The 251,241-nt window shown below is 44.6% G+C and overlaps 3 protein-coding genes and 2 pseudogenes across 11 annotated transcripts; all 5 read left to right on the top strand.

The window, feature by feature from the left end:
- Positions 1 to 7,796: 7,796 nt before the first annotated feature.
- Positions 7,797 to 132,741, top strand: NMNAT3 (nicotinamide nucleotide adenylyltransferase 3). Of its 9 annotated transcripts, XM_032334638.1 has the most exons (7): positions 59,892 to 59,970; positions 87,416 to 87,515; positions 103,745 to 103,873; positions 120,558 to 120,741; positions 125,469 to 125,548; positions 126,148 to 126,236; positions 131,575 to 132,741. In XM_032334638.1, the coding sequence occupies exons 2-7, from the start codon at positions 87,475 to 87,477 to the stop codon at positions 131,988 to 131,990; spliced, it is 939 nt and encodes a 312-aa protein (XP_032190529.1). In that variant the 5' UTR covers positions 59,892 to 59,970; positions 87,416 to 87,474; the 3' UTR covers positions 131,991 to 132,741. The 9 variants fall into 9 exon arrangements, with proteins under 9 accessions (XP_032190588.1, XP_032190558.1, XP_032190540.1 ...); XM_032334667.1 differs by lacking the exons at positions 87,416 to 87,515; positions 103,745 to 103,873; positions 126,148 to 126,236 and adding an exon at positions 7,798 to 8,063 and having other exon boundaries at positions 59,825 to 59,970; XM_032334649.1 differs by lacking the exons at positions 87,416 to 87,515; positions 103,745 to 103,873; positions 126,148 to 126,236 and adding an exon at positions 7,799 to 8,063 and having other exon boundaries at positions 59,821 to 59,970.
- LOC116585259 lies at positions 71,973 to 74,520 on the top strand (annotated as a pseudogene).
- A 16,534-nt stretch (positions 132,742 to 149,275) lies between the features above and the next one.
- Positions 149,276 to 173,481, top strand: RBP1 (retinol binding protein 1). Its single transcript, XM_032334623.1, has 4 exons — positions 149,276 to 149,584; positions 150,093 to 150,271; positions 171,281 to 171,382; positions 173,234 to 173,481. Exons 1-4 carry the CDS (start codon positions 149,512 to 149,514, stop codon positions 173,285 to 173,287), a joined length of 408 nt encoding a protein of 135 aa, XP_032190514.1. The 5' UTR covers positions 149,276 to 149,511; the 3' UTR covers positions 173,288 to 173,481.
- Positions 173,482 to 204,765: 31,284 nt separating this feature from the next.
- On the top strand, positions 204,766 to 205,556 carry LOC116590407 (annotated as a pseudogene).
- A 6,415-nt stretch (positions 205,557 to 211,971) lies between these two features.
- RBP2 (retinol binding protein 2) lies at positions 211,972 to 235,149 on the top strand. The gene is made up of 4 exons (XM_032361322.1): positions 211,972 to 212,125; positions 225,045 to 225,223; positions 233,208 to 233,309; positions 234,867 to 235,149. The coding sequence occupies exons 1-4, from the start codon at positions 212,053 to 212,055 to the stop codon at positions 234,915 to 234,917; spliced, it is 405 nt and encodes a 134-aa protein (XP_032217213.1). The 5' UTR covers positions 211,972 to 212,052; the 3' UTR covers positions 234,918 to 235,149.
- Positions 235,150 to 251,241: the final 16,092 nt, after the last annotated feature.

Below are 251,241 nucleotides of genomic sequence, written 5' to 3'. Positions count from 1 at the left end.
CTAGGTTAGTGAGCAGGGCCAGGACATAGAACAGGGCAGACTGGCCCTAGACAAGCTACCCTGACTGTGAGCATTGCAGTTGACTATGAAGGGGCCATTGGAGATCAAGGCCTTGCCAGGCAGCAACGTATGGCGAGCAACATGGTTTGACTACAAAGACATGGATCAGGAAGACGCTGCATGGGGGAGGAGGGATATCTGATTTGAGCCTTGAAGAGTGAGCTTTCTGAGGACCAGATACAAACCAGGCAATGGTCTGCTCTGCACACTGTGTTTAAAGATCTGAGCAGAGGCTGAAGTATCACTCAGGCCTCTTAGGATACCAGCAACCCAAACAAACTCTGGCTAACATAAAAGAAAAGATTGGTGGATGGGCCACAGAGGAGCCGAAGAACCAGGCAGGAGGTAGACAGGAACTTGGCAGCTCTGGGACCCGGGGTAGCAGGAGCTCTTCGACAATTCCACAAGAGCACCTCCATGAAAACGGAAGAAGGCCTCCACTTTTAGTACGAGTTTCTCTGCTCATGATTCAGTTTCTAGGGAAAGGGAGATACAGTGTCCTCCCATTAACTAGGGTGTGCTCTGATGCCTTGATTGGTAGGACCTGCAAGACAGTATGCACACTCCCAAGAGGTAAGAAGAAAACCAGGAGAAAGTAAGGTCACAGAGCCCAGGGAGGGGAAGTGGTGACAAAGGCAGTAGCCAGTGTTATCAAAGGCAGCACACGGGGCCAGTCAAACGAGGATGAAGATTTACCCACAAGAGTTAGCGATCAGCAGAGCAGTTTCAGTGTTGAGGCAGGGACAAGAACCAGATGCTCTGGACTGAGGATTTAATGGGAAGAGTGGAGGTGTGGACAGATTTTCTCCTCTGAGAAGTTTGGATAAGAAGAGAAGGCAAGAGATTGGCTCTTAGAGAGGCCGTTGGTGATGGGAAAGACTTGAGTCTCCTATTAAGCTAAGAGGAAGGAACAGAGGAGAGGCACAGGAAAAGATGTCGAAGATAAAGGTAGTCCTGTCAGAGCCCAGGGAGGGAGGATGGAGTGAGGGCCTGGGCAGCAGGGCTGGCCTTAGACAATGTCTTTACCATTGTCATCTGTTCCTTACTGCCCAGAATGTATTATACATCACACGTTCTTACTCTTCACTTGCTTAAGAATATTATTTAACCTCGCTTCAGCCATAAGCTCCTTGAAGGCTGGAATCCTGTCCTTGAAGGCAGAAAAGGAATGGTGCTGCACAGGGAACCGAGAGATGAGAGTTCTAAGACCAATTTGTTTTATCAGACTATGCAAGTGTGCGTGTTACTGATACCCAGGTATAGTGGCCTGGTTTTTAATTTTCTTTCTTTCCTTTTTTTTTTTTTTTTCTTTTTGAGATTTTACTTATTCATTTGAGAGAGAGAATGTGCGTGTGTACTGGGTAGCACAAATGGGGAGAGGGGCGGAGGGAGAGGGAGAAGCAGACTCTCTGTAGAGCAGGGAGCCCCTCGTGACTGGGGTTCAATACTAGGACCCTGAGATCATGACCTAAGACAAAGACAGCCGCTTAATTGACTGAGCCACCCAGGCTCCCCAGTTTTTCTTACAACGTAAAAAGTCTGTAGGTAGGCCATTCAGAGCAGGTACAGCAACTCTGTGGTGTATTTAATATATGAGACTCCTTCTATGTATCCACCCAGCCATCCTTAGCAAGTAACTTTGGAATTCAGGCTTGTCACCTCATAGACTCAAGATGGATGCTTGGTCTCCAGGCATATATCCACATTCGGAGACTGAAGAAGGAAAAAAGAAAGGGAGGAGGAGCTCCTATGTTTGGAAGGCAAAATCTTCCTTCCTGTTAATCCCAAGCAGACTTCTGTTTGCTTCTCGTGACCATCTCTAGCCACATAGGAGCTTACTGCTCTAAACTGTTTCACTGGGGTTTCACTGTATCCTGGCTCCTGGCATCCCTGAATTCCTCCTAAAAGCACCTTCAGGGTTCTTCCTGGGGATTTGCCTTTCTCCACTATGAGAGTCTTAGTGAGAGAGTAAAGTCAGGCGCCTCCTCTCAATATCCAGAGTTCAAGGGGTTCGCAGACACCTTCCCCAGGACAGCTAGAGGACCACACCCTCACTGTGGCCCATCAGGTGTTCTCTCCCAGGACTTTGAGCCACCCATCAAGTGGCCAGAATTTAATCCCCATCCCTGCAGGGGCATTCTGACTAGCCCAGTGATTTCTGCTCAGAGATAATTCCTACAGTTTTCACTTTCAAGCTTCTCAGAGCTGCTTTCTTCCTGTCCCTTTCTAAGCCTGGGTCTTCAACCTTCCTGTATGTTCTGAAGGGCCAACCTTCCCAATAAGCTTAGAACAACAACAAAAAGTCCTAACTGACACTCTAGCCCCATCTCTGACCAGCTGTGTGGGACCGCGAGAAAATCTCCTCACCCCTTTGGGTACTCTCTCCTCATGGAGAAATGATGGGTTGTTCCTAAAGTGTTTTCCATCGTGAACAACCTACTATATGACTTTGACCTCCTTCAGAGGTCTTCTTTGTACCAAGTGGGCCCAGACAGACATCAAAGGCTGAATCAGAGCATTAGCTACAGTGGTAGAATATAAAAGCTCCGTTAGGAAAGATAATTTACAGTGTTGGGGTGCTGGTGCTGGAACATTCTTTAGGTAATTAAGCCTAGGCAGACACTAACCAAAACCCACTCCACTGCCGGTGGCACCAGAGTACTAGGTTTATTTGCTGAATTGGTACCATTTAGTGTTCTCTCACCATAATTTCAAGGGTTCACTTATTATTCTATGACTTCAACTTGATTCTAAGACTGCTTACCTGCACCACTTACAAAAATCTGTTTTTAGGGAGTCTTTGTTTTCCACCTCAAAATCTCTTTGCAGCAGACAAGCATCTGCCTTAAGAAACTTTGGAACACAGGGGAGAGGCCTCTGGACATTCATAGTCTGCACCTTCCAGGAAAAATTAGTTTGTTAGAACGGCAAAGTGGCCCCAGTTTGGCCTTATGTTCTAGCAAAAGCTCATTGCTTAGCCGCATTTAATAATCCATGAAACATTTCTATTAGCTTTAGTGTGTGGGTTGTGCAGCTGCAGAATGGGTAAAAAGAAGTGGGACACAGGAATAAAAAAATATGCAGAAAATGAAAATAAGTGAGATCTTAAATATTTGATCAAGGCCTCTATCTTCAGGTAAGCAGTTACCATCTTGGGCCCTCAAATGCCAACAGAAGCCACAGAACACCGTTCTGAATTATTAAAACTGGGGGACGTTTTTCCTTCTTTATCCTTCTTACTAATTTTAAATGAGTATGTAGCCTTTCAAGCTAGACTTTTCTTAAATATTTAACACAGACAAGGGGTCAAAGACAAAATAGCAAAGGTCCTCACTCCAATACTCACCTGTAATTATGACTCTGATTGAATAATGCATCTCAACCACTTCATTTTATTTTATTTTTCTCACTCTGCTCCAGCAATTCTCTGAGAGGAATCCTATCTGGAGTTGTGGAAAGTGCACATTCTAGAATATTTTTGAACTATATATTTACTGATTTTGTTTATATTTTTTGTTCACTCAATTCAATTGATTGATTCATTCAACAAATATTTATTAAGTACCTATTGGGCATCAGGCACTGTTTGTTCCAAGTGTGGGAATATATCAGAGAACAAAATATATGAAGAGTCAGCTCGTTTACGACTTTATACTTATTTATTACACAAATAATAACTAAAAATCTATTCCCATGACAAACAATAAGCACTATGTATGGGACAGTATGAGAGTGTCTGCTTTTCAGTTAGTGGTCTATTAGAAAGTTGATGAATTGGGCAAGTTCCCTAACCAGTCAGGGGAGTGTAGCATTTTAATCAATGAGAACAGGAGTGCAGTAACTCTGTGATGCAAACAGACCCAGTGTGTCCAAGGGACAACAGCAAACCAAGGAGACCGGAGGCGAGGAATGCCCAGTGGTCATTGTTGGAAGACAATGTCAGGAAGAGTTTGTCAGGGCAGATCTCACGAGACTCTTGGAGGCCTTTGAGAAGAACCTGGAATTTGACCCTGATTATGGTGGAAGCCTCAGAGGACTTTTGAGCCAGGGGCAAATTGGGCACTGTTTCATGTTTTAAAAGGATCACTTTAGTTCAATAGCAATTATGGCTGATGAAGCCAGGTTTGACAAAGTGACAGCTTTCTTGTGGAAGCCTGCTTGAGAGGCTGGATAAGAAAGACTTGGCATTGGCAAATTATCTGCTCACTGCTTGTGAGAAAACACCCATCTTCTGAAGTACTTACAGTGAAAAGTTTGTCCTTGTTGGCCATTTTGAAAGTCCACCAGTCTCTCTCTCTCTTTTTTTTTTTACATGTTACTTTTATTCAGCCAAAACGTTCCCTTTCTCATGAGAGCTCAGAAGTCAAAATTATGGGCTCATCCAGATGCAGAGGCTGACCCAGCTGAAGTCCCATCACAATCTGTGTGAGAGCGGGTTTTCCAGAATGTCCTCAGAACACACTTCTGGACCTGAGAAACTGACTCTCAGCACATTGATTACTGCCCCAAATGCTCCTACTAAAACTTTGTCGTAACACTGTTGTTAGGTGATAGGAGGAAAATGAAGGCTGTGTTACAGCTTGATCACACTGGACGACCACATTTTTTTAATGCCTAGAAATAATTTGAAAAATGTTCAAAAATGAGATAATCTGTCCGTTCCAGTTTTTTTCCCCCTTTAGAGACCTCCCACCTATAGCCTTTACTTGGGTAGAATAATTCTGAGGCCTGTTCTTTACAACTTCTAGAGTTTTCTCACAGGATTAAGCTCCAATCTAGTAGCTGGATTAACAATGCATCCTCTATTGGACTGCCTTTTCTTCCCTCCACTCTTCATCCTTCATTTTTCCCCTGGTTCCTGTATCTCCCAAATAAACCGCTCATCCTTGAATCTTCGTCTCAGGATCTGCTTGCAATGGATCCAAACTGAGATACCCTCTGTGAAATCCTCCTCCTTCCTGAGCCATCATGATCATAGGATTCGGGAGAAATGAAACTTACCAAAAGATGTATTCCCAGTAAACCAATAATTCAGTAGTCTTTCATGCCCTCAAGGAAAGGACTTGACTCTCATCTAGGTATGTATTCCCCTTCTAAAATATTAGGAGCTAATTATCTCTCCAGACCCTCTGAAGAGTTCAGCTCCTCCCCTACTTAGGTTAGAGTAAGCATGGCTATTGTGTGAGGTTCTTACCTCCTACCACGAGGGGACTCTGTTTTGTGCCCAGAAGACAGACTTAGTCTGGAGGAGACTTAGTCTTCTCTGCCCGAGGAAAAGAGTCCCTTGTATGGGGAAGTCACTGTCCAGTGTCCCTCTTGCTCTTTGTGTCCAGGGTCAAGACTGACTCAGCATGACTTAGCCCTAGAATTTTTTTTTTTTTTAATAATCTCTATACCCAACTAGAGCTTAAATTCAAGACCCCAAGATCAAGAGTCACACACTCCACCAACTGAGCCAGCCAGGCACCTTGATTTAGTCTTTAATTATAATCCAATCTATGCTACCATCATGCTACACAGATTCTTAGAAGGCCCTAACCTTTCCCATGAGCCTCCCTCTACTCTGCTAGGAGACAAACTGAGTTACAAATAAGAGAACATCCAAAGGTAATTATACTTGAATTAAAAAAAAAAAAATCTTATATTGGGAATGAATGGCCTTTCTAAGTGTGACACAAAATCCAGAAGCAATAAAAAAGAGAAGAGCATCTAATTTTCATATTCAATAAGTTTAATTTTAATATGTAAAATTTGTGATTTAGGGAAACAAAGTTTTTAAAAATGAAAAAATCCTGCATATGTGGCTATTAAGCCACTTAATCCTCCCCTAAAACTAAATATGGTAGAGATTGTTACCTCCAATTTCAAAGAAGGAAATAGGCTCAAATCGGTAAAGTGGCTTTGCCCAAGGTCACCTTGTAGAGCCACATTTCACACCCTGAGTTGGAGTTACTCCCAAGTCCTCTACCCTCAGCAGCTGGGCAGGGGAAAGAGGAGAGTGAACAGAAAAGAAGAAAGGCAGAGCAGAGGAAGGGGAACGGCTGAGCTCTGAAGAGAGAAGGTGTGTCAGGCAGGGTGGGGACACCATTTCTTACATCTGAATGAAGGGGGAGACCAAGCCTTTTCACCTGAGCACTTACTGGGGGCTAGCTGTGTGCACTGATACAAGAGGGATCATCAGTACTAGCCCTCCTAAAGTGGGGACAGCGAGCAGCTCCAGCTGATCTTGTGGGAGCACTGTAAGGATCTGATGACAGGACAGAGGCCCAGAGCCAGTTTTATAAAACACTCTTCCTACTAAGGTTAAGAACTTGTCACTGATGCTCGGAGAATCTGTGCAGCAATCAGAAAACCTTGATGTAATCCTTGATGCCTCCCCCCCCCCAACTCTAGTTCACACCACTAAGAAATCCTATTGGCAGAAACAGATGAATCTTGACCTTTACCCCATGACCCCTGAGAGGGTTGGGAGTTATGGAGGATTCTGCATGGGCAGAGGAAGACCAGTCACACTGGAGAAGCAAATTCAAGAAGTAAATTATCTAAGAAGGTCTCAGTGATGGGGGTTTTGGAGTATAGGTGAGGTTTGGAGGGCTGAGGTCTGGAGACAATGACCAAGAAAGAATTTTTGAAATGTCTTTGGTGCAAAAAATGTGGTTTTATTAAAGCGTGGGGACAGGAACTGTGGGCCGAAAGAGCTGCTGTATAGGGGTCTTGAGGCGTGGAGTTAAGACTGGGGAGTTGGGGGAAGTAAGGAAAAGGGAGGTTTCAAAGGATTTTCATTTGTTAAAAAATACCTCAGGATACTGGACACCTGGCTATTATCAAGATAAGGTGTTTTTTCCCCTCTGGCAAGGCATTAACCTTAAGATAGCTGGGAGCTTCCCAAAAGAATGTCACAGAGGTCCCACTTGGAAGCAGAGGTTCGGGGGTGGTTGCAGGGTGTCCCCTTCTGATTGTAGGGTGTCTCCTTCTGCTTTGTCCTCAGCTTACTTTCTGTTCCCGCATCATCAAGGATAGAGACCTGAATTCCATAGGTCTCAGGATTTTGCTCATCCCAAATAAATGTTCATTTGCAAGCTTTAATTCCGTAGGCCTTTCTAACATAGCCTTCCTTTCTCCCTGCCCCCACAATTGTATTAGCTGCAGGCCCCAGAAAACCTTCCTCTACTGAAGCCTCGAGGCCTCAGAGTTCACCAGGGCAGGACTTAAGAACAGAGGTGTAAATTTGTCAAGAGAAGGGAAGCAGGGGCACAGAAAGAGAGTAAATCCTCATCTAACATGGCAGAAAGTCAATAGATAAATCAAGAAATCGCTATGTAAGCTTATTTTTTTTAGCGACAAGGGGGTGACAACCAGAAGAACTAAACGGAGGAACTGATACAAAGGGGAGCAAGGGAGAAGGGCTTGTTGCTCTCATTGTAAGAACATTTAGATGACTTTATTTTGTAAACAGTGTTCATGTATTACTTTGATATATCTTTTAATTCTATCTTTTAAAGTAGAGAAATAAAAACAAGAAATAAAACGGAATACAAAACAGGAAAATTACAAGCCAAGAGGCACACAACACAAAAAAAACAGTGGGCGAGAGCAGAGGTGGGGTTCTAGGGTGGGAAGGCAGGCGGGGCTTCGAAAAGGCGGAGCACAGGGCCCGGTCGACCTTAGGGGCCGTCCCCAGCGAGGGGGCGGGACGCAGAGCGGAGTTTTCCTCTGGCTCCGCCCACAGCGGGGCTCCCGGGGAGCGCGGGGTCAAGTTCACCGTAGGGCCCGCCCCGCTTAGCGCGTGGGGGCGGAGCGGCCTTGCCCCCGGGCGGCCTTGTCCCGGGACCGCCCGGCCGCAGAGGGCCTTCCTCGGCCGGAGCAGGCGCCGTCCTGCGCGGTCGTACGGAGCAGGGCTACGCGCGGGCCTGGAGCCCGGGTTCGGTGCGGCGGATTCCCCAGTCCCTCGCAGTCCCCAGAGGCTCACAGAAAGAGAGCCTCTGCGGAGCCCGGACGCGCAGGTAAGCGCCTCCAGCCCGTCCTCAGCCTCGCGGGCGCCGGCCCAGACCTGGGGGCGACAGGTGGCAGCGGGGTGCGGAGCCCGGCAGCTGGCCTGGGTAGGATGGACGCCGGAACGCCTCCCCTGCAGGCTCTTGCGCCTCCTGCTCTCCCCGTAGCGGGGTCAGCCTAAGCCCCAGTACGCCTTCGGCTCCGACCCGAGGCCGGCACACAGGAGTTCGGAACCCACTTGGCCCACTCTGGCAGCGTGCAGATACAAAGACGTGTCCCCACATACGCATCGCGTGCCACCAAGTGCCTACCACTCGGCCAAATGCTGGGCATACGGAGGTGGGCGAGCTCACGTGGTGCTCGCCACGCTGGAGCTCACAGTCTAGGGGGAAAGACCCACAGCGGGGAGATCATCTATAGACATAGTGTAAACGGTGGAACTGCGGAAAGAGCGTGCGGGCGCGGGGCGAGCGTTTAACCGGCGGCCGCCATCTCTGAAGGATACGGGAGCGCCAACTTCAGCCTGAGCCCCACCGTTCCAGAGTGGAGGACAACAGAGCAAACACATTTTGTTAGGAGAGAAGGTGGCTTGTTTGAGGAAAGGAAGGACTGTGGTGCCTGGCTGCAGAGAGCTCGGGGGAAGCCAGTTCCCGAACTTTCCGCTCCCTAAAATAGGAACGCGCCTTCCCATTGAAGATTGAGGTGTTGAATTTACAGGACTCAGCGGTGTTCCAGGGTCAGCCAGTGAAGTACAGGTGAAAACAGGTTTCTGGTTGGAGGAGGACGTTGATCTGGGCTCTAAAGAGAGTGCCTGCCTCTGCGCAAACTCACTTCCCACCTGGAGTCCTCTTACCTTGTGAGTAGGATGTCTCCAACCGCCCGGTCTCTAAAATGGGGTACTGGAAACACTTAAGTAGCACTTCTGACTGGCCCTGAGAGATCAGAGAGAAATCTGACTCAGGAGTTTCGGCCTGTGGGCTTCTGACTCTGGTGTTACTGGGAGTGCCCTCCTACTCCGCCTCACCCTCCTGAGGTGCTCATTTCCCACAAAGCCTCACCTGTTACAGCCAGTTTCCTAAGGCTCCAAAACGTTAAGGCTCCCTCTCCATCAGTTACTTGCTCACTTTCATTGGTGGCATCATCCCCAACAGCTGGGGAAAACGCTCCCCAGAGGCAGTACCCTCTGGTCCCTAGCTGAGGACCTCCAGATCTTGAAATCCCAGGGATTTAGGAGGCGGTTTGGCACTTCAGGGATCACCTGTCAGCCTCTTCGTGTATTTTATTGGCTTGAAATTTCCTAATTCCTTCTTTGGCTTTGTTTACACGGTTGCTGTAAGCTTTAGGATTTGCTGCATGACAACTGGCTGGGAGGCCCAGAGAGTGGGCGAACACAGTTGAGAGAGGAGACTGGCACTGTTTGTGGGTAGTGGTAATAAAAACAGGACAGATGTTAACAGAAGGGTGTGGAGAAAGAGGGAGAGAGGGCTGTCTTTGTGCAGCCACTCTGTTCTCCCTTGCAGACCGTGGCGGTGCCTGCCATGGAGAAGGGCAGGGGGTGGGTGGGGGAGACTGTAGGCCAGGCTGTTGCAGACCTGGGTCCAGATTTTTATTCCTTACTTCCCAGCTCTGTGATGGACCCTGGGCAGGTCACTTATCCTCTGTGCACGCTTCCCAGTGCCTGGCATATAGTTGGCCCTGAAGAAGTAGTCTCTCCCTCTTCTCCTAAAGAACGAAAATAGGAGTAATAATAGTGCCTAGGTCAGAGGATTATTACAGGATTTAATGAGTTAGTGCACCTAAAATACATCAATGCCTAACATGTAGGAAGTTGCTACTGCTGATGCTGTTGTTCTTATTCTTTATTTTGGGTAAAAGTTGGTGAAACCAGGCAGGGGGAGGTGGGTGTGAGGGGGTGGCTTTGAGGGTCTGTGCTGGGTGATTAGCTGAGGAGCTGGGTTATCTGTGGCACTGGTTTTACTGGAAAGCTTCTGCAGGCACCAGAGAGAGGAATGTTCTGCATGATAAAAGGCCCCCGGAAGCCGCAGGAGTTGGAGGTCTTGAAGACTGGCCTTAGAAGCAAAAGCTAAGGGGTAAGGGAGGGGGTGAGGACTAGGGTGAAAAAGATCGAAAGTTGTCTTGTTCACCTCTAACCCACAGCTCCGTGTGGGGTCTCCTGTGAGGGGCTGCCCCTGCCAGGTGCTGCCTCCAACCTTCAGAGGGGTATGGCGATTTCCTGAGGCTGGTGTGGGTGCTGGGGAATGCAGTCTGGTTAATCCTGCATCCAGCAAAGTATGGGGGCCAGAAGAATGGTGCCTGGATGAATGGATGCTTACAAACCCACAAGCAGACTTTTCTGTGTTAAAGTGTGCTGATTAAAAGAAAGGAGTATGAATATGGGCAGAAAAGCAGGTGTTTTCAAGTACTTGCTCCTGGCCAAGTGTTTTCATGTATGTTGCAGCGTTGTGGTGATCCCTGCAGGTTTGGAGTCTGACAGAATTACTTGTGTGACCTCACATGCATCATAGAAACTCTCAAACGCCCAGTTTTTGCATTTGGAATCTGGAAATCATTGGTAGCTGGAGTGCAGGGATACAGGAGTACCTGGCTCTGGGGGCGGGGGGAATCCCAAACAGACAGGTTCGGCCCTCACTGCTGGCAAAATCCAAAGGCAGAGGGACCAGTGGTGGTGAAACAGGAAAGGAATTTATTTCAGTGAGGTTAGGACCAGGGAGCCAGCAGACTGACATCTTAAAGGTTGTGGACGAAGTGCCAAAACGACTTCCGGGCTTATGTAAGGAAAAGGTGGGACAAAGGTCAGTGAGTATAGGAAGGTGGGCTGTGAAGGTCAGGTTGATTGGGGCCTTAGGGTCAGCCCTGGGGGCCTTGCTGGCTCAGGGCAGCTGTTCTGGTTTGAGGGGGTAGTTTTCAGTTCCCACCAGGGATGCTTTCCTGCAGGGTCTCTTGCCTAGTTAAGAGATGTGCTGGGGAGAAGAAGTTAATTAGGAAGCTTGAGGTGGAAAGGGAAGAGATGAAGCCCTCTCTCAGTAGTGTGAACTCCCAGGGCTGTGAGGAGTATTACTTACGGTGGGAATGCTCCTCGTAGGAGGTGCTGTTCTGGTGCTCAGACTCCCGGTGGGGTGAGTGCTCAGCAGTATAATAGTTGCTGTTATTATTACCGTATTTATCAGCCCTCCAAATGATCTCCGCTGTGATGTGGAAACAGAAGGCTGAAGACACAGAGGGGTGGCGTTGCTTTTGAACTCAGCCCCTTCTGGAAGCAAAGACTCTCTGGAGACAGGAACCAGACAACTCTTGTGAAATTAAGTCAACTTTATGTGCATTTCATTCATTACTTAAAGCACTTGAATATGTGAAATCTTAAAAGGAAAAAACCCTGCAAAATGATAATTTATGTGCCTTTCAAGTTCAGGTATTTTATCATCGAGATAAATCTTCCGTGCCTCTATGTAAAACCACTTTGGGCTGTCGAAGCTCTTAAATAAAGTGGCTGGTCCTGACCAGTGTCTGTCTTTGCTCGTTTATCACGGTTCCCTGGTGAAGACAGACGGATCCCATCTTGCAGGGCAGGCCACAGGATGGTGGCTGCTACCCCACTGGTTCAGCCTCGCACTTGGGCATAGTGGTGTTTAACCAGCCACGGGGGGCTGACGGCCCCCTCATTGTTGTCTCCCTCACCTACACACAGACCCACAGCCCCAATCTGGGAAGCAGGAATAGAAGGGCATTCGTTCTATTACTAGTATGAGTCTGGGCAAATCTAAGCTTCTCCGTGATGGGTTTTTGGGTGAAAGTGGCATCTTCTGGAAGTGAGGGCTGTCTCTTCTATCTCCCTAGGAGTGCCATCTCTGGGGCTGGCCTCCTTTCCCTCGTAGGTCTGATCTGCATCTCCATGCCTCTCTGCCATCTCTGCCCCTGACCAGAACTGCCCCTAAAGCCGGAGTTCCTGGAGCAGCTGCAGAGGCACAGCCCTATTGCAGGGAAGCTTTTCTGAATTGGTTTTGCCTTCCCACAGTCCCAGTGGCCACTGCTTCCAGGCACGCCCTTCTCCAGCTGACCCCGACTTGCCCTTCGCTGGGCTGTGAGAACTTCCACAGCTTTTGGACTGAGCGTTCCTGGTCCCCAGCACCGGGCCTGGCTCCTGGTCCTCCCTGCCTCCCTGCCTATCTCCCTTTCCTTTCTTTCTCTTTTAAATTCTTCAGGCAGGGTCCTGGGGATTAGAAGGCTGAGTCAAAGCAACACCGTCTCAGCCCTCAGGGGGCCCACGGGCATCATGAGACAGGTTATTAAGAAAGGCGGAGTTAAGCACCTCAGCACACATGCTGTCATGGTATGAACTGTCAGGTTTTAACTGTCAGGAAGGAGAGCCTGGCATGCCATGAGAATGTGAAAAGGTGGGACGGTTGCAGAAACCTATTCAGTATCCGTGTAGAGTGTGTCCATAAATGTTGGTTGAGGCTCATACTCATTTATTTATATACCTTTGAAGACCGGTGGATGGCATTTTTCTATAAATTCTGGTAAACTGTGGTTTATACTGCCAAGGTCATCTTGTAAGAATGCGTACTTTAAAACGTTGTTGTGCTTTAGCCTCGGAATGGGAAGAGGAATGCTAATGTTCAGTTTACTTAACCCTTCGAAGTTTGCAGAGCCCTCTTTGGAAGTTGTCTCATTGGATGCTCCCATCCTCAGCCGGGTAGTGGCAGCCAATAGATGTCTGGTCACTGAGGGTAAATCTAGGGGGTGGGCTCTGGTGCTTGCTTCCTTCTGAGTGACTGGCTCCGTCTGAAAGCCTGTTTTCTCTTTCTCTGATAGCCCTGTGCACACGGGCTGAGTGAGGTTCCAGCATAGATTTTCTCACATTGGAGCTAGGGACCTGCCATCTGGGTGGAAAGGAGTGCAAGCTGGCTGCTCTCGTCCAGGAGGGCGGGGCTACCTGGCTGCTGGCACCTATGGCAGGGCTAGCCCACAGGGCCCGGACTCCTACAGAGCCTACTGTCCCAGCACAATCCTCCAGAGGGACCCCATGCCTGCCTTCAAGCACATGCAGTTCCAATGAGAGCCAGAAGAAAATAACACAGAAAGACGGGTTTTAAATAAGACATGAGCCAAACAGCTCCAGGAACCATTCTGTCTTCAGGACTGAATATTGCCAGAGAGTTATTTTATTTGGCCAGAGCAGATGACAAAATATGTCTTCGTCCCCCCCCCCCCCCCGCCCCCGCCAGTCTCAAATGTGGACCCTATTACAAGAGATGAGCTACCATCTTCCCCGAAGCAAAGGAAGGAGAGTAGCATTGCTGGGCAGAAATTGAGAAGGCCAATTTCGGTGGGTTGGATGTGACTGCTGGGTTCTCAGGACACAGCTCTCATGTGATTGTCACCATGTGGCCCTGAGCCAATGGAGGAAAGGAGGGGCTCTGGAAATCTCCCTCCCATAAGGCTGACGCACGATAATGGTACTCACTTCCCTTGGAAGTACACGTTAAGTGGTAGGTACTTAGGAAAAAAGGTTCTGGGGAGTAAATGCGTCCATCAGTCACCCGACCTCCTAAGATGGTTTTAAATTAGAACCAATCTTCCTGCTCCCCCCCACCCCGCCCATCTTTCCCTCCTCCCTGGCTTCCTCCTATGTGAGGGAACTGTCAAGGCAGTTCCAACTCCCCCCAGTGACTTGCAGGAGCAGAGTGAACATTGTTGGAGGCACACACAAAGGGTTTAGTGCCTTGATTCTGGTCCTTCCCCCGGTCAGTGTTTGACAGAGGAGGGAGTGTGGAGCAGCGCTGACCAGTGCAGTTCAACCTAATTCCATCCTTGCGGCAGCCATCAGCAACTCTGCTGTCAGCCAGTGTGCTCGCTGGAAAGCCTTTTGCAATTGAGGAGTGAAAAGAATGATGAAAACAAGTGAGGGGACTAACGCAGGTTTGGGCCCAGTAAGTGGCCTGTGGAAGAGCATGAAAGGCGGTGTCAGGAAGGGAGTAACAGCAGGCCAGGTAAGGAGCAGGCTTTCAAAGACTAGAAGTCTCTCTGAGCAGGTGGTCATTAGGGCAGAATGCCTGTTACATGAATTAGTGTGGAGGAGTCTAACTTGAAATTATTAGCCACTTTCATTTTGAAAGATCAGAAATAGGTGTTTATTGCACAGACCCTATGGTTAGTATCAAAGACTGCCTTGCTTTTTATTTCTCCCATCTGGTCCTCTTCTATGTAATTTTTATAATGCTGTTGATCAGTCTTGTCTGTGTGTGCATGTGTGTGTGTGTGTGTGTGTGAAGACGGAGGCCAGTGTTGTACCCACTTTATATTTTTATGAGTCATCAGAGGACTGCGGACGATTCAAGTGGGAAGGCTGTCGTTTTCAGGGGTCCCTGGAATGCTACCAGTCCGTTGGCTTCTGGGATTCTGTCTTTAAAAAATAATTTGAAAAGTGAAAAAAGCCACTGTATAAAGATCCATCATTATTTATAATGGTGAAAACTTACAAGTGACCTGAATATGTAACATAGACTATAGTCAAGCTCCAGAAAATTAGGTTGATGGAATATTATGCAGTACTTAAAACTATGGAGATTAGTAGCTTGGGAAGTCATTACATGCTCAGCAAACAGAATGTTACTCTGTTAAGTACGGATTCAGGAAAATAGTCAGCAAGAGATGACTCAAAGGGAACAAGAATTCCTCCAGAACGGGGAAACTAGGGATAACTTTTTTTTCACATTTCTAACTTTCTATATTGTATTTTGACTCTCCGTTTAAAAAAAAAAATCCTAAAACAAGCCAAGTTAAATAATGACCTTTACGTTGTTGGCAGGTTTAAGGGCACTACATTTATGGCCTTCTCCTGATTAAATTTGTCAATCAATAATTTCTAACGCTGGGGTTGGCTCCCTGCCTCCGTGTCTCTGGGCAAAGGACATGCTCTGCGTCCACAAGCTGAGTGGCCAGCAGATGTGCTCATTCTGGCTCAGAGAATCAGACACCAGGGGGCGGCATGGGTGGGGGTAGGGGGTCATTCAGGTGGAAAAGTCTACAGCTCCTCCCTGCCTTGCAGCTTCTGCCCTTCCGCTCTACCTCTAGCCTCCCTCATCCTTCTGCCTCACTGGGAGTGTGGGGACAGGGGATTTGGGTTTACAGTCTTTGAGACCCTTGTTGGTAAAGCTTCAGCATCCTCTGCCCTCAACACACACACACACACACACACACACACAAACACACACTTCCTAAGTCAGTAGTTGTCTGGGGCAGCCCTGCTGTCCTGTTCAGGCCTCTGTCCTCCAGTACCTCTGGGACTGGGTTTTGTATTCTTAATACCAGCTGTCCCTGGGTTGGCCCTAAACCCATGTGTCCTCTCTACCTGACACTGGCAAGGAGCTAGTGCATGACCAGTGATGTGTCCTAAGGCAGCAGTTCTCATACACTGGGACATCATAACAGGGGTTTTTATTTGAGACAAGAGTTTGAGTCTGGTGATTTACCTGGGAGGAGATTCCATGAAGCACTAGCAGAAAATAGGGAAACAAGCCAGACAAGCACATCGTTTGAGCGGGGCAGCAGTGTGGACCACTAGAGCTTAAACTCTGGCAGCCAGTGTAGAGCACCCATCCCAGAGTTAGCCTCTCATGGGGAGTAGGGGCTGAATATACAGCCACCATTGCTGTCCATCACTGGTTGAGCATTGCTTTTTACGTGGAGTTAATTCTCTGGGCTTTCTGGTAGCTTCCATTTCCCCGGTGAAGCATCAGGGCTAAGGGAGACCGCCGAGCACGTGGAAGTCAAGCTGGCTTGCCTTGAAATTGTGAGGCCTAGGGGTGCTTGGGTGGCTCAGTTGGTTAAGTATCTGCCTTCAGCTCAGGTCATGACCCCAAGACCCTGTGCTCGAGCTCGGCACTCAGCCAGGGAGTCTCCTTGTCCTTCTGCCCCACCTTGCGGCTCATGGGCACGTGCTCTCTCTCTCAAATAAATGAGTAAAATCTTAAAAGAGCAAATTAACAACAACAACAAAAACAGTGAGGCCTGAATGCTCCCAGCACAGCACTGACAGCGTCCGCTGTGACATTCTTCCCCAAGCACCATGAACGTTATCAATGTGCTAAACTGAAAATAACCAAATTCACAATTATGTGCTGAATCAGAGACCCTTTTATATTAAATTGAAGACTGCGTTAAATAGTAACCAACCCCAGAAGTTTCTGAAAAACTGACATCTTTAAGAAAAATACTGCCACATTTTCCCTGAACTGGGATAGAGTATTAATATGTGACCTAAGCAGCAGGACAGTGTTCACAGCTGTGTTCACAGCTGTGCAGTTTGAGACTCATCACTCTGGAAGAGGGCCTGAGTGTGTAGTGAGATTGATCTTTATCATAGCAATGTTTCCACCTCTGATGTACCTTGACTTTTTTCTGTTATTTCTCAAGTACATTAAGATGATGTTAAAAGAAAAACTCATTGGGAGATAACATTTAAACTCATTTGTCAACCCACGATTATATCTCCAGTGCCATGTTTTAATATTAATACAGTATTCACCGTACTGACACTAATACCAAAGGATGGGAGAACATTTCTATAGTTATGGCTTTAGGCTCTCTGATAAATGTTTTCTAGTCATCGCCTTTATGTAGAAACACTCCATCTCCAATTAAAGATTTACTAAGCTCTTCATCAAAATACCTATTCACTGTTGAGGCGCACCAAATGGGTGTGTTGACATTTCAACTTAATTCACTCTATAGTTTTGTGGGTCTCAGTCCATTTTTTATGCTTGTTTTTTGTTTTCTATGCATGAAGGAGGAATAGGGGCAGAAATCTGGGGGAGGGTAATGCAGATTCTAGAAACATTTTCTGTGTACTTATTATTACCAAGTCTATCGGTATGTTTGTCACCATAAATGAGGGCCTTACTCCAGGACATGATGTAAAATTGCTCATGTAATGAGCCCAGTAGAGTTGAGTGGCTAAACCCTTTGAGTTATGGGCTTTTTAGAATTTGTGTAGAAAAGATTCAAGATCCCAGTGTTTTAGAGAAATGTGGCCATTTGCCTTCCAGCCGCGGTTCCGCATGCATTATTCTGCAAAGAATGAGATGGTGAGTTGCTGGTGTGAATGCCCCGTCCCCGTGTCCTGTGTGGCAGACATTACTCTGGTCTGACCTCCTGCTTCCCCTCGGCGAGGCGCCCCTGCAGCCATGGCCCTTGTCAGGACTGGCTCACTGGGCAGAGCCGGCCTGCTCTCCTTGCCTTGCACATCTTTTTACTCATCCTCGCCATTGCTGTGAACTGTTAGCAAAGGAATCTTTCCTAGCCTCTCTACCAAAAAAAAAAAAAAAAAGATGAATGCAAGAGGAGGCAGTTGGTTGGCTCACCTTGTGCCTTTATATTCATGTCTCTGCATGTAGATGGTGGTTGTTCCATCTGTCAGTGTTTGTGTCCTGTCCTTTTTTTCTTCCACCACGTGCATTTGATGTTTTTCCTTTCTTCCCTTTTTCCTTTAGTGTTTCTCAGAAGATAAAGCAGAGAGCTCCAGATTATTTGCTGTTTGGTGTCCTGTGCATTGAAATGTTAACTTCTTCCTCTCCCACTTTAGGAGGGCTACTTTGCTGTAGGTTACCAGTGACCTCCATATTGCCAAGTCTCCTGGGCCTTGCATGTTTCTTCTGTACAACCTGGGATGGCTCTGACCATGCTCTGCTCTTGAACCCTTCTTTCTTGGATTTTCCTCCTTCCTGCCTGATTGCTGCTGCCTTGATTTCTCTCCCTGCTGCCTTTCCTCTGCTGGCATTTGATGGGGTGGGGGCGGGGGGAGGCCCCAAGAGTTCTTCCCTTGGCCTCCTCTTGCTTGTACACTCCTCCTGGATGATTTCATCCATGACCCTGGTTTTTAACTCTCACTTTTACATAGATGCCCCCTGCATCCCCATCTCCATACACCCCCTCTCTGCCAGACCTTTGTATCTGGTAGCCTGCTGAATGGGACCTCTTGTGGTTCCCATAGGCACGCAGGGTCAACATCTTTTACTTGTTCTAGAGGATTCCTGTTCTCATGCGGCCAGCCAACTATGTGCCCCTCTCAGGTTGTTTCTGCTACCTCCCTGGGGGTCAGAGATAAACTGTTGAAAGTTTGTCAGGAAAATACCATCTTGGAAAATGAAGTGTAAGGCAAGGGCACAAACTAAGAGCTACTCCTCAAATCTTCAGGGCTTAAAAGAAAGCAGTCATTTACTGAGCATCTTTCAGAGTTCCAGGGGTTGACTGGACTCAGCTCGGGAAGTCTCACCCCGCGTCCCTCGTTCAGTGACAGTTAAATGGTAGCCAGGGGCTGGAGCCATCTTAAGACCTCGTGGCCAGGACACACTGTCACGCATCCTGGGTTCTAAGAGTAGGTGTCCACAGGGGCCAACCTCAGAAATCTCCTGTTTACCATCCTGCCCAGCTTCCGGGGATGGAACATAGGCCCACCTCTGGATGGAAACTGTGTCACATTGTGTCTATGCTGAAAGCAAATTCAGTCATAGTCCTCACATATGCCTAACTAGTCCTTTGAGAACTACCTGGAAAGTCCCAGCTTTCTGTTTTGTTTTAAAAACAATTTGGAGGGGGAGATAAACCATGAGAGACTGTGGACTCTGAGAAACAAACTGAGGGTTTTGGAGGGAGGGAGGTGGGGGGTGGGGTGAGCCTGGTGGTGGGTATTAAGGAGGGCACATATTACAAGGAGCACTGGGTGTGGTACATAAACAGTGAATTTTGGAACGCTGAAAAATAAAATTCAAAAAAAATTTTCTTTTGAGGAGGTGACATATTTACATGATTGGGAAGTTAAGAAAAAGTAAGTATAAATGTATACTGTGAAAATGTTCTTTCTCATCATGCCTCCTCATAGACAACCACTGTTCGGTTTCTTTACATTCTTCCAGAGTTTACAGGTATTTGTATATTTCTGTTCTGTGCTTTGCTTTTTTTTTTTTTTTTTCCTTTTGCTTAACAATATATCTGGGAGAGATTTCCTTATCAGTACTGGAGGGTCCTCTTATTCTCTCTCCTTCCCTCCCCCCCCATCTCTCTCCCTCTACCCCCTTCCTCTCTCTCTTCTCCCCGTTCCTGTCTCTCTCTCTCTCCACCTCCTCTCTCTTTCCTCCTCCTCTCCCTTTACCCACCCCCCGTCTCTCCCCCTCCACCCCCCTTCCTCTCTCTTTCTCCCCTCTCCCCCCTCCTCTCTCTCCCTTCTTTTCTCTCCCCTCCCTCTCCCCCCCCCCTTTCTTCTCTCTCACCCCCTCTCCCCTCTCCTCTGTCTCAGCCCCTCTCTTCATTACTTCATTACTTCATTAGTTCTCTCTGGGTGGGCAGCAGGCTGTTGCCAACCCTACTGCAGTGAATACGTTTAGATGTTGTCTTTCATGGGAGAGAAGACACTGGAAGCCCTCCTCAAGAGCTGTAGCCAAGTACAGGCCCCCTCTTCCCATATACCTCACCTCTCATCCCATCATGGCATTTCCCCTGCCTCCTCTCACTGGACCATGGCGACCCAGAGGTCATGGACTGTGGCATTGGAGCACAGGGAGCTCCGTGTCCACAGCGTAGGAAGGAGGCCTGTACTGAGGAGGGAGGAGAAAAGAGGAGCAGGCAGAGCTGACTGAGGATAGGTTTCTGGGTGCCCCGGGTTCCCCTTCCTCTGATTTCATTTGTGGCCACATCTCCTAATTTGAGTTGCCACTTCAGCCTGTCGCCAAAACTGGAATCGGGTCCTACCCTGTCCTGCCTGGTCTTGTGTGCCCAGTTTTTGTGCAAGTGCCCCTGGTTGGCCCAGAACTGCTCTCTGACAGCTTGTCTTATCCAAAAGTAGCAACATCAGAGGTCTTTAGGGGAAGGTGTGGGTGGTAGCTGTACAGTACTAAGACAGCGTCGATGGGTTGCTGTCCCCCAAAAATCAAGCAAAATAAAATTCTTCCTTTATTGAGGAAATATTCTAAAGTCACATACTTTTTCTGTGTTTGTTAGGAAATGTATTCCTTGAGGAATACACATTGTTTTTTTTTTTTTTTTTTTTTAATTAAGAGGGCCAGCCTTGAGCTTCCACAAGAAAGATTGACAGTTGTGCTTGTTGCTTTCAAGAAAGCTCTCTGGGATGGTGTATGCTCAGGATTATTTCTGTTGTAAGGCATAGAAACTTCATTCAAACCAGGTTGAGCAACACTGGGAATATGGTATAATAGAAAAGTTTCAGGGTATTAGGCACAGCTGGATCCAGATGCTCTGTTGATGGCACTAAGAATCTCACCCTCTCTTTCTCTCTCTCTTTTTTAAAGATTTCTTTATTTATTTGAGAGAGAGAGAGACTATGAGCAGGGGGTGGGAACTCTGTCTCTTCTCTCTTCTGTCTTCTGTCCTCCTCTGTCTCAGGGAGACAGAGTGGTGTGTGTGTGTGTGTGTGTGTTTTTTAATTTTAATTTTATTTACTTATTTGACAGACAGAGATCACAAGTAGGCAGAGAGGCAGGTAGAGAGAGAGGAGGAAACAGGCTTCCCACTTAGCAGAGAGCCGGATGCGGGGCTCGATCCCAGGACCCTGGGACCATGACCCTAGCCGAAGGCAGAGGCTCAACCCACTGAGCCACCCAGGTGCCCCAGGAGACAGAGTTTTAAGCAGACTCCTCGCTGAGCGTAGAGCCTGACATAGAGCTCAAGCCCTGAGATTACAACCTGAACCAAAACTAAGAGTCACGTGCTTAACTGATTGATTCTTCTGGGCGCCCCATACTCTCTCTCTCTTTCAACTCTTCTACTACTGTGTTGGCTTCATTCTCTAAGGTAGGGATGATGGCAACTCCAGGTTTTTGTGGAGGTTATAGCTCCTGATTTCAGAAGAAGTCACTCTTTTCTCCGGTGTCCATATTGCAGATGGGCTCTGATTTGTCCATTTGTCTTCTGTACTAGTCACTTTGCCAGGAAGTTACTTTTCTGAACATCCCGATTGATTGTCCAGAATCATAAGGAGGAGGGGTAGAGCAGCTTTCATAACAGAGGGATACAGGACTAGTGTGTGGAGCTGCCTACTGCAGATGATGATTCAGAATTCTAATTTCAGCTTGTAAAGAATACCTGAATTGGAGGTGATGTCCAGGAGTCAAGAAAAGATTTATTGTGCCAATCTCTCTACTTCTGTGTATGTTTGAAAATTTCTGTAATAAAAATTGCATTTGGGTTGATCTCCTGACTCTTGATTTTGCCTCAGGTCATGATCTCAGTGTGCTGGGATCGAGCCCTGAGTTGGGCTCCAAGCTCAGCAGGAAGTCTGCTTGAGATTCTCTCTTTCCCTCTGCCCCTTCCCCTGCTCTTGAATGTGCACGTGTGTGCATGTGCTGACACATGCTTGCATACACACACACACACACACACACAGACTCTCTCTCTCTCTCTCTCTCAAATAAATAAATAAATCTTCAAAACCAAACAAAAGAAAACAAAAAGAAAAAGGAGCTTTTTTTTCTGCCTTGGTTTGGGAAACTTTAACAAACAGTCCTGTATGTAAACATCCCCTGTATGTTTGCTATTTGATTTCCTGAGTGTTTCTTTTCATTGTACAAAGAAACCTTAGTCTTTATTCCCCTCTAAGCTGGGAATTGGGAGGAAAACACAAGTTGACTGACGGTTTGCATGGGGTGATAGTAGGGTGGGTTGGTGCTAGTCAGTAAGGTGCCCCTAAGTCCATGTCTCCATGGTTCCTAGGACCACAGCCTTGGAAGATTCCATTCAGGGGAGAGAAGGATGTCCATGCCATGACCAAGTTGGCATCTCTTCCTCTCATGGTCAGTACTTGAGTTTTGGTCATTGTGGACAGACCATGTGAGGGTTTTAAGGGGTCCTTAACTTTATGATCCATGTACATTATAAGGGGAATATCCTCTGGTGGTCATGGATGGCTGCTAGAAGAAATCTTAGCATGTAGATAGACTTTTCAGTTTATAGCTAAGGAAACTGGCCAGAGGGGTTAAATGACTTGCCCAAGGTCACACAGCGAAGTAGAAAGAGCAGAGCTAGATTGGAGTCCCCATAATCTCACTCCTGAGTCTAGTATCCCTTACTATCTGTGTGACCTTGAGTAAGCCCCATTACCTCTCTGAGCTTCAGTCTCTTCACCTGTGATGATGGATAGAATAATGGCCTTCCAGAAAACTCTGGAACCTGTGAATATGTTAGGTTACAAGGCATGGTAGAATTTGGGTTGCAGATGAAATTAAGGTTGCTAATCAACTGACCTTACAGTTATTTTGGATTATCCACATAGGGTTGATGTAGTCGCAAACATTCTTATAAGTGAAAGCAGAAGGCAGGATCCCTGGGTAGCTCAGTCAGTTGCGCATCTGCCTTCAGCTCAGGTTATGAACCCAGGGTCCTAGGAACTGCACTGGGCTCCCTGCTTAGCGGGGAGTCTGCTTCTCCCTCTAACCTCCCCGCCCCCTGCTCATGATCTCTCTCTCTCTCTCTCTCACCCTCACATAAATAAAATTTTTTTTAAAAAGTGGAAGACAGGAGAGTGAGTTAGACTGATGCAGTGTGAGAAGGACTGGGCCAGCCATGCCTGGCTTGGAGGAGGGAAGGGGGAATGACTTGAGGAACATTTGACAGCCTCTGACAGCTGGAAAAGGTAAGAAGTAAATTCTCCCCTGGAGCTCCAGAAAGTAGTGTGGCCCTGCTGACACGTTGATTTTAATTAACAAGACCCCTTTTGGACTTTTGACCTCTGGAACTGGAAAATAATACAGTGTGTGTTGTGTTAAGCCACTAAGTTTGGAGTAGTTTGTTATACCAGCAACAGAAAGACAAATAGTCATGCCTGCCTCCAAAAATGGCAGCATGGCGTCAGGAAGATAATGTTTGAAAATTTCCCAACGAAGCTCCCGGAACATAGCAGATGCTTGATAAACAGTCATATCGAGAGGCACTTGGGTGGCTCAGTAGTTAAGCGTCTGCCTTTGGCTCAGGTCATGATCCCAGGGTCCTGGGATCAAGTACTGCATGGGGCTTCCTGAGGAGGGAGCCTGCTTCTCCCTCTCCCCCTGCTTGCATTCTCTCTCTCGCTGTGTCTTTCTCTGTCAAATGACTAAATAAAGTCTTAAAAAGAAAAACAAACAAACAAAAACCAGTCATGTTGATGGTGCTGGTGGGCTGGTGGGTCTGGACAGTGGTGGTCATCAATACAGAGAGAAAAGAGGAGTAGCTGATGGCAGGTGTCTTTGAAGAACCAAGGTTGGTGCCTCTGAGGGAAAGTTCAGGGCCATTAGGAGGTCAGTATGAGACCCCAGATGGCTCAGGTAGGTGACCAGAGGCCCTCTGACAGAGACCCTTCGGCTCTGATGGTCCACAGGCTTCCACCCCCAGTTCATCTGCATGTCATCTAGCAGCACAGTCCTATGTTGAGGGAGCAGGAGCTGAGGAAAGGGAGCTCAGGAAAGGGCTGAGCCTACGACCTCTTCCGCTAGGTGGCGCCCTGCCTCAGAGAACTGGCCAGATGTGGGTCTCTCTTGGCCAGACACTCCAGCACCCTAATGCCTTTTTGGCTGCCCCATGGTCTTAAAGATAATTACTGCCACAACATCGGAGGTGAACTTGGGTGAGCTTGTTACAGCCCAGGCCGTGTGCTAGGAGCTCTCTGACAGCCTAACAGCCGTCTCATTCCGTCTTCATGGCAGCTCTCTGTGAGGCAGGTCTTACTTCTCATAGTATGCTTAGGCCACTTGCTCAAGGTCAAAGAGCTTGTCAGTGACAGAGCTGGGACTACAGGCTAGGTTCTGTGGATTCCAGATCCAGCCTCCTGGGCAGAATTGGTCACTGAGTGGGAAAAGAGAGATGGCCCACCCGCAGGCTGACTGGACAGAGCATGGGAGTGCTGTGTTTGGATGAGGAGACCCAAGGGAACAAGGTCCCCAGGGTCTCTGGAAGGAGGCCCCACTCAAGGGAATGCCTTCCACGCCCTCCTGCAGCTCCTGGAGTGGTGGAGGCCCTGGGTGGAACAGGGGTGGCGTGCATTTGCTTCCTGGGCTCTGGGGGGGCTTCACCTCCGCTGTGTCCCTCAGGATCACCACGTCCGCGTCCATCTTTTCTTTTCCTCAGAAGGCATACATTGACATTCGGACTGGTATTAGATGATATTGACAATTTTTGTTAATTATTAGTTTTGTCAGGAGTGATCATGGTATGATGGATAAATAAGAAACTCTCCTATTTTTAGAAAATTTCTTTTAGTTTTGAAGTATTTTAGAGGTGAAATGTCATGGTTTCTATAATGTACTTTAATATGCTTCCAGGGAAAAAAGATGAAGTAAACATGGAAATGTGTTAAGGACCATTTGGGGACCTCTGTGTGGCAGTTCATTATGCTGTTTCCTCCACTTCTCAGTATGTGGTAATTTTGTATAAAAAGTTAGGCTTTTTAATAAAAATCATTCACAGAGCCCTTAGGATGTACTCAGTCTTCAGCTAAATGAGACACAGCTCTACACTCTGGAGACCCACAGATGGATGACCACTGTGGTAGGGACAAGCTGGGGGGCAGAGGTGGAGGGATGTGATGGGGCCTGCTGGGGACAGTCATCAGAGGAGGAGCCGGCTTGGAGAGGAAGTCCTGTGTGGGACCTGGTTCTGGCCTCCCAGTTGCGCAGTTGCTTTTGTGGAGCTGTTTATAGTCAGTCCCCAGTCAAGGAACTAAGACAGCAAGCCAAGTCTTTAATGCACCATCACTGAAGGACTCCCTGTGGTGTGCGACTGGCCTTCCACAGGCAGGATGATTTTTTCTTCAAAGTGGCATTATTCCTTCACTGTGTTATCATACAGAAAGGGACTGTGGTGTTTCGTCAAACATCTCCTCCTGGTACATACTGCTTAATAGGAATTCCATTGTCACTGCCGATTCCCTAGCACATTTTCTTGGGCAAATTCTGTAATCTTCTGGGTTTTACACGAAAGTTCATTTTTCAGACTTAGCGTTAGAAGAGATAATCAGGCTCCCGGATCTCCTGTTAGCCTCCTCTTTCTTTTTATTTTTTCCTTATCGAAATAGCCAGCCGGTAAAGAGGAACAGCCCCTGGAGTGTCTGTTTTCACCTTATCTTCGCTGTATTTCCAAGGATTTTGCCAAATCTGTAGAACTATATCAGGCATCTTTTAATACAGACCTCACTTCTAACCCCTGGGCCAATCTTGGCCAAGTTCTGGTCTGGCTCTCTAACAACAATGTTACTCTTCAACAAAAACTCGATTTCTTTTCTGTAAGCCTTTGGACATACGAACACTTAACAGGTGACCTCTGAGTGGTAATTTCATAAATTCTTGGTGAAATGAATTGTATCAGATCAATACATCTGTGGACTCATCGCATTTTTTGAGCTTCGAGGGACTTTGAGATGAATTCAGTACAGCTCTGTTAGTGGAGGAAACATTCATTTTAACTGCATAGTCAATTCTCAATTAACAAGGGTAATGGAGTGGAAGGAGGTCAGTGATAATCAAAAATCATGGTGAAAATAAAATTATAGTCAACACTGGATTTTCTGGGGGCTGATTAACTGGCTTATGGATTAATTGAGGTTAAGATACAGTGGACCCTAGGATGTCATCACCTTGGTAATTGGTCAACAGCTACTCACCACCTGGCCTCCCCTCCACTCCCACCCCATGCACCGAGTCTGTCCTGCGGAGGAGAAGGGCTTCCTGGGGGCTACATCAGGCAGAGCTGGCAAAACTTGGCTGGATTTAGTACCATGATGGCATAGACGTTGCTCTCGGGACACAGGTGAGGGCTGCTTTTAGGGCTTATCCCCCCTGCCCGTTGAGCTGTGGTTCAAAACTTGAGCTGTATCATACCCACCAGGAGGGCTTGTGAGGCCCCAGACTGCTGGGCCCCAGTCCCAGTTTCTGACTCAGTAGGTCTGGGTGCCCTGGTGATGTTGCTGTTGCCAGCCCAGAGAACACAGTTGGAGACCTACTGCTTTCCAAACCATTCTTTTCCATACCAGCTGCACGTGCATGTTGTCTGCGGACCTTTTTAAACTTACCAATGCCTGGATACAGCTTGGCCAATTAGATGGGAGATGTAGGAGGTGGGACCCCGGTTTGAGTGTTTTTAAAACTCCCAGGAGATGTGTACCCAGGATTGACTACACTGTTCTTGAGACTGTTCCCCTACTTCAGGCATCTGCATATGTGGGCCATAGTTTGTTCCATATTGTAACTCCCTGTATATGTAATATTGCTTTAAATGAAGCTTTGTCATGATAGTACATTCATTTAAAAAGCAAACTTTAGGGGTGCCTGGGTGTCAGTCAGTTGAGCCCCCAGCTCTTGGTTTCCACTCGGGTCATGATCTCAAGGTCCTGGGATCAGGCTCCACATGCTGCTGGGACTCTGCTTGAGGATTCTCTCTCTCTCCCTCTGCCACTCGCCCTGCTTGTGCACTCTCCCCCTCCCTCTCCCTCTCTCTAAAATAAATAAATCTTTATTTTAAAAAAAATAAAAAGCAAACTCTATATCCCCTTCACATAGGAAAACTAGTTTCACAGGCCAGATGGGGGACACACTGGTAAATATGTTATCAGGTTCTTGCCTGCACCCCTCTTACATCCCGTCACACTCTGGGAGTCTCTGTTCTAGAACTGTACTTTTTACAGTTTTACGTTTTTCACAAAGGTGATGGAATATGTTATTTCTGTCCTTCATCCTCTCTCATCGGTCAGGCGTGGGCTATCCCTGAGCACACCTGATCTTCTGGCCGTGGCAGAAAAAGGTCAGAATACAAGTGTGAGGGACTTCACGACACAGGAACCTCTATGAGATGATCACTTTACCTTTAAGAAAAGAATCAATCAGTAGGAAAATACATAAACTCTGGTATAGTCCAAGAATGGATTACTACTCAGCAAGAAGAAGGAACAAAACTTCTGTGGGACACGGCAACCGGGGTGAATCTCGGACATGAGGCTGAGCCAAAGCCCAATGAGACTAGACACTAGACACTGTATGATTCCATTTATATTTAGAGTCCGAAAACAAGCAGAACTAATCTGTGGTGGAAAAATTCAGAATTGGGGTTGGTTGGGGGAAGAGGGACGGGGAGATTGAGTGGGAAGGGACAGGCGAGGAGGGCTTTCTAGGGTGACAGGATGTTGTGTGTCTTCATAAGGCTCAAAGTTAAATGGGTACATGCATTTGTCAAAACTTGTTGAATGTTTACCCTCCAGATGTGTGCATTGGATTATATGCTCAGAAAACAAAAAGAACACCAAGCAAATAATGAACTCCAGCTAACGATATGCATGCCGAAGTGTTTAGGGAGAAGGGAGCTACTGTCTGCTTTTGATGCCTGTATCTTACTTGAAAGGCACCAAAAAAAAAAAAAAAAATACGGTGGATTGATGAATGGGTAGAGGGGTAGATACGTGATCGAGCAGGCGTAATAAAACATTCATGGTGAAATCTAGGTGGGGGGTATCCAGGTGTTCATTTAAAATTCTCTCAACTTTGCAGTACGTTGGAAAATCTTTCATATTAAGGACTGGGGGGAAACGGACATAGACCTTCAGAAGAACAAATAGGCATGCCACCCACATGCCTGAGCTCTCCAGCCATTGCCACTCGGGTCTTGCCAAGGAGGCTCCTGCGGAAGACAGACAGGCTGCAGGATGAGAGGGGTGAGCCAAGAGGAAAGGACAGGGTCCTTAAGAGATGCCAATGAGCTGGGAAGGGATTGTAGCTCACTTGTGCCAGGCCAGGTGTAAGAGGAGAAGGAAGAGGGCACTTCCTTCACCTGTGCTGTGGCCTGGAGGGTCCCTAGGAGCATTGCCTTAGCATTGCCTATCCCTGGGAGGGGCCATGCAGCGGCTATGTGCCATGTGATCTGCAAACCGCCTGGCCTAGTCCTTCCCACAGAAAGGTTGGTACTAGTGAGGGAGGAAGAGAGGGGACTTCCCTGGCTTCCCCAGTCACCAGCATTGATGAACTTGCTGCCCCAGGGTCTCGCTGGATATCCTGAGCTCAGATGTGGCTGGGGGGAAGGTGGGGTGCTGATCCCCCATCATGGGGATCAGGCAGGTGCAGTGGCAAGGGCAACCTTCTGGGGCCTGGGAGTGGGCTCTCCAGGGTGCTCCACTAACCAGGGATCTGCGGGGTCCCCCTACCCTCAGCACACCTGCACCATACACCACAGTGCACCCAGGACACGGCTCCACAACATTGTCCCCAGATTACACCCTCACGGTAGAGGCCCACAGCAGACTCTAGTGGCCCATCCCACCACATACCCCCACAGCATAACCCCCCCAAAATATCCCCCCACAACATAATTTACCCATCATGCAGTACAGCCTCTCCCCGACATCCACAGCACCTCTCCCCAAGACTCACCAAAGACCCCTCCTCCCCATGGCGGACCCCCACTACAGAAGCCCCCACAACACCCTCTATAGCACATGCTCCTGTGTGGCACCTCTGCCCCCACAGCCACCGCACACTCCCCACTGTGCACGCGCATGCCCTGTGATTGCCCCCTCACCCCTGCCCTCACCTTGGAGGGGAAGCCCCTTGCCTTTGGCTTGGAGGGAAGAGCACCTGCACTTTAATCTGCTCTTACCTCTCCCGGCTCAAGCAGGGATCTTGAGAGACACAGAAAGAAGGAGAGCAATTTACTCTGGAGGGAAGAATTCATGATTGATGTCTAAAGGATGGTTAATATGCTGATTACATCTATTGTTTCCTGCAAAAGTGAACAAGCCCATCTTGAATACCAAAGAGCCTGGGGCTGGCATGGAAGGGCAGTCGGAGCCCCCCGCCCCCCCCCAGGTTTCTGCTACTTCAGAGACAGTGGGGAGTAAATGACCTGGTCTTTGTGATCAGACAGGACCTGATCCTTGTTCTGTGTGTCCCAGCGCTGCATCTCAGACCAAGCCCTGAGCTTCAGAGCCCCAAGCTTCAGTGTCCGGGTCAGAAACAAACAAAATGATATCACTTCTCCACACAGTGTTTGCAAAGATTAAAGATAACTCTGAAAGACAGTGTAGTAACAGGCACAGTAAATGTGCTGCCAAAATAGGACTTAGTAGACGCAAAGTGCCTAGTGCATTAAAAAAGGGCCTGCTATGGTAACTTCTAGCTCTTTTCACTGTTACTGTTGTTATTGATTTGCTGCGATAGTGATTTATTATTTTCATTCATGAGGGTTTAAAATGTGAACAGAGAGCAATATTTAGAACTTCCACAGCTACAATGCTAAGAGTTTTTGCTTTGACCAAAAATAGCATTCTGAACATATCTGCTTAGTTTTTTCCCCCTCAATGCCTGACACCCCACTAGAGTGAGTGCCTTCAGAGCAGGCACTGTCCATACCCTCGTCCCCATGACTGAGCACACAGTTGCTCATGGAAGATGTTAGGAATTTGGATGATGGGCACGGTTTCTTGATGAGCAAGTCATCCCGATATTAAAACTGTTTAGCTCGTCCAAGCTGTGCTTTTAAAACAAAGTCACCTCACCAGCAGCACGTTCAAAGCTACAAAGCCACAGTTGCGTTCTCATTTGCATGCTACTCTGTCAGTTAATGTCACATGCCAATTAAATGGGACATTAAGCTGCCAGTAGGCATGCAACTCCATGCTAGCATCCTCTTCATTTCAGCTAGTGACCTGAATTCATTGCCTCCCATCCATTGCCAAGGCTTATCCTCACTTCCCCAACCCCAGCCCCAGCCAGGACAGAAAGACAGCCAGACATGGCTCTGTGCCATGTCTGATTTAGGAGAAGGGCCAGGGGTGCCAGTGAGTGTGGCTGCATCCTGGTGAATTCCAACCATAGTATGACCATAGTTACTGGAATGCGTCTGACTAGGGACAACCCCATCCTTTAAAAAATTCCACCTGGAAGCAGGAAGAGCAAGTGTTAGTACCTAAGAGTACAGGGGACGTGTCTGTCACCTAAAGCATCCCGTCTTCATGAAGTCATTGCCCAGAGCCCTCACAGCTGCGGTTCGGCCCTGGACGGCTTCTCCCCTGGTTTGCCGCAGGCTGGGCCCTGTTTTAGGTAAACCGTTCGTGGTGAGCAAATGTACTTCTCCAGAAGGCCTAGTCTGACACAGCCCACAGGCTTGCATTTCATTTGTCAAACTCTTGCTATTACATTGCCATTGGCAAAAGCTGCAGCAGTGCTTAATTCTTCCCTCCCTCTGTGGCTCAGGCACTTCCGTCATTTCAAAGTGCTTCTTTTCCTTCTTCATCGAGAGAAGTAAAAATAATTATAATAGAAAATGGGTAATTTGCAGCTACAATGCCAGGCTGATAATCAAAAACTTGTAAATGGAAACACGAGCATATGTTTATCACTTCTTGAAATTAGGATGCAGTTGAAAGTAGCTGCGGCCTCAGCGAGGGCATTCTGGAAGGGAAAGAGGTTTAGTTGTTCGTGGGAGACCTGCCTGCTAATGAGGCTTTCAAGTTCTGTTGTCTCAAGAGCCGTGAATAAAGGAAGCGAACTCCGGGGCGCTGCTCAGCTGTTTGGAGACCCTCAGGGGATTGCTTGGGCATTGATCCCACCCCTGTGTAAAATCCTGTACAGGCTCCCCAGTCACCACCATCAGGATCAAGTTTGTTTGTTTGCTTTTTAAAAGATTTTATTTATTTATTTATTTGACAGACAGAGATCACAAGTAGGCAGAGAGGCAGGCAGAGAGAAAGAGGGAAGCACGCTCCCTGCTGAGCAGAGAGCCCAATGCGGGACTCCATCCTAGGACCCTGAGATCACGACCTGAGCCGAAGGCAGAGGCTTAGCCCACTGAGCCGCCCAGGCACCCCAGGATCAAGTTTGATCTCATCAGCAGAGAATACAAGGCCCTTGGTAACCTGGTGGTGGAGAACCTTGTCCTACCCACCTCCCCAACCCCCACCTTGGCTACTCTGTTGAACTTCTTGTAGCCCGCACACTCCCCGTGGCCTCCCCAGCTTCAGGCTTTGAACATACTTGTACCTCTTCCCAACTCATTTACATGCCTAACTCCTGTTCATCCTTCAAAACCCAAAGCCCCTGTTGCTTCCTGCCCCACACCCCCGGCACCCTTTCGTGCTCCTTTTGCATCCTTCCTGGCTGGGCTGGAGGTGCTCCTCTGTGCACACAGGCTCCCTCTGTGTTTATGCCAGTTCTTAACCACATGGGTTTGGGAACATTGGTCAGCCCGTCTGCCCCCTTACCAAAGATATAGGTGAACCCTCTAGGCAGAGGGTTTCTTCTCCGGCTTTCTTCCTGGTTCCTGGCATACTGTCTGACACATAGTAGGTATGGACTGAGGTTTACGGAATGAAGGGATTATTATTAATGGTAGTGGAGTTTGGATCAGTTTTCAAGTTTGTCTTTAAAAAGCACAGTTATCACATAGTTATGGATAAAATAAATCCCATAATACATTCCACAGCCCGCTGGGATGTCTGGACCCTTTCTGCCCATGCTCTTTTGGGCATGAGCTAAGGGGCAGATCATGAGGTGGGCCTGCCCAGATTTCACATCAAAAGCAAAAGTAGCCTGTGAGAACACCATGGTTTCACTTCTGTCTTACATTCTGCATGCCTCTGGAACACAGGACAGCTGTGTGTTCACTGCTTTGCATCTTATTTCTGTGATGAAATTGGAAGGATTGAAGGCCACACAAATGCTTTTAGCATGAAAACGAGGTCAGTCTCTAATGAAATGTCTGTGAGCTGAGGAAGCAAGTTTATGTCCATTTATCCCCTCACTCTGTAAGCCAGAGTCCAGCTCTCGGCCCAGTGAGTGGGCACGTCTGCCAGCCACTGGGTTTCTCATCACCACGCTTATTCTGAGTCACTTCCAGACTCCTGGGTCAGTAGGAGTGCGAGTTTATGTTGAAATTAGCCCTGGTTTGAAATTGACTTAATTTTTATCTGCAGGTTAACTTGCTGAAGGCTTGCTTTTAAGTGAATCAGGTACCTCTTGTGCTCCAAGCTCTGGGGAAGGATGGGAGGTGTGTTTCCTGCCCTAAGGGTCTCACCTGTAAACCACTCAGGCACAGTGGGGATGTTCCAGAGCCATTGCTGGCTTTGGGCTGTGCCATCTTGGGCCTCTATAGTGTGCTCTGCCAGCTCCTGGGAGCCAGGGACAAAAGAGGAGAGGAACCCAAGCTGGGAGGTGGGGGGGAGAGAGAGGATAGGGAGAGAGATGACAATTCCACCTGCCGCTGACCAGATCTCTTGGCTTGTCTCCTCCCTGACCTGAGAACCATGTGGTTGGGCTAAAAAGTACCCATGGTCCCCTGCATCTGGGTCTGACTTAGGACACATTGCTTGACTATGTGATGGGTGCTGAGTGAGTCCAGGTAGGGAAGGGAGGTATCCGGCTGCCCGGATTTGCTAGAGGAGTCTCTGGAACTGAGGAAGGGCTGCTCTGTGAGCGGGCTCCCTTTTCCATTTGGTCAGCGTTTCCCAAGGCCAGGTTATGCTCCGGTCTTGTGCCAGACAGGAGTTGTAAATGCAGCGAGCCAAGCTGGGCTCTCTGGGCCCAGAGTTGGTAATCCAGTGGGGGCACCAGGCAGGTGAGCAGGTGAGCACAGGGAAGCACAGTTGCCCCAGTGCTGCAAGCCCGGGCTGGGCATGCTCCATAACCCAGTCAGCAGTGTTTCTTCCCAAATGTGCCCCTGCCCATTGTGCTTCGTATGTACACGTGACTTTATTAAACATTAAGTACTACATAAACTGATGGATTGTGAGTGTACAAGGCAAGAGTGGGGTGTTTTGAGGAATGGATGTTTCGAAGAGACTTGGAAAGGTGAGAGTGGCTCCCTCCCATTTCCCCATTCCCCCAGCCCAGTTCCACGGGCGTTGAGGAAAGAACTGGGCTGTTTCATTGGTGGAGGCAGATGCAGGAGTCAGAATCAGAAACTCAAGACTGAGTCCATCCTTGAGTCCTTCTTGTGCCTCTTCAGCTGCCCTTCCCCACCTGCCCAGTGGGGTTTGTGAAAGTTCCAATCCCTGCTCCAAAAAAAAAGGCCTAGGCCCTGCGTCAGATCACTTGCGTGTGTAGCTTTAATTTAAACTTAGAGCTCGCTTAGACATTTTTTGATTGACTCTCTGCTTTGAGCATAGGTTTCTGCTCTGCCAGCCAGCCAGGGTTGGGGAAGAGGGCTTCTGTGGCAGCTGGGTGCCAAGTGACTGCTGGCCTGGGGCTGGGGACTGACTGCCAGGAGCTGAGGCTTATGGGGCCACCCCTCTGCCTTGTCGGTCCTTGGGCTCCAGCCCTGCGACAGAGGGGAGCAGGGGAGGGACGAGTTCCAGAATGCATTCAGGACAGGCTGGACAAGGAGTGAGGAGCAGGACCCCCTGTGAGGAGGTGGCCCCATGGATTGGGAGGAAGGCCAGGGTCCTGGGTTATAGAGGGATAGAGAAGGGAGGTCAGAGAAAGAGTGAGGAAGTGGCATGTATAGGATGCAATGATGCATGAATTGAAGGGCTCTCTTTCCTTTTTCTTTTTTTTTTTTTAAGATTTTATTTATTAGAGAGAGAGAGCATGAGCAATGGGGAGGGGGGAGCCTACTTCAGGACTCCATCCCAGGACCCCGAGATCATGACCTGAGCTGCAGGCAGATACTTAACTGACTGAGCCCCCATGCACCTGTCGGCTCCCTTTCCTTAAAGGAGGCCAGAATCACTACCACATGACTGACTGGATGGTGGTGTTGTTCATTTATGGAAAATTGGAGAAGGTGATATGGATAAACTTAGGGGATAGGAACGTTCCAGGTGGAGAGAAGAGCTTCACAGGAGAGAAGGAAGCGAGTGGCTCCTGGCCAGATGCCTGCATCATACATTCAGCAAACATTTATTAAGCACCTTCTATGTGGTGGGTTGAAGGCCAGGAACGCTAAGAAAAATTGTGCACGTGGGTCTCAGGCAGAGAGGAGGAAGAGCCCATCCAGGAGGTGCTTCCACCTGACGCTGCCTTAGACGGGGTTGATAACAGGGGGTGAGAAGCCCCTGTTGTGGAGAGATGGGCCATCAGGGCAGGCTGAGTTTCCGGAGGTGGTGCATGGGGCCCCGAGGTGCCAGGCCCCACACACAGGCCTGAAACTCAACCTAGGAAGTGGTGGCAAGGAAGAAAATGGAGGGAGAGGTCAGAATGAAAAGAGGACTCTCTCAGGGTGCAGACACAGAAGGAGAAAGGGTTTGGGGGTCTCGGATGCAGCTTTTCTTTATCACACGCAGGATTCTGATTTAGGAAAACGAGAACCAGAGAGCCCCTAATAAATGATCTGTTTGATTGCTCAGAAAATAACGGCTTCAACTCCAGTGAGCATTTTATAGTTTCTGAGAATTTTATAGTTTTCTATTATTTTTGAATTAAACAAGTTTTTTTTTATTATTATGAGGTTTTTAACAATGCCACTTACCTTTTACATTATTCCACAACTCAGTGGAAGGTGTGAGGATTTTTGCAATGACAATTTTTTAAAAAACCATCCCTAAGTCTCATTTAATTTACACAATCACATCTTAGGAACCTCTTAAACCATGCGTAAGTATTTTTATAAAATGGAATAGACATAGAAAATGATAGAGAAACACTAATAAGGTGGTGACATTTATGAAGCAGTGATTCCTTCCATTGGCATATGGGGCATTTCTTTCCCCTGTAAACATGCATTCCTTTAACATCTCCATGGTTTCATTAAAATAAGGGAAACAGTTTATCACGAATCTCATTCTGTACTTGGAATTCTTTTTAATCCTCTCTCGAGTGACTGTGCATCTCACTGGTTAAGCTCATCAAGAGCTCAGGTTTCTCTTTCATTGCTTTGCCTGCAGACTTCTGTGTGCGCTTGGACAGGAAGGGCTGCTCTTTGGTTCCATAGAGATTCCCCGCCTCTCTCGGGGGTGGGAGCGGCTGGCCATTTATCAGATCTCCATCCCTCTCCTAGGAAAAGAGACAGCTAGGCATCTGTTTGCTTTTATTTTCAAAATTCAAGTGAATTTCATTTGGTTTTGAGAATTTTGCAGTTCCACTTAAACACTGTGCTCTTAGGGACCTGAGAATCCGAGCTGGCCCGTCCCCTCAAGCACGTGCTCCCAGTCCCTTGCAGAAATGAGAAGGGCTGTTGTCACCTTGCGGACACCCAAGAGAGGCAGCTCGAGAGCCTATATGGTGTGAGGGCAGATTCCAGTTGGCCCCTCCTTGCTGGGTAATCTTGAACGAATTAGTTCACTTTTCCAGCCCCAGTCTCATAACGACAATGAATTGAAATATGTGTCAAGCAGCTAGCCGCCGTGTCCCCATCAGTGGTTAGTAATGATACTGTCCTGCTCATGTGCTTCCTAGGCTCCTGCATCTAGAGCCATTTAGCCTCCTATCTGGGCCCCCTCGCATTCTGTGGGTACCCATACCCCACTGGGTTATAACTGTTGGCTCATGTGGCTCTTGCAGCAGCCATGGACTGCTTCTGGGCTGAGATGCTGCTGAATGTCCAGTGGCCCACATCTGGGCCAGGCCCTGGCCAGCTGGGTTAGAGCCCACAGGGCACGGTTCCTCCCAGCATTGCCTCTAGCCTGGGGTTTTGGGCCCCTAGCTGAGGACCTCAACCTTTCTACCTCTGACCTGGAGCTGGGTGGAAAGTGAGGGCTGGACACAGATCCAGGACTGGGCTCCAGATACACTACAGTTCTGTGAGGAGTGGAGGATATGGGCCTCCAGACCATCAGCCAGTGGATGGGGGATTCTCTGAATGGCAGGGGAGGGTCAGGGCTGGGGGCATGCAGAGAAACACTTGCTTTGGGACAGTAGAGGAGAAATGCCTGTGACAGGGACTCTGAGGCATGGGTTGTGAGAAGCTTTAACAGACGTTAGTGGAATGGTGTGGCCGAGCCAGGGGTAGGGTGAAATTAAGGAAGGCTGTTTTCACCCTGGCCCAGAGCCTGAGACTTTGAGGCCAGGATTCTGGTTTCACTGTCCTCAGACCTGCCAGCTCCCCACACAGACAGCCTTCCCCAGGCCATGGACTTGGGCCCCCTTACTTCCAACAGCTGCCAGGGAGGCTTACCCCTTGATTCTCTGGCACCCAGAATGCTATCATCGCCCATCCAAAAGCAGTCCCAAGCCATTGGCCGTAGGTCAGCAGGGTCACCTTCAGATGAATCACCTACATTATTAGCTTTCCCTCTCTGAATATCGTAGCTGTCAGGCAGGCTTCCTCGAACTCTTAGAATAACCTCTGGCTTTTAGATCATTTGGCAGGAATATATGCAGAATCCTTGGTGGGGTTCACAATCTATTTTGTTTTTATTTTTTCCCCCTTCACGTTACTCAGAAGGGTACTTTCTTGATCTGAGGCTTGCTGTAAAAACTGCTTTGCAGAAAAAAAAAAGGGAGGGGGACTTTTAACAAAACTTTTAGAGGTGCCAGTGCTGCAGTGGGAGCTGTTACATGGTTTCTAACTCAGAGGCTTTCATGTCACAAATGTTCTGTGCTCTGCAGGCCTCTCTATATGTCGAAGTTAATCACACAACCAGACCCGAGTGAGTCTCCGACGTTCTTTGAAATTCTTACAAAGATCTTAGGGAGGGTTTCGTGACATCTCCAAGCTCTTCTTATTTTCCTTTCATAGTAAAAATGTTCAAGTAGGACTAAATTGGAAGGTGATTTTACTTTTATTTTTAATATTTTTAAAAAGATTTTATTTATTTTAGAAAGAGAGAGCAGGGAGGAGGAGCAGAGGGAGAGGGAGAGTCTGAAGCCCTGAGATCACGACCTGAGCCCAAACCAAGAGACACTTAACTGACTGAGCCACCCAGGTGCGCCTGGAAAGTGATTTTAAATAAATCACTTTTGAGATATTGGGGTGAGGAGTGGTCTATGTTTTTTTATGTAAAAAACTGTATAGTGGTTTTCAGTGGATACTTCTTGAATCCTGGTGTTGAGCGGAAATCAGATGTTCCTTTTTGTAAGTTGAAGTTAAGAAATCTTCCCTCAAGGCTTTTAGAAATAAGATACTTCTCCCCTGAAATGATGTCTCTGACTTCTGCCTCAAGGAAAGGAAACGGGAGTAAGAGAATCACTCCAGGTCCCTTCCAGCCTTATTTCTTGGAATTTATTATCTTCTGTATCCCCTGCATTTGTCCTACAGTGCTGGTCTCATTAGGCCTACTGATGCGGCTTATATGTCAAGAGGCATTTCTGGGATAAAACTTAAAAATCTGCATAACCGAAGAGCTTGGTTTATAAGGCGGTATCCCAGTGTGAAAGAAGTCTCAGCCCAAGCTCCAGTTCTAGCTCTGTTAGCTTCCTGTGTGACCTTGAATAAGCAGCTTCACCTCTCAGGTCTTCTGCGTCCTCAATTATAAAATGGGGGGGTTGACCAGGTGTGAACATTCTGCAGATGGAATCACAAAACCAGCAACATTCAATATTTTGATTAAGCCTCGGCCGTCTAGATAGAGCATTCCCTCTGCTTAAGGAAAAAAATCCAGCTTCTAGTCGTTGCTTTTGTGACAATTTCTCTAAAATGAGGAGATGAAAGTCTTTCTTGAAATTTGTAATAAGGAGTCATAAAATGTCATGACTTTTAAAGATTTGCGGCAAATCTTGGAGAAACCTACCTTGAAAAATAAACACTTCATATTATGTGGTGGAGAAGGAGGACTGGTTCCTTTCATTCCACCAAAAGCAGTAATTTCACTAAGAACCGTCACTTAGCAAGTGTTTGTAGAGACTTGTCACTTTCAAGGCCCTGTGCTCCTGTACCATGTGTTGAGATAGAAGTCTCCCACAGCCCTGCTTTTATTCGAAAGAGAATAGTGCTTGTCATTTCTTGTCAGGGAACCTTCGTCTTTGCTTTGGGGTTCTGAGACACACTCCCATTCATTTCTTCAGTACCCCTTCAGTTTGAACAGTGTGAGCTCTGTGCACATTGCCCTTAGTTGTAGTAATGCCTTTTTGGTGCACAGTTGATCAGCTCAATTGTACATTAATCCAAAACAGCGTTTCCAGGAGACAGGTAACCGGGAGACTCTCTAGATCAAAGAGCTCAGCCTTCATATATGATGGAACGTGGCCAGGGTGTACTTTGAAGGGGGGGAGGCTAAGAGGACCCTGTTTTCAAGGCATAGGTCCTCCCGTCGTGCTGGGCGGCTCACCCATACAAAGAGAGCTCTGCTCAGTAATAAGCAGAGGGACCGTCTGCTCATCTGGTAAGAAAAACCACCCTTCCAGGAGGCAGGAAACCCTTTAGAAACATCTTCATGCAGAATTTCTCAAAGAAAGTGTTCAAAAGATAGATTTCCCTTGGCTTTGGTGTAAACCACTGAGTTGGTGAACAGTGGCTTGGCCCAGTCCCTGTGGAAGAGACAAAAGACACACTTTCCTGGGACTTTCTACTCGCTGTGCCTTCCTTTCTTTCTTTCTTTCTTTTTTTAAAATTTTATTTATTTTTTTTAAGATTATTTATTTATTTTTTTGGCAGACAGAGATCACAAATAGGCAGAGAGGCAGGCAGAGAGAGAGGAGGAAGCAGGCTCCCTGCTGAGCAGAGAGCCTGATTTGGGGCTCCATCCCAGGACCCCGGGATCATGACCCGAGCTGAAGGCAGAGGCTTTAACCCACTGACCCACCCAGGCACCCCTCTTTCTTTCTTTCAATAAGAACATGGCAGTCCCAGTAGAGAGCCTGGTATAAAAGCCACAGTTTTTGCCTCCAGCCCTGCAGTACTCGCCAGCTTCCAGGCAGCCCCCAGAAGCCCCAGCCAATCTCTGGAGACCACCTGCAGCACAGTGCTCCTGGAGCACATGGTTCCTGAGGGCCTCCGCTGTTTATCTGACACCAGACTTGACAAGGCTCTCAGAATGCATCTTTACTGCATGTCCAAATCTTCACTTTCTTAGAACTACAAAGGGAGTGAGTACACACCTAGGGGAAAAGCTTATTCATGTAAAGGAGTCCCAGTCTGGCCATTCCTCTTGTCCCTGCAGCCAGCCTTCCCTTTCTCAGAGACGCTAACTTCCTGTTTGTAGGGCCCCCATCCAGTGGATAGACACACATATAGAGGCGTTCTTATTCTATAGTATTTCTGTATATTATGACCGCAGAGATAGCTTTGTGTAACCAAGATGAGAGCACTATCATCCCATCTGCAACATGCCCTTTCTTCTCACGCAACATTTACTCATTCATAACCTCTGATGTCAGTATGAGTGGAATTATGTGACTCTTTAATAGCTGTGTGGTATCATTGGAGACTTAACCATTCCCCTGTTGGTAGACATTCGGGTCTCTAATTTTTCACTGTTACAGACCAACCCTCAGAGGACAGCCTTGTAACATATGCTTGCAGGCATCTGGCCGTGTTTATTAATAATTACGCTGCATTTGTTTAAAGATGTGCTCCCCTGACACGTACAGATAGCAACACAGCCCTGTGCGAGCTGTAAGGTTAATTTATTGGAAGTCTCCTAAATCCTTGGTTCCCCCCTTCACACTCACCTAGTCATGTCTTTGCTTTAAGAACGAGATGTGTTTTCTTCCGGTACTTAGCACCCTGCTTCAGGAAGGGACGTTGCCCCTCTGAGCTGTCCCCAGGGACCCAGGAGCACGGCCACCGGTGTTCTTCACCCATACTCTGTGGACCTGACTGTCCCACATGCTGGAGACAGGGAGTTAAGTTCTGCTAAATACCATTAAAAGAACCATAGACTGTTTGGGACGGTTTTTAGCAAAATTGAAACTCTCCCCTGTGGCCCCTCTGGGGTGTGTTAATTTTCTAGGGCTACTCTCAGATCTCCCTTTCCCCTCCCTCAGAAGGATCCAGGGTATTCCATTTGGGACCCTCTAGCAGATCCAGAATGATCTCCCCATTGCGAGATCCCTAACATCACATCTGCCAGGGGCCTTTGCCAAATAAGGTCACATCTGCAGGAACCAGGGATTAGGAGTTGGTATCTCTGGGGGATGTTATTCAGCCTGTCGCAGTGAGATTTCCAGTCTGTTTTCCAACATACTTTAACTGCTGGAGCACGCTTGATGTTTCCTCTGGACTCTTTAGGAGGGTATATTTTCATGCATAAGAAAAACAGAGGTAGATGTTCTTTTATTCTGTGCATTGAAAAATGGGCTAGAAGGTCAAGGTCAGATGAAACCTCTGACTGATGAGCTCCTTTAACTGGAGAATACATGACATGAACTGCATGTACAGCTGCTATGAATTAAATTACAAACGTGCCTGTCTTCCTGCTTTAACTTGGAAATATTTTGCTGCCTAATAGTTTGTATGCCCTAGCTAGAAGAAGTTGAGAAGCCGTCTGTTCTACCTTCCCCCTGACCCTGCAGATCAAATCATATCCAGACCATGAAATTCATCTTTTAAATCTGCCCCGAAGAGGTGCATATGTGTGTGTTCTACTATTGTTAAAGGCAGTGGAGGGTGTTAGGCAATATGAAAGGCATAGGGCCTGGAGAAACACATTCCTCTCAGGTGGTTGGTGGCATTAAAATACGCAGATGAGGTTCGTGAGCACACATTTAACTGACTGTGTGGCTGCTCTTTCAAACTCTCCAGTCTTCCCTGGGAAAGGCATATTACAGTTTTGGACTTGGCCCTGCCCTTGCATGTGAATGCTAATGTCTCATACTTCCATTTCCCAATTTCACAGCAGACCTGCATGCTCATAAATTAAACTGCATTGCTCAGCATTATCGTATGCATTCTAGGATTTTGTCCAAAATGGCCCAAACTACTGCGTATTTCAGCAGAACTCCCTTTGGCCACCGCCTGTTAATATATTATGGAGACACTGGGACAGAGATTTGAGAGTGCAGACCAGGCAGGTAGAGCATACACGTCCCTGCACAGAGGTCTGCTTGCAAGCAGATGGGAGTGGCCCCAGGTTCAGACAAAGCGTGGGGCATCCATGGACCTTCCCAACAGAAATGGTGATGTGTCTGCCAGTCTAGTCCAGCTGCTCATAAAAAGTCCTGGGTGGCTCAGTCGGTTGATCGACTGCCTTCAGCTGTGGTCATGATCTCAGGTTTCTGGGGTCAAGCCCCACATCAGGCTTCCTGCTCAGCAGCGAGTCTGCTTCTCCCTCTCCCTCTGCCCTTCCCCACCCCTGCTCATTCTCTCTCCTGTTCTCAAATAATAAAATCTTTTTTTTAAAAAATCTTGGTTAGAATTTTAAAAATAACAAATCAATTGAAAGAAGTGAAATAAAGAGAGCCCTGCATATGACTAATTTTTGTTACTAAGTCAGTGAAGGGAGCTTAAAACATATTAAGATGCCCACCACTGACCCAGGTTGCCAAAGGTAAAGGAAAGATAGTGATGCTGTTTCCCAAAAGAACAGACTAAACCCTGTTAACCTTTGTAATAAAAATAACAAGTGGCTTTTTACAAATTCAACTAGTTCAGAAGGGCTTTTAATAAAAAGTTACAGCTCTACCCCTGCCTCCTTGCATACCTCCCAAAGGCAGCCCCCCCTTTTTAAAAATTATTTTTTGGGTTAAATGCACAACTCTAAACTGTATCCGGGAAAGATAGCCATTGAGTCCCATTATGAAAGATTGACTTAACTCATTTATACTCTGCACCCTTCCTCTCATTTTTGATGGTTCTGTTACTTTTTTATTCTTTTGTTGGTTACCTTTTTACTTTTACTCTAAAAAATATTCTTTCAGGGTCCCTGGATGGCTCAGTCAGTTAAGTATCCCACTCTTGGTTTTGGCTCAGGTCATGACCTTAGGGTCCTGAGATTCAGCCCAAGTCTCTGTACTCAGCAGGGATTCTCCTTAGTCTCTCTCCCTCCCCCACTCTGCCCATCTCCCTTTTTGGGTGTGCATGCTCTCAAGTAAATAAAATCTTTGGGAAAAAAAATGTGTGTGTGTGTGTGTGTGTGTGTGTGCGCGCGCGCTTTCTATCTCTTGAGTCACACAGATGCTAAATTGCTTATCCAATATCCATTCCTTCTTTCTTTACAAACAAATCCAGCTTTGTTGAGAACATCAGTGCACCAGCTAAAAAACTATGCTTTTCAGTTTAGGATTTCATCAGTTTTATCCTTTGGATAGGGATGGTTATGTCACTGGGTTCTGGCCAGTAAGATATAAGCAGAAGTTGCTGGATCATGCCTTAGGAGAGTTTTTTATGAAGGGGCTGACTTAGCAGGTAGGCATCTTTTGCTCTTCTCTCTTCTTTCTTGGACACAGGTCTGATGGCTGGAGCTGCAGCAGCCATCAGGTGATCATGAGACAATCTTGAGGATAGATGGAAGGCTTGTTCAAAAAATGATAGAGAAATCTAAAAGGATTCTGGGATGTTGATGACATCAGAGCTGCTGTACTATCCCTGACCTGCCTACCTTCCCAGCTTTTCAAGGAGAGAAGTTTATGCCCTGGCTTGATTAAAATGCTATTTCCCCCTTATCTGATGCTCAGAACCAATTCTCTGTTTCTTCTTGGTAAAGTAATCAGTACCTAGACTCCCCATGTGACAAGAGGAAAACATTGGTGCCTATTCCTCTTCATCCCCTCTTTCGTTCCCCACCACTTCTCATTGGTAGCTAGCTGTATTCTTACATTGCCAGGGTTTAACATTACCTTTCTATTCTATAGTCACAGTTAAGCCTTCTGTGCCTTTTCATGAATTTGACTTTAAAAGTTGAAGATCATTAAGTAGGATTTAAATCAATATGGCCACATAAATGCTCACTCCAGGGTTAAGTAGCCCTGGACGAATCACAGGGCTCCTAATATGAGGGTCAAATGTATTTTCTCATATTTCATAAAGAGCTTAAAATTATGTCATTTTAATTTACATTATTTTTGGACCATGTTATGTCACTTTTTGTTTTACTTCGATTTTTTTTTCTTTTTTTTTTAAACTATAGTTTAGAGAAATGCTTTCACCATAACCCCATTTGACCCAGCCTCTCCAGCCTCTTCTCTCTTTCTTTTTTCTTAGAACCCCACACTTTGCTGTCCTGCTCAGTCCTCTCCAGCCTGTACAGCTCATCCTAGCTTCACCATCCTCCTAGGTTGGATCCCTATCTTGTACTTTGTTGGGTTTCCTTTCTTGTTTTGCTGGAACATACCCTCAAAGAACTACTTTAAAGAATACCTGGGAGGTAAACTTTGAGTCTATTCATCTATAAAAATGTATTGTTCTAACTCCATACTTAATTATCTAGCCAAATAGAGAATTCCAGATTGAAAGTCCTCTTGTCGTAGAAGGATGCAGGCATTGGTAATTGTCTGTTGCATCTAATGTTGCAAAGGAGGGGTTAAATGCCAGTCATACTCTCAGCTTTTTGTCTATGCACTTTGTTTTGTTTATTCCCTAGAAATCTTCAGTGTCTTTTTTTTTTTTTAATTCTTAGAGTTCTGATATTTCAAATCAAGTGTAGTCTCAGTTCAGTTAATTTTGGTTACAAGTCACAGGACACAAACTCAAACTAGCTTAATGTCAAAAAGGGAATTTATTGGTTCATATAATTGAAATGCCCTAGGAACTATAGACTTAAGGAACAGTTCAATCAGGGCTCTTGCTCTTTACTCTGTGATTCTTCTGGTTTAGGCAACGAGGTAGGTCTCAAAACAATCCTGAAAGAACAGAAAACAAGAAATCAAGGCAGACTGATGAACAATGAAATGCAACCAGAGCCTGGACGAGGCTTATCAAAGGCGACCTTTTATTTTAAACTTGTAGCTATGGTAAAGTACATACAACAAAGAATTTACCATCTTAACAACTTTTAAGTATATAGTTCAGTAATGTTAAGTATATTCAGACTGTTGTGCAACTGTCTCCAAAACTCTTTCATGGCTGCAGCACTGAAACTCTACCCACTACATAACACTCTATTCCCTCTTCCCTCCAGCCCCTGGCAACCACCATTTTACTGTCTCTATGAATTTGTCTGTTCTAGGTGATAGTTGTCTTTTTGTGGCTGACTTATTTCATGGAACATAATGTCCTAATGTGTGTCAGATATTTTTCCTTTTGAAGACTGAATTATATTCCATTGTATATGTAATTATATATGTATATACACATATAATATAAAATGTTATATAATATATATAGACATTATGTTTATCCATTCATCTGTCTGTGGACACATGGTTTGCTTACACCTTTTGGCTTCTGTGAATAATACTGCTATGAACATGGATGTACAAGCATCTGTTCATGTGGCTGCTTTCAGTTCTCTTGGGTGTATACCCAAAAGTGGTATTGCTGGATCATAGGGTAGTTCTATTTTTAATCTTTAGAGGAAACTCCATACTATTTTCCACACTGGCTGTACCAGTTTGCATTCCCGCCAGCAGTGCACAAAAGTTTCAATTTCTCCACATCCTTGCCAACACTTCTTTTCTTTTTTTTTTTCCCCCTCTTTCTTTTTTGGATAATAGTCATCATAATTTATCTGAGGTGGTGTCCCATGGTAGTTTTGATTTTCGTATCTCTAGTGATTAGTGATGTTGAGCATCTTTTCATGTGTTGATTGGTCGTTTATCTTCTTTTTTTTTTTTTAAGATTTTATTTATTTATTTGACGGACAGAGATCACAAGCAGGCAGAGCAGCAGACAGAGAGAGAGAGGAGGAAGCAGGCTCCCCGCTGAGCACAGAGCCCAATGCGGTACTCGATCCCAGGACCCTGAGATCATGACCCGAGCCGAAGGCAGCGGCTTAACCCACTGAGCCCCCCAGGCGCCCCCGTTTGTGTATCTTCTTTGGAGAAATGTCTATCCAAGTCCTTTGTGTGTTTTTAATTGGGTGTATTTTATCATTATGAGGAGGAGACCTTCTATGGTTGGCCTAATGTATGCTGAGGGCTGAGGGAACAATGTTTAATAGGTAGAAATGGGTAGAGAGAGCATTCTAGGCAGAGAGACCAGCAGGAACAAAACGAGATGGCATTGTGGGTGTGTTCAGGTTTCCTCGGGTCACCAGGCTGTGTTGGACGACAGGCACCTTAGGCAAGCAGCCAACACTGAAGCTGGAAAAGCGCAGGTGTCCCTACCTGTGGAGAGAAGGGTGGGAGCTCCACCAAAGGCAGTACGCCCCAAGGAGCCATTGGCAGTATAAAAGTCCCACGGGATACAGAGCTGTCCTCAGAAAGGTCCCTGTAGTCGGTCTCTGTGAGGACAATGAGTGCAGTTGAGAGGGGTCTGCAAAGAGGCCCAGGAGGCAGCTTCCTTGAGGTTCTGAGGTTCTGAGGTCACAGTATCTACCAAAAATCACATTTGTTCATGTCCTGGAAGATTCCCAGTACAGCTCCACGTTGGTGTTCAGCATACCGTCCCTCCCGAGGCCTCAGAAAGCAGGATGTCTTCTGACCCAGATGCGGTCTCGGGTCAGCTACTGCCCAGGGAGAGAGCTGCCTTGACTGCAGGGCCATGTGATATGGAAGTAGCCGTCTTTATGCACTGGGCTCTCACGGTATGCCCACACTGTGAGGTGGAGGCAAGAACCGAAGTCGCCTGAGATGTCTCCGTTTGAACATGGGAGGACACAGGCAGCTGAAAAAATAGCCTGCAGGAGTAGTGGCAATGAAGGTATCTTAGCAGCTCACGTAATAAAGTCTAGGGAGAAGCTGTATTAGATTACTGCAGGGGCTTAATGAGACCAAGTCTCTGGGTTGCCCGTCACTGCTGCATTTCCCTAGGCCTTCCCTTTGCAGTCACAGGAGGGCAGTGGCAGCTGGGAGCGTGACCACCCTGTACCGCAGCGTCCCTGGGAAGGCTCGGATGAAAGACAGACTGTCCTTGCATTTTCAGAATCTTTCCCGTGGGCCTTTGGGCGCTTTCTCCTGCATCTCATTGGTCAGGACTGGGTCACGTGCTCCTGCCTGACCAATCACGGGTGAAGGAAGTGGCCTGCCATGGTGGCTGTGGTGCTGTGGTTTCTGTCTGGATTTGTGCCCCTTGACCCTGAAGCCGAACAAAATCAGGTTTTGTTGTAGTGTTGAAGATTTATTTTGGAGAGGGTGCGCGTGAGTGGGAATGGCAGAAGGAAAGGGAAGGAGAGAACCAGACTCTCCGCTGAGTGCGGAGCCCCGCAATTGAGAGTCCAAGGCTTGGGGTTACTGAACCACCCAGGTGCCCCCCAAATCAGGTTTCTTAGCAAGGACAAAAGGGGGTTGCGGTGCTGCAGGAAGGGCCAGCAGATTCTCTGCCACATCACACTCCCCGTGGAACATCTGCTCATGGAAGACAGTGACCTTAAATCATTTCATTTTGGCTATATTTTGTTTTTCACTTAAATTATTATTTTATTTAGTGAGGCCTGCACATGTAAGAGAATTCACATGAGCTAGAGGCCTGGGGGATGAAGCCTCACTGTCTTAATTTTAGAGTTGATACCTACAGACATCTGCATCTGGCTTCACCTCCACCTCTGGGCACATAGTGCTCTTTAGTTCTTCTGACCTCCTTGGAGAGGAGATCTAGAAGCTCTGCCCATTGACCTTGAGGCCCAGGAAACTGCTTGTTCCCCAGGCCAGGACCCTCCTTGCCTGCACTTTTGGGCAACCTCTGCACCAGCCCCATGTTGTGGTATGTGCACTCATGGATCACTATGGATCACAAGAGTCTAGAAAAAGAAACATCAGCCAAAGTGTGTACCAGATAAATACGTTACTTTTTCAGAAATCATAGAAGCAGATTAACCTCTTTGCTGGTTTTTAAATTTATACATAGTAAAGTAAATCAACAAGTCCTTTTTGGGAGGGAGCCTGCTGCAGGTCCACTGGAGTGTTGTGTGTGACCTGGTGGGCTGCTTCAACTGCTCCCGCCCAGGCCTGAGTTGGCCTGAAATCCCTGGTTCTGTACAGTGCAGGGGTGGATGTGCTCAGACAAATAGTGGCTTCATTTGACCTATTCTTGCAGGAACAGGTAGAGTCTATTGCGGATATTGGTGTCTTTACATAAAGAATCCCATTCCCTAACTCTGTGATGGAAGTTTCCCCCTCCTCTGAATGCAGTGTAGGAGGTAAAGTCCTAATGTGTCTCTTCAGGTCATCTTCATGGCCTCCATGGATGAGCTTGGGTTATCCTCATTTTCTGGGAGACTGAAGGGCTTGTGAAGGCTGCAGAGCTTATAAATTCCAACCCTTTTCCGTTCCAGAGGTCCCTCAGTTGCAGGCACAGGCAGCCTCAGTTCAAGGCCAAAAGAAGTATGCCCTTCACGGTCTGAGCACACATACTCTTGTGTGCAGGAGAAATGCTTGGGCTTCAGTGGGGGGACGTGGGCAGAGAATGATCTGCCAGTCCTGCTAGTGGATTCTGAAGCAGCAACCAAGAGAAGAAACAAAAGAAGGTTTGTTTGTTTCGGAATCACAGGGACTGCAGGTGTTTCTATGAACTGCCCACTCTTTGGTACTGATTTCCAGCCAGCCCCAAAGCACTTATGCATAACATTAAATATACATGGGATGAAGTTGGTTAAAAATTTTAATTAATCACATGCCCAAACCCAGGTCTGTTCTGATTTCATAGATCACTGCCCAGATTTGCAGTTACCCGCTCAGGACTATAGCAGTCTGCTTATAGCCCAATAAAGAAGGGAAGATGAGCTGCTTGGCTTATAATTTCTGGAGGAAGTTCTGTTATGTGAAATGGGAAAGGATTACTCTGGACCTGGTTGTGTTGTGCCCGGTGAAATTCCCAAGTGAACACCTATCTTTGAGCAGCAAGACTCCTGCCTTTGTCCTCTGCTGTGGCTCACTGGGCCTCCACTGGTCTCTTCTGCCTTCATGGAGAGCCTGGCCAGCTTCCTTCCTTTCTAGGCATTTTGGGATCTTCCTGTCGGCTCCTACTGCCCTGACGAACTTGATAGTGGCAAGCTTATTTTAAGTGGCAGCTTATTTTCTTTTTTAGTGAATGAACAAGCAAGCTAAACAAAGTTGTCTTGTTAGAATTTTTGTATTTGATTTCAGGGCTGGTCTTAAAATTGCACCGAAGGGGACTTAAGACAGGTTGGAAAGCGGTTAGATGGAGCAGCCCCGGGGAGGGGCTTGGGAGGAGGCTGACGAAACAGGCATGGCCAGACCGTAAGGCCCACAGATGCCACACTGAGGAGTGTCATTACCCACAATGTGATTGGGTGATGGGGGAAGCAGGAAACCATATGTGCATGCCAAAAGATCCCTTGAGCAGCTAGCAGAGATGGGCCTAGGGGGTGACACTGGAGACAGGTAAGGGTTTACTCAGGTCCAACTGAGAAATAATGAGCCCCAATCCAAGGCAGGGACTGCGGAGTTTGAGAGACGGATTCCAAAGATACTGCAGAGGTGGAACTGACAGGCTGCCGAGGCAAGGGAGAGAGAAGAGCCCAGATGGCTGCCAGTTTTGTTCTCTGAGCACTAGAAGGGCTATGGTGTGATCCCCTGCCACAGTTATGGATAACTCTGTGTTTTTCTGCCATACAGGGAATCTCCCTGGTCTGTAGAGGGTGTGGGACTGCTTTTCCCAACACTCACTGTGGTTCATTGCCTGCTGCTGGGCTGGAGCAGGGCCCTAGACATATGCCCTGTATTGGGTAGGGGCAGAGGCAGGGAATGGAAAGGAATCAGGTGATGGCTCTAAGGTGCCAGCGAGGATCCTGGGTGCAGCCCAGCCAAGGCAGCAGACACAATATGGGGTAAGAGCAAAATTCAAGTCCAGAAGGGAGCTGATGCCCCAGATAGGGGGACAGAAATTTGCATCAGGTAAAACGAACAGGAAAAGCCAGCAAGTGTTGGATATTGGAGGCAAGAATGGAGGTGCTTTGGCCTAGACCATGCCAGGGAGTGACCAGTGCTCTCTGGCTCTCATTTGGATCTGCTTTTCACTTCTACCTTGTCCCCAGGGAATAAAGTGAATATTCCTTATTTGCATTCCACTCTGCATTAGACCCCATGGGATCCCTGCCCTCAGGGATTTATAATCTGTTAGGCAAGAAAAGAGCAGAGACTCAACAATACAGACAGAGTATCACCTTTAAGAGGTCAGAGGATCGAACAGTGACTTCTAGGGGCTGCTGGGGAAGCTGTGTGGGAGAGCTGGCATGAAAGAGACCACCTAGCTCTAGGAAGTGGCATAAACAGAAGCCCAAGGAGTGGGAACACTCATAGGACCCAGCAGAGAACAGCAGGTGGTCTGAGCTTGGGAAGGACAGGGAGCACATGTAGGGAATAGGTCGGAAAACAATTAGAGGTGGAGTGGTACTAAAATCTCCAAAGGTCTCATGCCACATGAAGGACATGGCTGAGCAGCCAAATGCCAATGGAGAGCAAATTGCTGAAGATTCATCACTGGCTTGGCATGAAGCCCCAGGTTTTAAACAGTGTCTGGTGTATGGCAGACCCTCAGTATTTTGTCAAAAGTAGTTTGTCAAAGTAGTTTCAGTGACTTAACCCAAACTTAAGGACTATTAATCCGTTTAGCATATTGAGAAAAGATTGGATTGGGGAGGTAGGGGGTGGGGGGAAGGATTCCAGAGTTTCTCTCACCACATGTGGAAGCTATCAGTGGGGGTGGCTAAGGGTCTGTCCAGCCCACATCAACAGCTCCTCTCTAGGAACCACACTGTACATTGGCGTGAGTCCCACTGACCATGTCTGTACCATGGGACTCCGACCAGGCTGAGACCGTGGCCCTGCCCTGTCCCTTGTCCACCCTGAGACCTCATGTTCAGCTCATCCTTTACTCTGTGTGAGGGCCTGGTAGCCTTCCCGTGATTCCATGCCCCTTTACTGCTTTGCCTTTGGTGGCCATGGAGGGGAACTAGAATGACCAGAGCTTGTTTCTCTCATCTGCGATTTTTAAAAATCCTAACTTATTCAAGAAGATAATGAAATCCAATAGTAGGGTGGGTCTCAGTAGTGATGGGAAGTGAAGACCTCACGGAATATTGGCCATACTTGGAGGTTCATTGTATTGGAGGACATGATGAAGGATGAAGAGATGTCCTAGCTAACTGGCATGTTTTGATTGAAAGTGACTAGAAAAAGCTGGAACTTTTTGCAGACAAGGGGTTTGGGCAGCCCGAAGAAGGAGTGGGAAATGATTTCTGTTTTGAAGGCAAGGAAAGGAGCTGGTGTTTCTTGAGAACCTCCTGTGGGCCAGGCACTGTTTTGAGTACTCTGCATGGGTCAATTCTGATGAACCTTTAGAACAATCTGAGGAGGTGTCATTATCTCCATTTTCCAGATAGGTCATTGAGGCTCGAGTAGTTGGTTGATGGTAGTAGGCACAAGGCTATTCCCAAATATTTCTGTGTCCTGAAGGTGGAGAGCTAGAGTCAATTATATTTTCTAACTTGGTGAAGTTGGGCAGGGTTGTTGGAAGTGACACGTGCCAGTGTGAGCCAACCATACGGTACAGTTGCTGGCAGCAGTCCTTCTGGAGCCCATTTTGTTTCCCTCTGCTACAGACACCATATTCCAGGTAGTGACTGCTCATCGGCTGGAGTCCTGGATTGAGGGGAAAAGATGGTACAGAACAGAGCCTCAACCAGCATGGAATGCGCGTGTAATAGGAACATAAAAGAGACCTTTATTATTTAAAGCTCCTGAGATTTGGGAATTGTTAGTGTATCTCATCTGGACTCTCCTGACTGATAAACTCAAGGTCACTCAGTTCCGAAGTCTTGCTACTCGGCTTTGAATCCGTGTGTATGTGGCTGGTGATCAAGCCAGTGCCAGGTGGTCATCCCTGGATCTGTAGGGGCCCACAAGCAAGGTCAGGGCTCGAGCTGTAGATTTGCTATCATCCGTACAGCATGGTAGGGAGTAGAGAGAAAGGCAGAGGGATCTGGTCTGTGGGCTTTAGTGTGAAGCTTCCTACCCTTGTGTTCTCTCATTCCTGAGGGTTTGTGGCCGGCGGCACGCGTCCTGCTGCTAAGTAGGCCATCTCTACTGCCTGCCGGGGCTGGTGGTTTGGAGACTTTGGCTTGAGTTTGTTGACAGCTGCACACTCATAACACTGCTAAAAACTTCATAAACTCCGAAGCCTGGAAATAGCCCAAGTGATTTGAGGTTTTGCTCACTTGTAAATGTTTGAGTATTGTGTCCACAAATTGCAATTTGAGTAACTCAATTTTGAGGCACAGCTGTTATTTGGAAAAGACCCATCTAGGAACGCAGCCTCCTTGCAAAATGATTGTGCTTCATTTTTGTCAAGTATCAGAAAACCATTAAACTGCCAAGCCATATGGCAAATGCCCACTCAAAGCAGAGTGCAACAGCACACCATAATGAATCTGTTTTGGGGGGAAGGAGATAGGACAGAGTCTGGTTTTTGTGATCTCCAGAAAAGCAGATTCACTGCTACACATTTCAGCCTTCTAGAGTCCTGAGTAAGGATTTTTCCCTCCCATGAAAAATTCATATAAAAAATTAAGTTATGATAGATTTTTTTCCTTAGGTATATTTTCCCTTTCAAACAATATCCATTTGAGTTTCTGCATATAAAACAGGTTTAACTGGGGCAGTAGACACTTCTCAAAGTTTACACACTTTGTCATTCCTTTATACACTAGTTCAGTAAACATTCATTAAAGATCAGTATATCAGTTAGAACTGGGTTTCACCACATATAATGGAAAAATAGAAAATAATGGTGACTTACAAGATTATTTCTCCCCCAGGAAAAAAGAAGGCTGAAGGTAGGCAGTCTGGGGCTGGTATGGCCACTCCAGAGTCATTAAGGTCCTGGCTTTCTCTTGGCTTATTCTCTGTCAGACTGGGAGTTGGTCCAGTATTGCTGCCATATTCCAGCCATCAGACTGTAGTCAGCAGGAGTGCAGAGGAGAAGGGCAGGACTTTCCCATTTCATGAAGGTTCTGGAAGTATCACGCAGCACTTCTGTTCATAGATCTTTGGCCAGACCTTCGGCACGTGGACAGCTTTCCCCTGCCACCGAGACTGGGGAATATAGTTACCTGCCAGCAAAAGACAGAGACTCTGTTACTAAAGAGAAAGGCAGAGTGGGTAGTGGGAGGTTCCCAGCAAACTCTGTCCCACCTGGGAGCCTAGTGGTTTGTTCTTTCTGCCGGACTATAATCTTCTGGAGCACAGGGGCCAGGTTTTATTTAGCCATATACCTCTGAGGCACTAGCACAGTTGCTGGTAGGTTGTGATTTTAATTATCTGCTACTTGGCACTGCTCACAGGAGATGCCAAGCACTTCTCATAGTCTCCCCCGTCTCTTCTACCTTCTTTGTTCCAAGGTGGCAAGTCAGCTGTGATCTGGAGCATATTCAGCATCAGATGTTATTTCTACCAGCATGACATTACACTACCTGTTTCTCACAATCAAGTCTTAGCTTCAGGGACAAGTGACGCTCAGTGCTGAGTTGTTAGGGTTGAAGCTGGGTGGAAGACTAGAGCAGTGGTGTGTGGGGACGGCCTTCCTCGGGAGCTCCCTTCTGTGGGCACATCTCCTGGGCCAGACAGTCAGGAAGAGATGCCTAACAGGCAGGTGGATGCTAAGGCAGCCCTAAGGCTGTCAGGTTTTGATCGTGGGTGACTGCAAAAACAGAGAAAAAGCATGTGGAGTGGGGATGGTGAGCTCTGCTTTAAACATAATTGAAAGGAGGGGCGCCTGGGTGACTCAGTGGTTAAGCCTCTGTCTTCAGCTCAGGTTATGATCTCAGGGTCCTGGGATCGAGTCCCGCATCAGGCTCTCTGCTCAGCAGGGAGCCTGCTTCTTCCTCTTTCTCTACCTGCCTCTCTGCCTACTTATGCTCTCTCTCTGTCAAATAAATAAATTCTTAAAAAATAAGTAAATAAAAACATAATGAAAGGAAATTGGAGCTAATATTTCTGGAGAACCCCCTATGGGCCAAGCATTGTGGTAGGTGGATCAGCTCTGGTAAGCCCCATGACAGTCCTACGTGGTATGTGATTATCTTCATCTTCCCTGGGGTTCACTGAGTCTCAGACAAGTTGATGAGGTTTTTTCTTTTTTTTTTTTTTTAAAGATTTTATTTATTTGACAGTCAGATCACAAGTCGGCAGAGAGAGAGGAGGAAGCAGGCTCCCCGCACTGAGAAGAGAACCCGATGTGGGGTTCGATCCCAGGACTTGGGATCATGACCTGAGCTGAAGGCAGAGGCACCACCCAGGTGCCCCAGTTGATGAGGTTCTTGACCAGAATGCAGGCACAGACCCTTTCCTTCCAGGCAGGTTTCAAGAATCAGCCTGATGTGTGTAAAGTTGGAACACAACGCATCGTCTTTCATTCGGCAAGCCCGTAGCTGTGACTCCCTTCCACTTTCCTGCACCAGTCGAAATGCATCCCAGCTCCTGAGCGTGGGCCTGTAAGAGACCTCATTCCATTCCCCGTGCCTTCTTCACATCTTTTTTGAAAGTTTTGCCAACCGAAGAGCCAGGCTGCTTGCTTTCCTGGGAGTCTTGTAATTAGGACGAGTGCTTAATTGGCATGTTTGTGTCCGTGGAGAGGTGGCTGACGGAGGAGCCTCACACTGACAATGAAGGCTCGCTCAGCTTTTGTTCCTAGCAGCACTGTGTGCCCATAGCAACAGCAGGTGAATCCGGCAAAGTTGAAAAGAAAAAGTGCCCAGAGTTCGCGTGAAGGTTGATTGCCCTGGAGAAGTTGACATACTTGTGCAGATGGAAATGATTTCCCTGGGTCCTGAAAAATGTGCTCGTCAACCCCAGAAATACAAACCGCATCTCTTGTTTTCTTTAAGATGAGGAGTCCGGTCAAGAGGTCTGTGTAATGAAAGATGTTTGTAGAATCCATTTCCATTCTGCCTGAAGCCATCCGCTTTATGTCTATAATAAACAGGGATGTTTTCAGCCCCTTTCTGAAGGGCCAGGTCCTGTTAGAGGCGCTCACCGCAGGGAAAGGTAAATTGACTGCCTCCCGAGCGATGAGCATTAGCACATTACATCTGCGGTGACGGCACTTAACCTTCCTGGCTCGCCTTTCCTTCCTGTGTCTCTGCGACGGCCTGTGACAAATGGGCCGAAGGGTGCACACTTAGTTAGAATTTGGTGCATGCGGGCCATTGGCTGGCATCACATTACCTGGTGATTGAAGTGAAATGTAGGCAGCAGGAAAGGCTGTCCTCAGGTGAGCTGGGAAAGTGCCTGCCCTTCCCCAGGCAGCGGGATCTGGGCAGGAGCTGCCTTGGGCTTTGGATGCACTCTCCTGGGAGCACTTGAGAGCTGTTCCTGAAACAGAAGTAGGAGTAAGTCCCATCCCCATTCAAAATCCTTCTGAGGTTCCTCATTCCCTATGGAATGAAATCAAGTCTCTGGAGACCCCCTAAGGGCTGTGGGATCTTTATACCCTCTGCAGCCTGGATCCTGAGTCACCCACACACGGCCACATCAGTGAGCTTTTAGTCCATCACCCCACCCTGGGTGATTTCTGGGCCTCTGCCGCTCTGGTCCAACACACCCGTCAGGACGCTCGTCACTGGTTCAGTTCCTTCACCTTCCCTGCCCCTGCTTGAGGTCACTGTAGAGAGCCTGCGCCCACATCGGGGAGTGTATTTGTTTCCTATGGCTACTGTAACAGATTGCCCTGAATGACCAGTTGAAAACAACAGTTTTATTTTCTTACCATTCTACAAGTCAGAAGTCTGAAACCAAGGTGTCCACAGGGTTGCATTCTTTCTGAAGGTTCTAGGGGAGGATCTGTTTCCTTTTGCCAGTTCCAGCTCCTAGAGGCCACTTGCACTGCTTGGTTCCTCACCCCGTCATCTGTCAAAGTCGGCAGCATAGCCTCTTACCTCCTGATGGTCACTTGGACCCTTGCATCTTTCGGTGTCTGAGCCTCCTTTCCTCCTCCTCACTAGGACCTTCATGATAAAACTGGGCCCTTCTGCATAATCCAGTCTAACCTCCCTATATGCGGTCCTGAATTTAACCACATCTGCAGAGCCTGTGCCTGTCAGGGCAGCGACTGCTAGCCTCCAGCTCTCCAGAGCAGAGGGATGCCCTTGGTGTCAGTGGGCGGGAAGTTGGCATATCCAGGCCGATGGGATCCTAACATGGACCATGGTGCACCAGGGCAGGAATGTCTTATTGGATTTCAGTCTGAAGTGGAGTTGGGTCTTGGGGTCTGAAGTGCCTCTTGGAAGCCAGAAAGGTCAGTTTATATCTGTGGCAGGCCCAGTCCAGGACTGTTTGGGACAGAACCAAAGAAGTGAGGTAGCCGCTTGCAAAGGACGATGCTCATTTGGAGACCATCCCTCATTCTCTCATTCGTTCTCCACATTTCCTGAGCACCTGTGTGCTAGGCACAGTGCAGGAGGTGAGGGGACCCATGTGAATGAGAAGCCACCCCGTAGGCGTTCACCTTCTGCTTGGGGGAGAGCATGATGGGGACGAAGCAATGGCAGCTCTGTGGTGGCTGGAAGTAGAAAGTGATAAAGCGGGTCCTGGGTATGTATAGCCTGGTGAGGGGCTGGGGGGTTGGGTAAACACTCCAAGGAGAACAGCTTGAAGGCAGAGATGAGGAGGAGGGTGTTTGAGGTAGCCGGAACAGCGTCTGCAGAAGTGGGGAGAAGGGACGCAGTGTGCTGCCTTCGAAGAGTGGGGTGACATGCTGTTGGGGTGGCTGTGAAGCCAGATGTGGTCTATATCTGGAGAGGAGTCTGTGGCCCCAGGTGGAAGCTGTTCGCCTTGTCTCTTCGTTTTAATGAGAAATTCCAAGAAGATCACACATGCCTCCTTCTCAGCTTAAGTTCTTCAGCAGCAATTACTGCTCACTCTGCTTATGGATGAGGGCGCCTGGGTGACTCAGTTGGTTAGGCGTCTGCCTTCAGCTCAGGTCTGTGATCTCAGGGTCCTGGGAGGGAGCCCCGCATCGGGCTCCCTGCTCAGCGGGGGAGCCTGCCTCTCCTTCCACCCCTCCCCCCACTTGTGCTTGCTCTCTCTCAAAAATAATTTTTTTAAAAAAATGCTTCTTGATGAGAACCATCGATCGCCAACGTCGTCCCGCCCTTGCTTCATCTCACTAGATACTACTTGGTGGCAGGGCAGGTGACTCACTTTATGGCCTACATGTGCCCTCATGTCTGAGGAGACCTGCACGCAAATCAGAACCTGGTTTATTCTCCTAGTGGCCCCTGGAGTGAGTCCTTTCTAAGGCTGTCATTGTGTTTCATTGGGTTTGGGCGTGGGAGCAGGTTTAGTTGACGCAGGTTAGAGTACACAAGTGAGGCAGGAGCACCAACCTTGTTCCTGAGCCTGGGAACCCACACTCAGTGCCTCTTCCCACCCCAGCCGTGGCCCCAACAGGCTCAGTCACTCTGGAGCATTGTGGCTCGGTGCACTGCTGGCAAGGAAAGAAAAGACAGACACATTAAATATCATTGATACTTCTCCCCAACATCACACTCCATTGCTGTTGATGCCGCCATTTAAACAAATGATCTAATTTATAGTTTCTGGGAACTTTTGAAAAAAAAAAATCAAAACCCCAGGTTACCTGAGATGCTGCCGTTATGTGTTTTAGCAGCTCTAAAAAATTATATTTTGTCAAAACGAAATAGAATTTTGAAAGGCTTCATAATAGTTTGTATATCAGCCAGTCTCTCCAGATACAGTCATCACAAGGCTGTTTTTGTGAATAGCTAAGCACACTCTGCAAATAATATCTCATTAAACCACCCACCTTCCCCAGGAAGAAGCTAGCAGCAGTAGCTTGCAAACTGCTTTCTTCTGCCGCAGTTGGGGGTGTTACTGCTGCCTTCAAGGAAGATTGAAGAAACTGTAGCCAGCTTAGGTTGGAAGTTCTTTTTACCTACATGCTGTACCTCAGAATACATCCAGAATAACGTCTCTACATTAGGAAGTGCATTAGGCCTTCCCCCTGCCAGGACCCAGTTTCCCTCCACAGCTAGCCACCACCCTTTGCAATCTTCACTGAGCCCTCCTTGGGGCCAGGTGCTGTGCTTGAAGGTGGGAGCCAGAGATGAAGGAAACACCATTCCTGTTCTTAGTGGGCTTATTGTCTGGTGGGTGGGAAAGGCACAAGAGCAGGTTTTTACAAAAGAATGGGGTCTATGGTTTATGGAAGGTAAGTCCTAAATTCCCCGACCCCAGCTAGCTGTCAGAAGAGCCAGCTCAGCAGCCAGCTCCATAGCCATTGTATCCCCAAGTCTATGGCAGATGCCGTGCATTAGCTAATCCTATTTCCAATTCCCTTTTCTTTGCTGATTCCCACTGGAGAGGCTGTATTTTTGATTAAGAGCTATAACCTGAGTAGCTCTTTGCTCTTTCTTGCCTTGATCACATTCAAGATGGCTGTAGCCACAGCAGCGATCTTGTGACCATGAGGGAAAAACTGAGAGAACTGCAGGTCCTCGTTGAGCCAGTGACCTAATGGCGGCTGCCTACTTAGACTTCTTGTCATGCAAGAAACAAATAACCTCTGTGTGTTTAAGCCCTTAAAGTTTTAGGCTTCTGGGACTTGTAGCCAAATGCATCCCTAACTGATACAGGCACCTAGTAGGCAGTCAGAAATAGTGATTGAAGTCACAAATGATCACCTGAGTTGAATCTTAACAGATTGGGGTATGCTGGGGGGTATTCCAGTTGGAAGAAACTGAAATAACATGTACAAAAGCTTGAAGCAGGAAGCCATGAGGAGCTCACAAAGAAACCACTGACAAGTATTCCCCTGTTGTTGAAGTTTGAGGCAGGCAGTGGTTGGACATAAGTCCCTGCCTTTGCAGCATTTGACTAGAAGTCCCAGCATCCTAACTTCAGTGACTTCAACAGATAGAGGGTGTCTTTACTTGCATGACAAAAAGTCTGAAAGTAGGCAGCTGCATTGGATCTGGAGAAGCAGACAACGAAGGCCAGATTACAATAGCTTCCTTAGGTACAAAGAGAGTTCCAAGTTCCAGTGACCGAGAACTCTCCATGTTACCCCTGCCATTGCAGAATTATAGTCAGAACCACCACACATTTTTCCTGTAGGTCACTGTATTAGTTACCCTTGCTGCTTTACAAATTAACCCAAAATTTAGCAGGTTAAAATAATACACATTTATTATCTCATAGTTTCTATGAGTTGGGACTATTTCTATACATTACTTAAGTGGGTCTTCTGGTTTAGAGTCTCTCACAAGGCTGCAGTCAAGATGTTCACAGGCCTTCGGTCTCATCTAAAGACTTGATTGGGGAATGGCCCACTTCCATGTTCACTAATGTGCTATGGGCAGGATTTCATTCCTCACAGGCTGTTGGCACCAGAGGTCCCCTTTCAGTTCTTTGCCCCAAGGGTCTCCCCATGAGGCATCTCACAGCAGGACAGCCGGCTTCATCAAAGTGAGCAAACAAGAAAGCAAAAGGGAAGCCAGAGACTTTTTGTAACCTCTGTGGAGCGAAATCCCACTCTTGCTGTCTTCTGTTTAGTAGATGCAAGTTAGTAGGCCCAGCCCACACTCAAGGGGAGGGACTGCAGGTGAGTACTAGTGGGTGAGGCTCACTGGGAGCCACCTCCTCTCTCCTCTTCGTCATGGACAGCAGCTGAAGCACCCATTTCATTATTGGCATGATCATTGCCACAGCCACAGTAATTTATTAAATGCTTACTTTTAATAAAAAGTAAGACTTCTCATACATAGCTCATTTATCCTCACAGCAACCCTGTAAGAGGATATCATATTATCCCCATTTTGCATATGAGGAAACTGCAGCTGAGAGAGGAACTGTGATTTGTCCCCCATCACATAGCCTAATTCCAGTAGAGCTCACCGCTCCAGGAGGGAGCATCTCAGAGGCAGGAGAGCCATGTATGCCAGCATGTCCTAGAGCCCAGGCTGTTTATTCCTTTCCTTTAACCTAACCCTGGCCCTGAAATCCCCAGGTGGTGGAGACTGGAAGGTGGACGGTACCCTCAAAATGCTTCTGCCCTAGATAAAGGACAATAGGTAAAATCAGAAAAGATCTGTAGCTTAGATACTCATCCTGTAACAATCTTAATTTCTGGATTTTAGTCATTGCTCTGTAGTTATATAAGAAAATGCCTTTGTTCTTAGAAAACACATACTGAAGTACTTAAGGATAAAGAAGTATTACATCTACAACTTACCCTTAGACACCTGAAAAAAAAATTATAGGTAAAAATGTGTGTGTGTGTGTGTGTGTGTGTGTGTGTGTGTGTGTGTTGTGTAGAGAGAGAGAATGAGTGATAAACCAAATGTAGTAAGATGTTAACATTTGGAGAATCTGGGTAAAGGATATATAGGAATTCTTGGCTCAAATTTTGCAACTCTACTTGCAAAACTGAAAGTATTTTTAAATAAGTTTTTTTTTTTTTTTTTTTTTTTTTTAAGTACCAGTCTACTCTGGGACATAGTGAGTTTCACTTGGACTGTCAGAGATGACATATGGGGGTCTTACATACCTCCTTTTGATTTCAAGGTAACCTATCAGAGCCCAGGGATGTTATAGAGCTTATAAGAAGAACATGGTCTCTGCATCAGGCTGTCTGCATTCCAGTTGTGTAGCTTCTAAGGTTCCTGAGCTGGATAGGTGACCTTTCAGGATTGTGGAAAGGATTTGGGGAGGTAAGGGGGTGACAACACTAAGTGACATAGTGTTGATCACAGGTCCTGGCCCACGGTAAAGCCTCCGTAAATGTTGTTACTGTTATTACTCAGTCACCTTATAAATGAGAAGTAATAGCCTCTATATGCTTTAGGGACGCTGATCTGGACAATTGTCTGATGCCAGCTCTCTAACATCAGTTTTTGTCCCCATGAAGGCAGGGTGGCCACTGCTGCGGGTGCAGATGTGCCTGAGAAGATGAAGAGCCGAATCCCAGTGGTGCTCCTGGCCTGTGGCTCCTTCAATCCCATCACCAACATGCACCTGCGCTTGTTTGAAGTGGCCAGAGACCACCTACATCAGACAGGTCAGTCAGAGGGGCCAGGCCCAATGGACAAACTGATGGCTTGGGCCTCATAGGGTTCTGCTGTTTGTTGTCATCACCACCATTATTAAAACTGATCAGTATAGGAATTCACAGCATAACTGGTGGCATACATTCCCCCATCATATTCGGAGAGCTAACCTCTTAGCCCCGTGATATGTGGACAAGTCCTATCCCTGGCCATAAAGTTGACAACTTGTCAGGCTCCAGTATCCCCTGCCACTTGTTGCCCACAAAGGCTAAAAAGACAATGGGCACTTTCTAGAAACTGTGTCTCTGGGCATTCTTCCTGATACTCCCAGGAAGCATTTATCTGCTTCCTGCGCAGCCGGATAAGGAGGTAGTGTGTGCCTTGCTACTCTTGTGTGTGTGCATGAGAACTCTTGCTGTTCTTCAGTGGGAAAGCAAACATGCTATAATGGGAATTTTGACATTTTCTTTGAATAGATCTTAGACAATTACAAATTAACAATCTTGCATATAGGCCATTTCCAATACAGATGGCATGGCTTTGCCAGAAATATTTCATCAGCTGGGAATATTTAATCTAGAAACGTTCCATCTCTGACTTTCCATTTCATTATTAAGAGAGTAAAATGGCATTTGGAATCTGCATAATTATTTCTAAAAAGAATGTGAATCATTTATATGTTGATGTCAGATATATATGGAAGTATTTATATATTTATGTATACCTTAAGTATTCATATATGTATTTTGTATTTTTGTATTCAAAAATATTTGCCTTTAAGGGCATTGTTTTTAAACCAGAATCAATTCCTATTTATTTTTAATGTAGAAAAAAAGTATTCCGGTAACATGCAAATAATTTCTTCAAAGAAATTATGTACAACTATTAGTTTATTTTAAAGGGAATGTCTTTGTATCAAAAGATGAAAGTGGGGGTGCCTGGGTGGCTCAGTCAGTTAAGCATCTGACTCTTGATTTAAGCTGAGGTCATGTTTTCATAGGTTGTGGGATCAAGCCCCACCTAGTGGGGAGTCTCCTTGGGGAGATTCTCTTTCCCTGTTTCTCCCTTCACTTGTGCACACACTCTCTCAAATAAATCTTTAGAAAAGTGAAAGTGGGTATCTATCCTTAGTAAATACATAGCTCTTACAAAGGAATAAAATCCAAACAATCCAGTGAACATTAGTAGTAGTATACCAAAGGAGAAATATAAGTGACCAATAAACTTGGGAAAAGATGCTCAGTGTCACTGATAATCAGTGAAAATACAAATAAAAACATGGTCAATACCACAAAATTATAAGCACCATGATGGCAGCTACTATGGCTGCTTGAACATCACAGAAATTCCACCAGCCATCACCAGGTTGTAGTCAGTGCTCAGTAAAAATCTGTTATAGCAGCAAATAGCTTTAGCCTGTGCTATTGGCAAAATTAAAGGACTGACAAAATCTAGTGGTGGCAGGATAGAGAGGGAAATAGACATTGTCATCTATTGGTAATGATAGGATAAATGAAACATTTTTGGAGGGCAAATTGGTGTTCTGTGGCAAAAAATTTAGTCTGTACACATACCCATAATGAGGAGAAAAATCAATTGAAACTGAAACAGAACTCACACAGATGTTAGAATTAGCAGACGGCATTAAAACAGTTACTATAATTATGCGCCATATGCTCAGAAGTAGAGACCTGGAAAATATAAAAAGAGCTCAAATACTAAGAGATGAAAACTACAAGAGGTGGGATAAAAAATACAACGGAAAGGATTAACAGATTAGATATTGCGGAAGAAAAGGTTAGTGAACTTAAAGATAGCACGGTAGAATTGATCTAAAATGAAACACAGCGGGAAAAATGGAATTCTGAAAAGAAAGAATATAAATGAGATGTTGGGTAACTTAAAAGAATCATGATATACTTGTAATCCTAGAAGGAAAAAACAGAGGAAGAACAGGAAAAAATATTTGAAGAAATACTGACTGAAAAATTTCCAAATTTGATGAAAACAGATTCTATCAAGTAGCTCAAATGCCAGATGTAAGAAATGTGAAGAAAACAACACCAAGGTATATGATACTAAAATTTCTCACAAACCAACAATAAATCTTAGAAGCAGCCACAGAACAAAAATAAATAGGACAGCAGATTTCCCATTATTGAATTCAGCAAAAGGGAATTTAGTGGAACAACATCTTTAAAGTACTGAAAGAAAAAAATTGTCAACCTAGGATTCTATATCCAACAAAAAATATATCTTGAAGAAACAAAGGCAAAAAAAAATGTTTTTTCAACTATATAAAAGCTGAAAGATTTTACCATCAGACTTTGACTACTGAAATGCTAAAATCCTTCAGGCAGAGAGAAATGATACCAAATGGAAATATGGATCTACACAATAGGAATACAAGGCACTGGTAACCACATGGGCAATTATGTAAGTTTTTCTCTTATTACTTAAACTTCTTTAAAAGATGACTGACTGTTCAAGCAAAAATAATAGGAATATATTGTGGGGTTTATAACATATGTAGAAGTAAAATATATGACAAGTATATAACACATAAAACACATGACAATGTCATAAACATGGGGAGGGGAAAAATGGAAGACTATTGTAAGATTCTTATACGTGAAGTAGTATAGTATCACCTAAAGGTAGATTGTGCCATAGATAGATAGACAGGTAGATAGATATAAAATAAACCCTAATACAGCCACTTAAAAAAAAGGTATAGCTAAGAAGCCTACAAAGGAGACAAAATAGAATCAGAATATACTCAGTTAATTTAGAAGAAGAAAGGAAAGAAGGAAAGAGGACTGAAGAATAGATGGGGCAAATAGAAAGCAAATAACAAAATGACAGACTTAAATCTAACCATATCAGTAATCACAAAATAAAAGTACAGATGACCCTTGAACAACACAGATTTGAACTGTACAGGTCCATTTATACACAGATTTTTTTTATGACTACAGTACAATTCTGTAAATGTATTTTCTCTTTCTTACAATTTTCTTCATAACATCTTCTTTTCTCTAGCTTGCTTTATTATAAGAACATGGTATATAATACATACAACATATGTATTAAGGAACTTTCTGTATCAGTAAAAACATGATATATAATACATACAACATATGTGTTATAATACATGCAATACATATGTGTTAATGAACTTTTTGTTATCAGTAAGGTTTCTGGTCAGCAGTAGGCTATTAGTTAAGTTGGGGGGAAGTCAAACATTACATGTGGATTTTCAGTTGCATGGGGGGGTTGGTGCCCAGAAGTGTCAGTTGTAGTCTAACAACTCCTACTAACGTGCAGACACCATCAGATTGGATAAAATAAGCAACACCCAACTACAACTATATGATGCCTACAAGAAATACGTTAAAATATAAAGACACAAATACGTTCAAAGTAAAAGAATGGAAAACTACTCCATGCTGACACAAGTTAAAAGAAAGCTGAAATGGCTATAGTAATATCAGAGAAAATAGATTTCAGATGAAAAAGGGATAAAGAGTCCAATTCTTTAAGAAATAATAATCCTGAATCTTTTTTTTACTTAATAACATGGAACTGCAAGAAAAATAGATAAATCTACAATTACAGTCAGATATTTCAATTCTTACTGATAGAATAAGTACACAGAAAATAATTAAGAATGTAGAAGTCTTGAATGACACTATCAACCAATTTGACCTAGTTGACATTTAAAGAACCCTCAACCAAACATCAGCAGAATACATGTTCCTTTCAAGGACATAGAGAATATTTACCGAGATAGACCGCCGTATTTTGGACCATAAAAGAAATCTCAATAAAGGTAAAAGGATTAAAATCCTACAAAGTGCATCCTAAACCACAGTAGAATTAAATGACAAATTACTAACAGAAAGACCTCTGGAAGATCCCCAAATATGAAAATGAAGTAACACATGTCTAAAAACCCATGGGTTATAAAAGAAAGCCAAATGAAAACCAAAGAATATTTTGAGCTAAATGGAAATGAAAACAATATATCAAAAATTTTGGGATGTCACTAAAGCAGTACTTAGGGGAATTTTACAGCACTAAATACCATATTGGGTAAGGAGGGAAAGAAGGGAAGAGAAAGCAAAAGGGAAGGAAAAAGAGAAGGAAAAAGGAAAGGGAAAAGATGGATGGATAAATAGCTCTCACATCAGTGAGTTTAGCTCCTGTCTTAAGAAATTAGGGATAGGGAGGGAGGAGTCAAGATGGCGGAGAAGTAGCAGGCTGAGACTACTTCAGCTAGCAAGAGATCAGCTAGATAGCTTACCTAAAGATTGCAAACACCTGCAAATCCATCGGCAGATCGAAGAGAAGAAGAACAGCAATTCTGGAAACAGAAAATCAATCACTTTCTGAAAGGTAGGACTGGCGAAGTGAATCCAAAGCGACGGGAAGATAGACCCCGGGGGAAGGGCCGGCTCCCGGCAAGCGGCGGAGCAACGGAGCACAAAATTGGGACTTTTAAAAGTCTGTTCCGCTGAGGGACATCACTCCAGAGGCTAAACCGGGGCGAAGCCCACGCGGGGTCAGCGTGGCATCAGGTCCCGCAGGGTCACAGAAGGATCAGGGGTGCCTGAGTGTCACAGAGCTTGCGGGTATTGGAACTGGAAAGCCGGCTACAGAGACAGAGCCAACAGTAAGCTCCTAGCTCGGGGGTTACCTTGAACCAACCACAGGCTCAGTGGGCTCATAGCGCGGCCGGAGGTCAGGCAGACGGGAGTAACTGGGCGCTGTTATCTGAGGGCACACTGAGGAGTGGGGCCCCGGGCTCTCGGCTCCTCCGGGCCGGAGACCAGAGGCCGCCATTTGTATTCCCGTCCTCCAGAACTCTACGGAAAGCGCTCAGGGAACAAAAGCTCCGGAAAGCAAACCCCAGCGGATTACTCAGCCTGGCCCCTGGTAAGGGTGGTACAATTCCGCCTGGGGCAAAGACACTTGAGAATCACTACACCAGGCCCCTCCCCCAGAAGATCAACAAGAAATCCAGCCAGGACCAAGTTCACCTACCAAGGAGTGCGGTTTCAATACCAAGGAGAGCAGCAGAATTCCAAAGTAGGAGAAAGCAAAGCACGGAACTCATGGCTTTCTCCCTGTGATTTTTTTTAGTCTTGCAGTTAATTTTTTTCTTTTTCATTTTTTTTCTCTTCTTCTGCTAAAATTTTTTTTTAACTTTTACCCTTTTCTTTCTTAACGTTTTTTTAACTAGTTTATCTAATATATATATTTTTTCCTTTTTATATTTTTCTTTATTCATTTTCTTTTTTTTTAAATTCTTTTCTTTTCTTTTTTTTTTTCTTTCTTTCTTTTTGAACCTCTTTTTATCCCCTTTCTCCCCCCTCACGATATGGGATCTCTTCTGATTTGGTTAAAGCATATTTTCCTGGGGTTGTTGCCACCCTGTTAGTATTTTATTTGCTCCTTCATATACTCTTATCTGGACAAAATGACAAGGCAGAAAAATTCACCACAAAAAAAGAGAACAAGAGGCAATACCGAAGGCTAGGGATCTAATTAATACAGACATTGATAATATGTCAGATCTAGAGTTGAGAATGACAATTCTCAAGGTTCTAGCCGGGCTCGAAAAAGGCATGGAAGATATTAGAGAAACCCTCTTGGGAGATATAAAAGCCCTTTCTGGAGAAATAAAAGAACTAAAATCTAACCGAGTTGAAATCAAAAAAGCTATTAATGAGTTGCAATAAAAAATGGAGGCCCTCACTGCTAGGATAAATGAGGCAGAAGAAAGAATTAGTGATATAGAAGACCAAATGACAGAGAATAAAGAGGCTGAGCAAAAGAGAGACAAGCAGCTATTGGACCACGAGGGGAGAATTCGAGAGATAAGTGACACCATAGGACAAAACAACATTAGAATAATTGGGATTCCAGAAGAAGAAGAAAGAGAGAGGGGAGCAGAAGGTATATTGGAGAGAATTAACGGGGAGAATTTCCCCAATATGGCAAAGGGAACGAGCATCAAAATTCAGGAGGTTCAGAGAGTGCCCCTCAAAATCAATAAGAATAGGCCCACACCCCGTCACCTAATAGTAAAATTTTCAAGTCTGAGTGACAAAGAGAAAATCCTGAAAGAAGCCCAAGAAAAGAAGTCTGTAACATACAATGGTAAAAATATTAGATTGGCAACTGACTTATCCACAGAGACCTGGCAGACCAGAAAGAGCTGGCATGATATTTTCAAAGCACTAAACGAGAAAAACATGCAGCCAAGAATACTATATCCAGCTAGGCTATCATTGAAAATAGAAGGAGAGATTAAAAGCTTCCAGGACAAACAAAAACTGAAAGAATTTGCAAACACCAAACCAGCTCTACAGGGAATATTGAAAGGGGTCCTCTAAGCAAAGAGAGAGCCTACAAGTGGTAGATCAGTAAGGAACAGAGACAATATACAGTAACAGTCACCTTATAGGCAATACAATGGCACTAAATTCATATCTCTCAATAGTTACCCTGAATGTTAATGGGCTAAATGCCCCAGTCAAAAGACACAGGGTATCAGAATGGATAAAAAAACAAAACCCATCTATATGTTGCCTCCAAGAAACTCATTTTAAGCCCGAAGACACCTCCAGATTTAAAGTGAGGGGGTGGAAAAGAATTTACCATGCTAATGGACATCAGGAGAAAGCAGGAGTGACAGTCCTTCTATCAGATCAATTAGATTTTAAGCCAAAGACTATAATAAGAGATGAGGAAGGACATTATATCATACTCAAAGTGTCTGTCCAACAAGAAGATCTAACAATTTTAAATATCTATGCCCCCAACGTGGGAGCAGCCAACTATATAAACCAATTAATAACAAATTCAAAGAAACACATGAACAATAATACAATAATAGTAGGGGACTTTAACACTCCCCTCACTGAAATGGACAGATCATCCAAGAAAAAGATCAGCAAGGAAATAAAGGCCTTAAACGACACACTGGACCAGATGGACATCACAGATATATTCAGAACATTTTATCCCAAAGCAACAGAATACACATTCTTCTCTAGTGCACATGGAACATTCTCCAGAATAGATCACATCCTCAGTCCTAAATCAGGACTCAACCGGTATCAAAAGATTGGGATCGTTCCCTGCATATTTTCAGACCACAATGCTCTGAAGCTAGAACTCAACTACAAGAGGAAGTTTGGAAAGAACCCAAATACATGGAGACTAAACAGCATCCTTCTAAAGAATGAATGGGTCAACCGGGAAATTAAAGAACAATTGAAAAAAATCATGGAAACAAATGATAATGAAAATACAACGGTTCAAAATCTGTGGGACACAACAAAGGCAGTCCTGAGAGGAAATATATATAGCGGTACAAGCCTTTCTCAAGAAACAAGAAAGGTCTCAGGTGCACAACCTAACCCTACACCTAAAGGAGCTGAAGAAAGAACAAGAAAGAAACCCTAAGCCCAGCAGGAGAAGAGAAATCATAAAGATCAGAGCAGAAATCAATGAAATAGAAACCAAAAAAAAAAAAAAAAAAAAAAAAACAATAGAGCAAATTAACGAAACTAGGAGCTGGTTCTTTGAAAGAATTAATAAAATTGATAAGCCCCTGGCCAGACTTATCAAAAAGAAAAGAGAAAGGACCCAAATAAATAAAATCATGAATGAAAGAGGAGAGATCACAACTAACACCAAAGAAATACAAACTATTATAAGAACATACTATGAGCAACTCTACGCCAACAAATTTGACAATCTGGAAGAAATGGATGCATTCCTAGAAACATATAAACTACCACAACTGAACCAGGAAGAAATAGAAAGCCTGAACAGACCCATAACCAGTAAGGAGATTGAAACAGTCATTAAAAATCTCCAAACAAACAAAAGCCTAGGGCCAGACGGCTTCCTGGGGGAATTCTACCAAACATTTAAAGAAGAACTAATTCCTATTCTCCTGAAACTGTTCCAAAAAACAGAAATGGAAGGAAAACTTCCAAACTCATTTTATGAGGCCAGCATCACCTTGATCCCAAAACCAGACAAGGATCCCATCAAAAAAGAGAGCTATAGACCAATATCCTTGATGAACACAGATGCGAAAATTCTCACCAAAATACTAGCCAAGAGGATTCAACAGTACATTAAAAGGATTATTCACCACGACCAAGTGGGATTTATTCCAGGGCTGCAAGGTTGGTTCAACATCCGCATATCAATCAGTGTGATACAACACATCAATAAAAGAAAGAACAAGAACCATATGATACTCTCAATAGATGCTAAAAAAGCATTTGACAAAGTACAGCATCCCTTCCTGATCAAAACTCTTCAAAGTGTAGGGATAGAGGGCACATACCTCAATATCATCAAAGCCATCTATGAAAAACTCACCGCAAATATCATTCTCAATGGAAAAAAACTGAAAGCTTTTCCACTAAGGTCAGGAACACGGCAGGGATGTCCATTATCACCACTGCTATTCAACATAGTACTAGAAGTCCTAGCCTCAGCAATCAGACAACAAAAGGAAATTAAAGGCATCCAAATCGGCAAAGAAGAAGTCAAATTATCATTCTTCACAGATGATATGATACTATATGTGGAAAACCCAAAAGACTCCACTCCAAAACTGCTAGAACTTGTACAGGAATTCAGTAAAGTGTCAGGATATAAAATCAATGCACAGAAATCAGTTGCATTTCTCTTCACCAACAACAAGACAGAAGAAAGAGAAATTAAGGAGTCAATCCCATTTACAATTGCACCCCAAACCATAAGATACCTAGGAATAAACCTAACCAAAGAGGCACAGAATCTATACTCAGAAAACTATAAAGTACTCACGAAAGAAATTGAGGAAAACACCAAGAAATGGAAAAATGTTCCATGCTCCTGGATTGGAAGAATAAATATTGTGAAAATGTCTATGCTACCTAAAGCAATCTATACATTTAATGCAATTCCCATCAAAGTACCATCCATCTTTTTCAAAAAAATGGAACAAATCATTTTTAAAATTTATATGGAACCAGAAAAGACCTCAAATAGCCAAAGGGATATTGAAAAAGAAAGCCAGAGTTGGTGGCATCACAATTCCGGACTTCAGGTTCTATTGCAAAGCTGTCATCATCAAGACAGCATGGTACTGGCACAAAAACAGACACATAGATCAATGGAACAGAATAGAGAGCCCAGAAATAGACTCTCAACTCTATGGTCAACTAATCTTCGACAAAGCAGGAAAGAATGTCCAGTGGAAAAAAGACAGCCTCTTCAATAAATGGTGTTGGGAAAATTGGACAGCCACATGCAGAAAAATGAAATTGGACCATTTCCTTACACCACACATGAAAATAGACTCAAAATGGATGAAGGACCTCAATGTGAGAAAGGAATCCATCAAAATCCTTGAGCAGAACAGAGGCAGCAACCTCTTTGACCTCAACCGCAGCAACATCTTCCTAGGAACATTGCCAAAGGCAAGGGAAGCAAGGGCAAAAATGAACTATTGGGATTTCATCAAGATCAAAAGCTTCTTCACAGCAAAGGAAACAGTTAACAAAATCAAAAGACAACTGACAGAATGGGAGAAGATATTTGCAAATGACATATCAGATAAAGGACTAGTGTCCAAAATCTATAAAGAACTTAGCAAACTCAACACCCAAAGAACAAATAATCCAATCAAGAAATGGGCAGAGGACATGAACAGACATTTCTGCAAAGAAGACATCCAGATGGCCAACAGACACATGAAAAAGTGTTCCATATCACTCGGCATCAGGGAAATACAAATCAAAACCACAATGAGATATCACTTCACACCAGTCAGAATGGCTAAAATCAACAAATCAGGAAATGACAGATGCTGGCGAGGATGTGGAGAAAGGGGAACCCTCCTACACTGTTGGTGGGAATGCAAGCTGGTGCAGCCACTCTGGAAAACAGCATGGAGGTTCCTCAAAATGTTGAAAATAGAACTGCCCTATGACCCAGCAATTGCACTACTGGGTATTTACCCTAAAGATACAAACGTAGTGATCCAAAGGGGCACGTGCACCCGAATGTTTATAGCAGCAATGTCCACAATAGCCAAACTATGGAAAGAACCTAGATGTCCATCAACAGATGAATGGATCAAGAAGATGTGGTATATATACACAATGGAATACTATGCAGCCATCAAAAGAAATGAAATCTTGCCATTTGCAACAACATGGATGGAACTAGAGCGTATCATGCTTAGCGAAATAAGTCAAGCAGAGAAAGACAACTATCATATGATCTCCCTGATATGAGGAAGTGGTGATGCAACATGGGGGCTTAAGTGGGTAGGAGAAGAATCAATGAAACAAGATGGGATTGGGAGGGAGACAAACCATAAGTGACTCTTAATCTCACAAAACAAACTGAGGGTTGCTGGGGGGAGGGGGGTTGGGAGAAGGGGGGTGGGGTTATGGACATTGGGGAGGGTATGTGCTTTGGTGAGTGCTGTGAAGTGTGTAAACCTGGCAATTCACAGACCTGTACCCCTGGGGATAAAAATATATGTTTATAAAAAATAAAAAATTAAAAAAAAAAAGAAATTAGGGATAGGGGGCAAACACAAAGCAAGCATGAAAAAAAGGAAACAAGATGAGAGCAGACATCAGTCTGCTGAAACTTAACATATTAGAAAACAAACATATTAGGAAATTTAATAAACTAATACATGTTTCTTTAAGAATATTAATAAAATTGAAATAATAATAAAATTGAACCTCTAGACAGATTATCAAGGGAAGGAGAAAAAAGCAAAGATGCAATCTACCATCATCAAGAATGAGAGAGGTGATATAACTATAGATTCTACTGAGAGGAAAAAGATAAGGGAATATTATAAGTAACTTTATGCCTATAAATTTGACAACCTAATTAGAATAGACAAATCCCTTGAAAGACACACTATCAAAGCTCATTCAAAATTAGATTTTCTTTTAAAGAAGAAGAAGGAGAATCAGCCACCCATCACAACCCAGTGCAGCAGCTCTTTCTGCCCGCAGGTCCTGTCCCCATGCTTTAATAAACCACCACCATTTTGCACCAAAGACAGCTCATTAATTCCTTCTTGGTCATTGGCTCCAGACCCCACCCCCACTGAACCTCACTTATATTCTAAAACTTCATTATTTGGCACCTGAACATGGGGCTTTGAGTCTTTACATCTGGACTCTGAGCTTTGGTGCAAAATTGGAGTAAGAAGAGCACCCCCTGGACCTAACACCTTCCACTCTAGATTTCCCCACCGGTGTCTCAGGTTGGATCCATTGTTTGCTTATTACTTCTTGGTTTACCTTATGAATTTGCCAGAGCACAACTTGAAGCAACCTCCCTAAGAAAAGAGTGTAAAGGAGGGTGCACCTTGCTTAGATCGTGGTTGATATATTCAACTATACATCCCTTCAACCTTCTCTCACCAATATGACTAGGAGGAGGAACACCCAACAGAGGAAAAATCCAGAGACTGTGCCATCTGCCACAGAACTATTGGATATGAACATAAACAGTATGCTGTAAAGGGAATTTAGGGTAACAGTTATCCATGCAATGTCTAGGTTGGAGAAGGCCATTAGTGGCAACATAGAAACTCTAAGGGCAGAAGTGAGGGCTGATCTGGCAGTACTAAGAAGAAGAAAAAGTAACCTGAATAGCTCAATTAAAGAAATTTCATTTGTAGTTTAAAAACCATCCCACAGAGGATTCTAGGAGGATGGCAGACTAGGAAACACCAACAATTTGTCTCCCCACTTAAATAGCAATTGCACTAGCAGAATGTATCTGATGTAACTATTTTGGAACTCTGGAGTCTATTGAAGGCTTAAACTTTTAGGGGAGGACTTGGACAGGTAAGTTGTAGGTAACTTCAATGCTCAGCACAGTAACAGTTACCCATCCTCCAACCTCCACATAGCAGGCAGCTGTGCACATATTCCTGAAGCAGCCTGCACACACCCTTTGGGAGCCAAATATCAGGAATCTGCTCTGATCTCTTGTTGCACTTCTCCCAGCCCCCAGTAATTGTTGCAAACCTCTCCCCCTCTGGTTGAAGAGATTTCCAGGGGATTTAAGGGGCCAGTGCCTTCTTCCTTTCCCCTTATTTCCCCCCCTTTGGCAGCCAGACACTGACAACTGCATGTTCAGAAAAAAAAAAAAACAAAACAAAAAAAAACATACATACCCAGGGAAAGACTGAGAGATGACACTCAGAATAAGTTTACACCTCAGGCTGATCCTCATCACAGAGCAGCTTAAAACAATTAAAAAACAATACAATAAGAAGTAACAACAACAACAAATCAAAACCCTGGAGAAGGAGGAGAATCTGATTTCCATAGTTGCCACAATTAGATTCAAATGTCCAGTTTTCTACAAAACAGTCACAAGACATACAAAGAAACAAAGTATGACCTCCTCAAAGGAAAAAGATAAATCAACAGAAATTGTCTGTCAGAGATCTGAGGGTGGATACACTAGACAAAGACTTTAAAGCAGTGGCATTAAAGATGCTCAGAGAACTGAAAGAATGTAGAGAGAGTCAAGAAACCATGTGTGAACAAAATGGAAATACTGACAAAAAGATAGAAAACCTAAAAGGGACCAAAAAGATAAACTGGAACTAAATATGACAATAACTGAAATTTAAAAATTCACTAGAAAGATTCAAAGGCAGATTTGAGCAGTCAGAACAAAGAATTAGCCAACTTAAAGATAGGATAATGGAAATTGTCAAGTCTGAGGAAAGGATAGAAACAAGATTGAAGAAAACTGAACAGAGCATAAGAAACCCATGGGACACCATCCAGTACATCAACATAGGCATTGTGGGAATCAAGAAGGAGAAGAGGAATAAAGGAGTTGAAGAAATTCAAGAAGAAATAATGAAGAAATTAAAGAAATAATGGCTGAAAACTTTAAAAATTTGATGAAAGATGTAAATATAAACCTCCAAGAAGCTCAGTGAATGCCAAGAAAGAAGAAATCAAAGAGATGCATACTGAGAGACAATCTTGAGAGCAATGAGTGAATCATCACGTACAAGGGATCCTCAATAAGGTTTTCAGGAGATTTCTCATCAGAAATTGTGGAGGCTAGAAGGCAGTGGACTGATATAGTCAGAGTAGTAAAAGAAAAAGTCCATCAACCAAGAATTCTGTATCTGGCAAAACTGCCTGTCAAAAATCAGAGGGGAGGGCTAGGTATTGTGGGACAGATCAGATGGGTCATAATGATAACTGAGATAGACACTGACAACCTCTATAAGGAACAGGTTCAGCTCCTAGCAGAGATGTGTATCCTTGCTGATGAATATTACAATACAGTTGGGCCGAAACCAAAAAGAATTGTCACCTGAATGAAAGGATTATTGCACTGAGCTTTTAGGATTTTATTATACAACACTGAAAATGAGTTCATGCTACAACAGAGATCAGATGCTCACATGCTAAAATTACCTTTCCAGGTTGTTTTACCACTACTTGTTGTAGTCCTCCATTAAGTAATATAGGAAAGCTAGAAGAAAATGATGCCAACTGGAGTAAGAAGAGCAGCACAAAGATATTTAAAGGCTGAATTAGGAATTCCCATGAAAGTGGTTCCTCCAGAAGAATTAATTATCTAACACAAATTCACAGCAAGGCTCAATCAGGTTGTATCTGGGGGGGACATGAAATTGATTCATTTTGTTTGTGAGGAGGAATGTATTTTTGATTCCAGAGCACCGTGAGATTAAGAGCTAATAGTTATGTGTCAAAGGAAGAGATAAAAGGACTTCTGGTAAAGGCAACCAGTGGTGAAATTAGGATAACTCCATGATTTCAAATTATTGTGGAGCTTTTCCACTTTAAATGGTGGGAGATCTCAAGTTATTTGAATCAGTTTTGTTGACCGTGAGAAATTACATAGAATGTGAATGTGGAGATGAGTGGTTAATAAAATACTGAATAATTTCTCTGCTTAACTTAACATAATTTTTAAAAATTTGGTTCCCTAGGAACTCTTACTTGAAACATTGATACTTTACAACTAGTATTTGTGTGGAAAACACAACCAACTTCTTAATTTTGTATCACACACCCCATATGTGTGCATTACTATTTGTAAAAGACATTTATGAGAGGTTGTTGTAAAAAAAGAGAGAGAGAGAGAGAGAGATTAACTTAATTTAACCTAGGCACATGGTCCTAACAAACTCGAACAAATAAGTGAAGCTTTTCATTTTTGATACATTGTGATAAACTTTGTCAGCACACTGTAGAGCAGTTTGCTCTTTCCCAAATGATTTATAAATCATTAAATTTTTGTTATAGTCCAGAAAAAAAGTGAGGGAGAAATTAAGACATACCCAGATAAACAAAAGCTGTGAGGGAGTTTGTTACCACTAGACCTACCTTGCAAGAAATGATCAGGGAGTTTTGTAAGGTAAAATAAAAGGACCACATCTTCCTTATCCATTCGTCCGTTGAAGGGCATCTTGGTTCTTTCCACAGTTTGGTGACCGTGGCCATTGCTGCTATAAACATTGGGGTACAGATGGCCCTTCTTTTCACTACATCTGTATTTTTTGGGTAAATACCCAGTAGTGCAATGGCAGGGTCATAGGGGAGTTCTGTTTTTATAAGGAAGGTGTGGTCCATATACACTATGGAGTATTATGCCTCCATCAGAAAGGACGAATACCCAACTTTTGTAGCAACATGGACGGGACTGGAAGAGATTATGCTGAGTAAAATAAGTCAAGCAGAGAGAGTCAATTATCATATGGATTCACTTATTTGTGGAGCATAACAAATAGCATGGAGGACATGGGGAGTTAGAGAGGAGAAGGGAGTTGGGGGAAATTGGAAGGGGAGGTGAACCATGAGAGACTATGGACTCTGAAAAACAATCTGAGGGTTTTGAAGGGGCGGGGGGTGGGAGGTCAGGGTACCAGGTGGTGGGTATTATAGAGGGCACAGATTGCATGGAGCATTGGGTGTGGTGCAAAAATAATGAATACTGTTATGCTGAAAATAAAAAATAAATTTAAAAAAAAGGAAACTAGACAGTAACGTGAATCTGTATGGAGAAAGGAAGATCTCAGTAGAGCTAAATACATGGGAAATCATAAAATTTAGTATTATTGTAACAGTGGTTTGTAGTTGTACTTTTTGGTTCCTACACATCTTAAGAGATTGTAAGTTTGAAAAAAAATTGTCTAATATAAGCTAGTATTATTGTAACTGGTTTGTAATTCCAAGTCTCATTTTCTACATAATTTAAGAGACTAATGGATTTAAAAGAATTATAAGAAGGAGTGCTTGGGTGGCTCAGTCACTTAAGCATCTGTTTTTGGCTTATGTCATGATCCAAGGGTCCTGGGATCGGGCCTTCAGTTGGGTTCCCTGCTGGGCAGGGAGTGTCTTTCTCCCTCCGCCCCTCCTCTTGCTCATAAAATTAAAAAAAAAAAAAAAGAATTATAAGTTTATGTTTTTGACCGCACAATTTATGAAGATGTTATTTTATGGCATCAACAAATGGGTGGGGACAGAGGTTTAAAGGAACAGAGATTTTGTATGCCATTGAAGGTACACTGGTGTAAGTTCAAATTAAAATGTCTTAACTTTGGGTGTTAAATGTAATCTCCATGGTAACCACAAAGAAAATAGCTATAGAATATACACAAAAGGAAATGAGAAGGAATTTCAACTTCCTTCAATTTCCTTCCTTTCAATTTCCTTCAAATGAGAAGGAATTTCTACTACAGAAAGAGCAGCTAAACACAAAAGAAGACAATAAAGAAAGAAATAAGGGAAGGGGGAGCTATAAGGCGTTTAGAAAACAAGTAACACTACCATAGAAATTCCTCCTTGTCAGGAATTACCTTAACTGTAAATGGGTTAAACTCTCCAGTCAAACAGGGATTGGCAGTTGGGAAAAAAAACCACACGATCCAACTATATGTTATGTACAAGAGACACTTTAGATCCATAGGGAGAAACAGATTGAAAATGAAAGATTGGGAAAAGATACTCCATGCAAATAATAACCAAAAGATAGCAGAGGTGGTATACCAATATCAGACAAAACAGACTTTAAAACAAAAAGAGTTACAAGAGAAAAAGAAGGACTCTATATAATAATAAAGACAACAGTCCAATAGCAAAATGTAACAATTGAAAATATTTATGTACCCAAATATATAAAGCAGCTATTAACAAACTTGAAGGAAGAAACTGATAGTAACACAATAATAGTAGGGGACTTGAACACCCCACTTACATCAATGCATAGATCATTCAAACAGAAAATCAACGATGAGACAGCATCTGTGAATGACACATTGGACCAGATGGATCTAACAGTTATATTTGAAAATAACATCCTAAAACAGTGGACTGAATACACATTGTTTTCAAGTGCACGTGGAATGTTCTCTAGAGTAGATCACATATTAGGCCACAAAACAAGTCTCAACAAATTCACAAAGAAAGCATATCATGCATCTTTTCTGAATAGAACTCTGTGAAACCAGAAATCAACCGTAAGGAAGAATCTGGAGAGACCACAAATACATAGGGGTTGAATAACCTGCTACTAAACAATCAATGGGTCAACCAAGAAATCAAAGAGGAAATCAATAAATACATGAAGACAAATGAAAATGAAAACACAAGGGCACCTGGGTGGCTCGGTCAGTTAAGCATGTGCCTTTGGCTTGGGTCATGATCCCAGGGTCCTGGGATTGATCCCCACATCAGTACCCCTGATTGGCAGAGAGCCTGCTTCTCTCTCTGCCTGCCGCTCTCCCTGCTTGTGCGCACACGCACTGTCTCTGTCTCTCTCAAATAAATAAATAAAATCTTAAAAAAAGAAAAGAAAAGAAAAAATGAAAGCACAGTGGTCCAAAATCTTGGAATGCAGCAAAAGCTGTCTGAAAGAGAAGATTAGAGCAATACAGGCCTACCTCAAGAAGTAAGAAATGTATCAAACAAGAAGCAAGAAAAATATCAAACAACCTAACCTTATACCTACAGCATCTAGAAAAAGAAAAATAAAAGCACCCAAAATCAGTAGAAGAAAGGAAATAATATAGATTAGAATAAAGTAAAACAAAAACTTAAAAACAATACAATAGAACAGATTGAGGAAACCAAGATAAACCTCTAACCAGACTCAAAAAAAACGGGGGTGGGGGACTCCAACAAAATTAGAAATGAAAGAGGAGAAATAACAATACCACAGATAACAAAGGTGCTTGTCTCTTGTAAGAGAATATTATGAAAAATTACATGCCAACAAATTGGACAACCTGGAAGAAATGAATAAATTTCTAGATACATAACCTCCCAAAACTGAATCAGGAAGAAATAGAAAATTTGCACAGACCAATTACTAGCAAAGAAATTGAATCAGTAATCAAAAAACTCCAACAAAGTCCAGGACCAGATGGCTTCACAGGTGAATTCCACCAAACATTTAAAGAAGAGTTAATAGCTATTCTTCTCAAACTGTTCCAAAAAATGGAAGAGGAAGGAAAGCTTCCGGATTCGTTCTATGAGGTTGGCATTACCCTTATCCCAAAACCAGATAAAGATACTACCAGAAAAGGAAATTACAGGTCAATATTTCTGATAAGCATAAATGGAAAAATCCTCCACAGGATATTGGCAAGCCAAATTCAACAATGCATTAAAAATCATTCACTGTGCTTAAGTGTGATTTATTCCTGGGATGCAAAACTAGTTCAGCATTCACAAATTACCAGTGTGATACATCACATCAACAAGAGAAAGGATAAAAACCATATTTCATTGGATGCAGAAAAAAAATCACAATATCTATTCATGATAAAAGCCCTCAACAAAGGAGATTTAGAGGTAACATACCTCAGCATAATAAAGGCCATATGTGAAAACCCCACAGTTAACATCATACTCAGTGGTGAAAAACTGAGAGCTTTTCCTCTAGGATCAAGAATAAGTGTACACTGTCACCACTTTTATTCAGCATAGTACTGTAAGTCCTAGCCACAGCAATAAGGCAACAAAAAGAAATAAAATGCATCCATATTGGTAAGGAAGAAGTAGAACTTTCACTATTGACAGATGAGATGATACTATATATACAAAACCCTAAAGACTCCTCCAAAAAACTACTAGAACTGATCAATGAATTCAGTAAGTTTGAAGGATATAAGATCAATATATAGAAATCTGTTGCATTTCTATATGCCAATAATGAAGCAGTAGAAAGAGATATTAAGAAAACAATCCTATTTACAGTTGCACCAAATATAATAAAATATCTAGGAATAAACTTAACCAAGGAGGTGAAAGATCTGTACTCTGAAAACTATAAAACATTGATAAAAGAAATTGAAGATGACACAAAAGACACTCCATGCTCAGGGTTGGGAAAACAAATATTGTTAAAATGTCCGTATTACTCAAAGAAATCTGCACATTTAATGCAATCCCTATCAAAATACCAACAGCATTTTTCACAGAACTAGAACAAACAATCCTAAAATTTGTATGAAACTACAAAAGATCCTGAACAGCCAAGGCAATTTTGAAAAAGAGCAACACTGGAGGTATTCAAACCCCAGATTTCAAGACATACTACAAAGCTATAGTGATCCAAATAGTATGGTACTGACACAAAAATAGACACAAAGGTCAATGGAACAGTATAGATATGTGCCAAGAAATAGACTCACAATTATATGGTCAGTTAATCTTTGATGGAGGAGGCAAAAATATGCAATGGGAAAAAGTCTTTCCAACAAATGTTGGGAAAACTGGACAGCTACATGCAAAAGAATGAAACGAGACCACTTTCTTACACCATACACAAAAATAAATTCAAATTGGATTAAAGACCTAAATGTGAGACCTGAAACCATAAAAATCCTAGACAAGAGCACAGGCAGTAATTTCTCTGACATTGGCGATAGCAACATTTTTCTACATATATCTCTTATAGCTGGGTACTAGAAGTTATAGCCAGCCCAATTAGGCCAAATTGAAAAGAGAAAGTAAAATTATCTGTTTGCAAATGATATGATCTCCTATGTAGAAAACCCTAAAAATTACACACAGACATGCACAAAACTATTAATGAATTCAGCAACATAGGATGCAAACTCAACACACAAAATTTAGTCACATCTCTACAGTAACAATGAACAATCTGGAAAGTAAATTAGAAAAGCAGTTCCATTTATAATAGAATCAAAAAGATTAAGATACTTTTGAATTACCTTAACTAAGGAGGTGAAAGACTTGTACCAAATGAAAACTACAAAACAATTGTTGAAAGAAATTTGAATAAATGGAAACACATCCCATGCTTGTGGATTGAGAAAAAGTTATTGTTAAAAATAACTTGGGTTAGGGGCACCTGGGTGGCTCAGTGGGTTAAAGCCTCTGCCTTCGGCTCAGGTCACGATCTCAGGGTCCTAGAATTGAGCCCCAAATCAGGCTCTCTGCTCAGCGGGGAGCCTGCTTCCCTTCCTCTCTCTCTGCCTGCCTCTCTGCCCACTTGCGATCTCTGTCTGTCCAATAAATAAAATCTTAAAAAAAAAAAAAAACTTGGGTTAAAGTTTTTAACTTACTGTTAAAAAGTCAATGCTACGCAAAGAAATCTACAAATTTAGTGCAATTCCTACCACAATCCTACTGGCATGTTTTGAAGAAATAGAAAAAACCATCCTAAAAGTCTTAGGAAATCTCAAGAGACCCAAATAACCAAAATAGCCTGTAAGAACAAAACTGGAAGGCTGATTTCAGACTTAACTACACCGCTACAATAATCAGAACAGTGTGGTCCCAGTATAAAGACAGACATGTTTAAAATAAGGCGTCCAGAAACAAACCCTCACAAATAGGATCAGATGACTTTTTACAATAGTGCCAAGATCATGCAATGGTGAAAGGCCAATCATTTCAACAAATGGTACTGGAAAAACTAGACATCCACATGCAAAAGAATGAAGCTGGACCCTTGCCTAACAGCAGATACAAAAATAACTCAAAATGGATCAAAGACCTAAATACAAGAGAAAGAATAAAACTCTTAGAAGAAAACATAAGATAAAAGCTTCACAGCAAGGATTTGGTAGTGATTTCTTGGATATGACAACAAAGGCACAGATAATCAAAGAAAAAATAGACCAGTTGGGCTTTGTAAAAATTTTAAAATTGTGCGCATCAAAAGACACTATTGACAAGAGTGAAAAGTCAACCCATCAAATGGGAGAAAGTATTTGCAAATTATGTACCTAATAAGAAGCCAAACCAAAAAAAACACAAACAAAAAAACAAAGAAACAACCCCCCCCCAAAAAAAACCCCAACAACAACAAATGTGAAGAGATGGAACCCTGTTGCACTGTTGATGGCAATGCAAAGTGGTACATCCATTGTGGAAAACAGTATGGCACTTCCTCACGGAGTTAAACTAGAATTTCCATATGATCCAACAATTCCATTTTTGGCTATATGCCCAAAATAATTGAAAGTAGGGTCTCAAAGAGACGTTTGTACAACTGTTGTTCATAACAGGATGATTCAGAATAGCTGAACTGTGGAAGCAACCCAAGTGCCTCTTGATGGATGACTAGATAAGCAAAATGTGGTATAGACATACAGTGGACTATTATCTGGCCCTCAAAAGAAAGGGAATTCTGTAATTTGCTATAACATGGATGAATCCTGAGGACATTACATGCTAAGTGAAATAAGCCAGTCAGAAAAAGACAATTACTGTGTCATTACATTTATATGAGATAATTAAGAGTAGTCAGATTCATAGAGATAGAAAGTAGAAGGTGGTTGTTAGGGGCTGGAGGACAGGACAAGGAGGAAGTACTATTTAATGGATACAGAGTTTCAGTTTTATAAGATGAAAAGAGCTACAGAGTTGGATGGTGCTGATGGCTGCACAACATAATGAATGTATTTAATACCACTGAACTGTTAAAAATAGTTGAGATGGCAAATTTTATTACATATATTTTACCACATTTTTTAAAAAACTGCCCCCCACCGTACCTACATAAGTTAATAAATTAATTGGTGAATTGTACCAAACATTTATGGACAAAATAATAACATTTGTATACAGTGTCTTCCAGAAAATCAGAGGAGAGACTGTTTCACAGCTCCCATCTGTGAGGCTAGCACTACCCCAATATCAAAACCAAGCAAACACATTATATGAAAAGGAAGCTATGTGCTAGTATTCCTCATGAACATAGATCAAAACCCTAAGCAAAATATTTCCAAAAAATCTAACAATACATATACAGGATAATATATCAGTACCAACCCCATCTCTTGGTTGTCCCAGAGATGTGCACTTAGTTTAACACCCAAAAATCAGTTAATATAATTCATCACATTAACTAAAAAGGAAAAAAAACTATAATTATCTCAGTAAAGAGAATTGTCAAAAGTCAACATCCATCCCTGACATTAAAAGAAAAAAAGAAAATACAAAGCAGCATATTAGGAATGGAAATTCTATTTAACATTGTGCTGGAGGTTGTAGCCAAAGCAGTAAGGCAGGAAAAATAAAAAGGAGAAATTAAAAGCAATGCAGAAGAGAAAGGATAGCCTTTTCAAAAAATGGTGCTGAAATAATTGGATATCCATAATAAGCAAAAAAAGGAGGGGGGCACTTCAGTCCATAGCTCACACCTCAAAAACTAACTTAAAATGTATCAAACTTTAATATAAGGCCTAAAATTATAAAATTTCTAGAAGAAAACATAGGAGAAAGTCTTGTGCTCTTAGGTTAAGAATTCTCAGATAAAACACCACAAAAAGCATAATCCAAAATAGAAAAGAAAATGGACAAATTAAACTTCATTGAAACTAAAAGCTTCTGTTCTTAAAAAAAACACTACAGGAATGAAAAGATAAGCCATGGACTGGGAGAAAAGATTTGCAAAGCCTGTACCTGATAAAAGGATTGTGTCCACAATATATAAAGACCTCTTAATTCAGTAATTTTAAAAACACAATTTTTAAAAAAGAGGGAAAAATATTCAAACAGACTCTTCACCAAAGAAGATATAGGGATGGCAAATCAGCACATGGAGAGATGCTCAGGTAAATAAAAGAAGTGTAGATTAAGACCACAGTGAGCATGGCACTCACATTAGAATGACTGAACTTGAAAAGACCAACCTAGAACTATGGTCAAAGACATGGAGCAATTGAAAGTCTCAGATACTACTGGTAGGAACATGACTTTGCAACAGCTTGTGAAAAACAGCTTGACAATTTCTTACAAGTTAAATGTTTACCTTTCATATGATTCAGCTATTCCATTCCTAGATATTTACCCAAAAGAAATTAAAGCATACACTCATGCACAAAAGTTCAGAGCAGCTTTAATTATGATAGCCCCAAACTACAGACAATCCAGGCTTCTGTCAATATGTGAATAAAGAGATGGTGGTTTGGGGGGAGAAGATGGCGGGGGAGTAAGAGGAGGCGCCTTTTCAGCCGGTACCCCAAAGTGAGCTGATTACCTACCAAAGAACTCCGATCACCCATGAAATCAGCCTGAGATCAGAATTATACATGTCTGGATCTCTACAGGGGCAGAAGACGCCAGTGGGCAGGTAAAGCAGAGTGGGAACGGCGAACTGATATAGGAAGATAAACAAAAGGGGGAAGGAGCCACCAGAGGCGACTGGTTGGAGAGTAATACCCCAATACGAGCGAGAGTGCCCTGCGTCTGGGGACCAGCATTAACTTGGAGACTGGTTGAAAGCACTCCAAAAGAGCAAAGGATCACGGGGGGGGGGGGGGGGGGGGGGGGGCGGATTGTGGGAATCGGGGCGGCTAGGGACAGGGGCTTAAGTCCCCGGTCCCAGGACAGCCTCCCCGGCGCTGAGGCAGAGAGTGTGCAGCGGAGAAACCAGCTCTTGGTCCCTAAGCCGCCAGCGCTCCCGAGAATGCGTGGGCTCTAGCTCCTGTGAGGGGATGGGAGCCACGCCAGTCGGCAGAACGCGCGCGAGCCCTACCACAAAGCTTGAGTTACACGCGCACGTCCCTCATGCTCCCCTGAGTTACAAAGGCCCGGCCGGCACTCTTTGACCCGCGCCATTGTTTCAAAGCCTAAGTCCCGCGCCCTAAACTCTCCCCTGACAGAGGTGCACCAAAGCCCAGCCTGGTGCTTACAGACCAGCACCCCGTTCTCAGTGCCTGAAACGTGCGCGCGACCCATAGCCGCCTCTGAAAGAGGTGCGCGCAAGCCGGGCACCCCCAGCCCGGGCCAGCGGCAAAATCTCAGTGTGCGATTGCTGCTTGGAACGTCTCTGGCGGTCGGGAGCTCCCAGACAGCTGCCACTACCTTGGCTTTGGGTATAAGCAAAAGATCCTGCGCCCCCAGGGTCTGCAACTTGGAACCTGCTCTGCCAGCGGCCAAGGGAGAACTTATTTAGGCTCTGCACCCAGACTGAGGCTTCTCTCTGAGAGGGAGATCAGGGTGCGGTTTGTTTTCCTCTAAAACTACAAAAACCATCAAAGGCGGTCAAGGTGAGAGGAAAAAAAAAAAGTGAACAAGCATAAATACTGCCAGAGAACAAAAGCCTGAAAAAAACCAGTTTCCTCAGAGCCCACCCCCTTGAGGGGAGCGGGAGCGGGAGGACTTAACTCAGGAAACATTGACTGACAACCCACGTGGCAGGCCCCTCCCCCAGAAAACAAACCAAGAAAGAAAGAAAAAAAAAAGAAAAAAAAAAAAGGACTACAAGAGAACAACCACTACTTCATAGGAAAACTTGTATTGTTCACTCATTCCCACTATTCCGGTTCATTTTTTTTTTTTTTTTTACACATAGGTAATTTTTTTAACCTATTTACCATCACAGTGAGCTGTACAGTACATCAAATTCCATAATACCTTTCTAACCTGAACTTTTTGATACATACACCTATGTTTTTCTTTTGCATTTTTATTTTTTGAATTCCTTTTTTTAAATTTTAGTTTAGTTTAGTCTAGTTTATTCCTTTTTATTTTTATCCTCTAATATTCATATAGAGTTAAACTTCAAAGTAATCCCCTTTCCCCAATCAATACTACCCCTATAGGTAAACCAATTTTTAATCCCCTTTATCTTAGGAAAGTTGAGTCCTTTAACAAAGATATCAAGATACATCCAGGAAGAATCAAAACAACCTTCCTCGCACACACTGAGAATTTATAAGAACTCTCCCATCTTCTTCCACCAGTGTTTCTATGTTTTTTGTGTTTGTCCTGATAGCATATAAATTTTACACTTGTGGTTCTTTTTGACGAGGTTCTTTCTTTATTTGCTTATATATTTTTTTTTCTCTTGTCATATACTTGTAAAGAGATGGTGGTTTATCCACACAGTGGAATAGTACTCAACAACAAAAAAGAATGAACCCAAACCACAGATGAATCTCACAATAATTATGCTGAGTGAAAGAAGCCAGACCTAAAAAGAGTACATACATTATGTATTCTGTTTATAAAATTCTGGAAATTACAAGCTAATCTATGGTAACAGCAAACAGATTAGTATTTGGGGTTAGGGGATTGCCATGGGGTGGGAAGGAAGGATTACAAAATGACACAAGGAAACATTGGGTGACTGATGCTATGTTTGTTATCTTGATTGTGGTGTTGGTTTCATGGCTGCATACATGTCAAACCTTACTAAATTATACCATTGAAATGTGTTTGGTTTATTGTATGTTAATTATACCTCAATTACCAAACAAAGAAAAAATTCCACAAGGTTACTTCAGTTATATATAAAACGTGATAAATTTTGTAGGACATAACCTATTTCTTTAACAAATAAATAGAAAGAAAGAAGAATTGAAAACTATAATTCAAGAGATTTAAGACACACATAAAACAATAGCATGGATGGACCCTATTTGAATCCTGATTCAAATCAACTATAAAATGATATTCATGTGAGAGTTGGGAAAATCTGAAGACCAACTGACTGAATAGTAGATGTATTGAAGAAATTACTAGTTCAACAGTAATGGCTGTTGTGTTAAAATAAAAAGCGTCCTTATCTCTTAGAAAGAAAGTATATACTCTTGGTCTAGCAATTCCACTTCACAAAATTTATCCTAAAGAAAGTATGTGGGGGGAACAAAGAACATTTCTATTTGGGAGAAGAAGAAATTTATTTCCCTATAAATCTTAATACACTATGTGGAATAATGTTCTTTTCAGGATATATACCCTGGACTTGATATAAACATCTGCTTGACTCTTAGCCACTAAGTGCTTTGTCCTGCCAACCCTGACTCATCAGAAATGCCCAGGCCTCATGACATTGTCTTTGCTGTGAGCTTTATCAGGATAGAGTATGTGGTATGCATTGTAGAGTGTGCACTTCACAGATGGCTAACCACACCTGAACTTTTTGGGGGACATATGCATCCCATAATGTAGTTGCAGACGCTCATTTTGCTGCATGGGAAGGCTCTGGGATGGCCCTGCAAGGTGTCAGATTGTTCCTGATCTCCAAAGATCATGGTAACCACAGAATGAATGGATAATCAATCATGATATATCATATATTTATAGTACGTATGATTCCCATCATTTGGGGTATTAGTAGTTGGAAGGCCCTTGGTCATGAATGACTCATGCACTTTCTTGCCTTTATTCTCAATCATTCTTCTATGCAAAGTACTTGGTCATTTTTGGAAGTCCAGAACAGATTCCCCTGCTTGTGTCTTGGAATGTTAGATATTGGGTTGACACCTTTCAACATCCTACAGGTATTTATTTACTGCATCTTCCCCTGGCCAAGCACTGTTGCTGGGAATACAGTTGATTAAATTGTATCCCCTGCCCAACAGGAAGGCACGAGTACCATAGGTCACCTGAGGAATTCTACCTCTGTGGGATTTGACTATCTGCCTCCCTTGGACAGTGAGAGATGCATGGTTGCAGGTGACTGTAGTACTGGGTACAAAGGAGGGACATTTCCCACCTAACAGGTAGGGGAAGCTTCTTGAGGAGGTGACACCCAAGGCTTGAGGAATGTGAGAGATTTAGCCAGGCACGGTTTAGGGGGCACGATGGATAGAGAAAGCAGCATGGGTAAACAGAGGTGGAAGAGCATGATGTTCCAGCATATGGGAGAGAGATGAGGCTGAAAGAGTCGGGAGGACCAGGTTATGGAGAAGCGAACTTTACTGCCACCATGAGAACTATGTGGTGTGGATTTCCTTTCTCCATTTGGTCAGGCATCATTTCCTCCCCATACCCCAGTCACCAGCAGCAGCCTCAAAGGCCCACAGATCTTTGCACCAAGTCACAACCCAACCCCCCTTCATCTCTCCAGGAACAAATATTTAAGCAGTACCTTTTCTGCCAACCAGGATCAGCTCACAATTAAAGCTGGATGAAAATCTGGCCCCACTGCTGATTTTGTTTTTTCAGGAAGAAAAGTGAGTCTTCCTTCTGTTAGTGTATTTTCCCTAAGACATCTCACAATTGTAATTTGATCCTGCATGCTTATAAATTGAATTAAACCAGCTAAAGCATTTGTTGAGTACCTTTACAGAGAAATGAACAGTGTCTCCCTAATTTGCTGCAGGAGGTCTTTCCCCTTTCACAAGCATCCCTTCTCCAGGCTGCAACTGTCCTTCCTTTTGTTCCTTCTAACTGTTTCTCCCAAAACAACAAGACCCTACAAGCTGACAGAGGCCAGTATATCAAAATTTTAATGATCTCTGGTTCTGTGATAACACCCCCACACACACAGTGAAAAAATTATACATGAGATGAAACTTAGCTCTGCAGGTTTTCATTGTGAATACGACAGTCATAGGAGCTCAAAGGAGAAAATGTTGAAGCAGCTATTTTTTTTTTCAACACTCCTTCACTTGAAAGAATGGGAATAAGATAAGGGCTGGTGTGAATGCGCGAGGCCATTGGTGGATGTCCGTATTTTATAGTGTGGTCCTCTGATGATAGGCCTTTCTTACTTTGCACTGAATGCTGTTTGGAGCTCTCACAGAGAAAGTTCTCAAAGCCTTGATGGATGAGTTTGTGTAGTGGATGTGGGTGGTTTTTAAAAGTTCATTTGGGATTTTTATTCTTAGTGTGCTGATTTTTAACAAATGATTCAGCCCAACATATGACTAGTGAACAACATCAGACATACCTACAGCATTCATTGAATATATTAAGAATTCGAGCCTGCATTTCTTTTGAGTTGTTGAATATATTCCCAGTTGTACATTCTTGTTTTCCCAACACATAGTTACAAACTTACTAATGGAGTTTGAATTTAATTTAAATCCTGTTTTCTGTTACTTAGAGTGTTTATTTCTAGGCAGTATGATTTGGCCATTGGCCTATATTTCAACAACAGTCACTTATATATCTTTTTTTTTTTCAGATCAAAGTTTCTTCCAGTTTAATTAATACTTACTCATTTAGCAACCGTTCACCTGTTTTATGTATTTAACAAACGTGTCTTCCTTACTACTTGCCAGGTGGTAAGTGCATTACATGAACTCTTTTAACCTTCATTACAACCTTACAAGGCAGGTACTGTTACTCTCCCTGTTTTACAGATGAGGCAGCTGAGGCTCAGGGAGATTGAGTCACTTGCCCAAGGTCACACAGCCAGTAAGGGATAGAGCCAGTCTGCCCTCCAGTCTGGGCCTGTAACCACCACACCATCCCACCTCCTTCATTCCACACGTTTCTTCTCAAGCCCCTCCCTGTGCTGGGAACTGCTGGATGCAGGGACCACATGGGAGCAGACTGGTTTCTGTGCTCCGGGGTTGGGGTGGGGGTGGGGGGGAGCGAGGTGCCTTGGTCATCAGACAGCTGTGAGCAAAAGCACTGTAAATGTTCCTGGGGTGGTTTGGAAGCAAAGCAGGTACATTAATTTCTATTATTCTAAAAGTTGGAAGTGTGAGATCAAGGTTTCAGCAGGGTTAGGTTCTGGTAAGAACCTCTTCAGGTTGCAAACTGCTGACCTCTCATCATACGGGTACAGGGTAGACAGCAGAGAGAGGAAGCAGGCTCTCCTGTGACTGTTAGAAGAACACTCTTCTCATTCATGAGAGCTCCCCACCCTCCCCTGACCTTATCTAACCCCAGTCACCACCCAAAGGCTCCGCCTCCTAATACCCCGTTGGGGCAGGATTTCTGGTCTCAACACAGGAATTGAAGAGAGGGAGGAGTTAGAAGCATTCAGTCCCTAACAGGGAGGCAGACATTAATCAAATCCCACAGACATGAAATTACTCAGAGGAGTGAGGAGAAGCGCTGATGCTCTCAGTGTGAACAGTGAGGCAATTCAACATAGAATCCAGGGAGAGTGTTTCTGGGAATGGAAGAGCTGAGCTAGAGAAGAATAATGAGGCATTTTTAAAGTCAACAGTGAGGCTGGCTGGGGATCAGAGGATACGGGGCATTCTCGGCATGGAAAAGTTGTACGTGCAAAGGCCCTGAGGCAGAAGAGAACATGGTTACCAAGGACTGAAGAGGTTGTGATGACTGCGAAGCAGGAAGCAAAGGGGAGTGTTGTGGGAGGCGAGACAAGGGAGAGAAAAAGAAGGGGCAAACCATGAGGGCCTTGCTGGTCATTGTTAAGGAATGTGTTTTTCATCCTAAGGGCTGTGAGACGATATGCATTTCCCTTCCCTACCTTACCTTCCTCTAATACACACATCAAGGAGGGGATGGAGGGAAGACAGTTAAATGGCACCTGAAACAATTCTTTTGATAAGAGGGTGACATGGAAAGCCCTGAAGAGCAGGTGACAGATGTGGAAGGTAGCTAGAAGGTAAAGCTGACCTGATAATGGTTTGGATCTGATGGGGAAAGTGTGCCACTCCCTGAGGAGGAGAGAGTCCTGGATGTGGGCCAGACGTGGGCAAGGGACAAGTTCAGCTTCAGACATGCTGGGAGGAGAGACAGCTAAACATCTGTGGGAAGGTGGTGATTAGAGAAGACAGGCCTGGAGATGGACATTGGCCAAGGCAGATGTCCATAGGAGTAACCGAGTTCCAGGAGCGGGGGAGAGTTACAAAGGGAGAGAAGCCTCGTGGGGCTGCAGCATTTTGCATCCCCACCAAGGAAGATGATGGCTTGCAAGGGAGTCTGAGAAGGTTGAGAAGTGGGAGGGAACCAGAGCAGTCTCTGTCCCAGAAGACAGGAGCGAAGAAGGGTCACCACACTTCATGCTACTAAGAGGTCTTACTGGTTGGAAAGTGCAAAATCACATCTGTGGGGTTCAGAGTGACTTTTCTGTGAGAATGCTTTTACTGCAATAGTAGCATTGATTGACAGCTGGATTGGAGAGGATGAGAGAAGAGAACTGGAGATGTTAGTGGACACGGTCTTGGGAATGGCCTGCTCCAGGCGAGGTGGGGTTTATTTTTTTTTTTTTTCCTCTTTTAAATTTCAATTTTTAATTTGTTGACATAGTACATTTTTATTTTATTTTTTCCTATATACATTTTTTTTTAAATTTCCAGCATAACAGTATTCATTATTTTTGCACCACACCCCGTGCTCCATGCAATCCGTGCCCTCTATAATACCCACCACCTGGTACCCCAACCTCCCATCCCCCATCCCTTCAAAACCCTCAGATTAAGAGCAAGGAGGAAAAGCAAGCAGACTAGCAGCCCCGGGGGAGCGCGTGTGCCCTGTGCGAAGAGGGGAATAGCCATACCTTCTGAATTCATAGGGGAAGCTGCAAATAGGAATGTTCATATGTAAAAGATTTTTTTTTAAGATTTTATTTATTTATTTATTTGACAGAGAGACAGAGATCATAAGGAGGCAGAGCAGCCATCAGAGAGAGAGAGAGAGAGAAGGGGAAGCAGGCTTCCTAGTGAGCAGGGAGCCCAATGCGGAGTTCGATCGCAGGACCCTGAGATCATGACCTGAACTGAAGGCAGAGGCTTAACCCACTGAGCCACCCAGGCGCCCCTGTAAAAGATTATTGATTGCTGCATTGTTTGTGATTATAAAATAGGGGAAACTAAGGATTCAAGTGTAAGTGAATATTCAACTCTAATAAATAGGGTTCTTTTTCCAGATTCTTGGGCTGTCAATTCTGAAACCATTTCCTTTGTATACTAGGACTAAGTGATAAAATCTAGTGGATGATCAAAGTCAGGCTTCTCACTGTTGCAAGACTGAGTGACAGAGGGAACATAGAAATATCTAGGGATGGGATGTGGGAATTGAAGGTATCGGTGTGAGGAGTTCACGGAGAGAAAAGATAGTTGAACAGACAGACAGACATTTCTGTCAGTGTGTATGCAGACACACATACATTTTATTTTATCCCTGTCTGCTGAGAGGGTCTAGAAATAATAATATCCCAAGAAAATAGTACAACCTACCATTCTAATCTTGGTTTCTAAATACAATCCTATCCGCCAAAGGGCTCTTTGGAAAAAAATGGTTGATTCTGGGGAGGGGGCAGGGAAAGTATAAGCTGAACTTGAGTAACTTAAGGAGCCAAAAAAAAAAAAAGAAATTGCTCACATAATGGGAACATAGCAGAAGCATATAGGAACCAGCTTGATGGGGTTACCACTGATAAAATCTAGGACAATTTGAGCATAAAAATAAATAAGTAAAAGGTTATCACTCATTGAATAAAGTACCAGTCCATTAATCTAAACTGATATAAATCAACTAAGTTAGATAAACGAACAGACAGATAAAGGAAGAGACAAGATAGCTCTTTCTTACAGCGGAATGCTGACTAATAAATGTAGAAGGAATGATAGAGCTAGAAAATCACGATTTGGCAACCACGTGATAATGGATTGAAGTAAGAATCGTTCACAGGTTCTAAAACAAATGGGTTGACGTAAGATATTTACATACTCACAAAGTAACTCCTGACATAGACCTACTAATCAGAAAAGAGGAAATCCTAACTTTATCGCAGAGGAACGCAGCAGACACTGCCTTAACCAACGGATCCACACTGACCTCGATGGGAGGGAACATAAAGACACAGGTGTTTCCTGACCTGATGTGCTGGGAAGGGCGCCCCATCGCCACTGCGTTGTGCCCACCAGGAGTGCATGCCCCACATGCACGTCACACACACAAAGCTAGGGTAAGAGATAGGCTGCCAAATAATTAGCCTGTATAAAATGTCAGTGTCGTGAAAAGCAGACCGAAGGGCTATTCTAGATGCAGGAAGAGCTAAAGAGATGACAACTGAATGCAGTCTACTGATCGTGGGTTGATTATTACTATAAAAGACATCAGTGGAAGTTTGGTGAAATAGGAATTAGGTCTGTAAGTTAGAGAACAGTACTGCATCAATGTTAACTTCGTGATTCGTGTTATTGTAGCATTTAAATGTATAAATGTAAAAGAATATATATATATTTTTATATATGTATAAATATATGTGTATATATTTACATATAAATGCAAAAGAATGTTTTGTTAAAAGAAAACATACTAAAATATTTAGGAACACAGGGACATCACATCTACAGTTTACTCATCTGGTTCAGAAAAAAAATGTGTGTGTGTATATTTGGCAAGAGAGAGAGAAGGATAAAGCACGTGTGGTAAATATTACCATTGGGAAATCTGGGTGATGTGTATATGAAAATTCTTTGTAATATTCTTGCTATTTCTCCTTAAGCCTGAAATTATATCAGAATTAAAAGTTTTTTTAAACAAACCTCTAAAATATTAAATACTGGCTCATCGAATATAAAAATAATTAACCCTCTGTGGACCAAGCAAGACATGCCTGCCATGGGCAGATTCAGGCTGCAGTTGACTGATTTTCAGCCCCTCTGGTGGTGGTCCTATGGGATAAGGAGGGACTAGAAACCTAAGCCCAAGTAGATGGACTGGCCCTAGGCTGTGGCTGTTGTTAACTGGGGGTCAAACAGGCAGGACAAAGGTAGAGATGGGGACACTTCCCTGTGTGGCTTCTCTTCCCTTTCAAGATAGGTGGCATGGCCCCCAGCTGAAAGTGACAGCTGCTGGGAGTTCAGAGGCTTGAGGAGGGAAGATGGCGGCTGTGTGATAGGAGACCACCTGGGCCAGAATCTCACCTTCGTGGAGGGCGTGTGGCTAGTCCATTGGACTCAGCACTGCGAGAGGCCTCAGGGATGGCTTCTCCCAGTGGTTTTGGTCACTCTCAAACAACCACAGAAAAAGAGGGTAGCTGGGTTCAACCAGGGAAGGAATTTGTTAGCTGGGTGTAGTGGAGGTATGCAGGGGCATGGGGCTCTGGGTATTGCCATGAGCATCCTTGAAAGGGCTGACCTGAGATCCCAGGTGATCGGAAGTGAGGTGCAAAAGAAGAGGGGAGGTGGGCAGGGCAGGGTCAAGAGTGACTGGAGAGCCTAGCAAGGGGGGTGCACAGTTTTATCAGAGAGGGTGGAACATGTGTCTGCCGAGAGCTAAAGCGATGGATTGGTGACTAGCTGTCTTGGGGATAACATGGCCCAGTGCACAAAGGAACCCACACATGGCTTCAGGGCATGGAGAACAGTTTGCTAATGAGGGACAGAGAGCCAGTAGTGTTAGAACTTGGAAACGGCATCCCAGTTACGGCCAGACTATATAGATGGAGAGGATCTCAATGTGCTGATATGACCATGGTTTTACACACTGGTAGACAGAAGCTACAAGAGGTGGGTGGAGGTACAGGGGAGGAGATGCTGGGGAATGTGCTGTTATGGAGCGCAGAGTAGAGGGGGCAGCTGAGTCAGGGCAGCAAAGTAAAGAAGCTTGGGAAAATGACCACTAGGTAGAGGAGCCTTATAACGTGCAAACCTCCAAGTACAGAAGGATTTTCCAAAGATGGAGGTTCTTTGAGTCCTATTCCTGAGAACATGGGAATCTGATTGGACAAGCCAGGGAAGCTGGGATGAGAAGAGGTGCTTAAGCACCAGAGTAACAGGAAGTTTTGGGTGTCATGATGAAAGGAGACTGTGGGAATACAAGGACTAGAATGCAGGGGGTCATGTTATCCCTCCCTAGCAAGACAGGGAAACTGAGGCTTGGAGAGGTTGTCAGTGCCACAGCTCCTACATAGGGAGCTGGAGCCTGAACCCAGGCCTCAGCCCCCAAGGCTAGTGTTCTCTCCTCCCGGTGCTGCAGAGACGCAGCGGCAGGCTTGTGCAAGGCCTCAGGAATGACAAGTCTCAAACCCAGATTCGGTGAGAGCAGAAAGTCTAGGTGGTCCGGCTGGAAGTGGGGAAGCGGTCGGGGCTTGACCTTGGAGTCTGAAATGCCAGGTAGGGAAGGTGGACTTTAAGATGAAGGGACTCATTCAGATCTCTCCCAGGTGGTCAGTGGATGTCTAATAGCTGAAGTGTCAGCCACGGAGGGAAACTTGGCACAGGGATTCCCCCAGAGAACCTCTGGTACAGCGACTGCTGGAACGCCCCAAGTTCCCTGCACTTGGGTAGCTCAGACCGCCGTCTAGTGCGAGGACTGTTGACAGAGCGTTCAGGCTACCATCTGCAGGACCAGCAGGACTCAAACCGGGGGCAGGTGCGCAGCCCCGTTCAACAACTCCTGGCAGCAAGCTAGCCCCGGGTGCATTTCCCACCTCACCGTGAGACCCTGTCAGATGCCTGGATAAGGTTTTCCTTCATTGGCTATTACCTGCCTGCTTGTCTGGAAACTACCAAATAGGGAAGTGACTACTCAGTGAACTCTTGCTGGCTCTGAGCACTCAGAAACTAAATTGTAGGCTCTATTCCCAGAGTTCCCCTGAATTCAGGGTCCCAAACTATAGTCCAGAGTTTATCCTTTGTGCTTCTATAATTGACGAAATGGATGCCTCCAGAAGGAAGAACACTAGTTTTCTAGACACATGGAGCAGAAATGAGCACATGTCTGCTATCAGCCAAATCTCTGCCCCAGACTCGGCAGGATACAGGAGGCCGTACCTGTGCCTGGCAGCCTGTCTAGCACGCACACTCCTCCCAACCCTGCTTGCCACTCAGCCACACTCGGCCCTGACTTGGCTCTGGGTCCTCAGATTCTCATCTCTATTTCTGCTTTCCCTCAGATGCCACAACGCACAAGAGAAAGCGTTGCAGAGTAGTGAGCCATAGAGGGGACACTGCTCCCTTCCCTGGGACGACAGGGTCACAGAAAGAGCACTGGGTTTGAAGTCAGCCTTGGTAGCAATCCCACTCGCTCAGGCATGACCTTGGCAGCTTATTCCACCCCCTTTAACCTGTGTATCCTCAACGGCAGCAGGGGCTCAACAGCAGCAGGAGAATAACATCTCCTAACTTTTGCAAGGTTATTTATTACAAGGCTTCAACGAGATAATGTATGTGGCGTGTCTAGCCCACATGACACATCCAGTGCACCTTTCAGTCTCCCCACTTGCATCCTGAGCAGGCCTTGACCCAGGGCTGGCTGAAAGCAGTTCACATTCCTGTGGCCATGACCAGACAGGTTAGTGTCATGTTCTCATATCTATGCATAGGGGTGAGAAAACCACAAAAAACGGTTTCTCCTGTTTTCTTTAGTCCTTTCTTGATATTTTATGATGTTATTTCCTAACGATCCTGCCCCACATGTTTGTGGCATCCCAGATTAAATTGCATCGTAAAGATAACAACCCAGTTGAAAGCCTTGTCCTTTTTTTCCCTTTGGACAACCTTGAGGAGGGGAAGAGTACTTTATGGCTCCCAGGTTTCCCTCTCAGCAACTTGCATTTTAAATTGAGGCATATTTATTGCAATATCATTTACACCAGCAGTTTTCTGGGTTAAATACAAATATCTGATCATTGTCCAGTGTGATGCACATCACTTGTGCTTACCCCTGTGACTTTAATTTTGATTCTCCATTACACAGTGAATAGAGGATTCAGTGCATCATGGGGTACAAGGGGGTACAAGACAATCTGAGATAAGGGGGGAAATTAAACTCTAATAATTCTGTTTAAGGCAGTGACAGCCCAGGTTTTGGGTCTTCAGGGCTTCCGGAGACACCATGAGAGCACGAGTAAGTATTATATAAGCTCAGCGTGTTGCTTTAATCTTGGGCTCACACAGACGTTTATTAATCAAATAGAGTGATTTAATATATATTCATGGGCAATTCTCCAGCCTGGCCTGAAAAACTGTTTATTTTCACATTTCTAATTTAAGAGATTTTTCTGGAGGAGATAGACTTAAGAATGTTGAATTACTCTGGCAATTGTTTTGAGCCAAGATAATTTTCTCTTTCTCATGTGAGGCTTCAAGGGCTTGAGGCCACACAAGTGTTACATTCCCAAGTCTTTTAGAAAGAGGTACTTTTCCGATTTACTAACAAATCAGCATTTTCTTCATCTGTCTGCCTGGAAATGTCGCTTCTGTGAAACAGATCCTGGAAGGGTCTCTGAGAGGGAGGTCTCCATGGCTGGTACTCTCCTACCGGACTTGGCTGCACCAGGGTAGAGGTGAACAGCCCTTCCCCAGTGAATGTGCTTTGTATTGAGGCCCTCAGACATTTTTCTGGTTTCCATTCTACCTCACTAGTGTGCACATAAAGGACTCCATGAAAAATGGGAACCATTATTTGTGTCTTCATTAACTACAAGACACCTCTTCCTGGCTTTCCATCCCCTTCCCCCAATCAGATACAAAAGGTACAAAATCAATGGTTTTTATTTATTTTTTTGCTTATTTAGTGTAACTGTCTTATTCCTCAAAGAGCTGAAGTTGCAAATCACATATCCAAGAAAGGACTGCTATTTATATAAAGAATTCTCAATGTTTAACCATAAAAACAGCAACAGTCCAGTTAGGAAATAGGCAAAAGACACCAAAGAAACATTTCACCAAAGAAGATATTCATGTGGCAGATAAGCACATGAAAAGATATTTAAAATGTTAGCTGTTAGAAAAAGCAACTTTAAAACCACAGTAAGGTACTGTGACACACCCATGACAATGGCCTAAAAGAAAATATAATGACAGCAAGTGCTAGCAAGGTTGCAGAGAAACTGGACCTCTCAAAGTTGCTGGGGGGAATGTAAAAATGGCCCAACCACCCTAGAAAACAGTGTAGCAATTTTTTACAACTAAACAGGCAACTACCTTATACCCAGCAAAGGTACTTATGGGCATTTATCCCAGAGAAAGGAAAACTTTCTTTCACACAAAAACCTGTACACCAATGTTCATTGCAGCTTCCTTGACAATAGCTAAACGCTCGGAAAAACCCAGATGTCCTTCAAGGGGTGAACAGTTAAACCTTGATATATCCATACTAGAGAATATTATCCAGTAATAAAAAGAAACTATACACCCAACAACTTTGATGAATCTCCAGGGAGTAATGCCGAGGGAAAAATGCCAGTCCTAAAAGGTTACATAGTATAGGACTCCATTTATATAACATTCTTGAAATGACTAAATTATATGAATGAGACTATATTAGAGGTTGCCAGGGGTTGGGGACAGGGCTTGAGAGGAGGGAAGTGGGTGTGGTTATAAAGGGCAACCGATGTGGTGAGGGAGTGGTTACATAGCTCAGCTGTGGTAGTTAAATGCAGCCTACAGGCGGGATGAAATTTCAGGGAGCTAAAAACACATGCTCAAATGAATGCATGTAGAATGAGTGAAATGTGAATAAGACAGATGCGTTCTCCCAATCCCAATGTCCTGGTTGTACTGTACTGGAACAGGGCAAGATGTTACACTGGGGGGAACTGGATGAAGGGCAGATGGGATCGCTCTGTATTATTTCTTAAACCACATATAAATATCTACAGTTACCTCAGGACACCTACTGTGGCACAGTCAGTTAAGTATCCAACTCTCATTTTTGGCTCTGGTCATGATCAGCAGGTTGTGAGATCAAGTACCGCGTCAGGCTCCAAGCTCAGTGCAGAGTCAGCTTGAGGTTCTCTCTCCCTCTCCCTACACTCCCACTTGCTTGTGCATGCTGTCTCTCTCAAATAAATAAATAAATCTTAAAAAAAAATAAATCTACAATGATCTCAAAATAAAAAGTTTAACTTAAGTTCAATTTAAATTTAATTAAAATGGTGGGTGCCTGGGTGGTTCAGTGGGTTCAAGCCTCTGCCTTTGGCTCAGGTCATGATCCCAGGGTCCTGGTATTGAGCCCCACATCGGGCTTTCTGCCTAGCAGGGAGTCTGCTTCCCCCTCTCTCTCTCCACCTGCCTCTCTGTCTACTTGTAATCTATGTCAAATAAATAAATAAAATCTTTTTTAAAAATATGAAAAAAATGGAAACCACAATGTATTAATGTAAGAATGGGTGGGAGTTAAGTGAGGAAGGAACACTGTCCTTCAGTGGACCTGTTCTAAGTGCAGGACTGGGGGATTCAAATAGAGTCACTTCATCCGCAAAATGTTCCTGTGACCAAATATTAATATTCCCATTCACAGGATAAGGAAACTTGAGGCTTGGAGAGGTAAAACATTTTGCACGAGAACTCCCCAGCAAGGAAAGGACAAAGCCCCAATCTCTTAGATCTCAGTGCTCTTACCATCTTGCCATGGGGGACCCCATCTCTGTAGCAGACCTTTATTGTCTCTCCCTGCTGCTGCTGCTATGCCAACCAGTCGGGCCTAACCCTCAACTCCCACAGCTCCAGGGTTAATATGCCAGGACCTGCAACCATCTTTGTCCTCCAACGGGAAGCAAAGATTATTCAGAGTCAGACACGAGCCTTTACCTTCTTTGCTAAGCAGATGATAAAGAGAACCCATGCAAAGAGCATTCAGAAAACCCAGGCCAACATCAGATAAAACAGTAAGTAACACTCCCAACAGTACAAAGGGCATTAATTAAAACAAATTGGAAAGATGTGTCTGTATAAATATTTTTGAAGACAACCTTGTCGAGAAAGAATTAGACCTTGGGGAGATTTATGAATTACTGATAATGATAGGGAAAATAAATCTTAGGAAGACAAAATCATTTAAGAATAGATTCTGTAAACTGATGAGATTGGTCCCTTCCAGCAGGTGGATAGGAAAAGAGTGGAAAGAATGGGGGCATGGGAACAGGATGAAAGTTAGAGCGAGAGAGGAGAGACCCTTCTCTGACTCAAAATCACATACCAAAGTAACGGAATATATCATTAAAATCAGCCTGGATGAAAGGGGAACCGAAGATGAAGTACAAATGGTAACAAACAGCCTTCCTTTACTACAAAGGAGTAGACAGCCCCACTGGAGGCAGTGGGAAAGCAAAAACTTGGAAAGGAACTTGGAAAGCAGCAGTCTAACTGGATACTGGGAGGCTGAAGCCAAAAAAAAAAAAAAAAAGAAAAAAAAAAAAGGATACCTAAGTACTGTTCTCTAGTTAGAGCATCTATTTTCCATGGGGATGGAGGTGAGCAATTTTGAAGCTACTTTATGTAAATAACAGGAGCAAGCAAATGCATTGTGGATGGTAGAGCCTGGTTTCTCACTGTTGAAGAGAGAAGTTCCAATAAGGAAAAGAAGGGAGCTGGAATGAACCCTGTGGTGCTGGATTGGAACTGGAGGGTTCAGTATGAACTCAGGGTTTTTAATGTCTACACAGGAGGGATTCTTTTAGAAGGACGTACAGAGTGGGGTGTGGATGTGTTTGTGTTACGTAATTATACGGTATATAATTATAACGTCTAACGTATAATTCCCTAGTTTTCTGTCTTCTGAGAGATGCCTACAAACCACAAAACCCCAGTAGCATTGAGCACAACTCGCCTTCTTGGTTTCTAAATGCTGTTCAGTTAAAAAAAAAAAAAAAAAAAAAAAGCCTGGTCTTTTTGGAGAAACGTGGGATTCCTGAGCTGGGATAGAGAACAAACAAGATGAGCCTGAATATCTTATGGTCCCAGAAAGCAAGAACGTGGTTAATAAATGATGGAATCATGTCAGAAAGACACCAGAGCCAATTTAAAGGATGTTCCATTGGGCAAATCTGGGATAATTTGAGGAATAATATAAATAATGATAATGGATTACACCCTGCAGAATAAAATAAATATCCGTGAGTCCATAGGGATATAAATAAATGATTGAATGAGTAAATGAATAGACACAGCAGAAAGGACAGTTCCTCCTTATAGTAGAATTCTAATGAAAGCTGGGGAAGGAATGCTGGAAATAAACTATGGCCGTTTGGCGAACATCATGGTAATGGTTGTTGCAGTGTCACTGATGTTTGCTAAAATTAGTGGGCAAAAGTATGATGGAAATGGGATATTTGTGTAGTCTCAAAGTATTTTCCCATAACATGCTTATTATTTACAGATACAGGGGAAGATAGTAACATAACAGTAGAGAACTCTGACAGACATCACCTCAACCAAGTATCAATGGTAGCACCACCAGAACCAAGACAAAGCAATGGCTGGCACCCTGGACAGGATGCACTGAGAAGGGGTACAACATCGTCTCTGAGGTATTCTTGCTGAGGGGCATAAATTCCATCCAATGGAGAGAAAACCTCAGACGAACCAAACTGATGGATGTTCCATCCAAAAACACTGGCCAGTACTTTTCTCCAGGATCCATCCAGGTCATGAGATACTGAAGAGTTGTCCCCACTTAGAGGAGAATAGGATTCAGGACAGTTACATGCAATGTGGGATCCTGGATTGGACTCTAGACCAGAGCAATACAATCCAGGGGAATTAGGAATATAGTCTCAAGATTTGTGCATCATGGGGCACCTGGGTGGCTCAGTGGGTTAAAGCCTCTACCTTCAGCTCCGGTCGTGATCCTGGGTCCTGGGATCAAGCCCCACATTGGGCTCTCTGCTCCATTGGGAACCTGCTTTCTCCTCTCTCTCTGCCTGCGTCTCTGCCTACTTGTGATCTCTGTCAAATAAATAAATAAATAAAAAGATTCGTGCATGATGTGAATGGTAACTTCCTGGTTTAGATGGTTGTGCCACCATCCTCGGAGATGTTAACGTGAGCAGAAGCTGAGTGAAGGATGTGGGAAGTCCTTGTACTGTCCTTGCTAAGTACTTTGCAACTTCGTTGAGTCAAAAATTATTTCAAAATAAAAAGTTGAAATACATCAAACTACAAAGGTTATATTGAGATTGTTACTGAACCAGTGAATCAAGTTCATGTTTAATTGTATCCCATGAAACCAAAATAATAGTACTACTAGTACCTTTGAATGGCTCCTTACACTTTACAGTGTTCTTACTTGCATTCTGTTACTGAGGCCTCAAACAAGCATTATTTCCGCCCAACCCTGTTTTAGAGATGAAGAATCTTGATCTAAGAGGTCCTGGGTATAATTAACACAAGGACAGATCACAGAGACAAGCAGAACTTCAAAACCAAATACACCTGCATCGACATCCCAGCACTGCCATTTCCAGCCTGGTACAACCTTGGCCAAGCCAACAGAGCAACCTCCAGGGCATGATAGCAGCTGCCTTTTGGGACTGTTGTGAGGATCTAAACCCTATAAACATTCTGCACAGAGCCGGACACACCCTTGGCACTTACTAAGCTGCAGGGGATGAGCATGGGATTTTGGAGCTGGGGGTACCTCCACACACAGTCCAGCAGCCTTGCCCACCCAATACCGGAGTCAGAACAGCCTCAACTGTGGTTCTGGCCCCTCTGCAGACACTGCAGGGGCGGGGGAGGTGCGGCTTATACTGAAGGGATCCATCTCTTTGCAAAACAGACAAAGGTGAATGTCTGTATTATGTAGGCTATCGATATAAATGTGCACATATTAATATATTTTTAAGAGTTAGCAATAGGTACATTCGCAAAGTGATCATTTCTAATATGGGTAAGTCTAAGGAATGAGCTAGGATGAGGAGGAAGGAGGGTCGGTCCCTTGGCAGGCACCCTCTGCACCACCCTCAGAATCGTCCTGTCTGTGCCCAGTTCTTTCGCTGTCTGTGAAGTGCTTGGAAACTTAAGCTCTTTGCACTATCTTTTCTGGTGGTCCGTTGGGGACTTCATGCAAGATAAGCTGTGGACTAAGGGACAGGAGGAATGGCATGGCCTTGCCCAGTGCCCTGCACACCACAGCCGCTCATTGCATACATACGCCGCAAATGTGGCCTAGAGGGTAGTCATCTCCATCATGTTTTGCACCAAATGGCTTTGCACTTGGTGGTCTTTCAGTGTTGGAATTCAGTTGACTTAAATCTCGTCTCAGAAATTAGCCCATGAGACAAATCATGCATAATCAACAATATCCTTGAACGTTCCCGTAAATCACTCCATGCAGGCTGACGTGTGCACAGCTGATATTATTATACTGCATATCTGTGTAGACAGCATTCAGACAATGTGTTACCAGTGTCCAATTTTGGTTAAGATCATGGACCCTGGAACCAGAATGCCTCGGTTCCTACCGCAGTGCTACAATTAATTCACTCAAGAACCCCTACTTCACAGTTTGTACATCAGAAAAATGGGACTGACAATCACACTTCTTCCATAGGGGAGTCATAAGCATTAAAGGGGTAATATGTGTAAAGCCTTTAGCTCAGTTCTCAACACTCTGTTAGTCCTCAGTACATGCCCTCCACCATCATCATTATAATACATGTATATATGGATGATATATGCAACAGTGCATACATAAAATACCTTTTTAAATTAACTTAATTATGTAAACTGTAATATACCCTTAAGTTTTTTTTCTGCTGTGACCCCTCGCCCCTTCCCCCACCCCCAGACTAGGTCCTCGAGCAGTAACAAGTCTCATTTTGTGCTGGCTTTATTTATTTATTATTTTTTTTAAAGATTTTATTTATTTAAGAGAGAGAGATTGCAAGAGAGAACACAAATGGGGAGGAGAGGGAGAAGCAGATTCCTGATGAGCAGGGAGTCCAGCATGAGGCTCAATCCCAGGACTCTGGGATTGTGACCTGAGCCGAAGGCAGATGCTTACCCAACTGAGCCACCCAGACGCCCTTTGTGCTGGTTTGAAAGTCCCTCTGTGGTCTCCACGGGGCTAGCACTGCTCCTGAACGAGCTCAAGTCCGGCTTCCACGGTTCTGAAATCAGATTGTGGCTGAATCTTCCCATCACATAGGCGGATGTGACAGATCTATGTGACATGTTTTACTATAGTCACAGAGATAATTGAGGTACGCCTGCCTTGGACTTGAGATCCTGCTTAGACTCTAGACAGTAGGCCCCAAGATTCCACTGTGACGCCGTGTCTGGTTCCACTTGATGCTTATTGGGATCTCCCAGTAACCTAGAATAAGTATGTGCAATTATATCCAGCCTTCCGACCTTTGACTACAACCTGAAATAAGGACACTGTTGTTTGTCCCCTCTTCAGTCTGAACACTAGAAGGATGGTGGCCACAGCGGGTGCAGTGGTGGTGATGGCTACCCCAGTGGCGGCAGTGGTAATAGCATAGATCATGGTGCGATAATGACCATGGTGTTAATTGCTCATGGTGTGGTGGTGGTGGTGATGGGACCGAGTATGGTGTTGGTGAGGACGTGGATCTTATCAGTCCTGGTATGATGGTGGTGGCACTGCCAACGTGGTGGTAGTGGTAGGGATTGTGGTGTTCATCAGAAATGCTGATCGTAATTTGATGATGGTAGCAGTGGCGGTGACCAAGTAGACGATGATTCCATAATTCTTATTGGTACTTAAACCCTGATGTCAAGGTGGAGAAGTCTGTATTTGAGGAAGCTCTCCCCAAGTGATGTAATATATATCTCCACTTGTAAAACACTTCCTAGGCCTGGGTCTTAGGAGCAGTTCTCCTAAATCAGTGCAGCCTGATCCCTCTGCCATAACTTGCCAGTGGAGTTAACTGTGTATCTCATGAGCTGTGGTCCTCTGAATACCCACCCAGCAGAAGGTGCCATGCCACCTAAATGTGCTTGGTACATCCTGAGCTTTCTGTGCCCTTCTTGGACAGTGACTGTGCACATCCACACGTTAGGGGCTTCTAAAGGATCTGCAGTCTCCAATAAGACCTTCACTTTGTCTACCCTGGTATTTCCAAAGCTTCCTTGACCACTGAACCCTTTGCGGGGTGGGGGGGTCGTGCTTGCTGGTAGGTGCCTATAAATCATTACACAGAACAACTAGAGAAACACTAATCTAAACAACTCTTGGAATGAAAAGAAAAATAAAACTTTTAGGAAATATGTTCCCCCCAGAGGGACTAATTTCTTAGTGCTTGGTGAGAATGGTTAGCTTTCAGTTAGTTTTGCAACTCTAAATTCTGTCCTAGATGGCAAATGGAAGAAGGTCATCTACAACTTACATAATCAGAATTGACCAATGAATACATCAAACAAGTAAATGAAGGGTATTATTAGAAACAAACCTCAAAAGTGAAATTGCATTAAACCCCATCAAACATCGACGACCTAGGACGTCCTTCCTCTTGTCACTAAATTTTTTTTTTTCCTGACTTTATCCTTTTATTCCATACTCATAGGTCATTTAGTCGTTACAGCAAAGCGGTCCTTCTTTACTTCCGAGCCCAGTGCTGGGTTAATAAAAGATCCTGCATAACTGAGGTGATGCTCAGTGCCACCCGGTAGCTCTCCATGTGTGTCTCATAGTCTCAGAGTCACCCGGGGTTGCTTGGGAAGAATCAAAGTTTCTAGGCTTCCCTGCCAGAGAGCAGGTCCAGGTACAGCCCAGAATATGCATTTTTTTTAACAAAGACATCAATCAGGGCAGACTGGCTTTGAGAACTATCAGGACAAGTGCTGGTGTTAACATGCTGTCTTCCTCCTCTTCCCCCTCATGTCAATCTTAGGAAGAATTCTTGTTCCTGTCGCAGCTGGAGGAGCAGCCCTGCTGGTAGAGGTGGGCTGACAGGCTGCTCAGGTCTCTTCCCTAACGCTGCGCCTGTTAACCTCAAGGGCAAAGCCCGCAACCCCACCAGGTATGCTTATCGAATGAGGAAAACCGCTTCCTCACTCTTCTCGTGAGTCCTTCCCACTCACTGAGTGATCGTTAGTCGTAACACGAATAATGCAAAAAGGCAGCCAAGCAATTTATATTTTATCCATAAAATTAAGCCCTGTGTTTCACCACAGCATTTAACTCCGTGACCTATTTTATTGAATCCCTTAGCAGATCTTGGACAGTTCCCTTGAGTGTAAATTACCATGAAGGTAAATTGAAAATGTATCAAGAAATGGGCAAGGATATTAGTGCAGAATCAAGGAGTCATCAAGCTTCAGTTGTTCTGAAGACTTTTTTAAAAAGTCTCTTTTCAGTATCGTTAGAGTAGAAAGAATTGATGTGATTAATAAGGCTTTACCTTTCTTAGGTCACCACGTGCCTTCTGCGCCATCCATAACTCAGTTCAGAGGTCCCGTCCTCCAGAAACGGCTCCACCTGCTCAGAGCCTCTTCTGGGCTCCTCGTGTACCTCTGCCCTCCACGGACCACCTTGTGGGGGCTGTCTCTCCCAGGAGTGAACCCTGGGGCTCCCACAGTATTCCTCTCAGGATTTGCAGTGCTGGTACACCCCCCTGGCTCCAGGTCCATGCCAGGCTGCCACCTACGTGAATGCACGTGGCTCCCTCTTGCCTTTAGAAGAAGGGAAATGGTGTTTGTAGTGGAAACGAGGGCCAGGTCGGGGAAATTCAGATTCCGCGGATATTTCTAGTGTCCCCTTCCACCCCACTGGACTTTGTCTTCTGCATTAGCGCAGTTGATTTGCGTAAAGAGACTGAAAACAGAGAGGTGAAATCATATTCCCCAAGTCACACAGCTCATAAGCAGCTGAACAGAGTCTTCATCACTCAGGTTGGCCTCAGCCTACTCACTCGCCCTCAAGTTCCTGCTGCTACAAAACCTGTTTTTGTTTTTTTTTTAAAGATTTTATTTGTTTATTTGACAGACAGAGATCACAAGTAGACAGAGAGGCAGGCAGAGAGAGGACGAAGCAGGCTTCCTGCTGAGCAGAGAGCCCGATGCGGGACTCGATCCCAGGACCCTGGGATCATGACCTGAGCCGAAGGCAGCAGCTTAACCCACTGAGCCACCCAGGTGCCCTACAAAACCTGTCTTAAGACCACAGTTGTGAGGGGCATCTGGGTGGCTCAGTCATCTAAGCATCTGCCTTCAGCTCAGGTCGTGATCCCAAGGTTCTGGGATGGAGCTCCACATCAGGCACCCTGCTCAGTGGGGAGTCTGCCTCTCTCTCTCTCTCTCTGTCTACCTGCCTCTCCCCCAGTTCAGGATCTCTCTCACACCTCTCTCTCTCTCTCTTGCAAAAATAAACAAATAAGATCTTTTTAAAAAAGAGCACAGTGGTGGCGTATGGCCCAGGACTAGTAATTCATCAGCGGGAAATGAAGCTGCCCCTCACACACCGAGATTCCACATATGGAGGCTGCCCACAGCCGTGTTTCGTGCGGCATTCCCATGACGCCTTCAGCAGACTGCACACCAAGCCCGGAGTGCCTGATTACAACCAGCCCCCACTGCCTCTTCTCCCATATATAGTGCCTGTTGGATCTCAGGCCCCCAAAGAGACAGCAGTGAGTTTCTGAGGAGCCTTGAGACTCCAGCATCTGGGAGTTCTGGTGAGTTCTTTTTTAAAACCTACCTAGTCTGAAAGGAGACTCATTCTGTTCTCCAGGCAGAGAGACACAGCCAGGAGTTAAATGTTGGAAAACAGAGGCACACGTAAGAAAGAGGTTCTAATACCCTGAAAGCACGTAGGACCCTAGGAGCCGGCCACCCCATCAGAGGCTTTGTCAGTGCTTCGATAGAAATGGAAGGCGTGCCACCAGCTGACCAGCACCGAGCACCTGGGACTCAGGAAAAGGGTTGTAGAGAATGAATGGAGCAGGAGAGAAGAAACCGAAAAGGCCCCGCTCTCCAGGACCAGAAAGGAAGTTTAAACCCTGTGAAATATTGTTGCTTTGTTGTTTACTTTGCCCGTTTTTTAAGAAGTTGCACACAAAAAAAGCAGGACATTTGGAAACGAAAGAAAGAGAAAGCTCATGCTGACAAGCTCAGGCGTTGAAGGATTCTGGAGACCAGAGGGGCTTTGTAGTGTGCAGGAAGAGCGTGCAGGTTGAAAGAAAGACTCCGTGTGGAAAGCAGTGAGGGAAATGGAGGGCAGACAAAAGAGCCACGTACACCACAGGCACTGAAGGGGGAGGGAGGACGGTCACACTGCCCGTGGCCACCATGGTCCAGCCCACCCGCGGCACTGCCAGAGGACCACAGCTCTGTGTGGGGTAATCAGAATTCCTGGGTCTGTCCTCCCTGCCCCAGGCTTCCTCCATCCAGGCATGTAGTGGCCTTTTGAGGTGGGGGTACTTCTGGCCAGCGGCGCACAGAGCCAAGCAATAAAGAGGCAGTCTCAAGTTCATCTGGACCAGGAGCGCTAAGAGCAATTTGGCTGAAGAAACAGACAAACAAACAAAAAAAGCAGGACTTAATGAAGAAAATAAAGAAGAGCATGCCAAAATGGCCTCAAAGCCTCAACAGCCTCCTGTTTTCCAGATGTCGCTTGGAGGCCAAGTTTAATCACAATAAGCTCTTTGTAAAAGTGTGCAGATCCATTTGGTTGAGATCCTGATCTTTTTTTTTTCCTAACCTGCTTAACATCACTCTGGCTTTCTTTCCTTGTTTACCTTGTAACATTTGCTCCTGGTATTTCTTAAAAGACTTTGCCTTTCAAGGCCCTATTTCCTGAGGTGCTTTTCAGCCACCACAACCAAAGAAAGAAGGAAAGGGACAGAAGGGTCTGTGAAGTGGGTAAGGGTTAGACTGTGCCTGTACACACAGGGACACTGAGCTGCTCTGAGCAGGGGTGGATTGTGCCGGGGGAAGGGGTGCAATAGGAGCCGGCCAGACTCTGAGCATGACCTCACGCTTCACTCAGTTGTTTGGACAAGTGTAGTTTTGTTTTAGATACATATGGTAATTCTTTTTTTTTTTTTTTTAATTTGACAGACAGATCACAAGTGGGCAGAGAAGCAGCAGAGACAGAGAGAGGGGGAAGCAGGCTCCCTGCTGAGCAGAGAGCCTTGATGCAGGGCTCAATCCCAGAACCCTGGGATCATGACCTGAGCTGAAGGCAGAGGCTTTAACCCACTGAGCCACCCAGGCACCCTTACATATGGTAATTCTTAATAAAATGCTGATAAATGGGCCAGAGCGTTCCCTATGATAATAATGAAGTCTTTACCCTTTGGAATGCTATCAAGTCTTGGTTCACGGTTTGTGAGGCTGCTAGCATTTTCAGGAGCAGTAACTAGGAAGCCCAGTGTTGCTGGGGGACACGGTCTGCTCTAGATGGGTGGGATCCCTGTCATACCCCCAGAGTGATCTGGTCTGGGACCACACACACACAGGTGGAGCTGCCGAGTGATACCCTCGTGAGTTCTGGCTGGCTTAGGGCTCTTTGAACCTCACTGCCAGTCACCAGTATAAGACAACAGGAAAAGTACAGGCACACCTGCTTTGGATCCCAACCCTGCCATTGCCTGGTAGTGTAACCATAGGAAAATGATGTGATCTTCCTGAATCTCCAGTCCTACGCCAGTTATTATTACTACACAGCAAACCACCCCAAACTCAGTGTTGTAAAGTGACCATTTTATCACACTCACAGATTCACTGGGTTAGGAATCTGGACACAGCCCAGTGGGAATGGTTTGTCTCCTCCCCACAATATCTGGGGACTCAGCTCGGAAGACCTCCAAGACCAGGAGTGACTAGACAGACAGCTGGAATCAAGAGTCACCTGGAGACTTCTGCACACACACATCTGGCAGTGCATGCTGGGTGTTGGCAGGGCAGTTGACCAGAGCGTGGGCAGGTGGCTTCACTCTGTCACTGTGGAGTCTCTCTTCGTGGGCTAGCTTGGTCTTTCGCAGCCTGGCAGCTGGGTTCCAAACCAAGTGTCCCCAGATCTTAAGGTAGTCCTGCAGGACATTTTTATGACCTCACCCCAGCTGCGATGTAGTGTCACTTATACCTCTGGGTTAAACATTCATCAGTGCTCACCCAAGTCCAAGGGGAAGGGGCACAGACTTTTGATGGAGGAGTGGTTGGGTTCTAGGAGAGCACACGTGCCAGGAGACAGTGTCGAGGCCATCTTGGGAAAATATGACCTTGCCACAGTTCCCTGCTCTACCGATGTAATGACAAGAGGTTGGCAGGAGTGACAGTTGCTGAGCACCAGCCTAGTGTGGCATACTGTTTTTGTGTTATCACATCCTCACTCGTTGACTTAAAATAACTGTGGGTCCAGGAAAATAAAAGGGTAATGGCTACCTCACATATCCTTCTCCTGGAGATGGCACAGGCACGGGATTGCAAGTCTCACTAAGCAAGCAAGTTTTGAGTTTTTGTTCATCTCACATCTACGAATATGCCGTTGGCCAAAAGGAGTCTCTTGGCCAAGTCCAAAGTCAAGGGGTGGGGAAGTACATCCTGCCTTTGTGAGGCTGTGGTGGGGGAGTGTGTAATGGTATAATGACAGAGTGAGGAATTAGGACCAATAATTCAATCTACCAGAGCCATTTTCTAGAACAAAGAAAATTGGATAAGGATATTGTGGCATTACAGCTGGTGTTTAACAGTATAATCGGGGATGCAAAATACCCATATAAAGTAGTAGGTTATCAAATTGCTAATAAAAGAATAATTCAACATGACCAGGTAGCATTTATCCCAGGTATTCAAGGACAATATACCATAAAGATATCTATTAATATATTGCATTACTAAGACAATATATTTTTATGGAACCTAAATCATCATCTCAGTACACACTTAAAAGTCATTCAATAAAATCCAACACCTACTTAGGGATTTTTTTAAGCTCTTAGTAAATTAGAACTATAAGGATACTTATCTAGCATGACATATAATGACATAACACTTTAAGCATTCCCACAGAAGCAAGGAAATAGAAAAGAATGCCTACTTACCACCATTATTTCTAACAGCATCAGTCAAAAATAAGAAATAGACTTATAGATAGGAGACCTAGTTTTCATTATTTGCAGGTGGTATCATGGTATCCCTAGAAAATCCAGGGGAAGCATATGAAAACCTAGCAGAACGAATACATTCAGTAAGGTAGTCCAGATTAAAAATAAGCCAAAATACAGAGTTTTCGACATAACAGTTGTGATACAATGTCGTGAGCTGTTTATGGTCTATAAAACATATGTAATATGTAATGTAACATATAAAAATACATATAACCTGTACCTTAAAATAAAATTTGACGAAAAAAAAATCATGCACCAGAGAAACTGCCAAGGACACCTGTCTTCAGGATGAACCTGAACTAGAAACGTGAAGGACGCTGGGGCGGGGCTCTGCCCCTCGGCTGGGAGGCCTCACTAAGTGCAGATACGAGCAGTCCTCAAGGGAATGGCCAGTTATTGATGGGCTTTCCAGTGAACATACCCATGGCTATTTGTCTTTATTTAACTTGAAAAAAGTATCCCAAGGTTCACCTGGAAGACTAACCAAGTGCTCAGAAAGCTCTGTGAGACATTAAGATATAATTTTTTTCAAAAGTGGTTACATGAGTGTGATGCTGACTCTAGACAGCTCAATGGAACATGAACTGTATGTAAAAAGATAAGACACGGTAAGAGTAAAACACAGAGTCTGTGGTGTGGAAGACACAGTTTTTATAAAAGGAAGTGGGTGGTCTCTTTAAGTACTTTTTTTCCCCTTAAGTGTTTAAGGAAAAAAGTCAATTTGATTGCCTACCTTATATATTAAGTGTTCTTATAATACTAAAGATAGATAGGGCCGCCTGGGTGGCTCAGTTGGTTAAGCATCTGCCTTTGGTTCAGGTCATGATCATGGATCAGGTCCTGGGATCAAGTCCTACATTGGGCTCCCTGCTCGGCGCGGAGCCTGCTTCTCCCTTCCCCTGCTCTTGCGCTATTGCTCACTCTTTCTCTCTCCCTCTCAAATAAATAAATAAAATATTTTTTAAAAATTACTAAAGATAAACCTTAGAAGGGGAGGAATTCCCCATCAATGGTTGTTTCCTTTGACCTCTAGCTCCCTCCTTGCACTACACAAGTGCATTTCTGAGATGCAAAGAAAAATTAAAAGGACAAATGCCTTTGTCCTTTTTCTGTGAATAAAGTAACTAAGCAGGAACCTGCCCAGACTCTGACAGGGCTTCCCAGCAGCCCATAATGGACAGACAGAGGTAAGAAACCACTCAGTGAAGAGTAACCACTCAGTGAAGGAACTGCCTTTCCAAAGATGGTCCATCCTACAGATTCTGGCCAAGAGGATGCCCTCTACTTAGGAAGATAAATTATTGAATTTCTGGTTCTCCATGAGATTCAGGAGAAAAATGTGAGCATAGCAGAAGATCAACCTGTCAGGAGAAGCAGCAGTCTAAGGACAGTGAAGGGCATTTGGGATGAAAAACATTTTTGCCAAATTAGCATTCAGTGGGGCCGAGGCAGCAGGGAGGCAATTTCTGGCAACCAAATAGAAAATGAGAATGAGTTCCAGAACTAAAGAAAAAGATGAGGGTATGAAAATACTAAGAGGAGATAAGGAACTGAGACAAGCAAGTAGAGCAGAGGCACAGTACTCAGTCAGAGAAATGATAGAAGCATCCCTGAGAGGACCAGTTGAGGCTTTGCTTCACAAACATGTGGGGAGTTTTAGTTGGTTGAAAACCTAGACCAAGACTAGTCCCAGCAGCCAGACTGGAGTTGGGGGAGAGGTCCAGGATGTGGAGAAGAACCCTCTCTATGTGGTGCCAGCAGACCCAACCAGGCAACGTTTCATATACTTGTTAAAAAGGGTTCATAGGAGCCCTTAGCCACCTGGGTGGCTAAGTCGGTTAAGCATCTGCCTTCTTCTCTGGTTGTGATCCCAGGATCCTGGGATCAACACCCGCATCGGGCTCTCTGCTCCATAGGGAATCTGCTTCTCCCTCTGCCTGCCACTCTCCCTACTCTCTTTGTCGAATAAATTTTTAAAAATCTTTTTTAAAAAGTTCATACGCATAAAAAGACAAGGGAACAATTACTGTGAACAGGTGGTTCACAGCCAGAGAAGCTCAAATGTCTAATAAGTCATAACAATCACACAAATCATCTTAAATGCAAATTTTAAACCACAAAAGATTCCTGCAGATTAGCAAAGATGTTTTTCGATGAATAATCCCAGCACTAGCCAGGATGGCAGGAGGTGGGTTCTCTCATACCATGCTGGTAACACTCTCCCCTTGTTCAGAATTTCTGAAAAGCAGTTTAGCAAGATGTAGCAAAAGCCCCGAAAATTTTCAAGCCGGTGATTTTCGTTTCTAATAATTTATCTTAAAAATGTATCTAAAAATTGCAACTAAAAAGATCTACAAAGATGGCTGCAATATGTTAATTCAAGCATATACACACACACATATACATACATGTGTATATATACATATACCTTCATTATTATGCAGCCATTAAAAATCGTGTTTTCAAAAGTGCTCATGGCCAAGAAGAATGCTAATGATAGAATCTAAGAAGATACAAAAATTGAATTTACATTATATGAAGAAAAACTGAGAAGAAAAAGGCAATTCACCAAAATATAAACAATATTAACTCCTTAGATATGTTTTGTTGATTTTTGATTCTTTATGCTTTTCAGTATACTGAAATGTTTGTACCAAGTGCATTCATTTTAAACTAATTTTCTCTATTTATAAGCATATGTACACTACAAGTTAGCTTGCTATAAAGCTTATGGTAACTTTGTTCCATCCATCCCTACCCCTGATTCCTGGTTCCCAGAGCAGTTGTGTTTGACTTTTTCAACCATCTTCTCTAGTATTTGTCTCCCTATTTTTGTATAATAAGCTTATACTGTGTTTCTTGATTTTTCAGATTTAGATAGTATCTGTTGGCTTCCAGTTATGAAAAGGGAAGATTTATCTCTCTCACACCCCTGCCCTCACACTTCACCTCCACCACATGCTCTCAGATTGGCTCACAACTCTGGGCTGAAGGAATATTGTTTCCATTTATATCTGCATAAATGTCATTAATTAAGCCCATAGCTGACTAGATTTACATGGCATCCCGTGTGAACTTCGGTTCTTCCCAGAGATAATAATTGCTTTCTTTATTATTTCTTTATGTTCCTTAGATCTATCACTAATTCAGTCCTAAAATTTCCAGATCTTCAAAACTCATCTCAGTATACATAGACTCATCATGTCAACTGTCCCATTTTGATTCTGCTCGTACCCTCCCTGGGGTCTTCCAGCTCCTGTCTGGATGGTAAGCTCTCCGTGCTGCAACAGTGCTGTCATCTGAGATGTCCCCTCGCTGTTTCCCTGAGGTTCCCTCTGCCTGTCTCCTGGTGTGGAAGGACCTTGGATTTATTGGGTCTTGGCGCCTTCTGCTTTTTTTGGCCTGCTTCTGTTTTGAAGAAATGCATCCTCCTACATTTTTCTATCCCTAGAAAGGATATATGGGAGCTAAATTTTTGAGACCCCTTGTGTATATGAACACAACTTTATTCCACACTCCAATTCAGAGGTCAGTCAACTATAGCCTGTGGGCCCTCTCTTGTCTAGAGTCTGTTTCCCTTCTTTCTGTAAACTAACAGTAAGGCTTTTTTTTTTTTTTTAAACATTTTAAAAGGATTGTTAAAAGAAAAGAAAAAAAAAAGAATATGTAACAAAGATTGTATGTGGCTCCCAAAGCCTAAACTATTTTCTATCTGTCCCTTGATAAAAGAAAGCTTGCTGACCCCTGTTCTGATTGTTTGGTTGTTTGGCTAAATAGAGAATTCGAGGTTGGCAATAATTTTCCTTTCACAATTTGAAGGCTTTGCTCCACTGCCTTCTGGATCCTGGAATTGCTGTTGAGAAATCCAGTTTTATCCTGCGCCCCACTCTGGTGTGTTTGACCTCTGGTTTTCTCTCTGGAAAATTTTGGCATCTTCTCCATGAACCCAATGGTCTGCAGTTTTCTAATGGTTTGTCGTGTGTACACTTTCTGTCCTTCAAAGTGCTAAGCACGCAGAGGGTACTTAGTTCTGAAAATGCCCTTCTAGTCTGGGAATATGTACTATTTCTGTGATGTTTTCCTCCCTTTGTTCTCTTCTAGAAATCTCTGTTACCAAGATATTGGGCCTTCCAGGTCAGTCCTCTAATTGTATCTTATTGGCATATGATTTCCTCAGGTTATCTTCCGATTCTTCCACTGGCTTTATTCACCAGAATGCACATTCCATGAGGACAGGAACTGGTCTGCTTCGTCACCCTGTGTGTCCTAGCACCTAGCACAGTACCTGGCGTGGAATGGGCAGTGGGTGAATATTGTTGAATGAGTGGATATTTTTTGATTTCTAAAAGTTTCCTCCTGTTTTCTGACTGGCCCTTTGAGAACATCCCACTCGTGGATGAGCTGTCATCTCTTACCCTCCTGACAATATTATTTGGAGATTCTTTTTTTTTTCTTTTTTTTTTTTTTTTTTAAAGATTTTATTTATTTACTTGACAGAGAGAGATCACAAGTAGGCAGAGAGGCAGGCAGAGAGAGAGGAGGAAGCAGGCTCCCTGCTGAGCAGAGAGCCCGATGCGGGACTCGATCCCAGGACCCTGAGATCATGACCTGAGCCGAAGGCAGTGGCCTAACCCACTGAGCCACCCAGGCACCCTATTTGGAGATTCTTGAAATTTCCTTTTGCTCTGTGCATTGACTGCCTTTGTATCCTCCAAGTGCCTAACCTGGTGATGGTTTTGGTCTCTTTTTCCCGGTCAGCAATTTTCTAAAATTTGTCTCTTAGACTATTCGCTTATATTTGCAGATCAGGCCCTACATGCTGGCTGGAAGCTCTGAGTATATGAGTGAAGCCAGCGGGCCTCATGGTCATGTGATCAGACCCCGGGTCCAATACCCCTGAATGTATGGATCTGTGGGTGTCTTCTCCTTGGTGGGACTGTTATTCTGGAATCCAAATGTTAGCCTCTTGTCTGAAGGATGGTATTTCTCCCTCCTCTACCTATGCCTGTATATGGGAGGCAAGGGTCTCTCTGGTCCAACGTCGGCAGAAAGCAGACATCCAGCTTTCTGCCATGATGGGAGAATAGGTAGATGATTGGATCGAAGGGCTCCTTAGGCAAACTCTGAACTGGTCCTCCTGTGTTCAGGCCCTCAGTCATCCCTTCTCCCATTCCTGAGCCACTCTGCACTGCTGCTGCCACACAAGGCACCTCGCCTCTTCCCACCTTTGTTGCCTGCAGACTCTGCTTGTTAACCAACATTGTGCATCAGTTCTCCAGCTTCCAAAACTGTGTTGACCTTTCCCATCTGTGCTTGTCTCTCTTCCTACTCTTTTTGCCCTGGTGATTTCATATGTATTTTATTCCTTCATTGCCATTTTATTAGAACAGGGGTGGGGATAAAGAAGGAATTCTGTCCACCATATTAAACTCACAGCCATCTATCGCTATGGTAACCCAAAAGCAAGGTCAGTAGAGCTTCATACTAAGAGATGTGCAGGTCATGTTACCCAGAGTTAAAAGTCAGGTTCACATCCTTAGAGAGCTGACCAGTCTCGTGGGAAAGACAAACAGATCTTTACGGTACAGATACTGTAATGGAGCTGTGTCAGGGCAGCAGCGAGCTGCCAGAGAAGTACCTCCATCTACCTAGGGGGAGAATGGGTCATGTGAGAGGCAATACAGGGATTGTGGGAAAGAGAAGAGGCTTGAGCACACAACCATTTGGAGAGCAAGAAGGAGTTTTAGCCCAAATTGTTATTTTTATTGGTTCTCTTCTCCTGGGTGCTGTAACAAAGCATTGATTTTCTCCTTGTATCACCTTCCCTGTCAATATGAGCCAAACCATCAAAAGTGACACCTGAGACTCCAAGGTGCCTGCACAGCTGCCTGGAGGGCCACCTGGAGCCCCACTCCTTTCCTCCAAACAGAGATTAATGTGCACGTTAAATGTACATAAATTGCCCAAGAAAGTGGGCACTCTTCAGAAGCTGGCCCCCCCTTTTTTTTAAGTGGAAAAGAAAAAGATCATATTCCATGCATAACATGGGACTCAGATATGCAGACCTAGAACTTGCTTTGCTTTCTGTAACACTCGCCTTGTTCTGAAGCCAGCATTTCCATGCATGGTGAAAAAATTTACCACTTCAAGGTAACCATTTTCTGATTTTAAAGTCATTGTGTTACAGGTCAGTTTTTAATCAAGTCCGTCTTTTGCTGCCTGCTTCCCCCAAAAGTGAATGAAGCATCACAGGTGGTAGTCTGTCATCCTGGCGTCTGAAGCAGGCTATCCGGGTCTTGGGCACTGGCCTCTATCCTCTCTGCCTCCACTACTGATGTGCCCCCAGCCTCAACTGGCTAAGGCCCCATGCCCAGGCTCTCCCTGGTTCTAACACCACCATGGTCCTTGGCTTTGCGCTGTACACCCTGTGTCCCCTACTGGCCACTCCCCTTTCCCCCAAAGTAGCCCAGCTGACTGTTCGTCCTCAGCCTCTTTCACTTCTCCTCTCAAAGAGCCTTGGGGATTTCTGTGGCTGTCTGCCATGCCCCACTGAAGGCAGGGGAGGGGATGTCTCCGGAAGGCCTCTCTGCCTGTCATGGCGCACTGTCACTTCTACTCTACTGGTGCTCTGCCGACACAGAGCAAGATGGTCGCCTCCTGGAATTCCAAGTGGGAGCCAAAATACCAGCCCACCTGCTCTGTGCTTCCCAAAACTAAGCCTATTAATTATAACCTCCCCCACTCAACACACAGGAGGCTTTGTCTCCAAAGGGTAAGAGGATGTAGGGAGCAGGTCTCCACTTGGCTCTAAACTCTCGGTCACCACAAATCTTTCCTACCAGATCCTTCCCTCTGCCTGCTGCTCATTCCTCCATCCACCCCACCCCAGCTCCCAGAAGGGGCTTTTTCCTTTCCATTTTCGTATTCTCTCCTTACTCCTCTGTGGATTTCAGTAAAACTGTGTGCTCTTACTCCCTAGACTCTGGCTCTTGATATTTTTTAGGGAGACTTTCAAAATTTGATCAATCTTTCTCAACAAACCCTGATTCTAACCTTCACCAGTATTTCTGAGATGAGTTTTTGAAACCAGTTTCTGGAAGTGAAAAGATGAACATCCTTGCCTTATTCTCCGCTAGTTCTGACATCCCCCTGATAGAGTGGATGCCTCCGCCTCCAGGAAGGATAAATGCATCAGGGAACTCTCAGCTTCCCGGAAGGTGCGTGTGTTGGGGGGCTGGCAGGTTGGTCAGGCTGCCTTCTTTGGATCAGCTCTCCCACTAAAAACAAAAACAAAAATGGTGAGCAGAACATTTTTCAAACCTCTCTGTTAAAGCCAAAAAGTGGGGATGTCTCAGACCAGCTGGGAGAAAACCCCCTAAAACCAGGGAGGTTAGTAAGCAGGCTATTAGAACATCAGAGCCACTGATGCCCTGTGGGCACTTGCCAGTACTGCTCACTTAAGCTTTGAATCAGCAGCCATAAAAGCCAACAAAGAATTCAAAGGCTGGAGCCCTCACAAGCTGGGGAACCTGATGGGTATCTTCCCCCACATGAAGCGGGACCCCAAAGAGCTGTCTCAGGGTCTAGATCTTAACCCTCCTTCTCTCCCCAGTCCTAGAGGCCTTCAGAGAAGCCCTAGCACTAAGGCAAGCCAAAGAAGAAAAAGGCAAAGATAAAATACTGATAGGAAGAAACGCCTGCACATCAGTCTTCGCTCAGATTTGCAGCCCTTTGCTGGAATTAGTCAAAGAACCTTAAGTCAACACCTTCATTTAAGGTCATCCATGACTTTCAGTAATTCCAGGGACCTGGGAGACAGAAACATGAAGCTTCTCTGGAGGAGGGCACATCTATCTGACACCCGGGGGAGAGCCCCCCAATAAATGATTAGTCAGGGGCATTGACTGGCAAGTAGTCAAAAATCCTACAAAAATCACACCATCATTTCAAGAGTTGCAGAGAAGATGTTTGACAAAACTTAGTTATGACAAAAGTTCTTAAACAGGGAATAGCTGGGAATGTTTCTTAAAGTAGCCTATTTGCCAGGGTAGACCAGGTCAGTCTACCATAATAAATCCCCCAATTTTAAGAGCTTAGCACATTAAAGAACATTTCTCCCTCATCAGATAAATCCCATGTAGTTCCTGAAGGGCTACAGGGCAATTCACTGCCCAGCGGTGTCTCAGGAATCCTAGTAGGCCCCACCCATGACTTTACATCCTTAACTTCAGATTCACTATAAAAGAGTTGTAGGGTCAGCAAGAATCTTTATGGCCAAGTCTAGATGGGCCAGACATCACTTCTACCCACATCCCCGTTGACTACAACTCAGTGAGATCACAGAAACCCAACCTAATTTCAAGAAGAATGGATGTATTAGCTTCCAGTGTGCCCAGAAAGGGGAAAACGGAGTTTTAATGAACACATGGCATTGTCTTTGCCACAACTGAAAAAGGATAGCTACAGAAAACTTTCAGCAGACATCATATGTAATACTGAAACTCAAAAGCTTTTCCTCTGATAGTGGCAATAAGGCCCCCTAACACCACCTCTATTTGGTATCATGCTAGAGGTCTTCGGTGGTGCAGTGAGAAAAACAAAAGGCAGAGGGATTGGGAATGCAGCAAATTTGTCAGTATTTTCAATGGCATATTTTGGACACAGAAGATTCAAAAGACTGTACAAATAAACAATTAGAATAAGAGAGTTTAGCAAGGTTACTACATATGCATTCAGGATGCCTAAATCATATGTCTATATATTAACAAGAAACAGAATAAAAAGTATATTTTAAATGCCATTTATTGGGACGCCTGGGTGGCTCAGTGGGTTAAGCCTCTGCCTTTGGCTCAGGTCATGATCTCAGGGTCCTGGGATCGAGCCCCACATCAGGCTCTTTGCTCAGCAGGGAGCCTGCTTCCCCCCACCTCTGCCTGCCACTCTGCCTGCTTGTGATCTCTGTCTGTCAAATAAGTAAATAAAATCTTTTAAAAAATGAATAAATAAATTCCATTTATAGTGGCATCCAAAAAATCAAGTGTCTAGGAATAAGTCTTAGAAAAGATGCTTAGGCTCTCTATAAGAAAAACTGTATAACTTTATTTAGGGACATTTAAGAAGATCTAAACAAATGGAAAGATAAACCATGCTTGTGGATTGGACGGCTAAAAACTGTAAAGGCTTGAGTTCTCCCTAAATTAAATTATAAATTCAGTTCAGTTCCTATCAGAATTTCGGTAGGTTTTGCAGGGAGGGGCAAGGAGAGGTACTTCATTTGTGGAATCTGACAAGCTCGTTCTGAAATGTATATGGGAAGGTCAAAAAGTCAAGAATTGCCAAGCCACTTCTGAAGCAGAAGCTCGTGGGAGGATTTGCTTAACCAGATACCAAGATGTGTAATAAAGCTATATTAAGCCAAGCAGTGTGCTGTTGCACAGTGCTGGGCAAATAGAGCAAAGAACAGAACAGCAGAGAAGCAGGCCCTTGTACAGGTGAACACTGATATTCAACACATGGTTGGCAGAGCACAGCAGCAGGGTGGATGGGGGCTTTTTGGTAACCACTGCTAGAATAATGGACTGTCCAAATGAAAAATAACTTAATAGGATTCACATCGTGCACAAAGACCCAAATGTGAAAAAACTGTAAACTTTTTATGAGATAATACAGGAAAATGTCTTCATAACACAAAATGCACTGGCCATAAAGGAAAAAACTAATAACCCAACCCAACTACATTAAAATTAAGAACTTTTTCTTTCATTTTCAAAGGATTCCATTAAAAAACAACAATAAGGCAAGCCATAAAACAAGAGGGTATTTATGACTCCTATAACCAACTAACAAAAGGCTTGTATGTAGAATATGTAAGGAACTCTACGAATCAATGTTTATAAAGCAGACAATCCAAAATATGGGCAAAAGATTTGAACAGGCACTTTCACAAAAAATTTAAGCCTGAATGTTAAATAATATATATTAATAAATGCTCAGCCTCACTAGTGAGCAAGAAAATGAACTTTAAAACAACAGTGAGATTTAATTGCACGTCTCAGATTGGGAAGATCCTGACCATAACCTTGTGTGGCAGGGCCCAGCGCAAATGAAACTCTTCCTGTATGGCTGGTTTGGAGGACAAATAGCTACAACCACTTGGGAAAATGGTCCAGCATTATCTAGAGAAGCTGTAGAGACACCTGCCCTATGACTCAGCAGGTCTACTCTTGGATGTGTGTCCTAAGACATGCATGGCTCTGTGCACAGGGAGACTTGGGGAAGGATGTCCATAGCAGCACAGTTTGTAATTGTCCAAAGCCAGACTCAGACCAAGTCCATCAACAGTAAAAGAGATCAATTATTTAGTATATAATCTTGCAATGGAAGGTTATGCAGCCGTAAGACTGGTTGGATTACATGAATTTTATTTACATAAAGTGAAAAAGGCTGAACAAAAGAATATATTCAGTCTGATTCCATTTGTAAAAGTTTCAGAAGGCAAATGAATTTATGTTTTTTAAGGCTGCATAAATACATGGTAAAGCAATACAGGACAGAGAATTAATATTAAAAAAGAAAGAGTAGTGATTAACTGCTGTCCAAGTGGGGTTTGCAGTGGGAACATCTGGTGTGCCCAAAGTGTTTGTGTCTTAATCTAGGTGATGATGAAAGCAGGATATAGTTTATAACTCTCTGTCAACCCACCTGTGTTTCATGTTTTTATGTGCATGTTATATTTTATAATACGATTTTTAAAAATATGTCCCATCCTAAAACAAAATATCATCCCACTACATAAGGATTCGCTAATATCTCTCCTTAGCACAAGGTCCTGCCAAGCAGGTATGGTCCCTTTTCACACACAGGAGAACTGAAGTTCAGATGACTACATATTTTATTTTTCCACATAGGTTGGCAATTGCCAAGGGTGCACTAGGGAGTGATGGAGCTGGAGCCCCCTCCCAAGGCTCTCGGGGTCCTGCTCAGACTCTTTCCATGCTGGTTCTCTAGCTTCCACCATGTCACTCTGGCTCTGAACTTGAAGCGTCCCATTCTCCAGTCCCTGAGCCATACTGCATCACTCATCAGCACAACCCACATCTTTCCCAAAGTAGGCCTTCCCATTCCTCCTAGACCCACCCCTTCGCATCTCCTTCCAACCTCCCACCTACCTGGTCCATGCTCCAGCCCCTCCCTTCATCTTTGATTCACAAGATCCCCTGTTTGGGCATAAGAAACTACATGTCACTGTTGTCCCATCCATGATTAGAGGATGATGGTGCCTCTGTTAAGTCCTGTGCAGGAGGAGGCCATCATGTACCTTCCTGTGCTCTGACCCTAACTGTCCACACTGCCTTCTGGGCGTCTTGTCTGGCCACCCCCTCACAGCCTGGCTCTCAGGAGAAGTATGACTTGGGGCTATTGCCAACTGGAGAAGCACATGGCGCCTGGGGCATCCTTTACCCATGCCTGAGGGGGCTGGCCCATCAGGAGAGAATGCCCGAGTCTGCCCCCACTCAGGATGAGGCCCAGAGAGTTTCCAGGTGGCCGGGTGGTCACTGTTGGCATATACCACACACCCCTGCTCTCCCTTGCCTAGGAATGTACCAGGTGATCGGGGGTATCATCTCTCCTGTCAACGACCACTACAGGAAGCAAGGCCTTGTGGCTGCCCACCACCGGGTGGCCATGGCCCGGCTGGCCCTGCAGACGTCCGACTGGGTCCGGGTGGACCCCTGGGAGAGCGAGCAGCTGCAGTGGACGGAGACAGTGAAGGTGCTGAGGTAACAGCGGAGCATGCTTTTGTGTGATGACCAGGGGTCATGGGACACATCTGTAGAGCCCTGCGGTTGAAAGTAGGGACCAAGTTTGAAGTAGGGCTTCAGCCAGGTTTGCTCAGCCAAAATCCCAGAAGCACTTCCTCTCAGAGGGAGAGAGACCCACAGACCCACTCTCAAGGAGGGCTAGAGTGAAAACAGTCATAACCCACTGCCTTTCAGGATGCACTTTCTGGAAATGCCCAATCTCGATTCAGAGGGCTGTCTCCTTGGGCTCCAGTGCAGCCACCTAGTAGCTGTGAGACTGGGTATTTAACATTCTGAGACACATTTCTCACTTGTAAAATGGGGACAATAAAACCTAATGAGGACTTTTTAAATGTAAAGAACTTTCCTGTCCCAGAACCCCATTAAAGGATTCACTAAGTGGGACCTTCTATCATTGTCATCACTGACTAGGGTGAAAACTATATCTACCTCATAAGCCATCTTTTCTAATTGTACAAATTCTGGGCTCTATAAATCTCGACTTTTATGTAAAATTGAAAAAAAAAGCCTATAAATCTAGAAAGTTGCTCTAGAAAGTTTTCCTTTTGGAACTGCTATTAGCACCCAGCAGAAGTAATTGGCTCTTTGAAAGCCTTGAGAGCCCTGGGAGCTGGGGCAGTGGGTCACTGACTTGGGTCTGGGAAAGGGTCCTGGGAGCTTACCACAAAAGCAGGAAGCCCAGTCCAGCCTGGGGGTCAGAGGGGACGGGGAGGTGGGCCTGTCTCTCACAAACAGCCAGGTCTGCTGAAGGGACTGCAAACTGGGCGTTGTGTCTTCTCTGTTTGGAACCACTGGACTGGACAGTGTCCAGTAATTGGCAGGCCTGTTCCCTCATAAATCGATTTAGGTTTTCATTTTTTACTCATCTTCACAGTCACTTGGTTGAAAACTGTTTACCTTTTTCTTAGATTAAAGGTAAACATTTAGTTACAGATCTTGGCTCTGATTATTTGCCTTTTTCTTGGGAAAGAACCAGCTAGAAGCATTCAGTAGCAATTCAGTGCTACTTCAGAACCTCTTGCCAAATTAAAAGAAGAGCAAATATGAAATGACGGTTAGAATACATGCTCTTTTTTTTAACATAAAGAATAAATTTACACCTAGATCATCCCTTCAGAATAAGAAATAACAGCCAGTTTTCATCTCTGGAGGATAGCAGAGGGGAAAACACACAAAAGAGTAGAAAATCCAGCAAATCGTTTATCTTTAACACTAGTCACAAAGACGCTTTCCTCCTTCACCCTGTGAGAGGCAGTGTGGCCTAGGGCCCAGATGTGGAAGTCCAGTTTACTAGTTCAGGGACTTGATGTGAGTTAGCATCTCTGAGCCTCAGTTCCTCGCCTAATAAAATGAGTGTGACACCACCTACTTCTTCGGGGCACTGCGTGAGTTAAATGGGATGATGTGGGCAAAATACCTGGTTTATGGCAGGTGCTTAATAATGTTAGTTACCTTCCTTGCCTCCCCAACACTGGCCCAGAATTTATCCTCAAGACAGATAAGCCATTCCTGGATAAATACAAACTGGCCACAGAACTATATAATATTGTTGCTGCTTCTGTTGGAAAATGCAGGTGTGAGTGAGATTTTACTGAACATGTGCTTTTTCTTTTTCTTACTCTATCCTTTAGTCCAGTGCCTCTCAGCCCTGGCTGCACCCTGAATCACCTAGGGAGTTTTCAAAAGTACCAACTTCTCCCAGAGACGGGGATGTCACTGGTCTGGGATGGGGCATCAGAATTTTTAGGGGCTCCCTAGTGATTCTAATGCTTGGCTAGGATTGAGGCCACAGCCTCAGTCACAAAGTATGTGAACCAGGCTTATGATTAGTACCAAGATCCATCCAAACCAGTGGGCCCTGGCTATAGGAATCACCTGGGAAGCTTTTTTAAAAATGCTCATCTCCCCACCCCCAGGAATTATGATTTGTGAGTGGGGTTTAGGCATGGGTACTTTTTTTTAAGGTCCCCAAATGATTGATTTTGTGCAGCCAGGGTTGAAAATCCACTGATACAGACAACACAGTGTTGCTAATAACTGATCCCATTCTTTTTTTCCAACATTTAGAGTGAGCTTCTCAGAAAATTTGATTGTGAATGTTTTCCTAAAATTCCCCAAGCATTTTTCTTTTTAAGATTGAAAATCTGGTAGTTATAAGGTTAGGTGATTTTAGAAGCCTTTGCTCCATTTAGTATCTTCCTGACAGAGTCAACAGGGGATTTGCATCATAGGGACAAATAGTGTGACTATGACAAATGTCACTGTGAAGTAAATTCACAGTAGAGTTCATTGAGGATTCTTTTTCTACTTATCAGATTGCTTATTTTTACTTTATTTTTTTAAATATAGGCCAGTTTTCATGCTTTTAGGACATTTGATAGCTTACTTTGCTCACCTTCTGGAGCTGTGAGGGGAGGTCATTAGTCACAATGCCATTTATGTGGCCCATCATCATGGTCACCATCTCTACTGTCATCTCACCAACCCCTCTGCAAGCATGATCTTACGCTATCCTCCTTTTACAGATGAAGAACCAGGTTCAGAGAGGCTAAGTTAATCAAAGTCACGAATGAGTGGCAGAGCCCCTGTCTGAGTCTGAAGCCACACTTATGGTCCTCCTGCAACCAGAGATCTACTGCTGGGCTCACAGAGGGGCTGACTCTGGTCCTGTCACAGGGACCCTCTGACCAGGCATGCCTGGACTGCGTAGGACATGGAAAACTCAAACTCAGGCCCGGGGCTGGGCACACTGGGATACCACTCAGGCAGACAGGAAGAAGCCATGGGCACTGCCCCACAGAGGCCCACTGGAGGTCTGTGAGAATAATTATTCACACATCAGAGTTCAGAGAGCCAGCTAATATTCAAGTAGGGTCAACCTGAACTAGGATCTTCAAGGTAAACACAATAAAATGACAGTCACCACTTTTACTGATCACCAGTTTGTGCCAGGCTTTTCTAGGTAGGTTAATATCTAGTCACCTCAGAAACTCTGAGAAGTAGGTGGGTTTAGTCCCATTTTACAGATGGGAAAATGGAGGCTCTGAAAGGGTTAGTAACATCCACAGACTCCTACAGTTAGAAAGTAGAGGTGAGACTCACACCTACTTCAGTATGGTAAGATTCCAATCTAATTAGGAGTGAATCCTCAGACTTGAAGCTTACCAAAACCAAATCAGACAATAATGGAAACACAGAGTCCAACTAGACCCTAAGAGGACTCAGTTGAGTCTCTGAGATCATCAGAAAAGACTAGGGGCCAGAATTAAATGTATTTATTGGTCCACTCCTTCCATCATTCCTGAATTCAGCGGATTTTAGGTAAGCATTTCCTGAGAACTAAGACTATAAGGATGAATTAAATGAGCTCACCGTTCTCAGAAAAAACTGATAAAGTTGACTGGGCTCTTTCTGTGGACGGGCCAGTACTAAGCCGCTCCATGAATCCTCAGTGCAGCTCACAGGGGTGGGTGCGGTCATCGTCCCCCATTCTACAGATGAGGAAACTGGAGGCAGCTTGCTTAAGGAGCCCACCAGAATTCCACAGCTGCTGGTTGGAAGCAGAATTCCAACCAAGCAGTCTAACTGTAAAGCTTAACCTTTACACCATGCCTTGCCCCAGGGATGATCAGCCCTGGGCCACTCGCCCAGCACTGGGCAGGGAAGGAAGCGCTTTTTCTCTCACAGTCTAGTGATGCTCAGCAGGGAGGTCAGCATCAGCTTCATGATGACCAATAAATAGATGAGGTCAGTGAAGCTCTGAGTGATGCATCCAAGGTCATACAAGCCAGAAAAGTTAAACTCGAACCCACCCAGTCTGGCTGCAGAGCCCCTGCATTCCCCCAAACACAGCTCATAAATGTATAATTCAGTAGGTGGAAGAGTGCATTGATACAAGATGTGGTGACTACCTGTGTTTGATCAGGTAGGTCTTGATTTGCACATTGATTGCTAAAAGAGCCAGGCGTGCCAAGCTGGCATGAGTCTAATCAGATCTGAAATGCTAACACCAAATGAGACTTGCTCCGTCCTGCCTGCTGTTCCATGCACTTTGCGTGCATAACTCCTTCAATCCTCATGACCACTAGTGAGAGGCACACACGGTGACTCTTCTTGTCACACAAGTGCTGAACTGTCCGCAGACAGAAAGCAGTTGATGCCCTCACAGGGTCACCCAGCTGGCCAGTGAGGGAGCTGAGGTTAAGCCCAGGCAGCCTACCCCGTGAAGTCCTGAAATACTAGTTTAGAACAACAGTAAGCTGTGGGCCACGCACCGTGTAGTAGCTGACTCACCCTCACAAAAGTCTAAAAGGTAGGCGTTGTCCTCACTTTACAAATGAAAGGTTTTATTTTGAACCCACATGTGATTCTCATAGCGCGTGTCCTTAATCCCTACTCAACGTTTTTTAAGTGAGGTATTTAAAGACAGTGTTAAAAAAGGTAGAACCGTGCTCATCCCCCCCACCCCTTCCACCAGGGCTCACAAAAGGCAGTGGAGGGTTAAGAGGACCCGATCACATCTGCTTTCCATCCCAGCCCCTGGCACATAGCAGTAGGCCCTCCACAAACATTTGTGGAACGAGCTACCTACCTAAAATGGACAAAGCAGGTGGAGACTTGAAAACAGACCCCTGGGTGGCTTTGTGGGGATGGGCACACCCTGAGCCCGTGTATTTGCAATGCAGGCATCATCACAGCGAACTGCTCAGATCTCTGCCCAGGAGGGAAGGCCCAGACCACAGCAGGGCTCGCACAGCCCCCACAGGTAGGTACGGACCCTCTTGTCCCTGGGAGGGGGAGAGGTCAGGGATGCGCAGGACCCACTCCCAAGCAGCATAAGGATTCTGAGGCTTGCTGGGCTGTGATGACACTTCCCGGGTTGAAAGGTCATTGTCAACAATCTGCCACCATCTCTTGTAAATCGGGTTGCTACTTTAGGATTTTCTTCTCCAAAGGAGTTTACCTACTCTTGTGACTTGTGCTTGTGACCCGGATTACAGTCAGGGCTACACAGGGATAAACCAGTGAGTGATGCTGGACTCCTTTAAAAGCCTGAGCCTTTCTGAGTACAAATGTGCCATTCTGATCCTCAAACAGAAACCTGTTTTTAGGGGAATTTCAGTCCATGTGGAATGTCCTTTTAATTTGTAACCCTGGGTTTCTACCCTGTTGTTAGTTCCTGGTGTTTGGTGGAATCTTACTAGTTGTGACTTTGAAGTATCTTCCCTCTCTAATGGCAGCCTTGGTCCTAGGGGTCAAGTGTGTAGGCCCCTCATGGAAATAAACAGAAGTCCCTGGTGATGGAAGGGCAGGATGTGACATGGTCAGGGACTCACTGGTCCCGCCCCGCTGAAACCCCATCAGGTGCATCTATGGGGTTTTTCTACTGCCTGTCTCCCAACTGTGGATGGTGTGTACCTGTTCCCGATCAGAAGGGCTCAGGAATATCACAGGTAAACCAACCTAAAATTTCCTGCAGGACTTTTCAGAGCCTTTGCTATGATCACGTGCATTGTGACTCTACAAGAAAGGGAACTAGCTTGTGGCCATTATCACTTTTTAGTCATGGGACCCTTTTCGACACATATTGGTGCCCCAGAACACAGTGCCCTTCCCCACCCCAAACACAGACTGGAAGGCGCTCTTCTAAAAGAACTCGAAAATGCTACCAGGCCCTAAAGGTTTCATGCAGCAGTCCTCAAATGCTGGTTAAAGGATCACTCACTGGCAGAATCACCTGTGAGGTGTATAACAATTTAGGCCACAGCCCAGGCCCCCTGAGTTCTGGGAATCTGGATATTTAGCAGGCATGCTGGGATTCGCTTTATGGCCAATTCGGGGGACTTCACTAGAGTAGGAATCTAAGAAAGGAGGAGGTCCAGCATCTCCTGTGTAATCCTCTGCTGTGTCTGCCTCTCTTCCCCCATCTTCCAGTCTTGGAACACAGGCAGCGTTCCTTCTCAGCCTCTGCTTCTCTCTGAAGCATCTCTGGCTCAGCAACTACTTCTACCAGAGTTAGGAGACACCCGCTGAGCACCTCCCCAGGCCTGGCTTTGGACTCAGGAAAAAAAAGGTAGCCTCCCCCAGCCTCTGACCTAAGGCTAGAGACAGGCTGTGAATGGTGTGGAGTCCAGGCATGGATTAGGAAGGCTGCCTGGAAGAGGAGACACTAGTCCCAGGACTCAGGATAAGTATCTTCTCTGGGATTAGGGACATTCTGGGCAGAGGGGCAGCTGGGCAAAGCACAAAGGCAGGAAATGGCATAGGTGCTGCGCATTCCTTGCTGCTAGGGAATGCTGGAGCTTCCAGTGACAGGCAGGAGCCTCCAGTGATATGGGAGGGATGCCACACACAGGCTCCCAGCCTCTCGCACTTGCCCCCTCTGCACCTGCTTCCAGAATCCCTGTTTTAGGTCTTCGCTGGGTGCCTCTCCCCGCACCTTCCCTCTGACTCCGCTTTTGAAAACTTACCTGTCCTCTTTGGCCCACGTTGGACCCATCTTCCTGTGAAACCAGTCCCAGCTGACTCTCCCCCTCCCTCAGCCAAAGCTCACCCTCATTCTTTTCAAATTTATTTTCTAAGGGCTACTCTGCTTGGCCCTGTAATGTTGGGAGTTTGTTCTTTATCCCTTTTCATGCTATTCAGGCCCTGGGTCCTGCTCATCTTCGTTCTTTCCTAAAGTAACTGTTAAAAAAAGAAAATTCATGTTGAATGAAAAGTGGGCTTTTCAATTTACCAAAATATATTAGGAGCTTTAAAAATGTTCATGTCCTTTGCTTGATATATTCCCCTTCTAGGAACCAGACAGTGGAAATAATTAGAAATTGGGACAAAGATTTATGTAGAAAGATGTTTAGCACAGCAGTTTTTATAATGGCAGAAAATAAAAGCAACCTCCATGTTTAAGTATTAGAGAATGTTTAAATTATTCTGTATACACAGGACAAATAATTGAGACAAAAGGTTTTTGGAGGAAGGCTTATGAGGTAAGTGGGAAAAATCAGGATATGATTCTGTATATATAATCGCAAGTATATAAAATGTAAATATACTTGTACATCTATTTGCATGTCTTAATCAATACAAAAAAAAAAATACAGGAAAATACTAAGTTTTTGTAGAAAGCAGAATTATTGGGGTGCCTGGATGGCTCAGTCATTAAGCGTCTGCCTCCAGCTGAGGTCATGATCCCAGAGTCCTGGGATGGAGCCCTGCATTGGGCTCCCTGCTCAGCAAGGAGTCTGCTTCTCCCTCTCCCTCTACCTGCTGCTCTCCCTGCTCATGCCCTCTGTCAAATAAATAAATAAATATTTAAAAAAAAAAAAGGAAAGAATTGTTGTTTTCTACATGAAATACATATTTTCCATATATTTTATCATGGATATAGATTACACATTTGTAATCAGAGGGAAAAACAGTCCACAACACTAGAGCAATGAACAAGAGGAGGGTGGAGTTCTTCCTCAGCTGAAATCTCGCATCTGACCAGGCGGCCTGTATGTTACGAGTAACATATTTGTAAAGGACCACTTGTGTGCTGCGTATTTCGTTGGACGCTCGTCTCCCCTGGGACTGACGGTTACAGGCTGCACTCAGCATGTTATGGCAGCCAGAGCCCTGCTTTGCCCATCACGCCCATGATCTGCGGTCCTCCTTGGATTGACTCAGTCATGTGGGCTGCCCGGTTCTGGGCTGCTTGAATATGACACATGGGACGGAGGATGCCTCGGTTGGTCCTCTAGCAGCCTGACGGTATGTGTTTCTTTTGTGCAGGTGGTCCCTGCCCTTAGCTGATGAGGCTGAGCACAGCTCAGCAGCCTTCAAAGGATTCTCTATCCGCACAACCAGAACAGCCACTCCCTCTGATTCCATCTTGCACCAGTTTGATCCACAGTGGCCTTCTCTGTTACTTTGGGCACCACCCTTCATCCCTGGCTTCAGCTCCGGTGTCCCATCCACTCAGGGTCTCACACTCCTCACACATGGCTATGTGCCCATACCCTGCACTAGGCCAGAAATTCACATTGCATTCAGTCCGTCACTCAATTTCCAGGACTTCTGCAGGAGGTCATCCCCATTTTACAGCAGAGGGAACCGGCCCGGCTGCCAGAACTCTCCCAGGCTTCCTGCGGCTCTGAAACAGAAAACCCAGGACTGGCTGACCTCAGGCCTGGGTGTTCTTAATATAAACTGGACTTCCAAAGAAAAAGGTCCCGGTGGCACTTCCCTCGCTTTCCATGTAAATCTCTGCTTTTTAAAGCCTGTGGCTATTCCAAGAAAGCACACTGCCCCCAGCATACCCACGGACATCTGATGTAGGTCACTACATCATGGTTAAGACAAATCAGATCACCAGCCTTTATTCAGCACCTCTGACTTAGGCACCCAGTGTGAAGAGTTTGTAGCAGTGATGTAAATGGATTTGAAAGAGATAGACAGTGGTCTCTGAGCACTGCCCAGAGTGGGAGTCCAAGGCACATGTTGCCAGAAGTGATTACCTTGCAGACATGCCTTTGTTTTAAGGGATGGGAAGGTGTGGTCACTTGTCCCCTGTAGGCAAGAGCTCACGGTGAATTGTATTCCTGTCACTGTTAATAAATCAAATAGTGTCTAATACTGAAGCCATTGTGTGGAAACTGTCCCCACAAAAACCCACCAAAAGAGGAAAGGGGGTATCTTCTGTTCTTTGACCTGTGGGAAACGGAGGGGAGGACAGTGTGCTCCAGGCCTCAGGAGACCCTACAATTAAATGCCCTACAATTAAATCATTTAACCTCTCCCATAGGAAGAGCACGTGAAAATCACGCATTTGTTTAAAAGGTCAAAAGCTGGTCTCTGGTTATGTTACAGTAGTTGAATAAATAAGAAATTAGAGTAGAACCTTAGGGATGAAAAATAGTTCAAATCCACATATGTTGTGAGTAATGGGACCAGCCCAAAGTAGTGGAAAGTGTGAGTTATTGAATAATTCTTAAATGCAGTTTTACTGATGTTAAAAATACTCCCTATGGGAAAAAAAAAACATCCATAAATGTTGAATGGACATGTGGATGAATGGGTTAGTGGATAAGACGGTGGATGGATGATGGATGGTACTTAACACCTATCCCACTCTGTTGATAGGTGTTCCTCTGTTCTAAGTACTTCATACTTATAGGCTCATTCAGTTATAACATAGTCCTATGGGGTAAGTGCTATTAATATCCTCATTTTAAAGTTGAGGTCACACAGCTGTTGAATGGCAGAGCCAGGTCTAAGGTGTCTGGCTATAAAGTCCTAGTTCTTAACCATGGACAGATAATTTATGAATACATGCATCAGTGTTTGAATATCATTTCATTATAGCAATATTATGCTGCTAGAGTGTTTGAAAAGTCCGTTTCTATAATTATATATGCTTCTTCGAAATCAGTAAATAAGTCCAGCCCTCAGTGGGGAGACTGAGGCCCAGAGAAGGCTGCATCAGCCCCATAGCAGCCAGTGCCTGACGGAGGCTGAATTCAGACCTCCCCATGACACCTCCAGTTTCTCGTTTTCCTTCCCACTGCTGATCTAGTGCTCCTTTGTAAACTCATCTTTCTGATCCATGCCCAGATCCTTCCAAGTTTCCACAGAAGAGGAGCCTCAAGCCACCATTTACATCAGCTCTTTCCCCAGCTGGTGGTATCCCTGAAGTCGGTCCCCCGACCCCACCCCATCCCCCACCCCAGCTTAGGTTTCCCAGTGACTGAGAGCTGCCACCTCTAGGAACACAGCTTTTGCCATTTACTGAAGCTAGAATCGGCTTCCAGGAGGACCAGAGATCCTAGTGGCTGCTTCTAGCATGGACTTGATTTTCTCCTTTCCACCTCAGCCCATTCAAAAGGGACATGACCTTGAACAGTGCCAGGAAAATCCAGGAAGGGCGTCGGGGTTCTGCTGCATATACAATTCCCGCCAGCAGGAGGCGGCAGAGCCCATCATTTACAAATGCCCCACCCGGAGGCCGGAGGTCAGGTTTGAGTCCTGCCTCCTCTTCTGCCTGGAGTGACCTCAGGCAGGCAGGTTTCCCTCTCCGCAGACCGGGCACAACAATAACGCCTACCACGTGAGATTGTTCTGAGGATCAGAGGAGATTAAACCCATAAAGCGCTTAGCGGTGGTGCTCCCAGTGAGCACCCAGTAAACGTTAGGCATCCTTTTATCATCACAACCATCTTTCTGTTAGAACAAATGCCAAAGGATTATCCACATTGATCAGTTGTTCTAGAGCTTTGTTATATTGAAAACAGATGAAAAGGTCACTAGCTGTTGATTATCCCAAGAACCTTTATGCTGAGATTTACTTCTAAAAGTACCAGGTGTTAGGGCTGAAATAAGATTGTGAGAAGGGCGGTGACTTGCCTGAGGCCTCCAGCTAGCACTAGGATTTTTACAGCCTTACCTTCTATCTGAAGACCAGGTCCACAGCCGCCTTCGGACCACCCTGCCGTGAGGTCCAGCCACTGCACGCAGACTTGTGGTAGAATACTGGAGGAAAACAAACAAACAGGCCATTGTGTATTTCTTGGCGCTCTACCAATACTAAACAAAAGATTTATTGATTAAATTATTACTTAACAACTGTATGTCCCTGAAGTCGCTCCAGATTCACTTACATGCTTTTGCTTTTGCAGTCATGAACACACAGACACAGAGTTCCCAATACATTCCCAGAAAAGCATCCTGTGCAGTTTTCAGACGGAATATGATGTTTTCTTTACTGCCATGACCCTTCTGTAACCTTGTCGGCCTCCACCCTTGTTTTTCCAGCTGTGCCCGAGCTGAAACTGCTCTGCGGGGCAGACGTCCTGAAGACCTTCCAGACCCCCAACCTCTGGAAAGATGCACACATCCAGGAGATCGTGGAGAAATTCGGTGTGGTGTGCGTGAGCCGCACAGGTCACAACCCAAAGGAATACATCTCAGGCTCGCCCATCCTGCACCGGTACCGGCACAACATTCACCTGGTCAGGGAGCCCGTGCAGAACGAACTCAGCTCCACATACGTCCGGCAGGCCCTGAGCCAGGGGCACAGCGTGAAGTACCTGCTCCCAGATGCCGTCATCACCTATATCAGGGACCACAACCTCTACACCAGGGACAGTTCCTGGAAAGGCAGCAGCACCCAGAGGAGTGAAGGAAAGACAGGCTGGGAAGAGTCAGCCTCTCCACAGAACTCCTCCTGACCAAAGGGCAGTCAAGGTCTTGGGCCTTTTTTTTTTTTTTTTCTCATGTTTCCTTTATTTTACTTAGTCAATGAGTTGACTTCAGAGGCATCTTCTGTCTGAGGAAGATACACGTTTCTTTTGGGAGGAGGAGCAGGTGCCTACATCTCAAGAATGGACTTTCTCCAAAGAGGTTAAAATGGCGTGACAGGTCACTAGAACTAGACCACAGCTCTCAGAAGCTGTCACTGCAGAGGCCTTCTTATTCTGTAAGGGGTGACTCAGGCATGCGCATCGAAGGCAATTCTGCACCAGGCAGGGCCCCTGAGGGTCAGCTCAGAACTGCCCACACACATTTTTTAACTAGAACCAGGTGCAGATGCCTGTCTTGATGGGAGAGACTTGACAGGATGCTAATTACCAAACAGTGGGCTTTGTCAACGCCTTGTTCCAACAAAATAATACTAAGTGAGGAGTCAAAAATTTGGAAACAGCTCTTAACCACTGTCTGCCTGCATAAGCTGTAGATACAATTTTAAATCTTTCTAAGAAGTGACCTTCAAACAGTATTTTTGATATGGCAGATATTTTTAACACGACTTTTTTTTTTTAATAAATGCCAGGACTCCTGATTTCCAGGTTTCTAAAAAGGAACTGAGGTAAAACAGATGCCTTGACTGTTTCAGAGGATCTTTTTGAATGTTTTATGACCGCCTGCCTGTTTGAATATTGGCAAAGAGATAAATAATAAATTGACATCGAAAGATATTAATGAAAAGTTTCTCTTTTTTCTTCCTTTGTTATATTATTAATGCCTGATGTACCAGCTGTTGCTCTTCTTTTTAGCTACCCCATGAAATTTGCCACTGTTCCAGTTGAACTGACATGAATTTAAAAGTTTCTGTTTCCAGATACAAGCAGTGGGGAAAGCAGTTGCTTTTGAACACATTGTAACGACTGGGTAATCTGAAGCTCTGGGCGGAGGGCTCCGTTCAAGGGGCCCTAAAGGATAAGAAGAGGAACTTCACCCGTGTGCAAGATTGTCATTCCACTCCACCTTAAGAAGAGGTTTTAATTGGACTAATTCAGTTTGAGTTTACTCTTTACATCTGCACACCAAATGACTGAATGCATTCAGAATGGACCACTCCATACTTTTACGTGGGTTCGTCCTTGGTGTAGGTGTCGTCATGCAGAAAAACAAAGGGCCAGCCAGGAAGAATCTCCTATCTCCCCAGACATATCCCAGCCTTTGTGTGTGTGTCACAATAGCAAGGAGTAGAGTAGGCAATCAGGATTTCCTGGATCTAGTGTAGTGGGGCCCTCCTGTGGGGTGGGGAGGGTCCCTAGACCCCCACCCCTGCCACCTCTAAAGCTGCTAGCCCTTCCCCACCCTGACTGTGCTCTGCACCCCAAGGGATCTCTAAGAACCTTGATGATGCAGGTGAATAGGAATCAAACAGCCTTGTCCACAGCAAGCTGTGTGACTTGGACCAGCTCCCTTCCTTCCTGTGAGTCTCGGTTTCCCAAACTCTAAAATGTGGTGGTTCAACTAGATCATCTCTAAATTCTCTTCTAGCTCTGATTTCCTGAGGCACTGAGTGCCGTCCTCCAGCCCGGCCACCCTTTTTGGGGTCCAGTTCACTTCTGGCCACATTGGAAGTTCTCCAAGGGCAAAGAGTCTTTGTTTTGTTGGCTGATGTATCCTAAGTGCCAAGAAATTTGCTGTCCCAAATGCAGTGGCAGGATTTGCATCCCCTAGGAACTGGACAGAAATTCAGACTCTCAGGCTTCAACCAAGACCTATTGACTCAGAATCTGCATTTTAATAAGATTCTCAAGCCATTCAATGTTCGGGCCTAGATCAGTGCCTGTTAAAATAAATATTAGCTTTATTTTTAGTAGACTGCATATATGGTTGAAATATATGATTACATCATGTTTACTCTATCTTCCTCCTCACCCTCTGAGCAACATTTTCCCGCTGTTCTATGTGGATTATAGAAAGAACATAGCTGGAGTGTCCAGAGAAAGTGGTGGTGAGCGATCCTGGGGGTTTGATGCAAGGTTTCTCAACTTGAGCAATATTGACATTCTGGGCCAGATCACCCTTTCCTGTGAGGGGCTTCCCTGGCCTCTCTCCATTAGATGCTAGGAATACCCACACCCATGTCTAAATATAACAACAAAATGCCCCCAAGGCCTTCCCAAATGCACTCTGGGGCACAAAACAGACTCCCTGGTTGAGACCCGCCGGTTTAAGGATATGACTGGGGGTGGGTGTATGTATGTGAGGAGGGGTTCCTGCCTTTCTCATCAGGGCAGATGAGCTGACAGCAGCTTTAGAATACCATCCTCTTATAAAGGGTAGTTTGACAGGTGTCCCCACCACTCACGAAGTCATGTTTTTCCTGGGGGACACAGTGCTACTGACAGTGGGAATTAGAAGCCATGCCCTTGACTCAGAAGCACCCCCAACTTCAGTCTCCCTTATTTCCACATTCCCTGAGTGACTTTCTCTCCCATGTTTTTACAGGCTGAGGCTTCCTAGCACGTCCTGAGCTCTCAGTATGGACAGCAACAACCTGGCAAGCAGAGACTCAAGGAGCAGAAACTAGAAGTCTTGTGATTATAACTTTTGTGATTCAGAATTCAGGGTTCATTCATTTGAATCATTTTTGGTGCACCTCATGTACCAGGCACTAGACAACACTAGGAGTATAATGATGAATAAAACAGACCTCCTCTGCACTTGTGAATGTGGAGAGGAATCAAATATTCCCAGGACCAAACATCTTAATACAGACTGGATGAGGGTTCTGAAGGCCAACACACAGCATTACCTACAGCCAGAAACCCAGGTTCACCATGAGGTTAAGCTGAAGCCATAGTCCCTCACTTGCCCTGTCCTTTTCCAGTACCTTGTCAGGGGTGGGGGGAGGGTGCTAATTGTGTGGGTATCTAATTTCACATTCATCATTTTTATTTTTCTGAAAAGTGACCTTCAAAATTGTATAAAGTATAGACTCCATAAAACATTGGGGATTCATCCTGATGACAGAATCTAGAAAGTAGGGAAGAGAAGATGGACCTGAAAGACAGATTCACACGACTTGGGGATAGATGGAGGCAGTTGGGCTTTCAGGGAGAATGAACAACATATGCAAAGGCCCTGAGGCAGAAAAGGGCAAAATGAGCAGCATCATGAGCTGAGTTCATCATGAACTCCTTAAGGAAGGGGTTCACTATTGCAGCACGCACCTCACAGCAGGCATCCTGGTATGCCAGCGTCCCTCCATCCCGCCTTCCCATAGGTTCAGGATACCAGGCCCAATTAGGCTTGATGAGGAGATGCCCTCATCTCTCTGATTCATGGTTGTACCATGTGGCTCTCACCAGTGCTGAGCCTTTACATTGTCTCCTAAAATAAAACAACACAACAAAACCTACTTAATAATAAAGTAAGCGCATATACACATACACATACACACACGCACATATGTATCTCTCAATTTCTAGACTCTTACATTTTGTCATTGATTCATGTAGCCTTCTTTTTTTAGTATCAGAAGGGAAAACAGGTATCAGCGCTGTGCTCCTGATTTATTGCATTGACACTGCCCCGCATACCTGATCTCACATTCCTTTCCATTCCCTCAGGCCTTCTTTGCATCTAGTGTGCCAAGGTGTTTTGTTTATTTTGCAAGAACAGAAAAACAGTGTTTTGGCCTCCTGGGTAAATAGAATTTCCAGCCTTAAATAAAGGTTCTCCCATGGTAGCAGATGCTGGCCAAATGAGAGGAGCTATGCATCCCAGCCTGAGGAAAGGATTTTTCATTTAGGATACTGTCTGTCGCTTGGGAGAGAATGATGCATAATCCCATTTTAAACCAACAGTGCAACAGACTTGCAAGGCATGCCTGGTAATTGGGTCAATACAGGAACATGAATTTCCTCATCCCTGTCCTGCCTCCCTTTGCCAACAGTGTTTCCGCCTTCACTTTTAGCAAGGTTCTCCACGCACGGACTTGCTCAGTTTCAGTCGTGAAGTTATTTTCTTGGATCAGAGCTCAGCATTGCAGACACACATGTATGACTAACTAACAATCTATAATAATGCATGTAGGCACACACCTCAGAAGATTTTAGACTTGCTAAAATAGCCCCAGAAAGTCTTGTTCATGGCGCCAGTCCCTGAAAGCCGGGAGGAACCCTAACATTCATTGGATCCTGCCTTTCTCAGTTTTTCAGAACACTGAACTCCCACAAATTAATGGGAGTTCCACTATTAGAAACAAAGAATACGGTATTCTGCAGACCAGTTTGGAGAGCCCAGCTTTCCTTCTGGTGGAATCCGTAATGAGTGTCTCCATAATGAGTGTCCCACTGTCTTCTTTCCATGCATTCCTTACATGCAGCCTCTTCTCTCCATCACTCCTGAAACCCTCCAGCCCAGACTACCATCATCTCTTAGCCAGACTCCTGTGATGGGAGCCAACCCACCCTTGGCCCCTGTGACCCACTCTCAGCATACGAATCTGAGCGGTTTTGTGATTGCACACAAATCTGATCATAATACCTCCCTGCCCAAACTCCTTCCACAGACACCATAAGGAAAATTTGGAAGACAAGTCAAGACATGGAGAACACATTTACAAAATGTGTATTTAATATTTAATAAATGACTCATGTCCAGACTATGAAAAGATCTCCAACCGTTCAAAAATAAAAAGACTAAAAATCTGATTAAAAGATGATCCAAAGATCGAACTAGACCCGTGTAGGAAAAGGTTAACACTGCAGGCCAGATGCAGCTGTTGAGAAAGACCTTCTCCTAGGCAGGCCCTTGGCTGGTATCTGGGAAATAGGCTTTTGGAAGGCTGCCCATGATTCTGACTGATAAGGCTGTTCCATCTACCTGGGGCGCGGAGTCCTGCTGCCGCAGCCTGCCTAGACTGGTATACACAATGCGACTTGTAGTGAACACCTGCTCTCCTAGGAGCCTGGAATTTCAGAAACCATAGCTGGTCTTGCAGGCACAGTGCCTACATCACTAACCCACAATAAAACCCCGGGGATTCAGAGTTGCAGACGGACTTCCCCTTGCAGAAACACTGCATGCTGTGCGGCCCCCACTGCAGGAAGAGAATATTGGAAGCCTTCACCCAGTCTCCCCGACTCTCCTGGCTGTGTCTTTCCTCCCCCGATAGTCCTGCCATGCATCCTTTCACTGGAATGCCCCCTTGCTGTGAGCATAGCTAACCCTGAGCCTTGTAAGTTCCTCAAGAGAGTCACCTAACATGGGATCCTAGAAACAAGACACTTTACCAAAGATACATGAATGACAAATGAGCAACAAAAAGATGCTTGGCACCAATGGTCTTGAGAGACCCAAAATGAGATGCCACTTTGCACCTCCATGAATGTTTAAAATCAGTCAGCAAAATCCCATTCTTAAGAATCTGTCGAAAAAGAGATGCGAACATGTTCGTGTCTGTCCCCTCACTTGTGTGTGAATATCTATAGCAGCAGTATTCATTATAGCCCAAAACTGGGAGAATCCAGATGTTCTTCAGCTGGCAAATGGAGAAACAAATGTATCCATGCAATGGGAAATTACTCAGCAGCTCAAAGAAGGAACCTGCAACAAAAGAGATGACTCTTGGAAACCTGCTCAGCGGAAAAACCAGACAATAAGACGACACATTGTATGGGTCTGTTTAGTGAGATTTCTAGAAAAGGCAAAACTATAGATAGAGGCACAGAGCAGAGCATCGGTTGCCTGCAGGTAAGGGTGAAGACTGACTGCAGTGTGCACAGGGAACTCTGTGGGGGGAGGGGGTGGGGCTAGGAATGTGCTAAAACCAGACTGCAAGGATGATTCCACAACTCTGTAAATCTACTGAAGTTCATCAAACCCTGCACCTTACATGGGCAAATTCTGAGGTATTTAAGTTACACCTCAATAAAGGGGTTTTTCAAACATCTGAGCTTCCTTTGCTTGCCCTTGGAGTGAAAACCTGATTCCCGCAGGGTGGCCACCCCACCCACCACGCTCCCAGTGCCCCACAGCACACTCCTGCAGCTTGTGCCCTGCTCCAGCCTGGTTTTGCTCAGTGTCCCCCCACCCACACCTCTCCTTCTGTCAGCACTTTGCCTGTGCGCCCCGCCCTATGTGTGCCATCTCTCTGCGTCCCTTCTCTGGGCTGATTCCCGTTTCTTCTCCCATTCTCCCCCTCTCCCTGCCCTTTCTGGGAAATGAGACTTGTCCACTGCACCCATCGTCTCAACTCCCTGCCCTCCTCTTATAAGAGAATTTCATCACTCTGGAAATGACGGATTCAGTGGTGACTCCCAGCTCCCCAAAAGCAAGAATTTGTCTTGATCATTGCTCTTCATCCCTAGACAACTCCTGGATCAGTAAATATTTCAGAAAATAATACCTAATAAGCATCTTATTAGCCCTGAGAAGCCCCTGATAAACACATCTGCCTAACTTTGTATCAGTGTTTTTGAAGATGTTTCCACACACAATCTTCTTATACATATACACTTAATAACATGTGGACCATGGTACTCAGAGGTGTAGTTTAGGAAGTTCTTATCTAAAGTTTTTCCCCAGTTTTTTTGTATCAGAGACAACACTACAACAAATACCCTTCTCCATAAGCCCTTAAAAACCAGTGTTTTTGTGGGACAGATTCCCAGGAGTTGCATTCCTGGGTCAAATGCTATGTGTACTTTTTATTCTAATCGATGTTACCAGATTGTAGATCTTTTTTTTTTTTTTTAAGTAAATTGATTTTTTTCTTTTTAAGGAGACTCATAGAGCTACTGAAATTCTCATTTCTCTACTCCTTTGCAGGGAGTCACCTTCATTACCTTTTATACAAACCAAAACAATATCCATCTCTTCATTTCTATCGATAATGTGTGATAATGAATTTCAGGGACTCGCCACAGAGAGACACAGTCATTTCAGGCACACATTGTTCCTGGTATGTTCTATGGGTGGATAAAAGCAGATCATCTGGATGGGTGGTGGATTTATGGGAGGGTGGGCAGATGGCTTTCACATCCTACTCTCATACCAGGACAACTGTGCTAGCCGCCGAGCAGCTCTTGCAATGTCCTGTCAGGCAGAATGGGTCACTCTCCTGGCGGTCTACACTCACCCCACACACTCTGTTCCTTGGGACTGGCTGGGGGCTGGCTCCCTAGCAGGCTTGCCCAAAGGCTCCTTCCTGGGCCTATTACCATCATAGCTCCTTTTTCCTTTGTGGTGGCATTCCTGCCCTGACACTTGTCCATGGTTCCCCATTTCCTACAAAGTAGAACACAAATGGCTTGTTAGAGCAGGTGTTCTCCATGGTCTGGCCCTTCTTGTTTCTCCACATTTTCTTGCACTGCATCAGACCAGGCTGTCCCTTCTGCCCCCATGGCTCCCCCTCAGCCATGCTGTTGCCATACTGGATTACCCCACTTTCCTTGAAGACGCCAGGCTTTCCTCCAGTTCCCTGGTTTTGCGTGTGTCACTCCCTCTTGGGAGTGTCCTCTATATCCACGATCAGGCAAATCCCTCCCTACTCATCCTTCTAAACTTTGGCCTTATGCTCAACCGCCAGCATGCCCCAGAAGCACTCAGTACAAGCCTCTAATCGCTACACTGTCTCCCCTTGATCGTATTTTCATCAGAGCGGAGTCCTCAGCATCTAGCCCAGTTCTAGGCACCTGCCAGGTTCTCAGGAAGTGTTTGCTGAAAGGACCCATTAACGTGCAGCTTTGACACTTGTCCCAGTTCTTCTGGTGAGGATCCACTGGGCTCATGTTCTGAGGTGTGCAGCCCATGACCAGGGGCTGTGAGGAACATGGAAGGAATTTAAGACCCAGTCTCTGGCTCCAGATCATCGACAGGCTCACTGGGGGAGCCCAAACAGGCATAGGAAGTGTGTGCACATGAGAAAGAGCTCTGTCCACCTGAGCAGTGTGGACAAAACTACATGACTAGGAGAGCCCAGAATCTCTCAGAATCCAGGAGAAGGGAAGAAGGAGATTATTTGTGCCAGGAAACCTAGGGGAATAAGGCTGGGCTGGGAGAGTTTAGGAGACAAAGCCACCAGTGCCACAGAAGGAAGATGACATGGGTCAACTGGACTGCAGGGGGAAAGGGTACAGATGGGGCTGGGAAAAGACATTAAGACACTGAGGTCAGATGGTCAAAGGCCTCAGATGACAAAGAAGAGAAGGAAACTAGAATTTATTGAAGAAGTATATTCTCGAATCCTTAAAATTACACTACAAGGTGATGGCTCAGAGACATCAAGTGACTTGCCCAAGATCACACAGCTAGGAAATGGTGAGCCCGGGATTCGAGAGCAGTCTGACTCTAAAATCCAGGTGTGTTATTGCACTGGATTCTGTTAGTCTAGGGTCAGTGGGCAGGGCAGACCACAAAAGAAGCTCACAGATGAGAAGGGTCTTCACAAAGATTATTATAATACAATTTGGAATGGGTTTTTTGTCCCTAAATCAATGAGCTCCTGGCCTATTTCTTCTCCTTTTGGAAGCACAGATCTTCCACCAGTTGCCTAAAAAGCCTATTTACCCTCCAGTGCTTCTAAGGGGACAGGCGCTAGATGGAAGCCTTGAGGCCAGCCCTGAGGTGATTGGGGATCTTGGCCTGCCCGCCCCACCCCTGTCATCCTTCCCTGGGAGGCCACCTCTCCCTTGCCCTGCTCTATATTGCTCTCTAGGCCGTCCTCAGAGGGCCGGTCATGTGGTTCCTGGAAATCAATGTGTGTTTGACTAGCTGCCTCCCTTCCATCCCTCATTGTATAATTCTGCCCCAAGAACACAAAAACTTTGGTCTGGCAAGATTTGTTCTTTTTAAATCTGGCCAGAGCCTCACTAAGGTGCATTAATCTTTAACTGTTTATAGATTTTTTTTCTGCTTTCATTTCACATGGGAATTTAAGTTCTGCTTCCATATTGATGATGACTTAAGGAGACGTATTTTCTCTCTGGGATTTTCCTCTGAGGGTTTATCTAGCAGATCCAGCAGGCCAAGGCCCCCATAGATCTTTGCCTCATTCGGGAAACAGTAGCTGGTTAAGACTTCGGCTTTGGGTCAAACAGAGCGAGACATGCATTCAGTCCCCAGCCCTGACATCCAACCACGTGACTTCAAGCAAATCACAGAACCTCTCTAAAGCTCATTTTCTTCTGAAAACCAAGACCCAGTGGAGTTATATCCTGCCCAGGGTGCTATAATCAGCACAAAGTGCATAACAGTCCTAACAATTACTTCTGAAAGCCCTCAGCTCTGCGAGGACTCATCTCCTAACCCACCCCTCCGACCCCTTGCCCTTATCTGTCTCCCTTCTTCTTCCAAGGGCATCTGCCTGCTCCTTCTCTGTCCACTAAGTCAACCTGTCGGGGCCGCCTCCAAACCTCCCCTTCACCTACCGCCTCTGATCAGCTTGTGAGAAGACCCAGGGTAAAGTTCACAAAACCACCATCTTCCTTAAAAAGGCAGGGAAGGGGGAAAAGTTATAAATGTATAGAGTTCACTTTTTTTTTTTTTTTCAAATTCATTAGGGCCAAAAATATTTTAAGCCTTATCATCCAAAGTGAAAACACAAAATAAATCTCCTGTTTAAGTTTCAACCTCCAAAGTACCTCAAGACTGTGCAGGAAAAGTGATAAACAAACAAGAAACTTGGGCTTCCTGGATCAAAGCAAATGCACGTAGGTTAAGAATCAGCCAGTGTGGGTGGGGAACCAAGGTAGCTCAGTTGGTTAAGCGTCTGCCTTCAGCTCAGGTCATGATCCCAGAATCCTGGGATGGAGTCCCATATCAGGCTCCCTGCTCAGTGGGGAGCCTGCTTCTCCTTCTCCCTCTGCCTGCTCCTCTGCCTACTTCTCTGTCAAAAGAATAAATAAAATCTTAAAAAAAAAAAAAGAAAAAAAAAAGAATCAGCCAACACTTCGTCTTCTATCTGAAATGGCAGTGGCTGCTCCTAGCTGCCCACCTTCTTGAATAACCTGCCCCCACCTCCCACTTCAGTCCTTTTATAGGCCTGTCCCAAGGGAGGTATGCTGGCTGGCTAGCAGTAGGCAGATAAATTATACTGACCCCTTTCTCACCTTTTAATGACTCTGGTATAACCTAATTGCTAATGCCATCTCACTTAGAATTCCTTTAGTATAATTTCTGATCAAAATACCCCACATCACCATCATGACTCAGCAAAGCATGGACTCATGACATCTCCAGTCTTTATGTGTATCATATTGCTCCTCAGATGAAATGGCCATTTAAAGACTGAAATCAGACTAAAGATCAGAGAGGACCTCTTCTCATTTCCTACCAGCTACGCCACTGTACAAGATGCTATCTTCCAGCTGAACCAATGTCCTGGAAGTTGTCCCGTCGGGTGGCTGTAACTTCACCACAATACTCCCGGTCCTGCCGTCTGGGTTGGGCCTCCACTCCAGAAGGTCTCCACCCCTGGAGAGGGCCATCAGGTCCAGGGACCTCCAGCACAATCAGCACCCCGGCACAGCCTTGGAACTTCCACCAGTTACAGGTGATCGTCCAGCTCCCACATCACAACAGTCACACAGCAATCACAACATTCCATAGGATCCAGGCTTCACATTCCAAGAGGCATTCTCCTTGCAAATAGATGTCTAAGGGGCCAGAGCATGGAAAAGTTGGGACCTAGATATCTTTTTTTTTTTTTTTAAAGATTTTATTTATTTATCAGAGGGAGAGAGAGTGAGCACAGGCAGACAGAGTGGCAGACAGAGGCAGAGGGAGAAGCAGGCTCCCTGCTGAGCAAGGAGCCTGATGTGGGACTCGATCCCAGGACGCTGGGATCATGACCCGAGCCTAGATATCTTTGTAGAAAGGAAGGAAGACTGCAGAGCTGGTCTGGAGTGATAAAGTCGAAGGTGCTTTGTTCATGAAACCACCACAACCCACAAGATCTCCCCATTGCTCATCGTGGCTCTGCTTGCTGGACCACCTCCTCACTGTAGGCAAAACCCTTGCCAGTCTTCCTCTTCTCTACCACCCTTTCCAAGGTGTTCTCGCCATCTGGCAGCAAGCCAGGGGAGCTGTCCTACCACCCTGCAGCTGGAATAGCAGGAAGGCACAGGATAGTGACCCCCCTCGTTAAAACTGGGCCTTACCATCACTCCGTGGGAGGCCTCCCAAGATGGCGGACGTCTCTGACTGCCCATAGGGCCCCTGCCATCTTTCCAGACCCTGGGAGACCCTGCTCTCCTTGGGGACCTGAGCTTCATACACCGTTTCTGGTAGCATGTTATACGGAGCCGTCACTCCCATGAGGTAACATGCAGGAGGAGTAAGGACTGCAGATGGGCTTTACAAACACAATTTAATAAAACAAACCCAGAAGTCCCATCTGTGCTCAGCAGTTCACCCTAGTCTGATGGTCACTCACAGGGACACAGGGGATCGCCTGGGGCTTTTACAGTACTGACCCAAATAAGGAAAGGACTGCTCAGTCTGTGGCATCGAAACCCTCCCCAAAAGCAAAGGCAAACTGCTCTGAGATACACTTTTTCAACCAGAAAAAGCCAAGCTTTGACCAACAATCCATTAGTGAGGAAACAGACACTTCCACATGTCGATGCTGGAGAAATGTTTCGAGCTCAGGGAGGAAATCTAGCAACATCTAGCAAGAGCACTTCAAGAATTTGTCCTTTGGGGGCGCCTGGGTGGCTCAGAGGTTTGGGCTGCTGCCTTCGGCTCGGGTCATGATCTTAGGGTCCTGGGATCGAGCCCCGCATCGGGCTCCCTGCTCCGCAGGAAGCCTGCTTCCCTCTCTCTCTCTCTCTCTGCCTGCCTCTCTGCCTACTTGTGATCTCTGTCTGTCAAATAAATAAATAAAATATTTAATAAAAAAAAAAAAAAAGAATTTGTCCTTTGCCACAGCAATCCCACCTCTCAGAATCTATCCCAAAGACACACTCACAAAAATAGAAAAAGACTTAACCTGTTCATAGCAGCACTCTTTGTTGCAGCAAAAGACTGCGAACAACCATGAGCAGGGGATGGGTTCCAGACGCTGTGGCTCGACCATACGATGGAGCACTGTGCCATCAGAGAAGGGAAGGAGGAAGCTCTCCCTGTTAATACCGTGATTGATTTTAAGTTTAAAAAAAAAAAAAAAAAAGGATAGAGGCATCTTGGTGACTCAGTCAGCTAAGTTTCCATTTCTTGTTTCTGCTCAGGTCATGATCTCAGGGTCCTGAGATAGATCCCCACGTCAGGCTCTGTGCTTAGGGTGGAGTCTGCTTGTCCTTCTCCCTCTGCTCCTCCCCAGCTCTCTTTCTGTCTCTCAAATAAATAAATAAATAAAATCTATTAAAAAAAAGATATAATAAGCCACTGTTTATCTAAGAAAGGGAAAGCATGACTACATAATATATTTATGTTTATATTTTTTGTAAAAAAATTTTAAAGCAGGCTCCATACCCAGCACAGAGCCCAGTGTGAGCTTGAACTCACCACCCTGAGATCAAGATCTGAGCCGAGATCAAGAGTCAGATGCTCAACTGACTGAGCCACCCAGACGCCCTGATATTTATATTTTTAAATGAGAAGATCAGCCATGAAAAAAAGATATATACTGACCAATGGCAATGTATGAAACTTGTTTGGATCTTTATTCAAACAGACTTAAAAAATATATGAAATAAGTGAACACTTTCTGGATAATTGATGATATTAAGGAATTGTATTATTGGTTTTTAGTTGTGATAATGGTGTTGTGTGATTGTTTTTAGTGAGAATATCTTTTAGAGATTCTTCTCAAAATGCTTTCAAATGAAATGAAATGGACATATGTGGTCTTTGCTTCAAAATAATTTTGAAAATGGGAGGGGGGGCGGGCGGGAATATAGATGAAACAGGATTAGCCACGGGCTAATAACTGTTGAAGCTGGTGGTGAATCCACAGGAGTTCCATATACAATTCTCTCTATGTTTCTGTACGTTTAAAATTGTCCGCAACGAAACATCTAGGAAAGCAAAAAAGAGTGAGAGAGAAGGAAGGAAAGGGGAGGGTAAGAAGAGAAGGAAAGGGTTAGGAAGGAAAGGGAAGGGTAGAAAAGACCTCCCATGGAGTGTGTGTCCCAAACTGCAGAAACAATTATCATGTGTCCATGAAAGGTGACTGACCAACTCTGCAGAGGCATTTCCTGGACAGAACTAAATCCCCAGACAAACCCCACGAAGTGGGTGGAAGAGTTTGCAGCTTGTAGACACAGTGTGTCATCTGCATATTCATGAATGCATCAAAGAAGTGCATCCTCAGTGGACCCTGTTGCCCCTCAGCCCCCCGAGGCCTCTTGACAATGCCTCTCACTCCTCAACACAGCTGACACAGGAAGGCAGCTTTGCTGGGCCCCTTTCATCCCTTCAGACATTAACCTCACAGATGGCACCGCGACAGCTCAGGGATGGGAGCGGGGTCGTTCTCCATAAAATAACTCCAGAAACATATTTGAACACAGGAAAGGGAATATTTTTTTACAAGTCACCAAAATAAAATGAGCCCTTTAGAAGAGAAGCAGGGGTGTGATGTCAGATGAGGAAGGTTTTCTTTATAAGCAGGAGGGAGGAGTATGTGGCTGTCGGGCCCCTGCTGGGACACTCAAGTCCCTGGGTGCGGGAGCCCTGCAAAGAGGGTGAGGATGAGGCTGGAAGGCACATTCTGCCCCAGCTTCTTGCAAGGAGCATCTTTTGGGGGAGGCTCAGAGCCTCAGAGTCTGTTCCTGGGCTCTCTGCTCCAACCCCTTCGCCCCAAGGAAGCTCTGCTGCCCCGACAACTGGGGACATCCGGCAAGCAGCTTGACCTCTCTGTGATGAAGGGACAGGACTGCCCACCATGCAGGGCGATTATAAGGATCGTGGGCAATCGATGAATCACTTCATGGAGATGGCTCCCTGAGCTCTAATTTATCCCCATGGAGCAGACTGATCCACTGAAGAATGAAAGGCACATTTGCTCCCTAGCTCCTCCAAGCTCTCCTCTCCCCCAGATCACCCTGGGGGCCTTTGGCTAGCTCCTGTCCTCCCTCCTTCCACCCCGGGATTGCTCACTCTGCCAACCAGCACCACTGTAGACACACACAGCTTCTAGGTAGTTCCCCACTGCCTGCTTCTTCTCTGTGCTCTTGGCGGCTCTTTGGGATGGCTCCTGGATCTCCACTGCTATTCTTTAAAGCTAGGGAATGAAGCAAGCCCAATCAGGATTTGTAGAGTGCTTACATCTCTCTCCCTTTCAGTTATTAAGAAGTCTGCTCCTTCCTCAGCACTCTTTTGTTCCCCTCTCCCCTCCCCTTACCTCCTCCTCACCAGTCAGATTCTGGCTGTTATTAATATCCAGCTGGAGCCTCACCTCCTCCAGGAAGCCCTCACTGATTTCCAGCCACACAGACCCTCTACTTTTCTTCATACACCCTTCTCTGTTACTCTCTTTGCTTTACACATCCCAAGTGATAGCACCCCAGACAAAAAGAAACTCTGAAACATACTGAATAATGGATTAAATCAAGCAGGACAGAGCGGCCTAAGGAAGGATAACCATGATGATACCTAATGATACACTCACAGGGCACTTCTCCCCTCAACTCATTGGATTGACCTTAAGGCCCCAGAAGGGAGCACAGGCCAGCACTCTCTCTCCCTTGCCTTTTCTTCACTCAGTAGTCTCCACGGGCTCAAACAGCAGTGTGTCTGGAGTATACTCTGTGTCAGGCCCCTCTTCATCCATTGTCTCCTTTGCTTCTCACTTCCTTAAAAGGTAGGTAGTCAGAGTGTCCCCATTTTACAGATGTCAGAACTGAGGCACAGCAATGATAAGTCACTTCCCCCAAGATCACTCAGCTAGACAGTAAAACATTCAACTTCAAGCCAAGCATTATGTCTCTAAACCCTGCCCTCACCATTGGCTCCCAGCTGCAAGGGACAGCACAGCCAGCAGGAGTCATACTTGGGAGATCCCTCTGGCGAGGAGACCCAGAAGGGCAAGAGTCTACCAACCCACTGGGGGACAAATGCAGCACAGGCTGAACTAATAGCCAGCCAGCTAGCTCCAAAGAGTGAGGTCAGATGAGTGGGAAATGTACGAAGTGGCCAGATGTTGGTCTTTGGGATGCACAGGGGAGGACCAGACAGGTGAGGAGGACATACCTCTCTGCCTAGAGCATGGAGGGATCGCAGTGGGCATGGCAGAGAGCCAGAATGGACAGGGACCCTGCTGTGGGCCAGGTGCTCTGCTGGGCGTTTGGCATAAGCCATCTCAGGAGACTCAGCACAAAGAGAGAAAGTTGGGGAGCATGAGAAATCCAGCTGTCTGAGCTGGAAGACTCAGGGGAGCAGGAAGAAGAGTTTAGACTAGCTTGGGGTGACCAAGAAATGGCCAGTTGACTATTTAAGACTTTGGCTGATTCTCTGTTCTGGTGAGTTCAGCAGACAAGGAAACCCAGGGCCATGGCTATCCCTGAGTGATGCCACAGAGAACCCAGTCCATGCTGGGACCCACCCATCCACTGGACTGAGCCACAGGGACTCCTTCCTGCCTCTTCAGGTGGGGCAGGGCTGGGATAAGTTACCCTAGCTGTCCCCCTGAGACAGACCCTGAGCTAGTAGGGAGGGACACAGAACCAGGGTCTGTGCGAACAACTGATGGCCTGGGCACCCCAGAGCCAGGTGAGAAAGAGAAGGGGAACCGGCTAGATAGGGGTTCAGTTGTCTAGAGCAGTGGTTCTCAGCCAGGGCTGATTTCGCACCCCTCTCTCAGGCATTCGACAATATCTGGAGACATGCTTATGGGAGGTGCCGAGAGGATCTAGTGGGAAGAAGCCAAGAATGCTGCCAGATGTCCTTCAGTCCATAGGACAGCCCACCACCACCACCCCCAACAGAGAATTCTGTGGCCCCCAAATGGGCAACAGAAACATGGTTGAGAAACTCTGGTGGAGAGCAAGCTGGGTGAGAGGGACTTAAATCCAAGCTTTCCCCAGAACAGAGCTGCCCCTACCCTATAAAGAAGAGGCATCCTCTGACTCAGCGGTCTGCAGTGTGAGGACTAACATGAGCCCCAGGCTGGAGGTGGAGAAGGGGGCCAAGCGGGAAGCTATGGCAGTGCCAGGGGAGGAAGAGAAAGTACCTGCTGTCACCTAGGCTTTGATTTGTGCAAAAAGCAATTTATAAGAGATAGTTCATCTTTAATAAAGGGTCAAAGAGTCAACCCACCTGATTATGTCATCTCCTTACTGTCAAAGGCAGAGGTTTGAAAGTACTGTGACATACCCACCGGTGGGAAAGGAAATGTGATCAAAGATTTTCATTGTGGAACTGTTTCTAACAGCAGACGATTGGAAACAACACAAATGTCCATCAGTGCTGGACAAGCTAGAGAAACAATGGAATGCCCTGCCAAAGAACGACATTTTCTATGTACAGAAATAGGAAGGTCTCCAGAATGTATTTAGTGAAAAAAGAAAGTGCAGAATACTGGAGTACTGCGCGGCCATTGGATGAAAGGGAAGGAGAAAAAAATCTGCGGTGTATTGATCATTGTTTACATTTGTATAAAGCAGGGGATCTCAAACTTAACCGTGCCTCAGAACCACCACCCAGAGGGCCTTTTATTTTTATTTTTTCTGAAAGATTTCATTCATTCATTTGACAGAGAGAGATCTCAAGTAGGCAGAGAGGCAGGCAGAGGCAGAGGGGGAAGCAGGCTTCCCGCTGAGTGGAGAGCCAATGCGGGCCTCGATCCCAGGACCCTGGGATCATGACCGGAGCCGAGGGCAGAGGCTTAACCCACTGAGCCACCCAGGTGCCCCCTAGAAGGCCTTTAAAACCATAGCTACTTCATCAACATCATCATCAACTTTGCTTTTATTTGGGGGAGGGATGTGGAAAGTACCCACTTTCTTATCCAAGTGCAACCGCCCCGCTTTCCTGACCCTGGCCGCCCACCAGCCCGATTGGGCCACGGGCACGGGCTAGGGACTTCAGACAAAGGCCAGTTAAGTGGCCTCTTTCCTAATCACTCCAACAAACGCCAGGAGACTCTTTCTTAACCCTCAAGTGGCTGTTATATGTGAGAAGTTCAAGGCATTGGAAGGAATCCCGCTGGAACCGAAGAGTTGGGCCAGTAAAGCCCCTCCTCCATCCCCATCTCCTTCTTTGGGAGGCGACCTGAAGTACTGAATGAAGGTGGCCTCGGGCCACGAACAAACCTGGCCCTCCAACAACCCCCGTCCCCGCCCCGCCCCCACGAAAGGGGAGGAGCGACGGCTGCATGGGCGCCTCCCCCGGGCTTTGTGAGCGCCTGGAATCCAGCTGTCGCCGCCCCTCAGAGCCCCCTGCACCCCAAGGGCGCACATTTCCGGGCCGCCCACCACCCGGATCGCGTCCCGAGCCGCTGCGCCCGCAGAGCCCAGAGCTGCTCCTCTCCGCTCCGTGGCCGACCCGCCCCAGTAGCCCCCCGAAATGCCGGTCGACTTCACCGGGTACTGGAAGATGCTGGCCAACGAGAATTTCGAGGAGTACTTGCGCGCGCTCGGTAAGCAGCTGCCCGGGGCACTCGGCCCGGGGCGCCCCGACCAGACCCTCGGGGACCAGCGGTGGGCTCTCTAGAGCCCTCCAAGGCCCGCGGCCCGCCTGCTTCCGCCGGGACCGGCCTCTGCTTCGTGCGCGGGGCAGCGAAAAGGGCTTGGGCCGCCAGGGCTCCGGCTGGGAGGGTGGGTGTTGTTAGAGCTAATTAGTGGTAAACATCTGATAACTGACTCTAGACGTGAATAACTTCATTAGGAAAGCTGGGTTTAGTTTGCTAGTTTTTGTTTTCAAAGGGTCAGCATAAGGGCAGAAAACTTTGTTGCAAAAAAAAAAGAAAGAAAGAAAGAAAAAGGCCCAGAACTGGCTGCTCTCTAAGACAGCGCTAAGCGTGCAGGGAACCCCAAAGGTCCTTCTCCTGGGGAGGAGCTGGCTCCTGGGGCCCCTGCTACCCTGGGGCAGTTCTCAGAATCTTCCTGCCAACTCTCTGCCTCTCTCTTCCCCGGAACCCCCTGCAGATGTCAATGTGGCCTTGCGCAAAATTGCCAACTTGCTGAAGCCAGACAAAGAGATCGTGCAGGATGGCGACCACATGATCATTCGAACGCTGAGCACTTTCAGGAACTATATCATGGACTTCCAGGTTGGGAAGGAGTTTGAGGAGGATCTGACGGGCATAGATGACCGCAAGTGCATGGTGAGGATTTGCATATGCCTGGGCATCTCCCGCCCAGGGAGCCTGCCCAAAGACTGGGCTACTTCATCTGGGAGGGGAGCCAGGGCCCTTATGTTTTAGGGACTAGGGATCTTCACACTGCCAGCCCACAAAGTTGACAGCGCAGACTCATCAAGCATAGGACTCTGTCCAAACAGGAGAGTAATGGTTATGAAAGCCGCAGTTTGTTGAGTCTCTCTTGTGTCCAGGCACTGAGCCAGGTGCTTTCTTTATATATTTGACTTCACCTAATCCTCACAACAATCTGTGAGGGGGGTTGAATATGCCCATTTTACAGATGAGGAAACAGTCTCAAAGAGATGAGTAACACGCTCAGAATAGCAAAGCCAGGGAGGGGCTGGGCTGGAATTCCCCACAAGTCTGTGCCTCTGTTGGCCTCTGGCTGTACTGTGTGGCCTGAGGGAGGAAGGAAAGAAGAAACACAGGGAACTCTTTTCAAGTGTAAAACTTTCCCTATGATCCAGCATGAAGCCACTCTAGGAAGCAGGAGACATCAGGATCCCCTGGAAGATTCTGATCTGCCCCACCTCATCCCCAAACCGAGATCTGACTCCTAGCTGTCCCCTTCCCCGCCCTGTCCTCCACTGCCGGCTGAGCTTCCTTTGAACTTTGCAGCCAGCCCCTACCAGTGGGTCAGTGCCACTGCAGCCCAGACTAGAGGAAGCCTTGGTGCAGGAGGGGGAGGGAAAGGAGCAGCACATCCCCCAGGGTGGGAAGCTGATGACCTGGAGACCCCAATTAGCGTTTCCACAGCAAACTCTGGAAGGCCAGCCTCAAGTCTCCATCAACATTCCTGGGTCACTGAGAGGTCAGGGTGCTCCCGGAATCCCTTTCCCAGTCTTGGGTCCCAAGCTAGCATATGCTCATCCCCAGGCAGCTGCCTTGCTTATTGAGGGAGGAGATACTCCCCCTCCTTCTCCCCTTCCCTCTGGCCATTTACTGAAGGTCTGTTGTGTGTCCTACACTGTGCCTGTTATTTTACACACCGCCCAGTGAGGGAGAGATTCGTGACCCCATAATATGCAATGGTCAAGGCTCTGAGAGGGGAAGAGATTTGCAAGAGATGGGATTTGAACCTTTGGAATGGAAGCCCACCCTCCTGTCCTCTGCCAGGCACCTCTGTGCTGGTCGCCTCTGCAGAAACCAAGTGGTAGAGGTTTGCTGGGACTGTGGCTAAAGAGGTGCCAGTGTGTGAGGATAAGGAGCCCCAGGCCTGGACTCCTCATCCCCCTTTGTTAATTCATCTGACAGTAGTCAGGAGTCAGTGTCTGAGTCTGCTGTTTGGAATGATGGCAGAAGAGGGGGTAGCCAGCAGGGAGCATCTTTGGAGAGGCCAATATTATTGTACGAACATGTCAGCTTGTAACTTTAAAGGACCTAAGGCCCCTGAATCCCCAGAGGGGCTCCCAGAGGGAAAGGAGACCAGGAGACAGCATCCGCCTTGGCGAGGTGGGGCTCTGCCTTTCAGATCACTGCCCAACATCTTCTCCCTGGCTGGCGGCATGAAACTGTGCTGTAAGAAAACTCCTTGTCCACAAAGCTGTGGGACTTTGTGGGACTCTTAGGGGACTCACAGAGCGCATCAGACATCTCAATCCGTTCTGGGTCGCTGCAGTCTCTGGAATGTGCTGGCTTGTACTTACTTGGCTAATCGTCTTTCATCTGCACTCCCTGCGTCATTCATCCTATAATGTGCGAAACATTCATTGATCACCTAGTAATACTAGCTGGGGCTCATCAAGGGTTGACTATGCACCATGTCCTGCTACCATTTTATTTCAGCTCACTATCCATAGAACTGTTTTCAACCCCATTTTACAGATAAGAAAACTGGGGCAGGATTTCTCGCTGTGAAACGTTGGGGAGGTTAAGTGAGTGGCAGAGGGAGGATTTACATTCTGTCTGTCAGCTCCAGAGTCCCTGCCGTTAACCGCCGCCCCTACCTACCAGGCTAATCGCTGCACTGGGCACAGGGAGACCCAGGGAGATGTTGCAATCCCCGGTGTCCAGGAACTCACAGTTTTGGTGGTGGAGACAGACACACAAACTGCCAGAACACACTGCGATCAGGGGTGACAAAGGGAAGTACCCAGATGAGGAGATCCCAGAAGGACTTTTGGAAGAGGTGACTTTGACACAAGACAAAAGGAGTGGAAGGCGGGGGGGGGGGGGGGGGGGGTTTCAGACACAAAGGAAGGGGCACATGGCTACCTTCTTTTCTCAGCCCAGCAGAAGGACATTAGGACAATCCAGGTGACCAGATCGGAGAGCCCAGCTGCTGGCCAAACCAGGTGGGATTGTAGGATTCATGGTCACCTTTGTGGTCGCAGGACTGAGGACAGCCCTCTCTCAATTATACAGGCACTTACAGCTGTTGCTGTTGGGGGATTGGACAGTTCCTCTGCTCCAGCCTGCCCATGGCCCTTCGCATTGCAGAGAAGCCCTTCTTCTCTGGGCTGCCAACTGGATGGAGACCTACAGGGAAGAGCATGGCCAGCAGTGAGTGTAGGATAAAGAATTACAGCTACTGTCCTGCTCAAGCCTTGCAAAGTCTGAGGAGCCGCCTGCCAAGGGGCCACATTGGCTGAGGTCTCTAGGGCCTGTGTGTGTCTGGGGCAAGGCACCAGTTCGCCAAAGTGAACTTTCACCGCGGCCCCTTCTGCTCCACATGCTCTGCACCCACCAGCCAGGATCAGTGACCAGGAGGAAGCCAATCTGTACTCAGCACCAGGTTGGCTTCATTCTAAGCTTCCTTCCCAGAACATGACAAGGGTCTCATTTCTCACCTAAGGTCATGCATTCATCTGTTTTCAGCCCTTTCTTGGTCCCACAAACATGTCATGGTGCTTATACTGCCTTTGCAGCCTCTGTGTTACTGAGATGAATTGCACAGGATTCCTGACCTCCTGGAGCTCAGTGCAGGGAGGAGGCCAGTCACAGGGTGACTGCTGTGTGGATGGGGGCAGGGCAGCCAGAGGAGGACCCCCTACCGGGTCTGGGAGGTCAGGGAACTTTCCCACAGGAAGTAGTCTGAACTGTGGCTTAAAGGATAGGCAGGAAACAACAGCCAGGCAAACAGAAAGGGACAGGAGGAAGGCCAAGGCCAAGAGAACCGCAGTAGGTAAATGCAGTTTCAGACCTGTCCCACCCCAGGCTCTGGGTTCAGCCCTGCAGACCCAGGGGCACCTGCCCGGGGAGGAGACAGGGGCATCCTCAGGCCATTTTCTTCAGTGATGGAGGCACAGTGGGCTGAGGAGCACAGTGTGAAGGGGTGAGGAAGCAGCAGTCATCGAAGTTGTCCAACTGAGGGGGGCCTTGAAAGCCCACCAAGAATTAGGAGAGATGTGGAGAAGGGAAAAGAGTGTTCCAGGCCAAGGGAACCATAGGCGCAAAGGCCCAGCAGTCAGAAAAGGCCTGGTTGGGAGAGGATTTCGGAGGTGGTGGGGGGCAGTCCACAAAGACTGGAGTGCAGGGTGTGGCTGGGGAAGATAGGAGTGACGAGAACCCGTTAGGGAGCCTAGATGCAGCTCCACTGGCTGCAGGGACCTCTTGCCGGGAGCCATGCAGTCACACTGACATCCTTCCCCGAAGGGCCCAGGGGCTTGCTGGCTCAGTGACCTCTGATTCTGCCTCCTTATGTGGGAACATTATCTGTGCTCTAGGACTGCAGCCAAGGGGTGAAATCTGGCCTGCAGATGTGTTTTGTTTGGCCTGTACAATGTTTGAAAAGTTTCAGAGCCAGTTGCCAATCATTGCCAAAGATTGTGAGCTTTCATATTTCTGGCCATTCTTACCAACAAAATCAAGATTGCCGAAAACACCGGGTGCCCATTTCTTCCACCCTGGTTGCTGTGTGAAGCCCCGGGACACTGTCACATTGTCCCCTTTAGATGGGATGTTCTCTTGCTTACCCAACCCCATTACCTGAAGTCGGGGATCAAGCAGCCACATGTCTTTGTTTGCCCTGTGGGTTCCTCAGAGCTGCGGTTCCCTAAGCGGAGACCAGCAGCAGGAGAAGCAGCAGCAAAGAACTAGGTAGAGACACAGATTCTTCTGCCACAGCCCTGGCCTCCTGAATCAGACCCTCAGGGAGTGGGGCCAAAGGTCTTGGGTTCAGTAAGTGCGTCCCACGGCTCTGATGCTGCTAAAGCTTGAGAACCGTGGCTCTGAAGGAAGGAAGCATTTCTGTGTGCCTGAATCTCCATAGACAGTGGGACAACTAGAATGTCAGCTGCAGAGGGCCATGTGCCACTGGCTGGTTGGGTCCAGCCATCTGAGCCCCGTGCACATTGCCATCTGTGCCCAGAGCCACTGGGAATGGCTCTCCGGTCTCTATCCAGGCGGAGGGCTGGAGGACGTGGGTCTGTGTGGCCAGGGATCACTCAGCTCACATTTCCCGGTCTGTTCTAGTAAGGTTTGACCTGCAAGCAGCAGGGGCTATCATTGTGGTGGAGATGTGTAAAGGTGTGGCTTTGCTCTCCGCTGCCTCCTGCATGCCTTTATCCACGAAGAGGAAACCTCAGGACGGGTTTGAAACCAGTCTCATGTATGAAATCTAGCCCATGGTGCTTTGGCAGGGTGGGGGAGCTTGAATGAGGAAGATGCTCCCCAACTTCAGATATTGTCCCTGCTCCTGGGCCAGGGAATCCCTTGGGATGAGGAATGATGGAGTTCTTTGTTTTCAGCGCTTCCAGCAGAAGCTGCGTTTGTGGTGGAAGGCAGCCTCAGTCAGGAATCCCAGCCATGAGCCCCACTCCACACAGTGGTGGCAGAAGGGCCATTTGTCATCCTACCATGGACACTGGGTCAGCATGTCCCTGAAGGGGGCACCTTTGTTCATGTGCGAGCCTGGTCCCTCCTCCCCGGGCTGCAGCTTCTCCTTCATATCCAGCTATGAACTCAGGATGACCCCTTCCGCAGAGCCTCCCTTCCGCTTTCCCAGCCCTCCGCCCCTCTGTTGCTTTCTTTGTTTTTATTGTAAAAGGAAAGAAAGAATTCAAATAGCCCAGGAGACTCTGGACTGCAAAGGAAAGGGCCCCTTCCCCCCCTTGGCCTCATTCCCACTCCCCAGAGGTTATCACTGCCACTGTTTCTATGGATCTGCTGGAAATCTTCCTCGAATATAGAAGCTGTCTATCTATTGAACAATCTTTTTTTTTTTTAAAGAAAGAAATCCACTCCTTGACGCGTTGTTTTCTCACTCATGCTACTTCTTGTGCACCTTTCCATATCAGTGTTTGTAGGTCTCCTGAATTCTCTCTCTTTTAACCGTGTATTTCCTTCCCTTCCCACCCTGACTTCCTTCCTTCCATCCGCCCATCCGTGCCCCATCCCCCCATGCATCCATCTAATTATAGATGGTAATGCATGAAATCCACCAAATTGCTGTTAACACTTTGGTTTTAATTCTTGCCAGCTTTTTGATCCTGTTCTTGACTCATTAATGGATTTTTTTTTCTGGTTCATATTTTTAAAAAAACCCAAACAACAAAAACATGATGCGGGTGGCAGAATTGACTCCCTGGGCCACCGAGCTGTGAGTGCCCTCAGATTTGGGAGCCTCCTGAGGGCCGCAGGTCAGGCCCCCAGCTCTCAGCTGGGTCTTTTCCAAAATGGAAACACGGAGTCTCTTTCAAGTCTTAGCTAAAGTTCCCCGACCTTTGAAATTGGTGTCAGCAGCATGCTTTTGAGGATTACAAAAAGAAGAATTAAAGCAACCCATATAAAATGCACAAAGTAGCTTTCAAGAATCACATCGTTGTGTTAGGTTTTGTTTTTTGTTAGGCAGGAACAAAGGAAAATAACATGCTCTAATTCCTTACCAAGCATCAGGCCTGCACCAAGTGATTTTAACAATTTGCCTCTTTTGACCTCCACAACAAATGCTGTTTTGTAAGTGTCCTTGTGCCCATTTTGCAGATGAAACTCTAAGGCTCAGAGAGGTCGGGCCACCCAGCCAGCTGGTGGCAGAGGAAGGACTCTAACTGGTCTGTTTCTGAAGTTTTCTATTACAAGGTCTCCCCTGGAGCTCTGCAGAGGGCCAGCACCTCAGTTCCCTGTTGTGAGCCCAGCGCCGCCCGGAGGCGAGCACAGAGTACTGCGATGAGAGTCTGGGTTTGAATCCTCCCCGCTGACCCAGCTGACAGTGACCTTAAATGATTGGATACACTGCTTCTGTCCTCCCATCTGTGAATCGGGCATAGTGATTGCTGCTCTGTCTGTCTCTCAAGGCAGATGCAGAGGACTATAGAGATGGTTCAGGGGACAGTGTCTTGTGAAGCCACGACACTGTGTGTGAAAAGGGACCAAAACCCTTCTGATGCCCTAGACTGGGGGCAAAGTAATCACTCACAATGGCCAGGTGGCAGTTGGGGCAGCTATTGCTATTTGTTTTTCTGGCCAACATAGCTCCCCACCCACCCACCGAAGCACCTCCTGTTTTGTTGGGAGTTACACCCTCACTCACCTTATGGGGTCAGGAGGAGCTGCCAGTCACATACACTCTCTCTTGTAGGATGAGACCCGACGCCAGGATGATGACAGTGTCCCATGACCTGTCACATGACTGTACATGTGACCTAATCTCACCCTTTCCTGGGGTTTAATTTAGGGACCCTGGCAGAGAGCTGTGTTCTAGTCCCCTGAAGTTCATCAGCTGGCAAGATGTTAAGTGCCGTGCCATCGCCCATAGCTGCCTGGAGAAATCCAGCAGAAGGGAAAGAGAAGGAGACCAGCAGAAAAGCAGAAATGAGCGAGAGAGAAACTGCGATGCTGGGGGTATGCTGGAGCCCCTGCCACTAGCTCATCTCCAAGGCTTCCCATGTACTTGAGCCAGCCAGGGCATTCCTTTTCCTTCGCCTTCAGCTATTCAAACTGCTTTCACTTGCATCTAAAACATTTTCAGATCTTCGGAGTCCACAGATCATGGTTAAGAACCACATCAATAGCCAGACCCATAGTTCCCAAATTTGAGCTGCCCACCCCTCTAGGTTTCCAATTCCGAAGGTCTGGAGTGGACCCAAGAACGGGTTTTTCTATTGAGTTTTCAGATGATGCTGATGCTGCTGGTTCAAAGACCATGCTTTTGATAACTACTAAGAAAGAAAAATGAGGAAGTGGGCTGGCCCGTGCCCAGGATTCTGTGATGTGCTGCTCATGACTCAGAGTAGTAAGCCCATCCTGGGGCTCTGGGTGTCTGGTTCTGGGGGGCCGAATGAGAGCAGAGAGATGCAGTCCAGTCCCTGTGGATGGAGTCTTCTTGGGGATGCCAAACTCGCAGCAGCCCACAGTGGTCTGCAACGGAGCTTTAAGTAGATGACACCAACGGTGTGTGCATTGTGCCCAGCAGGCGCCAATAGCGTGTGGGCAAGTATGGGGTTATGACAAAACACTGAGGAGCTCTGGCTTTGAGATGAACCTGGATTTGAGTCTTGGGTCCAGCTTCCAGCTGTGTTTCCTCATCTGTAAAAATGAGCTGGGGTAGCAGCACGGATGGGATTGGTGTGAAAATTCAGTGTGGTGGTGAATTGTATCCTTTTTCTGTTGCTGTGTAACAAACCACTCCAAAACTTAGTGCTCCCACACTCCAAGCAATAGCAGTGATTTATTTTGTTCATGAATCTGAAATCTGGACAGAGCGCAAAGAGGGTGGCTGGTCCTCCTAGCTGGAGGATCCCCATTCCCTATGGCCCTTCATACTCACTGTCTCCTGGCTGCCTGTACTTCCTCAGGTCTTGGTTGCTGGGTCCCAGGAATGACAGGGTCAAGAGAACAAGGCGTAAGTAAGGGTGGGACACTGTTGGGATCTCCCTAGCTTCTGAAGTCATATAGCCATATTTTTCTGTATTCTGTTGGTTGAGGCAGTCACAGGGCCTAGAACCAGAAGAAGTGAGTGGGTGGGAAACCCCTTCTGCCCTCCTCTCCAGCCCTCTGGAGGCTGTGAGCTGAGGGCTCTCTTCCGGGCCCCTTTGCCCTATGGAAGGCTTCTCTGGTAACCGGCCCCTGCAACTCAGGTCCAGCTGCTGACCTTTCACTTGGGCTTGGGGGTTTATTCATATTTGACTTAGAGTTGATCAAAAACTCTGACAACAAGTGCTGTGCTTGGTTCACAAGAGCTTCCTCCCTGGGAAGCATTTTTGTAGCTATCGCTATTTTACAGATTGAGTTGTGCTGGAACGTGCATGTGTGTGTGTGTGCACGCGCACATGCACGCGTGCACACACACACACACACACACACTCCACCCCTCATCCTCCAAACAGGAACCCCAGGGCTTTGTCACACTGACTGAAATTCCAACATTAGAGCACATTTATTTTGGCTAAATATCCCAAGACTTTTCTAGGTGTTTCCTTTTTTGTTTTTTTTTTTAAGATCTTATTTATTTATTTGTCAGAGAGAAAGAGAGCAAAAGCAGAGGGAGAAGCTGGCTTCCAGCTGAGCAAGGGGCCGGATGCAGGACTCAATCCCAGGATCGAGTGGGACCATGACCTGATCTGAAGGCAGACGCTTACCTGACTGAGCCACCCCGGCATCCCTAGGTGTTTCCTTTAATAAGCAAATACCTTAGAATGATAGTTGTCTTTGATACAGTGGTATTAATGAGTCTGTCCTTCCTTGCCCCTGCCCCCCTTCTTTCCTGGCCTGAGGGTCCAAGAACAGCAGAGGAATTCTGGGGAAGAGGTGTATAAACCAGGTGGACACGGAAGGTGTGAGGGCAGGAGTAAAGGAGAAGCCAGGCCGCAAAACCCACCTTGACCAGCCTTAACAATACAAGTGGCTCTGCCTTCAGAAAATGAGGGGGGAGAAATTCCGTATGGCAGTGCACACTGAGTCAGAAAAGTCTTCAGATATCCCACTTCTGTGATTATATTCCAGGAAAATCATTCAAAAGAGAGAGAAAAAAAAGCTGCATCTGTTTTTACGAAGATATTTGTTTGTACCAGACCACACAGAAGCACAAGCCACCCTCCGGGGGCTTCCAAGTGGGAGGCTCTGCCCTAGCACTTTACATGTATGATATAAATCCCCAATAATCCTGGAGAAGAGGTGCTACTCTCATTTTACAGAGGGGACCCTCAGGTCCCACCCAGGGTCACACTGCTGGTTAACCATAGCCCTGGGATTCAACTTCACATCTCTCTGACCCCTGACCCTGTGTGGTTGACAGAGCTGGCTGCCTCCTGCCCATGTGGCTAAGTGCCACATAACCACAGGTGGCCAGAGTGACTGTGGCTTTTTAATTCCGTAGACCACTGCGTAGCCCCATAAATGATCACTGTGAAGATAAATGAAAAGTGTTTATGGGCAACCCATCAACAAGTTCCGTGGATTCTGCTTCTTAGCCTCTCTTTCCCTTCCCCCATCCCCACAGCTCTGAATGTCTCATGCTGGTAACAATAATAACAATAATAATAACCCCCCTTTATGCTTACTCCTATGCACCAGGCTCAGCACTTTCTATGAATTATTTCTCCCATCCACCATCCTCAGTACTTCCGGCCACCCTTCACATTCTAAAAAGGGAATCTGATGAGCTCATTCCCTAGCCAAACCCCCAGGGGCTCCCCACCACTGACATGCCAAGTCCTGAGGGGGCTTGTGCTTTCCAGGACATGGCCGTGGTTGTCTCTGCACCTCCACTCCCGGGCTCACTCCTTATCCTCGCCCCTCCCCACCACTACCACGTGCAGATGCCTTCGCTTGCCTTTCTTCTTTCATCTCTCCACTCACTTGAGATAAGTCCCCTGCTGAATAAATACCATTGGTCAAGACCAGCTCAACTGTACCACCAATCTTGTCCTAACCCCACCTCATCCTTTCCTTTTGCTTCACTGCCCCGCTCTGCAGCTGTTGTCCCCAGGGCACCTGGGATACTTGTTCATGCATTTGAGATGCTGGGGGGGGGGGGCATACTTTGCATGTCCAGTGCCTAGAGGCTCCAGTGTGTTTGTCAAATGGGTGTTAAGTAAAAATAGCAGGACCTCAAACAATGTAAATGGTAGATCTTATCACTGCAGAATCCATTTGCCATTTAACAATAATGCTTATTGGGTGTTTCCCATGTGCGAGGAATTCTGGGCCCTTTCCATAAACAAATCCTTTCAATCCTCACAATTTTTTAAGGAAAATGCCCGAATTCTTCCTATATTGTACGTGAAATGAATGAAAGGCGGAACAGGTGTCACCACTGGTGATACCTGATGAGGTAGCTGGTGGAGCCTGCTTTGGGATCCTGGCAGTCTGACTCCAGATTGTTACCAGAAAGGGGCGGGGTCCTTGTTATGTTCACAGCCCCAGCTCTGGAAGAATTTCTCTAGGAGGCTTTTGAAATCTCGAGTGCAGTGACCCCAGTGAAGTAGTGCTGTCATGGGATGGAACTGTCGGGCAGAGGAGCGGGGTCTGCTCTGGCTCGTTCTCCCCCATGGTGGAGGCTGGCCATGGCTGGATGCCCTCTGAGGCAGGCCAGAGAGGTGGGGCTGAGTCATAACTGGTTTAGCTCTGGAGCCAGACTGTTGTCTTTGGAGTCCCATCTAGGCCACCTACAAACTGGGTGGCCTTAAGTGAGTTATTTCACCTCTCCTTGCCTTGACTTGTCTGTGAAATTGGGGATAATTATAAAATCAGGAGTACCTACTACTTCATAGTGAGGGTTAGAGGCAGGAAAGCCTGCAATGGTCTAGTCCAAGAGTAGGAGCCAAGGGCAGGGCCCTCTCCACAGCCAGAGGGAACATGCCACAGTTCCACAGTCCCACAGTCCCATATGATCCCTAAGACCTTCTCCGGCCCCATTTCTCTCCTCGCCATCTAGAACGCTGGCCTCACAGGGCCTTGACACTTGTTTGATGAACACATTGGAGCCCTCTGTGGTAGGCACTGTACATGCAAATTGTGGGCTCCCCTATCTAGCATATCAAATGCAAGGCCAGCCGCAGCTCACTGAAGTATTTTCTGTTTCTAGCATTGAAATAGGTCCTTTCAGCCCCTTGTGTCATTTTGTCCCCATGGTTCTTGCTCTGGGGCAGGGCTCACTGGCCCCGCTGTGCAGGTGAGAACATGATGGCTCAAAAGGTGGAGTACAGTGCTCAGGGTCTCCCTGCTGGAAGGAAGCCGGAGTGGATTGGGGCTCAGGTCTGGATCTCTCCAAGGCTGTCACACAGTCCCTTGGTGGGGCCAGCTCCAGCCCCATAGCCTCCCAGTCACTGTTTGGCAGCAAAAGCATCCATGGCTGCAAGCTCATGTGGGAACAGTGGGCAGGCGGTAGATCTGGAGTTGGACCGAAGTGGGTTGAAACCATGACTCATACTCTTCCTGGCTTGTGTGACCCTGGGCGTGATGACTAAGTTCTCCAGGACTCAGAAGCACACAATGGCTAACACGTTTCTCAAGGCTAATCTACAAAAGAATAAACAGCTACATTGCCTGGGATATTTTGTCTACAAAAAAAATCTGATCATTGCCCGAAAAATTGTAAGACTGCCCTAGAATGTTTTCTGCTGTTTGTTCATTCATTCATTGGTAATATGCATTTTCTCCGCATAGATCCCCAGGTGGGGTTGGTATCCTGCAGTGAATAAAAAGATCCCTGACCCCAAAGAGCTCTCGGTTCAGAGACCCTGACCTGCTGGCGACTCCTCCTCGGTTACTGAGCTAGCATCTCTTATCTTGTGGGAGCCGCTTGTTTCTGTTTGCCTTGAAAGATAAAAAGTAGAAGAAGAAAAAAAGGAAAAGAAAGATAAAAAGAAGGAACCAGAGGCTCTTGTGAAAAGGATGAGGCTTTGGTGGACTCTGCCCTGCAAAGCCCCTCCAAGCTCTCTGGGGCAGGATGGCTCCTCCCTTACTCCCCACCCCCTTTCCCCCCACCCCCCACTGCCAGGGTGGACTATCATTGATAATAAGCTGACTCCTCACCACCAGCTCAAGTAGCAGGCCAGCTCTGCCTGCAAACATCCGGATTGCCCATTGCTCCAGGCCTGGCTGGTTGGAGCCACAAAGACGGAAAGTGCAGGAAAAGAGAGGCTGAGTCATCTCTCCCCAGGAAATTCTGGAGTTAGAGGTAAAGGGTCAGACTCCAGGGGGAGGGTCATGCCAAGAGAATCCAGATGGGCAGAGCTCATTGAGACGCCTCCCACATGCAGCCCTTGCCTCCCTGCATCTGTCCAGGTTGTTACCTGGGATACCCTCATTCCTCTTTTCCAATTTCTCCTTAACCTAACTCTCATGGTATTTTCTGGTGTCAGTTCCAGCTTTACTTCCAGCATCAATTACCTCCTCCAGGAAGCCTTCCCTGATGGACCTCTGTCCCTATATCAGAGACTGATGAGATGCCTTACCCCTTCCACAACTACCATCACCTACTTCTACCCAGCACCTGCTATTCTACTGGAATTCTCCACTTGTCTTCTTTCATAGTCTGTGTGCTCTTGAGAGTAGGGTCGTCGCCTCACTGCCTCTGTTTCCAGCACCCGAGACTAGTGTGTAGGTGTCAAATCTACAACTGTCGAATGTTTCCTTGCATAGAACCATGCCAGAGAATCCTGCTCATTCAAGAATCCACTGAGATCAGGTAGCTGCCGAGCACAATAGCCAAGAACATGGACTCTGGAGTCAAATCTCATCTGCCTACTATATGGCTGGGTGATCTGAAAGCCTCAGTCTCCACATCTGTAAAACGGGGCACGTGTAAGTTCTCCAGCAAGATATGACCCATGTTGCGCTTAATACCCTGCCTAGCATGTAGTGAGTATTCAGCTCATGTTGTTAGGGTAATGATGGTGATGGTGACAAGGACAGTGGTGCTCTTCCTTCCACCAGGAAGCTCTCCCTGACCCTCCAGGCTAGGTTGGGTACCCACCACATAGCCCAACATGGAACGCCAGTGCAATCAATGCCAGTTTCCATGTCTGCCTTCCCTCCAGGCTGAGCTGCTCCATGGCATGGCTGGGGTCCAGCCCAGACTTTGGGTCCCTAGATTGGGACACTTGGTACTGGGTCCCTGGATTGACTGAGCACAGTTCCACATGAGCCCTGTGACCCTCCCCAGTCCCATTTCCCTCCTCCCTATCCAGAATATTGGCCTCCTAGCGCCTTGAGCTCTCTGAGGGCTTCTTGTTTTAAAATTGATCCTGGGAACTTCCTGGAATGTTTAAGGAATTTAAAAAATGACATGTCAAGGTCAGTCTTAGCATTTTAGCGTTTCGTTTGTCCTAAGAATTGTTACCATTTGCTGTTAGCTCCTTCGTGGCATTAGCGTCGCATTCTCTCATGCCCACAAAGGCCTTGTTGTGGCTTTACTGGTTTGAAGTAGTTGCTTTTAACAGCTTTTCGGTCTCTAATTACTTGTTCACATTTTAAGGCCTTAATAATTTCATTTTAATTTGCTTTTAGAGAGAATTGGCTTCTCCCCCCAGCCCCCGAATGTGCTGATTTTAGATTGGCCAGCCTCCTAGAGGTGGATCAGGAGAAGCGTGGGCCCATCGCTCACCTGGCCTTGCCTTGTGGGCAGCAAGTAGACTTCTCCGCCAGAAAGAACTGGATCCAAGGGAAGGCTCAGCCCATAACCCCTAGGAGACTTAGGCTGGTTGCTTAACGAAGTCTAATACTAAGTCTAATTTTTACCAGAGGTAAAGCTTGAAAGTCAAGTGAAACAGAAGTACCTGGCACTCAGCAGGTTCTCCCTTACCTTCCCTGACCTTCTCATCTGCTCACTTATTTAACACAGGCACCAGAGGCTGAGAACCTTCTTTTTGTCCCAGGAATGCTCAATGGGTGATGCACACTTTAAAATCAACGGGTGAGGCGCACTTTAAAATCAACCAGGAGGAGTGGCCAATTTGCATCTTTTAACAATTCACATCATGTAGAGGAAGTGTCTACTCACTGTCTGGTTTTTCAGTCCCCCACCCCTTCCAGAATTTCAAAAGCACAAGCTTTGGGGTCAGACCTGGGTCAGTCCTGGCTCTGGCTTTTGCACACATGGCAGCCTCCCTTCTGATGTGGCTCTGGAGCCTCAGAGACAGTAACATTCAGTCCCAGCCATATCCGGGAGGTGGGTGCATGAACACAGGGCTTGCTGGAGCTGTGTGGGCAAGTTTGGAGGGGTCCATAATTGATCCTCCCCCGGCTCATCAGAACGGGTGTTTGGGGCATGTAGGACCCTTAACAACTGTCACAGATCCCTGGGAGGTAGGTTGAATCCCACTATTTGTAGACTGTGCTGGGTCATTGCCAAGAGATGAATCCATTTAGTGGGAATGGTCTGTCACTCCCAGTACAGGTCATCTGCGCAGGACAAGGGGGCCTCGGGACTCCTGGGACGTGCTTCTTAAGGCTGCCTGGTTTTCTGTGTCACTGGTCCCCATGCAGCAGTGCCAGCTGGGTCTTCTAAGTGGTCGGGGGAGCTGGATAATGGCTTTTGAAGTGACAGTTCCTTGTCAGAGTGATGCAGCTCTGTCTTCATTCATCTGTAGGTGCTTGTCTTTCTGGGAAAGCTGCTGACAAGGCCAAAGTGTTAGAGGTTATTTGTTTTTAATAGAAAAGTTAGACCGACTTCACTTTACAACCACCACCCTGGGCTCCAGCCTTTTTGCAGACCTGCTGGTCTCTGCAGTGAGGATTACTTAGGAAAGGAACTGAAGGGACACCTGGGTGGCTCAGTCAGTTCAGGCCTGCCTCTGGATCAGGTCATGATCCCAGGGTCCTGGGATCGAGTCCCACATTGGGCTCATTGCTCACCTGGGAGCCTGCTTCTCCTTCTGCCTGCAGCTCCCCCTGCTTGTGTACTCTGTCTCTCTCTCTCTGAGACAAATAAATAAAATCTTTAAAAAAAAAAAAAAAAAGGAAAGGAACTGAAGGTGGCCAGACTCCCCCTTGTCCTTGAAATTATCTGGGCTTCATTTCCAAGGTGGAGTCCGAGAGCCCGTGGTGGGAGTGAAGGCAGCACTGCCCATCCTCATCATTGGTACCTTGTCCACCTCAATCCCCACTGGCATCTGCCTTCCCGTGCTACTTGGAAAACATCAGGAGCATTCTCTGGCCTCAAATTCCCCTGTTAGGCTCTGCTTAAATGGATTAAGCAGTAGCAAGAGGCTGAGCTGGGAAACTGGGTTGAATAACCTCTTAAAGACCCTTTCAGACATGGCATTCACAGGGCAAGCAAATCCTTGTCTCAGATGTCCCTGCTCCTGGTCCAGTGAAGGTGGCTGGCTCTTACTGCAGAAGGAAGTCACAGGATGAGTTCTCGGGTGCTGGGGAAGTTCGTCATCAGGGGTTATCCCAAGAAAACAAGGGACCCTTGTTTCTGACCCAGTCTCCTTCCAACAATCCTTCTTTCCTTATTTCCCTCATCTCTTCTTAGGTCATCCTCCTCCTCCCCAATTCCCCCACCCCTCTTTTCTTAGGACAAATCTGATCCTCTGGGGAAGTACCTGGTTTATTCCTACAGGACACAAAGCTTAAAGAGAAAAATCTGTGCCCACCAAAAGTGAACATAGGATAGTCAAGTGGGAGAACTAAATCACCATTTTTGGAGCCATCACTGCTACCAGTGGGAAGTTTCCAAATGGATCTTCTCCCGAAACAAAAACTAATTAGGTCTTAGGAACATGGATGTCACAGTGCTCTGGGGCGCCCAGCTCAGCAGGCAGTCCCTGCAAGGTCTCCTTCTGGGTCTGGGTCCAAGGCTTCTGGAAGGGAAGGAGCTTCTGAAACATTTAGCCATGATGAATAGCCAATCAATCACTTCCTCACAAACCTCCAACTTCCAATAAAAGCCTTTTAGTTATGTTTCAACTTGGACCAGCAAATCCCCTCCCTATCTAAACTCTGGATGTCTTGATTACTAGGACTTAGTGCTGCTTATGCCAGCCCCATTATGCACTTTATGTGCTTTTTCTCTCTTGGTTGGTCTCTTGGTTGCCTAATGCCACATAGCAAAGTACCTCAAACCTAGTAACAGAAAAGGGCAACCATGCATTCCCATGGTTCTCTGTGTTGACTGGCAGTTCTGCATGTCGATAAGGCTCAGCTGGGTGTCTTAATTCTTGTGCGGTAATCAGGCTTCTCCCATTGGCCTTTTACCCAGTAGAATGGGCTGGCCTTCCTCAAAGCCCAGCAACTCGGTTCCCAGAGGGGAGGGTTCTAAGAGACCAAGCCCCCAGTGTCCACGTGCTTATAAAGGCGCTGCTTGCATCATGTCCCATTGGCCAAAACAAGCCACGCGGACAAGGCCAGGGTCAGTGTGGAAGGGGACTTCACAGGGGTGTGAATATGTGATCCACTGGGGCCACCCACGGAACGGTTGGCCACGATACATAATATCAGTCCCTCTCTCATAGATGAGGGCACCGAAGCTCAGAAGCAACTCCCGTTGCCCAGAGTCATTGCTCATAGCTAGGTCCCAGGTCTGCTGACTCCAAGCAACGTGCTCATTGCTGAGAGTACTGGGTCAACCTGATGCAGCTGGAGAGTATACAGTAAGGGGACAGGTACCAGGAACCCAGCGTACATGATGGCTGAGCTTCTGGCCCTCTTTAACTTGGAGGACAGCCTGGCAGTTTTCCTGGTCCGCAGGATGAGTGTCCTCCCTGATGGTCCCACCCCGCAGGTCAGAGCCACGGGGCTGTGTGGGGGCAAGCAGCACTGGCGGGCATTGGAAACACGCTGCAGGCCACAGTCCCAGTTTGTAGCCTCGCAGCATGGCCCCATCAATCCCCCAGCCTTGTTCCTCCCTCTCCTTAAGCCCAGGGAAGCTTTTACAGCACTGACTTGCTTGTCCTTACTCACTGGGTTTGGAATGCCTTCCCACTTAAATAAAAAGAAAAATAGTAGTTATGTTTCCTGTTAGAACGAGGAGCTCTCCCAAGGACTGCAGCCTCTGGGCTTCCCCTAATCCCAGTGCCAACCATGTTGGGGTGTAAGCACCTGGTACTTCTCTGTCAGCCCTTTCGGACCCATCTCTGGCTCCCAGCACCCACAGCCAACAGTAGCTAGACTGAACCGAAAGGTGTTCTCCTGGGGGCTGCTCAGAGTCTCAGCGTAATCCCTGCATGTATCTATAGGCCCCAGAGTCTCCTGCAGACCTCTCCGGGTGCCCTGCCCTAGGCTGGGAATCATGGGGCACGGAGTCATGCAAGGCTCATGTTCCCACCCAGATTCTTTCCTTATTAGCTGGGCAACCCTGAGAAAGTTACTGAACATCTCTGAGCTTGGCCTCAGAGATATTCTCATCTCTGTTCTGTCTAACTCACCCAACCAAGGTTAGAGTCAATAGGAACTTGAGGTTGAGAAAGTGCCTCCTTTGGAAACTGCCATAGCATTTGTGTGTTAGGGACCCTTCTCATAAACGGGCCTAATTGTAGGGCCCCAAGAAAGGGTTCTCTACACCCAAAGATCCTTCCACCCACTCCCTATATCCCTCCATCTCTCAGGATGCCTGAAATTCTGCTGTCCGTCACTTTTGGTAAGGTATTTTATTTTTTATATCCAAATGGTCCCCATTAAAAGATGCAAAATGATCTGGAAAGGGTAACATGTTAGTTCAGGAGCAAAGCCTGCTTTACTATTAATGAACATCACTTTCAAGCTTCATGCCCTGACATTGGTGTTGGAAGGTAAACAGGCATGAGCTTTCTGGAGATCAAGCTGGCAATACTTACCAAAAGCCTTAAAAATATGCATATTCTTTAATGCAACAATTCTTCCCCTGTAAATTTATTCTAAGAACATGATGTGTTCACGGGTGCCTGATAGCTCAGTCAATTAAACATCCAACTCTGGATTTTGGCTCAGATCATGATCTCAGGGTTGTGGCAATCGATTGAGTACACATGGGGCTCTGTGTTGGGTGTGGATCCTGCTTGGGATTCTCTCTCTCTCTCCTTCACCCTCTTTCCCTCTGCCCTAAAATAAAAAAGAACATGATATATTCAAAACTGTGTATATATAATGGCACAGAATAATAAATAACCTAAATGTCCAAGAATACAGAATGAGCTAAATAATAGTGTACCTATACAATGAAACACCAGTGGGCTTAGCCTACTGGTCCTGTGACCAGTGCAATCACACAGGCCACAATACACAGAAGGGCCCCTCCCTTGGTTTAATGCTCTGCTGTCACCATCTTAAAATTCCAAATCATTTTTTTAAAAAGGAGCCCCTTGTTTTCATTTTGTGCTGGGCCCCGCAAATTATGTAGCCATTTCCTGAATATTATGTAACAATTAAAATACTGCTTATGCAGAATATTTATTGAAGTGGAAAATTGCTTCTATTAAATGAAGAAACTAGGGTACAAAACCATAAATGATGTAATCCTAATTTTTTAAAATAGAAATATATATGGATTAATAGAACAAAAGACTGGACATAAATACATCACAATGTTAGGGTAATTATCTCTGAGGAAGAAAGATTACAGGTATTCCTTTTACTGCTGTGCTCTTCTCTGAGCGCTTCTCGCACTTTCCAACGGAAGGCATGGCTACCCTTATAGACTCTAATATATTTGGCAGAGGCAGAAGTGTGTATATTCTAACTGGGAACCAATAACTCTGTCCCAGCCTCTGATGAAGCCTGGAGCCCTTAGTATGCAGAGTAGACTTCTGGATAAACACAAAAAGTTCAGTCGATGGGGAAGCCAAGTATTCTGACGAGCTCCTTGAAATTGAGGAATGTCAGAGAGCTCTGCCCCCACGTCCCTCCACAGGCCTGGCATGGACAAGGCATGCAGAGAATGGTCACGTTGTCCTGTGGCTTGACTCGTTGGTGGTCTCTGCCCACGAAACACCTCATCTGACATCCACCTCCTCTCTGGCTTGGGGCTGGGCATGTGCCCTGAGCCATCTCTAGATCCCAGAAAGGAACGTCCCCATCCCAAGTCCTCCTGGGCTGTGTCTCCCTCAGGAAACAGGCTCCAGGACCAGAAGTCAGATTGATTCCTGCTCTCAGGGGCTCCACCTGGTGCCCTTATGCCTGTGCTCCATGGCAGGCTCATCCCAACAGCAGAGGGAGCTGTCATCAGCAGGCCCAGGAGGGAGAGAGGGCTTGGGAGAAGAAGGTTGAGGTGGTCCTACAGGGAGTGCCCCCACTGACTCCATACTCGTTTCCCAGACTACTTCTCTCCTGAATCTTTATTAGGCTGTTGCTAACTGTCCTGGCTGTCTGAACATGTCCAGGACCACAAGGGCCCTAGAACCTTACCTCTGTAAAGCCAAGACCTCTGAGTTAATGGCCCTTCTCTGGGGCTCTGTGTGCCCACCTGTCATAGGAGGAGGGGGCCCGAGGGCATTAACTTCCTTGAGCACTTTGTGCCCTGCCCAGGTGCTGGGCATGCCAAAGGAAGACAGACAGCAGGAGGAGGGAAGCCACAGGCTCAGCCTGTGCCCATGGGAGACTTCAGCATCTTACTGGAGTGGCAAAGGCTCACTCAGACATACAGGGCTTAAGTGGTCCCTGAGAACTCATGGTCTGGACTGCGACTTTTGTGCAGGTGCCAGTGGCATGTCCCATCTTTGCAGCTACCCACCTCCCCTTAAACAGCCTTCCCCTACATGGCAGTTCCACCTTATGAGCCCTGCCTCCCCATTGTGGCAGTTAGGACTCCATTTGGCCTGTTCAGTGTGTGGCTCAGGCACCTACGCAGGGCACAAAGTGCTCAGAGAAGATGAGAGGGCTGGAGGTGGGGAGTGGGGTGGCAGTGAGCACCGGGCAGTAGGAGCTTCCTCCTCGCCGCCCCCCCCCCAGGAACCCACCTGAGGAGCATTCCCGAGCATGCCTGATGCCGTCCCATCTCTGTGCCTTCATCTTACAGTGATCCACTGAAAACTCCTCTCCCCCCATGCCTCCTTTCCTCGGCTTCAGCTCCATTCTCCTGTCCTTCAAGGCCTTGCCCTCTTGCTTCCTCCTTCCAGAGCTTCCCCTTCTCTGACTCTCATCTGGGATCCCACAGCATCTGGTCTGTAACTCTGGTGACAATCAACACCTCAGAAAGAAGTGTAGTCAAAGTGGGCAGGAGGGTTTTGGAGCCCCACGGATCTGTGTTCTGACCTGACTCTGTCACTGGCCACCTGGGTGAACTTGGCCAGTCCCTTAACCCACTCTGTAAAATAGAGAAGCTAATCCCTGCTCCAAATGGAGTCATGAGGATTTAGAGACAGCACAGAGAGCTGGAAGGGCTGCCATTTGTACCTACAGGTGGTTATTTATATCTAAGGTCATTCTTCATGAGATGGAAACATCTTTGAGGGCAGGGCTCAAGTCTTATGTGTCCTAAGAACTTGCAAAGGTTGAAACAATAGAAGGAAGGAAGGAAAGAAAGAAGGAAGGAAGCGGGGGGAGGGGGGAGGTCTAGGAAAAGGCAGAGCACTCTGAGAAGTTAACCTCACCTGCAAGATATAGGACGTAGCCCTCTCCCTGCCCACCTGGTGGGAGCTCAGCCCTCTGAAGCCCTTCCTCCCTTCCAAGCCCCAGCCCGAGCTCTGAGATCCCCACCCTAATGTCCTTTTTCTCTTCTAATTACCCCTTTAAGTGAAATTTAGGATGGTTTTTGTAAGTTTTAAAACTGATTTGCATACTGTAATAAGAGCACATGGTGGTGGGGTGCCTGGGTGGCTCAGTCATTGGGCATCTGCCTTTGACTTGGGTCATGATATTCAGGTCCTGGAATTGAGCCCTGTGTCCTGGGATTGAGCCCAGCATCAGGCTCCCTGCTTGCTGGGAAGCCTGCTTCTCCCTCTCCCACTCCCCCTGCTTGTATTCCCTCTCTCACTGTGTGTTCCCTCTCTCACTGTGTCTCTCTGTGTCAAATAAATAAAATCTTAAAAAAAAAAAAAAGAGCACATGATGGACAGAATTTGGCTGCAAATTTTCTTTAATGAAATTGACTTGAGCGCACCCTGGGTTATCAAGGTTGGGGCTGCCCCCCAGGGGCTGCTTGCTCAAAACTGACCACCATATTCTTTTGCTTGGCAGACCACGGTGAGCTGGGATGGGGACAAGCTTGAGTGTGTGCAGAAAGGTGAAAAGGAGGGACGTGGCTGGACCCAGTGGATTGAAGGTGATGAGCTGCACCTGGTAGGTTGCTGGTGTGTGGGGTGGTGTGGGGCAGAGCTGGGCTTGGAAGCTCTGGTCAGTGTTGAGGTCCTGTGGACCTTGGAAGAAGGCCTTATAGCTGGGCCTTGGTTCTGCTCTGAAGCTTCTCTTCCAAGGACCAGGAGAAGACACTTGAATGACTTTAAAAACCAAGGGATGTGTTTTCAAGGTCTAGGCTGACTCAGTTGTCCAGCCAGAGGCAGGAGGGGAAGAGATGTCTCTGCCAAGCAGCAGATGTGGAGCTAAGCTCTTCTGCATTCCATATCTCTTTCTGTTCTCTCAGCAGCCCCATGGGCCAGGTACTATTAGGGTTCCTATTCTGGAGATGGGGACACGGAGACTTACATCCAAGTTACACAGCTAGAAACTGGAAGAACTGAAATTTGCTCCCAAACTCTATGTTCACCATGCCAAGTTGTGGCAGGCTAGAACCAAGGAGAATTCTTTAAGCTTCTCTAAGACCTGATCTCAACACTCTAGGTCAGGGGAAGAGAAGCCTTTCTCCAGTTCAGGTGTGGGCTTCCAGCCTGGGAACTCTAGTCAAAGCCACTTCTCCATCCACTGTCTGGGAGAAGCATGCACAACTCAAGAGTAAGGGTCTTAGCCCCTGGAGGGCTAAAATAACACATATCCTCTGAAAGGAGACCTCCATCACTCCTGCACCTTTGGAACTCTTCAATTACCTTCCGAGTTAAACAAAAACAAAAACAAAAACAAAAAACAAGCTGGTCTGGGTGACTTGGGTTCAACCTCACTGGGTACCTTTGAATAAGTGCCTTCCTTCCCTGAGCCTCATCTTCAAAATGCCATCCTGCCACATGGGGGTTCTGCAAAGGCCAGAGTCCCTAAGAGCCCTGGGATGCGTGAGTCCTGGGAGGAGGCACGAGGGCATGGCTTTCAGAAGCAGTTTAGGCTAATGCAGAGAGCCTGGGCTCTGCAGTGCCTGACCTTGAGCCCGTCTTCTCCCGGGGCCTCTGTTTCCTCAACTGCAGAGGCATGAGGGAAGCCGATGTGATCTCTACTGGCTCTTCCGGCTCAGTGGTTCTGTGGCTTAATGCCCAAAGTTGCAAAATGAGGGCCTCAGGCCTCTTTTATGTGACCATCAATGAGCTTCATACTTCTTCAGGCAACAGTTTAAAAATTACAAGATGTCACATAAATATTCAGATTTCCAGCCTCCTTCAAACAAAACAAAACACTTGCAAGGTGTGGTGACACCATGCTGTCATTCCTCCTGGCATCTCCATGGGGACTGCCCTGTAGACAGAGCATGGATTTTCTGGGTTGCATGTAGTACCACCTGGGAGCTTTTAATAATAGTGCTCCACCCACTGAGACACTGATACAACTGGTCTAGCCTGGGACCCGGGCATCGTTCAGGCTTCCCGGGTACTCCAACGTATGCCTGAAGCTGGAGTCTCCGTGCTAATTTCCAGCCTTGGCCTGTGACAACCTACTGAGTCCTCTTGGGGTCAAGCCGTGTGTCCGGGCTTGTTTTCTACCAGGCCTGGGCAAAGACTCTGTCCTGCTCAGGCCTGAGGTTCTTAAAGCCTTTCAGCCCCTTGAGCAGAGTAAGAGGAGGGGAGTCATCAGAAGGTCCTGTTGGCCAGTTTTCAGCTACCTTTTTCCCAGCCAGCTCTGCCTACGGGGCATAGCAGAGCCCCATCTCCACAGATCCGGTTCACTTGACTTTCCAAGGAACTGGTTAGTTCACGCCAACTCTTGAGGAAAAATAACAGACACTGAGTGTTTTCCAAGTTCCTGCCCCTGCATGCACTGAGCCCCAAGTGTGACCTTGCTCCGGCCAGTGGCAAATGTCTGCTTTTGTTTCAGGAGATGAGAGTGCAGGGAGTGGTCTGCAAGCAAGTATTCAAGAAGGTGCACTGAAGCCTGCAGAGACCTGTGGATCTGGAGGAATGAGCGGCGTGGACCCTTGGGCCAGGATCCCCTTCTTTGCTCAGCATGGGGCTGAAATGTCCAGCCCCCCGCAGGCACCTGTTAGCAGAGGCACTCTCTCGGCTTTGTCTCTTTTCTTTTCCTTATAACAAAGCCATCCCAATAAAAGTGATTTCTCCTCCAGACATCTGTTTTGAAGAATCTTCCAAACCCCCTTGTGCTCACTTTTTTTCCTGGGGCTTCTGAAGCCAGCTCCCGATGCCACCCCTGGGCAGAGGGAGAAATTCATCCACACACCTGCTGATTTAGTCCTGACAGTGCACCTGTAAGATCTTTCCCCAAGGGCATGGGCTCACGGTCAGGATGTGTGACTTCACATTCAGCTTTTCACATATTAAGCACCTACCATGTTACACGCCCATTCAGGGCCAAAATATGGTGACTGCCACAGAAGCAAGAGAAGACGCTCTCCCCGCCACTTCCCCCCGGGCACTTAAAGCCTGGTTAAGGAGATCTGACCAATGGAGATCTCCAGCTCCAGATTGTACACATAGGAGATGGTCTAAAAATTTTTTGTGAATGAGACGGAGCTGGATAGAATTGCAAGCCAAAGCTAGAATGAGGTGAACCTCAATCAAAGGCAACTACCAGCTGGATTTCATTTTAGATGCATCATGAGCCTAAACTTTACCGCCCCCAAAACATTCCCAACTCATCTATGGGCTGCTGTAAAGCCTTCCTTTAACTGTTACAGATGAAACATAACTTGCAGATCCCTCTAGAGGGAAAGCCGCCTCGTGTTCACACTAAAGTGTAAATGACAGCTAGTGTGCTTTTGCATAAAGGAACTTAGGGAAACTAAAGGGTGAGTGAGGAGATGAGAGATCAGGATAGGAAAAAGCACTGGGAAACAGAAGACTTACATCCAGGACCCTTTCAACATCAGTTCTGCTTAGGGTGTGCCCTGCCCCTTGGAAAGAGTACTGGGGTAGGAGTCTCAGGAGTGGAGTTTGAACTCCAGCCCCACCACTCACAGGGCAACACCACAGGTCTCTGAATCTCATTGCTCACATCAGAAAACCACACTAATGATCTAGCTCCCCTCCCACCGAGGTGGGCTGTGAAGCTTGGTAACTCGTATACAACTTGGAGACTGCCAGGCACTAGACCAGCGGCTCTCAGACCTGGCTGAAGGTTACAGACCTGCAGAGCTTACAGAACTTCCTATACCCAGGCCACTCCTCACAACCAGTTACAGCAGAGCGTCTCTAGGTAGGACCCAGGCACCCGCATTTTACAAAGCTCCCCATGTGATTTTTTTAAAAAGATTTATTTATTTGTCAGAGAGAGAGCACACAAGCAGGGGGAGCAGCAGGCAGAGCAGGCAGAGGGAGAAGCAGGCTCTCCGCCGAGCAAGGAGCCTGATGCAGGACTTGATCCCAGGACTCAGGGATCATGACCTGAGCCAAAGGCAGTGGCCCAACCAACTGAGCCACCCAGGCGCCCCTCCCCATGTGATTCTAATATGCCACTTGAGTTGAGAATCACTGCCCGAGACCACTGTTTCTAACCTGGAGGCATCTGGCAATGTCTGGAGGCATTTGACTTAATAGCTTGGGTGGGGGTTGCTCTTTACATCTACACACCTCAGGAGCTAGGCAAAACATCCTACAAGGATGGCCCCACACCAAAGAATTATCTAGCACAATATGTCAACGGAGTTGAGAAACCCTGCCTTAGACACTTGTAAGAAATGTTTAATGTTTTTTTGTTATCCAGGTCCTGTCCCTGGCCTAGATCAAAGAAATGAAAACCCAGAATAGCCTAAGATTTTAGAGACCTTTTCACCTTTGCCCCGGTTCTGGCCCTGAAAATAGAGCAAAGGTAAAGAGCCTTATACAGTCTGTTCACTCATTCATCACACAGATGTCTAATGAAGTCCTATTCTGTGCCAACAACTGTGCTGGAGTCATAACTGCTGGGCATCCAGGAGTTCCCATCCTGGCCCATCCCAGAGATTAAGACCCCCATCAGATCACCCCCAATAAGTGAATACCTGGCCCAACAGTTAGGGTCTGGTGGGCACTCTAAGTGTGGCGCCATTAGCGTGAGTGCGCCTGTAAGGTAGGAATCATGGCCCCACCCCCACCTTGGGAATCTTTGGTCCCGGTGGGAGACTTAGCCACACTCTGATAGAAGAGCTTGACCACAGGATCTATTTTAACAGGTAGCAGGAGCCAGAGGAGTTGTTGTTGTTGTTTTTAAATTAACATATAATGTATTATTTGCCCCAGGGGTACAGGTCAGTGAATCATCAGTCCTACACAATTCACAGCACTCACCATAGCACAGAAGGTAAATCTATACAATAGAATACTATGCAGCCATCAGAAAATGAAATCTTCTCATTTGCAACCACGTGGATGGAACTAGAGAGTATTATGCTGAGTGAAATAAGTCAAACTGAGAAGGACAATTATCATACGATTTCTCCTATATGAGGAATTTGAGAGGCAGAGCAGGGGGTTGTGGGGGGGAGGGAGGCCTCTCTCCTTTTTTGAGGGTGCAAGCCCAAGTGCAGTTTCTCTCTCTCTCTCTCTCTCTCTCTCTCACACACACACACACACACACACACACCACAGTTACTGATTGGGATCCCCGAGTCTGCGATGTACAGACATGTCACCTGTCATCCCAGGACTGGCAGGAGGATGAACTTCAGACCCTAAACCCCACAAGGCCCCTGAAATGTCATTCTCTGGACAGCCTCCAAAACCCTCCCACAAGAAAATCCTGACAAGGTGAACCCTAGGACCTCTCTGGAAGCCCTAATTTATAACCTCTGTCTCCATTAATTAGGACAGCACTATTGTTCTTTTCAGGTGCAAATTAAACAGCTCAACAGTGCCCTACAATTAAACTCCACTTAATTCCCCTGAATGTCCCTTATCCAGGCCAACACTGACAGGAGCCATCCCCCACCTCACCCCCCACCTGCAAGTCTGAGTCTTTCCTAATCTCAGTTCCCAGGGGCTTCACCAATGCAGTCCCAGCTGGGCATCCCACCCTGAGCTGGAGGCCTGCAGGACTGAGTCAGTGTAGGTGGTGGGGACCTGCTAATCACCCATGTCACAGGAAGAGCTTTCTTCTCAACGGGAGTGGGGACAAGGAAAGGGATGAATATGCCTTTGGGAAAAGGAGTTGATTCACTCTAAGAGGGACACTTACCTATGATGACATCCGCCATTCTCTCTCCAATAATCAAACCCTACCAATCCTTCGAGACAAAGTTTGGGGCCCTCCTCTCCTTCCAAAGTCCAAAAAATCCCACTCCTTGGAGTGCTGAGCCTCTTTTTAAAAAATAAAAAATTAATTAATTAATTTGACAGACAGAGATCACACACAGGCAGAGGCAGGCAGAGAGAAAGGGGGAAGCAAGCTCCCTGCTAAGGAGAGATCCCAATGTGGGGCTCAATCCCAGGACCCTAAGATCACGACCTGAGCCAAAGGCAGAGGCTTAACCCACTGAGCCACCCAGGTGTGCCTGAGTGCTGAGCTTCTTAAAGGTGATCCTGGCCATTTCTTCTTAAGATGCCTCCAAAAAAAAAGACCAGTTCTCAATGAACAAAAGTTGTGGTTTATTTTAAATGGCTGGAGGTAACAAATAGGCTAGTACACAAAAATACAGTATAATTTTGCAGTGTTAGTTCCAGGATTAGTATTTATGAAATTCCTGAATTCATAGTGTAGCTGAGATAGGCTCGTCCAATCATGGTGCATAGTCTTAAAGGTAAAAAATGAATTCTCTTCTGTCCCATTACTGTCTCTCTGTGACTTTCATTTGGTAATAGCATCAGAAGTTGAAAATCTTTTCATGAATGTGATGTCAGGCCCAATGAGTCCCTTCCCCCAATACCACATATCCCAGTGGAGGTCCTATTTGAGCTCCTTACACTTAGCTCTCTCTCTTACCATTGTCTTAGACATCCCAGTGCACATTTGTCACACTTGTGGCTGTCTGCCATCTTGTGAACAAGTCTCCCCTATTTAATTAAGGAATTTCTTCATGGGGAATTCCATCTCTCCAAGGTATTCACAGAAAGAAGAAATAGCTTTCCCAGCCTACCTGGAGCATGCAGGCTCCAGGTGTGAGACCAAGATTCCCAAGTAAAGAGATCTGGAAAGAGAACTAGGTGAGGAAGTTGGATAATGTGAATTCAGTTTTTTGAAATGGTGGCAGTGGAGGAATTGGCTTGGGTTGACATCAGGGACAGACTTCTGGTTCCCAGTGTCCAGTGCCATAAGCACTATATATACTGGCAGTGGACACGAAATAGAGAAGCAATGAGATCTCTGTGCTTCTTACACAAACCACCTGTCAAGTGGATTCACCAAAAAAATCAACACAGAATCTGGTCAAGTCTCTGGTTCTAACCATATTTACAGGAAATGCAGGGGCAGAGGGATATATTAAAGGATTTTTGAAGGATGCAATTAGCAAAACCTAGACTGTAAGAAACAACAGGATAAATAACCTTGTTTCTTCAACAAAAATTTCAAGGAACAAAGAAGATACAGAGAGGGAACCTATAACCTATATTAGAACCTATAATCTATATTAGACTTAAAAAGACTCAGAGGGGCGCCTGGGTGGCTCAGTCAGTTACGTGTCAACTCTTGATTTCAGCTCAGGTCACAATCTCAGGGTCATGAGAGAGAGCCCTGAGTTGGTCTCTGTGATCAGCAGGAAGTCTGCTTGCAATTCTGTCTCTCCCTCTCCTTCTGCCCCTCCCTCAACTCATGCATGTGCTCTCTCTCTCTCTCTCACTCTCTCTCAAATAAATAAATAAATATTTTTTAAGAGACTCCGGAGACATTTCAACTAATTATACTCTATGGCCTTCATTTGAATCCTAATTCAGATAAATAAACCGTAAAAACAAAATAAACAAAAAAGTATATGAGATAATTAGGGAAATGTGTATACTAACAACATTTGATTATACTGCCAGAAATACTATTAAACTTTCGAGTGTGAGGGTGTCTGAGTGGCTCCATTGGTTAAGCGTCTGCTTAGGCACAAGTCATGATCCCGGGGTCCTAGGATCAAGTTCCACCTGGGCTCCCTGCTTCTCCCTCTGCCTTGACCCTGTCCCCTGCTCATGCTCACTCTCTCTCTTTCTCAAATAAAATCTTTTAAAAAAAATAAACTTTCAGGTGTGATAATGACATTATGGTCACATATCTTAAGAGTTCTTATCTTTTAAAGATACACAGTGAAATACTTATGGATAAAAGGGCATGATATCTGGGTTTCATTTTAAGATAATTGGAGAGGGGAGAAGTAGTAAGAAAGGAGACGAAATAAGACTGGCCATGACCTGATAAATGTTGAAGCTAGGTGATGGTCATTTAACTATCCTATCTGCTTTTTAGATGTTTGGAATATTCCATAATTTAAAAGTTGGGTTTTTTAAAGATTTTATTTATATGAAAGAGAGAGACACAGTAAGAGAGGTAACACAAGCAGGGGGAGTGGGAGAGGGAGAAGCAGGCTGAGCAGGGAGCCCAATTCAGGGCTTGATCCAAGGACCCGAGGATCGTGACCTGAGCTGAAGACAGATGATTAATGACTGAGCCACCCAGGTGCACCTTAAAAGTTTTCTTTAAAAAACTGTTTTAGGGACGCCTGGGTGGCTCAGTTGGTTGGACGACTGCCTTCGGCTCAGGTCATGATCCTGGAGTCCCGGGATCGAGTCCCTCATCGGACTCCCAGCTCCATGGGGAGTCTGCTTCTCTCTCTGACCTTCTCCTCTCTCACCTTCTCACTCTCTCTCTCAAGTAAATAAAAAATAAAAATAAAAAAATAAAAAAAAATAAAAAACTGTTTTAAAAATATAAAAATTTAAACAAATAAATGACCTTGCACGAAATCAGACTCCATATGGCTTAACTATGAATACCCTTGCAAAGCTGATAACTTGCAGAGCCCCGTGGCAAGGTTAACCAGGCACTTTCCATTTCAGATCAAAGAATGGAAAGCATTTCTCCTCTGTGGGAGGTGGAGGATGGAGCTGCTTGAATGTGGAGACTGAGAAGCTGCAGTGCACTCTGGCCATCTGGCCTCCTTTAGCTTCATATATGCTCTGGTTTCCGCAGATGCATTGGGAACAATGGTGCCCAGTGCCATGACTACCATGCGTCTCCATTCCATCCCAGATAGTTAGCTCTACCGCCCACCTGCGGCCAGCTTTCTCTGCCACAAACTGTCCACGTGCTCTTCTGTAGCCAAGGGGACATTGGAAGGTGTGTGGAGATGATGGATCTTCCAGAGCCAGATTCTGGTTCTGGTGCTCTGAGATAGTTGGAAGGGGGTCAGTGGTATGGTGCTCCAGCCTAGCCCAGGAGAGTGGCAGTGAGAGACCATAACAAGGCAGTGGTTTGGAGGGGAGAGGCAGTTGCAACCAGCAATGTTAAAGGAGAATCTATGGGACTTATCATATGATTAAATACAGAGAGAGGGAAAAATAGAAGAATCCAGAAAAAAAATTCCCATCAAGTTCCAGGCAGTTAATATATTTTATCTCCTTATGTCTTCACCATCAGTATTGCAGACCACTGCCAGGTTTCTTGTTCCAAGTCTGGTCCCCTTCTAATAATAACACTCAGTCCATGTGCTTCACACAGTTCATACCTCCATGTTCCCCAGCCAGTTCCAGGATTGGCATACAACACGGGCCTGGCCCATCAAACCCAAGGTCACTAGACCTGGCACAATTACATAATCTTGGGTTTTTCATTAAAGCTATTGAAAAAGAAATGTTCTTTAGCCTTTGGGAAACTAAAGGGGTAGAATATCAGCCTGGAGCTGCTGAGAGCCATCACATGGAGGAAGTCTTACTGAAATGAAGCCTACATGGAGGAAAGCAAGGGTAAGAGATGAAGAGATGCTCCATCGCTTGAATGTTAGGATCAAGCCCTGTTTGACATCAGTCCTAACCATGGGCTTTTTACTTGTTAGCCAATGAAATCCTTTGTTTTCACTAACTAGTATCTCACACACACACACACACACACACACACACCCCACTCTGGCAGAGATCCTGGACTCCAAGCATAAGGGTGAGAAGGTGGGGAACAGAGTAGTAATGAGACCAAGTAGATAAAGACAGAGGAGAAGAAGGATGGAGACCTAGTAGAAAAGAGAGTTGTGGTGGTTTTCAAATACTTTGACAAATTCTTTGACATGCCTCCCTTCCAAGGCCCAATTTCCCACCTTCTGAATGTGGACTGGTGGCATAAGTGATGGTGTGTGATTTCTGAGGCTAGCTCATACAATGGTATATACAACTACCTCCTCGGTCTCTCTCTTGGATCTGAGGGAAGCCAGCCACCATGTCACAAGGACACTTGAGTAGACCCGTGGAAAGGCCCACATGGACAACAACTGAGGCCTCTCACCAGCAGCCAGTGAGCCACCTTTAAAAGCAGGTCCTTCAGTCCAGCTAAGCCACTCTCACACTCCTGACCCATAGAAACTGTGACATAATAAATGCTTATGTTGTTTAAAGCCACTAAATTATGGAATAATTTGTTACACAGCAATAAATAACCAATACAGGAACTCTCAGATGCATAAGCAGGGTGGCCTCTGTGCGGACCGATGATATCTCAATGGGAACCATGAAAGACGGCTGTGCCCCCATGAGTATGACAAATCAGCCTTTGGCAAGACTTCCTTTCTTCTCTGTAGGCCTTTAAAGGCAGAACCAAAAGAAGCACCTGGGTCTTTGAGATGCCCAAGACTGTGTCCCTTCCATAAGGTAACATTTCTAAGTCTGGTTGCCAAGGAGCTAGAAGATGGGGAGGGAATAGCTAATGAACCTCAGATTGTTTTTTTGAATCCTAGAGAGGTCAAGAACTAGAAGACATAAGAAAATGGTGGTTCTGTTATTAATTTAATTACTTAAGTCCCACGGAGATGTGATTAAGATAGAATCAAGATAAGATCATGGTAAATCCAAAAAGACTGTCCTTATAGGAGACAGATAAGGGCACACACGAAAGAAAGTGGTTTGAATATGGAGGGAAAATATTGGGCTGATGTGTCTACAATTCATAGAATACCAAGGATCACCAGTAGAAGTTAAGGGGGAGGGGAGTGCCTGGGTGGCTCAGTGGGTTAAGCCTCTGCTTTCGGCTCAGGTCATGATCTCAGGGTCCTGGGATCGAGCCCCACGTTGGGCTCTCTGCTCAGCGGGCTACTTCTCCCTCTCTCTCTCTGCCTGCCTCTCTGCCTACTTATGATCTCTCTCTGTCAAATAAATAAAATCTTAAAAAAAAAAACAAAGTTAAAAGAGGGGCAATGAACAGATTCTTGCTCAAACCTCCAAAAGGAACAAACCCTGAAGTGGGAGAATAACTTTCTGTTGTTTTAAGCAAAAGAAAAAAGAAAGAAAATTACAAATGATATTAAACGATAGGTGAAACGATATCAGTTAACAAAATTAAAATGACCTTACTTCTGTCCATTTTTTGATATGATTGTCTGTTTTGTGTGTGTTGAGTTTGAAGAGTTCATTATAGATCCTGGATATCAACCTTTTGTCTGTCCTGTCATTTGCAAATATCTTCTCCCATTCCGTGGGTTGCCTCTTTGTTTTTTTGACTGTTTCCTTTGCTGTGCAGAAGCTTTTGATTTTGATGAAGTCCCAAAAGTTTATTTTCGCTTTTGTTTCCTTTGCCTTTGGAGACATATCTTGAAAGAAGTTGGGAAGATATGAACAGACACTTCTCCAATGAAGACATACAAATGGCTATCAGACACATGAAAAAATGTTCATCGTCACTAGCCATCAGGGAGATTCAAATTAAAACCACATTGAGATACCACCTTACACCAGTTAAAATGGCCAAAATTAACAAGACAGGAAAGAACATGTGTTGGAGGGGATGTGGAGAAAGGGGAACCCTCTTACACTGTTGGTAAGAATGCAAGTTGGTGCAGCCTCTTTGGAGAACAGTGTGGAGATTCCTCAAGAAATTAAAAATAGAACTTCCCTATAACCCAGCAATTGCACTCCTGGGTATTTACCCCAAAGATACAGATGTCGTGAAAAGAAGGGCCATCTGTACCCCAATGTTTATAGTCGCAATGGCCACAGTCGCCAAACTGTGGAAAGAACCAAGATGCTCTTCAACAGATGAATGGATAAGGAAAATGTGGTCCATATACACTATGGAGTATTATGCCTCCATCAGAAAGGATGAATACCCAACTTTTGTAGTAACATGGACGGGACTGGAAGAGATTATGCTGAGTGAAATAAGTCAAGCAGAGAGAGTCAATCATCATATGGTTTCACTTATTTGTGGAGCATAACAAATAGCATGTAGGACATGGGGAGTTAGAGAGGAGAAGGGAGTTGGGGGAAATTGGAAGGGGAGGTGAATCATGAGAGACTATGGACTCTGAAAAACAAGCTGAGGGGTTTGAAGTGGCGGGAGGATGGGAGGTTGGGGTACCAGGTGGTGGGTATTTAGAGGGCACAGATTGCATGGAGCACTGGGTGTGGTGAAAACATAATGAATACTGTTATGCTGAAAATAAATAAAAAATAAAATAAATAAAATAAAATGGCCTTACTTAAGATGTTCCTCTATTGTCCTTCATTGCTCCATAAATGTGTACTGATCACATAAGCAGGGCCAGAGCTGTGTCTGGGCCATTCACCCAGGAAATGTGACACCAGCACCAGGGGCCACATGAGTGCCTGAGATGCCCAGTGGTACAGGAGTTTGTTGGCAGAGTGAGAACAGAGTGCAGTGCAGGACTCTAGAAAGACCCCCTGTCAGTCCACAACTGAGCAAGCTGGCTGGATATTTGGAGAGGTAAGAGGGGGAAATTTTCTAACACATAGAGATGCAGTACTAGGTGAAGCACTTTAGGGATTGTGTGGGAGAAATACCAGAGGGAAGAAGTATCTTCAGACTGCTTGCTTCTCAAAGAAGAATCTGGAGGGAGTAATGTCTTTATCTGAAGAAGTGACCCGGAGCCCTCCTGGACATCTCAGACACCATGACAAGTGGGGCGGGGAGAGTGTGGGGAGCTGCCTGAACCCACAGGGGCCCCTTAATTCCTGTCCTATAGCATCTGCCCTCCTCATTCTGGTGTCCAAGTCCTCCTTTAGAAGTCTGTCCCTTGGGGCACCTGGGTGGTTCAGTGCATTAAAGCCTCTGCCTTTGGCTCAGGTCATGATCCCAGGGTTGTGCTCTCCGCTAGCGGGGAGCCTGCTTCCCTCCACCCGCTGCCTGCCTCTCTGCCTACTTGTGATCTCTGTCAAATAAATAAATAAAATCTTAAAAAAAAAAAAAAGAAGTCTGTCCCTTGAGTGCTGGACACATCCTTTCTGTTTGAGCCATCCTTTCTGTTCACTGAAGTGAACAGTGACAGTTCCTGCACTACACTATTGTTCTTCCCATTCTCACTGAAGAAATGCCTAGTTCTTCCCTTTACAGCCAATTCTTATGAAATTCTCCAAGTCCTTCCTCCAAAAAGTCCTCTTTGACTGACTTTCCTAGTTAATTCTCAATTTTTTTTGGTTTGGTGCTGTGGTGATGTTGGAAGAGAGGGGTCAAACCAGGTTGTACATTTCAAGATCTCATTCTTGTTGATGACAACATGGATTCCGTCAGACTTTCTCCAGCCAGGTAGGATTGGTCACATTCTATTCTCCTTTTCCTCTTCACTTTGCCCTGTGTTCTCTGAGTTACTGGGCTGTGTAAGTGAGTTAATTACTCCTCTGACCTTCATACTGTGGTTATCAGCCCAACTTTGACCATGTTTTCATTTATGGCCCTCCTAAGGAGACCTCCAGTGTTAAGAAATCTTCCTGCCACACAGCAATAGGTAGTGACCTTTGGCCCACCAAACAGGCCACCTCTGAGAGGGAACTGCTCCTCAGATGAGGTGGGCATTGCAACACCTAATGTAGGATGTCAGGATAATGCCTGGGTATATCTTCAGAAAATTTCTGCTCTTTTGCACTTTGGGACTATCACCATTTTATAGCTCTTAATTGATAATCCTCAAGGTTATTGTAATCACTACAGATTATTTTTCCCCAAGCCCAACCTATTCTTGAAGACTCAGTTGAAGGCCCTACCAAAGCAAGACACATTCCTTATCAGCCCTGGATGGTCTTTTTCATGATGAACATTGTGTCATTATTAAATTACATTCTTTTTGTGGTATCCACTCTCTTAAAAATATTTTTGCATCAAACAGTAAATCAAAACTCAAGTAGAAAAATGGTTAGACATTGATGACAATGAAAAGACTACATGGGAGAAAACATTTGAAAATCATATATCTGTCAAAGGGCTCATATAAAAAATGTTAAGAACTCTCTACACTCAACAGTAAGAAAACAGTCCAGTTAGAAAATGAAGGAAAGACTAGAATAGACACTTCACCAGTGAAGACATAAGGGTGGCAAATAAATACATTAAAAGGTGTTCAGGATTGTTAACCACTGGAAAATGCAAATTAAATCATAATGACTTACCTGCTCAAAAAGCATGCTAATATATTTGTTAGAAGGGCTAAAATTAAAAATCTGATAGTACCATGTATTGGCAACCATCCAGAGATACTAGATCACTCACACATTTTTGGTGGAAATATAAAATGGTAGAGCCCCTCTGAAAAAGATAGTTTCTTAAAGCATTGAACACACACTTATGATACAACCCAGTAATCACACTCCTGGATATTTTCCCCAGAGAAATGGAACCTTATATTCACACAAAAACCTGTACATGAATGTTCATAGCTGCTTCATTTCTAATTGCCAAAGACTAAAAACAAAAACCCAATGACCTTCAACTGATGAAGGGTTAAACGAACTGTGGTACATTCAAACAGGAATGCCAGTCAGCAACAAAAGGAACAAACTACTGATACTTAAAATAAATGGACAGCTCCGAGGGCATTGAGTAAAGTGAAAAATCCAATCTCAAAAGTTTCATAGTATATGGTTCCATTTATATGGCATTATCTAAATGACAATATTATAGAGATGGAGGACACATCAGTGGTTACCAGGAGTTAGGAAGGGCCAGGAGGATATGATTACAAAGGAGCAGCATAAGAATGTTTTTGTGGAGACAGAACAGTTCCATATCTTGATTGTGATGATGGTTACATGAATCTACACATGTGATTAAATATAATAGAACTGTACACAAAGATATATAAAAAGAGCCTGCCAAAAATGGTGAAATCCAAGTAAGATTTGTGGTCAGTTATATGTATTGTGACAACCAATTTCCTAGGTTTTGATAATGTTCTATAGTTATAGGAGAGGTCAACAGTAGAGGAAGCTGAGTGATGGATACTCAGGACCTGTCTGTACTATTTTTCTAACTTCTTGTGAGTCTGTAATTATCTGAATGATGGACATTGGAGAGGATACGTGCTGTAATGAGCACTGGGTGTTATACACAACTAATGAATCATTGAACACTACATCAAAAACTAATGATGTACTATATGCTGGTTAATTGAACATAATAAAAAAATTAGAAACATTTTAAAAATAACACTATGTATAAAATCCTAAGGTTTATGATTAAAACAAGGCTCAGGGAAAAACTCATATCCTTAAATAATTAATAAATTAATATGTAAAATATTAATTATTATATAAATTGATAATATTCAACAAAGTAAAAATAATTAAATTAATAATTTAAATATTAGGAAAAGAGTAGCAAAATAAAAATAAGGATAATAGAAAAAGAATCTGATAAAGCAGAACTGGAAATTAGTGCCTTTGAAAATAGACAAATAGTGGCTCCTGGGTGGCTCAGTTGGTTAAGTGTCCACCCCGTATCGGCTCAGGTCATGATCTCAGATTGTGAGAGCGAGTTCCAAGTCGGGTTCTGTGCTAAGAATGGAGCCTATTTAAGATTCTCCCTTTGCCCCTCCTCCCGACTCCCCAACTTGTGCACATGCACATGCTGTCTCTTTCTCTCTCAAAAAGAAAAAAGAAGAAAAGAAAATAGACAAATAGAACAAATCTTTAAAAATAAAGTGTTGGATCTTTAAAAATAAAACACAGAAACCACCAGCTAACCAAATCAAGAAAAAGTAAGAATTCATAAGTATACAAAATTAAAATTACAATGAGGAAATGGCTACTGACATAGAGGAAATAAAAGTATGATGATCTCTCCAAAAAAAAAGGAAGATTTTCAAGTAAAATATAAAGACCAAAACTGATCACAGAACAGAGATTTAGAGAGACCAGTGACCTTGGTTGAAATTAAGGACGTTGTCAAAGAATCATCCTCCCTCATAAAAGCACCAGGCCCAGATGATTTCATAGACATTTTTTATTAAGTACTAAATACAAATACTAGTACAAATAATGCCCTTGTACCTTTTTCTATCAAGGTTTCAAGTTGTTAGTTTTTTGCTATGAATATATTTTTCTTTCTATTTTTGTATTCTCATTCCCGTTCCTCCATGAACCACCATTTAAGAAAATATCTTATTTTAAAGTAATCTTTTTACCAAATATGGGACTTGAACTCAAAACCCCAAGATTAAGAGTTGCATGTTTCACTGATGAGCCAGGAAGGCACATCTGTAAGCAACCATTTTAATAAGTTTAGTGTGAACATATTTTTGCAAGTTATGCATTCTTTTGTGGCACTATATTCTTAATTTTCACAAATGATATTATGTTATATATCTCATTGTTTCCTATGATTTCTGATACTAACTTAAAAATAAAAGCATAGCAAAATAGATTTGGGTGGCTGAATTCTTAACAAGGTATGACTAAATGTCAGTCATTTTAATTGATGAAATATTAAAAACATTTCTACTAGGGGTGCCTGAGTGGCTCAGTTCAGTTCAGTTAAGCAACAGACTCTTAGTTTGGATCAGATCATGATCTCAGGGTCACAGGATTGGCCCCATATGGGGCTCTGAGCTCAGCATAGAGTCTGCATGAGATTCTTTCTCTCTCTCTCTCCCTCTGCTCCTGCCCTTGCTTGCACATTCTCTCTTTCTCTCAAATAAAATAACTAACTAAATAAATAAATAAAATCTTAAAAAAAAAAAGTATTGTAGTGTCTAGGTGGCTCAGTCAGTTAAACATCTGATTCCAGTTTTAGCTCAGGTCATGATCTCATGGGTTGTGGGATGGAGCCCAGCATAGGGCTCCATGCTCACCGGTGAGTCTGCTTGAAAATTCTCTCCCTCTGCACCTCCTCCACTCACTCAAACTCAATCTCCCCAAATCTTAAATAAATAAATAAATAGATCTTGTTTGTTTGTTTGTTTGTTTAGAGGCATTTCTACTGAAGTCAAGAATAAGGCATGGATACCCACTAATACTCTTCCGTAAGGATTAGCCATTGCCAACAATCAAAAAGGAATAAAGGTGTAAAAATCAGAAACAAAGAAGAAAAACTATCATTATTTGTAGATGATATGATTGTATACATGAAAATACAAGAATACAAGCAAATCAATTAAAAAAACTATTACAGATAATAAGAGAATTCAAAAGAGTAATTGGACACAAAACGAATGCCAAAGTCAGTAGCTTTCCCATATACAAACAAAACACAACTAGAAAATTTAATGGGAGAAAAATTCCATTTATAATAATAATGACAGACAAAATATTTAGAAATAACTAACAAAAAATATGAGAGATATATAGACAAAAACTTTAAACTCAGACTTAATATAAAATAAGATTTGGATTAATGGAAACCCATACCCTGTTTTTGTATAGAACTCAACATTACAAAAATGTCCATTCTTCCTAAGTTAATATGTAAATTGAATGTGAACATTTTTTCCATTTTCATAACAAAATGGAATTTTTAATTAGTGGGGAAATGATTTGAAATGGTACTGGAATAATCAATGACACATTTGGGAAACTAATTAAGCTAAATCAAAAAGTTTTTAGGCTTCAAAGTGAAAGTATAAAACTTCTAAAAGTAAATACATGAGATTTTCTTTTTATTTTTTATATTAATCTTAGGGTAGGGAAGACTTTCTATGACATAAACCTTAGAACCAATGAAAAGAAAAGTTTGATAACTTAAAGTACCTATTAATTAGAATTCCAGTACAGAACTTTCAGTTTAAAAGTGTGGATTAAATACATGAATTGGGGCGCCTGGGTGGCTCAGTGGGTTAAGCCGCTGCCTTCGGCTCAGGTCATGATCTCAGGGTCCTGGGATCGAGTCCCGCATCGGGCTCTCTGCTCAGCAGGGAGCCTGCTTCCCTCTCTCTCTCTCTCTACCTGACTCTCCATCTACTTGTGATCTCTCTCTGTCAAATAAATAAATAAAATCTTCAAAAAATAAATAAATAAATAAATAAATAAATAAATAAATAAATAAATACATGAATTTATCACTGCTCTTTACCAAAATTTCACTACCATGACAATAAAAATGTTACAGGACAATTTTTTTTAAAGACAGTAAAATCATGACCTTCATACAAACATAAAATAAATGCTTGGCAAATATTTTATTTAATTTATTAATTAATGAAAGAACTACTGAGATGTTATAGCTCTTACAAAGCAGGATTTGACTTAGAGATTTATATCCTCATCTAATAAAATCTATTTGCCTTGCCATGATAAGGTGTCATTTGCATAGCTATAGACAGGAAAAGTTTGCAATATTATCAGTTCTACAAGTTAACTTCTATCTCCCAGAATTGGAAAATAGCCTAGTCAGAAACAATCAACAAAACTGAAAGGCAACCTATGGAATAGGAAAGATATTTGCAAATGACCTATCCCATAAAAGATTAGTATCCAAAATGTATAAAGAACATAGGCAACTCAACACCAAAAAAAACAAAAAACAAAAAACAACCAATTTAAAAAATGGGCAGAAGATATGAATTGACATTTCTCCAAAGAAGACATCCAGATGGGGGGAAATGCAAATCAAAATTACAATGAGATATCACTTCACACCTGTCAGAATGGCTAAAATCAACAACACAGGCATTGGTGAGGATGTGAAGAAAGGGGAGCCGTCTTGCACTGTTGGTAGGAATACAAACTGGTGTAGTCACTGTAGAAAATAGTATGGAAGTACCTCAAAAAGTTAAAAATAGAACTACCCTATGACCCAGTATTTGTACTACTGGGTATTTATCTCAAAATACAAAACATTAATTCAGAGGGATACATGCCCCTCTGTATTTATAGTAGCATTATCTACAATAGCCAAACCATGGAAGCAACCCAGTGTCCACTGATAGATGAATGGATAAAGAAGATGTGAAGAAGATATATAGATAGATAGATATGTAGATATCTACATATCTATCTATCTATATATGCACATATATATGTAGATGTATGTATGTATTCACATTCTGTATATACATATGTGTGTGTGTGTATGTGTGTGTGTATATAAGATACATATATAATGGAATATTACTCAGCCCCTTTCCCCGGAATGAAATCTTGCAACTTGGAACAACATGGAGAGAGCTAGGGAATATAAAGCTTATTGAAATCGATCAGTCAGAAGGACAAATAACATATAATCTCACTCAAATGTGGGACTTAGGAAACGAAACAAATGAGCAAAGGGAAAGAGAGAGAAAAATCAGGAAACAGAATCTTAACTGTAGAGAATAATCTGGTGGTTATCAGAGAAGCTGGATGGTGGGTGGAGGAAATAGGGGTGATAGGGATTAAAGAGTGCCTTTTGTTCTGATGAATAAATTAAATGAAATGAAAAACAACAAATAAGAACAAAAAATAGTTTACCCTAATGCTTGCTGAAGTCTCTCCTATAAGCCAAGACTAGAATCTGTGTTTTTAACAAAGAAAGTCTCAGAGCCCTATAGAAACATGTACTTCCAAATATCGACATTTCAAAGAATTAACTCTTGGGTAGAGGCATCTAAGCTGGAATCATTTGGGCATCTTTCAGACCATATCAGTAGACTTAGTCTGGATTTCCAGAACCCTTTCAGTTGAGAAACAGATGGCTTCATAAGACTATGAATTTAAGATATGGAATGGAACAAGAATTAATTATACAGAAATGAATGAATTGATGAGAAAGATTTTATTGTGGTTGTTTGGAATATCACTGATGTTGTTTTAATGCACTATTTTCCAGATATTTAAGGAAGCCCTTGTCATTTTTTCTTATGCTCTAAGTGACCCATGGCAATTTGGTAGACTCTGCTTTTATAAACTAAAATGAAGCAGTTAAAAGTGATATCTAATTCTATGGATTCCTAGAACTCAGAAATTATGAGTCTCTTTCTTATGGCATTATAGTTATTTGCATGGGTTTGGTAATAATCTGTCTTCCTTTCTACCAGACCTTAATTAAACAAATTGACCAAATGACCAAGGCCTTTGGATATGTCATTTGCAATATCTTCTCCCATTCCATAGGTTGTCTTTCAGTTTTGTTTCCTTTGCTGTGCAGAAGATTTTTATTTTGATGAAGTCCCAATAGTTTGCTTTTGTTCCCTTGCCTCAGGAGAAATATCTAAAAGAATGCTGCTACGGCCAGTGTCAGAGAAACGACTACCCATGTTATTTTCTAGGATTTTTATGGTTTTCTGTTGCACTTTCTGGTCTTTCTTCAATTTTGAGTTTATTTTTTTGTATGGTATAAGAAAGTGGTCCAGTGTCAGTTCTTCCAATGTTGCTGTCCAGTTTTCCCAACACCATTTGTTGAAGATCTTTTTCCCATGGGATATTCTTTCTTGCTTAGTTGAAGATTAATAGACCATGCAACTGTGGTTTTATTTCTGGGTTTTCTGTTCTATTCTATTAATCTATGTGTCTATTGTTATTGTGGTACCATACAGTTTTAATTACTACTGTTTTGTAATATAACTTGAAGTCTGGAATTGTGATATGTCCAACATTGCTTTTCTTTTTCAAGATTGTTTTGGCTCTTCAGGGTCTTTTGTGGTTCCATAGAAATTTTAGGATTGTTTGTTCTAGCTCTGTGAAAAATGGTTGTTGGTATTTTGATAGGAATTGAATTAGATCTGTAGATTGTTTTGGTAGCATAGACTTTTAAACAATACTTGTTCTTCTAACCCACAAGCAAGGAATGTCTCTCCATTTCTTTGTGTCATCTTGAATTTCTTTTATCAGCGTTATATAGTTTCCAGAGTATAGGTCTTCCACTTCTTTTGTTAATAAGATATTTTACTGTTCTCGGTGCATTTATAAATGGGATTGTTTTCCTCATTTCTCTTTCTGCTGCTTCATTATTAGTGCATAGAAATACAACAGATCTCTGTACATTGATTTTGTATCATGCAACTTTACTAAATTCATTTATCAGTTCCTGTAGTTTTTTGTTAGAATCTTTAAGGTTTTCTATAGATAGTATCATGTCATCTGCATTTAGTGAGAATTTTGCTTCTTTGTGAATTTTGATGCCTTTTATTTCTTTATGTTTGATTGCTGTGGCTCAGACTTCCGCTATTATGTTGAATAAAAGTAGTGAGAGTGGACATCCTTGTCTTGTTCCTGACCTTAGGAGAAAAGCTCTTGGTTTTCTTTACCACTGAGTATGATGTTGTCCGTGAGTTTTTGTTTTTTTTTTAAATATATGGCCTTTATTAAATTGAGATATGTTCCCTCTAGACTTACTTTGCAGAGGATTTTTTTTTTTTAATCATGAATTGTTGTACTTTGTCAAATGCTTTTTCTGCATCTATGGAGATGATCCTACAGTTATCCTTTCTCTTATTAATGTGAAGCATCATGTTGATTATTTTTTAGATATATTGTTTGATTCAGTTTGCTCATATTTTGTTGAGAATTTTGCATCCAAATTCATGAGAGATATTGGCTGATAGTTGTCTTTTTTTGTGGTGGTTTTATGGTTTGGTGTCAGGGTGATACTAGATTCATAGAATAAATTTGTAAGTTTTCTTTCCTCTTGCATTTTTTGGAATAATCTGAAAAGAATGAATATTAACTCTTCTTTAAATGTTCGGTAAAATTCACCTGTGACACCATCTGTTACTGGACTTTCGTTTTTCGGGAGTTTTTTTTTTTTTTAATATTACTGATTCAGTTTTGTTGATGGTAATTGATCTGTTCAAATTTTCCATTTCTTCCTGCTTCAGTTTTGGTAGGTTATATGCTTCTAGGAATTTATCCATTTCTTCTAAGTTGTCCAATTTGTAGGCATATAGTTTTTCATAATATTCTGATATAATTATTTGTATTTCTGTGGTGGTTATCTCTGCTCTTTTGTTAGTGATTTTGCTTATTTGGGTCCTCTCACTCTCTCTTTTTTAATGAGTCTTGCTAGAGGTTTATCAGTTTTGTTGATCTTTTAAAGAAACAGCTCCTGGTTTTATAGAATTATTCTTTTTTTTTTTCTTTTAGTTTCTATATCATTTATTTCTGTTCTAATATTTATTATTTCATTCCTTTTGCTGGGTTGGGTTTTGCTTGTCCTTCTTTTTCTAACTCCTTTAGGTATAAGGTAGGTTTGCTTATTTGAGATTTTTTTTGCTTCTTTAGGTAGGCCTGTATCGCTATAAACTTCCCTCTTAGAACCATTTTGCTGCACACAAAAACTATTTTAAAATGACAGCTATTGTTATTTTATTACTGAAAATTTTCAAATGGACTGATGAGAGTTCATAATAATAATAATGCAGGAATAATACAACTTGGAAGGATATTTAGTCATTTGGTTAGTGGCATACAAAACAAAAATAATAAACCTGTTCTCCCAAAAGAAACTTTAAACAAATGTCTCTTATATAAATCATTAAGTCTACTTGCTAAGAAGCCAATGGATGATACATCTGATTTATAAAATTGGATGATATACTTTTATAAAGGGAAAATTCTTAGGATAGAACATATCACAATCCTTAGATAAAACAGATATGTAATATATGAAGAATATCAAGTAAAAAGTTGAAGTAGGGCCTAGACATCTATATTTCTATGCAACTTTATAATTAGGTCTAATATGTATTGAGGCCCACTGACCTAAAAATTACTTGATTCATATTTTTAAAAAGGAAAAAATGTCTGTGGCAGTCAACATTTTAAACAATAATTGAAATGTATTGTTGCTCAGTATCATCAGAAAAAAAACACTGCCAAGACTCAAATAAATAAGGAAAAGTTCAACAGAACTATTTTTATAAGACTTCCAGTCAGTGTTTTCCCCAAACTTAAACATATACAGAAAGCAAAGCATTGAAAAATCTCCAGAGACTTCCCATAAAGCATAAAATTTCTGAAATATTTATATTAATAACATCTTACCTATACAAATTTAACCTAGGGAAGGCTGAGCATTTCTTCTGATATTAACAACTCTTCCCAAGCAGCTCACCAAAACTGATTATTTCTAGCATCCCTTTTTATAAGGTAAAAGAACAAAGCTTTGTGATTTTCCAGGAACCCTCTGGGAAATCTCAAAGACTACTTTAGGTGTAAAAGATTTCCTGCAAGTCTTATTTATTTTCTTCTATATTTCAGACCTGATTTTTGGAAGGCAAAAATCAAGAGTTGTCAGAGGAGATTTAGACACTTGATTAAGACAGGATCATAGGTACCTGAGAAACAATGCTTGGTTGCTTATTGAGTCAAGGTGACAATAAAACATTTAAAAATAAATATGGGGAGGAAACAAGATTGTAAAGAACCTTAGCACTTTCATAAGCAAGGAAACTTTTTTTTCTTCTCTTTTTTCTTGCTTTCCTTCCTTTTCATAGTTAAGAGCATAAAGTCAAAATGGACCAGCGTGTATTCCTAGCAACAGCATAAGAGTGTTCTCCTTTCTCCACACCCTCATTAACGTTTGTTGTTTCCTGCCTTGTTAATTTTGGTCAGTCTAACTGGTGTAAGGTGGTATCTCATTGTGGTTTTGATTTGAATTTCCCTGATGGCTAGTGATGTTGAGCATTTTTTCATGTGTCTGTTAGCCATTTGTATGTCTTTTTTAGAGAAGCATCTGTTCATGTCTTCTGCCCATTTTTTGACTTCATTATTTGTTTTAGAGTGTTGAAGCACTCTGGGAAACAGTATGGAGTTTTCTCAAGACGTAAAGAATAGAGCTACCCTAAACCCAGCAACTGTACTAAGTATTTACCCCAAAGATATAGGTGTAGTGAAAAGAAGGGCACGTGCACCACAATGTTCATAGCAGCAATGTCCACAATAGCCAAAGTGTGAAAGGAGCCGAGATGCCCTTCAACAGACAAATGGATAAAGAAGATGTGGTCCACATATACAATAGAATACTACTCAACTATCAGAAAGGATGAATACCCACCATTTGCATTGACATGGTCGGAACTGGAGGAGATTATGTTAAGTGAAATAAGTTCAAGCAGAGAAAGACAATTATCATATGGTTTCACTTGTATGTGAAACATAAGGAATAGCATGGAGGACATTAGGAGAAGGAAGGGAAAAATGAAAGGTGGGAAATCAGAGGGGGAGATGAACCATGAGAAACTATGGACAACAGGGAACAAACTGAAGGTTTCAGAGGGGAGAGGGGTGAGAGGATGGGTTAGGCCAGTGAGGAGTATTAAGGAGGGCACATACTGCATGGAGCACAGTGTGTTGTATGCAATCAATGAATTATGAAACACTACACCAAAAACTAATGAAGTACTGTATGGTGACTAACATAATTAAATTTTTAAAAATTAAAAAAAATAATTTAGAAAAATTTAAATTTTAAAAAATTAAAAAAATTCAATATGGAGAATGTAAGATTATTCAGGCAAGTTACAGAATCTTTGCTTTGTAGGCAGATTACACAGAAAGTAAATAAGGTAGCCAACCCTGCTAGCTTCCCCAGGACTGTTCTGATTGTAATACTGAAAGTCCCACATCCCAGGAAGCCCTCGGTTCTGCACCACTCAAGAATGTGGGTCACTTTAAAAAGAAGAGACATTTGTATTTTCGGTCAAGACATTAATCAGAAAATCAAAGATGCAAGCCCAACTTTGCAAAAATTCTAACACATTTCATAGCTTATAAGACTAAGGATTATAAATCAGGATAAGAAAAATCTACTTTCCCAGTTTTTTCCTTTCCCATACTTTTCAATATTCTGGTTATATTTTTGTTCTAATACAAATGTCAAGGGGTCCATAAGTTCAAAACTAATTCTGTAATAATATTAAGATGCTATTTTTGATAACATGCTATGATTCATCACTATCTTCAAATTAATGCATAAATGAGTATTTTAAATATTTCTGTTTTTATTTTTAATGGAGTAAATATAAATTATTGTAACCACATAAATCCCAAGAACCGCTGCTTATGGAAAAGCAAAAGCATATTCTTGGTTGTATTTCTCTGTCTTTGCTCCTAGTGCAGTTGCAACCAGTCATATTAATTATAACTTTTCACTGAAGTAATTAACTTCTATTTCACAGAGAAAACTAGAGAGCAGATAATTGAGAACTTTCTGTCATATGAAGCATTTTAGCAGATTAGCAGAGTTCATAATACAATTTTTTACAGTCACATGCATTCCTGTGTGGCAAAAAATGAGCACATTCATTAACATGACTCATTGCTATAGTTTCTCTTTTAGCATATTAGAAAAGCAAAATTATGCTTAGTAGTCTATGTGGCAGTGCTCTATACTACTTAGAAAGTACCTAGATATCCACTGGCCACATAATAATTAATTTAATTTAATATCAGCTCACAGTTTTTTAAAAATGCTGTTGAAATTAAAAATTTGTCAGAATAATGATTCAATTTAGTCAAACATAAATTTTTATTTTTCATAATCTTACGCATTATGTAGGAGTAATGTTAGCTTATTTGATCAGCAAACCTGTAAATGTCTAAGAAAAACACACCTACATAGAAAAAACTGCTTAAATTACACTTAATAGTGATAAATCAGAAAAGACAAAGCTGTTTTTATTAAACTCACATTAGTAAACTGGTCTTGTTTACCAAACATTTACTTTAATTATATGAATTTGGGTTTTTAAAAGGTTTCTGACTTAGCATCAGGAAGAATAATTTTACCATATTTTTATAGCACATTTAAAGTATTCAAAGTTTAATTATCTTATTTGGGAGGATTTTATATAGCTACTTATTAATTCTAAAAACCAACCAGAATAAAATTCCTTTAATTTAAAAGACTTTGTACTCTAATTTATTTATACCCTCCAGAAATAGGAAAATACACACACACACACACACACACACACACACACACACACACACACACTGAGAGGTAAAGGCCTTTCCAAATTACAGAGAGTTTATAGTTTCAGTTCTATAATTTTAGTCACAGGTCACATGACACAGACAGAAATTTTTTTTGAAAATCACCATTCTGTCTATCAAAGAGAGCTGTTCTTCTTCCTAGTGAGTATGAAGTTTTTCATTAATCTGTGTTCCCGGAGCACCTGGGTGGCTCAGTGGGTTAAAGCCTCTGGTTTCGGCTCAGGTCATGATCTCAGGGTCCTGGATTGAGCCCCGCATCAGGTTCTCTGCTCGGTGGGGAGCCTGCTTCCCCCTCTCTCTCTTTGTCACCTTTCTGCCTACTTGTGATCTTTGTCTGTCAAATAAATAAATAAAATCTTTTAAAAAAAATCTGTGTTCCAAATAGACAAACACATAAGCAAATAACAAGAAAAACAAATAAAAAGGACTAATAGACCAGATTCTTTGTCCTCTCTCACCCAGCAAAGAATAGATATCTATCACTTACCTACAAAAACCATCAAATGGCTGGGCAATTAAGACAAATGCCCAGTTATTGCTCTCACCAATGTAGTATAACTGATGGACTGTAAGTGAACAAAACCAAAATGCAAAACTAATAGAGGAAAAAAACCCAGAGAATATACAGTTGGCAAAGTTAAAGTTCTATTGACACTTGGGATTCACCTAGGAGACCCCCCCCCAAAAAAAAATGTGTCTTGCTTAAGCTGCTAATGAAGCATACTTGTCTGAGCACACAGTCTACCTGCCTCTGTCAGATGAATCTATTGTGCATCTCAGCAGAAACTTCAAAATTGTTAAAATATATTTTTTAAAAGATGAAACCATAACTCATACAAATATAAAATGAACACTGAGCAAAGATTTTAAATTAACTCATCAATTGATGAGGGAACCAGTAAGATGTCACAATTGGTTCAAATGATAGTTTGAGTTAAAGAGATTTATATTCTCTACTGGACAAACCTATTTGCTTTGCTATGATCAAGAATCAATTGCACAGCTATACACTGGAAACACCTTCATCACAATCAGCTCTACATGTTAACCTCTATCTCTACAAAATTGGAACATAGCCAAATGCAACTTGAATGGGTGAGCTAGACAGAACAGCCACTGATTTTTTTTCCCATTTAAAAACTTTTCAAAACTTTTCTTTTTCTTTTTCCTGTGTCTCTTTCTTTAAAATTTAATTTCTTTTCAGTGTAACAGAATTCATTGTTTATGCACCACACCCAGTGCTCCATGCAATACGTGCCCTCCATAAAACCCACCACCAGGGTCCCCCAACCTCCCACCCCCCATGCCTTCAAAATCCTCGGATTGTTTTTCAGAGTCCATAGTCTCTCATGCTTCATCTCCCCCTTCAATTTCCCTCAACTCCCTTCTCTCCATCTCCCCTTGTCCTCCATGCTATTTGTTATGCTCCACAAATAAGTGAAACCGCATGATAATTGACTCTCTCTGCTTGACTTATTTCACTCAGCATAATCTCTTCCAGTCCCATCCATGTTACTACAAAAGTTGGGTATTCATCCTTTCTGATGGAGGCATAATACTCCATAGTGTATATGGACCACATCTTCCTTATCCATTCGTCCGTTGAAGGGCATCTTGGTTCTTTCCACAGTTTGGCGACTGTGACCATTGCTGCTATAAACATTGGGGTAGAGATGGCCCTTCTTTTCACAACATCTGCATCCTTGGGGTAAATACCCAGGAGTGCAATTGCAGGGTCATAGGGAAGCTCTATTTTTAATTTCTTAAGGAATCTCCACACTGTTCTCCAAAGTGGCTGCACCAACTTGCATTTCCACCAACAGTGTAAGAGGGTTCCCCTTTCTCCACATCCTCTCCAACACACGTTGTTTCCTGTCTTGCTAATTTTGACCATTTTAACTGGTGTAAGGTAAGGTGGTATCTCAATGTGGTTTTAATTTGAATCTCCCTGATGGCTAGTGATGATGAACATTTTTTCATGTGTCTGATAGCCATTTGTATGTCTTCATTGGAGAAATATCTGTTCATGTCTTCTGCCCATTTTTAACATGATTATCTGTTTTGTGTGTGTTGAGTTTGAGGAGTTCTTTATAGATCCTGGATATCAACCTTCTGTACTGTCATTTGCAAATATCTTCTCCCATTCCTTGAGTTGCCTCTTTATTTTGTTGACTGTTTCCTTTGCTGTGCAGAAGCTTTTGATCTTGATGAAGTCCCAAAAGTTCATTTTTGCTTTTGTTTCCTTTGCCTTTGGGGACATATCTTGAAAGAAGTTGCTGGGGCTGATATTGAAGAGGCTACTGCCTATGTTCTCCTCTAGGATTCTGATTGATTCCTGTCTCACGTTGAGGTCTTTTATCCATTTCGAGTTTATCTTTGTGTACAGTGTAAGAGAATGGTCTAGTTTCATTCTTCTACACATAGTTGTCCAATTTTCCCACCACCATTTCCTGAAGAGACTGTCTTTTCTCAGCTGTATATTTTTTCCTGTTTTGTGGAAGATTATTTGACCATAGAGTTGAGGGTCCATATCTAGGCTCTCTACTCTGTTCCACTGGTCTATGTGTCTGTTTTTATGCCAGTACCATGCTGTCTTGGTGATCACAGCTTTGTAATAAAGACTGTGTCTCTTTTTACTAACACTCTAATTTTTTTTGCAGATTTAATATAAGCAATCTATTGTTTTCTCACATTTGGAATCACCCATGTATTGTTACCCATTTTGTCCCACCCTCATTTATTTTTATTTATTTATTTATTTATTTATTTATTTATTTATTTTCAGCATGACAGAATTCATTGTTTATGCACCACACCCTGTGCTCCATGAAATACGTGCCCTCCATAATACCCATCACCTGGCTTCCCCAACCTCCTACACCCAAAACCTTCAAAACCCTCGGATTGTTTTTCAGAGTCCATATTCTCTCATGGTTCATCTCCCCTTCCAATTTCCCTCAACTCCCTTCTCCTCTCCATCTCCCCATGTCCTCCATGTTATTTGTTATGCTCCACAAATAAGTGAAACCATATGATAATTGACTCTCTCTGCTCTTTTCAAAACTTTTGAAAAAAAAAATAAAGATGGTATAAAATCACAAAAGTGAAAGAACAGTTGAATGATGGGAAAAATGGAAAAGTGTTTGGATGAGTAGTGATTGACTTAGTAAAGTAGGAAAAATAAACAACCTAAGTGTCACAAAAGAGTATGCCAATGAGAAGCCATCTAATTTACCTATAGAACTTTCTGTGGGACACAGAAGTCAGAAGTACCAAATACCCCAGAAGGTAGGCATTATCTATTTTATAACTGGAAGTTTGTACCTCCTAGTTAGTACCCTTTATCTATTTCTCCCATTCCCCCACCATAAAAACCATCTCTTCTCTGAGAAACATCAGTTTGTTCTCTGTATTTAAGAATCTGATTTTTTGTTTGTTCATTTGTTTTGTTTGGTTTTGTGTTTTGTTTTTATATTCCACATATGAGTGAAATAATATGGTATCTCTCATTCTCTGACTTATTTCACTTGGCATATTACCCTCTAGGTCTATCTATGTTGCCAAGAATGGCAAGAGTTCATTCTTTTTTATAGCTGAGTAATATTTCATTGTATATACTCATTATATCTATCTATCTATATATCTATCTATATCTATCTATCTATCTATCTACACACATTCCATATCTTGGCTATTGTAAATAATACTGCAGTAAACTCAGAAGTGCATATATCTTTTCAAATTAGGGTTTTGGTTTTGGGGGGAGGTAAATACGTAGAAGTGGAATTACTGATTCATGTGGTGTTTCTATTTTTAATTTTTTGAGGAACCTCCATACTGTTTTCTCTGGTGGCTGCACCAATTTACATTCCCACAAACAGTGCATGAGGGTTCCCTTTTCTCCACATCCTCACCAACACTTATCGTTTCTTGGCCTAACCATTCTAACTAATGTGAGGTGATATCTCATTCTGGTTTTGATTTACATTTCCCTGATAATCAGTGATGTTGAGCATCTTTTCATGTGTCTGTTAACTGTCAAACATCTTCTCTGGAAAAATATCTATTGGTGTCCTCAGCCAAGTTTTTAATTGGATTATTTCAGGATTTTTTTGATATTGAGTTAATTTCTTTATATATTTTGGATATTAATTCCTTATCAGGTTATTTGCAAATATCTTCTTCCATTCAGTAGTTGACTTTTTATTTTATTGATGATTTCATTCAGTGTGCAGAAGCTTTTTATTTTGGTATAGCCCCAATAGTTTGTTTTTGCTTTTGTTACCCTTACCTGAGAAACCATACCTAGAAAAATGTTGCTAAGGCCAATGTCCAAGAGGTTACTTCTTTGTTTTCTTCTAGGAGTTTTATGATCTCAGGCCGCATATTTATATCTTTAATCCATTTTGAGCTTACTTTGTGTATGGTGTAAGAAAGTGGTCCAGTTTCATTCTTTTGCATGTGGCTGTTCAGTTTTCTCAGCACTTCACATTTGTTGAAGAGACTGTCTTTTCCCCATTGATTATTCTTTCCCTCTTGGTTATAGATTAATTGACCATATAAGTGTGGGTTTATTTCTGGGCTATCTGTTTTATTCCACTGAACTACGTGTCTGTTTTTAATGCTAAGCCATAGTGGGTTTTTTTGTTTGTTTGTTTGTTTTGTTTTTAAAGATTTTATTTCTTTATTTGTGTGTGTATGTGAGAGAGAGAGAGTGCGCACAAGCAGAGGAAGCATCAGGGAAAGGGAGAAGCAGGCTCCCTGATGAGCAGGGATCCCAATGAGGAACTCAGTCCTAGGACCCTGGATCATGACCTGAGCCAAAGGCAGATGCTTAATCGACTGAGCCACCCAGGTGTCCCCCAAACTATAGTGTTTTGATTACTGCAACTTTGTAGAATATCTTGAAATCTGTGAGTATGATGCCACCAGCTTCATTTTTTCTCAAGATTGCTTTAGTTATTTGGGGTTGGGGTCATTTGTGGTTCCATACAAACTTTTATAAAAAGCCCTTTAAGTCAGTAAAAAAAAAAAAAAAAAAAATCTTACAACCCAATTTAAAATGCAGAAAGGACATGAAAAGGCAGCTCACAGGAAAAATGTTCACAAATATTTGAAAATATGCTCAATTGTACTTAGAAGAAATCCATTTTAAAACAACAAAATACATTTTTACAAACCTATTTGATTGACAAAGATTTTTTAAAATTATTTGTCAATACACAGGGTTGCCAAGAATGTGATGAAGCAGGAACTCTCACATACTGGCACAACCTACTAAAAACCACTTTGACATTTTCTGTAATGTGTACAAAGACATATGCACAAAATAGATCAGAATTGCACTGTTTATAATTACAAATAACAGTAAACAACCCAAATGGCCATCCACTCAAGACTGGCTAAATTAATTTTGGTACTTGGAAGGAGCTGGATACTATACAGAAGTCAAAAAGAATTAGAAAGCTCTCTGTGTATTAATATGAAAATTTGCTAAGAGAAGCAAAAAAGAAAAATGTGGATCCAGTTTGTTGTATTCTATATTTTGGATAAAAAGTTAAAGAAGGGGAAAATATCCTCATATTTGATTTTATGTGCATAAAGAAACTCTGGAAAGATACACAAGAAATTAACACAAAAGGTTTCTTGTTTAGCAGGAGCAAGAACTGAATCAAACTTCCACTGTGTATTTTTTCATGCTACTTCAGTTTCAAGCCATGTGAATAGGTTACCTATCCAAAATGCAATAAAATAAGAATAGATAAATAAGAATGATGTAGATCATATGTGCTGATTTGAAAAGATTTGCAAGATATATCAAATGGAAATGTTAGATATTCCCTAGGTCTCATGGAAGAAAAGGTCACTGGGAGAGGCAGGGACAGGTCCCCTTGGGAAGAGGTGGTCTGGAGTGACTGCTGCCAAGTTCCTATCTCCTCCTATTAATAAGAGGGTAGGGTAGGGTGGGTAGGACACGAGAACTACAAATGGGCCCCTTCCCGGGCCTGAGCCATTTGATCCCTTTGGTCCTGGGAGGGATGAGTATTTATGACCCCCTGCTCTCCTAGCCTGACTTCTTGGCACAAAACTAGAGAGGGGGCACAATTTAGGCCTTGTGATGCCTGCTAGCTGAGGGGACTCCCAAGTCTCCTTCTTTCTGGAGACTCAAGTGAAGATAAATCCAATGGCTCATACCCCAGCCTGATGAGCACCAATCATTTTCTCAGCAGGGCCCCATGGGCCCTCTGAGTCTGGGATTCCACCTCCAACAGTATGGGGATGAGATTTGCCTGGTCTCATGGGGTGTCCAGTTGGGAAACATTCAATCTGACTCAAATACATGGCTGAGGTTGGCAACTACCTGACTGTCAAGGGCAGTACTACCAGGTACTCTTCACCTGCTTTGGCCCCAAAAGAGTGACATGCCCTCAGTGGCTGCCTTGAGGTCATTATGGGCTTGCAGGCCAGCATGCCATGGCCATTACTAATACCTGTTCCTGAGGCCTGCCTTTCCCAAATCCAGAGGGCAGCACTTACAGAACACAGGGCACTGAGAAACCATAAAATTCTGATGCTTTCTGTGTCCAACATCTTTGGCTACCCTCTGCTCTCTTTTTGTACCTGGACTTCTTGGACATTTTGTCTCTGCTTGTTTGTTTTGTAGCTCCCACATGTTTAGTGTATATCATGTACGGCATCAATGCTTCTTGCACTTTCACAAGTATTAGAATCACCTGGGGAGCTAATAAGGCACAAAGAGGTCCAGGATCCTTAAAGCAGCATAGGGTCTAGCCTCTATGTTTTCATCTACTTCATGGAGGTAATTCTGATAGGACCGAAATTGGAGAACCACAGCACTAAACTCTTTTCAAACATTCCACCATTTAATTTTCAACACTGCCTTACAAAGTAAATATTATTTTCCTTGGCTAGAAAACAGAGCTCTATAGGTCAGATAAAAGAGTATCTGGGTTCAAATCCACAATCTTCTTAACAGCTGTGTGACCCTTGGAAGATATCTAACCTCTCTCAGCCTCATATTCATCATCCTCATAGTGGAACTTTGGTGACACTCCCTCTCTTAAAGAGTTGCTGAGAGAGTTAAGTGAAACAAGCCAGGAAAAGTGCTTGGCAAGCTCAACAAAACATGATTGCTATTCTAATCAAAGGTTAATAAGTCACTTATTGGAAACAAAACATTGTGTAATAAGAGGTTTTGAACAGACACATCTTCATTGACTTTAACACATCAAATGACATTTGATAAATGGTAGGAGAGAATATGGACGAATATCTTATTGATTAAATCACCAATGTTTTCATTTAATTTGAGGTCTTTAAAACAAAGATTGCTGGTAGTTTACTGCATCACTAGTAGTCAAAATGCTTCTGCCTTCTTTCACAGAGTATACAGAAAACTGGGGCTTCTGCTGCAGAAATACCCTCCCCATTTACATTCAATACCAGTAGTTCTCACTGCACAAATATTTTTTTATTCCTCATCTGCAATGTGCTAGGTACTAGGGATATGGCAGTAAACAAAACAAGGAGAAAGATAGTAAATAATCCCCTAATCTCAGGAAGAAGGAAAATAAATAAACAGATTTTCCCTAATCTGAGAAATGTCAGAAATTCGTTAGGTCTGGTGGAAGAAAAGTTCAGTGGGGAGCAGTTTCCATCTGGCAGGATTGCCAAGGGTATCCCAAGAATCCTTGGAAGGGAGGCAGGGACAGCTCCTTTGGGAAGAGGTGGTTTAGAGTGACCCACTCTTGCCAGCTCCCTACATCTTTCCAACTGCAGTTAAAGTGTAGGGGAGTGTGGGAAGGACAAGGAGATTGAAAATGGACCCCTATATGAACGAAAACAATTTGATCCCTGTGGCCCTGGGAACAATCAGGGTTTGTGACCTCCTGCTCTTCTGGAATGACTTCTGGGCACAAGAGTGGGAAAAGGGAACAATTTACAAAATATCTAAAACAAGACCCAGCTCTGTGTGATGGCTGAAGGAACTCCAGGTCTCCTTCCACTTAGGGACTCTGGCAAGAACAAATCTAGTGGTATTTAGTTCCCACAACAAACACGGGCCAAACATGCAAGTTTCAGGGCCCACTTCCCTCAAAAGGAGGAGTGGGCCCTGGAGAGGACCTACGTGAGCATCCAACTGACACCATGTGCATCAGCTTGCCAATGGCTGAGCCTAGAGAAGCAGTGACCTACAGACAACAGGTTCCAGACTCACCGATAAGCCCAGACTCACCCATCTATGTCCTGTAGAGGGACAGAGCAGAATGCGCTGATATAGATCCAGTACCATAGAATGATGGCCCCAGTTCAGTGGTCTAGATCATTTATTGTGAAGAATTTAGAGATGTTTATGATTATTTGAGACGTGAAAAAAGGAGTGAATGAGCTTTTAAACTAACCAGAGATGCTATTGCATTAAACGCAGCCAACTATACACTGGTGTTTTTGGAGAGTTCTCTTAAAGTCACTTCAAAAGGATCTACATGAGAAAATGAACTACATCACTGCAATAATTGAGGAAGAGCCCCCAAATTATCAAGTTTAGTATCACAGGCAAGTAATAGCGGAATGCCTAAAAGATCCATCTCAGGAGCTTGAGTTTACTGCTGATATTCTTAATCAGGATGCAGAGGATTATCGTAACTGGCAACATCAACAATGGAATTTAAACTTTGAGATATGAGCTGCAGTATGTAGACCAATTTCTTAAAGAGGATATGAGAAAGAACTCTGTCTGGAACCATAGCTACTTCGTAATTTCTAACAACACTGGCTACAGTGATCATGTTATATTGGAGAGAGAAGTCCAGTTAGTAATCTCCTTCACTTGTTCAGTTATTAAAAGAACATTTATGTGCCTATCATGTCTCAGGCATCAAGTATACAGCAGTATACTCAATCCTGCCCTCATGGAACGAATAGGACAGAATACTTAGATGAACTCCATAATGACACATTTACAGACACTATAGTATAGCTCTACTTTGTAGTGTGTTAAGTTTCTTAAAATACTGTTGCTACTATTGATTGAGAAGAAATCAGATTTCATAGTGTCTAGGAATCTTTATTTTATTTTATTTTTTAAAGATTTTATTTATTTGAGAGAGAGAAAGAGCCGAAGCAGGGGGAGCTGCAGAGGGAGAGGGAGAAGCAGTCTGCATGCAAAGCAGGGAGGCCAGCGCAGGGCTCAATCCCAGGACCCTGCGATCATGACGTGAGCTGAAGAGCAGACACTTCACCCACTGAGCCACCCAGACATCCTTGTTGCCCTTTAGATAATAATCCCCAGAGGCCAGGTTATCATCACAGGGTTTGGAGCAGAATAAGTCTTTGTTGTAAGAGGCTGTCCTGAATATCAAAGAATGTTTAGCAACATTCCTAGCCTTTATCCCACATATCAGTAGTAACTCCCTCCCTGCCAAGTTATAACAAACAGGAATGTCCCTATTGCCAAATGTCCCCTGTGGGGCAAAATCATCTCTAGTTGAAAACTACTGTTTTAGGATACAAAAAGCTGTTGTAAGAGCTAGAATTTTCTGAGATAGCATGAATTTCTATATTAATGTCCATAAACATTAATAGTCACCTCTTTTCTGGAAAAATAAAGACGTCTACTTGGTCTGATATAAGTATTACTACTCTAGCTTTTTTTTTTTTCCTCCCACTTCCATAGTCATGGTGTAAGTTTCTTCATCCCTTCACTTTGAGTCTGTATGTGACTTTAGGTCTGAAGATCATTTATTGTGAAGAATTTAGAGATGTTTATGATTATTTGAGGTCTTTGAAGTCTTGGGTAGATAGCCTATAGATGGGTTTTGCCTTTTTATCCATTCAGTCACCCTATGTTTTATAACTGAAGCATTTGGTTCATTTTCATGTGAGGTAATTATTGATAGGTATATACTTGCTGTTTTGTAATTGTTTTCTGGTTGTTTTTGTAGTTCTTTGGTTTCTTTGTTCTTCTCTTGTTCTCTTCCTTTTGTTGTTTGATGGCTTTCTTTAGTGTTATGCTTGGATTCCTTTCTTTTTAATTTTTTTGTATCTATTATAGGTTTCTGATTTGATTACCGTGGAGCACATACATAACATCTTATGTGTATGGAAGTCTATATTAAGTTGGTCGCTTAAGTTTGAACACATTCTAAAAGCACTAAATTTTTTTCTCCTCCCTTCAAGTTTCATGTATATGATGTCATATTTTACATCTTTTAATTTCTTGTATCTCTTGACAAATTTTTGCAGATATAATTGATTTTTACTATTTTCATGTTTTAACCTTCATATAGCTTTATAAGTGATTAACCTACTACCTTTACTATTTGCTTTTACCAGTGAAATTTTTTCCTTTGATAATTTTCTTCCAGTTATGGCCTGCTTTTTCCACTTAAAGAATTCCCTTAAACATTCTTTTGTAAGGATGGTTTAGTGGTGATGAACTCATGTAACTTTTGTTTGTCTGGGGAACCCTATCTCTTCTCTTCTGAATGATAACCTTACTGGGTAGAGTATTATTGGTTGTAGGTTTTTTCTTGTCAGCACTTTTAATATATTATGCCACTCACTTCTGGACTGCAAAGTTTCTGCTGAAAAATTAGCTGATAGCCTCAGGGTTTTCTTTCTATGTAACTGTTACCCTTTCTCTTGTGGCTTTTAAAATTCTGTTTATCATTACTTTTTGCCGTTTTAATTATTATGTGTCTGGTGTGGACCTCCTCGGGTTCACCTTGTTAGGGGCTCTCTGTACTTGCTGGACCTGGATACCTGTTTCCTTCCCCAGATTATGGAAGGTTTCAGTGATTATTTCTTCAAATAAGTTTTCTGCCCCTTTCTCTTTCCTCCTTCTGGGATTTCTATAAGGTGAGTCTTATTACACTTTGATGTTGCTGAGTTCCCTTAATATATTCTAATTTTTTATTATTATTTTTTCCTATTCATGTTGGCTGCTTTTTATTACCCTGTCTTAGAGATTACTGACTCGTTCTTCTGTGTCCTCTAATCTGCCATTGATTCTTTCCATATTTTTTATTTCAATTATTGAATTCTTCAGCTTTGTAATTTATTTTTATTAATTTTATTTTATTTTTTATATTTTCTATTTGTTTAAGTTCTCACTGAACTCATCTACTTTTCACGTTCGGTATCTTTATGGCTATCACTTTGAGTTCTTTATCAGGCATATTGCTTATGTTTTTCATTTAGTTCTTTTACTGTGATTTTGCCTTGTTCTTTCATTGGGGACATATTCCTCTGTCAATTCATTTTGTCTCTCTGTTTGTTAGGTAGGTTAGCAACATCACCTGGTCTTGAAAGTAGTGGCCTTGTGAAAAAGAGGTCTTGTGATGCCCTATAGTGCAGTCCCTTCTGGTCACCAGAACCAGGCACTCCAGAGGTATCCTCTGTGTGGGCTTCATGCACCCTACTGTTGTGACTGAGCGGCAGTTGCCTTCAGCCCAACTGGCTGCAATCACCTGCTTTGCCCACTGTGGGCACACTTGGTAGGATTTGATATCTATGCTGTTGAGAGGTCTGTCTGCAGTCACTGAGGACTTCTTGGTAGGTGGGGCTGGCAGTCATATTAACTATTTGTACTTAGCCTCTCTGCCACAGCTGCAGGCATACCAAAGGGCAGAGCTTGCTCGCTGGGCAGTGAGGTAATAGGCCCATCTGCTACAATAGCAATGCTGGTGTGTAGGGTTATCTTCCTCCCTCCCCAGGGCAGGAGTCAGTTTGGGGTGGCACCATTCAGGGCCAGCGCTGCCAATAGAGTATCACAGGGCAGGAGCTACTTTGGAGGATGCCTGCTGAAGCTGGCAGTTTGACCAGGGTAGGTTCTGCAGGGGAGCACAAGGTCAGGGCTCATGGTGCTAGTAAGGTAGATAGAGAGTGTTAGTGCTAGCTTCCATAAATATCAGGCTAATTAGGCTTGAAGAAGGGAAGAGAAATTCTTTTCTTCTTGGAGATATCTCCTAAAGGTCCCTGTCTCTCCAGCACACATTCTAAAAATAGTCAATAAATATTCATGTCTACCCCAGGCAATTTTCAAACTTTTTGTGCTGTGTCTTGGGCTGAGTTATTTATTATGCTGGCTTTTTAATGGAAGGAACTCAGTTTCCTATCACCTTCTAATTCCCCCAGAGTTAAGCCCACTGATTTTTAAAGTTCCTGAAATTAAGCCCTGCAGGTTTCCAAGCCAGATGTTATGGGGGCTTATTTTCCCAGCGCAGGTCCCTAGTGCCAGGCGTGCCTGGTACTGGATCTTACCCTCTCATTTCTCTGTGTTTGTGATGTCCTTCCCACTTGTGGTTAGTCTCACTGGAAGAGTTTGGCTCCCAACTGCTTCTCTACCTTTCCTACACTTTTCAACATGGTCTTCTCTCTAAGATTAACTGTGTAAGTCTTTTCTGCCAGAGTTCAAGTCATTTTCAGTTAATCTGTATAGACGTAGCTGTTATTTCTGTGTGCCCATGGGATGAGCTGAGCTCAGTATTCTCTGCTGCCATCTCCCTGACTCCCCTCAACAATCTGTGTTTTAATTAGCCCTACAGATAGATCTGACACTTGCTAGGATTTGAGAACCACTGCTCTAGAGGTTCCTCTTGTTTTTCAAGTAATATGTAAACTTATATTTCTTAGAAACATCTAGTCAATCAATACTTATAGCCTTCATTTCAATCAGCTAATTTCCCATACAGTTATAATATGAGATTTTATTTTGGGTTGCTACTAATTTTTTTTCCAAAAACATCATGAATGAATGCATGAATAAAAATGATTTCATTAATTTTTATTAAAATTTAATTTACCTACAATAAAAGGAACAGCTCTCAGTTGTAGAGTTTTAGTTTTAACAATTGTCATACAGCCACTACCCGAACTATAGAACATTTCCATCCTTCTTCCCCAAGAAATTTCCCTTGTTCCTTCTCCTATCCCACCTTTTCTTCCCATACTTAGCAAATCATTGATCTATTTTATATGACTGTATGTTAGTTTTGTTTGTTTGTTTGTTTGTTTCTGGAGTTTCCCAAGAATGGAACCATGTGGTATACAATCTTAAGTGTCAAGTTTCTTTCCCTCAGCATAAGGCTATGAGATTTATTCATGTCATTATGTTCCTTTTTACTGTTGAGTAGCTTTCTATTTTGTGAATATACTACAATTTGTTGATCTATTAATTTGTCAATGAATGTTTGGGTTGTTTCCAGTTTGGGGCTATTGTATCTGAAAGTATTTTAGTTTTTAAAACCCTTTAATGAAGTTCATTTACATTTAGAATTCTTAGTCAAAAGTCTTTCCCCTCATCATTGCAAGATATTGTTCATTGTTGCCTTCCATCAGAATTGTTGAAAAGTCTGATGTTAATCCAATTATTGTATTGTTTATTTATAGGTAATCTATGGTTGTTTTTTGTTTTCTCTGGAATATTTTAGAGTTTTATTTTTATTTTGATGTTCTAAATTTCCACCCAGGTGTTCTGTGTTATATACATTCAGGATAATTTCCTCAGCTCTAGCATTCATTTATGAAGTCTCTCTTCAGCTGTGTTTAATCAGCTTTTTAATCCACCTATTACCTTTTAAATTTTAAATCCACCTATTACCTTTTAAATTTTACTGACTATATTTTTAAAATTTCTATGACTACTCTCTGGTTATTTTCTGATCTATTTTTTAAGTGTCCTTTTATCCTTTTACATTTTTAAAAATTTTTTTGCTCATTCTAAACATACTTATTTTATGGTTTGTTACTGACCATTTTTACCATTTGAAGCTCTTAAAAGTCTAGTTTGACTGTATGTTTCTGCTGCTGTTTGCTTTTTGGTGGATTTTCATGTGTGTTTTACAAATTTTGATGACCTCACATTTGGCTGACTTCATCACAGGAAATTCTGGTTGGCCTAGTTTGAAAATGTGTCCCTCCAGACAGTTTTCACATTTACTGCTTTCTGGAAGCCTATACATTTTGCAAGTTCAGGACTCCATATGTCTAATACATTGGCTAGTAGGAAGCATAACCTCAAACCCCAAACCAGAGGTAGAGCAGGGCAGAACTTCTTTTTAACTCACATAGATCCCAGGTCAAATAGACAAACTTTCTCTTTGTCTCTGGGCAGGTTTGGGTATTTCACATTCTCACTGGCGTTGTAGTCTTTCCAATGTTTTAGTTTTTTGCAAGCATCTTATTTTCAGCTTCCTGTCTGACACAGAGTGAATGCCTCCACCCACCCATTAAAATTCAAATCTCTTTTCTTATTGCAATTAGCAATTCCACTTTTGCCTCCAACCATCTCCCCCACCAGGTCAGCTTTTTAATATTTTCTTGCAAGGGAGGCCTAATAGGAGATTCAGTTGGGAATAGAAGGGGCTGTGTGGAAGTCCTTGAATCTGAATTCAGAAAGGAATACCTACATTTCCAAACCAGGAGGCTAAGTGCTCAGCTTACAGCAGCTTCTGGCTGGACATCAAATAATGAAGACTGATGCTTATCATCTGTCTGTTTCTTCTGCCTTCACTCATTTTCTCTTTTTAGGAAGTTGTCCTTTACTCTTCCCTTTATCCTACATTGGTTTTTTGATAGCAGCTGGGCCGTTTTACCATGTATCTTCCTGATCCTGGTATATTTACTAAAATATAGATGTGCTGCTTTACTCCCCCCAAACCACACAGAGACAGAACCATTGCTTAGATTTCACAGCATATGATTACATATTTTAGAACTCCAAAGTGCCATAATCAAAATTGGCCTACTTTGGGGGACTCATGGTTTATCCATCTTAGCTCACACTTCTGTGCTTCAGAGTGTAGTGGCCCCTGCTTGGGCCTCATCTCTCAGAATTATGCATCAGAGCAAGAAACCAACTCATTTTCTGACTCACTGGACAGCTAATTTGGGGAACAGCCTGAACCAAGAGTCTTTGTCCAAATGCCAGCTATGTCCCCCACTTTGGTCAAGGCAATCCTCAGCTTGTTCCTGGGGTCTTAAAGTAGAGTCCCACTTCCCTTATGCCTCCCATCTGGCCTCCTTCAGATCTGGCTTGCTTTTAGTAGATTGGGCTCTGCCCAGTATTGAGTGGGCACAGAGTATTTGTTTTCCTTAAGGACAAGAAAGAGTGTTCAGCATGGGGCCAGGGGTTCTGTGGGAACCCAGCCAGCCAAAAAAGAGCTGCTCTGGAGCCCTGCATGTGGAAGAGGTCACTGGGACACCCATGCTGGCCACGTTGGACTTTCTGAATGTGGGTTGCTCATAGTTCTGTTGAACTTTGCCAAGGAAAGGAAAGCTTTTTTGGGCTGTGCTTATAACCTTTGATCCTGTTATCTCAAAGCCATAAACCTGGTCTACTACACCATAAAAGTAGCTCATATCAACAGGTTCTCCCTGCAGTCTGCTCCTTGACATTCAGCACTCACTCACACTGAACCAGAGGCTATCACCATGACAAGGGACCAGAATGGAACCTGGGAGATGGAGAGTAATGACAATTTTGAAGGATACATGAAGGCCCTAGGTAAGGGAGAGACCAGTGGTGGGGGAGGAGGGGAATTTTGGGAGAACTATGGTCCAGCCATCTGGACAGTGCCACCATGGAGATCAACAGATCTGTGTGCAAACCTCGCTCTTTATTTGCTAGCTATATAGTAGCATACAAATTCTCTGAATTTACATCTGTAAGTGGGGAATAATAGAAATGAGATGATGTCTGAAATGTCCATAGCATATTACCTGGCACAGAGAAAAGACATGTGAATAGAGGGTACACACACACACACACACACATACACACATGGAATAAAACCAAACTTGACAGGATAACACAGTAGCTCTTTTGCTTTTGACCACCGTCTCTTAGATCACCAGTTGGACCAGATATTATCCATGAATGGCCCCTGCATTGCTCTTGCATCAGGCTTGTGGTGGGGAAGCAGACAAGGAGTGTCTAAAAAAATTTCTCAGCCAGAGAATATCAGACCCACAGAAGGCTAGGAGTGGCTTTTGTCAACAGATCAAACAACTCACTGCTTTACCTGACTTTTGAACTGGACTCCAGGCCAAGGGCTTGATCAGTATGTGTCCTGAGTCGACTCTCTTGCAGGATCTATCATGGGGCTAACAGAAATCACATGAAAACTGTGGGAGGAGCTGATGTGTGGAGCAGATGCCATGGGCCAGGCACTGGGCAAGGAGCTTTGGCTTCCTGTGCTTATTTCATCTTGCAACAACCTCTTCATCATTTTTCCACCTTTAGAGCTCTCCACATAAGGAGCTCCTGGTTGGAACCTCCCCACTGCTGGGGCTGCCTGTGGGGTGAGAGCCTTAATAATTTGGATAAGATGATGAGAAGTCTCATCAACAATAGGAATTGTGGAATTTCCTGTGCAAATTAACTTCTAGCTTGATGAACATTTCTACCGTGAATGAGGAGAGCTGGGACATATTACACAAATTATAGAGATTGGAACTTTCTTCATGTACTCTAGGCATGTTTCCAACACAGAATTGCTTTCTTTCTTTTTCCTGCTGGCTATCTGAATTTTACCACAAATCCTTGGGGGATGAGAGGGAAGGCACAAATCCTCTTACCAGAGCCCCAGTTCTGCTGTGCTGAGTTTAGTACCCTGAGTGGACAATAGAATGGAAAACTGATTCTATAAATGGGCAGATGGTCTGGACCTTATCTCAGAAGTATAATTCTGAGCAAGATCATGCAGGTAAGGAAACCAAATCAGAGGGGCCAGCCCAGTTAAGGCTTGCTCTCTAACCTTGATCAACTTTTTAACCTTCCAGAACCAGTTTCTTCATCTGCCAGATAGTAATTTTCTGGCCTGGTTTTCCTCACAGCTTGCTTGCTGTGTCCAAAGAGAGAGGAGGCAGAAGCTGAATAGTCTTTTATGACCCAGCCTCAGAAATCATACAGCATTCTGTATTCTATTGGGTTGAAGGAGTCATGAGCCCACTGACATTCGAGGGAATGATACAGAGACCACCATCTTTCAGTAAGAAGAATGTCAAAGTCACATGGTATGAAAAGCAGGTAGGATGAGAACTATTGCTGCAGCCATTTAAGTAAATGCAGTCTGTCACTCATGGGAGAGTGGGTGATTCCATCCCTTGGGTCCATAATAGTAGAGCAACAGGAAGCAGATGTATGTGTGATGTGGTGGAGGGAGCTACTGTATGCAGGTCATTCAAGGCTTCCTAAGTGCTGGGTGGGGTTTGGAAATGGAGTCAGGTATGACTGTGCAGGCATGTGTGAAGGCCAGGCCGGTGAGAACATGGTGTTGGGCAGAGAGAATAGAACAAGTTGTATTGCCAGAGGTGAAGTGCAAGGAGGAGATAAAAGAGCATCAGAAATGTGACAGATCAGATCTTGAAGGTGGCATGCCACCGCGTATGGACTTCATCATACAAGGAGAGGAAGTGTCTGCAGAGGAGAGAGAAGTCACCAATGCTCACTCTGACAGCCAGGGGTGAATAGATCTGCAGGGACTCTCAGAGTAGTAAAGAGGTTGTTGTGATGGCCCTGGGAAGACGGTGAGAACAGTGCCAAGAAGGTGGGCAAGGTAAAGTCTGGAGTGGGAAATAGACTAGATTTGGTGACTGGGCAGGGACCAGGCAGGGAAGGAGCCTAGAAAATGAAACACCATCATGTAACTTTAATCAGCGAAGATGTGGACATATAATGGAATGTGTGTGTCTTAAAAATGCTCAGTTAATGTTCAGTTTAGACATTTAAGAATTCTTTGGTTCACAAATTGTAACTATTAGGAAAAATCCAATTCTTCTCTTGGAAAAGAAGGTGAGGGGGGCCATCTTCTATGAAGAACATCTTTTCATTTAAATAAACATACACAGATTTAAAAGAGCAGAGGCCACTGCAAAAAGTCCTAGTGGGTCTCTGGAAAATTCTACCAGAAAGGATGCAGGCTTAGAGGCTGAAGTCAGGCAGCTCTTCCTCTGAATGGTTTCTGCCAGGAAAGGTTTCCTGAATACCCATAATATTCCAAATCCTGTCCTGATTGTTTAGGAGCCACGGTCCAGCTTCCGAGGGGAGCACATGCCATGATAGGCATTATCAAGCCATGGTAAGCATCTTATCAGAAATGTATATACATTATTTTACTTAATTTATTCAGATTCAACAAATGCATTGAGCACCTGTGACATGCCAAGAACTGTTCTAGGCACTGGCAACATTGTGGTCAATGACGTGACAAGTTTCTTGTCTCCTAAAGTACATATGCTAGCAGCAGTGAGGGAAAGTGTATAGTTTAAGGTAGTGGCAAGAGCTTTAAAGAAAGTAAAAAGGACTTCTTGAGTGAAGAGCTTTGGGTGGTCAGAGGAGGCTGTCTGAGGAGGTGACAAGTGAGCTAAGGCTTGAATGTTGAGAAGTTGTGTCACAGGTACAGGAGTCAGCAAATGCAAAAGTTCTGGGTGTGTTCAAGAAACACAAAGGCTGGTGTGTTGGGAAGTGGTAAACAGGGGGAAGGTAAGCCCTTGTGATGGAAGACAATCTATCTTATTTATATTCTTTAAGGATCATTATGGCTATAATGTAGAGAATGAATCATTGGAAGGCAAGACTAGAAGCAGGGAGGCCCATCCTAGGAGGCAGCTGTGTTGTTCAGGCAAGAAGTGATGGTGGCTTGGGCTACTAGTGCCCAGGGGCCTGGAGAAGAGAGGACAGGTTAAACATATACTTTGGAGATAAAGCCAACAGGGTTTGCGGAAGAATATGAAACCAGAGGGTATGGAAGAAATGAAGATGGCCCAGGCTTACAGCTGAACAACTGGGAAGATGGTGATCCCATAGGCTGAAATAGAGAAGACATGGGGAGGAGTGAGTTTGGAGAGTGGTGCTGAGTGGGGCAAAATTCACTAAGACTTCTGTTTTGCATATTTGGATTTCAGATGCCTGTTACAAATTCAGGTAAATTATTAAAATTGGCATGTTGATACAAATCTATAGCTCAGATGATAGGGATTAAGATGGAAGAAATGTTTTCCATTTCACAGGATGAGGAATCTGAGCCCAGAGAAGTAAAAGGACCTCCCCAGGGTCACCTGTGGCTGGACAATGATGTTACTCAGCCAGGAAACCAGTCTGCCTGCTTCTACCACCCCAGTTCTTTCCACAGCACTGTTCTAGGTGCAGGTACTAAGCATGGGGTAGGGGAGAAGGAACTTCATTCTGAGCAAGGTTTGTTGGGATGGTAGATAGCACCCTTAGAAACTCAAAGTTTCTCAAACTCAAAGGGTCACTCAAGGTCCCAGGGTGGAAATTAATTACCAAATGAGGGAGAGGGAGAGAGAGAGAAAGAAAAAATATCCGATGACCAAAGAAGTTCGTTTCACAAAATTTGGATTTCTGCTAGTGCTTAGAGTTCAAAGAAGTTATATACATTGCCATAGTCTTTACTTGAACTACATGGTATCTGGTTGGACTTTTATTAATTTTCTTAAAAAGATTTTATTTATTTATTTGTCAGAGACAGAGAAAGAGAGCACAAGCAAGGGGAGTGGCAGGCAGAGGGAGAAGCAGGATCCCTGCTGAGCAGGGAGCCTGATGGGGACTTAATCCCAGGATCCTAGGATCATGAGCTGAGCCAAAGGCAGACGCTTAATGGACTGAGCCACCCAGGATTCCCTGATTGTACTTTTAAACTTTTGAAAGTGCTGGGAATGCCGCAGTAGAAAAGCCCCCAGTGAAGATCAGTTCAGCCCTTTCCTAGGCTTTTCTGAAAGAGAGAGAGAGAGAGAGAGAGAGAGAGAGCCCCTTCTCTCCTCCCTTGTATTGGCCGCATCTCCCCCTGCTTCCATCCCAATAGTGAGTACTAGAGTATGAGTGGGGTGGGGGTGGAATAATGCAGAGGGAGCAGCGAGGCACCCCAGGGTCTCCAGGCTACCTCCATTGTCTAGGAAAGGTTTTAAACATATTTGGAGATGCCCATGAGAGACTGGAGGAGGCAGGCAGGGGCCAGTCCAATTTCTCTCTAAATGTGTTATCCAGAGGAAAAGACATGGAAAAAATTGCTCTTGCACTCTGCTTCTCACAGTTGCCTAAGAGTGCTGATGATATGAGAATTAAGGAGTCCAGGTTTGAAGCCCATCAAAGCCACGGCTGAAACGGCTGAAATGGGTCTCAGATTTCACATGATGAATATGTGTGCGTCTCTCTCTTTAATTTACAAAGAGTGCCTGCCCTTTTAGCCTGCCACTTTAGCTTTTTTCACAAGCATATTACAAAGCATTGTAATGGTAAGTAGTATACTCATATTTCAACTTTATGACTTACATTGTTCAAAATGCAGTTATGGAAAGTATGCTTTAATAAAGTCACTTCGGTGTTGTTGTTTTCTTCTGCAGTAGCTACACGCCACATATATTATTCAGAAATAGCTTGCCTTTGGACCTTTTCCTCTGAGATAGAAATTCATTTCACCTGGCTATAAATCAGACTCGAAGATACCTTTAATCCAGAAAAGCAGATAAAACATACTTGATAACCCTGGTGTTAAAATACCATATCAGGAAAATAATTTTCTCTACAAAGTACAAAGAGGAAGTGTTTTTGTAATCTGTGTGTGTGTGTGTGTATTCTACTGCTGCAGTTAAACCTTTCCTTTTGATTAGAAATATCACGAATCCACCAACAGAACACTTGGCTCCCTTCCCTGGGGTGGAGCAGGGGTGACATGATTAACTAGCCTGTGCAAATGCTAAAGGGTGGCCAAGATGCTGAGCCATTTTTCAATCCAGAGAAGCAGCAATACTTGATTCCATTTGCATAGAGCCTCTAATAAGATTCCCCCAGCACTGGTCAGAAAGATTGACAGGGGCTGGTGTGACCAGGATAAACCAGTACTCTCGGCAATAGGTATTTTTAGCTGTGATCTACCTTTCTAGGCAACCAGGAACAAGCGATAATTTTTGTTAGGGGAGCCTTAGTTGTGAGTGATAACAGAATTTATTTGTGGGCAATCTGTCAGGAACTCTGTCCCATGGGTAACTCTGAACCCACCACTTAAATTCTCTGAGCCTTGTCTTCCACAACCTCTTTGAGGAGTGCTGCCATCCTAAATTTTTCTGTAATCCCCAGTTCTCCCTTAGTTGTTTTGCCTGGAGCACTCCTCTTTGTTTCACCTGGTTAATACTGGCCTGTGGTTTTCTTTCTCATCTCCTAACTACTGTTCTGGCATCATGGTTTAAAACAGCATGGACCTCATGAGTGGGAGATAAAGTTGTTTCTACCCACTAGCCAAATTGCAGCAAGGAAGCTGATCCATGCAGAGAAATGTTTGGCCAGGCTGGATAAAATGCCAGGGCTCCGCTAGTGAGGAAGTAGATCAGCCACCATCCTGACTGTTCCTTCGGAGTCCAGAACCCTTACAGATGCATAAATATGAATCAAATATTTTACTCTGGACTGAAAGCCAATCTGGCCGCTGTTTCACCTAAACAGAAAAGGCCAAGGGGTGGTGGCCAATGTGCTCAGGATACCCACAAGCTCATTGGTACTTTGTAAAGCATTCTACCATCATTTTAACTGAATCCTTCAATAAATAACATTGTGAAATGAGCATTCTTTCCCCATTTTTAAAAAAAGATTTTATTTATTTGAGACAGAGAGACACACATAGCTGGGAAATCTGGGGCAGAATTTATACCTGGACCTAACCCTCCCTCTTCTATACCAATGGTTCTTAACTTTAGCATGTACAGAATCACTTGAAAGTCCTGTTAAAACAAGCAGCGCCCAACTCCCAGGTCTAGGGTAAACCCCAGAATTTACACTTTTTTTGTTTTCCTTTCATTGTTTCATTTTACTTGCCCTCCTAATGCCCATCGCCCAGTTACCCCAGCCCTCTTTCCTTCCACCCACTTCCCTTCCAGCAACCCTCAGTTTGTTTCCTATGACTAAGAGTCTCTTATGGTTTGTCCCCCTCTCTGATTTCATCTTATTTTATCTTTCCCATATTTATTTTTTAGGGTAGCTCTATTTTTAACTTTCTTTTATGTTCAATTAGCCAACATATAGTACATCATTAGTTTTTGATGTAGTGTTCAGCAATTCATTAGTTATGTATAACATTCAGTGCTTATCACCACACATGTCCTCCTTACACTCATCACCGAGTTATTCCAACTCCCCAACTCCCTCCCTTTTGTAACCCTCAGTTTGTTTCCCAGAGTCCAGAGTCTTTCATGGTTTGTCTCCCTCTCTCATTTCTTCTCGTTCAGTTTTCCCTCCCTTCCCCTGTGGTCCTCTGCATTATTCCTTATATTCCACATGTGAGTGAAAGCATATGATAATTGTCTTTCTCTGCTTGACTTATTTCAGTTAGCATAATCCTCTCCAGTTCTATCCATGTCGATGCAAATGGCAGGTATTCATCCTTTCTGATGGCTGAGTAATATTCCTATAGTATAAAATATTGTATGTATGAACCACATCTTTATTCATTTCCCAACCTATGTTTTTAAGTCACTTCTTAACTTTTATTTTCTTTTTCACATATATGTTTTATAGATTTATTCCCCATACTAGCCCATTTTTCACTCTATTTATTTTTATCGTGATATATGTAAGTTCTGATTTCTTTGCAATTTTGAGATATAACGTCTTCTAACACAGAGACCAAAAATCAAGCAGGAACAGGCAGATCACCTAGCTTTGTCCACTCTGATAGATTATAATCTGTCCCTACCCCTCCCTCTTATTTTTCCCTTTTCTTTTTTCTTTCTTTTTTATTCTTTTGGATCATCTTGGCTTTGATGGCATATCTGTCGTAGCTTTTGACCACTTCAGATTTTTTTGTAGGTACATTTTGCTTGGGCCGTGATTGATATTTTGGACTCTGTACATTCCCTCAACCATTTCTCAACATAATGACTAGAAGGAACTCCCAACAAAGGAAAGAACCAGAGACAATGTCCTCTGCAGCAGAACTAATGGACATGGATATAAGCAAGATGTGAGAGAGAGACTTCAGGGTAGTAATTATGAAGTCAATAGGTAGGCCTGAAAAAAGCATTAGCAACAATATAGAATATCTAAGGGCAGAAACGAGATCTAATCAAGCTGAACTTAAAAATGCTATGGATGAGATGCAATCTAAACTAGATGCTCTAACACCTAGACTAAATGAGGCAGAAGAACAAATTAGTGATCTAGAAGATAAGCTGATGGAAAGAAAGGAAGCTGAGGAGGATAGGGATAGACAGCTAGAAGCCCATGAGAATAGACTTAGAGAGATCAATGACACCATGAAATATTCCAATGTTAGAATTATTGGAATTCCTGAGGGGGTGGAGAGAGAGAGAGAGAGAGAGAAGACTAGAAGGTATATTTGAACAAATCATAGCTAAGAACTTCCCTAATCTGGGAAAGGAAATAGCATTTGTGTCCAAGAGGCAGGGAGGACCCCTCCTAAAATTAATAAAAATAGACCAATACCCTGACATATACTAGTGAAACTTGCAAATCTTAGGGCCAAGGAAGCTACCCTGAGAGCAGCTGGGATAAGAGATTTCTTACTTATGGAGGGAGGAATATCAGAATAACATCACAGCTATCCACAGAGACCTGGCAAGCCAAAAAGGGCTGGCAAGACATTCAGAGTACTAAATGAGAAGAAAAGGCAGCCAAGAATACAGAATTTACATTTCTAAGAGGTTCCCAGGTGCTGTGATGCTGCTGGCCCAAAGACCTCACTGTGAGAACCACTGTCCTAAACTATGGTGATTATTAAACAATCTGGGTGTGTTTCTTGAGCACCTACTCTGTGCCCAACCCTGGGGACAAAGAGCAAGAAGACAGCATTGTTCTATCCTCATAGAGGTAAGATTTTTGAGGGAAGAAAAATCACCCCCATAAAAAAAAAAAACCAGAGGGGACTATCAGGCTGTTTCTCCTGGGGGGTAAAGCTGTGTGGTCCGAAGACCAGGTGAGAAAGGAGGAAGGGAAAGAGTAGAAGCGGCCAAGAGCAGGACTGGGACTGGGTCTTATGAGATTTGCAGAGCTAGGAGGAGAGCTTCAGGGACTTAGGGGGCAAACACACAGGGCATACCTGGGAAAATGCAAAGGATATGGAGCACAGCACCCTGTGAGATCAAAGAGCATCATAAAGATGATTACAATGATGGCAGCAGCTACCATTTATGGGGCCATTACCACAAGCCACCAGACACTGGGCAGAACTCTTCACAAACACATCAAATTTAATCCTCAAAGCAACCTGATGTAGTTCATAATAGCTCCACTTATGACCACTGCTCTCTCCTGTTTGTAGATCTGGACTCAAGGGTCCAGCCATGGGACTGAAGCTGGACACACAGGTGTCACCTGACTCACTAGACTGTGTTTCTGGGGCAGCAGGAGAGAAACAGGAGTTGGACTGTGACATGCTAGCCCTCTGCCTGCCACAAGCATGTGTTTATACTGACAAAATATGGACAACTTTTAGCAATCTTAAAGAAAGATTAATTTCTAAGACAGAAATACTTGACCACTTAGTCCTGTTTAGTCTTTTCCCTTCCAAACAGGCCAGAAGTTGCACTGAATGGAGAAAATCAAACAGGATATAGTTCCATAATTGCAGGGCCCAGGTGACTGAGAGAAAGCCGGAGGGTTTTGTCAGCCCTTTCTGTACCATGTTCTATGGAACACCAGACCAGCTGGGTGGGATGTTCCACCACAGGGTGGAACTACAGCCACATAAGACTGGGAAAGTCCATATCCTGCATCCCCACTTTAGGGGCTGCAAAACATCTTTCTTAGATTGAAGTTCCTCAGTGTAGAAACCAGCTTCTCTTGGTTTTACCTCCTCACTTTCCAAACAGTTGATCATGAGCCACATTTTTTGGACCACCTGATGACCTATGAAGCTGAGCACCATGGCAAATGCAGTGGGGTACCTATGAATGGTAGCCTAGAATGTTCAAATCACAAAGGGCATCAGAGAGAGCTTTTATCTAATTCCACGTCCTGTGGCCTCATTGCAGGCTCTGTGTCTTGCATGTCCCCAGGTACAATTCCTTAAGCCACAAAGCAGAAGCTAAATGAGTTATCAGAAAAAGACCAGGAGTTAGAGTGTGACTGATTCAGCTCAGATTTCATAGGGAACCCTAAGCCCAGAAAACAACAACATTTGGTGAAGATGGTACATTAGAGTGTAGGGAAACATATACTTCCCCAAAGAGGGAGGTGTCCTCCAGCTGGATCTAGAAGTCCCTGCAGCTCCAGGGGAATTGTAAAGAAGTGTCACTCAGGAGTTACTGGTATTTGAGCAGCCACAGAAAGTGCACAGACTTGGGTGGTCTGACCTTCTGACAAGATGGGCCAGCCCAGAGCTTGTGGAGCACTATGCTGGCCCTGGAGATTAATCATTCTGAGTTCAAATTCCACCTTTACCGCTTCCTCGCTATACAACCCAGGAATAGTGCCACAGCTTCTCTGAGCCAGTTTCCTCATTGGTAAAATGGAGATAATATAATGCTTACCTAATGGGTTTGTTGGGTGAACTTTCTCAAGGGTGGTTCCACCCTGGGGGCATCATTGCTCTTTGGTTCCAAGGCGTCTTAATTACCACTCCAAATATTACCGAGGCTCCACACAGAGTAACCTCCAGGTCATCTGACCTAAAATTCAGTTCCAATGTTACCCATAAGATTAATTCTCTTTTTGACTTTCCTCGATCGCACCTTGACTCCCAAACTAAAAACTCATGTTTTCTCCTCCCAACCTGATCTCTCCACACATATCCACCCAATTATCAAACCTTGTGATTGCTTTTTCAGCTATGCATGCTTAGACAAGTCACTTAACCTCTCTGGGCCTCCATGTCATCACCTATGGCTTGAGGAGTAGGTGCTTAAGTCATGGCTTTCAAATTTCTTAAACCATAGAAATCTCTCCAAACAGCCCCTTATGAAGAAATCCAAGATCTAAAACCACACAGAGATTCTAGGTCTGGGGTAAGACCCAGAAATCTGTAGTTTTTATATCTTCCCACAGGATCCTGATGGGACCCATTGGTGAATTCTTAGGCATGACAGGTTCTCAACCAATAGTCATGAATGATATTTCAGCAAGACACTAGCATTCATGCACTAGCTCATGACAACTTGAACTTGTTTTTCTTTTCAACTTAGGAAATGGGTATGTAATTCTTTTACCTTCTGGGCTGCCTGATGTTGAAATTATTGAAATTATTCCCATTATGATAAAGCCTGACTATACAATTTCAGGTCCAAACGCCAATCCAGAGCACTTCCCTATGCAGATATGATACTATTGTGGCTTCCCAGCTGTGGCCAAACTACTGGTCCACACTGATGTCCAAACATCCAACTTCAGTCTCTTCTTGGTCCTTTAGGAGGAGAAGAGTGATAGTAACTAAAGAGATCCAGAAGATGAGTCAGAAAGTAATGGAAGAGAAGATGAGGGAAGTGATGCTTGGCTACAATGGAAAGGCAGCAGAAAGGGTGGGGGTAGGCCAGTAGAGGTGTCAATTCTCCATATTGCCAGGAGCTTCCTAAACTGTTGATGGTAACCCCTGGTCTTCCTCATGGGCACAATAGTATCTATCCCCTGACAGAAAGCACACAGTGTGACGTTTTAGTACCCCTACCATAGAGATGGAGCTGAGATTCTCAGAGAAAGAACACTCAATTAATCTGAATTGTTCTTACTCTTGAGGTCATTATTATCTTTGGGTTATGATAGAACCAATGTCAGTATTTTTAAAAACTTCCAAGTGGAATTTCTGAAAAAAAAAAAAAAGTTAAAGATTTAGATTGGCATCCAAAAATATCTGGAGAATTCACAGACATAAAGGGGATCCAATATGATTTTAGCTAGATACTAAGAGCTTAATGATGTTTGTGGCAAGTTCCAGAATTATCCTCTGTTTTAAAAACCTATTCCACAGGACAGTGACTTTTTGGCTTGGGTGACATTTTATACACAACCAGAAGTTAGAGAGAAATTTGGCTCCATACCTAGCTCCATACTATAAAATTCAAAGCTTAGTAAATGAAGCACCCACTGAAAAGCACACTCCCTTTTGCATACTAATAGTCTCTGAGAAATGAGTACATTTTCCTTTAAAATACTTCCTAATACTAAATACTAAAATACTTCCTAATACTTCCTCCTGATTTTTAAAATGAAGATACAGTTAAAGATAAAAAATAGTTAAAGGGCTCTCTAGTGAGCTTAATCTTCAAACATCCATTGCCATTAGTCTCAATCAAAAATATATGTGAAAACAGATACTACTGATGTATCAATTTTCAATCTGTCATAGCAATACTGCTCAAAGTGTGATCAATGACCAATAATATGAACATCACCTTGGAGTTTATTAGAAATGCAAACTCATGTCTTGCTCTAAGACCTACAGAGTTAGAATGTATGGACCAAGGCCCAGGGATCTCTTTGCATGAATTCTCTTGGAAATTCTGATGCATGCTAAACTTTAAAAAAGAACTGCCTTATTGTTGGTCAACATTTTGCAACATATATGTGTATCAAATCATTACATCATACCACTTAAAGTGATGCAATGTTATTTGTTACTTGTATCTTAGTTAAGCTGTGGATTAAAAAAAATCTTCTATAGAATTTGGTGGGAAAAAATCAAGACAAAGTAAAGATCTAAATGGAGTAAATGTGGCAAAATCTGATAATGGTCGAACTGGGTAAAGGTTGTGTGGAGTTCCTTGTACTCTCCTTTCTGCTTTGGTTTGTTTTAAATTTTCCCCAATAATATAAATATGAACAATCATTCATATTTTCCTTAAAAGCAACAAAGAAATCTCTCCACAAGTATTTATTAAGTGTGTGGAATATGCTTAAAGTTGTCCTGGGGGCCCATGACTGAGGCAGAACAACCCAGCTAAGTATACCCCCAATCTGCTTTAAAAATTGAAGTGCGCATGTGTCCTTAGAGTTCATGTCCTTAGAGGTCATGGATTACCCATGGTCTAGATGGTTATTTTAAAGTGGTCTTTTTTCTTTTAAACCATGAAATCTTTTATTCAGCATACTCTTAGGAGGAAATCCAATATGTCAAATAGAATGGAACTTCTCTGGGGAGGGGTTTGTGTGTGTGAGTGTGTGCGTGTGTGTGCATGTGTGTTTGAATGCACACACCTACTGAGAGTTGCAGCTCAGGGCGAGCCCTGCCTGCTACCTCCCCCTCCCATCAGGATTCCCGAGGAGGCACTGAGAGACCAGACATTTCCAGACAATTGACTGAGTTGCGCAAACTGGCTTTGTGTAATACAACTCTTGTTTCCCATTTGAGCAAAGAAACGTGGCTGCCCATGGTCTGTGTCTCTGGTCCTGAATGTTTGGCCTTGTTAAAGAAATGAATGAGTCTGGCTGAGCACATCATAACCTCCACAACTCCCTTTGCCAACAGATATTGATTTTGCCACCCGCAAGATCGCAGTACGTCTGACTCAGACAAAGATCATTGAACAAGACGGCGATAACTTCAAGACAAAAACCAACAGCACATTCCGCAACTATGAGCTGAATTTCACTGTTGGAGTGGAGTTTGAGGAGTGCACGAAGGGCCTGGACAACCGGACGGTTAAGGTGAGGACCTAGCCTGGCCATTTCAACTCATGTACTCTGTCCAGAAGCCAGCCATCTGGCTTCACAATGAAAATATGACAGAAACAACCAGAGAGGGATCAGGAGAGGGGACCAGAGTGACTTGATGCTGGCAATAAACAAGCATTGGAAGCTCAGCAGGAAGAAACAAGCCAGTTTCTACACTAAGCTTATAAGTGAAGGAGAGACAGAAGACTGCCGACCTTTCCAGGACCTTGGGTAGGAGGCCAGCTCCTATGCCAACGTGGGCTTGGTGGGCAAGGCCAATATCATAGGGAGTGACAGTGATTTCGAGAGCTGGGTAGCACAGCTCTTCATCCCAGGGGCAGCCCCACTCAGCACCAGCCAGGCCTTGCCTTAGAGCACGGGGACCTCATGTTAATATGTTGCTTTTTTCTTTCCAAGAGATGTTGAGAACTCACACTTTTTATATGAAATACCTCAATTGTGGTTGGTCCCAACTAATTTAACTTGTTTATTTGTTTTTTTTTTTTTTTTTAAGAAAAATACAATGCTAATCAGAAAAAGTCAGTAAAGAGGTCAAGGTTTTCCCAGTGCTAGTCACTTAGCGAAAACTCTAGCACACTGATGGCTTCTGTTCCAGCACCACCTTAACTCACATCATAATTGAGGAAATCCTCCATTCATCAAAAGCCCAGATTTCCAGCCACTTGAACTGCTCGGATATTATAGGGAGGACCCTGAAAGTAAGCAGACAACTCTGAGTACACATGTGGGGGGTTATCTCAAGGCCTAGGAACTGGACTCTGCAGGAGAAGCAGACCCTCCCCAGAGGAGCTGTTTGTAAATAAGGCAGAATGACAGCAGCAGGAAGAAGTGGGGTTGGGGTCAGGGGGCAGGGGAGGCAGGGTAACAGCAGGTCCCCCTCGCCTTTTGTGTCACCATGTAGTATCATAATCCAGTGTCCAATCACTGCAGTGCCCTCAGTCACACTCAGTGTACCTATCTTTGGTTATCTAAATCCGATTATCCCTTGGTCAGTCCCCACAAACAGGAATGCCAAGAAAAGTAATCTCAGTCATAGTTAAGGATTCCCGCATCCTAATCTTTTTTTTTTTTAAGACTTTATTTATTTATTTGAGAGTGCGTGTGAAAGAAAGAGAGAGAGAGAGAGAACACCAGCAAGAATGGGGGAGGGTCAGAGGGCGAGGGAGAAGCAGATTCCCTGCTGAGCAGGAGCCCAACACGGGGCTGAATCCCAGAACCCCCAGACCACGACCCGAGCCAAAGGCAGGTGCTTAACTGACTGAGCCACCCAGGTGCTGCCCACCCCAATTTCAGTCTTAGCATCATGTAAGAATCTGGTGGATTACGCAGTCCAGGAAACTTGGGAAGACTTCTGGTTTGTCATTTAACATGGTTGCCACTGACTGCTCACTGTCCAGGCCCATGCAGTTTATCCAACTGTGTAGAAACATATACAAAGTCCATGGTAGCTTGCATACTTACAGTACCCGCTCTCTCCATGCCAGTGCAGCCACCAGGACCTCTGTCCTGGCTCCCAAAATGAGGGAGGGCAGTGCTGCATATCCTATCTGCAGGTATCTGTGTCCTTAGCCGAGCAGTGGGCCAGCCCCTCAGAGTGCCATAAGGAAACAGAATCCTCCACCTTTCCCATTCCTTTTCACCATGAGCCCCACTCACTCCAGATTCCCTCTCTTCTCTGGTGCTTTCAGGAGCTAATCCAAAGTCAGAGGTCTCAAATCTCCCTCAAAGCAAGGGAGCTCTGGCTGCTCTTCTGCAGTGGGGAGAAAAGCTGTCATCATTCTCTGGTGATCACTGCAAAGCCAAGAGAGCAGGACACATTTTATTTCTCCATCAAGTTGTCCTGCAGCACTGATAATCCCAGCCATCACATCAAGTTTGAATTATATTTAGTGCTCCTTGCTAAGAAAAGTGGGAAATGAAAAGCACTTTAGAAATGCTTCCATCAGAGCAATCTTGGCATAAAAGCTGAAGCTTCCAGGCTCTGGAACAGCGCCTTGTAGAATCCCCTCCCTGAAGGGTTGATGGATCGACAAGTCTTCTCTAAACTGTGTGGCTGGAAGGCCAGTCCCTCAGACACCAAAATGAATGGGAAATCTGTCTCTGGATTTTTGCATCACTCTGCTGTTCTAACCTCATCTGTTCACAATGATTCATTTTCCTTCATCTTTCCATTCTGGATGTGGGCTGTGGAAAAGCAGGCCTGTTCTCTCTGACTTCTTTCATCACCTTTGATAGCAGAGAACTCTCTCTTCCTAAAATAAGTTACATCCTTTCAGTCCTGACCGTTAGAGGATTCTACCTCTCAACACCTACTCTCATGTCTCTTTGCCTTCTGTTCCATACGCTGGAGCCCTGTCCTCTCCCCAGAGTCAGTTCGGAGTCCTGCAGAGAGAAAGAGAATCTCACTTCGCACTTCTTATCTCTGCCTGACCCACAACAAAAAGTTGGGGCTTATACACACATGCACACACACACAAACACACACAGACAGACATGCACACACACACACACACACACACACAGGAGACTGGTGGGGCCCGAGAAGCCCCCAGGACAGAATTTGCCCGTCTCCAGCAAAAGGGTGTTCCCATGAGAATCACAACCAAAGCAAATGTCCTCAGGACTCCCTACTTGTTGTAATCTGACTGGAACCCTCAGCTGGAAAAGGATGATAGGGAGCAGGTGAGTATCTCTCTCTGATTAATGTCTGTGGCCGCATGTGGTGGCACAGCTGAGGGCACACAAGCTGTGTGTTGTGTGCATGTGCACACACGAGCACGTGTGAGTCTGTATGTGTGTACATGCACATGCGTGTGTGTGTGTGTGTGTGTGTGTGCGCGCGTGTGCTGCTGTAGTGCTCATGCTCTTACTCTCCAGGCTGTTACTTCTCAACGTCTCTGTCACCCTCACGATCCCCTCTGAGAACCTCTCCATTCGGCCATTTGGAGGAGACATGTGTGTGGGTGTAGGGTTGGGTTGTAGCAGAGGCAGAGTAGGGCCCTAAAGTGCCCAGATCTATGCCATCCCACAGCAGGGGTGGTGACACCATGTTAATCATGGGGTCAACACTTTGAAGGACCCAGGGATCCCCCCTTCCTCCTTCTTGCGGGTATGATATATTCTTCACTTACCCTGGTTTGTTTCTAAGAGGATTTAAAGCCCTTTTCAAAAAGTACACAAGCTACCCAGAATAAAATTAAGAAGAAGTAACAGATCTTCATGTGCTAGAATAGCATGCAGGCATAGAAAGGAATGGAACACTGATACACACTGCATGACCTTGGGAAATGGAGCAGTCAGACACAAAGGCCACATATTGTAGGACTTATATGACACACTCAGAGTAGGCAAATCCCTAGGGGACCCTGGGTGGCTTAGTCAGTTAAGTGTCTGCCTTTGGCTCCGGTCATGATGCCAGGTGCTGGGATCGAGATCGAGACCTGAGTTTTCCCTCTCCTCCCAGCTTCTGCTCCCGCAGCTTGTGCTCTCTCTCGCTATCTCTGTTGCTATCTTTTTCTCTCTCAAATAAATAAATAAAATCTTTTAAAAATTACTAGGCAAAACCCTAGAGACAAAAAGTGGTTCCCGGGGCAGAAAGAATGGGGAGTAGACTGCTGATCGGTGCAGGGTTTCTTTGGGAGGCAATGAAAATGTTCTGGATTTAGACAGTCGTGAGTTTTACAACTTGGTGAATATACTAGAAATCACTGAATTGTACTTTAAGAAGGTAAATTTTATCGTATGTGAATTATATCTCAATTAGAAACAATAAGTAATTGGGGCAAACAATCAGGGCAGGGGAAAGCAGGCACACGATGGTAGTTAAAACAAATAATGCCACTGTGGTGTCCATGAGAGCCCAGGAGCTACAACCTTCTCCAGGAGGCCCCCACCTGGAATTGCTGGAAGGGATGGGTGCTGCCAAAAATCTCTCTTGTGGGGCGCCTGGGTGGCTCAGTGAGTTAAGCCGCTGCCTTCGGCTCTGGTCATGATCTCAGGGTTCTGGGATCAAGTCCCGAGTCGGGCTCTCTGCTCAGGAGGGAGCCTGCTTCCTCCTCTCTCTCTCTCTCTCTCTCTCTCTGCCTCCCTCTCTGCCTACTTGTGATCTCTCTCTGTCAAATAAATAAATAAATAAATAAATAAATAAATAAATAAATAAATCTTAAAAAAAATCACTCTTGTGCAAGGACAAGTGTTCTGGGAAGGTTTAAACATGTTCATGGTGCCCTTCAATGTGCTTAATTTAAAGAACTATTATTTTCCTTAAAAAAAAGACTCTCAAAGGACTGATTCAAATTTACAGAAAAGTTGCATGAAAATAGCAAAGAACATCTGTATACTCTTTGCCGAGAGCTACCTACTGTCAACATTTTGCCCCATTTGCTCTATCTTTCGTACATGCTCTCTTGCTATTGTATACATATTTTTTTCCTGAACAATCTGATGTGTTATCTCTAAGTAATTCAGTGTTTTCTATGAATTAGGATATTCTGTCATGTAATCACAGTGTAGTGATCCACTTCTGTAAATTTAACATTAAGACAGTACTTTATCTAATTTCCTTTACAAGGCTATTTTTAACTGTTAATTTTGGACACTGAGAGAGGGAAATGGCAGTGTGGGCCCAGATTCCTTCTTTAATTCTGTTCAGTGTGTCTTCTTTATCCTCTGACTCAGAAGCAATGGTTTTTCTCACTTATCTCCATCCCCTCAATCTCAAGATCTTTCAAGTCAATTGAGCCTTTTTCAAAACCTCCTCTGACACAAGGATGAAGGACACCAACTGAAATTGAATTGTGGTATTTTAGTACATTTAACCATTCTCTCTTCTTACTGTCTGTTTTATGTAGGAGTAAGGCTGTAATATTGTTATGTATTACCATCATTCACTAATAACCAATTTACTCAGGGTCAGAATAACTTTTAATCTTGCTGCCTAGTGAGATTTATTAAAAGAAAATATTAGGACAGGTCCTTGTGCACCAACATTTTTCTTTTTTGTTCCTTCTACAAATTTGCCAACCCCCTACTACATGAGAGACCTGGGTCAGGAGCTATGGGTAAAGTAATGAATTAGAGATCTGCCATGAAAGATCTCGCAGTCTCATGAGGAAGCAGACAAGTAGATGGACAGTTACCATCCAGTGTCCATATTGATGGTCATGTGTGCATTCCAGTGGGACCATAGAAATCAAGGCAAGGAGGCTGGCTGGCTGAGTCATTGTCAAGAATCATCATCAATGAAGAATACATAGGCTCATTTATTCTCCCATGTGGATTTACTTCAAGATTCCATTTCAACAAAATAACTCAGTCACAGAGTCATTCAACATTGCTCACCAAGCACCTTCTCTGCTGAGACTGGGGTTGCAGAAATAAACAACCAACATGGCCTCTTCTTTCACGGAGCTTATTGTCTAATGGGAGAAATAGACGCTAGTTCAGTCAATATGTATTAGGATGTGCAAGGCAATGTGGGCTGGGGGAGGGAGGCTTAGAAGACACAGTTTTTGCCCAAATAAGATGTCATCCTTTCTCATACTTTTGGGAGGGAACTGAGTCCCAACACCAATAATGGGCAATGACAAATGAATATTTCTTTCTCATCTATTTGGGAGGGGATTCTGGAATATTCCAAACAACATCTTCCTCCCAGAGGAGCAAGGAAAGCAACCTGTGAATTTAAGCTTCCTCAAGACATTCAAAGATGTGAGGCTTCAGATGGCTCCAAAGAAGGAGGAGACCTACGTGTAGAATTTTATTGTTAAGTAAATTTAGGAAATATTAATACATGCAGTAAAAACTGAAATTTCCTTCCCAAACTGGCCCCCTGCCTCTCAGTTCTTTCTGCAAAGAAAATCACCATTAAGGGCTCTTTTAGTTCCTTGCAAGAGAACATATGCAAACATAGGCATGCGTACATATTCCCCCCACCTTGTCTTATGCACATGGCCATCCTCCTAGCTTTTTTAACTTCATTATACACTATGGAGACCGGTCTCCTCCATAGGTATAGAACCGCCTTCTTCTTTCAAGGGCTGCATGGCATGGTTGAACCACACAGACTTAAACCAGCCACCCACTGATGGAATTTATGAGGCTTCTAGTCCTTTGTCGTAACAAACAACACTGCAATGTGTTGAGGAGTAAAATGAGGAGGGATAAAATTGTACATAAAATATATCATATGGTCAAGATCAAATATTATTTTAGATGGAGGTAGATTTATCAATCCGTAGGAAACAAATTTGTCCCAAAATATAGATCCAAATGTGCAAGGACAGTGTATAAAGAAGCACTGGTCAGTTCGTCACCAGCTAGGTTTACAAGATAAAAAAGAAAGCAAACATTTGATCCTTAACATAATATTGTTCACAAAGGCATAACACAGTTTACACGTACTTGGAAGAAAACCAGCTGGCATCAGGGTCATCCCCGAGAAAGGACAGGACTGACAAAAAAAAAACACTGTCTGGATAGGAATGACATCATCCTTCAGGAGGCGCATGTGCGGTCCTCATCTGGGCTCAGAGGTGGGTGGCCCTGGAGAACCACCGAGGGGTAGTACAAATGGTCCAGAGGGCGGTGCTAGGAGGAATAGAAGGAGAAAGAGAAGCCAGAGGAGTTGGGGGATATAATCTGTAAGTATGATCTGTGCACAGGAGTTTGAGCCTCCTGGGGTTCTTTAACTTGCTGGTCAGCTCAGTCTGGCCATCCAGCATGAACTCTGCCTTCTGCTGCCCCCCCACCTGCCTGTGCTACTAGCCAGTCTGCATTCTGCCCGCAGGAAGTCCAGGATTGGGAGAAGGGCCACCCTTCTGCTTCTGGATAATGAGAATGGCCCTGGAACCATCTGTTGTGGTCCCCTGCTAGTCAGGTGGCTTCTCTGCCTATATGATTGTCCCACAATAGGCAGTCCTCACCATGTGTTTCCTGTAGGGAAAATTCCCAGACGCAGAATTTCTAGGTCAAAGAGATATAACAATGTTATATTTCAAGAGGTAATATAAAATTGCCCCGCAAAAGGATTCATACCAATTTATATACCCACCAGCCATTAATGGAGATGCCTGCTTCTCCACACTTCCTCTAGCTCAGTGTGTTATCAGACTCTTTGATCTCTGACCGTATGATGAATTGTATCTCAAAAACAGCCTTAATTTGCATTCCTCCTATTATGAGTAGGGTTGAATATCTTTTCTTAGGTTTAAAAGCCATCTGCTGGGTTTTAGGTTGTTTTTTTTTTTCCTCTCTTGTAAGCTGTTGGCTGTGTCCTTTTTAAAATTTCCTATTAGGTTAATGATCTTTCTCTTATTAATTTATAGGAGCCTTTTATATATAAGAAAATCAGGTCTTTGATATGCGTTACAATTATTTTTCCCAGTTTGTTCTTCATCTGTTGACATTATGCTATTTTGCCCTTTGAGAAATTTTACATCATTTATAGTCAAATGTGTCGTCTTTTCCCCCATTGATTTGGAATATTATCTTCACCATATGGTAAAATGGGAGAGTAGAATTCTCTTTTTTAAAGATTTATTTACTTATTTGAGAGAGAGAGGGCATGAGCAAGGGCAGGGGCTGAGGGAGAGGAAGAGAGAGGACCTCAAGCAGATTCCCTGCTCAGCAAAAAGCCAGAAGCCGGGTTTGAGCCCATGACCCCCTGAGATCATGATCTGAGCCTAAATCAAGAACAGATGCCTAACTGACTGAGCCACCCAGGCACCCCTAGAATTCTTTAAAAGAGAACAGGAGCAGCCACAATGAGCTGGTTTGGTGGGAATGGAGGGTATATGTGGAGAGTCTGGCAGATCTCGGCTTGGCAGAGGCTGAAGGCTCCACCCTGTGGACAAGCAGGAACCCGGCAATGGCCATAGGAACCACAGCTGCCGGCTTAGGTTTGCTCCGTCCCCATCAGGACCATCCATCTGATTTGCCTGGGAAACTGTCATTGCAGACGCTGGTCACCTGGGAAGGTGATGTCCTTGTGTGCGTGCAGAAGGGGGAGAAGGAGAACCGTGGCTGGAGGCAGTGGGTTGAAGGGGATAAGCTGCACCTGGTAAGTCCCAGGGTCTGCCCGGGTCCCTTCCCTGGTGCTTCCACAAACTGCAGGTTCACCTCCCCAGGTGCTCTGACAAGAAAAATGGCCCTGCACTCCTCCCCTGAGCTTCAGCCACACACGTGTGGTCATATTGTCAGAAAGCCATTCCCACCTGGCTCAGGGGACTCCAGGAAGAAATCTATATGGCTGTCTCTGTGAACGACTGCAATTAAAATGAGGGTTCAAACTGCTGAGTTAGGAAGCCGAGGTCCAAGGAGAAATGCACACAACCTATGAAAGACCAGCTAAAGAGAAATGTGAGGCCCAGAATGAAGATGGCCCAAAGGAGGGTAGCTCCAGGCCTCCTCACCATTATAAGAGCCAGGAAGAAGAGAGGCGGGAGCAGGATGGATAGGGGCAGGTGGGCTTGGGAACCATCTCACAGACCACAGGCATTGGCCTCTCATCAGCAGGTGTATCCACCTAATCCTGAAATATTTTAAGTTAACTTGGTATTAGAACAGAGCAGTAGGAACAATGGCTGATCTCCTGAAATAAATTATATGTGTCTAGATAGCTACATTTTTCAGTCTTCAATCTTCAAGGCCATTTATGTGCCCAGCATCCCAACAGTGAGGAATCTTTCACTCCTTCATGCGTTAAGTCACTCATTCAGTCAGTCATGACTTCACCTCTGGAGTCAGGCAAGCACTTGGCCCCAGTGTCAGTATTCAGGTCACCGTTGTGCCCTTCAGAACCAGACTGGCCTCACCTGAGATCTTTATTTCGGAGGCATTGTCAACTGGTGATAAATGGAAAGCATTCACCATGTTTTCCATTGACGGTTTTCCCTACCTGCTCTGGTTTGGATGATGGATTTTTTTAATTGTAGTACAATCCCCAGTGGTCCCTGTGGCTAAGACAATGGATTCATTGTCAGCTGTAATGATTTTGCAGCCATCCCCACACTCCTATTTTTCTCTCCTCCCTCAAGGAGTCATGAGGTGCAGGTAAGGCCTGGGGGCTCCCTCCATCTGGATCAAAAGCTGCATCTTCTCTGCAAAGGCAGGCCCAGGGGAAGCCCTTTTGCAGCCCACACCCTGTCATCCTGTCCTTACCTGGGATGCCACCAACCAACATTCTAGTGACCAGAGGCCAGAATGCCCAGAAAGCACAGAGTGACAGTCCACCAGCCTATGTATTCCCGGACTCTTGCCTTCCAAACACTTCTCCCCACTAGATCCTTTCCTTTTTCACAGCTTCACTGCCTTTTATAAATTAGGAGATGTTGCTTTAATCACGGGAGTAGGAAAAATCCCGCCCAAGAGGGTAATTTCTTTGCATTTTTCATTTTTATAGTTGTTCAAGCTCAATTCAAGTGTCAAAATCAAATTACTGCTACCTGCAGGGCATGCCAGCTGATGGGGTCTATGAGATGCACTTTGCCCAGAACAACTAAGTGTCCTCTGTACTCCAGCTTCCCCACCCCCACCCCAACTCACAGACACCAAGAGTTGCCGTGGGGCACAGGGAGGCCTGGCCTGTGAGTCACTCACCCACTTTCTGACCTTGCAGGAGCTGACCTGCGGTGACCAGGTATGCCATCAAGTGTTCAAGAAGAAGTAATGGCCACAGTGGGGTCGCTGAGTCTGGGCTCCACACTCCCCACCAAGCGTTCTCTATAGGCTTTGGGAAGCAGCCTTGGGGACCTTCCCGCTCTTGACAGAGCCCATTAAGAAATCTGGAGGGGATTTAAATAGAATGAATGTGTAACCTTTGACAGACATATCCTTCCTTCTTTGAAACCTAGCATTAAATGAAAAAAACAAAAATCACTCCCATACTTTGAAGCCCTTTATACCTATCTTCTTTTATTTCTAGAACTGTCAGTTTTATCTATAAGCAAAGTGGTGATGGCTTGGATGGTGGTTCTCTGGGAAGATTTGTTGTTGTAGTTGTTGTTTATCTTTTTGTTTATTTTTGTTTGTTTTTTGTTAATTTGCTTGTTTGGGGGATTACTTTACCTGGAAACATTGTCTGGCAAATTTAGCATCCCCTTCTCATTCTTAACGATTGCCCTTTGAAATTCATTCCTTTGGATAACACAGATATTTCTCCAGAGTTTATTTTAAGACACATATGGCTTCTAGTTCGTGCTTTGTCTTCAGCAGCTTGGGAAGAGTCACTTGTAAAGGTCTCTGCAGGTCTGCAGGACCAGCTGCACTCGGTCCAGCACAGCCCTCTCCCCTTCAGCACTGGGCAGAGTGACACCCCTGCAGAGGACTCCCAAGCTCTGACAGGAAGCCTGAGTTCCAGTCTCGCTGCTCCACTTAGCTGGGTAGCCATGGGCGCATCATTTGGCCCCTCTATCCTTGTTTTTCTCTTCTATAACATGGAAAAGACAAAAATAGCCTCTCTTCCACGGGGTCGCTGTGAGGGTAAGCCAGTCAGTACATACGGAATGCTTGGAGCTTGGCCTGACCCATGGCAGGAGCAAGGTCCCTGCTAGCTCTGGTCATTATGTAAAGTTACTCCCTCTAAAGCCCAGGGGTCCAGATGGGTGGATGCTAAGTAGTGATGGGTCAGTAACTCTGAGGCCTCCTGGTGCTTCCAGAACATTAGGTTTGTTACTCTGAACAGAATTGTGTTTTCCTGCTGGATACACAAATGGAATAGTGCACCTGGGAGAGCAGAGTGGTCGTCAGAGACATATTTATGGTGGATCATTCATGGGGTTCTGGGAAGGCCCTACAGGTCAAAGCCCTTTCCTTCCCCCGCCCTCTGTAGCAGGCCCTAGAATCCCACCATTAGGCGAGCATTACCTTTGAAAAGCAGGCTTATTCCCAGAAAGGTAGCGTGTGGTGTTGGCCCACTCCAGTGTGACTTGAATGAACAGATCATTCATTGATCCTGAGCATCCTAAATGAAACTGAGGACAGAGAGTAAAGCTGTATTCTGGCCATGTGGACCAGGGCCAACCTTGGCCTAAGCCCTGGTGACTAGGCAGCCATGCCCTGGGCCTCTTGGCAAGCTGTTCTCCCCAACAGCCATGCTGTGTTCTGGCAGCAAGAAAGCCAAGGAAGTGCTTGGATGGAGTTTCTTGCTGACTGGGGAGGTATGGGGATGGGGGAGGGAGGAGGTGCCCCCATATGGATGCTGGGGAGGAGGGGAGACTTCCCAGGAGCTGCAGGCTCCTGGGGCAGACCAGGGACCAGGTGCAGAGACTGATAAAGTGAGCTCTTTGTCCCCAGCTCCTCCGGAGCTTCTCCAGGAGCCTCAGGTTCCCCTTTTGATGCCCTCTCTTTGTCTTGCCCTAGCCCAGCACTGCCTCAGTAACTTTTGATCCTAAGTTTTCCAAATTGTATTCTATGGGATGTTACCCACGCCTCCCCCCACCTGCCCTGTGAAAAGGTTCATGGTCAAATGAACTTTGGAAATTCTGAGCACTATATCTCCTTCTTAGAAATTCAGAACAAGAATTCCTGTTTTTAAAGCTCTGAAAATTCCTGCAGCATAGAAGACAGACCTTAAACCCTGGGGTCCCCTTATGCACAGCATTGCACCCCTGCACAGTGTTTTGGAAACACTGACTGTTTCTTACATGGCAGAGCACTTTTTCAATTACAGGTAACAAACAATAAACTTGAATCTCCCATTTCCAAGTGCAATTTTCCCAGTATATGTTCACTACAAATGACGAGTAAGTGAATGGATTGGTCGACATGTGGTGCAAAAGACCCATGGTGACTGTGTTTGTTCTACTGATCCTTCTTTTTCAACAAAGATGCACCTACACTCGGAAGCAGTCGCGTTTGAGGTCCTCATTTCAAAGCTGGGCGGATGTTCTGGGCCTGGGGTTGTCTTCCCACCCTGCGTGCACTGTGGGGGAGATGGGGCAAGTTGCCTCTTCCTATTTCTGTTCCCTCGGCCTATTTCAAGACTAAGCCATGACAGGAACGCATCCCTCAGCATGCACAAGGCTGTTTAGGAACAGAGTGGAAGGGGTCGCCTTTGAAAACCCATTTTACACTGAGGCGGGGTGGGGCTGCTGGGAAAGACTCTCAGAACCTCAGAAAGCCAGCCTCCAGGGGTGTCCTGAGAGACGGAGGGCTGAGCTGTGAACCAGGGGAGCTGATCTTGCTGATCCTGCAGGTTAAAGAAAGCCTGCCCTGTGAAAAATTCCAGTTCACAAATGGGAAGCACCATGGAGTCACTCGAGCAAAGGCTTCAGCCTCAGCCCTTAGTTCAAATCCTGTTCTGTTCCACCCCAGCTGTGCAACTGTGCACCCCCATTTCCTCTTCTGTAGGGTCAGGAATGAGGACCAGGGACCTGTGTCACAGGAAGTGCTGAGATGGAGCCAGATGTTAGCATGGCTAACAGCAGCCAGTACTCACTCTTCTTCCTAATTCCACTTATTTATACATGTGTGCATGATGAGATAATAATCTCTTCATTTAAACTCTTGCTTTCCAAGAGTTTGAACACTGACCGACATCCCTTCCACAGTCCTCAGATTTGAAGATCACAGGAGGATGGATTAAAAACACAGATTCCCGCCCCCTGCCACTTCAAGATTCTGTCTCTGAGGTCATGGCAGGACCCATGAAACTGTATTGCGACAAGGTCCCCACGTGAGTCACCTGCAGGTGCTTGGAGGGCACAATGACAAACCCTGCTTCTTTCAGCTAAAGCACGATCCATTTTAAATGTGTGTTCATCCACGTACCCACACTTGCACACTCTCATGCAAAGCCCAGTCCATCTCCGCAGGTGGGCAAAGTGCAGGCAAGCCACCTGCATGTCTCTCTGCGTGGGCCTGCACATGCTGAGCCCTGTAAGAGAAGGGTTCTGCTCTCATGGTAGGGGGCACTTTGGGCTGGAAGATGGTGGTGGGCAAAGGGGAAGGCAGGGCATAGCAGAGAAGTGACTGCCATGTGCAAAGGTGCTAGACAGAAAATGACACAGAGGGTCGGGGAAAGGTGAGAGGGCAGTGCCTGCTCATAATGGAAGGAAGGAGCCAGGGCTGGGAAGGTTGCTGGCTCAAACTAGAGTCAGAGGTGAGGGTCTTGCCGGGCTTCATCCAGAGGATCATGGAAGCTGATGCAGTCTTCCGAGCACAGAGTGATATGGCCTGGGACATGGGCCTGGAGAAATTCTCCAGCCCTTGTGGGCAGGACAGATGGAGCTGGGGAGAAGGACTCAGGTTCACCTGCTCAGAGGCTCTGGTCATAAGGAGCTCAGGAGAGTAGCAGTGAGGGCCTGGGTCAGGAGCAGGGAGTGGCTGGGGGAGGCAGGGAAGAAGGCGAGAAGCGCTTCAATTTAGGAGCCTCTGCACTAGGCAGTGGTTGCAGGAAGCTCACAGAGGAGAGGAGGCAACAAAGGTGGAAGTTTGGGGAAGTGAAGGAAGGACGATCTTCCAGACAGCTGGTGGGAAGATGGTGCATTTGGCTTAGGTCTGTGGCAATGTGAAGGGGCAGAGCAATGATTGCCAAGGCCAGGAGGCCCTCTCTCCAGTTGCCCACTGCAACCCTCCAATGGCTCCACATTATGACCTGAATCCAACAGCCTCCAGTTACTGGGGAGGGAGGAAGGCCTGGGCCAATGCTGGAGGAGCAGCCAGGCTGCCACACACACTTCTGAGGTGAGAAAGTGCTGATGCCCCCAGGGGAGAGGAGAGGGGCGGGGTGAGGAGGGGAAAGGGAGAAAGAGAAAAGAGGGGGATGTAGGATGGGAGAAGAGGGGAGCACGGAAAAGGAGGGAGGGGAGGGAGGGGAGGAGAAAGCGTAGAGAGGAGGATTTGGGAAAGAAGGGAGCAGGAGAAAGAAGGGGGGCGGGTCTCAGCTTGGAATTAGAAGCCCCACCTGCTGTGAGCAAATGCAGAAGACAGGGGCGGAGTAAACTCTGAGGCAAGAGGCCAGCGTACACCAGCCACAGCCAGTTTCACAGGAACTGACACAGACCCCAGGGGCTCTCTCTAGTTTCGTCCTGACACACTCCCCAAAGCCCAGGAAGGTCTATTCAGTACACCTAGGCAAGTCAACACAGAGCAAGTGTACTTACAGGCACGGAGAGTCCTGGGTCTTAAATCAAAGAGAGGATAACAGACCTTCTGTTAAGTAATTCCTCTTACTGTCCTGGAGCTCTTTCCAGGACTAGAATAGAGGGCCCCATTTTACACATGAGGAAACTGAGGCTTGGACTGGTCAAATATTCACTGAAGACCCTACAGCTAGTCAGTAGCCCAGGCAGAATTTAAACCCAGGTAGGTCTGTCTCCAGAGTCCTAGACCTTGCAGTCAGGAGACGGTTCCTGGTAGGGACAGGGGGGGCCTCTTGTTCCTGGAAATCCAAACCTACCCAACAGCATCCAGACAACCGGCATATTCAGGAAACATTTAATGCCGTTTCTTCCCAGTCATATCTGAAATCATGCTTCATTCTTCCTAATTCAGCATGCATCCTCAGTTTCCTCCAAGACTAATTCCACTGCAGACCAGATGTCGCCAGAAGTGACTTGTTCACACCCTCCCTGGTTGGGAGGTTTAGTCCTGTCCCTGCTCAGAGCGGGACAGAATGGATGGACAGAGCAGGCCTCCCGGAATCAATTCTTCCACTTGAACCAGCTCTTTTCACTCATGATTTGTGACTGATTAGAAGGGTAGAAGTTGGGGATAGATATTTAATTTTGGCTCCCTGATTACACTTGTTATATAAATGGGCCCAAGTAGAAGCTGGGGCGTGAGAAAATGAACTAGAAATGAACAAGACCAAATTTTCGAGAACTTTGAAGATTTGGTCTTAGATTTTTCTGAGGTTGGCCCTCACATTAGTTGCTCATGCTTTTGGATCACTACAGTTTTGAAGGGTGAGAGGGAACCAAAGGCAAGTCCTGGAAAGATAAACAAAAACCCCACCTTCTTTGGAAAGTGACAATCGGAAAATGCATCTAGCCAATCAGAGCTCCCATCGAGGTGGGGGAAGTGAAGAATGCATCAGTCTGCTCCTTTCAGGAAAAAATCATGCTGGGCATTTCACCTGCAGGGAATTCAATACAGGGAACTGCTTATGCAGAAGCTGGGAAAGCCAGAAAGGTTGACAGGAGATGGGGGAGCAACTTGAGGCTTAGCCACAGCAGGAAGCTGCCTGTACCACCAGGAACTCTGGGAGGACAGTGGTGTTACCAGAACCCAGCAGCCAGGACTGCCAGGTGAGACAGACCATGGCAGGAGATGATATCAGAGGAGAGGCAGCCCCTAAACACCCCCAAATCAAAGACAGAGGAAGAGACCGAGAAGCACCCTGGCTCCTCCTTCCTTCCCACTTTCTACCCTCCATCAGTGCTGCCACTGGTAGAAACTGCCCAGAACCTGCTCCCAGGGAGGCTGGGAAATATTCCCCAGATTGCAGGGTAGAACAGGGAAGGGAGGGGAGGGTGTCTGTTGGCAATCAGGCACTGAGCGGCCCTCAGCCCCAGTCCCCCATGAGCTCCAGGTCAGATTCAGACCATTGCAAGGATGCATGCGACTGAGCTTGCAGAGGGCTGAAGGAGCCCAAAGGAGGGCCCAGCCCACCTGCACTGTCGCCTGACCTGAGATTTAAAGGCTGAACATGGTTTAGAGAGGCCATCTCTGTAGTGAAGGAGAGAGGGGAGGGGGTTACCATCAAACAAGCCCTCTTTGTAGCACACAATGAACTAGGTATACCTTTCCGCACATACCTTAGTTCCCTTAATCTTCAACATGCCCTCACACAGTGGTAACACCTGATCTGCACACACAAGGAAATGGAGTCTTGGCAGAATAGGGAGGAAACACGTCTGTGGGGATAGCCAGGCCATGGCAGGGCTGGCGTGTGGGGCAGCCTCACAGAGTTCCATCTCTTATTGGCATCCTCAGTGGGAGCGGCTGCTTCCCTCCATTTCTCCATCAGTCCTTGGACAAATGTGACCTTTTCTGGATGCAGACAAACCTGAATCCCAATCTTAATGGACGATGAAGTTGATAAAAGAATGTGCATATTGAATCGGAACAAAAGAGACTATTTGACTAGCTTTAATGACTTCTAACTCCTATTAAGTATTTTCAAGTTCAATGGAAATGTTTTCTTTTATCAAAGTTTATGGTTTTAAGCTTCAAAAGCAATGAAAACTTCTCAAAAACTTCTCCAGAGCCTCGATCCCTGGCTAACCACAATCCCACAGGCTGGACCGCTGGGCGCTTGCTCTCACCTGCCCATAGCTGGGTGTGTTTGTGTGTGAGTGTGTGTGTGTGCATGACTGTGAGCATGCGGGTGACTATAAACCTTTCCTTTGCAATACTGGTGCACTTGCAATTGTGCAATGATTTGTAATTCTTGTTCAGCATTGTTCCCATCCTCCTGGGTCTCAGACTCCGCTGGGCAGAGGCAATTGTCCTGCTCACAGCATCTGATACCTGCTGGTGTCTCTGACATACACAGGTGTTTGTGGGGCCCATATGAGTACCAGTGCCTGGGATAGGTGCCAGGCATTTTTCTTCATTGACCTAGTCATTCAAGGAGCATTCATTGATCACATATGGTCTATGTGCCAGATCTGGGGGCGGGGGCTGGCATTGAGGAGAGAGTGGGAAGCAAAGCGGGCATGTTCCCTCTCCTCACAAATTTGTTTCTGAGCCTCACAGCCTTGTAAAGCCAGTATTATTATAGAGGGAACATTCCTCAACTTCATAAAATCTATCTATGAAAAACCCACAGCGAATATCATTCTCAATGAGGAAAAGCTGACAGCCTTCCCTTTGAGATCAGGAACACAACAAAGATTTCCACTCTCACCACTGTTGTTCAACATAGTACTAGAAGTCCTAGCAACAGCAATCAGACACCCACTGGACTCCCTCTTGTTCTTGGTGTTGTTGAGGGAGCATGGGGCTGGCTGACGACAAAGCAAAAGCTGGCGCCTTGCACCCCCCTCTCCATCCGCTCTCCCTCTGTCATGTGGAGCATCCCTCAGGCAGCCCTGACTGCCATGAACAATAAGCAAATAGTTAACTTGCAGAGCTCACAATCCTGCTAGACAGGAGTCTCCCTTGGCTTACAAATGTTCTAAATCTTACTAACAAAGACGATTGATAGCAGGATTGTGACAACCCACCAAAAAGTCTCCCACGTATCTTAATGTTAATGGCTGGTCTAAAGACAACATTGATCCAGCTGCAAAGGCAAGGCCTCAGGTAGGCCTGGGACATCCTGGCACCTTGTAGGCCCTCTTTAGCATATGAAAACTCCATTGAAACCTCCCTTCCCCTCACCTTACCCCAACCTCACAACCCTGGGCGGCAGCTCTTCCTGCCCACGGGTCCTGCTCCTGTGCTTTAATAAACCACCATTTTGCACCAAAGATGTCTCAAGAATTCTTTCTTGGTCATCGGCTCCAGACCTCAGCCCACCAAACCTCACCTAGGTTCTAGAACTTCATCATATGGCGCCCAACATGGGGCTGTGAGTCTTTACATTTGGACTCTGAGCTTCGGTGCAAAATGGTGAGTACTTTCTCTCCTTTTCCTTTACTCTGATTTCAGGGCTTTTCAAGGAGTATGGTCTCATTGGAACACTTGCATGTCAGTTGCTCAGGCTGAAATCCTCTAGCCCGTGGCTACTCTGCGGGGAGGAGAACGTCTGCCTTTTGGCTGTAAGTTAGTACCCTGGCCGGAATGGCAATAGGACCCAGAAACTTGATGGCCTCTCTTTATCCCTGTTCTTATATAAAGTTGTCTGTCTTGGGCACGGGACAGCCACCTAAGTCACCAGGACGGCTGCCAATCTTAAGACTCCCGTGTGAGGTTTCCTCCTGATTGATCTAATGTGATCCCCTCCACATCCCTGGTCTAGCCACTTCTGGCCGAGGGACCTCCACTGGGAGCCAGCCGAAACCAGTACCCGATTGAACTAAAACGCAACCGGGGACCGTTTCCTAGGGAAGTTGGCTGCAAGGGCCACATACGTTGGAATGTCGCATAGACCATGATGGATTTCAGTCTTGACTCTTTCTTGTCAGTGTCTTCTACAGACTACTTAAAGCTATGAAATTGGGTAATTTCCCCTTGCCAAACTTTTCTAGTATTTCCATGGGTTAAAATGGCAAAACAGTATGCAGTCTTCAGGGCAGACGATGGCATTGCATGGCACAAGTATTTTGGTCCATTAACCAGGCACCCATCGGCAGCCTAGGATGCGATGGGAAAGTGGAGGATCGCCGGCAACCCTCCAGGGCCTTTAGGGCAGAAATGCCTTCCCAGGGAAGGCAGGATGGTGATCAATAGCGATATCTTGAGGGACGCCTCTGGTCGCTTTTGACACACAGGAACCTCTGACATATCCGCGTGGGACGCCACCCAGGAGTCAGGGGGCATTTGGTAATGGACCTTCTTTACTTTTCTGGACTCTACCTTGGGGTGCCTTTTAACCCACTGGAAATAATTTGGATTGCAAAACTTAGGAAAGGACTGAGCTCCTGTAACACTGCATGGCTTCAGTGGGATCTATCAGTTAGATCTCTGCAGGAAACAGGGCAAATGGACCTAGGATACCTTCACGGCTCATACCTATGCCTTCATTGCTCTGCACCAGGACCCCAAATAAGGGGCTTTTGTGGAATGTTTGCCCAAATGAGTCAGCTAGTAAATTTCCTCCTGACATATTGGATGATAATTACGTAAATAAGCCTTCTTCTAGTAAACCCAGGTTGCTGGGCCATCCCTAGCCTGGCACCTTGTAGGCCCTCTTTAGCATATGAAAACTCCATTGAAACCTCCCTTCCCCCACCTTCCCCCAACCTCAGGGTACATAACATGCCATCCCTTACAACCCTGGGCGGCAGCTCTTCCTGCCCATGGGTCCTGTCCCCGTGCTTTAATAAACCATCATTTTGCACCAAAGATGTCTCAAGAATTCTTTCTTGGTCATCGGCTCCAGACCTCAGCCCACCGAACCTCACCTAGGTTCTAGAACTTCATCAGTGTCAAAAGATTCTAGACCATAAACAAGTTTTGAGTAGGCAGGGAAGGTAAAGAAAGTGCTGCTGCTGCTCCACCATTTGTGTGACCTTGAGTCAGTTTCTTAATCTCCCTGAGCCCTTTTCTGGCAAGTAGATAGACTAACCCTTGCTCACTTCTCAAGTTTGCCATAGGTGTTTATGAAGCTAGAGGACATCACAGTCCTGAAAACCTGGGAATGCTTCCCATATGCCAGTGTGAGGTACATCTTTGCTAGAACATGTTGAGAAGTTGCTTGCCTACCCAACCCATAGCTCTTCCCTACCTCCTTTCTTTTTTTTTTTTTAATATTTTATTTATTTATTTGACAGAGAGATCACAAGTAGGCAGAGAGGCAGGCAGAGAGAGAGGGGGAAGCAGGCTCCCTGCTGAGTAGAAAGCCTGATGTGGGGCTCAATCCCAGGACCCTAAGGTCATGACCTGAGCTAAAGGCAGAGGTCTTAACCCACTGAGCCACCCAGGTGCCTCCTTTCTAAATGAATCTCAGATTTGTTCTGGATCCACCCAGCTCCAGAGGGAAACTATTATTGGTTTGGATTACCCTACATTGCTCAGTCATCCACTAAAGACCTTCAGGTAGTACAAGAGATATGCATTAGAGTTCCATTTTTGGAAAGACTCTACTAGAGACCATGTGAAGAGTGGGCCCAGTCCCTGTGCCTTGGCTTCAAGTCCCAGAGTCTGCGCAAGGTTGGGGAGTTGATGGATCCTCTCTGACATCCCAGCTTTGACACTGAACCACCATTTTGAAAAAAATAATAAATACATAGTAACAAAGTCTACCATTTTGGAGTATTTAGCAGTGCTAGGCCCCTTCCATGCACTGGCTTATTTAGTCTTCATAGTAACTCAATGGGATAGGTACCTTTTTTCTCCCCATTTTATAGACCAGACTCCCTGATGCTAAGTAACATTTAAGTGACCTATTTAAGTTCCCCCAGCTGAGAAACAACAGAGCCTTCAGTAAACCCAGATTCAAAAGCCCCCTTCTTTCTGAAGCAAGTGCTGGTCCATGTCCTACAATATGACCATTATGAACACCACACTTCACTGTGCAGGAGAGCAGAAGTGCTGGCTGAAGGGGCTCTCTCAGGAACTCTATACAGACAAGCTTGCATTTGTTAAATGTTCACTGAGTGCAAAGCTGTCCCAAGGCTCTAGGATCTGAGCTGCCACCCAAGGCAGAAGAGGCTTATCAAGGAGGAGGTCTCAGTGCCCTTCAAATCCTGGTTCCCCTAGGGCCCTTCTTTCTGAGCTCAGGGCAATGAAAATGATACATGTGGGAACTCTGGACCCCATTGTATTCAGGTCTGTGCTCTCTTTATGGATGGGCAGAGCGTATGTGCACAGTAGGGGTCATGATGCCAGGAGGGAATAATGGGGAAAAAAGAAAAGAAAAGAAAGAAAAGAAACAAGTTCCTTGTGTCCCTAGGGATGGTCCCTAGGTGAGCACACAAGTCAGTCCATGAGACCAAATATTATGAAAACAAGGGGAAGAAAGAAAAACATTCTGATTCTCTGTCCCCTTACCTACTGGAAGCCAGTAGGAAATGTTGGAAAGAATCCAACCAGACCTCCATTAGTCGTGTTGTTGAGTCTTTGGAACCTGAGAATTTTGTTCATATTCACTTGTCTTTCATTTTTGCTCACACACCACTTTGCTTTGGAAAGAGACCTTTAGCTGTTTGCACAACGTCCCTAATCAGCCAGTCTTCCCAGCCCTGCCCTGCATTACTGCCCCCCCAACAATATTTCCTCAGATGCAAAGTTCAGGCAGGCCACCCTCAAGCCTGAGAAATCACGGGAAAGGGAGTCTCACTAAGCTGCCTGTTCCCAACCAAAATGTTTCCCCTCCTTAGTTTCAGTGTTGTTGATTAAGACAGCAGACTGGGCTTGGTGTGAGGGAGACTATTGTGCCTGCCTCTCCAAAGCAATGGCACCACTGTAAGAACCAGTTGGCATGGCGACTGAGCCAGGAGAACACTTTCAAAATGGGCAATTTAGTTTAAAATGATCATTGTGTTTTTCACTAAATGTCACATTCCCATAATTGTGAAGACAGCTAATTGGGCAGTTAATTGTTTAGAATCTTTTATTTCTGTTCTCTTATTCCACTTAACTTGTGAGCATACCTGCATGCACACGTACACACACACTCTCTCTCTTCTCTCTCTCTCTCATTCACAATATAAGACTAATTACTAATCCCATGGCTACCAATGACCAAAATAATGAAGAGCTTGGTCTCAATGTTTGAATGTTTACTGGTTGTTGATTCATTAGCGTCATCACCTCCTAACTATATTCAACCCAAGACACAGCCCCTGGAAGCTCTCTCAGTCGCCTTCCCCCACATCGACGGTGTTTGTGAGGGTCAAGATTTTGTCAAGTCCCGTGCAAATGAATGTCCACCCAACAGGTGAGATTTACTTGGTGGGGGACTCTGACTTGGGAAAGTTATGATGTGGATCCTCCTGCATTTTTAAATTTTGAACCCCCTGGCCTAAGCACATAACTAGGTTCACTTGTATATCCATTGTTCCTAAACTTTAACCTCAGTGAAAAATACAGATGTTGTCATCTGAGGGAGAAATTGCCTGGAAGACATGCAGATGTGTCATATACTCTGATTAATCCTGAAGACCATGGCCATGTGGTTGGTGTCTGAACTGGAACTCAGCTATTTGATATCACTGCTTTGATATGCAAGTTGCCACAAAATATTTTCTGTTTTAAGAATTCTTTCCAAAACCCCGATCCAGGGAGCAATCCCATTTTGCTGGCTTCCTGTGCGAAGCAGACTTCAGAAAGAAAGTTTTCACTATACCCTAGGACAGACTGTGCCTCTGAAGACAACCTGTAAGACTGGTTAACTCATCTTAATTATTTTTAAAATCTAAATTGCTGTTCTGAATAAAGTAGAAGTAACCAAATGCACTCAACTTGTGTGTCAACCCAGGGAAGCAGGTTGACTCTGCTGTTTAATTGAGCCCAAAGCCAGAAATGAAAAGCTGGGGAGCAAGGGTCTTTCACCCTGCAGGAGACAATGGAAACCCTATGTCCATCTCAGAAGCCATTCTGACCTTTCGTTACTGATTGCAAGTCTTTTGAGTGCAAAGCATTCCCTTTTGTTCTGATTTCCTGACAACTGTTTAATCATGTTTTATTCATGGAAATTACAGTAGAATTCTCTTGTTCCCCACATATCAAATAAGAGAATGCACAGGGCAGTCAAGTTCTGGAAACAAATAATCGAGTTGTAAGACTCTCATCAGTAGTGAAATCCTAAAGTGTGTTAAAGGCTAGATTGTGGGTATAGACTAGAGGGCAGGGAGGGCATTTATCCTTACACAAATATTTCCAAATAAATTTGCCCTCAACCCAAGTTCCAACCATCAATAAAATGGAACATTTAATTTTAACAGCTTAGTGGAAAGTCTTTGAAAATGGAGACGAGGTGCCTGGTTGGCTCAGTTGATTAAGCGAGTGCCTTCAGCTCAGGCCATAATCTTGGAGTTCCATGATCAAGTCCCACATCAGGCTCCCTGGTTAAACAAAAAAAAAAAAAAAAAAAAAAAAAAAAAATTTAAAAAAACAAAAAGAAAAAGAAAGAAAGAAAAGGGAGACTGAAGTTCAGTGAGTATCTTTCACATGTATTATTTTATCTGATGCCCATGATGATCCTGTAAAGTAGGTTTCATTAACCCCATTTTATACAGGGAAACTGAGGCTAGAGGGGAGAAATCATTGCCCAAGATTGCCTAGTCAATAAGTTGCAGGGTTCCCATTCTTCCATGGCCCCATTCTGCTTTCCAAAACAATTCATCTGCCACAAGTCCCATGCTCCAACAGATGCCTAACCTAGCTGGTCATTGGGAACTTCAGGTTAGGCAGCTATTGCTAAGACTCCCCAAGGGTATGGGGCTGCAGAACTGTCTTGAGGCCAGGCAAGGTGTTGGCCACTTGTTAAAAAGCAAATGTGACCTAGTCACATTCTACCTGGTCTACTTCATCCCAGAGTACATCAGGTAACTTGAAAGTCCCCTGAGCTCAAGAAAAGCAAAAGGGTGTACAAGGTTTTTAAAAAAATAAATAAAATCAGTACATGTATTATGTGAAAGAAAAAAGAACTCAATAAGGCAAAGTGCAGAGAAGGGGGAAAAATTAGAAATCCCATCATAAGACATGGAAGCCATTGATAACATCTTGGGAAAACACCCTTGTGGGCACTTTTATGAACATAAGCACATGATCATAGGTTTGCTGATTGTCAAAGAGGTTTTCCTTTACATGTTGCTGCATAACCTAATTATTTTTACTTAGAGATAGAAAACAAAGATCTTATTTTCAATTCTCAACACTCCATGCAAATTCCACGGTATGAATTTCTACCACTTACTTAACCAATTTCTGACTATATAAATCATTTTTGTTTTATAAACAGCAGTAGAACAAACATCTCTATTATATATGTTGCTTTGTTTGTTTGGGGCAGTTCTTTGATTTTTGCCTTAAGCATCAATTCCCCAAAGCAGAGAGTTAATCAAAGATCTAAGCCTTTTCCTTCTTTTCTTTTTATTCCATTGCTATAAAAACCTGGTAAACAGCCAGCTGGACAGAAACAGCTGCCTCCAAATGGCCAGGGGGAATTTTCTTTCATTTCTTGGGTTTTCTTCTAGGTAGGATTCTTCATCTCTTTGTCTTCTTTGTATTGCTTGCTTTCATACTTGTGATACATTGTTTTTTGTTTTGTTTTGGTTTTGGTTTTTTGCTCATTATACTGGAGATAACTCTGAAAAGGCTTTTTTAAATTTTTTTTGTCAGCATATAATGTATTATTATCCTCAGGGGTCTGTGAATCTCCAGGTTTACACACTTCACAGCACTCACCATAGGACATACCTTCCCCAATGTCCATAACCCAACCACCCTCTCCATACCTCCCTCCCCCCAGCAACCCTCAGTTTGTTTTGTGAGATTAAGAGTCTCTTATGGTTTGTCTACCTCTGGATCCCACCTTGTTTTCATTTATTCCTTTCCTATCCTCCAAACCCCCCACATTGCCTCTCAACTTCCTCATATCAGGGAGATCATATGATAATTGTCTTTCTCTGATTGACTTATTTCGCTCAGCATAATACTCTCTAGTTCCAACCACGTCATCGCAAATGGCAAGATGAAAAGACTTTCTTTATGAACTCTATCTTGCCATACCCGAAGCCTGTATGTCTTCTCCAAGTTCCAGTGGCTAGGGTGATGCAGATCTCTCCACATTTTATACCTGAGGGTGCAATAGGAAGGAGAATTCACATAGGAATCATGTGGAACCCCGGGGGATTTCAACTTTATTTCTCCGGTGGGATTTTATTAAAGCAAGGCAGCTACCTGAGATATGATAGTGGTATCTCCACTCAGAGAGGAGCCCATGAAATTGTGAGTCCAATTGCCAATGAGATCTTTCTAGAATCGTTAGAGACTTCTGCTAGAGGGGTTTTGCTGTTGTTGTTCTTATTGATTTAGGGTTTTTTGCGGGGGGGTTTCTACAGAATATCTGCTCATTACCTCAGTCTAGTGTTGCCAGATTTTATCAAAATAATAATAGTAATGATAGCAGGACTCCTAGTTACATTTGAATTTCAGATAAACAACAAACCACTTTTAATATGGGTATGTCCTCCATATTGCATTTGGTGTATACTGAAGAGCTACTCATTTTTTATCTGAAATTCAGATTTTACTAAGTATCCTGTATTTAAGCTGGCAGCCCTACCTTAGTCCTTCTGGCTCTAGTTTGGGGCATAGTTGTGTGATTTCTCAGAATTTTTTTCACTCACTTCTGAGTGGCTTATGGGAAAAGTTTACAAGTCATGGCAAATCAAGTGAGACTTCTCTTTCTCTTTCCCTGACCACCACATTTTGGACAGCAGAAGTTGTACCCTTTTCCTTGATTGGCTGTGGCTAGGGGTGTTCATTTGCTTGCTCACTTTTGTTTTTGTTTGTGTTTTTGTTTTGGCAGGGGAAAGCTCATTTTAATTTTGGACTTTGTTGTTAAGTATTCCAGGAGGTTGAGTTTGTGATCCAACTTTATTCTCTCTCTAGAGCTCAGGAATTACACATTCTTTACTAGAAGCTTTTAAAAACACACAAAGGTGGATCTAATCTATATCACTAGCAAATCTCCTTGGAAATCTCTTTCCTTTGTTTCCTAATTCTCTTACCCTCTACTTGTTCTGAAGCCCCTCACTAGCCAAAAGGCCCTCAAAGCTATGTCTCTTTACCTTCAACCTTCTCAACTTTTCTTTTTCTCACCTCCTCTCTTTTCTCTCTCAATGTTTTATTCTGCAGACTAGCCTCCTCCCCTAGGGGCCAAGTTCTCCATTTCTTCCTTCTCTCCCCTCTACTGTCTTCTTTTGTCCTTCTCTACCCAATTAGTTCTATAGAAACAATCTCAAAGTTCCCTGGAGAGGAGGTAAGGTGAAAAAGGATAGAGGTAGGGACAAAATGGAACCAGGTAGAAAAGGGGGGTATAATTCTCTTTGGTGGGCTGGGAAAGGGGAATGTCTGAATATTTCCATCCCAACAATTGAACCCCATTTTATAGCTCAGTGGTAGACTTTAAATTTTAGTGGTTTAGAGAGCCCAAGTGGTTTGCCCAAAGTCGCATAGCTAGCTGAGGATACAGTTTAAACCCAGATCTTTGGATCCCACAGCTGGGCACTTTCTCATGATACTGCTTGTCTCACATTTTAGGTGTATTTGAGGTAAAGATATTAGCATAATGCTGATTACTCAAGAACAGGTGTAGTGATTGTGGCAATTGACTCCCCAACATCTGTCCTACCACTCTGTTGCTTTGCTAGGGCTGCCATGACAAAGCACCACAAAGCAGGAGGCTTAGATGAAAGAAACTTATTGTTTCA

This window comes from Mustela erminea, chromosome 1 (assembly GCF_009829155.1).
Source record: "Mustela erminea isolate mMusErm1 chromosome 1, mMusErm1.Pri, whole genome shotgun sequence".
NCBI lineage: Eukaryota > Metazoa > Chordata > Mammalia > Carnivora > Mustelidae > Mustela > Mustela erminea.
This window is presented reverse-complemented; position numbering and strand designations above follow the sequence as displayed.

What these genes read in the sequence shown, in the direction of transcription:
- RBP1 (XM_032334623.1), top strand. Translation starts at nt 149,512, where the DNA reads ATGCCGGTCGACTTCACCGGGTACTGGAAGATGCTGGCCAACGAGAAT. An exon ending in TAGATGACCGCAAGTGCATG is followed by an intron (nt 150,272 to 171,280) that starts GTGAGGATTTGC and finishes TTTGCTTGGCAG; the next exon opens with ACCACGGTGAGCTGGGATGG. An exon ending in AAGGTGATGAGCTGCACCTG is followed by an intron (nt 171,383 to 173,233) that starts GTAGGTTGCTGG and finishes CTTTTGTTTCAG; the next exon opens with GAGATGAGAGTGCAGGGAGT.
- RBP2 (XM_032361322.1), top strand. Translation starts at nt 212,053, where the DNA reads ATGACAAGGGACCAGAATGGAACCTGGGAGATGGAGAGTAATGACAAT. An exon ending in AGGATACATGAAGGCCCTAG is followed by an intron (nt 212,126 to 225,044) that starts GTAAGGGAGAGA and finishes CTTTGCCAACAG; the next exon opens with ATATTGATTTTGCCACCCGC. An exon ending in AAGGGGATAAGCTGCACCTG is followed by an intron (nt 233,310 to 234,866) that starts GTAAGTCCCAGG and finishes CTGACCTTGCAG; the next exon opens with GAGCTGACCTGCGGTGACCA.
- NMNAT3 (XM_032334638.1), top strand. Translation starts at nt 87,475, where the DNA reads ATGTATTTAACAAACGTGTCTTCCTTACTACTTGCCAGGTG. An exon ending in AAAGCCCGCAACCCCACCAG is followed by an intron (nt 103,874 to 120,557) that starts GTATGCTTATCG and finishes TCCCTTGCCTAG; the next exon opens with GAATGTACCAGGTGATCGGG. An exon ending in AGGGCTCAGGAATATCACAG is followed by an intron (nt 126,237 to 131,574) that starts GTAAACCAACCT and finishes TTGTTTTTCCAG; the next exon opens with CTGTGCCCGAGCTGAAACTG.